Below are 243,793 nucleotides of genomic sequence, written 5' to 3' on the forward strand. Positions count from 1 at the left end.
GTGCATAACGTTACTTCCAAATATGCATAAATCTACGCATTAAAATATGCACAAATTGCTGAATTACAAAACTGAAACCAAGATGACCATTAAAGTACCAGCAGTGGCGGAACAATGTGTTACAGATTGCTGCACATTTTGGTGGAGAAAGAAAGAAAGAGTCAAGCAGTTAACGCCTCACCCTTAAATTCAACTGCCATGGCGTGGTCTAACACGTGTATTGTTTTCGTTCGCTAAATCCACACGCCATAGAGAAGCAATATATATAACCACCACGGAAACGACAAAGAATAGGTTTCCGCTCACAAACCCGCGATAGGGTCTTTGCTACTATATAAAAATGTGATCTCTGTCGAGGCGACAGCTGTCCTCTACAGGCGAACGGCTTCGGAAGAGTGCTTTAACGGCCCGGCTGCCCATGCACTGACGCATGCCTGCGATCTTCCGCAAATTCCGGTATGTCGACAACCAGACAAGTATTGGCATTGCGCTTTAGAAATTAAGGCGCTCAATAAGCGGCGTGCCGAAATATGTTTCGAATTAATACACTATTTTAAGCTGTGTGATGCAGACACGTAGACAGGTATTTTTTGTTTTTTTTGTTTTTCTGGAGGGACCTAATTCTATACTTGTATCGGGCTGATCGGGGAGATGGAAAGGGTACATACGTAACAAGGGCACTACAACTGGGAGGACGAGAAGAGATTAAATCTCAAAAAGAAAGGGGGGCAAGACGATGTTCACGTGGATGCGAGCTGTCGGACCAGGTTGGTTCGAGCAAAGCACACATGTCGATATCAACGGGGAGGGTTACCGTGCAGATATCACTGCACCTGAACAGCCCTGATTGATAGTGAGAAGGGAATAAATGTCCTTTCATTAGGCTATCAGCGCACCCCGGCCGTAAGCAAATTTGTGACGGACCTTTGCTTTTACATAGACAATCTGTGCCAAGTACTATAGGCACCATATAAGTACCAAGACAATATATACATACATGACTTCTCGCTGAGAAAGAGTGGGATTATTTTTATTCTCTGATCGAAGTAAGGGAGGTTGCTGTACTACCCAGAAAAAAGGCGGTTTTAAAAATCGCGCCGACGAATTCATTATTTACAATGAACATATTTGTACAATGGGACTTTTTGTGCTGTCAGATTGATGTACTTAGTAGACATAATTACAGAAGGGTAGCGACGTCGTTTCATGCCTAACGATATTCCAATGATTTCTAATGTTTCTACCGCCTAGGAGGTGCTGCCACCCTGAATGGCGACGTAGATCGCTCCAATGCGATGCCGACTTCGCTTACCCCACTAAGCAGTTTTTGGATTTCCACGGCGAGTGACAGCGCCGCTGGCGCCGCGGCGGGGCAGCACAGCTGGGCTTGAAGCTTGGGAATGGAAAGAATGGCGGCGGCGCATCGGGCTGACGCTAGTGCTCGGATCCTGTCAACGGTTCGGCGTCGCTGACGGTTCGTCGTGTTCGGAGAGAATGCACAACGCATGCGGCCAGCTACGGGAGCGGCGGCAGTGGGGCATCGTCGGGGTGCCGTGTGCGGTGGCGTGCTCGTGACAGTAACCCTAATGCTATGTAAATAAGTGTGCCCCGGGCCGGGACCCCTGGGCGATGCCATCGTCGGCGTAGCGGATGGCCTCGTCGTTGAAGCGCAATGGGCCCGAGCTGTGGACGGCCGCGTACGACTACGAGGCGTCGGGCGACGACGAGCTGTCGCTGCGCCGGGGCCAGACGGTCGAGGTGCTGTCCAAGGATGCGCGAATCTCGGGCGACGACGGCTGGTGGACAGGCAAGATCGGCGACCGGGTGGGCATCTTCCCCTGCAACTTCGTGCAGGCGCTCGAGACGCGACCGCGCGAGATCGCGTTCGGCGAGCTTGAGCTCGAAGAGGTGATCGGCGTGGGCGGCTTCGGCAAGGTGTACCGCGGCCTGTGGCGGGGCCAGGAGGTGGCCGTCAAGGCGGCCCGCCAGGACCCCGACGAGGACGTGGGCGCCGCGGCGCAGAGCGTGCGCCAGGAGGCGCAGCTCTTCTGGCGCCTGGCGCACCCGAACGTGGTCAGCCTGCTGGGCGTGTGCCTAGAGCCGCCCAACCTGTGCTTGGTGATGGAGTACGCGCGTGGCGGTCCGCTCAACCGCGTGCTTGCGGGCCGGCGCGTGCCGCCCGAAGTGCTGGTCGATTGGGCCGTGCAGATAGCGCGGGGTATGCAGTACCTGCACGGCGAGGCGTCGCTTATCCACCGCGACCTCAAGTCGAGCAACGTATTGCTTAGCGAGCCGTACTCCGAGCACAGCAGCCGCAAGACGCTCAAGATCACCGACTTCGGTCTGGCGCGCCAAGTGACCGGCACCACGCGCATGTCGACGGCCGGAACGTACGCCTGGATGGCGCCTGAGGTAATCAAGTCGTCGACATTCTCACGCGCTAGCGACGTTTGGAGCTACGGCGTGCTCCTCTGGGAGCTACTGACGGGAGAGACTCCCTACAAGGGCATCGACGCCCTTGCCGTCGCCTACGGCGTCGCCGTCAACAAGCTGACGCTGCCCATCCCGTCCACCTGTCCGGCGCCCTTCTCCCAGCTCATGCAAGGTGTGCGGATGTGCTCCTGCAGCTTGGGTCAGAGGTCTGAGGCACCGCCACACGGGGGCGTTGTTTCAGACATCTTTGCGGGTGGCCATGAAGTGGTCACTGTGCCAAATTGCTGTATCAAAGTCCAGAAGGGAAGTCACCCTTGTTACAAATAATGCACCACTACCATGTAATGAAACGTGGAAACTGGAAAATGAACACAAAAACAGCAAAATGTCAGAAGCTTGGGAGGAAACACACGATCGATTAATGCTGGCAAAGGGCAGTTTTCTTTCCTTTGATGTGAAATTCAGCTGTGCCAATGCTCAGTGTCCAGTGACCATTAGCTAAAGAATTCGTGTTTTGCTGTGTACATTTACGTTTCATTTAATGCTGGTTGTTAGATTTCTTTCTAGGTCATTCTTTAATTAGTCAGCCAGGATAACATTTCTGTGACTGGTTCAGTAGGTACAAGCTCTATGGATACATATCTAATTCTTTTATAGACTGACAGACCTTAAGACATTTCGTGGAGATGCTCCGTGCCCTCAATTGATTTCTTTCAATTCATTCCGAATTCATTTGGGAGCAACTTCACTACATGTTGATTTAACTACAAATATTTCACTTATTGCATTATAATGATTGGTGGTAGTGCTATACACCCTTTTTTAGCACTGGGCTACAGCTTATTGAAACTAAATGTAATCTGTCTTGTTGCATAATTTTTCTACTCAAAATAATGGCTGGTTTGGTCAATTTTTTCTGCTTGGGTTATGCTGCTTGCATGTTGCACCTCCTAGTGAATAAGGAAAAAAAACTGATCGATTTGCACCGCCTTCAACACAAGTTGCCAGCATCTTTACATGTAGCCTAACACTTGTATGAGACAGTGGATGAGAAGCACTGCAAACTCTGTTCTTAATTGTGTAAAATGTTGATCTTGGAGAGATTGTTCCTTCCCAATGGAAATCTGTTTTGTTTCTACCCTTTAATGCAGAATTTAGAACTAACATTGGTTCAGTCATCTAGTGTGGGAAAGCTTATGGTATCTGAAAATCAATGCTGCTTTGAAATGGAAGCTTCTAAAGGTGTTATATTGTCTTGTTGAATGTTTTTTCCTGTATCCAAAAGTTTGTCAACTGTAGCACATGTATTTGTTGAACATGCAATATGCAGGGAAATGTTGTAGTTATAGCGCTGAAAAAAGTAGCAGAGCTATACACAATACCTGCTATGACAGAAACCATACCTTGCTAAAAGAAGAAGCTTAGTTTGTGCCATATTTGGACAAAAGTAGGACTTGGAGGAGTATATACACATAACCATAAACCATGCCAAACTCGCTACAGGTGTGAAGCAGACTTCAAAACCAGTTAGGTCAGTCCGTGAACATGTGAGAACAGCACGATGGAGGAGACTGCTGCTTTACGGTCGTGACTTGCATTACAGTGCCAGCAGAATGCAAAATGGAGGATAGTATACATGTTAGGTTCATGGATTCCACCACCTGGCTCTACATGAAAGCAGTATTGCCATCTCATTGTGGCTCAGTGGTGATATAATTTGCAAGGTGTTGCTTTTGCTGCTGCTCGGTGGCTAATCATGGAGACAATCACTTTCTGGAAAAGTATGGCATTAAAAAAAAAAAAGTATGGATGCATTCACTTTCTGGAAAAGTATGGTATTAGCTGTACTTTGAAAACAGTGGAAAAGTGTCAACACTAGTTGATGCAAGCTTGTTGCTCGAGGAGTGTGACATGTGAATGCCTTGTTCCGTGGCTACTGCAGCGTGCTGGAGCTCGGATCCCCACGAGCGTCCGTCATTCACGGCCATTCTGGCAGAACTGGAGAAGATCACGCAGTCGCCCTTCATGAGCACACCGCACGAGTCGTTCCACACGCTCCAGGAGGACTGGCGTCACGAAATTGCACACCTCTTCGAAGAGGTGCGAGCACGCCTGTTTTGTTTCCCCCCTTTTTTTTGTTCCTGGTCATTGTGAAAGGTCCTGGAAATGGTATGTGAATACTGCTTGAGTGACACATTCAGGTGTGAAAAAAAACAAGGAACATGCGCTTTGTTGTTTAGAACAGAAAGGGAAGCAGCAGAGTTCAAACGGGTACACGCTCAATGTCATCCACTCGCTTCACCTGTTCAAAACCAACTGAACCTGTCACAGTGTGAAGCTGAAGTGTCTCTCACCATCCCTCGAAGCCGGCTTCTCAATCGCGATCATGCAAGTGCTACGCAATGACTAGTCTCGTTACTTGCAGAACAAACCCTGTATGCTTGCCTGCTTGCCCGACTACTTTTGTCAGGCCCGCATTTCTATACAGAAAGACGGCAATCGTAGATGATCGCTTGGTCACTCCACCTTGGTGCAGCACTGTACCTTATTACCAATAATGTTTACCATTGAAGTATCTACTTTAGGTAGCAAGTATTGCTGACTGTCTGTCTGTCTTCTAGTCCATACATGCCGTCTAGAAGAATGCCATAAATAAGAGTTCAAAGAAATAAATGTGCCCTCGTCAAAGAATCAATGCTGAATAACTTTGAATTTCTAAATTCCTCTTCATTCTCTTTGTCGGAGGTCAATGTTCCACACCATAATGTAAAATTTCTTTATAAAGACAAAAATCCCCATTTCTATTCCTTTTTCCCTGCAGCATTCTGGAAAAAAATATGATTCAGTTCTTGCACTTCTCTCACACTCCTTGAAGATTCTTTTTTTTTTTTTTTTTGCTGAAGTTTCCTGAGAACAGGAAAATACCTTGCATTTAATGTTTCCACTCGTCGTATGGGATTCTATTAAACCCTTTACTCCGTAAACACAAGTTATTAGTACTCTCACTTGTCCCCAAGTTTTTGTCCTGCATATGCGCACTGTTTATCGTCGCTGCTCAAACAGGTGTCCTTCGAGTTGGCGAACATTTGAGGACGGCGAGTGTCCTCTTGCGCAGGTGCGGTGCCGCGAGAAGGAGCTGCGGTGCCGCGAGGAAGAGTTGCACCGCGCCTTTGTGCAGCAGAAGCTGCAGGAAGCCCAGCTGCGCCAGCGCGAGCAGGAGCTGGCTGAGCGCGAGATCAATCTGCTCGAGCGCGAGCTCAACGTCATGATCCTGGCCCAGCAGGAACATGCTCCGCCGACACCCCGAAAGCGCGGGGGACACTTCCGCAAGTCCCGACTGCGGTTGCTCAAGGCGGGCACTCAGATCAGCATGCCCTCTGGTATTGCTCGGTCCCTCTCCTTACCCTGCTGATACTACAGAATATTGAAAGGAAAAAGAGGACAAACAATTAAAGAACAAATCAATATGAAAGGATTTAGTTTGGATTGTAGCGTTCAGAGTGCCTTGCTTGACATGCTGTCATTTCGGTTTCAGGGATGGGGAATTAACATTTATGTATTACATTATGTTCAAAGGGATATCCAGCTCTCAAGAAAAACTGATTCTCAACTTTTTCTGAGTATGTTAACATTTGTTCGTTAGCAAACGATTCATTTGTGCTGGAAAAAATTGGCTTATATATGTTGCATTTCATTTAATGGGACATCCAGCTATTGCTCTAGGGAAAAATTGATTCTCTGGCTCTTTCTAGGTATGTTATCATTTGTCAGTCAGCAAAAGTAGCAGTTGTGGTGAAGAAAATTGACTTAAAATATTTAGTTTCCTGCCAGTAGATTCAAACTGCTGATCAGCACACTGAGATGAACTGATTGCTGCCATATTGAGGTGCATGGGCGGTGGAGCATAGCTTCTGGGATCTGTGCTCGAAGTTGGATGCCAACGCACACAGTTACATTGTGAAGTCTGCAGATGATGGCAACACCTGTATTTCATTTTTGGCCCTAACTTACAAAACAAAACCTTCATTTTTGTCAAGAGCGATCTCTTTGTCATTGGAACACCATGACCTGTCGATAGAAGCTAACTTGTCCTCAGTGGCCCTTTAAATCCTCAACAGAGATTTCTGTTCATAAAATTTGAGTCAAAATAGTGTTAGAGACCATAACGCCATCTTTCAGCTGAAGAAATATTTGTGCTGGATGAGCCCTGCCTGTTGCAAACTGCACTCGAGTATCATAGCACATATGGCGAGCCGGACCTGTCGGGAGCCAGAAATGAAAAGTCAGTTTGTGACAAGCCCGCCTTGTCAGTGTCCACTAGGGAGCTAAGTGTGTGGAGGAACTCCCCTGTCCGGAGCTGCATTTTTCGTAATGGTTGGTGTCTACATTGAGTACATGGCTAGACAGCTCTATAGGAAAAACATTCCTGCCTTTCTCAACTTTGTTGTCAAAGAATAGATTAACCATTCCTCTGGATTGAATGCAGGTTTTTTACTATTATAGCCCAGTTGGTCTTAAACTGGAGACAGCCGGAAAACCTGCAGCTGGTAGCACGAGATCCATTCGAGCGTTGGTTTAGACGAAGTACAGTGTATCAGAAGTATATAGTTGGAAGGAACAAACGTGCATTTGACGGCATGGTGCAGTTTCTCTATACAGCCCCCGTTTTATACAATGATGGTTATACTTTTACATGCGTTGTCAGTTCTCTTAAGAAAAAAAAAGCGGTTGCCAGCATTTGTAACGGTGCTCTCTGTTCACTGTTTCTTCAGGTTGAAGAGCCTAGTTTAATGGACGTAAGTACAGTTGGCTCGAACGAGTGTCCTTCTCGGCACTTTTTGCCACCACCTTTAGAGGATCGGTTCTAAGTTTTACCATTTTCGTGGCTGCAGACTTCCGGCACAACATCACGGTGCAGCACACACCGACACATGACTTCCGGTCGCTACGGATGCCCGCCAGCCCCGAGAGCCCCCCTGCCTCTCCCAGCTTGCCACGGTTGAGAGCCTATGCTTGTGAGTAAAACATCCTTGGTGAATTTTAGTGAACTGGTGCCATACTGAAGTAATTGCTTTAGCCAAGCGTAACACAACCCTTTACTTGGGGGGCACTGCATGATTTGTTAAGCTTAACTTGGGACTTCGTTTCTATGATGCGAGCATAATTGGTACATGCAACATATTCTGCATTGGGACGTGTTGCTTTCTTGAAAAAAAAAAAAAAAAAGGAAAAAAAAAATTCGTGAGAGACACTTAACACTACTAAGATGTGGGTTTGTGGATGCAGCTTTCTTTGCACGACGAGCTTCATTTTTCTGTTTGCGTGCCTCAGGACGGCCGCGGCAGATATGGACGCTTCGCCTTCCGTCTCTAAAAAGACGTGCCTACGCTCTCTTGATTTGGCCTCTCGTGTATGCAATGGGCTTTGCTTTGAAGGGTCGTTCTCCCCAGACATGATGTCATCTGATATTCCTGTAGTGCACTTCGCCTTGACTTGATACATGTGCCTCGTCGACTGCATGCAGTTTCTCCGCTGCTGCTTGTGTTGTGCCATGATGAGTCATTTTATGTGTGTGTGTGTGGGGGGGGGGGGGGGGGGGGGGGACCACCTCGACCACAACTCTGCAATGATTGCCGACAGGAGTTTTGTGCATTAAAAACCAAGGTAGTTATTGCATAACATATTCTAAATGCACATAACTTGTCACACAGTGATGCCCCAGCCCTTTTCAGCAGTAAATTGCCTTTTTCCGATTGCTCTGCGCTCTTGTTCCGCAGCGGTGTCTAACAGTGATCCAGGTAGGGCTCCTGATAAACCTCATTTGTCATTTGTGTTTTGTAGCTTATAAGCAGCTATGAATGTGAAGCACAGACCGAAAGATTAAATGTCTTTGCTCTGTGGAAAAGAAAACCTCTTTTTTTTATTTTTTTTAACATGAACTTGTTTAGGAGCCCTGATTCACGCAGGAACATAAAAACATAGAAGCCATCAACAGCAGAATCTTTTCCAAGGATTTGGTAGAATTTATGAAACTGGGGAAAGGGCAGCTGCGAGCCTGCGAGGTCATGTTTTTTGGGTTGTGCAGAGGTGGGGAATCGCCGCACTTTATGACCATAACCGGCAGGTGGAGTGCAGGTACGAGACTGTTGTCGAAACTTGAGCAGTATATGAGCTGGAGTGCGCCCGGCTCACGGCATTTCAAATTGGCCGACTACTCAGACAGAGCATTATTTCCAGCGCCAAATTAGGCATGTCGCAAGTTTAAAGGACTATAGACACCAAATTTTTGGCATTTTTCTTCTTGTTAATAATGCGTGTCATTCCTGCATATCGATCCGCACACAGTTTTCGCCTACGACCGCTAAATAATTTATAATTGAATTTTCTTTTCTCACCAGTTTCTGTTTCAGCAGTCGAGAGATGGCTGTGACGTCACGGTCAAGTCTTGACGTGCGACATGAGAAAACAGCGATATAATCGCCGATTATTTGCTTGTGGTGATTCTTGTTCTTGAGGCTGGCTGGCTTTATCATCATAGTGAATTCAAACGACACAGGAATGATTATATCGCTGTATTTTCATCCCTCAGGTGACCTAGACTTGACTGTGACTTCACAGTCATCCCTCGGCTGTTGAAACCGAAGCCAAAAGAGGCGAAAAAAGAAATTCAGTTATATATTATTCAGCAGTCACTGGCGAATACGACGTGGTGATCCATGTACAGTAATGTCCTGGGCACCATTACAAAGGATAAGACACGAACCCGAAAATTATGTGTCTATACTCCTTTAAACTTTGCTTAGCCATTGCTGCCAATAGCGTTTCACATAGCAGATGCTTGGTACCAGATGGCTGTCCATTTGTGTGGTGCAGTGCCACCGGATGGGGGTCTCAAGGGCAAGACGTGGGGCCCCAGCTCCGTGCACCAGCGGGAGCGCCAGAGTCCTCGCACCCGGAAGCACCTGCTGGTCGACGCCAACAAGCGCTGGTCTCGTTCGGCACCAAACCTGCCCCGCGGTGATGATGACGACCAGGCGTCAATGATGACGCCCCTTCTGGCCGGCACTTCAGCCACCAATGTGTCTTCTTCCTCCAAGTCGTCCCCTCCGCGGCGGTTGCCCTGCCTACGGCGCGGCACTGAGTTGCTGCTCTTCAACGCGGGCGCGCTGCTGGCCGCACCGGGCGCCGGCTTTGATGTGCGCCTGGCGCCGCGCACCCACCCACGACTGGGCACCGCGGGAGGAGCCTCTGAGGACGTCCCGCTGTACCCCGTCTGCGCCGCGGCCAACGAACAGGCAGCCGCGGTCGCCGCGCTCAACAGCTTTCACGGCCACAGACAGCAGCTCAGCCTAGATGCCAACATGACCAGGTGCCCGCTGTCGCCGTTTGGCCGCCGAAAATCGTCTACGGCATCCAACGACAGCTCGAGCGACCAGGCGTACGCCAGCTCGGCGAGCAGCTCGGGACCGCCCATGTCGCCGCCCGAGGGCCGCCTCGAGGTGTGGTCGCCGCGGCAGAGGCCCCGCCCGCTTCCCACACCCAGCAGCGAGTCGCGCGTACGCTTCACCATCGGCGTCGGCACCGAGCCGGCCACGTGCAGCCGTGCAGCTGGCACCAGCGATCCCGCCGAGCCGCTCTCCCTGTGAGCTAGTCTCTGCCCATGTTGTGAAAACATTCCAGGACACTGCCAGGCACGACGACGACGAACAAAACCTCACATTCCACGCTCCTACTATTATAATTATTTGTTTTTTCGTAACAAAGTCCCCTCTCCTGTCATGCTGCACACCCTCAAGCGCCTCCGTGACGGAGAGAATCTGTGCACGTTGCCATTCGTCGTCACCTTGTGCGCGAAGCAAGCTGACAGCTTGACAGACTCTGTACCAGACTTGGCAAGGCTGTGAAGTTTTGTGAACCTCAGCTTTGATCAGTTATTCCGGTGCACAGTCAGTCACAGGTCTGGAAACACAAGGTTTGTCTTCTGTGGCTGCTTGTGAAGAAAGAAAATCATATTGCACTCTGCTCTGGTTCTGTTTCGTACGCTGGCAAAGTAGAGGTGTGTCTCGCCAGCAATCCTGCAGAGTGCTATTTAGTGCATGATATGCACTAGCACTCTCTTACTCATGCCTTCATTGTACATCAGCACCTATGAGATTGTTCGCCCACCGAACACTGAGAACCCCTGAATTACTGCATTCTAGCGACAAAGAGACTACACTCATCAAAAACAGAGCTGCTTAGTTAAAAAGGAACAAGAATGTACAGTCTTTGCCAAAAGTAACCAGGCTGCATGTTTTGCTTCTCGCTTGAATTCTAAAGTCAACATGTAATCCCACAGTATCAAAACTTGTTAAAAATTGAAGACAGGAGCTCGCCTTTACTTTGCGAATTCTCTACTACCAGACTGAGAAGCGGAGCACGCAGCCTGTTTACTTTTGGCAAAGATGGTACATACATGTATCAAACCACAGCACATCTCTACAGGCCAGCTGCAATATCATGGCCAATTTTAACATGCAAATATTTCAAGCCAGGCTACATTGTCGCTCACTTTCAAGCGATCACATAGTCCTTGAAATTTTTGAAACCTATTTTGCAACCTATTTTCTCTGCAACAAAGGCTCTTTTCGCTGTGGCATAAACATCAACGTAACCATCAACGTCTTATGGAGCTGTCCTTTAGTGTGCAGCATTAACAAAGTGCATGTTTTTTGTGGTAAAAGTACCATTAAAGCTTTGGTAGGACAAGCCTTAGGCATGAGGGCACTTTGGCTTCTGCGCTGTGCAAAGGCCACCAGTCCAGATTCCTACAATGTGTATTTCGTAAGATTGGTTCAAAATATCCAGCCAAGACTTGCCCAGTCAGTTCTGCGAGCACCATATTAGTAATATGAACTTGCACTGTCTGCTGTTTTTACACTTAACTCTAGAAGTTGCTTCGCAGCAACAGCAACATTTGTACTGAGTCGTGTGGCATCTGGCATATCAAAAAAAGCAAGTCAAGGTTGTGTGATGCCACTAGTGGCATGCAGCTCCTGCTAAGAGATAAAAACCTGTAAATAATCATTAAATGTTGATAATATATGGTCTACTAGTGGTACCATGCTGCAGCGAGTGGTGCCAGAATGACATCTGGATCAAGATACCAAAAGTGGCAAGGCAAATGCTTTATCATGCAAAAGTGTGCTTTCTACAAAGAGTAGAGTCTTAGATGCTGCTTCTAGTGCCAACTTGTAGTTTCGACGAGACTTGGGGCGCCATGGCGTCTAGGTACCCGAGTGATCTCGCTTCGAATTTCTCCCATGCGAACATGATGACCTTTCATGTTTTCACAACATGCCTTAACTCATTTCCCAGTATTCAGTGATGCTGCCTTTCTCTACACTTCCGTCTTCACTCTTAACTCCTGTCGCATGGTACAGTATTGCGTAGTGTCAATCTAGAGTAATGTGCAACTGCTGTATGCTTGACAGTAGGGCATTTTTTTAACCTACACCAGTGTAGCGAAATTCCAATTACCTCCAATGGAGTTTCGCTACACCGTTGTAGATGGTGTAGGTAAAAATAAATGGTTCTGGTATGCCGGCAATGTTGCAGCAGTCCTTTTAGTGTAGCTGAAATGAATCTTGTTGGCCTTCTGGAACAAACAAAGTCTGTGGACAAAGTCCCAAGCCCCTCAAACCTAGCTATTGAATTTGGCAACAAGGCTGACTGTTGACTGGCTACGGGCCTCTCTGCGTGATAGTCTTCAACAGGAGCCTGACCGGACTTGAGATGAGCGTGGCATCATCTTTGTACATCACTGCTTTCCTTCTGAACATTTGCTTAGTTATTGCTGGCAGTCTATTGTTTTTCTTTTCTGAGCAATGCACAATATTTGACTTCCTCTCGAATTGGTTAATTATAGCCTAATTGCATTCAAGCCTACCAGCCCACATCCAAGCCATTATACTACTTCCATCTGCTGTTGCAAAGCAGCATTACAAATTGTTTCGATGGAACTTCTACGACTAAGCCAGAGATTTTTTAATCATCTTGCATAACAAGTGTGTGCAGATGCGAACACTGTAGCAGTACCTCTGCCACACGGGTGTTCATTGTTGAGCACAATTAACACAAAGTTATAAATGAGGTGATGGTTTTAAGTAAAGCTTCATCTACTGCCTACTACAAATATATTCCAGCAAAGTGCCTTATATAGTAAACAGTGGAATCTCTATTTAAGGACAACTTTCTATGGCAATTAAAACTATGTGCATAGTCAAAAGTGCATTGCAAAAGTGTACAGGAACTGGTGGAAGATACACCCTACGCTTTGCGAGGTTGCCAAAAAGCTGCTCACCCATTGGTGTGAGCACGCAGTGTTGTACTTGTGCTGTACTAGTTAGTATTGCAGTATAATCTTGATATTGGTATAATAGTAACATTAATTCTGCAATGGTACTATGATGTTCCAGACAAGATTACTGAATTTTCTGGAGGGACTGCATTCTGTTGTAAAGCGAGACGGTGCGTTTCGGCTCTAGCTTTTGGCGCACTGTCACAGAGAGTTGTCCCCAAGTATAGGTAGTGTTAATAGTTATCAATCACCACACTCTTACAGTCACAAATTTGACACTAACAGTGCAACGACCAGTGGAAGAATTTGTGTTATGTCATTACTTGGCATACCATGAGCAACCACCAAGTGGCCATCTTACAATTTGTTTAAGATATAACATATTTCAGCTAACTACCCTGTTTTCCTAAAATAGGATGAGACTTAAGAAGTGGTAATAAGATATTCTTTAGCAGTGGTGTAATGGAAGTTATGGGCTAATGAAAATGTGCATAAATAATGTACAGAAGCAGCAGTTACACAAAATATAAAAACTTGACGAGAACAAGCAAATACATGTATGCTGCACAATCTGTAAGGAAGTGACCATAGTGCTACCAACTGCCTTGAAACACGCCAGGAGACTCTGCAGAAGGCGGCAAAAATCCTGGAGAAAAACTAAGTCAAGGGGCAAATTCTTTTTATCTGGGCCCTCGCGCAGCGCTTTGACAGGGAATGAAGGTGAACTGGTACAACTTTCCAAGCTGGCTCCTACCCTCCATACACACAACTTGACAGATCGTAGTAGACTCCTTTTTGAGGCAAAAGCCTCCTCGACTTTGATTGAAGAAAAAAGTTTTCTCTCTCTTCCAGGAAAACATTTGGAATTCATATATTTATTTCTAACTTTTATACGTTTGTACTTTTCTCTGGGCACAGTACGCTTACCCAGCAAGCTAAACAACTGAAATATGCGCTAACTTCAGCTGATGCAGTGGTGAGATGGAACAAATTGAACCATGGTACTGGCTCATACATCATTCATCGTGCGAGGTCTGTTAACAGCACCAAATGAAGAGAGTTAGTCATAATGCGTAAGCACCACTTATGTTTGTAAAATCACATGATGGCACACTTGCAGCATATAAGCCGCACATGTGAGGAAGGATCCATGAAAAGCTATTTACTCGAATTAAAACGCACACTAGAAATAGGTATCCCATCAATTCTCTCTGCAATGCAAAAATTAGCACCGAGCATATGGATCTCCCCCATCAACTTGATCCACGCTGGCGTGAAATAAAGAAAAATCGCAAAAGCACCCCACTGCGCCTCGTCCTGCTCACCTAACTTGGGAGCATCTAATCAGCGAGCGCGCCCAGCAACCCCACTAACATCAGTTGGTAATATGTCGCTCAAATCGGGACACTTCCCAGCGCCAGGAGTCATGAGGAGCACTTTTTAAAAATTATTTGCAAATATCGGCTCCATGTAAAGCTTTCAAATGTGGCTCGAATACTCACAAAAGCCACCTCTATGAATTTCTTGCATTAGGATTTCACCCCAAATGTGCGTGCACAGCCTGAGCCTCGGGTGAATGTCTACCACATCATATCTTGTCATCCTCATCAGTTGCTGTCCATCATGCATGTCCAGTCTCACCAACAGACTGTTCTTGGAATGTGGGGTTCAGCATCCCGAAGTGACACGGGCTATGAGAAACGTAACAGATGGCTGTAGGCTAATTTAAATCTCCTAGGGACCATCAGCACATGCAATATCACATGGTACATGGACGTTTTTGCATGCTGCCTTCATTAAAATGCTTGACACTGCAGTGGGTGTTTGATCCCATGACCTTGAGATCGGCAGTCGAATGTCAAGCCACCACGGATGGTATTCCTGAAGAATGCCTCCTCATCCACTGTTTACTACTTTGGTGTCTAATTCACAAAGCAACCACTGTAAGAAGCGGTGAGCCTCACTCAAGTCCTGTTTTAGATGCACTGTGGTTTTGTTTCAGATAAAGCATCAACTTCTTACTTTGGTTATAAAAAACACTGTTGAAATAGAGTGCAAAAGGAAATGTCCTATAAAACACCAGCTGCAAATGATGCACTAAGCAATCATATGAGCTGTTGCATTTGTTTACCATGAATCAACATCAAATGGCTACACACTGGGAGTTAGTCGTGGCTCTTTTAAAATGATTAAAGCAGCCTGGCTCTGCGGAAATTATCAAAGGCTTTTGTGAAAATGCAAAACATTTTGTCGATCACTTGAAAACATTTCTGCAATTATATATTTTGGCAAAAATGTAGTGCAATCATCAGCAAGCTGCAGAATTGGTTTCTTTGTCAGACTTCCATAGTTGCTAAAGCCAGTGCTGATGCAACTGCAGGCAATTAAAGTGAAAGCCAGAAGTGAGGTTTTGTTTCTAGCTCTTCTAGGTCCTGGAGCAAATAAAAAAAATGTCACTTTCTTTTTTTAGAAAAATATAATTATGCTCGTAGCTGTATTTTATAGGTACTATGCAGTAAACATAGCCACTTAATTAAGGTCTAGTTTACTCTTGCCGCATAAACCGTTTCATGTTTTTCATTAAAACACATTGCGTCAAGAAATGGAATGTGCTGAAAGACCTTTAAGCAAAGAAGCTACTTGTGAAAGTAAGAGATGATGCTAGGGGAACATTTTGCCACTATGAAGAGCCACACACTCGCCTGGAAAAGCTGCCAGACAAATATTTGAAAGAATGTCCTAGTACATTCTCTTGTATGACACTACTACTATCTGGAAACCCACAACAAAACTCTTGTATTTAACTCTATTCACAAACTAGTTATCTTTATTTTCTGTTGCTAAAGTTAGAATCATTTTATTGAAATGCAATAAACCACCTTGCCTCAGTTTCATTGCAACAATAATGCATTCTAGAGCGCAAGCAGGTACAGATGCCCCAAAAGAAAAATGGAGCACGGGTTTGTGGAAAACGTGCTCTCCTTCATCCGGGCTGCTGATGAGGTGAACACGTGTGACACAGATCGTCCGAGTTTCCCGCATGCACTTCATTTATGTGCATGCGCAACCACTGGCAGGACGCGCCGTGAAACGAAATTTCGTTCGTACGAGTGCTCTATTTACTTCTGGGGCACCTGTAACTACCCTTACTTCACATCTCCAGCATGCAGGGAACCAGAGTAATCTTGTATGTACTGCTGAGTACAGGAGTCTCGGTGTTTGTGGCAGCAGGTTAATGAATGCCCTGGCAAACAGAAAAGGCAGTAACCGTGAAAGCTGCATTATAGTAAGCAATGAATGCCGTAAAATTTACCTCCAGAACTAAACCCCCATGTCTCCTATTTCTGCAGCTGTATATTTGTAATTTGCTCAGAATTTACCAGTAGATTTGTTTATTAAAAGCTAGATCCGGTATGCACTTCTCTTTATACTTTTGCCAGCTCTTATTAAATTCAACATATGCAAGCCTAATGACACACTTTTGCACAGCAGTAACGGCGCAGCAAGTGAAAGCATCAACTCTGTTCCTTTAATCTGTCCATTATGGAGAATAATAAAAGCCAGTGGGCTCTTTAAGCTTATTTTTAGCAATACACAGATGCTTAACATACTCCCATAGGCATTAGAAATTGTCTCACACAGCTTAGTTCCCTTGTCTTGTTTAAAGTCAAGTATAGTGGTACCTAGAGCTATAATAATGCCAAACATGATTTTTGATGCTTTAATTATAGTGTACCTTGCCCAACATGACCTTCACATGCTGCAAGTCCACACTCCTAACGTGAGTGCAGCAATCTGTGCAAGCCAGCTCGCACAATGGCTTGTCTTTGCAAAAACAACGCTTAATGTTTGGCCACTGTGTGCACAGCAGCTTTTTCGGAAAGTAGAAATGTTCTGCCTACAGAGCCCTTGGATAGAGTAGTGACATCAAAGTCACTGTTCAGTTTTTCTTTATTACGAAGCACAGGTAAAAACAATGTGCAGCCCTGTTACAGACGGAAAAATAACTGCGTGCACTACAGCTTTCTTGCTTGCTGTTGCAGATTTGCTCCCCTGAAATTTGCAGCATGAAAAGAGTGCACTAAGCATGACAGCAAAAAAGCTGCAACAATAAATATCTGGCAAAAGCACAAGCCAGAGTGCGCCATTAAACTTGAATCAGGCACACATATGTACGTCACAATCGACGTAGAATGTAAACGGAATGCCGAAGGCAGCATTGACATTATAGCGAATAGGATTACAGTCACTCGTCAACAATGTTTTGCTACAACTCCTTTCGTGACTTTCAACTAACCAAGATGCATAGAGGTCTCAAAGATCACTTTCGTAAACTTGGTGAACATAGACAAGCCCACTCCTCCCCAATATGATAAATACACCCCAGGCCTGCTATCACACCAAAAGACATGTACAGGCGCAAGCAATATGAAAATTACAGGGGCACTTATCATTATGCAATGCGAATGCATTGGCGGGAGAGGGGGGGGGGGGAGGTCTCGTGACAGCCACCTTTTGCCTCATCCCCCCACTTCTCTAGTGAGGTGCCAAATTTCCTTTCTCTATGTCGCCACCTGCAGGTGGCTCTTTCGTGCGCCAACCATGGAAAGTTCAACGTGATGCAAGCCAACACTGGCTTTTCCTCTTTTCCTCCCGATTGAGCTTCTAATGCTAACGCACTAAAATGAAACACACAGCGCGTGCCACGATCGTTTCAGAAAGGGGGCGTGGCTTCAGTTTAGGTTTACCTAAACCTAAGAACAGTGCCTCCAAATGGAGATATTGAGCACGTGCGATCGTCTCGCTTTATACAACCGATAAGCAAATGTAGATTGCCTGCTTTAACGTCCTGAACAGTCCTGAAGCGACGTGGGCTGTGCACGAGGGACGCCGCAGTGTCAACTCCTAGTGTCGCCTCTATTGACACATGGCCGCAGCAGCCAAGATCATGCCCGGGTCCTCCAACCCAGTAGGCAAGCGCCGTAACCACTGAGCCATCGCGGTAAATAACGAGCATATGTGACGCAGGGCCTGCCCATCGGCGTGCCTCTGCAGAATTGTCACAGGCGCGGAATGAGTCGAGCACCGACTAGCATGTTCCCTTCCATACTGCTCGCACCTGTACACTCGACACACATACTAATTCGCACATGTCTAAACGTTGATCGACTGGCATCAGGAATGAGTAAAGTCATCACGCGTCTGACACAGAGGCGAAGAGAAAGCCCGGACCAGCCGCCAAAAAGCGGGTGCAAATCGCGGTGCGTGCAATTCACGATGGTGATTGCGTGCGCCTTCGCGTGCAGGTGACAGCGGAACGAGTGCATTTGTGTCATGGGACGTCTTCCTCCCTCACCGGCCCCGGCTCGCCTAGCTCAGTAGCGCGGACCCTGTTGTTGGGCCGGCTGCTGAGCCGTGACCTGGACGAGCTCTACTGGCCTCTGCCAGCCGGGCTCCTGCTTCAGCTCCTCGTCGTCTTCGTCGTCTCCGCCATGCTCGATTTCGTAGCGGTACTTGGGCGCTGTGATGCCAAACCAGTTGGCTAGGTGCTCGCCAAGGTAGTCGCACACGGCCAACGCCTGGGTGCCCAATTGCAGCGCCCAGTGCAGCAGGAACGGCGCCCATGGTAGCGTTCTCTGCGAGCCACCGCCACAGCATTTTGCAGCTGTCCTGCCAGGCATCAGCTTGCGACAGCACCGTCGTACTTACCGGATCGACCACGGCTGTTGCTGAGGCTGCAGCGGTTGGTTCCTCTTCTTCAGAACTACACTCTTCGAGCACACCGTCGCAGAAATGGAGCACCTTACGTGGCGCGGATTGTTTCGAAGACGCTGCGGAGTCGGCCATGTTTTGTGGATTGGATTGGGCGTGGCTTGGCTCGATTCGGATTAATTGATGACGGTGACATGGAAGCTGCCGCGCCATCGCCATATCCAGAGTTCCAAGAAATTCATCTCGTCTCGTTGCTTTGCAAAACTTCTTATGTTTGCATTGCTCATAGAAGCACCCGAGGGCGTCAACAAACAGTGAAGCATTCCCTCCCAACTAGTGGCTCTGAAGTTACGGTAGGGAGGAAGGTGGGAGTGAAAGCAGTGAAAGCGGAGAGAAGTGTGTGCCGTTTCATGCCTTTCTGTTTCGCCTCCATCGAAACGCTGCCGCCGGTGGTCGGGTTCGAACCCGGGTATTCTGGTACAGCAGTCGGGCATCTAAACCATTGCACCACCGCAACGCACGGCATCTCGCGATTTTGCACACTCAAAAATAGTCGGTACCAGAAAACTTTGCGCTACATTAGGCAGGGTGTACTGTGAAAGTAAAGTAGCCAGACACAAATGCATACAGGATGATGCAAGTCGACGCGGCACAAATTAATCTGTGTGTTACAAAGTATTGCAAGAGGAGGCAGAGAAAAAATACAGAACGGCTAGAGTGAATTCGATTGCTGTGTTGCAATAATTCCAGAGTCATATTTACGATTCCTGGAAGAAAATAGCGACAGTAATCAAAGAGCATTCCTACACAAGCATACCAACCATACCAACATGAATAATCTGTGTTGCTTCATTGTACTCCTATATGATGGCTTTTGTAGATCCAGTGAACACAAATCTTTACAAGCTCTGCCACAAAGACATCCAGTGGGAGCTTGGCAACGAACTCCTGCGCACTGAACGTGTTTGAAATCTCATCACTGAACAAGGTGTAAAATATAACTACCTTATGGGTGCTGTCAATACTCTTTAAACACCTTTATTGCTAGCGTTCAGCAACAACTGTGGAACACTTAATGATGACCTTTGTGTTAAACCTATATCACCTTAACCTAGCCTGAGCAGGAGTGGCATCAAATACAACAGAACAATGTGCCAACAATGATCCAAGAAGAAATCGGGACTAATACAAGATAAAGTACAAAACTAAGCAGCTAATAGAACACACTCTAGTATGAGCAAAAAAAAATCTTGCATGGTTCTTGCAGCAGCAGCAGAAACCAACTAAAGACAAAGAAGACAACAAGCAGCAGTGCTTCCAGCAATGCCTGTGTGCCTGTACTCTGCGGCAATGGGCACAACCAAATGTAGTATTTTAAGTATGAGTACCTTCTAGGCAATGAGCTGTACAATACAGTCAAAAAAGAGCAATTGGAAGAAGCCGATACACAACGTGAACAAATTAGAATTTGAATGTTTCCAATTATGTTTTGGCAAGGTCCGATAGATCCTTTTCGACTGCAAAGATATGAATGTTTTGATCGGCCCATAGCTTTTCCTCGGCCCTACTGTTTGCTTACAAAAAGAGAATACCCTTGACCATTGCTGCTCATATCTCTTATGTCATTTTGGTAATACTGGCTCGTGCCATTCATGAAAGCAACATTACAAATTAGTTCAGTGGGTGAGTTTTATCACAACAATACCATCAAAATTTGCCCATTGATGTTCTACGACGATGCCCCGACTCCAAGACTGAATTGCCCTCGAGATGGTGCTAGGAGGTCGTTGTCATACATTATTTTCAACTCTAGTACAAAGAAAATTAAAACACCGCAGTAAAGAGTCAGACACACTTTTGCTTCACGAGCACATCCACGCCACTCCAAATGTCCATGAAGCATCAAGAGCATGTTGCATGTGTAAGCAGATGTTAAAGGATGTTATTCAAGCTGAAATGCAAGGCTCAAATTGTCATACTTTTGTTTAAGGCTTAGTGTAGTCATAAAAGGTACAGGCCTGTAGTCAATGCTAGGCAAAAATTACAGAAATTCTCACCCATACACTGTAATGTGTACAATTACGTATCAACCGAAAGAAGGTGCCATATTACCAGTAATGTTAGCTGGCTCCCTCAAAGAATGACGGCCATTTTCTCTACGTTACAACAGCACTTGATTCAACAGTGCTTTATATAAAATACCACCCAATATAGAAATGCTGAAAATTGCCACAAAATAATTTGCGTGTCGCTGACTCCTTGTGGCTCTTACAGTTGCAAATAACTTTTCAATACTAACTTGAATCTTGTTTCATTGTTGATGCCTGATGTCCTTGCTAAACTGGCCACACAATTGTTTTTTATCACAATCGCCGAAAAAAAGAAACATATTAGTATCAAGTGCATCACTTACTTTTTGTGGCTATTCTCTTGCATATAGTACTATTCTGGTGCTAGCAAAGGCATACAAGTGCGCACTTAATTTAATTCTGAACACTGACCCAGCTCAGTAACATATATGGGAGATGAACAAAGAGATTACTAGTTGAGGACCTATCTAGAGTGACTGACAAGACAACTTGCAACAGCACTCTGTGGGTGGCCCCTTAACATACAACATATTTAATAATAATAATAATAATAATGGTTCACAGGAAGAGAAATGTGCCGTATCTGTCACACTTGTCTCTGTGGACACCTGAACCATGCCAAAGCTCCAATATAGTATCTGTATGTAGCTGAAGCAACAAGAAAAAAAAAAAAAATATTGCACACGAGAATGCCGGCAGTACCACTCAACTCCGAACAAAAGAGCACAAGTTTTGTAACTGTTGCACACCATGTATTCTCAACAGCAGCTCTTTAGTACAAACTGGTAGGTGGAAACCATCTGCATCATGACTGGGGACAGGTACGACCATCCCATCGCAGTGCGGGCCTGCCAGCAGGCTTCAGCCTGTCGGAGGCCAGTGCTAAACGTCAGCGGCGGGGGAGTGATTTGTGCGCAGTGGGTCCCAACAGAGGGCGCTACTGCGCCACCTCAATCGCAGCCATGGAAGAAGAGATGTGGCCAACCTGCTTCAGAGGGCAAGCAAACTGCTGGCATACGCCATGGGCTTGATGTTTGGATGGGGCTGCAACAACAGAGAAGGCAAGAAATGCGAATGAATACAAAGCATGTTTCCATGATCACTGCAAGTTAAACTGCATTGTGTTTACACAGCAAGCAAACTAACAAAGAGGAGAAGAAAAAAAAAACACTCCTTTAAGGTCACCAGTCACACTTGCATCCATCGCAGGGCAGAGGTATTTTCCGATTCATGCCAGTTGCCTCTTTTCTACACCACCTGTTCATTGCATTGCACTTCCTAGCCAACATATTTTTTCTTTTCATTTGTCTAGAATATGATTAAGCGTCTTCTCTCATTTACACTGTTCTCTTTGATTCTCTCGAGGCTATACTAGTGATCATTTCCTTTTCCATGGAATGCTGTGCTGTCCTTAATCAATCAATCAATAAAAAAGAAGTGAGCTTACAATATATGTTTTTCAATCAGCAATCCAGAGCAACTCTCTGATGCCACGAAGGAGCAACATATCTAGAGTTCAGGAGCCATACCTCTTGATCCAATCAGAGATCGGGATCTGAATCCAAATCACCCATTGGAAGCTCTCTGGTTTCTCGAAGAAAGAAAACTTGCTCTGAATCGCCCACTGAAATACTATGCCATTAGTGTACCTAATGGAGTTCCCTAAAAGTGAAATAGATTTATAACAAATGAATAATTCTTGTGAAAATTTATAACTGCTTAGCTGTACCTCATAGAGGCATGCAGCTGTCTCCTGTCTGCATAGGTATAGCGTAGGAAAAGAAAAAGTTTCCTGGAACAAGGCTCTGATCTGAAGATCACAATAACACTACGGCAAGTGACTAATAGCTGTTAGTAATGGCTACCCTTTTTCCAATTTCGGTTGAAAAGACGGCAGTTTTTGCGTGCAATTCCTGAGATACTCGCTTTAGTTATGAACGCCATATTTTGTTTTCAGTGTTTTCACTTGACATGCTACTAGAAAATACTCCTTTTAGGTAACGAAAAATTTTGTTACAGTTGTAGTAAAGAAACTGCCCAGGCTTGGTAATGCTCCCACGTCAGGCTTAACTACAACAAGGGGTTTCACCCTACCTCAGTACATCTCCGGTACTACATCGACTGCCATGCTTAAAAGGAAGCTGAAGGGAATGGCAAGTCAGGTTAGGCAGATAGGTTAGCATTACGTGACAGCAAATATGTTACCTTTATCAAAAAATAAGAGAGTTTTATAACCCATAAAACTGCATGAAAACTATGCGTGACTAGTTGCGAATTCCTACACTGACGCGTATGAAGCATTTGATATTTACTGAGAAACGCTATTTCACCATATCAACCACCACTGAAATACAAGGAAAGCAGCGCAGTGAGTGTTGCCAAGAATGCGAAGTTTCACAGTTAAAAAAATATTTGCAACAGACGATGGAGAGAACTGGATTCCAAGGGAAGGAAAGCGTAGCAGGGGGCGACAGAAAGTTAGGTGGGTGGATGAGGTTAAGAAGTTCGCAGGGGTCAAGTGGATGCAGCTAGCACAGAACCGGGTTAAGTGTAGAAATATGGGAGAGGCCTTCACCCTGCAGTGGGTATAGTCAGGCTGGTGGTGGTGATGATGATGATGGAGAGAAAGGAAGTGTTGAAAATTTCGCGGCTGGCATATGCAGGAAGAGCTGTGTCCACTGACTGGTCAGAAAATTGCACGGCAAAAAAGTATCATAGAAATGATGTCACTGCAGTTAATCCTTCGCAGACGCTTCGAACGTGGAAGGGTTTCGGGACATTCCTGCAATGTAGCCATCTTTCCAAGCAGAAAAAAAAAATAATGCTGGTAGTAAATCAAAGATGGCAGGCACTATATTGTCGCGGCGATTCAGAGAGGCTAACCATGGCACTCAGCAGCCAGCAGATGGTGCCATTTATGTGGAACTTACCACGGCTTCATATGTTGTGAACTTGGGTTTCAGGTCGCCACCGGTCATGGTGATGAAGGCCCCCTTGTTACCCATTGTGTCACTGCACAGACAATAAGCAAACACAAGTAAATTAAAGTGAAAACATGTAAACCTTGTCTTGACTATGGGCCATTAAATGCCAAGCCACGCAACCACATCTGCACACCTTCAATTTCAATAGTTTTGCCTACGATATGTACAGGCTGCTGAGCAGCAACTTGCCCGTAATATGCATACTGCTGTGAGCAAGTGCTCTGAAAAAGCTAATATGAGGGACAGCGAGAGGCCGCCTAGTTTAAACAGACATTTTATTTTGCGAAATTTGAGTTAAAAAACGCTTTTAGTGCCCACAATGCCGTGTGTTGGCCAAAGAAATATTTGTATTAGATGAGCCCTATTCCAAAACCAATTGCTGTATACCACCACAGTGAAAACAGTAGTACCTGCCCTTCGTGTATGAAAGTGCACAAACTTGAGTTTTTAACAAATGTTCAATAGATGGCAGGACCAGTCCAAGATGCGAGAATACCTGGGCTTGCACTCAGAGTTAAGATCTCATCTTATGGTACCCGCATACTAAGCATACTGACTTCATTTCTGCTCTGGCTACAACTTCCATCCTCACATGAAGACTCTTAGCAGGACACTAAGGGCAAAATCAAGACGACCTGCATCAACTGATTACTGTATCCTAGTGACAAAAGGGCTTCTGTGTTCACTGAAAATGGAGCTGTTTGAGCCGGACAAGGCTAAAGAGTTAAATATACAGGCATTACTGTTTCCGAAAGTAATCTCTGGTGATGCCAATGAAGGTCCCTTTTAGTGCAAGGTCTATTTGCCTTTCCAATTCGCCAGTCACTTTCTGCCAATGATCATATAAGTCTTCTCGACGTTGACATAAGTTTGAGTCAAGTGATGGCAAAAATAAAAGAAAAGAACACTGCATTTCTAAATCATTTAATATATTTTGAGCAATAATCAGCTTTTGTTTCGTTTATGGAGTATAATGGCTAGAAGCGACTCGTGGTCAGTGAGGGATGCTATAGTGAAGGGCTCTGATTAAATCGACTGGCCGTGATTCTTTAACGTGGGCCAACGTTGCACAGTACAGGAGAGCCTGGCATTTTACCTCCATCAAAATGTAGCAGCTCTTACAGGAGGATCTCTGAGGTCAGAATATATTGTGATTCACTTACAGTATTGACATCATAAGTTTGAATTAAGTGAGGACAAGGCTATTAGACTGAATTTTCTCAAAAAGCGCATTTTCTTTTTTTTTTTTGCTTCTGAACATGTCAACTAAAGTACTATAAGACGCGTAGAATTTAATTTAATGGAAAGAAAAGAAATTTAACAAATTTGACTTCGGTGCTCCTATTCTTTTGGGATAAATAACGAAACGAATAGCACAGTTAGGTGGCACTGCCCTACTAACTGTCAAGCATTTCGTTTAGTCCCACTTGTTATCAACCCTAACCCAGCCCATGCACTGACCAGTAGTTTGGCGCAGAGAAGACGGTGACGCATTTGCCCTGGTGGGCTACTTCGTAGCCATCGGCCTTGACCTCATGGCTACGCACGATATAATCGAGCTCGTTCCGCTGTAGGAACCGCCGCGTCACGTCCGGCCCAAAGTGGATGCCCACTCCGCGCTTGCTGGGTGACCGGCCGTCCTGGGGCTGTGGGTCTGACCAGAGCAGCTCGCACATGATGCCCTCCTCTGGCGGCTGTCGGTTGCGGGGCGTCTTACGGATGTCGTCCAGCATCACGTTGTCGTCCGAAAAGAGGCCGCCGTGCATCACCTGTACAGGGCACAGTCTCATCATGGTACTGACCATGTCTGAGTGTCAGCATGCGAGTGACGTCATATGTGCGGTGCTTTGTTCGGCCCACTCCGTGTATTGAAAATGGGACTGAAAATGTCTCAGACAAACACTCCACCAGCTGAGTAAGACAGAAAGGAAGCAGACTGAATGACAAACTAGGAAAAAGCAGCGCACCAAGACAAAGACGAGGAAGGAAGGGACAAGACACAGCACTGACTAACAACTGATTGTTTTAGTACAAGCGGCCATGACTGATAAATCAAAGAAAAACACGGACAAACAATCTGTTCATTCACAAGAAAATGGATTCTAGGGCAGCAAAAGAAACTTGTGTTATTTTTTTTTTTATATGGCGACGGACGAAGTGCTAACACATGCTGGGCCTAGCTTTGCAATCTCAGAAGCCTCAATGATCTTTCCTTTAGTTGCATCTTTTTGGGGCTCCGATGCATAACAGCAAACGATTGGCAGGGGCTGCTTCACATTAACAAGAACAGCCTACTCGGTGACACTAACATCAGCTGCAGGTATAGCGGTTATGTCCTTGACCTCACAATGGTTTCTCCTTGCCCTTGTCTTCTGTTGCAGCAGTGACAGGCAGTCAACGCTCAAGCAATGTTATTAAAAATGTGGTAAGTTTTACTTGTGGTCTTCAGCCCGTCCTCTCTGTACTGCTTCATGCAAGCCCCAACAGTTAAATGAACAGGTTTCTGGTGATACAGTATGCTAAGGACAATCAAAGCATGGCTGGTCCTAACAAAGTGGATAAAAAAAGGCTAGAACTCGAGCATGTATTATTGTGGGTACTCCAGAAACCCAGTACGAGAAACTCTCGACCACATACAAAGGCAACGCTAATCTATCTCCGATTTGCTCATTGCACCTTGAAGGAGAAAGACTACTTTAATTAACCGCCTCCACACTCTGCCTTTCTTTCCTTCTAGGTAAGCGACCTTCACAAACTATAAGCACGCCTGTTCAAGCTGACCCGTACATTATGTCCAGAGACAAGGCGGGGCTCATCAAACAACTACACCTACAGCAACAGCACAACAGGGAGAATCGCACACTATTTAAACAAAACTATCACAAGTACTCACCAAAACCCTTTTGTTTATAAGGTGGGCCAGAGGAAGCCAGTTGAAGACTTCTGTGAACAGTTCAGCCATCTTGGGCGTGTACCTACACAGGCATCGGTTAAGGAGACCCCATGCTCGGGCAGAGAATACAGGTACAGAAGTTGCATTTACAGAAAATGCCCAGACCAACAACCTGGGTTTAAACACCTTTATATCTTAAGGTATAATGTCAATCTTCTTCAATCACTGCCCTCTTAATTGATTCAATACCTCAAACCCTGCGATGTAAGCAGCACAGACTTCACGTGCTCGTCTACTAGCAGGTAGCACACTGCAAATGGCGAAAGGCAGGTAGCTGTGAAATGTATCATTTCTTTATTTATTTGCCCTTTCTTTCATGCATGTCCGGATTAGAAGGTGGATACAGACCTAAGAAAACCACATTCAAGTTTCATTGGAGCTGCACCTGCCACACGTGTTTGATACTGTGACCATTCCGCTAGCAAAGCCACATAAAACGGAAGCTCAGTGTTAATAGAAAACAGGCTCTCCGTCTTTTGCAGTAAATAGTATAGCCACTGTATGGTAAAAAACAAAACAAAACAAAGGCCATTCACAAAGGATAAACAGGGTGAACAGATGTCTTAGACAAAAGCAAAGTACAAAGAGCCTAGGCATACTTTTCTGAGTAAGTGGCAAGGCAAAAAGGATGAACAAGTAGAAAGAGAAAGAGCAGTGCAAGTTCTGTTGAGGCATCCCGACAGAGCAGGCTAGATGAGCGACTAGAATTAAACTATGTGAATTCATTTAAGACATTAGTAGTGGTTGGGATTTCTGGTTTCTATTTCTTGAAAATCGACAGGCTTTTTTCGGTGTCATCAAAACTTTCTTAAATTAAATTAAATTGCCATTAAATTAAAAAAAAATAAAAGTAAAAGTAAATTAAGTAAAAAGTGAAGCAAATGCACGCTATTGACTTTTAGCATTTCTCACAGGTTCCCTAATTGAAACTGGCAACTGCCGTATCATATGTATGTGGGAGAGGGCTGCTCTCCCAAACTTAGGAGCCCAATAATAATAATAATAATAATAATAATAATAATAATAATAATAATAATAATAATAATAATAATAATAATAATAATAATAATAAATAATAATAATAATAATAATAATAATAATAATAATAATAATAATAAAAAATTAAAAAGAAAATTCAATCAACTGCTCTACATGTGTGCATATGTGCACACGTTCCATGCACTGGTACTAACCAGACAACTAAAAAGAGAATCGTTTTAGCTCATGTGCTCCTGAATTTTGAACGCATGGTGCGCTATGCCCACAACATTGTTGTTAACCCTTTGAGGGTTTTTGCGGTACCGGTACGGTTTCAATCCTCCGTTTGAAATCTCGTGCCCTAATGACGATGCATGCTCAGTGGGAGGTGCTGCCATCTCCTAGGGCTTACAAGAAGCACTTAGAAATTATTGCGCTGCCTTCTTGCGAAGATAAACAGAAGTGATTCTTCGCTGCAGCGTGTCACCCGGTCTGTGGCCGCTGCCCTATCGTGGTTTCGGTTTCGTGACGTGATCCCAATGTAGGAGCGAAACTTGACTTCTATCTTCATAGGCGCTTCTGTGCAGGGGATAAACAGAACTGATTCCTAGCTGCAGCTTGTAGCCTGGTCTGCGGCAAGGCCCTTGCATGGTTTCGGTTACACCCCTCCCCCATGATCACAATGGAGGCGCGCAACACTTGATTTTTATCTTTATGGCCCCTTTGGGTGCAGGGGCCACAAAAACCGATTTCCATTTTTATTGGGGACAAGCTCACCAGGTATTCCTGCTCTCCTTGTGGCTTCCCGAGGTTCTAGAGTTTGCAGTGCGGAGCAACGTTGACTCCAAAATACGGTTCCTAATATTTTTCTACAACTTTTCCGTGACTTTACTCATATTGAACTTTAAAAATTCGCAATAAAGTATTTTGACCATCTGGAAAAGTTTTTTTCAAAAAAATTCGACCCTCAAAGGGTTAATAGCTTGAGACAGGCAGCTTGAACGTAATGGGCAGACGGAGCAGAAAATGACGTTCATTAGGATGATGACAACGTTGATGATGACAGCCTGAGCAGTGGCGACAGCAAGAAAGTTTAGAGGGCACTCTGGACCACTGAAGTGCCATGAGGCAAAAGCAATTAGCATGATGGATGATAGCCCTCCACTACAGCACCTCAATTTCCCTCTCTTCTTTCACTCCCATCTTCCTCCCTTCCTTTACTGTGCAGTACAAGTGTCCGCAGAGAACTGCGACAGATACTGCATCTTTTCTTTAGTGTAAATCAATTTCAAAAGCCTCTGATGCCTGCTGTACTAACGTCTCCTAGACATCTGCGTCGCTTCTGTTTGCTGTGTGGTGCGCCGTTCAAGGAAGCGCCAAATAAAACATGCCGCACGGACGCCCGGCTGGGTCAGCTTCGTATATGCATGAATAGCCTGGTGACATCATGACCAGCCGTGACGGTACATCCTGCGCCCCTTGTCGAACACAACCAACATTTCATTGAACGCATCAAAGTTTACCGCTGTTCTATAATTCGTTTACAGGAAAGGAAAGGCGCAGTATCTGTCACTTGCAGAATCCCACTATCATCCTCACGGTAGACAAAGGGAATTATGATGAGCGTTCTATATTCCTCATGGTACAATCTTGTGATATTCCGTGGAATTTCGCGAAGGAGTAGGACACTTCTCGCGAACAGATGACAGTATGAGCCATTAAAAGCTTTCACCTGAATAAAGAACTTTAAAGCTATTTGGAACATATGAACATAGATACAGCACCAAACTGTAATGAAAAATAAACCACTTCTCCAGAAAACTGCGTGAAAATTTTATTAAAAAATGCCACTCTTGAGTAAGGGCCACGCACTACGGCAATTAAAAAGAAAAAGAATAATGTGGCCTTTACATGCATATATATGGCATTTACAGGCTGCTAGCGGATACTGGTATGCTTTCTCATGGACATTCATTTGCGTCCGACAGAAAAAGTGCGGTTGGAACTAGAACAGAACAGCATAAGCTGTTTTCTTATGTACGCAACTGTACTGCACTGTACAATGCTTCAGAGTGCACAATCGTGTACAATCTAAACATAGCACCATATTACTGCGTCCCTGGCTTCCGTACCTTAACTTTGTTTCTTGGCTCTAAGTTTCAATCCTGGTCAGTCGTCTGCTAGCTAAAGTGAGCATGTTAAGGATAGTGACGTTTTTTCAGTTAAAACCAAATTTTGAAAATTGAATTATGCAACTTTTATTGCTTTTCCCTGGTCCAAACCGAAAAGTTCAGTCCGCACATACAGAATACCCGCCAAGACCACACATACAATACAATCACTGTTCTGTCCCCACAACAGTGCACTGACAAGACTGCATCGACATAAAGGATACTTGGCCTTGACTTCCCCTTCGAAGCCATACATCTGGTTCATGGTTTGACTCTCGTGATTCCCTGTATAGCATTATCAAAAGTGCGCACAAGCCATCATAATTTGACGCACAAAAAGAAGTGGTTTTTTGCTTCCTCGCTTTTTCCTTTTCAGCTGGTTCCTTACCTCGTGACATGTACATGTGATCTGGATAGAGAAGCTTGAAGCCCAGTAGAGTAAAGATGCATTCCACTGAAAATGAACCCCGGTCCACAAAGTCCCCATTGAAAAGCTGGGCAGACAGGTCAAGGGTCCAACGCATGCGAAATGGTCACCACGAAACAAGAAAAAGAGGCAATTCCTGCCGTGCTAGGAGCCAAAGGATACATAAGGGTTGGTCTCGGATGGTAGTCCATTGAGTTCGAAGATGTTCATCAGGTCGAAAAACTGACCGTGAATGTCTCCGCAGATTGTAAACTTACAGTCCTGCAACCAAAAAAAGTTGCTGACGAGTTTGCACACGAGTTCATGCAAAAGTGACATTACCGATGGCACGTGTATGTCTACTAGGCTTGGCAGTGGCTGAAACAGTGCCTTGGCGTCGACCAGCATCTGTGGTAATGAAAGTACCATTCATCGCCATGGTTACAAAGCAAAATAACAAGAAGGAAAGGACATATTTAACATTTATACACGTGGCAACTATCACGACCTCTTGATTAGATATTGCTACCAAGATGACGAAGCGGGCAGTGACGCGGGGCGGAGCGCTCGCGCCAGGCCCGCTGGCCATTAAAGCATATTTCATTGTCATGTCATCACGTCATTCTGTTTCTGCTGTCTCGCCGTGTTCCATCGCCTCTCATGCCACCACGTAACAATATTGCCAGAGGATTAGACACAATCTGGACCTGGTCTAATGCCTACAGTAGGTTGGTTAGCTGCCCTTGTGGTAAGCACAGAAGTGATTAAATTAATAAGCAAGGGTGAATAAATAGTAAAATTCTGAAATTTAACAAGACATAAATATCTGGGGCAAACGAATTGGCTTTCAGTATAAAATTCAATATAAAACAGTTCAAATTTCTTCAAATTAGAAAAAAATCATGATACCCTGACAACAGAAAATGGTGCATAGTAGCTACAAGTCATCCTTAACTTGACTAAACCCACTGCAGAGCAAATGCCTTTCTCATATCCCTCCAGTTAACCCTGTCTTGTGCTAGCTGCATTCATTTGATCCCTGAAAACTTGTCAACCTTATCCACCTATCTGACTTTCTGCAGCCTTCTGCTATGTTCGCTCTTTCCTCGAATACACTTTGTTACATTTGACGACGACTGTGGTTATCATGCATTAACATGCTCTGACCTGCCCATTTCTTCTTGATTTCCACTAGACTGCTAGCAACTTGCGTTTGTTCCCAGGCCCAATCTGTGTGCTTCCTGTTTCTTAATGTTACACCTGCCATCGCCCTTCCCACAGCTTCCTGCACTATCCTCATCTTGATTTCAGGCCTTTTCTAAGCCTTTAAGTTTACACTTGTAAGTAGAATTGGTAATAAAATACAATGCAATGTATTGAGTTGTGAGGTGGTCCTGCACTGTTCCTCTTTTCGTACGTGCCTTGTTATATTAATGTTGGCCTTTACAAGCAAGATTAAGTAGGAGATTGCTGCAATGAAACTCTCTCATACTGTCTGTATGTTATTCAAGTTCTACCAAAAACGAATATTATGCCAACTAAGCAAACTTGTGTCACCACTCCATCTAGCCAGGCAGGCTACCCTAACAAAGTAGCCTTAGTTAGCCAGGCTACCGCAGCTAGACAGGCTACCCTAGCTAGAAAGGATCTAGTTCTAGCTGGACAGGCTCATCTGATCTAGGCAGGCTGTCTGAGCTGAGGAGGCCACTGTTGTGTCACTGCACTGTACCTTATAAGCATACTTCCGGTGCAGCTTGCGGCCTGCCTTGAAGGTCTCCATCAGCTCCTTCATGAACTCCAGGGTCACCCGGCCGTCCTGCAGCTGGGGCCCTCGGTAGTCGTCCTCAATGCCTGCGATCCACAGGTTGCGATTATCAACCGAAAGCGCCAACGCGTCAAATCTGGAGCATTGAAGTGATGCGTTTTGGCACAGAGGCCTATATTCAATATCAGATTCCTGCAGCAACTGGTAGCCATCAGCAGTTCACAATGATTAGCCCAAGCAGCAAATGTAAATTTGGCAATTTCCCTTGCTGTGCCACTGACAGACTCACAAAAAGGTTACTTTATAATTGAATTTCAAATTTTAGAGTGTGTAACAGTTCTTCTGCAATGTCACAAAGGGAGAGAAGGATCTAAAAAGAATCGCTTCCTCATTTCAATATGCTGGGGCAGCTTTTAAGAAAACATGCATGCCAAAAAGTGGCAATTTTTATTGAAAAAAACTGAGTTTTGTTACTTCACATATACAAAAAAAAAAAAAAAAAGAAAATGAAAGACAAAAATTTAGGAAATTATCAAAACCTGCTTAAAGTGTGGTGGCTATAAGAAATGCAAATCAGAACAATTTTTTTCCATTTTTAAATGCATGATATGTCAGATCAAGTCATGTATGAAATTATGCTCCTTGGCTTAGGCAACCCGGCAAGCCTCTGCTTTTTCTCCCCCAAGGCTGGCTTCTCCACAACACTTTCCCAAGAAGTAATAATAAATTATTTTCAATGCTGATACCGAGATTTTTAACTGGGCCTTTTTACAAATTTCAATACTGTTTTTATCAAGTTTTTATTTTGCACCAAAGAAAGGTGTTGTGCACATCTCATGCATTTATTTTAGTTACATCAAGTTTGTCATGCACAATGTTTAATGTTTCCAAAATGCACTATCTAGATCTTATTTCAATCATCAATATTTATGAGACTCAATATTTCTTAAATATTCAAGCAGCAGCCACTGAAAATGATGCGCTATAAAATTGTCTCAAAATAGTGCATCCTAAAGGAACAATATTAATTTGCTCATATGCACACAGAGGAGTGTTAGAGACAAGATAAATCATGCCGCACTACTCTGTCTTGAATATTGCCAGGTCCAACAGCTCCACAAGCATATACTATTTTTCTCTTATGCATGGCATTTAGGACATGAGAGAATCAGGCTATCCTAGAACTACAAATAGATTTAGAAAGAGGAGATCAGGCTCTATAAATGGCACTGTTTACATTCACCAAGTTTTATTCAAAGAAAACAAAGTTTTCCAAGTACGTTTCCCCTCAAGTGTGCTACAGTGCCACCACCACAACGGCATAACAGCTGCGGCTGTGAATGGCGACTCTAGTTACCTGTTTTCATTTATAAACAATAAAAATTTGAATAACAGTTTAGTTAAGTTGCACTTTTTTATGAGGCTTTGTGTTTGCACATGTACAACCTGCTGTTGTTTTCTACTGCAAGTGGAATGAGTGTGGACAGCAGCAGCACCCATTTTTGTATGTCTAGCTAGCCAGAACATAGTATCAGGAAAGAAACCTTGAAAATGCAGAAGACACTAATGTGGACCCAGGTCTCACAGTGGCAGTGCACTGTTTGTAGTTCTAGGTACTCCAAGTTGTAGAAAGGAGACAGATGTGTGTAGATCTGAGTTGGTATGAAATATAAGCAACTCATAAAAGCTAGAACAGAGATCGTTTTCTGGCCCTAAGTTCTCATGTGTTAGCATCTGGCAAGTTCCCAAAATGAACCATGATTTATGACTGGAATCAGGGCAGAGAAGTGGATGGTACAAGTGGTAACTAGCAATTGATGTTTTTTATAGTCCAGACCAACACTTTTACTCTGTTGTGCTTCTCACGGTTCTTGCTCCAACACTCTCTCATAACGGAACCAGGTAAAAATCAGTCTTTCACATTTCATTCTAATCATGATGTTCCGCTTTAGCTCACCAGCACGCGAAAGTAAAGTGTGCAGTGATGCTTTTCAGCATGACACACCAGAGAGGAGGCATGTCTTTGAGACATGAAAAGTATCCTTTTCCGATAGAGTCTTAGAGTATCTAATCTGAGAAGAGGCAAGAGCTGAGAGCACATCGTTTGAATATACGGTTAATATGGTGCAAATTCAAACACTGCGAAGAGGAGAACCAGTCAAAAAAAGAAAAAGGACAAGGACAAAGAGATGAGATGTACACCCCGATGACTGGTTTCTTGCTGTTTATGGAATGATTCACTGCCATTTTTTTTTTTTTACTGGTTCTCCTCTTCACAATGTACCAAATGGCCCAGATTTGCACTCTTTTGCAAAGTCACTCAGAACAGCATGCTAGTTCTGGTGCAGAAGGCACCAATGATAGTTGAAATAAGCCAGAGGACAACAAGGTTGCACTGCAGCATTCTGGCGACTCCCATGGTAGCCTATGCCTTACACATGGCATCAATGTCGATGCTGTCCGCCACCGATTTCTTGGAGTCGTCCACCGCAATGGCCCGCTCGAAGGCTATTCGTCGGACAACCTTGAGGCACTCGCTGTACTTCGCACTGGCATCGCGGTCGTTAGGCCGTGCTTTCGTCACCTGCACCAAGCACACCACACATTTGCCCCTATGGAATCTTAAAAGTTCCCCCCTACTATCCCAGCCACCACTTACCGCCTCAAAGTCTTTGAGTGCTTGCTTGAACTTCCCCAGTGACATGTATGCTGCTGCTCGCCTGTAGTAACCCTGTAGGGCCCAAATTGTGGCAACCATGACACTGCGTCTAAAACTACAGCACAGCAATGTTCAGGCATGGCTTTGACAGAATCCTGCCTGGAGAGGGCGAAGCATTGTGATTCAAGAAATAAAATTCGCACTCACCACGGAACGAAGCGAATAAGTACTTTTCTAGGTTTATCTTTCTTCTGAAATGGCTTGACTCGCCAACATGTGGAACATTAAAATTACAAAAGATTGCGTACACTACTTTAGGCTACTAAGGGATGGAGCCTTCTATAAAGAGCATTTTTCTTTTGTTCATTAGGGAGTGTATGACATTTTATTTTAACTAATAAACTAAAGAGCTGGTGACGTGCACGACACTGCCTTAGAGCTGTTAAAAGCATGACAGATAATGTCACCACAAGTGACCGACAATAGTAATATCGTTTTCTGTGCTTCGCAGTCAGTTCTGACAGTAACCCTAGCTGCAGTAGGTCAGCAAGGACAGAAATAAACACTGATGCGCACTCAGCACTACCTCCACAGATGTATATCGTTGAAAAAACGAAAATTACACCAGCAAATGGTTCTAGGCAGTGAACAATCGCTACACAAAATTTAATATACCTTTCGGACAGCAGTATTCCATTATGACAATACACAAAGGGAACTGCACTATATAAAGGCGCATCAACAGGCGACTTCGTTATGCATGCGCCAGCTGTGTTGGCATAGTGAATGATATTGTTCTACTGAATGGCCACCGCAGAAGAATGACATGGTGCTGTTTTTTTAAATATTGATAAGTTGTGCGGAATTCCTTTAGGTTCGGTTTATAGCACTTCGTCTATGAAGGATGTGGGTGCAATGGCATATAACAGAAGTGGCAGCTAATGTTTATCGAATCATTCAAGAAAGAGGCGCAGAGTTATAAAGAAAAGGACAGCCGCAGTGCTAGGCAAAATAGAGGACGCGCCGCCAGTCTTGCAGGGTTGTGCGGCCCCGACGAGATCAAACCTGGGTACAGCAGTGTAAAGTAGAATCGGCTCGCACATGAGCGATCGAGGCGCTCGACGCACAAGTTGCCGTAGCAAGCGGCGCACCTTCACGTAAGTCCGGTCCAGCTCGATAGCCTTGGAGGCATCCGACAACGCGTAGCCGAAGCACTCCGTCTTGAGGTACGCAAAGCTGCGGTTGGCATAGTACACCGCCTTGTAGGGGTCCGCCTCGATCGCTTTGGAGTATAGCTCGATGGCAGCGTTGAACTCTTGCTCTGCGAAGGCAACCGCACACAACACGGTGATCAGTGGCACGGTTAGCGCGCACGCCGACTAGCACCGCGGCCGGCACGTCCATGTGCTCGCCCGGGCGGCTCCCGACGCAACTAACACTTACTTTTAAAGTGATCATTGGCTTGCTCCTTGTACTTGGCGGCGAGGTCTTCCTTCTCGGGCGAACATTGGTGCGCGTACGATTCATTCTTCACCAAACACTCTGTATCGGAGCCGCCAGTTGCCTCCAATACCGCCGCCATGATCGACGCTGTCTGAAATTGGCCGCGTCGCACATTCGCATTCTTGGATCAATAATTTCTTGTTAAATAAATATATCCGCTAAATAAATGCAAAAAATAACTCACTATGCGTCTATTTGTTTAAAATGTTTAGCAGTTTATGGATGAGAAGCACACAAAATGTTTCGTAATACTCTTATTAAAAAAAAAAACACACAACAAAACTTGCTTGCCCACCCGCGAGTATTTGAATTCGCTTTGGTCCAACAGTTCACGCGCGAAGTCAGCTCCACGATTTGTACAGAACCGGATTTGTAAGTACTGTACAAAATTACTAGAGTTCGGCACCACGGCATAAACCACCCAGTTATTTTTTTATTTTCTCCACTCGCTACGGCGCTCTGACTACAGGCACCCAACTCTGTGGGGTTTTGGCGCTCTTCAGTAGCCAAAGAGTTCCTGAAACATCAAGAAACGCTCACAGCAGCCATAAACAAAAGTTTACGGAATGAAGGGTATTGACAAAAAAAAGTGAAATAATTTAGCCATAGCTACGCGCAAGTATTATGTACGAATTCACATCGTCACGCGTCGTTTCACCTAGTTCAGCTGTTTTGCTAGTGGCTTAGCTAAGCCTAATCATGCTTAACTGCTCCAACCAGTGGTCCGTTTGCGTTGAAACTGAAAAAGGAGCTTCAAATCGCGGTTAATTTTGTCTGGTAGCAAGCTTGAATACGATATAGTTACCTGTTTTGGCTACGCGTGATGCAAAAGGATTATCGTCTGCACCGGGATTAGAGTGCACTTACCGGGATCGAACAATCCTGTGTCAACAGCTCGCTGTCACCAAAAGCAGCGCTATGGTCTTCTGTTTGCAAATAAAAGCATCAGGACGAAAAAGGCACCGAGGTTATCGTTGCATGGCTAGTGAGTTAAGGTTAATAACAAGACAAAAGTTATTGCAATGCGCAATTAATTAAGCTCTTTGTGCAGACTCAAAGCAATTGTGCCAAAGGTTGAAGCGGGGGAATTTTTGAAGCGAAATCTTCACTATACGCTAGATAAATACAAGGTCACAGTTGCCGCGGGTTTGATCTTCAAACGATCTTCAACTCCAACCTTGACTTACGTTTGAGTGTCCACGATTCCGTTTTGCCCCCCTTACTTTCCCCAACACGTTCAAGAAAAATATGAGCTTCGCCGCGGTGGCACAGTGGTTAGATGCCCGACTACTGTTCCGGAGTACACGGGATGTCTGGCTCGCCGCACAGTTACTGCAGCCTCGGCCAATGGGACCCTGGACTGAGGGTCCCCCCGCTGACAGAACAAAATAACGATGGTTTGTCCTCCTTCTCCTCATCCTCCTCCTCCGGGTTTGAACCCGACCGCAGGCGGCAGCATTTCGATCGCCCCGCCGAGGTGGTGCAGTGGTAAGACGCCCGACTACTGTGCCGGAGTACCCGGGTTCGAACCCGACCTCGGCGGCTGCGTTTCGATGGAGGCGAAACGAAGAGGCGTCGTGTGCTGTGCGATGTCAACGCACGTTAAAGATCCCCAGGTGGTCGAAATTACTCCGTAGCCCTCCACTACGGCTCCTCTTTCTCTCTTTCCACTTTCACTCCCATCTTCCTCCCTTCCCTTACGGCGCGGTTGCGGTGTCCACAGAAAAAACAAGTGAGACAGTTACCGCGCCTTTCCCTTCCTATAAATAAATCAGTTTTTTAAATCAGCATTTCGATCGAGGCGAAACGGAGGCGTCCGTGTGCTGTGTGATGTCAGTGATGTCAGGCGCGGTAACTGTCTCACTTGTTTTTGTGGACACCTCTACCGCGCCGTAAAGGAAGGGAGGAAGGTGGGGGTGAAAGAGGAAGAGAGAAAGAGAAGCCGTAGTGGAGGGCTGCGGAGTAATTTCGACCAGCTGGGAATCTTTGACATGCGCTCACATCGCGCAGCACACGGACGCCTCTTCGTTTCGACTCCATCGAAACGCAGCCGCCGAGGTCGGGTTCGAACCCGGATACTCCGGCAAAGAAGTCGGGCGTCTTACCACTGCACCACCCCGGCGGGGCTGACTGCGTAGAACACCGTTGCCGCCATGCAGAAAGAGGAGGGGGTCCCCCCTCTTCCTGCGTGGCGGCGAGGGTGCTCTCCGGTTGCCGAAATGCCGGCTCGCTATCAACGGATCACGGTGCACGCATCCTGTTCTCACTCGCTTCACTCGCTAGCGGCGTCTGCGGCATCAGTCAGTCGCTGTTATCTGTTCGTCGCGCAACGTTCCTATGGGTCCACGCGCTGCTTCCCGCAACCTCCCGATAACTTAATTGCTCTCTTCATTTCTCCGACCAAAAGAGAGCAATTGAGTTATCGGGAGGTTGCTGGAAGCAGCGCGTGGACCCATAGGAACGTTGCGCGACGAACAGATAACAGCGACTGACTGATGCCGCAGACGCCGCTAGCGAGTGAAGCAAGTGAGAACAGGATGCACGCACCGTGATCCGTTGATAGCGAGCCGGCGTTTCGGCAACCGGAGAGCACCCTCGCCGCCACGATTGCTCTCTTCATTTCTCTGACCAAAATGCTTCTTTCATGATAGCCAAGAACTGTTAGTGGAGTGTTTCTTGAAGGAATACGTGTGAAAAATTTTTAAAAAGTTGTCTGTAATTGTAAGTACGTGTCTTGCTCGAAATCTGCCTCAATCTATCGAAAAGGTGAAACAGGTGATGAGCTGCTGCGCTCAAATTTCGCATTAGAAAGTACGTAATTGTGGGTAATTTTTTTCTTTTCTTTTTGTCTTCTGAGAGGTGAAGGAAGAGGGTGGGTCAAAGTCGCTCAGTCAAGATCATCGTTCTGCATGTAAGCGCCTTTTTTCTTTACCAAATTATTCTTAGTGCTTCGTTAAGTGCAGCGATACATTCTAAAGATGCATGTCAGCTTGCGTTTAGGACAAATACAACGTCTTTATCAAGGCCGGACACGAAACTGCAAATAAACGCAGCGCGGACATGCGCCGGACTCTGCAGCTGCGAAAATCAAACGAGTCCGCGACAGTGTATATGACGAGGCATATATAGTAGATTAAAGATGAACATGGAATCGCTCACCTGACTCTTTGAGTAGCGATCACTGTGTTGCGTTAAAGCGAGTCCTAAAAATCGCGCGAAAACGTGTGATGGCGCTCGGCCAATGAGTGGGCCTACATTGCGCTTCGTGACAAAGCGGAAAGAAGGAGGAGGGCGTCAAAACTGGCAGGATGACATTACTGTTTATTGAGGCGTTCTACAGGCATCAATATGCGGGTGCCGACAAATGATGCTTCGGAAGAGCTGAGCGACAGAACACGTTCTCAAGAGCGTCCGTTGCTCGGCAAGATGACGCCAGACCAAGTAAGTGGCGAGGACAGTGAAGCAGACTCGCTCAAGCTAGCTCCAGCCCTATCTTTCTTTTAGTTCTATTTCTCATCAAGTACGTGTGCAAAACGTGTACTTTTTCTTCCCATCCGTAGTCAGCGCGATGTTCTCCTAACGTTGGTTCTACTAGCGTCGTCTGCTAGACCGTCGTTTACCGGTGTCTCCCGCGTGGTGGCGCCACATCCTCAAACAGAGCGGAATATGTCAATGTGAATTCAGACCAAGGCTCCGTGGCACAGATAGCGGTGTACCAACATTCGTTAGCTTTTTGACCATTAAGATCATGTGAAACAAGTATTTTATGATCATCATCATCAAAAACATTTTGTGCTTGAAAAAAGGTACAGTCTTTGTCAAAAGTGTAGAGCCCATGGGGTCTGCTTCTGAGTCACTTTGTGCGGCTTGTAATGCATTTCCAGTGTTCCAAATTTTTGGGTGGTAAGAAGAATTTCTGTCCTTCCCTCTACGATGGGAAAGACCTCCACTACTTCTAAATCAGCGCCACTACATGGCTCAGAAGCGGACCCCCCGGGCTCTACACTTTTGAGAAAGGCTGTACATTTGTTTAGGTTTTCTGTCCTCTACCAAAATCAACAATCCAAACAGCTAAAATAACAACTTTTCCGCTCTAGACAGAAAAAGGCGTTCATACTGCGTCCTCTTGCTATATTGCCTTCACCTGCGTGGACAAATGATAACAATATCCTCGTTGAAATAAAATAGATGAGGCAATTTCTCGCAACTGGTATACGCTGGAGTTGCTGCCGGTATTGCTACTATCCTGGGCTGCTATCGAACAAGGACATGCACGCTGGCGCAGTGATATCTGTGCAGTTCTGTACTCAAGTAGCTCCTTTTTCAGACATGTTCAGACTTTATTCCTAATCTGTGCTTCGTAAGGCCTAATTCGTGTTATTTAAAAGTAATTAGCTTTGCTTTTGACATTGTACTTGACCGTAGTCATGACCATAGTCATTATAGGCCTGGTGCACTCAGAGAAAGAGAAACGAAGTGTAGCAAAACTATTGGCTGCAGCCGAACACTCGGTTGGGAAGCCAGAAACCGGAAATTGCAGAAATCCATCGTGCTAGTATTACAGCAACCGATGTGTTGCGACGCTCGTTTAAGCGGCCAGAAAAAAACAACAACAAACAAACTGAAATTACGGAAATCTATCGCGATGAGCTAGAAGTGCATTCGCACGAAAATAAAATTAACGCGATATATTGTTAAATGCATGGTCGTTTAGGGTAGCCGATGGTCGCTTAGGGTAACAAACTGGATTCTAAGGGAAGGAAAGCGTACAGGGGGCGGCAGAAAGTTAGGTGGGTAGATGAGGTTAAGAAGTTCGTAGGGGTCAAGTGGATGCAGCTAGCACAGAACCGGGTTAATTGGAGAAATATGGGAGAGGCCTTCGCCCTGCAGTATGTATAGTCAGGCTGATGATGATGATCGTTAACCGAAAATATGGCGTTAGTGTCTGGCGAGCATGGCTCTGGTAGGCGGTATCTGGCTGGAAGTTGACATGACTATACATGACTGCGCATTTATTGGACGTAGGGTTGCCTAACGTTGGCATTTACTGGACGTAGGGTTGCCTAACGTTGGCATTTACTGGACGTAGGGTTGCCTAACGTTGGCATTTACTGGATGTAGGGTTGCCTAACGTTGACATTTACTGGACGTAGGGTTGCCTAACGTTGGCAGGAGCTGTCAACTCGGGTCGCTCCTTTCATATGGGAGGATGAAATCAGAATCAGCCTGCCAAGGACCCCTGCATTCGCCTTCTCTCTTGGCCACGCAGACACCCAGCTTGGTTAAAGCGAAGGTTTATATGTGGGATGATGTAGCCTACGGCTATCGCGTCATACCTTTAAAGGGCGGAGTTTAAGTGTCCCTGATAATTTTCTTGCAGTCAGGTTATGCAGGCAAATGAAGCATGGAGAAATTGCGTACGCAATTCATGGAACGAATATTACCTGACTAACACGGCGAGATAGAGAAGGGACATTTTTCTCTCGCCCTCTCTCTCGAAAAAACTTTTATGTTGTCGAAAAAATTGTGGTTCTCCTGGTCTACGGTTCCGCTGGCGGCAGTTGACTTGGGGAGTGGATGATCCAGGCTTGCTGGTCCAAGCTATTGCTGGTCACTGCCTCCCACTTCCCGTGTGTCGGGTATTTAATAATCAATCAATCAATCAATCAATCAATCTTTATTTAATGTGCGCAGGAACAACCATGTGGTCTTTGTGCTGCAGCACAAAAAAAAATGAAAAAGCACAAACATGTTTACACACACAGAGAGAACATAAAAAAAAGAAATAAATAATACATGAAATGAAACTGAGACGAAAAGTATCACGGAAATTAAGCAAACAATGAGTATCATCACTTATATACACAGTGAGAGAATTTTTTAGCACACCAGGAAATAAAGAAAAAAAAAGAACGGTAGGTAGAAGAGAAAAAAAAAAAACAGATGACTGACATTGATTATAGTAATATAGAAATATACATAAAATAAACAACCATTCCAGGCGCAACAAGTGCATGGTACTTAAAACACAGGCTAGAAATACAGAATAATACAATAAAGAAGTAAAATTGAACAAGGGACAGTAAGATTCGAATATAAAGTTTAAAGTTGAAATATAAGCAAGAAACGGATAAAAAGTAGTTCAAGATACAGACAGCATTGAACAGGAGAAAAAGCAAAAAGTGAAGTAAATACAATTTAAGGCTAGAAAGTGGGAGTTATATGTGATAAAGTACTATTTAGAATACAACGCTACGAACATCCAATGTAAATGAACAGAGCGAGTTTTGGAAGATGTCAAGGTGAGGACAAAAAGAGTTAAATAACCACTGCATCCTGTCCAGAGGGGAGTGGGAATGAAGAGGAGAAACCTGAAATGGTCTGAATTCCCTCATGCTCTTTCGCGGAACGCGCAGTAGGATGTACTCTAAGAGCTGAGGGCACATAATGTGGCCATGAAGGAGTTTGTACAGAAATATGATATCAAGTCTGATACGACGGCAGTGAAGGGAAGGAAGATTCAGTTGGGCGCTCCTGGTGGAGCGAGAGGGGGAAGTTGCGAAAGGAAAGCGATAATGAAATATCCGTAAAAATTTTTTTTGTACTCTGTCAACCTTGTCCAAGTTCGATTTGCAAGTGCCATTCCAAACAACCGACGCATACTCCAAGACCGGGAGGCATATGGACAGGTACAGTTTGAGGAACGGAAGTGGAGTATGGAACTCTCTCGAAAGTCTGCAAACGAATCCGAGTGTGCGCATAGCCCGCTGAGCAATGCGTTTAGTGTGAGAGGAGAAACTGAGGGTGCGGTCAAAAAGTACACCAAGGTCATTAATTTCATCAACCCTATCCAACAGCACAGAATTGACAGAATAATGGTAGAGAAAGCTATGTGTTTTACGAGTAAAGGACACAACCCTAGTTTTGGAAGAATTGAGGGTAAGTCGATTCATCGCACACCAATCAGAAAAAGCAGATATGTCCGATTGCAACAACACGCAATCTTGAAAAGAATGTATTACCTTGAATATTTTTATATCATCAGCATAAAGAAGAAACGAGGAGTTCTTTATCGCCGAGGAAACATCATTAATAAAAACGGAGAAGAGAAGCGGGCCTAGTACTGAACCTTGAGGAACTCCACTCGTTGCAGGGTAAACGAAAGAAGTCTGTCCATTGACACTGACAAAGCAGAAGCGATCAAGGAGATAGTTGCGTAGGAGGGCTACGAGAGAGACTTCAACGCCAGAGAGTAGAAGTTTTTCAAGAAGTAGTGAGTGAGTAACAACGTCGAAAGCTTTGCTCATATCACAGTACACAGTGTCAACCTGACCCCTCTGAAGGACTGCTGCAGAGGCATACGTCATAAACGTGACTAGGTTGGTGGAAGTAGAGCGACCCGACATGAAGCCATGTTGATTCGGTACTATGATATGTTTGAGATGGAAGGAAAGTACGCTGTGCAAAGCTAATTCGAAAAGCTTAGAGGTTGCACATAGAAGAGAAATCGGACGATAATTGGAAACATCAGTTTTGTTTCCAGACTTGAAGACAGGAAACACGCGTGCCATTTTCCACACGCGAGGAAAGGCAGCATTTTTTAAACAGTTATTAAATATGGCAGTCAGTACTGGTACGAAGATATAACTGAAGGCTTTTATTATGGCAGCTGGAATGCCATCAGGTCCAGGAGACAAAGATGGTCTCAGACGCTTAAGACTCTCAGTTATCAACTCCTCGTCAAAGAGAATGGAATTAGATAGTGCACCAGATGGGAGGCAAACGGAATCACAATGTGGATGTTTGTAAACGGAGGAAAAATGTTGTGCAAAACTGTCGGCAACATCCCGAATTTCCGAACCCTGAGAGTCAACTAAGCTGATACTTAAATCTGATTTAATGGAACGCTTGCGAACGTAACGCCAGAACTGACTAGGACGATTTGAGGCATACCTCTCTAAAGACTCAAGATAGGAGTCGTAGTCCCGCTTGTATAAGCGTTTGCAAAGAGAACGCACACGGCGAAACTCATCTGCCCAATTGTGAAACCCAGGGCGTTTCGCTTTACGATGGGCCCGTTCCTTGAGCTTTAACGCCGTTATTAGTTCCCTTGAAAACCAGGAAGGGAACTTCCTACGCGTAGGAGTATGCAAAGGTATGTACCGACGCATACCATCAAGAACTATTTCTGTAAAGCGACTGACTTGTCCATCTGAATCATTAATGTCATTTAAAAGGGACCAGTCGACGGAAGAGAAGAAATTGAAAAGACCGACATAATCACCACGTGCATACGCGAAACGGGGCGAATTCCCCACCCGATCTGAGTTAGTAGAAGGTGAGGCAGAGACAGCAGTAGTAACTAGAAGCGGAGGGTGAAATTTGTCACAGCGAGTCAGCGGTATGTCCGAACTCGAGACTCGAACACTTTCAAAATTCGATAGACAGATGTCAAGAATATTACCGCAACAGTTTTCAATGAAATTGTGTTGCTGCAAAATAATAATAATAATAATAATAATAATAATAATAATAATAATAATAATAATAATAATAATAATAATAATAATAATAATAATAATAATAATAATAATAATAATAATAATAATAATATGCCCTGTGTATTAAACTATTACTAATAATAATGATTAATTATTATTATTACCCAACACACAGGAGGCAGCTTGGACCAGCAAGCCTGGATCAACCAGCACTGTTGACTTTCTGTGTGGTTTGCCCTGCCATTCTCAAGACGAATGCGGCAGGGTGCGGCTCGCTCCGTACAATGGACATTATGTGGGACTAATATCTCATGGAAAGTGTGAAGATTAGAAAATACGTTAGTTTGTTTTTTTTTTTTCAATAACAGTCATTGCAGGCATGTAGGAGATCATGAGAGAGAGAGAGAGCATACCTTCATCAAGCAAATAAAAAGAGAGGATGAGCAAGCGCATATATGGTAAATGCCGATATCTTCTCGGTACGCGTCCCTATAGTCCGGAATGCCGCAAGATCTCGCCACCTCGCGAGCCCGGCGTGCGAGGGCAACTTGTCACAAGTTGCCCTCGCACTAGACCACAATATCGTGGCAATAGTAGGTGCTCGTCTGTATACCCGTCTCAGGATGCGTTCGTGTGCGTTCGACAGCCTTCTGCCGGTGCAACAAATCGGCAATGCTTCCTTTTGTATCGTCGATGATTTCCAGAAAACCGCAGAAGCGGTCGGCTATGCTCATCACTTGCGGAGAACAAGGAGGTAGGCATGCCCGCAGGATAAGCGCTCGAACAGCCGTATTTTAAGCGTCATTACCTGCATGGGTGTCCCTGGTGGGCCTGCGCCCACACGATACATCCAGACGTCGGATCAGATTTTCTAGCAACGTTGTAGAGTATATGATAAGCTAAATGAATACTTATTCGGTTTTTATATAGGTCTCGAAAGCGAAACTCAAGTCTGAAATGACAACTTTGCATTGGATGTCTGCCACCGCGAGGGCGATAACGACTTCGTCAGATCGGTGGCCACCCTCGGCGCAGGAGAGTCCATTGGTTTGAAAGTTCTGGTGGACTACGACTGCCGTGTAGTGGCCCGATGAGGTCGCGACGTCAAAGTAGAACACACCAGGATTGGGATCATGTTGTGCATCCAGCGCCAAAGCACGCACTGCCTCTGGCTTTCGTATATGTGTTTGGGTTCAGGTTGAATGCCACGGGTTCGACTCATAGCTTGTGGTGTCACAACACCGGGATACGGAGTGGTTCCTCACGAGACACAAGGTACGCTTATGTTGAGGCGACAGAATAGACTGCGTCCTGTCCCCAGCTGTGGTATGCGGTTTTGTAAATATTGACTCGAGAGATGAGCCACTCGCTAATCCGGGTATAGGTTCATCGTCACAGATTTATCAGCCGCCATCCGCAGTCTCTGGCGTGTTCTAAATTCTGAACTTTTAGCACAGGACATTAGGACATACTTGAGGAATTCCTCATTTCGTGCACACATCTTCGTAGGGATAGCCTCTCACTCGTCATAGACTCGTCATAGAAAAACAGAACTTTCGGCGCGCTAGCGAGTACTTCTCTCACCGCGTGTATAACCTCTCTGGCGGGCTTGTGCGCATGGGTCTTGCTTCGAAAATTGCGCCTTCGCATCACCGTCACATCCACGGCAACCTTGTTCTAGATGGCACAATTGTTGCAGATTCGCGAACGAATCTGTAAGCGAAACCAAGAGGAGGAAGAAGAGGTTTGGGACTCGGGAGCGCGCGGTAGAGACTGGGCGCCATGTTGGCATGTTGAGGGCCATGGGGAGTTGATAACTGAAATCGAAAGATGGAGCTATTATTGTCTTAAAGCTCATTCAGGCTAGACTGAAAAAACTGTAACGACTGTTTACGCCTGTTAAATGAGAAGATGCAGGATTTTAGAGTCAGTCACGTCTGTGCAGAAGACATAACAGCTGTACAAGAGTATGAGGAAACTGCCACACGAACGATGACGTTCCTCCGCCCCCACATCGAGAGCCTTCAGACGCCTAATCCTGCTGTCGACAGCCGTCGTTTTATGAAGACAGCAGTTGAACGAGAAATTACAGCAATAGTACCAGAGCAGGAACATTTTCGCTCGCTTCCTCCCGAAAGAAAAGATACTAGCGAATCACTATGCAATGATCAAGTGCAAGGAAAGTGCGACGGCTTGAGCCGGTTAATATTCAGAGCGTCCTGAGCAAAGTGCAGGTCCCGGCGAACATTGCATGTTGTTGTGTACGCAGTGAATCCTTTCTCTCAATGTACCGCGTCACCTGGAAACAGAGCAAGTGGCGTCACAGCCGATACCAGGAAAGGTGGTGCTCTGGTCTTCGCCTAACAGAACTGGAACCCGTAGACATCGTGCAACATTGATGAGATGTCCCCTGGATATGATGACGATCAAGCATATCAGCGACGATATATTGAACAGTTACAACCATCAGGTGGACCACGACGCGAGACTGAAGCAGTTGATGGACGAGTGTAATCAACTTCGAGTCTGCAACTCTCACGACAGCATCTTGGACGGCGTCCGTTAGTCGCGGTCGTCATCATATGGGGTGCCACAGGTTGTGAGACAACTACCCAGGTGTCAAAGTAGTTACTGGACCCCTGCATGAACCAAGGGATTGACGATGAGCGATGTATTGTGGTTACAGCGTCGACGACTCAGCGCAGCCTATATTGCTGGGTGTATCAGAAGAAATTTCGGACGAACTTAAACAGACTTGGCTACAGTGTGCGATTCGAACCTGTGCTGTCACGCCCATATATACGGATCTATCTTGTTCTGCAATGTTGGCGTTCTGCTGTGTAAGTTAGAAGCCGGTCTTCGAGCAGTATCTCATGCCATTATTGACTAGAGTCACGAGCGAGATTTTAGTAGTATCGACTTCATCATGGTGGCCATAAAAGATCATTGCTGTGACACGTTCCAGCTTCGCGCTACGTCTCGCCTCAAGACGCGGAGCGTGTTGCAGATTCGCGAAGGAATCTGCAAGCGAAATCATGAGGAGGGATAGGTTTGGGACTCAGGGGCGCGCGGTAGACATTGAGCGCCATGTTGGCATATTGATAGACGGGGGACAGCCAGGAATTAAGCGTATTCAGAGGCGTCCTGGTGCATGCCCTCCTTCTATAACAATTTCATGACCCGTTAGATGATACCTGCTCATCTCTACATGCCATCCGGCAGAAACACCTGCTCCGATGCTGGCCTCCCCCTGGTCGACCGCCGGATGTGGATGCCGGCATATTCCTCCTCACCCGCCCTTACAGGAATCTCGTGTGTAACTTGATTTGTGGATAACCATTTTCGTGCAAGGCAGGTTATCGCAATATTAATAATAAACTCCGAGCAGGTGTTGAGCTCTCGCAGGGCCATTGGGCAGTGGAGGAGGTAATCGGGAGCTCCAGAGCTTGTTTCGCTACTTGGCGAATAATGACGGCCAGCTGTTTTATGTTATGCCCTAAGGTGGAGGTATACGACGTAACATACGACTATAGTGGCATAAGCTTGAGCGAGACGGAGCGCATCGCTTCCGCGCAAGATACTGTGCCGGTTGGACACGCATCGTATAGAGTGCGGCGTGACTCTCGACTCACGCCGATTGTGGCTTGCTGGAGGTTGTCCTTCGTCTACGCAATATGTTAGAAGTCGCAATGGGCTGCCTGCACGCGGACGGACAGCGATTCACTGCAAGTACGTCAATAGCCTGGAAACAATTGCTTCTAGGTTACAGATAAGCTTATCTATATTGTCCCTCAGATGATACAGAACCGAGTTCATTCGTGAGATATTGCGTCCTTTGTACTGCCGTGGGACTAGGCATGTCGATGATGAATTTATATACAACTATCAATTTATACTGATTTACTTCGCGATAATAATTAATTTTGTTAAAATAGCCGGACCACTGCGTTATTGCCCGCCTGTCTGCTTGCAAAGAAGAAACAAAGAGAGAGAAGGATTGATTTGCACGCCTTTGCAAATGAGCCCGGTTACGCTTAGTCTGACAAATCTTGCAGGAGTTTAGGTTTCACCTACCGTTGATAAGATTGACGCTCAACTAAATTCACCCTTGCTTTTGCAGACGTCCAGGAAAACCAGATCGAAAACACGGCCACTGCACAATCGAGCGGCCGAAGTCTCACGAGCTCTAAGTTTAGCAGTTCGCTGCATATAATTATATACTACTGGCAGCACATCTCACTTTCCAGTTTAACAACAATTACCCGAAGGTATGCTTCACGATCAGCACATAAGTGGCCGGTACCTGCCCCAAGGACGACGCTTGCCCAGCAGTTCTTTGTATGTGCTGAGCCGTCTCTGTTAAGCTGTTGGGGGGAGAAATGATAGAGGAGAAAATATTAGTAAAATAACTATGCGCTGCTGTTGTTTTTTTTTTTTTGTCACAGAAATGTGTAGATTTTTTTTTCATTACATTTCCACTGCATTTCATAAATTTGATGCAATGCTTATTTGTCGTTTGTCGATGTTGATATTTCTGTTTCTTTTGTGTTGTTTTTGTAGAACTGAAGCTCCTGCGGGACAAATACGTGTGCATTACAAATGTAATCTATGATGTACTGTGTAAAAATAACAGCCAATATTGATGGTGCGCCAAAACATAGTTCTTGAGAACGCGCTGTTTTTGCCAATTTAGGCATGATCCCAAGGTTACCCTCGTGATTTTCCATAGATTTCCCATATGCTGCATATGACACTTTGTGTTGCCGTGCTTTTATAGGGAGTCGGACACTCACCTTTGTTTCATTATACGACTATTTCCTAACACTTGGATCGAATAGAATAATATCGTTGTCACGACGTCACTCTTAATAAAAAAAGAAAAAATCAAAGCACATGTCTTAGCACGTGTGCGGAAAATATACTCTTGATGATGTCTTCAGTCAGATATTTCCGCTGTTGGAGATATCTAACCTTCCGATCTGGTTATCCTATTGAAAACACTTCGAAGTATTTCCCGAACTACCAATTTCACGACTGTGCCAGTTATTTACATGACTCTTTTGGAGCTAAATACTTGTTAGGACCAAATCATTATATGATTCATCAGCAGTGAACATCGGTGACGTTGTTGTCCAGAAAATCTCAGGCTGGTTAAGAAGGACTGTGACGTCATTTCGTTGGGGCCAATAAGGAACGCGTCAGATTCGAAAGGGCCTCTAGTGCCATATGCATAACCTCACGTGTAGAGCTGAAAGTGATTAAACACGATATGCAATGCGTATTATAAGGCAGCCATGCACATGTTTCTTAAACTTTATAAAGCAAATGAATTCGCTTGAAAGAAAACTTCGAATTATATGTGTGATTCCAAGTTCCAAATAACGGCCCTAATTCGATGCCACGCCACCGAATATAGGTGTGGCCGGCAGTTCCTGGCCCTAAGGGGCTGGGGCGGTAGGTCAACGCTGCTTGCGGTGGGGGCTAGCCAGCCACCGAATTTTATCTGTTTTAGGCCGTCATTGCACACGCCACTGCTTCGGTGGTGGACGACGGCTGTTGTTGCGGCGCGCGTCTTTCTCTCCTTCTTCTTTTTCCTTTCTTCTCTGTTTTCTTTTCTGTCCGCACTAGGCAGCGGAGGTGGCTGAGCTACAGAGCCAGTAGCAGGCCCGTGCATTTTCTTTTCCTTCTTCCTATACCTTCAGGTCTTTCTGCAGCAGCTATCAAGTGTTGCGCATCCTTCCTCTTCTGTGATGGCCAGCCCGCAGGTCTCCCCAAAGCCGCCTTCAACCGACTGTTTCGTCTTCCTCGTTAAATCCTCATCATTTCACAGTAGCCAACCTGCGAAACTTCCCGCATCAAGCCATATACCTGTAGAGTATTCTTCCTCCGGCATCATAACCTCTTCCTCCCATGGTGGTCTTCTCCCAGCAGCCATCTATACCGACTGAGTATTCCTCCGGCCTCGTCATAACCTCCTCCTTCCATAGTGACAAGCCTGCAGGTCTTCCCAAAGCAGCCATCAACAGCTAGTTTCCTGTTTCATCTTCCTCGTTAAATCCCGATCATTCCACAGTAGCCAACCCGAGAAAATTCCCGTAACAGCCATCTACCTGTTGAGTATTCCTTCTCGGACATCACAACATCTTCCTGCCATGGTGGCCAACTATACGGGTCTTCTGGTAGCAGCCGTCTACCGAGTGAGTATTTCTCCAGCGTCGCCATAACCTCCTACTTCCATGGTGGCCAGCCTGCAGCTCTTCCCAAAGCAGTCATCAACCGGTTGCGTGTTTCTTCTTCCTAATTAAATCCTTCTCTCCCCAGCAGTCAACTTGCTGGTTTTGACGTTGCAGCCATCTACTTGTCAAGTATCTTCGTCATAACCTCCTGCTTTCACTTTGGCCAACCTGCAGGTCTTCCCGTACTAGCCATTTATACTTGTCGACTGTTTCTCCTTCCTCTAGGGCACTATAGAAACAACGTTTCTAGCTAGGGTTCCGCTTTCAGTAGCGTTGATTTTAATACTTCGAACTTGGCGTTTCTATGCGGGAAATGTACTGCTATCATCAATAACGTCATCATGCAGCTCGTCAATTTACTGTGCGGAGAAGCCTGATAGCCACAGCGTTTTATTCACTAATTGTCACTGTTTCAAAATCTCGCGCCAAGATATTTCTCAAGCTTGAGCTGCAAGATATAATCATTCAAATCCTCGAAACTCATCTAAATCACAAACTGGTGCAGGTTTTAACATTGATCGCCTTAATAACAGCAAGATATTTTGTTGTTAGTGCTCTTGCCTTATTTTTTGTGCAATCCGGGGAGAGAGCTTCACTCACACTGCCGAAGGTATACGAGAGGGACTTGTTATCCGGCAGTTCAATTATTTTGGCTGAACTCTCCATTTTTATGAAGTTTTTTTATGAATTTGGTGTGTGTGTGTGTGTGTGTGTGTGTGTGTGTGTGTGTGTGTGTGTGTGTGTGTGTGTGTGTGTGTGTGTGTGTGTGTGTGTGTGTGTGTGTGTGTGTGTGTGTGTGTGTGTGTGTGTGTGTGTGTGTGTGTGTGTGTGTGTGTGTGTGTGTGTGTGTGTGTGTGTGTGTGTGTGTGTGTGTGTGTGTGTGTGTGTGTGTGTGTGTGTGTGTGTGTGTGTGTGTTGTATAGAGCGGGTTTCCATCTGTTAAAACCACCATAGTTAAAGCTAAGGGGAGTGAATGTAGCCAAGAACGAATAATTTTGGCATTCATGGGGATTGGACGTTTTGTAGCGAAAGCTGCACTGCACTAGGTTTTCAAACCGTCGGCGTGGCACCATGGCACCATGGCAGGTGACCGTTGCCTGGCAACTGTCACGTGGTATAGACCATGACAGTTGAAGGAGAAGAAGAAGGAAAAGACGGAAAAGAAGAAGTTGAAGAAAAACGAAAAAAAAGAAGGAAAGGAAGAACAACAAGAAAAAAAGAAGTGAAAGAAGACGGAGAAGAAAAAGTTGAAGAAAAGGAAGGAAAAGAAGAAAAAGAAGACAGGTAACTCGATAGTTACTGAACGACGACAGCGAGTTGCTATGGACAGAGGGTTCGAATTCGAACGTTGTGGAGACGGCACATTAAATCCAGGTGTCCGCCGAAAAATTCGCTGCAACACTCACAGCTTTCGTCCTGTCACTATAGATTCAAGCCATGCTTAACCCCCACACTTTTTTGAATAAGGAACTACATAGACCTCGAGTCCGAGGGACCAGTCTGTCGTTCTGCATCTTCGGACATGGTTTGGTTTGGTTTGGTTTATATGGGTTAGCATCCCAAGGCGGGTCAGGCTGTGAGAAAAGCCGTAGTGGAGGCCTCCGGAAATTTCCACCAACTGGCGTTCTTTAACGTGAACTGGCATCGCAGAGCACACGGCGGTCTTGCTTTTCGCCTCCATCGAAAAGTGGCCGCGGCGGCCGGGATTCGCCCCATAATTCTTGAGAACAGTAGTCGAGCACCCTAACCACACGGTAGGGCTCTTCGGCTATGCTCATATGGGGGAATATTTCTTTATGAGCCAGATGTACCGTATATCTCCGCCGTAAATATTGTAAATCTTCTTTTTGTAAGCGTTCTTGACGTCCTGAAGTCAATTCTTCGCTGTACTGTCTTAGATGGGTAGCATATATTGCGAAAGAAATCTCCGCTGGCTGCAACGCACGCCGTCTCTGATGGCGCACCCCATGCAGGTACAAAGTTTAAAAAGAATCAACATCAGAACTTCCCTGAAATCGGGTGGCCGAAATTGTTCAAGACACTCAACCGCCGTGTCCCTCCTAACGCGAGTCGCTTTCTGGTAGTAAAACCTCGTTTATTTAACAGGTATGTTCAGTATAACGTCGCAAAGGCACGCAATTAATTTATCATGGTGTGTCATGTGCTTTCTGTCGAGACCTTTTTTGCACTTTTATACCTGCTGAAATCTAGATGTCACAGTTTTTGCTCAATAAAACTGTTTATAAAGAATGATAAGATGTGATGTGAAACTGTCGCAACAAGTAAATGCACATTCAATACGAAGAAAATGTCATGTCTCATTCAATTTCTGTATGAGCGGGGGAACCCGTCGTTTGGTGAAACGCAGGGTGACTTTGTTGACTTCATTTTGGGTATAGTACATCCTTATGTATGCGAAGGTGTGGCGATCTGGCTGTCGCTGAACTTCAAGACCATGGCTTTTCAAGATGCGCGATATTAGATAGTGGTGCTTATATTGTCTTCCTCCACATGTATACGCCATGAATGCCACTATAGGTTACTTCAGTGAAAATGGTGAAGAAATGGTGAAATGAAGAAGTTTGAAATGCTAGGTCTACAAGAATCCCATTGTCGCAGGGAACATCAGTGGTAACAAGCGACAATGAACTAGATCGGTTTTGCTATAGTTCTGCAGTGCTCGAGATGCCACACATATACACATTGTTATTTGTCATAAAGCAGAACAATAAAAATTCTCCCGAAAAGTTGGACTAAGTGTGGCCATAGAGGGCCGATCGGCCCAAATATAGGCAGCTCTATAAACCAGCACAGCCTTGCTAACAATTCAGATGTCATAGTGAAAACCTGCACGTGCCAGAAACAATGGCTGCAGTATATCCTGAAAACATACGAGACTGTTACATGAAGCAAGTACCCATTACCGAGGAAGTATCAAATGCTGCTCTGCTGGAGCAGTCACGCAGTGCAGCGCCATGCTCACATTCTCTCAAAATTTCTATTGGCTGTTGCCTTTCAGCTCGGTTTAGTTTTTATCATCTGAAAGCGATTCTGGCTATGAGTGACGTTGTATTGCAGGGCTTCTGAAATTTCGATCACCTGGGATCCTCCACATTGATGGCCTTGTGCTGCATGGTATATCTCGGTTGGTCGAGTTGCAGCATTAGGATTCATCAACAAAGAGGAAATTTGGTTTCTAGAGAGCAGAATGAGATGCCAACAAGCGTTTCTAAGGCTGAAAAAAAAGCGCCAGGGAACCCCCTAGTGACCGCGTATATAGGCACCCTTCAGCGCTATGATGTCATATACTCTTAAGGTTAATCAAACCTTCTGTTCAATTCCCTGGTGTGGTTTATAAGATACCATGTAGCGAATGCAGTGATGTTTATATCGGTGAAACTGGGAAATTCACACGAAGATTGAAAGAACACCAGCGTGATGTCCGGAACAATAAGATTGCTTCAAGTGCACTGGCAGAACACGCGCACAAGACGGGACACCAAATTGCCTGGGATGATGCTACAATCTTAGCTAAAGAAAAGAATCTGACAACGCGGCTGCTGCTTGAGTCATCTTTCATCCAGACGACAACCGGAATCATGAATCGCACAACAGGAAACATGCCATTAATTTATTCACAATCATTACGTCACCAGCTTCGCCTTTAAATTTCCATTCCCTCGCCTTGTCCGCCTCATTGTGATCAAGGAACCCGTAGGGGTTCCGAAACGTCTTCTTTTTTCATATTGACTTGGTCAGTGACTGAAACTTTTTACTCAACTACCATGCCTGACCAGACGAACTTTCGTCGAACCCTTGACTACTTAATCAAAATGTCCTCCAAGTTTTCTGGCACATTCATTGATTCATAATCCACTGCGTGTTGATTATGATTTCACACCATTATTTATGCCGCATATAGCCAAGGTTGCACTGCTGCCCTTTATAAAATCTCCATCCATTTGATTTCAGGAATTATTTGTATAAGTTCCTTGGTGTATTTTTGTTCTATCTTAGACATTCTCGTAACTTGAAATTATTTCAAGTTGGCACGAAAAAGCTATTTATATGGCAGGATTATATACGGGCAATGTTCCTGATTTAAATTTTGCACATTCTGACTATGAAGAGATGCATAGCAAAATTTTCAGATGCATAGGAAAAAAATGGACCTGAATATGTACTCAAAAACCAATACTGAAAATAGAAACAACCAACAGCAGTATCCGTGCTTTCACATTACTCCAATGCAGATTCTGCAGTGCTCTCTAATTTTTTTTGTTTAATTAAATATAAGTCATAGACTAAAGTACAAAATATAATTTGGAATTTCAAAATCAGACTTATGATCTAATAGTAGTCACCTCAGCTGTTTATCGAAGCTTTTCAAAAGTGAAAGAAGCCTATAAAATATTGCCACTGGTGTTCCTGGTGTTCTGAGGTGGCGCCCCTGAAAGAAAAGGACACTGAGTCGACTCGCGTGCGGTGTGCGGAACTCCCCTTGCTTGTGAAGCTTCACCCTGTCTTTTAGTTACGTCTAGCCCTGTTGTCCGCGACATATTTTGGTTGAAGTGCTCCAAGAGACGACGCGTTTTACACCATTTCGCCTGCTCTATACGGACGCGACGTTCAGACGATGTTGGAAGCCATGCTTCCGTGCTGCACTAATGATCACCCCCTCACGCCAGATGCCAAGCAGTTTGCTCAGCACGCCGAGGAAGCCTCGTGAACTTGCCCGCCTTCACATTCAGCATCATCAGGGCACGGATGCGCGTCTCTAACCTCCGCCACCGACACGTCACATACCGTCCCGGAGAGAAAGTTTGGGTGTGGACACGGGTGCGCCGGACAGGCTTGTCGAAAAGCTGATGTCGCTTTACTTTGGACTTCACAAAGTTCTGCGCCGTGTCTACGAAGTTCTTTCAGCCGGTACTGTGTAGTCTTCGCGTCGGCAACACGCTCCGAGGTCCTTGTCAGCATGAAGCCGTATTTCACGCAGTAATGGGCAGCGTGCACGCTATGCGCTTGTTTTACAAAACAAACAAGGTAAGGTGACGGTCACCTTACCCCGCCTCCGTTATCCATTCTGTTTCTGTGCTGATCCTTTTGTTTTCGCTTGCATCGCCCATCGCTCGCGCTCAGTCTCTGCTTTTTTTTTTTATATATATATATATATAGGAAGGGGAGTATAATGCCACTTGGTGTTCCTGATGTTCTGAGGTGGCGCCTGAAAGAAAAGGGCGCTGAAGTTGGCTCGCGTGCTGGGTGCGAAACTCTGCTTGCTGAAGCTTCGCCCTGTCTTTTAGTTACGTCTAGCCCTGTAGTCCGTGACATTCTAAAAATCAAATAACGTAAGGCGCATCCACAAAGAAATTCTAAATTTGAGAAAATGAGCTTTTTGAGTCATAACATGCCGTCACTTGCGCTATGAAATGTTCCTAGTGAAAATATGAAAAGTATAGGCAGCACAAAGCATTGGGCCAATGTTGTAAGTACGACGGCAAGCAGTGGCCCTACATTGGGCCAGCCTAACCAGCATGCTCCCAACATAGGACATGCCAGTCAACACAATGTCCAACAATGGCCCAGTCTAGCCAGTGCTCTCCCAGTGTTGGCGCTGCCAGTAGCCAACACTGGCTAGCTTGGGCCAAGATGTACAGTGAGTTCCCGATATTGGCACTGCCGTACATACAGAATGTCTATGTTGGACCGAGATTGCCGTTGTTCCTCCAATAATGGTCGCACGGGCTTTAAAATTGGCTATAATGGGCCAAGCTGTCCTGCCTTCCTCCGTCATTGGGTTTTCCGTTTTTTAAAACTGGCTACAATGGACCAAGTTGTCCTGTGTTCTTCCGGCATTGGATGTTCCGGTTTTTAAACATGGCTACAATGGACAATGTTATCCTCTGTTCTTCCAGTATTGGATGTTCAGTTTTTTAAAGATGGCTACAATGGACCAAGTTGTCCTGTGTTCCGCCGTCGTTGGCCGTTCCTTTTTTAAAACTGGCTACAATGGACCATGTTGACCAGTGTTCTTCCGGCGTTGCCCGTTCAGTTTTTAAAACTGGCTACAATGGACCAAGGTGTCCTGTGTTCTTCCGACGTTGACCGTTCCGTTGTTTTAAACTACTGGCTGTAATGGACCATTGCAATTTGTCTTGTGTTTTTCCAGTATTAGCTATCCCTGTATGAAAACTGCCCACGATGGACCACTTTTTCCCCTGATCTCGCAAATGTCATTGCCATCCTAAAAACACAGCTTTAATGGGCTGCCGAAGTGAATATTTTCCGTTGACCATTCAATCAAAACAAATTCTCCATTTTTATGGTTGAATACACGTGCGCTGGACGCCAAACCGCGGCATTTAATTCCGACAACATTTCAGCCGATCGTTCGGACCTCACCAAGTACCACGCACGGGACGACAATTAATATAACGCATTCAAGCACGTACCGCTGCAACTGTCTGGATTCGTCTTTTCGGTGCGCTCATATGCGGCGCATTTTTGGGGGTCAGCTATATGTGTTTACGGTTTTAGCCTATTGGCATGCATGCAGATTTTGTCGCAGGCGCATATGCTTGTCGCACAATTATATCTAATTATAGCACGACCGTGCGACCACATAAGTATACCCCAGACCGGCTAGCACTCACGACCCAATATGCCTGTATTGGACGCCGATTACATCCCTGCATCTATACGTAACCTATAGTACAAATCCAGTTGTCAGTGAGAACGCGCATAAAAACGAAATCGTGTCGCCATAGCATGTTCATGTGACATTAAATTAGTGATTAGAAGGTAGCTTTTTCATTGCCGAGAAGGAAAACGATGCCTCAAGTTGAAGGAACAAATGACCATTTTCTCAGCGATGTTTTTGTTCTAGTGCTTTTGTATTATCCATAAGGAACTACACGCAGCATCGTCTGTTTACCTGGAGAAAGGACCGAATACGATGTGTGTACTTTCTAGACGCAATCACTGGAAAATGAAAAGCCGGAAGATTCGCGAGGTTACCATTTTAGTTTTGGGCATTCACGCGGTGGTAAAAAAAAATGACAGTTTTTCGTGCAGACTGCGAGCATGAAGGCCCCGGTACATTTATATGGCGCACAACATATATATCGCCAATAAACAAAAAAAAATAGTTTTTTCCGCCTATTAGTTTAGAGTTTGACCATTCCAACCGCGCTAGGCGGTGGCAAAGGAATAAAAAAAAACTGTACAGGAATGAAAATAATGTGCGCTGTCGAGTCATTCGAAAAAACGAATGCAGCCTACAAACACTGTTTTAATGAGGCAGTTTTCCATGCCCTTTCCAATTCTTTCATTCTACTAAAATGATTTGGAATACGTTGCTTGCTCATTGAACGTTATCGTCTTTTTGTGCAATCCGCGTTAAGGTGAAGGTGATTGCGAAAAACGTCTGTGTATTGCCTGATGCCACAGCGCTTCAGCACCTCGACGCGCACAAAATTGATTCTGAATCATTCATTGCTGTGTCTGTCACCGTCGATTTGCGAAGTCGAGACAAAACATGAGCGAAGAAATATTGTTACAGCTGGAGAATGATGAGGACGAAGTGGCGCTCTCGTTTGTGGAAGATTAAGAAAAAAAAGTGCGTCGAATGGGCGGCCCTCGTAGCCTGGCTCCTTGGCTGTTCCTCAATACGTATATATCTTTAATCCTCTTTTGTAAATATATTTCTCCCTGTTACAAAATTATATGCCAAAATTTAAAAACCTTGAACAATTCACAAATTCCGTAGAATGTTCAGAACAGCGCGGTGCGCTATAATTGGACAAAGGCTTTATCGATGTGGCCATAATTACTTGCGCAACAAAATTATGCAAGGTGTTTTAATGGTTTTGAAAGCTGAGGTAGTGTAGAATAGGTGGAAAAAGTTTAAACAATGTGAAAACTGTTTTTGTTTTCCTAAAAATTTTCAATGTTCGCTGTTTTCTGTAAATTAGCGCGATCGTATCTCTGTATCCAAATGTCATAAAAATATGAGCTTTAGCTGTTTGCGGATAATTATGCTGAGAACATATTGTGGAATTATTGCTGCTCTACCATGAACCTTTTCTGAAATAAAGGCCTGCAAATTAGAAAATTTTCGTTTCCTGGGCCGATGTTTAGAATTTTTATAAAAACATCTACTCATACCCGAAAAGCGAACATTAACTGAATACAAATAAAAACATGTATATATTTAGTCGGATAATTTTCAGCTAGCTAACTTGAGCATAATTTGTATAATCTATAACCAAATTTGGCCAGAATAGAAGAGAAGCTCGGAACTCCGCCTCTTTGACATTATTAATCAGTCATCACGCAACAGTATATAATATTTTGAAGTAGATATAAAAGGTCGAACGACCATCCTTTGTTCGATCATAGGTGGCGAAAGGGAGGGGACGCGCGCATTTGTCGATGCACCAGCTGTATGGATTTACGCAAGAATGTGGATGGTAGATGGGGAGGCTTTCTATTTTTTTTAGAAAATGTTTGTCCGTGGTTGGCTTGAAGAAACAATGCGTTTGCGAACACACAGAACAAAACTATTTATTAGAACTCGACTCGAGCGGTGCGCGCTGGCGGCCGCTCATCGGCACGGTCCGAAGTCACGGCTGGCCGGTGCAAGCAGAAGAGGGCTGGGTAAAGGACGAATGGAATGTTGAGAGGGTCGTTGGTCTTTCGTTCCCACGCGCAGCCCTTGCGAACACAACACCGCGGCGGGAATCACGCGCTGGTTGAGCGGGTCGTTGTTCCCCCTCGCCTACGCGTCTACGTGCAAAACACAACAGACAGCATCCCCAGCTGCGCTGCTGTGCGGCCTCCTCCCGAAGCGTTCATTTCAGAGCTTGTTGGAGACGCTACAAGACTTGTGACAGCTTCTTAAACCTTTCTTTAATTTCTTCCCTCATTAATTTTGTTTTTCATTGTGCTGTGCATAATTTTCTCTTGCGCCTATACATGTGCATGTGCTCCGGTTGGTGCTTGCTACATATCAGTGAATAGCTGAGCTGTGAAATGTCGCCGGAGTACGGATTACAGCAACGGCGGGATACCATCGGCATTATCAGACTCAGTGAACGCCGTCATCTTAGACCGTGAGTATATATCTTTGCAGCATGCCATTGCTTCATAATTGGTTCTATATAATCTCCTACCAGTCCCAAATGTTCTCTTTCCTTATTCTCCTCGAAACAACTGCGCGAAGCATGACTTCAAGAACTAAGCGAATTTTCGTCCGGGTTACATGCAAGCAAGTGCGTGGACTTATTTGCTGGCTGCGATATGAATAGCATTTGCGCCGAAAATAGAGGAGCCGTGCGTAACAGGTGTGTATGTCACCAACACGTGACAGAACACTGCAGGCAGCCATTTGCGCAGTTTTTTTACTGTGCAGCGCGCCGCAATCAATTAGTAACCAGATACTATGCGCCCGGCTTTGTACATATATTTTGGACAGCCTCTCTTCTGCGCGCAGGAAGCCATGTTCACACAGTTTTTGGATTTTGTTAAGAGTTAAGGGCAGTTTTTTGTTTTCAGATGTACAAACGAAGTTTTGAAAACTGTTCGTGCCGTCTGTGCAAGCGAATTTTACAGTGGGGCAGACATGTGCGTGATGCCGCTTGATGACTAGGCTATAATTAAGTCATAATGAACCTCCACTTTTATAATGGTTAATATCATATTGAGGAATTGAAAGCCGTGAACAGCGCAAGTGAGCCCCTTTTCAAAATTTTCTTAATCGACGCCCCCCTTCTGAGCACGTGCCTTCAGGTGAGGGCGTTATCAGAAAGCGGCGACAATAGGAGAGCGATTTCGCAGACGCCCTTCGAGGGCGGGGGAAAATAACAATACAAGCAAAAAGGCACATCAGCCGTGTGTGCACTGCGTCCCTGTCACTGCAAAGTAAACAACGTGCACGCGGGACACAATGTACAAAACATTGACGGCCGGTATGAGGCAACCATATCGTCCGAAATATATTGCTCGCGAAGCGCTCGATGACGGCGCGCACTTTCAGGCGAAATGGGACAGGAAGTCAGGTCCGCCTGTTCGGCAATTACAGCTCTTTGTACCTCACGTGCCGTACCGTATGCATGAAGTGCACGCCATAGCCATCGTGCAAGAATGTTGAAACCGAAGCAGCGATCCACGTATTCTAATTCTATAGGAAATCATTTGGGAGTAGAAAAGAGCAACTTAATATGATGTGCATGGTTCTTTAATGAACGATATGTACAAATGGACGGTTGAATAGTTACAGTAATGGAGTGTTCCGCTAGAATTGTTTACGGCCGTGACCGCAATAAACATTACTCATATTGCTCTTAGCTTTAAGCTCTGGCATTGATAAGCCTATCTAAAGAACCGACTGGCAGTGACAGGTGTTTACAGCTGTTGATCAAAAGGTAGGCCATCATGCTATTATTGCAGGCATATTTGCTTCTTTTTGTACCTCTGTTTACTAAAACTTAATTTTGTTCCCCATTCCTAGGGACGCTGCACCTCTTACAACACTCACTGTTCAGTCGCTTTTATTCAAGTATACAAAAAGGAGGAAATGCGCATGCACTCATAGGATAGCCTGTCTTTCCGTTAACAGCTGCAAATAACACGCCACTGCTCCTCGGTACCTTGGAGGAAGTTTTCAATGGGTTACCTGAGATGCCTAGCAATTGCTGTAATATTTATACCAATCACTGCAGTGAAACAGAAAGGTAACACTGCATCACTTTAACTGCTGCATGCACCTATAAACGAGCCTTAATTTATTGCCTATTCTTATAGACGCAGGACCTCTTACTATAGGCTTTGTTCAGTAAGCAACCGTCTTTCATTGCTTCAATTTCTATCTCTCCACCACTTTCTTGTTGCTCTGGGTGTGATCATTTGATTTAATTGTTCAAATCATATTGTTTTATCATGTGTGAATGATTTAGCCTGCACATACATGCTTTCATTTTTTTAGATGCGCATCGGGAGCGTTTTTTACGTAGAAGTGGATCGATTGAGTTATATCACTGGTGCGAAAACCGACAACCCCCAGAAGATATGTGTCCTGTGGTTGGAAGGGCAATAAAGAAGAAGAAAATCAGCGGAAAAGCCTGCCTAAAAAAAGGTAGCACTGCATCACTGTAACTGCTGCATGCACCTTTAAATATGCCTTATTTTTATTGCCTATTCTTATAGACGGTGGACCTCTTGCTATTGGCTTTTTGCAGAAAGCAACCGCCTTTCATTGCTTCAATTCCTATCTCTCCACCACTTTTTTGTTACTTGGAGTGTGATCCTTTGATTTTATTGTTCAAATCATATTATTAAATCGCCGGTGAATGATTTCACCTACACATACATGCTTTCATTTTTTTTAGGTGCGCATCGAGAGTGTTTTCTACGTATAGATGGATGGTTTAAGTTGTATCACTGGTGCGAAAACCAACAGTTCGGTATACCCCCAGAAGATTTGTGTCTTGTGGGTGGCAGGGGTATAAAGAAGCGGATAATCAGTGGAAAAGCCTGCCTAGAAACTTACAAAGATGGTGCAAAAGCGAAATTCTGATCAGGGTTAGAGTCTGATTACTTCTGTTATCCCATTTCACTTGCTAGGTTATGTGACATATATGAAGCACCTTAGTATAATTTGTGGTATACTCACTGAAAATTGTGTAGACATTAACTTTTTTCTCGTTCAATTATTTTGAGTGACGCACGAATTAGAATAAAACGAAGTCATCCACACGTCTAATGCCCATAGACATTAGATGCGTGGATGAGCTCATTAATTGTGTTCCTATGTGAGCATGCAATAGTTTGTCGAATATATTATTATGTTAAAAGTTGATGTTTTTACTGTTAACCGGAGTAATACATATGCTCCATATCATAGCATTATTCGCCTGTAGTTTGTATCTGCTCTTTCCTAAATTGTATTCTACAAAGTATACGTGTGTCATCTCGTACGTCTATTTAACTAGCGAACAATTTGCAATCGAATCCCTTTTGTAATGTTTCAGCTACAAATAATGTATGACAGTTGTGACAATATAGGTAGCTTTAGGTATAACGTATAGCGCGAAAATGTTTAATATATGCGATGATATTTTTATTCACCGCATTGGCTAAACCAGCCTGTTGAAGAGACGAAATGAAAACAAATATGGATGTCTTCGGACAGGAACAGTAATCGTGGTGCCATGACCATTTATTTAATTAAATTCTCATATGTCGTGGGCTAATGTCTCGACACAAAGGAATGACCCTTAGGTTTGCCAGATGCGGCGTAGTATTCTCGAAAAAAAAAACGCCTATCACTAAAGCCGGAAAACGCCGTTTTTGTCGTTTCAAAAAGTTGCACGTTTGGAGGCCGGCTGGTTGCGTAAAATTTTGTCATCCACTGTTTTTTACTCACCGCATTTGGGTAACGTTTACTTGTATAAGAAGTATTAAAAGTGTGTTTCATTGATGCAGTTGATTTAGTAAAAAATCGCAAACTTTGCTTCAAGAACAACGCGCTACAAAAATGTTAATGTTCAACCTTACATACTGGCGTGACGCATTGCGTTGTTTGCACTAAAATATTCTGTGTTTATTACGCAGGTCATATTGTTAATTTAAGCCAGAATTTGGAGCTCTAAGCTGCTATGTGTGTTCTCTGTAACGCCACCAAAAGTTATGCTGGAAAGCGATTTGCTTAAGATTGTAATTATAAAAACTACACATTGAAAAATCATCTTCAAAAATATAGTATTGTTAGTGGTGGTCAAAGCTGACAAATGGAATAATATATTAATAACCTAGATTGAATACTATTGCACCTAGCAATAAAAAGAATGCAGGAAAGAGAAAAAGTTCAGCCTTCACTTGCGTTCTGCCATGAAATTGACAGAAATAGTGAATTAATACCATTTTAAGCTATATTAAGTATTTGTCCCAGAAGCAGAAAAACGGTGTTCAGCGCTGGCAATGTTTTAAATTTTACTTAAGGTAAAATGTTACTAAATTAAGCAAATACTAAATTGAAGTTTTGATGCCTATTCCATAAGGGGGAGCGATATAAGCACATCTATAGAACAAAAACAAGCATTTTTATATTTCTAATATTACATTTTGCAGAATTCAATATATTTAGTGACTCAAATTAACAAAGTACTTTGCATTGTTTCCACAGATTTTGATAAAAATTGATGTTGCGGCCGTTTCTTCAATTCTAATCAGTTTTCCTTATTTTACCATTTTCTTACTTTTGTCCAATTTCAAAATAATATGCAGATACACACACAAATCTAGAGCTTCAAATTTTTTCAGAAATAATGAATGGAACCTAGATAATGTAGAAAAATAGTTTCTGTGCCAAGATATTATTGGATCTTGCAAGAATGCAGGCTGAGTTTGGCCATTTTCAGCACAAGCACTTGGTTTAATATTTAATGTTATATTTTTAAACAGTATAACGCAACACTTTTTAGTCCGTGATATTTTTGAGGTACTGAAGATTTTTGAGACGGATTTGAATGAAAATCGAAGATGATCTTTTTTTAATTGCAGCAAATTTGCCCTTTACTGCTGTTTTCGAATTCTGAGCAATTTTGATGCGTTGTGGAGAACACACCTAGTGGTCTGGAGCTCCAGATACTGCCTGGAATTAAAAACATGCGTCAGGAAGTGAAAACATATTTAGTGCAACCAACCTAATGCATCATATGCCAGTACATAAGGTTAAAAATGAATATTTTTGCAGCGTATCGCTCCTGAAGAAAAGTTTGCGATTTTTTAATAACACAACTGCAAAAACAAAATAGGTTTCTAATAGTGTTTGTAAATATAAAAATGCATATATTTAGTGAGTAAAAAAGAGCAGATGACAAAATCATGGTATCCAAACTTGCAACATTTTGAAATGGCAAAAACAGCGTTTTCTACCTCTAGAGATGTACCATACAATTGTTGTTTTTTTTCGAGGAAACTACGCGTATCTTGAAAAACTAAGGTTAATTCTTTTGTGTCTAGATACTTGCCCACCACATATAAGAATTTCATTGGAAACGAAAGATGGACCTCGATTATGTTTCTTATCTAAGGCACCCATAATACGCTGTGAGAAAGCCAATATCAAGGGCATTTTTTTAATATGCCATATTTCGAACGGTTGTGCCATCTAAGAAAATTAGAAAGCTAGGCACACCTTAGGTGTAGCCAGCCCTCACTTTCTGTTACAGCTGCATTTGCTAAGCTGAATTAATGCGTTGATTACTTTATTTTAGCCACGAATATAGCGCTATTACGTGTCAATTTTAAAGAAAGGCCGCAGTGACGCGATTCCTGTAGAATTTGTAAGTGAAATCTGTAAACCTTACAAATCTACCCATATATATGATCTCTTGCAGGTTTTACTCAAGCTACATTACACCTGCTGCGCCCCATAGCTTGAGCCAAGGGTTATAAATAAACCATTAGAAACAGACGATGGAAACCGGTGGTGCATTGCTGGCAGCCACTTAGGACAGCGCAGAAAATTTTTATTTTTTTACGTAGGGAAGTGAGGTTATTCGCTTCAAGTACTAAATATTCACTTTAGACAATAAATAGGACTTACAGAGTCGGTGAGCACGTTCGGAAACCCCTGTTTCAATATTTGCGGTTAGAAACCTCATGTGTACCTTTTTTTCCAGCTGTAGATAAATTCCGGGTTATGTAGATACCGAAACCGTTACCAGCCCATTCGCGCACCTCAACTGTGCTGCTCACAACATGATTTTGAGCGGACAAAACAACCTGCCGCTAAGATTGCTAGCCCCATGCATGAGTAAGGGTGATATGCTGGCGATGGTTGCTTCGCGTCGGCCCTTTGGCGCACATGAAGGCTCGAGTTACAATGAGCGCGCCGAACTTTGCAATGCGGCTAATGACTACAAAGCGGTAAGGATATAAATGAGTTTAACAGTATTTTTCAGCTGTAAAATACAAATACAGTCTTGTTGGACGATGTGCTGGCGCGGACGAAGAAACCATAGGCAACTTGTAGTTCTAACGCTACACAGGGCTGTCGAGCCAAGCCAAGTCCTCAATTGTATTGTCCGGGAATCAGATTTCTGTATTTTCGTGGTTTTCTATTGTATCTGGCGTTCAAAATGCAGACGTGAGGGTTCTTTATCACAAATATTCAAACGTGTATTGTGCCGGTACTCTTCAAAGTAGCAACACCATTTATTGTGTAAGGCATTAATCTGGAATTTAGGTAAATAATGTCAATAAGGATTCCAAACAAAACCTTTTCTGTGGCGCTCAAGGTAGCTTCCAGCAATATATATCTGGTTTCCTTTGCCTGCCTCCGAAATGTTTTTTTTTTTTATCCCTTGGATCAAATTTGCTTGGACAAGCAGTATATGTGTAAAAATGATGCACCTGTGAGCTACCCGTTTAAGTGAGCTCCCGTTTAAGTGAACTACCCACAAAACCAGTCAAAAGCGTATATCAGCTAACCAGCGGCCAGTGCAGCAGTCGTGGGCTTAGATCGCTTGTGTATATTATATTTAGCCATTTAAAAAAAAAATGAAAATGGTCGCCGAACATTCTCTTGGTAACGATTATTAGTATAAACTGTTTGCACATCGCAGAAAGCGTAGGAGCGGCAAAAAACTAGCGCGCCAGTCATATGCGGAGACAGCCGATAATCAAGCACTAATTCCTAGTGTGGGATGAAACACTGGCTGTCTCAGCCGTATTGCTGTGGAGGCGATCAAAATGCAACAGGGCACATGCTATGCAATGTATGTGCGTCTTTCATCCTAATAAACCTAAGGCAGCTGAAACTAGTCTGGAACTCATCAGTATAGTGTTTCTCATTGACCATAAATTTCGGTACATGAATCCTGGAATTTTCTACATCTTCCTAAAATAATGCGCGCGATTTTATATGCCTCGTAATAGTGTTGTAAATTTTGTTTCCTCATTGTTTTTGTGCAGGTGCCATTTGCGAAAAAGTTGGGGTGGACGATTTGGAGGCACACGCATTTATTCGCAGGTGGCTGCCTGGTTCCTGTGACAGGGGGGGTGGAAGAAAAAGGCGTTATGCTGAAACCTCCCCTGGCGAACCAGGCATGCCACCTGTGAATGCAATTGCAGGGTCAGCCTCCTCACTACGCCTATGAATGTGCCCTCCAGCTCCCTGGCCCCTTCCACTTCCCGAGAGCCCGCCCTGCCCTGACCAACCCTGCCACTGCCCCGCTAACTGCTGCTGTGTGTGCCCTCAGCGCTGGCTAGTAACAACTGCCGTCTATAGTAACAATTGCAATAAATATTATCTTTTTGTGAACCATGCCCTTGTTTTGTGAATATCTACTGGTTGCTCATGAGCAACAATTTGAATTTATATGGCCACTCCTATTTGAAAGGCCAACATTGTCCCAGCAAGTTCGATGTGCTGTCACGAATATGGCTAGAATGAAAAAGGCTGCATTTTATGGCCTGCACAGGCAGTGCCACAAAATGTGTAATCTTGACATCATCAATGGCACATGAATGGAGTAGCCGGTGTACTCAAACCATTGTATTAATATTGGTATCGACAATATGCGGCATGAATGGAGTAGCCAGTGCACCTGCAATGGCTAACCATTGGTATGATATTGGCATTGACAATGGGCCATCAATGGAATAGCTGGTATTAAACAAATATTGGTAATGCAATGATGGTATAATGCTGGACAGTATTGGCAAGAATCATGGTGCATGAATGGAAAGTCTAATATTGTGCCTACATTGGTGGCTCCAGCTTGGTTGAACACTGGACCAATCTTGGAACGAAAGATGGTCCAAGAATGGAGAATGTAGTAAAATGCCCAAATGCCAATATCAGTCCAATATTGATGCCATTCTTTTCCAGTGATGAACCATTGTTGGACCAATGCTGGTGTGCTGCTATACTGACTGGCACGATACCATTCAATACATTTATTTCTGAAAGTTTATTCACGGTGATTTTTGTTTTAACTGAGCAAATGACTTTTCAAGTCAAGTTATACACGTAACCACGGCGTTGCTTCATGCTTGCTCATCACTGCAACACACTTCCATTCCATCCAACGCCAAATATATACAGAACCAGCACTCCACCGCTTGGATACAATGCTTCGCTAGCACACACACACACACACACACACACACACACACACACACACACACACACACACACACACACACACACACACACACACACACACACACACACACACACACACACACACACACACACACACACACACACACACACACACACACACACACACACACACACACACACACACACACACACACACACACACACACACACACACACACACACACACACACACACACACACACACACACACACACACACACACACACACACACACACACACACACACACACACACACACACACACACACACACACACACACACACACACACACACACACACACACACACACACACACACACACACACACACACACACACACACACACACACACACACACACACACACACACACACACACACACACACACACACACACACACACACACACACACACACACACACACACACACACACACACACACACACACACACACACACACACACACACACACACACACACACACACACACACACACACACACACACACACACACACACACACACACACACACACACACACACACACACACACACACACACACAGTGTGACGAAACATAACACAAGCGGCTCACTACCAACTGCTTTGCTGCCGGAAAGAGCGTGAAAAGGATGGGGGCTAAAAGACATGCATGGCAAAATTACTTTTGAAAAGGAATTAAATTACATTACTAAACTTGCTGAAAATAGTAGAAAAGTAATTAAATTACATTACTCATTACTGCTCCCAAAAAGTAAAGAAATTACATTACAATTACTACTGCTGAGTAATTCAATTACTTTAAAATTACTTTCTAGTTTTCATTCATGCAAAAAATAAGTAAACCTAGTAAACAAAACTAACTTATTCTCCAGACGCGAAGCACGCACATTCTTCCATCTTCCCGCGAAATTCTGCCTCAGAAAGCTATTCCTTGAGTAAAAGATGACAGAACCGGCATAGTGGAACGCACGCGTGGCAAGCAGGAGCATAGCATTCAAAATCAAATTGTAAATCCTTTTTTTTATATGATCAACAGTTAGCCGCTTCCAGATAGTCAAATTCATGCGCAGCACTCATTGCCAACCTTCCTTAACTAACCCTGGCCGTCATGTCTGAACTCTTTCCGAGAATCTTCGTGCGATCAAACGTTGCCATACATCTTTTGCACCGACTTACGAGCGCAGCTAAATTGGCGTACTTGCCATCGAGGTTCTCTAGTTTTAGGGAGTGTTCTCTTATTCGGTCATTAACGCAACCGCCAGTTTGGCCGACAAAGAACTTTCAACATGACTCGGTCATAGAGTAAACCACTCCAGAAAACACTTCACAAACGTCGTTTCATAATTTTTATTTCATCCTCGTGTTTTTTTTTTTCTTTTTGGCATTACAGAAGTATGGGCACAGCTTTCCCAGTTTGTTGGGAGCGCGCTTGTTCTCCCAACAAAGTGGGAAAGCTGTGCCCACGCTTCTGTAATGCCAAAAAATCATTTTCTTGCTTAAAACAAAGAGTACCCTGATTAACCTTTAAGAAATAAATGGCACTGAATGGCAAATAGATGACAACTGCGGATTATGCTTCAAAAAGCAAATTTTCTCTAATTAAGAATTAATTTTGCGGACACGCACCTTGCATTGTTTGATCTCTGGAACATCTTTATAGGTTTCTTTGGTTTCTGAAGAACTTCGAGCAACAGCTGAATCGACTACTATCAGAACAAACATTTTATAATTATTTCAAATTTCATCATTTTCCACTTTCTTCTGTAGTGTATATATTTAAAGAAAAAACACCCACAGTTTGAATTGCGGCATATGAAAGCGCAATCTATTTTATATATATTGATAATTTTGGCACTCATACGTCACAAATTTTACATTTTACAATGCTTTTGTGCGACTAGGTTTTACTATCACTTGAAAACTTAGGACGGTGTCCAGGGGCCGTAAAAGTTTCTTCAACAAAACTAAGTTGGAATAATGTCTATCATGGTAACACAGTAGCCACGATATTTAAAAAATAAATCGAAGGTCGTTGAGCACACATGCTGTACCAGTTAGCTTGCAATGACCCTTCTATTCTTGTTTACAACAAATATTTTTTGCGTCCTTGCAAGCGAAAGTAAACTTGAGGAACATTAATTAACAGGAATAAGCTGTAGGCAAAATACCTAATGCTACGTTTGCAGTATCTTGCCCGAGGACTTGCGCCCTTACTGTCCTGCATGCGTTATGGTAACGCGCATATATGCTACCCTGCAAGGATAACACAGCACTCTAAGCACTCGTTATATAAGGGAGTAAAAAAGGAGTAACATATCCTGTAGCCCCACACTAAATCCTGTTGGAAACAGTTATACACCAGCGCAATCCTGTTGGAAACTTGGTGTAATTAGCAATCGCAGAAGACATTAAGGTAAAAAACCGGGTTGAGGTCTTAATAACTGCTAAAGCTTGGAAGGCTTTAGTGAGAAACTGGTTCCGTTTCCGAGTCCCGACCATATAGGTATTTCGTTGTAGTGACGAAAATATATCCCAGGACTTGAGCACCGTATACACTTTTCTGATGTTGCGCTGCAGAATATGGTCACGGAATGAGGAAGTTGGCACAAATCATCGATGATCACAGAGCGGCAGTGAGTTAGGCAGTGAACTTCGGCTTCTTCGCCTCGAGGAGGCAAGCGCTCGCGATCAACGCAAAGACGAGGAGTGCGCCGTGTCAATATGTTACTCCCATTTTAGTATAAAGTTGTTTATTTAGCCTGTGTAAAGGAACGCTAAATATGGTGTTATTGTTGCATCGAAAGCAGCAGTAATGTTACTCTGAAAAGCAATATTAGACCCCTTGAGTGCGATATTACACACCTGAAGAGGCCTAGTGCTTTCAAAGGCAAATTTATGTATGTTTGTACTTTTTGTGGCTTGAACAGTAGTATTCCAAAAATTCAGTGACAGTCCCTAAGAGGACATGCCCATTTTACCAAAAGGCGTGACTGATAGCCTGACAGGCCAAATTTTACCACGTGCGCACTTAATTTCCAGCGGGAGTGTAATTTTACACCCAAAGGAGCCTCACGCACCCTTAAGATAGCACCAACAGTGACGACCAACAGAGCAAGCCTTGCCGCATCCTTTTGAGCGCACTCGCTGAGGTCAGGTGCACTGGATGGAAGGAGTGAAAACTACTGAAAATGGAAGGACATCTCTAGGCCAAGTCGCGTGCTCCGACGAGTTTCGTGCTCATAATCCGAGGAAAGGTGTAAACTATCAGCTGCTGAAACAAAGGTGCTAACTTTTTCCACGCTTTGGCTTATTCGATGTGTTGATGTCCACTTTATGGAAGTAGGTGTATGAGGGTTTTTCGCCGCAACCAGCAAAGATGAAGCCTTTTTGCACCCCATACTTAGGTCTTGGCTGTTTGTTGTTCCCTTGTTCACGGATGTTGGATAGACTGTCTTTCGTGAGGTGCTGCAAGCTTTGCCGGCGCTTCGTTTTGCTTATTTCCCCTTTCCGACAATCTGCTCCGACAGCGCTGGCAACGGGGCCCCCGGGACTGCTGTGTGTTTCCCGTGTACCATAACAAGCTGCCTCACGGTCCCCGCTGGAGAGGCAGCACGCAATGGTGCCGAGTTTGACACTGCACAGGTTCGTTTATTTATCATAACAAAAGGGCGTCCTCACTTTGACATACGAGGTGCGAGTGAAGACATCCGTCGTTTCTCAGAGACTGTGTGTGTGTGTGTGTGTGTGTTCGTTTTGATGCTGTTTCTGACCCGGAGTCGACGAACACGAGGGGCGCGTCGAGCTCTTCTTCCCCTCGCCAAGCTGCCTCTGTCAACGAAGCTCTTCCGACTACGAGGAGGAGGCGATGGGGGAAGAAGGCCCTGTTTTCGGGCCTCGCGTGTTGAGCGAGCCGAATGCCCGTCGCCTCCATCGATCGCCTCGCGCGCGCACACACACAAACGCGGCACGGCTGCAAGCAGAGTGTGCGCGCGTGCGGGGTACTAAAGTGGACGGGGAGAGCACGGAATGAGTGGTTGATCAGCTCGGCGGTCTCTCTTGCGGGCCGTAGCAGCATCGGCGGCTGACGTCAGCCGAGCGGAAGCGGCCCAATTGGGCCCGGGAGCCGCCGATGAGGAAGCGCCGCGCAACCGAGTCGCGGCCATGCGCTTCGCGACAGCGGAGAACGGAGCGCGTCACCTGCTCTCGGAGGAGAAGCCGAGCCGAGTCAAGCCAGTCCCGCCTCCGAGCAGCGCGCGCCTAATCACAGGGCACCACGGCGCGGAGGCCTCACTTTTCCGGGGCCCCCAAGAAGACGCGCCGCCCCGCCCCAGCCATTAATCACGCGTCAGACGAGGGAAGCCATTAATGGGTGCGCCAAAGTGGCAGCACTGCTGCACCAGCCCGGGAGAGAGCCCCGGGGTTCGCGCTTGCAGCGGCGACAGCTCCCGACCCCGGGCTCCGCATGCAAATAGCGCGCCTGCCCTGATGGATGGCGCGCGCGGGACGCAAGGGTTGCCATTTGGCGTCGTTATACCTGCGCCGTTGCACGCGGCCCCGCTGGTGCCTCCGAATACACATATACAGGGCGCCTGCCACCCTCCCGGTCGTCGTCTCCGTCGTGTACATGTGGAGAGTACGCTGGCGTCGTGTCTCGCTGCTGCGTCGCTTCGGAGCGCGCTTTCTCTCCCTGCCGCTCCCGCATCCATCACCGAGACGGCGTCGACGCGGGGACGGTGCACACTCGGTGTGTTCGGCGGGTGGCGGGGGGGAGTCGGTGAGGCGATGGTACGTGACGCGCGGCGACCCTTGTTACGGGGACCTCAAATGTCATAGCGCGGCGGCGGATTGCACCAATAAGCGGGGAAACACGTTCCTCCCTCCCAGGCGGCGCGGTCTTCGCCGTCGGTCGGCGGCGGTGGAAGCGCCCGCTTCGTTAGCGTCAACAGCGCTTCTTTGTTCTGACTGGGAGCAGGGAGGGGCCGGCGACAAGAAACTTTTAATCACGCCCCGCGATGACACCGCACGCAGCTCTTCTTGTCGAGCGGGGTTGCGCGAGTAATTGCGTCTCCGCTCGGCGCCGGCACATCGGTAATGGCGGCTAATGCAGCCATCAATCGGCCACGCACGCTGTTCTTTTTTTGGGACGCAGCCGAGCGGAGGGAGTGGAGGGCGTACGCCCGCTCCACTCCCGAGTCGCAGAAGGGGAGCGACGCGAGAAGACGCCACTAATGCTCTGTCGAAAGACGCGTGCGGACCCGAGACGAGCTGTAGAGAGCGGGCACCTGTCTTCGCGCCGCCGACCCGAGCCCGCTTTCGCGCCGGATTCCTAGGAGCGTTGGCAATGCCGCATGGCTGGCTCTCAGTCTTGAAGCTCGCGAAGAACGAGGCAACCCGTGTAGGACGCCGCAATTTCCTCTCGCGACTGTATGCTAGCGACAGGACCAGTACCAGACAATCGTAAAGCATTGCTACTTAGAGAAAGATTATACTTTTCGCTATGCAGGACCGCAAAAATACGCATCATGCTCGGCTTTCTGCATTCGCAGTAGCCGTTCACGAGATCTCACATTCGTCAACGAGTCTGGAGAAGTAATTTGAGTTTGAAAGACCGCATATCTTGAACTTTTAAACCTTGCAGCTAGGAGGGAAGGGGAGGGGGCCATCCAAAGTCACCCTAACATATATCTCCACCCCACTTTTTTCATGGACCGACGAGATTTCACAGGCATTCACAGCCGTCGGTTCTCACCTATTCACAAACATGTGCCTTCATTATATATGACGCATACCGCGTCGAAGAGACGTCGAAATAACGATGATTTATTTTTATTGGTGCAGCTAAATATTGGCCAGAGAGCGTCACGGCCAACGTGAGGTCTGCTTAAATTCCAAGCATTCCATCCAAGAGAAGCCCGCGAACGAGGTAGGCAGCCCAATGCATTGGCCAAATATTGATACTGTGTTGACATTGTCTGACCCAACGTAAAACTAGTGTATTACCAACATACTAGTATTGGGGTGATGGCTTATGCCTCCTGGGCTAAAGCTCGAAAGCTGAAAAAAGTTAGATGACTTTTGGTCCAAAAAATTTCCCCGGAACATCATGAAAATGTCCTTTACGGTTCAGTTTGGTTTACAAGTTTTAACATCTCAAAAGCGACTGGGACGCCGCAGTGAAGGGTTTCGGAAATTTTGACCACCTGGAGCTATAGTTGGAGTATGAACTGCCCATTGGGATAAAGCACCCATCTGCAATGATCGAAAATTAAATAGCTTTAGCCAGTTAGCTGGATAATTACAGGAATTTTTCAACATGTGTGTCACCTGCGAAAGAGAGTTTGTTCCTGCAAGCGTTCTTGTTCTTTCGAAACGTGCCCGACTTTCAGGAATTTCCGAGATGGTTCACTGAAAGGCCGGTGTATATATACACCGATGTGTGCGTGTGTGCGTGCGTGTGTGTATGTGCGTGCACCGACGTTTCAGTGAACACCCGAAAATTACTAGAAGTATAGTGCACGAGTTCAAAATTACAAGAAAGTTTGCAGGAACCAACTCTCGCGGCGGACACGATATGCTGCAAAATTGCTGTAATTACCCAAATAATGAGCGAAAGCTATTTAATTTCTAATTATTGCAGCAGGGTACTTAGTCCCGATGGGGAGTTCGGGGTCATGAAGACCTACGATGCTGCACTCTAAGAACTGAAACTCTTAAGAGTAAACTAGCCTAATTACTCCTGCAGATCTCACTCTACTCCTGCCATATGCGAGTGAAATGGGCTTTCACTCTTCCAAGAACAAATGAGTAAAGTGACCGTTTTACTCCTGCAAACTTTGATATAGTTAAAGCTTGTTTTACTACTACGATTGACCAATTATAACTACCCTTAACACATGTTTCGATCGTTGATCAGGCAGCGTCCGTATTGGACACTGAAGCAGGCAGCCATGCATTATTTTTCTGCCTGTGCAGGCAGTATAAGCTTCATGCACTTCGAAACAAGCGTAAAAAGCATTCGACTGCATGTATGAACGAATACAGCTGGAACATCCGATGGTTGCAGTACTACAGATGTTTCAATTGGCCCCAAATTTACAGCTCAATTTCCGAGTGGATAGCTGAATTGTCATTATATTTTCGTGCAGCTGAGCAGCAATTTAAGCTCGTCACACGCACAGAAAGAATTAAGTTCTATCTCCGTGGTTCTTCATTTAAAAAAAAGAGATGAATGCAAATATAGAAAAGCTAATTTTGCGAGGCCCTGCTTGAGAACATTTGATGCAATTTTCACTGCGAAACGGAAACTTTGCAGAATATACACGCAGCTTTGATCATATATATATATATATATATATATATATATATATATATATATATATAATTTTCAACATGCTTAAACTGTTTTGGTGTGAAGGCTCCTAGTGAATAATAAAGAACGAAAACTTGAGTCTCTAGATTCGCGCTATTTGTAATATATGTAATTCTATGTGAATCTGTTATGGAAATTGTGATAAATATGAACACTGCTTAATATGTGGACTCAGTGCTCCAATAAATGGTACGTTCCGCACTCCATACTGCGCGTACAGACTCGAATATTACCTCTAATGAAAACGTCTAAGTTTGATCATGAGCTCTTAAATCCGTAGGCCGCCACTCCTCCTTTCATTGTGTCCCACTCTGCTCCATCTGAAATGCGACCCGAAACATGACCTCGTAGACCGCTTACGTCGACCCCATCCACTAGTGTCGTTCGACACCCGAAACGCCATGCTGACAAATTCCGCACCTGTCGGCGCAACAGCGGTTTCGCGGCCGGCGGAACGGTACCGCCACCGCCGGGTGGCAGCAGGGACGGCAGTTGAAGTTCCCGGCCGATCAGCGTTCGAGAGCAGCGGCTCAACAATGGACGCCGCTGCGGTGCTTTCTCCCCAATTCTACCATCCTCTTCGTAACGGCATCGGCCACGCCCGCGAGGCCCAATTACCGTGTCGCGCGGAGCGAAAGAGACAAATGACGCGTCAGCCGATCGGGCGCTGGCGCGGAGGGAGACCTCCAACATGGCGGCGGCTGAAGCGAGCCGCAAAGGCGGCTTCGACACCGCCGCGTAAAGAGAGGCGTGGGGCGACACTAATTCGGGGTGCCCTCTTTGTTCGCCAATTGAGCGCCCCGAGCCGGCGGCGGCGGCAGCTCCGTGAGCGAGGCGACATGTTTCGACACGGACCGACTTTGCGATGGGACCTCCAGCGCTGCTTCGGAGCCGCCGCCGAGTCGAGCGCGGCGGAATTGGAACGAATCCGGCAGCCGTTGTTCTACCGCATTTGTGGCGCCGGAAGCCAAAATCGCCGCGATAGTGCCGCCCCCGCGCCTTCTGTTTGTTGTGGCCGCGGTGCGGCACTCATGTGGCTCGATGCCAGCGCCGCTCTGCTGCAGTACAGAGCACTGTAACTCGGGCATCCTTTAGTCGGCTCCATGGGAATGTACCCCTCTACCCGATCCCGCGCGGTTGCTGCGCCAGGAACGGATAATTGTTCGCCTACGATTATAGGCATTTTCACACGACAAAAGGCAAAGTTGAGCGAGTTGATTTCGTTCCATGATACATCGTTTACAGCGGGAATGACAGCGGATGATACGAAGGCTTTGTCGTACATGGCGTCCGTTCAGTGTCCTCTGCACCGGAACTGGCGTCATCCGTTCGTTCTCTCTTGCGCGTTGTCTCTCTTTCCCAACTTCAATGCACCAGACGCGAATGGGTTGCCCGCCTGCATGTGAGAATACAGTGAATCAATACGAACGTATAAAAAAAAGTCCCACTAGTACTATTACTCCACTGCACTCGATTCAAACAAGTCGCAGGCTCGGTGCAGTTGTCAGTGGTTCAGTCTAACTATAACCAAGGAATATGATTTCCGATCGACGTGTCAGCCTTGTCGACGAAATGACAATCGGGCGTTCGATCGAGCCTAATACTATAGAGAAAAATAAAATAACGTACGGCAGCTATTGACAGCGCTTTGCATTGGAAGATGCAGATGTAAATAAGTTGCTTTGGGTCGTTCTGTTGTCAATTCTTGACGCGCAAGCCCAGTCAATACATTTCCCGTGTTTATTGCGAAAGCAATACTACTCGCACTTTCAAGCCTTCGCGTGACCCTGCCGCAGTTACGTCTTACCCACGTGACGCTGTGACGTCACACCCCACGTGACACACGAGCTGGCAGGAGCTGCCGACTTCGGTCTCTAGTTTCACATGGGACGGCTATGCCAGAATCAGCCTGCTAGGACCATTCACGTTACCCCTATAGGCCACTAAGGCACGTTCATGTGGGTTGGTTAAAGCGGGGCTTTATAAGTGGGCTGAGGAAGAAGAAAAAGAGAAGAAGAAGGACGCTCGGTCACCCGCAGCTAAAGCTTTAGCTGAATATTTGGTTCAGCAGCGTTGAACCCTTGTAATTTTTTTTTTTAAGCTCCCGTTCCGGCATGTGACAGAATGCCAGCTTCTTAGTTTATATAGTAAGGCGGATTCTTTAGATGGAATCTGTATTGTCTATGTATATAGGGGAAAATCGAAAAGCCAATGGCATATAGGCATATATATGCCCCCGTCCCATCTCAAACTTTCATATTTTCTATTTGAAAATGTAAACAGGTGTGTATTCGGGAAATAGTATCAGTTGTTGGCTCATTTCTATGTCATGAAAACTTCAAATGAGCATTATATATGCAAATAAAGAAAAACAATCAGCTGACGCTTCTTAAACCGATTAAGAAATGCGAAAGCTAGAGAGGGCTCGGAAAAAAAAATACAAGAAAACTGTTTTTTCCTCGTTTATTTTTTAATACAAAAGATGAGTATGCACTAATGTAGAGTACAGCATGCGGATTTTCAGAAAATAGCAAGGAGAGATAAGAATGCCTTCCTGAACATACAGTGCCAAGCAGTTGAGGACAACAGCCAATTAAGGAACACAAGAGCTCCGTATAAGACAATCAAAGATATCAAAGGAAGCTTCTGTGCTAAGCTGGGCATGATAAAGGACAAACGAGGCAAGCACCTCACTGAAGCCTCAGAGATAAAGAAGAGGTGGCAGGAATACACAGAAGAACTGTACAAGAAGGACCCGAATGTGCAAACCCAACATAAGACGGTTGTGATTACTGATCTCGAGCCGGGCATCCTGAAGAGTGAAGTTGAAGGGGCCTTAGCCAGCCTTGCTAAGAACAAAGCTAGCGGAATTGATGGTATTCCAGCTGAGTTGCTTCAAAACCTCAACCATGACGCTGTTAACATTCTACATACATTATGTCAGAAGATTTGGACAACCCTGCAGTGGCCACAGGATTGGAGGAGGTCAGTTTACATCCCCATTCCAAAGAAAGGCAGTGCCAAATATTGTTCCAACTACCGCACGATCGCGCTTATTTCGCATGCTAGCAAGGTGATGTTGAAAATCCTCCAAGGTAGGCTGCAGCAGTATGTGGATCGGGAGCTTCCGGACGTGCAAGCTGGGTTTCGCAAGGGCAGAGGAACTAGAGACCAAATTGCCAACCTTCGCTGGATCATGGAAAAAGCAAGAGAGTTCCAGAAACCCATCTACTTCTGCTTTATTGATTATGCAAAAGCGTTTGACTGCGTAGATCACAGCAGTTGTGGCAAGCTCTCCAAGAGATGGGAGTTCCAATTCACCTCATCTGTCTCCTCAGGAACCTGTATGAAGGGCAAGAGGCCACAGTCAGAACTGGGCATGGTCTTACTGATTGGTTTCTGATCGAGAAAGGAGTGAGGCAAGGCTGCATACTGTCGCCCTGCCTATTTAACCTATATGCAGAGTGCATCATGAGGAAGGCCGGTCTGGACGAGTCTTCAGCTGGAGTGAAGATTGCTGGAAATCGTATCAACAACCTTAGATATGCGGATGATACCACTTTAATGGCAGAAAGTGAAGTGGAACTCAAGAGACTTCTGATGCGCGTACAAGAAGAGAGTGAGAAGTTTGGGCTTAAACTGAACATTAAAAAGACAAAGATCATGGCGTCTTGCCCTCAAGTCCTGGAGCATCAATGGACAAGAAGTGGAAGCTGTGACAGATTTTCTCTTCTTGGGCTCCAAGATTACCTCGGAAGGAGACTGCAGCCATGAAATTAGGAGACGCCTGCTTCTGGGAAAGAGAGCAATGGCTAGCCTTGACCGCCTAGTAAAGAGCAGAGACATTAGTCTGCCAACCAAGATCCGTATAACTCGTGCTATGGTCTTTCCAGTTGTGATGGATGCGAGAGTTGGACTGTGAAAAAGGCTGACCGCCGAAGAATTGACGCATTTGAATTGTGGTGCTGGCGAAGACTCTTGAGAGTTCCTTGGACTGCCAGAAGATCAAATCAGTCGATATTGTCGACCATAAACCCTGACTGCTCATTGGAGGGTCAAATTTTAAAGTTAAAGCTCAGCTACTTTGGTCATCTGATGAGAAGAGAGGAGTCGCTGGAGAAAGGTTTGATGTTGGGAAAGGTTGAGGGTCGCCGGAGAAGGGGTAGGCAGCGAACACGATGGTTAGATGGCATCCTCGAGGCACTGCAGATGAAGTTATGTGATGTTAGGAAGATAGTGAGAGACCGGAAAGCGTGGCGTGACATGGTCCATAGGTCACGAAGAGTCGGACACGACTGAACTGAAGAGTACAGCATACGCAAAATGTTGGTGTCGAAGCATTCGCGTGTCTGAAGAAGAGCGTAGCAACCAGCTGATGCAACCTTAGAGCAAGTCGAGTCAATGTGTTGTTGCCAGTGTAAATGTTTATCTGAGTGACTCCAAGGTACGTAAAAGTCTCTGTTGATTAAAGCTGGTTGGCCATGGTTAATTTGTAATGTAATATCAGTTGAATTTAATGGTTTGTTTCTTGAGTGGAACAGTAAGTACTTGTTTTTCTTAGCATTAAGTGTTAATTTGTTTGTGAGAAACCAGTCAAATATATTTTCCAGTTCTGTGTTCGCTATGGTTTCAAGTTCAATCGTACAGTGCAGCAGTAACTATATACAATGGCAGTATCATCAGCATACATAAGAGCTTTCTATGAAGTCAAAATGTTAGGCAGGTCATTCACGTACAGTGAAAAAAGTAGTGGGCCAAGAGTGGACCTCTGGGGTACTCCTGTATGCACGTACTGAATAGACGACGATATAGTTTTTATTAAAACAACTTGTTGGCGGTTTGTGCGGTAACTAGCGAAAAAGTAAAGCACTTTATCGTGAAATCCACATATCTTAAGTTTCTGTAGCATAATATCATGGTTAAATGTGTCAAAAACTTTATGTCCAGAAAGATGACTGCTGCGAGTTATTATTGTGTAGAGCATTGTTAATTTCCTGAGTGAGGGTAATGACTGCTGATATAGTACGGAATGTTGTGGACAGATAATGTCTTATTTCCCAAGAAATTGATGAATACCCTAGGAAAGATTTTTTCTCATATATTATTAATAACTCTAAGTACGAATATAGGTCTGTAACTGGAAGGGTCAGAGGAGTCGCCATTTTTGAATACAGGAGTAACCCATGCTATCTTTAGGCACGATGGGTATGTTCAGCTCAGTATAAAATGATTGTATAGATCACACAATATGGGTCCTACAATATCGATATTTTCTTTAAATACCTTCACGTAAATTCCATCAAAGACTGCTGCTTTGTTTGTTGCTAAACCCATATCAACAGAAAAAAACTTCACTAAACTCAACTCTGTGCAGAACGAAATAATTTAGAATTGGGCGTGGGAGATCACTGCTTGTACTTCATCAGGAAGTTTTGATGCTAGATCAGGGCCAATTTTGGTGAAAAATGCATTGAAGTCCTCAACAGTCTGTTCAGTAAAATTAGAAGGAAGTATGGAACGTTGTTTAAAATTATACCTATGACCTCGTTTACAATTTGCCACACTTTTTTTTTGATCGCCAGTGGCACTTGCAATTCGGCGAGCATATTTATTCTTGTTGGATTTTATTAAAGATAGTACTCGTTACATCTGTGATGTAGTCATTTGTGATACCAAAAATCCTTCCTCCTTAAAACATTCAGAATTTCTTCCGTCATCCATGGACACATTGGCTGATAACGTCTTGAGGCTGCTATATTTCGGACACTCTTTTTATCAGATCAAAGAGGGTGCTAATCAAGTTAGAAAAATCTATATTAACATCTTCATGATAGATTAGGTCGGCATTGATTAAGAACAATTTTTTGCTCAATGATTCATAATTCATTTTTGTGTCAGGCCTCGATTTATTGATTTTTATTGCAGGGGGTGTGTCTATCTTAACGAAAATCGGCAAGTGATCCGAAATTGGGGTTTGATAGACGCCCGCATGTGCACCTGTGTCGATATTGTCAGCGCATGATCGATAGATGTGGCCGAAGAAGCAGTTATACATGTCGGCGAATGAATAAAATTGTGGAACTTGTATGACTGAAGTAGATATGTATATTCCGTGGGGCTATTAGAAAGTTTGTCAGTGGTAACGTCTGCAGTGATCACAACTCGATTTTTGTAGTTCTTGGCTAAATATGACATGATTGTTTCCAATTTATATATAAAAACAAAAAAACATGGCAAGACTTGAGCTTGGAGGTCGGTAAACCCCATTCAAGTTTTAGAAATAATGCTTCAAGTTCCGGAGTACAAGAAGAAACTGTTGATAAGACAGTGTGGTGCAAGCTATCTATATAACAAACATCGCTACACCACCCCCACGAAACTTCGAGTTCCTTGGCTGTGATAATACGTGTCATGTAACCAGGAATTTTGATATTTCCATGCTTTTTAAAAATCCGTGTTTCAGTGACAGCTATGATTTCAAAAGATTCCCCCAGTTCAGCGATAAACGAAAGCATATGGTTGAGTTTCTTGTTTAGGCTACGAACATTAGTATGGAGTATGGAAATGTCCGTTTTGGAAGCCATTATGGGCTGAAGTAGAGGCAACTATTCTCGCTTTGTAACTGCGTTCTATGTGCTCTGGTTGTCCTTTCCAAATATGCTTCGCATGCAGGTCGCATGGACCACCTTCGATTTTTGGCTTTCCTCATTAATATTTTCCCGTCTGTCATCCAAGCAAACTTCCAGCCGATATCGTGTTTTGTTTGGATTGCTTTTCCCAAACGTAGCTTATTTTCCGGACACAAGTGTTCGTTGACGAAAATACGATCCGTTCCTTCAAACCCAAGCATTGATGTGTTCAGTCGCGTCTTTTTTGCCGAAGCAAGGAATCTGTCTCGGTTTGCCCGTGAGGCAAACCGCACAATCACATTTGGTGGTCTTTTCGCCTTTGTAGCTATGATGTACAACCTCAATGGCATGGCTGAATAGTTCTGTAGACGAGCACGAAGCGATTGTTTCCACAACCTTATTAAAGTCCTCACCATCAGCAATAGGTATATGCTCTTCAGTTCGAGGTTGTTGTTTTTCCTACTGTATTGTTTCAATTCATTAGTTGTTTCTTGGTTTCAGCCAATTCCTTACTTAGAATTCGGTTTTCTTTATGGCACTCGAGATCCAGTTGCTTCGCGTTGTCAAGGTCTTTACAGAGAGTCTGAACTTCGGTTTTGAATTCTTCGAAGCTTTCATGAAATCCATTCCTGTTCTGACCGAAGTGAGTTCTGCCTGTATCGCTGTGTTTGATGATCGCAGATTTTTTTTTTTTTACTTCATCCTTTAGTTCAGTCATGACTTCCTCGAACTTAAAAGTCATATCAGTTAAAACTCTAACTATTTCCTATAAGGGTGTTTTTTCAGCGAGTGCATGTACAAAATCAGTCAAAGGATCGCTTTGCCTTCCATTGTATAGCATGGGTGCTATATGGTTCAAACATGTACGATAAAACTTGGAATTTCGCCAATCTCGCTCACTCCTCTATAGTAGCATGCTCAAGTTTGCAGAGTCTGCCAACTCAGCCATATGTCATATTGTCTCGTGACGTCATCCAACTGTCCATCCAAATCAGTGCCTGGCCTTATAGCACCTGGCAGCAGTGCACCTGCCAAAGGGATGTGCTCGTGGCATTTCGCTCACAAAGCTGACATGGCGGAATTTTTGAAGGACACTGGAACCTAAAAATCACAATGTAAAACATGAATTTGTAAAGTACGATCCAAGTGATTTTTTTTTATTCTTCCTGACTGCCTGACAAATACGCGTTGCAGGACATGCTAGGGTAACATCAAGTCTTCCTTTGCAGAGACCTTGAGCCTCCGACCTCTTGCTCAATCAAAGCAGTGTGGCAAGGCACTGATATTCATGTTACATCGTGCCATTTGTTTTTTCTTGGCAGGCCATAGATGCATGCAGACTCCCTTTCAACGCATGTGATTGTTCTTCTATTCATTGAACAACGGACAGGAAGTCTTGAAGAGCCACAGAGAGCAAATTTGTTCTGGCATCAGGCACTCGCCATTTTGCTGCATATCTCTCAGCCACATATATCTTACGGTACAGCAATTAGTCGCATTCGAACAGCGTACATTTCTGTTTCCATTCCATTTTCTCTCGGTCCGAGAGATGACCATAGATCTGCACAGCGCATGCTTATAATATACCTCGCGACAAGTTGCCCGAAGCGACTGATCAACCACTCGAAGGCGACGAAGAAACGGCGTAAAGACGGATCGGCTGAGATTCAGCACTGGGTGGAGGTCTAAAGGAGTGCACGATGCTCAAACACCGGTAGTCCGGCATAGGAAGGGGAGTCGTGCAAGCACCCTGCATCTGTCCCTTTCCATACCATGCAGCGGAGAGTGCTTGGCCTGATCCGTGGAGGGCTGCGCGGTTTTCAAGTCGCGGTATCTCGAATATGATCTGCAGATCGTCACGAACAAAGCGTGCCGTCGGCGGAGGCACCGGACAGAGCTGCCTTGTCGTCGCGGACCCCACTCCGAGGGCAGCTCCGCCGGAAAGCCAAGGCGCGGCGCCATCGAAATGTGTGCAACAGAAGGAGCTGCGTGTTTTCAGTCGTAACCGCGTATCGCTGACGAGTGACTGACTGTGTGTTTGTGTGTTTCTGTGCGTGTGTGTTTTCGCCTCGCCTCTCGGGGGAGTATAGGCGCCAATGAACTCGAGAAGGGGGCGACGGCTTCCTTTGGCTTTCGTCAACGTCCTGCGTCGCGCCGCTGTCCGCATGTATGAACGCAGGCGTCGCCACAAAAATGAGCGAAACCAGATGAGGCGATCGTGGACTGCATATATGTACACGACAACGAACTCGACGGCAGAGAAACAAACGTATACACCGTATAGATAAGACGAAAGTGCCGCTGTCGCTGGTAAGTGGGGGTTTGAAACTGTGCTCGGTCATGCTGCATGCTTTTTGGTATACGAGACGTGCTCCTTGAATGTATAATATACATGGTGTCGCACGCAACTTCAGCCCCAATTTCTAGAAAGTTGTCCCCTGCATACACGGACGAAATCAAAAAATGATGTCTACCGGCACAATAAAAAGGTATGGTTCGACACGATTCTTTTTGTACTTGTATCATACATTTTGTAAAGATACTTCTGCCTATAGGTGGATGACAGCGACCACGGTGGCAGTGACCTTTGTTCTAATCCAGTGATCATGATGATCGTATGGAAAAGATATGGTCACTGTGCAGCTCACGCTCAGTGAATCTCTGCACAATTGCTCCGTACTGTAGGCATTTATGGGTTTTGCCTCTATCATAATGCGACAATCGATGCCGGTATATTGTGCCTGCCATGACATCTGTCTTTCTGCGCAAAAGTCAATCACAGTGAATTTTAGACGGGCGTCAGGATTGACGCATATATGTATGACAAAGGTGTTATTGCTACTTCTTTACACATTGGGGAAAAAAAAAGTATTCAAGCCCGAAGTTAATAAGTATCATTTGAAGTTAATAAGAACGAAGAATCAAGGGCCTTCATTCTGGGCATGCTATCTAGAAGGCGAAGATCCATGGAAACTGCGACGAACTTAAGTAGAGCACGAAGCAGAATACGAAATATACTGAGACCTATTTTTCTCAAAAGAAAATAAAATCGGATCAGCGCGTGGCGCCGCAGAGACAACAAACAACTTCCTGGCGCCCAAAGAGCGCCCCAGTTTCAGTCGCGTTTCGGGAAAAACAACGGTGTTCAACTTCTCAGATCTTTCACGTGCAAATCACCTATTGAAACGGTCTTCCAGAGAACATTGTTAGTATACCTTACCTCCATTTCCTTTAAAGAAAAGATCTCCAGTACTTTGTTCTAGAGTATTTTCTTTTCTTCTCGTACCATTTTTCAGATTATTCACTACTTTATATATATAACGATTTTCAGTTCCCATAACGATGTTTGTTTGCGTCTTTCTACAATATAGTTTCATTGTAACCCCTTCACACAGAGCCTGTGAAGTACCTAAATAAATAAATAAATAAATAAATAAATAAATAAATAAATAAATAAATAAATAAATAAATAAATAAATAAATAAATAAATAAATAAATAAATAAATAAATAAATAAATAAATAAATAAATAAATAAATAAATAAATAAATAAATAAATAAATAAATAAATAAATAAAGACCTGTTTCGCGCAGTTCCCGAGTGAGGCGTCTGTGAGCTTCAAGGAAACCGATCACTAATTTGAAAAAAAAAAAAAAAGCTTTTTCAGGTAAGAAGTTTTCTGCTCCACATTACAATTTTAGAATTTTTGGCGGACATCAGGAAATGAGTGAATAATGTTAGCCAATAAGACTGTTAAGTAATTCGCGTTAACTAACTTTTAGCTTTTACTGTCAGGGTTCTACTTGTAAACAGATATATCAGTTTTCAGAATTTCGAAAACGCGATTACTCTCTGCGCTGCGGGACACGGAAGGTGCACATGGCAATTTCCCATTGATTGACTGCGCTGGAGGCTGCGCTCACAGAGCGCGAGTTGTACGAAAGAGCGCGCATTTTGGCAAGAGATTAATTGCTGATGCACAGCGCCGAAGGTAATCGCGCTCTCTAAGAAAAAAAATTATATGGTTATTTCTAATCATCATCATCAGCCGGAATATACCCATTGCAGGGCGAAGGCCTCACCCATATTCCTCCAATTAACCCAGTACCGTGCTAGCTGCATTCATTTGACCCCTGCAAACTAAACCTCATACACCCATCTAACTCTCTGCCGGCCCCCAGCTGCTGCGCTTTCCTTCCCCTGGAATCCAGTTTGTTACAATATAAAGCGTCCATCTGTTATCTTCTCTTCGCACTACATGTCCTATGCATGCCCATTTCTTCTTCTTGATTTCCACTAGAATGTCAGCAACTTATTTCTCTCATCCACTGTGCCCACTTCCGATCTCTTAATGTTACCTCTACCATTTTTCCTTCCATAGCCCTCTGGGCTGTCCTCAACCTAAGTAGAACTCTCTTGGTTAGCCTCCACGTTTCAGCCCCATAGGTGAGTACAGGTAAGATGCAACTGTTGTATACTTTCCTCTTGAGCGATACCGGTAAGCTGCTGGTCATAATCCGCCTGTACGTACTTGCCTAATGCGCTCCATCCCAATCTTATTCTCTATAGTTATTAACCTTTCATGGTCCAGATCTGCGGTTACTACCTTCCAACTATATAGGCATATTCGCTTGCCACCTCCAGTACTTCGCTGCCTAATGTAAACTGCTGTTCCTTCCCGAGGCTGTTGAACATTACCTTAGTCTTCTGCATTTTGATTTTCAAGCCTACCTTTCTACTTTTCCTGTCCGGGTCATCAATAATTCTTTACAGTTCATCCCCCTGCAGAGTTATTTAGCAAGGCAATGTCATCAGCGAATCGTAAGTTACTGAGATATTCTCTATCAATTATTAACCCCAATTGCTCCCATTCCCTTTCAATACTTCTTCTATGGCAAGCTGTGAATCTCTCCTTCCCTAACACCTTTTTTTATAGGAATTTTGTTACTTTCTTTATGCTGAACTATGCAGCCACTATATATCTCTCCGGCCAATAATTTCACATACGGCTAATCTACACCCTCATTTCGCAATGCCTGCATCACCGCCGAGGTTTCTACTTAGTCAAATGCTTTTTCGTGTCAATGAATGATAGGGGCTGGTTATATTCCGAGCATTTTTATATATATCACTTGGTTGATAGTATGGATATGATCGATAGTAGAGTGCCGCTTCCGAAAACCTTCTTGATCTTTTGTTTGTTTGAAGTTTAAGGTTGCCCTTGTTCCATTAGCGATTACCTCAGTAAATACCTTGTATACGTAACGTATACAGTAAGCTGATCGATTGGTCTGTAATTTTGAATTAAGACGAATTAAGATAATGTTAGCGTTGATTCTTGTATACCGTCGATATAACCGGCATGCGTATATAGTCAGTTTTCCTGGCATGATATTTCCTCATTCCTTCAACAAATCTGTCGTTACCTGATCCTCCCCCAGCTGTTTTCCCCCTTTTCATAGCTTCTAATGCTTTCTTAACCTCGTCCTTCGTTACATGGCGGAACATCTGATTGCCCTTCACAACTACAAATCTCATTTTTCTACTGATTACTTCGGCTATTCTACAGAACTCTCTGACTATATATATTGTCCATATTTGCCATGATGATATTGCCCGCCTTGTCCCTTAGCGCATACGTCTGATTTTTGCCCATGCCTAATTTCCTCTTTAGAGCATGCTCGATTTTCCCCTTGCATGCTTCCTTATGTCGGACACTTCGCACCTATTTATTACCTTTGATAGCTCTGCCAGTTTTATCGGGCTGGATGCTTTCATACTTTGGCTTCTTTTAATCGTGATTGGAATAATGCACTGCGCTAAAAAGAGACGAAGACTAAACACGTGATGAACAGGACAAGTGCAGACTCATAACTTTTTTAGCGCAGTGCATTACTTAAGTCATGTCTCTGTACCAACTCGCCCAGCTTTCTACATACTTATCTTAATCAAATATTTCGTTTGCTTAAGTAATTTACCGTGGTCCTCCCAATCGCCTATCTGCTTTTACCGCGCACTCAGTAATGATCCCTCTGATGCCTCGGAAGGTATATCGTTTCTCGCCGCCTGTATACACTAAGGTCGTGTTCTCGGTTAAAGCTCAATGTCTTAGCGAAATCCTGAACTCTTCTACCTTCCCTCCCACTGTTAAATCGTTGGTGGACTTGTTCCTTACGAATCTTTTTCGTTCACGTCTTCAAACCTATTGACTAACTTAGACACTTTACCATTTTGTGGTCACATCGAGCCTTTCCAATCACCTGTATAAATCCTGCATAATGGTGGGGCTAGCACAGTATGAAGTCAATTTCATTTTTACCTCTCTGCTTTCCACGTCCCCTTCCGGTTATTATGTTTGCTGAAGAAGGTATATGGTAGTAACTCCCCCCGGCTATTCAGCCAACGCCATAGTCACCCACTGCCTGGTGGTCTCCAGCGCTTTTTGCCTACGTTCGCATTGAGGTCACCCATCACTACATATACTGCGTTTTTACTTTCCCCCATTGCCAATTCTACATCTACATATAGAAGCTTTAAACTTCCTAGTCATCATGAGCATTTGCAGGCGCGTAAGCCTGTACAATCTTCAGATTATATACCACTTATTAAGCTTAGTTGCGATGCCTGCCACCATATCATTAATGATATATATAGAATTCGTCTGTTACCAATACCAACGATATGCATATTTACAAGGAACCCTACTCTATAGGGCCAGTCTCTCCGGTAAACCTCGATAACCCAATAGATGCCCGCGCAATTTAGTACCGTGTATATGCGTCGTTTGGCCTCTTAACCTCACTAAGCACTATCCTGATTCATGCCTGCTAGTTCCTCGAAGAGCTCGAAGAAAACCGGAGCTAGATATTCTTAGCTCCTCCGCTGCATCACAGGTCTGACTGCTGCCGTGGTCAGTTGATCCGCAGCCGCTGGGGAGTCGGGACTGGGGCCGGATGTTTATTGGATTATTCACAGGAGGTTGAGGCCAATTTACGTTACGGTGGCCAAATCTTGTTCTGGTGAAGGAGTGCATTGCTGGAGGTGTTGACGGGCATCAGACCGCACCCCAAACCTATTTTTGTAACAGCATTGACAAGCGAAGTGGATGTTATACCTCTACGCCACCGCTGTCGGGGCTATTACTAATGGCCCGATATAACTCTCTGAATTCAACTATAGACGTCCAACCTTAATAGCGAAAAGTTAATGAGCAGAAAATCGTTAACCAGCTCATAATAGTTAACATTAGTACCCTGTTTTCTGAAATCCGCGAACACTGGTACAATAATGCTCTGCACAAATTGTCTTTATATATTAAAAAAAAAAGAAAGAAAGAAAAGGTCTATTTTGAAACATTAGAGGCCGGCTTCCATCGAACACTGTCTACATGTCCTTGACGCTTAAGCAGCTGCTCTCAATGACAAGGTATACGGACTACCGTACAATTTTTTTCCTAGTTATTCTGTTTTCTTTTCCATCCAGGAGGGAGGGGGGAGGAGGAAGGGGGGGGGGGGGGCAAATTAGGCGCAATGTGATATAGCATAAACATCTACACAAGGCGGAGGTTGCAATGAGGGTAGCGGTGGTATCTGCGGACCCCACCGAAGTGTCAGAGCTGTGCAGAGTGACAGCGCAGCTCAGCGGGGCATCGGGCTCGCCCCCTGTTAGCACCCGCCGGGGAAACAGACCGGCGGGCGTCACTTCGAGCAGCTATAGCCTTTCCGCGTGTATACAGAAATAAGCAAAATTGGAAGCCATGTATTTTCCCTCACCAGAACTCCCCGCCAACAGTACGGACACGAAAAAAAAAATAAAAAACGGCGGGGATTCTTTTTCATTTTGCCCCCCCCCCCCCCCCCCCTCCCCCCTCCTACTTCCTGTGCCTGACTTCTCCACCCCTCACGGTTAGGATGACCTTCCCATGTGAACCGTCCGGGATAAATACTGCCAACTTGCTTCGCCTTTCGTTTATCAATTTCGCCTCACGTGTTGTGGCGTCTTTTCCCGAGGGTTTGACACGTGACGTACTTGGTTGTTACGCGAGCCTATTGAGAAAATTTGAAAAAAAAAAAATACCCAAGGGCGTCACTGGTTACAGTGTACTGACGTCACATAATGGCGGTCACATAATCCCATGCTTCTTCGTCCTGCTGCACTCCTGTTACTCTGATATTCCCGGTGCTCTGAGCCTTAGCGCATGCGCGGAAGCCTGATTCTTCGCACTAGTTGTAAGAGTAACCTTATCAATCAATCTAGTGCAGAATCGATTGATCACGATTGCAGTGTCGTTGTCAGCGACTCGCTCATGGCAATAAGGAATTACGCAAAAGGGGAGAACATACGTGGAAGCCTGCCGTAATCAAGGACTTGAAACTCTCACCGGACAACAAGGTCGAGTTTAGTTCCCGGCACATATGGAGAACGTCTCTCCGCGTCTCATCAACCTCAACGTTGTCGCTCAGTCCGTCGCACGCTAGAGAGAGCCATGGTGAAGGAAGATATAGGCTGAAGAGCTTCAATGATTTAACAAAAGCATTCTACATGGTCCTTTGGAGCTTTCCTCAGCCCCAAACTCAGCACAACTCAGTCAGTCACCTGGAGGCAGTTACAAACACATACTCGAACCCGCTGTAGTATCACAGGATATACCCCGAACTATACAGGGTGTCCAAGCTAACTTTTGCCTCAAGGCTTAATAATAAAACATTTCAGCTAGGCCAGAGAAACCACTTGTATACAGATGCCAGCCGTCTGCACCCCACGAGCAATTGTTTATTTGCATATAACTAATTAGTAATTAACATAATTTTCTAATTTACTAACTCTTGCGTTCAGACAATAATGCTGATCTGCAAAGTTGGACAGCACCTTCAGAAACTCTCATTCTATTTATTTGCGATACACAGAAAGTCGCACGTGTATCTTTTTTCAGTGCTCCAAAAAAAAGCCCGCGAAATACAAAAACATTCACGTGACAGTGCAATCTCTGCGCTGACTTTGTTAGTGTGTATATATATGGCTTCTTTCCTTCATGTATTATAACGAGCACCCTCATTTCCCCTTAATTGATCTGCTTGTAGCATACGGGGGTCTCGGCTCTGGCAGTCTTGAGGCCATAGGTAGCGTAAGAGGGCTCTAGCACAGCTTTCGCCCTCGCTCTTGATCACGTTCTACGTGACGCTGGCGGTAACAAAGGACGTTCCACGTCCGCCGCCATGGCTGAGGGTGCCGCTGGTGAACACTCTCAAGGTTCGTATACAGACAACATAAATACCCAAGCAAGTAGCAGGGGGGACAGCGGCCAATGTAGCTCAGTTGGAAGAGCACAGGACGCGATATTCGGAGGTCGTGGGTTCGGTTCACACCATCGGCACGTTGTTTTTTCTTCTACTTTGTGTTTAATTATCTTTCCCCTAAACAGATTACATTACTAATCTCTGTGATTATCCAACTAAACATTAAAAAAAAAAGACAAAGTACCATCCCCAACCCTTTCCTTGGCCTCGCCGACTGTTGGCTTCTTTCCTTCATGTATTATAACGAGCACCATAATTTCCCCTTAATTGATCTGCTTGTAGCTTACGGGGGTCTCGGTTCTGGCAGTCTTGAGGCCATAGGTAGCGTAAGAGGGTTCTAGCACAGCTTTCGCCCTCGCTCTTGATCACATTTCTACGTGACGCTGGCGGTAACAAAGGACGTTCCACGTCCGCCGCCATGGCTGAGGGTGGCGCTGGTGAACACTCTCAAGGTTCGTATACAGACAACATAAAAACCCAAGCAAGTAGCAGGGGGGACAGCGGCCGATGTAGCTCAGTTGGAAGAGCACCGGACGCGATATTCGGAGGTCGTGGGTTCGGTTCACACCATCGGCACGTTGTTTTTTCTTCTACTTTGTGTTTAATTATCTTTCCCCTAAACAGATTACATTACTAATCTCTGTGATTATCCAACTAAACATTAAAAAAAAGACAAAGTACCATCCCCAACCCTTTCCTTGGCCTCGCCGACTGTTGGCTTCTTTCCTTCATATATACATATATATATATATATATATATATATATATATATATATATATATATATATATATATATATATATATATATATATATATATATATATATATATATATATATATATATATATATATATATATGGGTGTGTGTGTGTGTGTGTGTATTTATTTATTTATATATATATAAATAAATAAATATATATATATGTGTGTGTATTTATTTATTTATTTATATATATATATATATATATATATATATATATATATATATATATATATATATATATATATATATTTTTTTTTTTTTTTTCTGAGCTCCCCGAAATAGTAAATTGGTTTCCTGCTGCAGCCTCTGGCACCATATAGTGTCACGATGAATCTCCCAAAGTTCTTATTGGAGCTCATAAATTACTCTCCTAAAGCCCCATGGATTCCGGATGCCTGACACCTTTCAAAAGTTGTCCCTATACCTGTACTCAAAAAACAAAGCGAAATGTTTGTCTTAGGCAATATTAGACCGATTAATTTGACCTCGAATCAGGTGAAATTAATAGAATGTGTGCTGTTTGCCGAGTCATACGCCTTATCACCGAAAAAAGGACTGCTGAACTCCTGTCAAATTGGTTGTAGGCCTGGAAGGTGCTCCACCATTGTAAGGTGTTTTGAAACCTTATTAATGCGAAGACATTACTTCGCTATGTTCGCAGATTTCTGTCCGCAGAAGATGCCCGCAAAATTGTGTCCGCAGCAATTGCGAGTAACTTAATCACAATTGCTGCGGACACAATTTGAAATGATAGGGGTTAATTAGTGGCGTCAATTGATATATGGTGACGTAATGTTGTGCCCGAAATAATAATTAGGCCAATAGGTTAATTAGGTATTTAATTATATTAACTGGTTCACAGGAAAGGAAAGGCGTAGTATCGCTCACACTTAATTGTTCTGCGGACACCTGAACCGCGCCTTAAGGGAAGGAAGGAAGGTGGTTTGGTTTGGTTTGGTTTGGGGGGTTTAACGTCCCAAAGCAACTTAGGCTATGAGAGACGCCGTAGTGGAGGACTCCGGAAATTTCGACCACCTGGGGTTCTTTAACGTGCACTGACAACGCACAGCACACGGGCGCCTTGCCTTTTGCCTCCAACGAAAAGCTGCCGCCGAGGCCGGGATTCGATCCCGCGTCCTTGGGAACAGTAGTCGAGCGCCGTAACCACTGCGCCACCCCGGCGGGGTGGAAGGAAGGTGGGGAAAGTATCAAAGACTAAAATGGGTAAACAAGAAGTGAATTAATGTAACGCCAATGATGTGACGTCACGACACCGGAAGTAGAACCGAAAAAAGGCATGGGAAGGGATTGGCGCGCAATTTGAAAGTACCAAAGACTAAAATGGGTAAGCAAGAAGTGAATTAAGCAACTAGAAGCAACCAGCAGCAACCAACAGCAGCATCCGTGCTTTCGCATTACCCCAATGCAGATTCTGCAGTGCTCTTGAATTTTCACGAGTCTTAAGAATATTTTTTTTTTAGCAAATGCACCGCAGTTGTATATACTGGAGTCCGATGAAAAAAAAAATTTTTTTTCGAAGATAATAGAGTTTAACAATGCTATTGTTGGAGTGTTTCAGCCAGAGACTATAGATGCTACGTCTTGTAACGAAGAAAGCAAAGAAAGCTGCAAGAAAGCGAGGGAAGGAAATCCGCTCTCGCTTTTATTCGCTTATTTACGACAGTCAGCGCGCGCGACACCATGGCATGCAGCTTCCTCGTGTGGACAACGCGACGGACTCATGCCGTTTCAACGGCCGCGAAAAGAAGACGACGCGCTATTGACATCCGCGCCAGCCCGCTACACGTGGCAGACAGAAGAATCACGCGGTGCAGCAGGCATCCCTGACATAAAGAACTCGTTGCGCGCGGTGCGGTGGCCGGGCAGGCGCTTATTTGGAGCGCTGATCGATGCACAAAAGCGACCGCGGGGATCCGCAATTGCCCGCACAATGGACCCTGCTCGGTGTACGGACGAAGGGGCCAGACGGAGCTGCTTTTTTGCGCCTCCCCGTTCATCGCGGTCGCGATCCGATGGCCGATGACGCTACGGATGCTTCTCGCTGTATGCGACGCGGAGATCGCTGCAGCTGCTCCTCGCTGAACGCATCGAGAGGATTCGTCCTGTCACGGAACACACGTTCGCGGCGCAACAAGAGTTCGGCGAGCATCTCGAGACAGACCAAGCGCAGGGCAGCCATGTTGGACTGACTATAAGACTGGGATAAGACTGCTCGAGGCAGCCTAGGTTCCAGTCTTATTCCAGTCTTAAGTTTCTGTCTTATTCCAGTCTAGTTTGTTTCGTGCAAGCGTCTTATCGGCTAGGGAACGTTTAGACTCCAATAAGATTTGATTAAGCCTGAAGATCAGAATAAGACTAGACTTAAATGCTTCGTGCAAGCGGGCCCGGGTGTCCCGACTAAATGTAAGTAAGCTTAAAAAGAAAGAAACGATGTGTCCTAATTGAATGAAGAACTGAGGGCTGTTAACTGAGAATAACGTGGACTATAGTCGTCTCTAATTTTTCGTCTTAGCAATTAGAAGCTAAATTAGAAACAAGGAATTAGAAAGATATATAAATATTGGCTTCACGAACAAAGTGTCGATCTAGAAGTTGTACATCGTCTAGATAAACAGACGAAAATATTAGCTTTTTAGAGAAGAAAGCTGGGCTTCTTAAGAAGGGCTCCAAGTTTATACGATAGGAAATCATCATAAGAATATCGAAAACGGTTGGAAACAGAAGGAGATGGTTTTTCAAGATTTTGACTAAAGTTTCTAACTTCTCTGATTACTGGCCTGAAGACCTCTGTTGCCGCTTCTTAAATCTCATTCTATTGCTCTTTAATAATAATAATAATAATAATAATAATAATAATAATAATAATAATAATAATAATAATAATAATAATAATAATAATAATAATAATAATAATAATAATAATAAAATTCTTATGATGATTTCCTATCGTATAAAGTTGGAGCCCTTCCGGAGCAACGCCTTTGCTCTTTCCGGAGCGAATATACTGCATTCCAAACCTCGATCGGGACCGCGGATCTCGTCTTCCAATCGCAGATACGGCGCGGTCGAGAGCCAAGGTCATTACTTATATAGAGCAGTCGGGACAGCTTCACAGCAGTCAACGGATCCGACCGGTAGTTCGCGTGACGTTTTTCTTCGGCGGCGCCAGCTCCCTCCTTGTTGGCGCTTGTTGTCGTCGTCTTAGCCTTCTACTAATAGTATATAGTACTATATAGTACATACTACTAGCATTATATATAGTATCATACACTATTACATAGTACACTGCGTGCAGTCCTCGTGCCGGATGCGAATTCGCATCGGCAACTATATCGCTCGCTCTTCTTGAGTCGAAGTGCAATCATATATCCCAGTAGAAAATATTCTGTATATCTGTCGTAAACGTCAGATTTTTCTGTAGTTCTGTAGTTTTTCTGTAGTATATTTCTGGTGTCTGTAGTTCTGTCGCACTTTTCAGTTGTAGCATACAGAAATTTTTGATGTTACTACAGAACATTCTTTTGTCACAACAGGTTTCCCGTCAAAAACCGCACAGAAATTCTAACAGAGAATTTTCTGTGGTTTTTTTCCGACTGGGATATAATACTGATTAATATGTTTCATGACTCAGCTCGGAGAGTGACTGCAAAACTATGCGCTGGAACTGTTTCTGTGCGCTCAGCGTAAACTCGAAGTCATTCGAATACTGCTCTGCTCAGAAAGACTGAAAACGGGGACCCGTGACTTTTATATTAAAAATAAAATTTGGAACAACTCTAACCGTGTGTATACCTGCGCTCGACTGTGCGAACGTAACTGAACTAAGATCACAAACAGTTGGTGTAAACTCTGTCTCAAGAAGCAGCGGAAGCAACTTATAGATCCGTTACAAGTTTTTAAACAAAGACGTTAAAAGAAACAGAAGAAAATATTTAACAGGTGATCGACTTTTTGGAGGAACGCTGAATGAATGGGCAAAGTTGAAGTGCTCACCAAGCAAATTCAAATTTATTTTGATCCGGCCGCAATAAAACGCCAACGCAGGATACATTCCGATGTAGAGAGAGGACAAATTCACGATCCTGGAATATAGTTCCTGCACGACAATAGAAAGACCGCAGAGAAAATAAACCGACTGAAGTCGACAACTACCGTGACAACCAGGCTGACAAGACGAATAGCCAACAGAGGAGGAGGAGTGAGAGAGAAAGATCTGTGCCTAATGGTTCAGGCTTTAGCGATAAGCACAATGGATATACGCCACCCCCGATCTCAAGGACTAGCGGGAAGGAAACTGAATGGAGCAAATCACAAGGCGGGCATATAAACAGCCTTGGGGCTACCCCTTTGTATCCTATAGAAGAATACTTTTCAAACTGGACAACACCAAAACTGTGGTGTTGTTATAGGCCTATACGTGTTGCTGTTGATCCATTGTAGGCACATATATAATCACACAGGCTGGCCTCCACTCACACCATTTGGATGGGATATATCATGGGCAACCTATAGTGATAGAATCCCAGAAAGAAACGCGTAGGCAAAACTCTATAACTGACCGATGTGAAGTGGGATCGTTAAATTTCTACAGCCCATCGCGCGAGACGGCCACAGGGGCCACGAAGGTTTACAAGTCAACACAGCGAATGGGTCGCGGTGTCGATATTAAAATAATTTCCATAGAGATAAAAACGAAACCTTTGCACAGCAAAAACAACTGCCAACTGATTGATTGATTCATATGAAGGGAAAGGTGCGGTAACTGTCTCACTTGTTTTCTGTGGACACCTCAACCGCGCCGTAAGGGAAGGAAGGAAGATGGGAGTGAAAGTGGAAAGAGAAAGAGGAACCGTAGTGGAGGGGCTTCGGAGTAATTTCGACCACCTGGGGATCTTTAACGTGCGCTGACATCGCACAGCACACGGACGCCTCTTCATTTCGCCTCCGTCGAAACGCAGCCGCCGAGGTCGGGTTCGAACCCGGGTACTCAGGCGCAGCAGTCGGGCATCTTACCACTGCACCACCCCGGCGGGGCACCTGCACGCTTGTTCAGTCACTGTGTAATTATACGTTCCGACTTGCTCAGCGAACGACTGGCATAAGCTATGCTGCGTGTCACCGTGGAGCTGAGCAGTGCGCCTATAGCACCAACGCCGACACCACTATCGTCGGTGTGAACAATTCGATTGGAGCAGAAGGGCAGAAGGGCTCAGTATAGAACTCGACGTCAGAAGAAATCTCAGATGGCGGAAGGCAGAGTCACAGTCAGCAGTCCAGTTGAATGCTGCATCCTTGTGCAAAATGCATGTAAGAGGATAGGCATGCATCAGCGAACCTGGGGATAAAACGGCGAATATAAGAACATAGTCCTGAAAAGCTCCGAAGTTCCTTCACTGATTTCGGTACTGTGAAGCTCGTTACAGCCTCGATCTTCTGGGGATCCGGCCAAGCACCATCCTTATCAACCAAGTGGCCAAGGACAAGTGTCTAGTGTTCGCCGAAGTAACATTTCTTCGAATTGAGTACGAGGCCGCCCTTACAAAAATGAGTTTTGAAACTCTATTGTTGGACTATTGACCACCTTTTGAATTTATTGAATTTCGATAGACATTCAACCCCAGCTGAGTGCAATCTTTACAGGGCCAACAGAATTTTCATTGTGTTCTACCCAATAGACTTTTTGTGCTATTTTTTATATGTGCTTTTTGTTGTCAGTTTTCAACGTTCACAAACAATTAGCGTGTACTGTTCATGCTGACCCATGTTTTTAAGTAGTTTTAGGCACCAATGATAAAAGCATGATGTGACAATTTCGTTATGAATTTTTGGTCTCACTTGTAATCAACTATTGGCCCCATTCTGCAAAGGGAAATATAAGAGCAGCATGCAGTTGCGTGCTCGTTCATGTTATATAAAAGTACATATTAACGGTGCACACTTAGCTCAAGCTTCGCAACACAGTGAAAATATGCCCTAAAAACTTCATGATGGCAAAGCCTTCACTAATAATACAAATACATCGTTGAATGTCAATCAGAATCCGTAATGGATCAGCTTCTGTATGTCGCAGAAGGTAACTTTAGTGGTAGGACATATTTTATATTTATCATAAAACAAGTTCAGTGAGTCATCATACTAACAAACAGGATCCTAGATTGAACCTACCATGTAGGGCAGGACAGAGCTTTTTAAACCAGTTGCAAAGTTCACTATATATATGCTTCAGGGTCTGACATTCTGCCCAAGCCTAGGTATTTTTGCCCGTAGCTTTTGCCGCAAAATGAGGTGCAGTCTGTATTGGAATCCTCCACCGCTGTATGTCTTTGGAGAATTTTACTGTTATTTTTTTCTTTTCCTTCCTTTCTTAAAGTGGACACCATGCTAAAATGAAGTCACTTTAAACATTGAGGGGTTCTAATAATCACGGATTGATCCCACGCATACTATAGAGTTAACACGCATAACAAAAACATTCGCGTATGAAATAAAAAAAAAAAAAACAGGATTGCACGCGTCTTCTATCGGCGACTCTTCTTTTCAAAGAAGCATTCGGCCACTGCCGTGCTCCCCCTGTGCCCGCGAACGGCGCCAGCATGTCCGGAGGGGTCGAGGTTTACTTCCTGTCGGCTGGGGGGAAAAAAAGGGCGGGGGGAGGGGTTGCTCCCGCTGGGTCTGTGCTCTCTGCCTTCTCCGTGGTTTGTCTTCACGGAGATGACCTTGGCTGCAGCATAGCTGGAGTCGCGCAGCGGGGGCGGCGGCTCCCCCTTTTCACCGAAGCTGTTCTTCTGCGCCCCGTTTTCTTTGCACGCAGACGCGGGTACGCTGAGTGCGGCGATGTGCCAGTTCAGTTGGCGTTTTCCCGCCACCGTGGTCGCATCTTGCACTGTGAGCGAAGCACCGTATGTAGGTTTTTCGCTGGTGATTATCACGAAGATCGTTTTGTTCAAATTGGAGCGCGAACGTACGCATTTAAGTCTTCGGAGGAATCCGCTCTTGGGCGGCAGCTTCGGCGCAAGGAGGACATGTTTAAGAAGTTCAACACTCGCAGGCGTTTTGGATTCTAGGCGAAAAGCCGGCGCGGGCGGATGGAGCGTCTGCACTTTGGTGAGTGTTTTACTTTTTCCTATTCGTGTTTGTGCCAGTCTTGTACAGTGTGTGCTACAAGGTGAAGCACGCATGTAAATATTTCTAGCAGGCAAACCAGCCTCGTCGGAAAAAAAAGGATGGGGAGAGAGAGAGAGAACGAGGCTTGTCTCTACGCGGACGCTGGGGCCGACGGAACGCCAGTTGGGGTGGCGACATTTTTTCTTTTTTTTAACCGGTGACCGTTTTTGACGGATTGTTCGGCACAGTGCTGTACTCTTTCGATACGCTACTCGCGCTGAGACGGACACATTATCGAGATCATAATATGCCTCTGTCACACATTGTGGATTATTGAATCTGTGCAGCTCCGCCATTTTTGCAGTGTTTGTTTTTGTTTCCACTCATTTTAGTGCCTATAGTTGGTAATTTTGCTTCAAGTTTTCTGGTTAGTAATGCTTGTGACCTGCGCTTTGCTATTTATATTCACAATGGGATCTTTGACAGCAGCATATATTGTTTATCAGGGAGAAATGAACGATGTGGTAGTGCTGCCGAGCTGTGGAGGCGGCGGTCGATGCCGTCTAAGCAGTGAAAGACAGTGACAACTCATTTTAGACAAGAAATTTCTTGAGCTATGACGTGGAGCAGCGCACAAATGTCTTTGCTCTATTTTTAGGTTAGTATATACCGCAGCTTAATTATGATTTATATTTTTTATTTCAGCATCACATGCGAGGAGTTCCCGGACGTATCAGCGTTTTACGCAAAGAACAGCCTGGCGTCATACCTTGCACATGAATTGAAATAAAGCAAATAAACAACCCAGCTCATGTTATGGGTTCACCAAAGATGCATATTTTTTCTTTCTCATTAACGCGCATTTTTTATTCTGTGTTCCCTTTCCGCTGCGGATTAACAGAAAATGCTGCGTGATCAACGGTTAGCCAGGAGCAGGCACGAGGTGGTTTACATTAATGCAAAAGTAGCACAGCACATATCCTTGCTGCGGTCAGTCAACACATTCTATGTTCTGCTCGACCAATCAACAATTTAGTCAGTTTAGTGTAGGTTAATGAGTGAGTAAGTATAATGGGGCTTAAAAGATCAAGATCTGTTTTGTTCTTTTATGCCTCACTATGCTTATCATTAACCAGCACTGATGAGACAGGATTGTTGATTGGTCGAGCAGAACATAGAATGTGGTGACTTATCGCAGCTAGGAGATGTACTGTACTACTTTTGCATTAATGAAAATCACCCCGTGTCTGCTCCTGGCAAACCGATGGTCGTGTACTATTTTCTGTTGTTCAGGAGTGGAAAGGTAGCAGAAAATCAAAAAGCGTCACTTGCAGAGTTTCTGAAGCATTTGAGCCTGAAATCAACAGAATTTCAGTTGCGCAAATTCCAAAAGCGCTCTTAAGAAACACATGGGCCACTATTTCATAAGCGCTCAACAAGAGGTCAACACTGCATCATCCAAGATGTTGCCGATTATCAACAGACTTTCAACAGCGTGTATTGACACAACGCTTTCGAATTTCTATAGAAACCCTACACGCATTTTTGTAAGGGCGGCTCTTTCAGTGCAATCAAGAACAGTGGCGAGGTGGCTGTTATGCTCGTGAAATGTTTTGCCGAATATCACAACATCGTTCAGATAGCATAAACAAATTTGCCACTTTAGTCCGCGCAGGAAACGTTCAAATGTTAGGCGCATTGCATAATCCAAACGGCATTACGTACTCATATAGAGACCGCCGGGTGTCACAAATGCTGTCTTTTCTTTGTCGGTCGGGTGCATTAATTGGTATCTGACAGTAGCCTGCTCTCAAATCAACCGAAGAGAAGTATGCAGCTGCGTGAAGGCAGTCGATGGCATCTTCGATGCGTTAAAGGGAATACACGTCTTTTTTATTCTTTTTTTTTGTCACAACATTAAGTCGACGATAATCAGCACAGAATCACCATGTATTGTCTTGCTTCTTAATCATAATAACAGGAGCCGCTCAAAGACTTGAAAATTCCTGGATGACGCCGTGTTGAAACATGTGACGAACTTGTTCATCGATTATAGCTGACGTTCGGCTGCTGACATGTGGTGGTAAGGCTTCTGGCTGATCGGGCCAGCGCATCAAGTGTCAATCGCATAATGAACACGTATATATATATATATATATAGCATAAGTAAATAGACGTACTTGGTTGCTTATACACAAGTTAAAAATTGCTTCATACTGCTTCCAAGTGGTCGAAATTACTCCGTAGCCCTCCACTACGGCCCCCCTTTCTCTCTATCCACTTTCAATCCCACCTTCATCCCTTCCCTTACGGCGCGGTTCAGGTGTCCACAGAGCAAGTGTGACAGATACTGCGCCTTTCCTTCCTATGAACCAACCAACCAACCAACCTTCCAAGTTTATTTGGAGTCGACGTTTCGGGTTTCGGCAGGAGCCCTGCCACATATATATATGTGTGTGTGTGTGTGTGTGTGTGTGTGTGTGTGTGTGTGTGTGTGTGTGTGTGTGTGTGTGTGTGTGTGTGTGTGTGTGTGTGTGTGTGTGTGTGTGTGCGTGCGTGTGTAAGTTAAAAATTGCCTCCTATCACCTTTAAATGCCTGAGATGTCATGCTGAGATGTCATGGTTAGGCCTCCTATCATCTTTTAGCATGACATCTTAGGCATTTAAAAAGGGATTTAAACTGTGCACAACGTTTTGATGCTGGAGGGCCTCGTTTCAGCGGCCTCAATAGGCCGCTTCACTCTGTAGATGTGTATTCGACTATATACTTTTAGCAGTATCTCTCTCTCTCTCTCTCTCTCTCTCTCTCTCTATATATATATATATATATATATATATATATATATATATAGAGAGAGAGAGAGAAATACGGATAAATGTATATAGTCGAATATATATATATATATATATATATATATATATATATATATATATATATATATATATATATATATATAGAGAGAGAGAGAGAGAGAGAGATACTGCTAAATGTATTCGAATACACATCTACAGAGTGAAGCGGCCTATTGAGGCCGCTGAAACGAGGCCCTCCAGCATCAAAACGTTGTGCACAGTTTAAATCCCTTTTTACATGCCTGAGATGTCATGCTAAAAGGTGATAGGAGGCCTAACCATGACATCATGATAACCACTCGACGCGATTGTTTTGAGGGGCATCTATCCCTTAGTTCTGTATCACATTTTGTGCCGAGATCAAATTTTGCAACCCGGACACGTAACGTTTATACGATCTGCGTCGAACACCATTTCCTCCCAAAGAATGTCGGTATAGTGCAAAGCGCTATTAGCATATGTGTTAACGAGTACATTCCAACAATTCAGACATGCTAAGAGATGGTGCCTTCCAGATGGTGATTGCAAGCACCTCGAGTTGTTTCTTTCGTTTCGTTGTTCCATCAAGCCACGCATATAAAATACACAGCACTTAAAACTAAAATCGCGATTAGTATTTCCTTTCTTTCTACACGATGCAGGCACACCATAACGCCTGACACCGCCACAATAGCAATATTTTTAAGCATTTCTGTATGCATATAAAGTGTACTGAGGATTAAAATCCCTATTCAGCGTACCAACAGAAATATAGCCACGGTAAGGACTGAGGCCATATAACGTTGCCATGAAAGTGTAACCCTCTTCAGTTCGCTCAACTGTCAATAAGCATGTTTCGCACAGGTCGTATACAGCCCGCCATCGAAATCGGGACATAGTGCAGGTTTCTACTGCTCGGCGATGCATTTCCGAATCTGGTCGTTGCCGAGTGCACCGGCTCTGTGCCGACACCCGCCGTAATATACACCTTCAGCCACAAAAGCGTTACATACAAGATGGGCTTTCGCAGAACCCGCGTTCGAAGAATGTATCGGAGAGAACAATCCTCGCCTTTTGTTATTATAATTTGCGGGGCATGCGCTTGATCAAAGCACGCAGCCTCCTTGAGCATCGCCGCCCTGCTCTCAAGACACATTCATCTCGCCCTTCTCTCCAACCCCTTTCACGCGCCGACAGGAGGAAAAGAAATATTTAAAAAAAAGCCAGAAAGAACGAATTCTTCCGACGTGCCCGCTTTCGCCCTCGACCAATAAGCTTTATGCGAACATCTCGCACGCTTCAAGGCGCAAGCTGCACCGCGACAGTTGGGAGGGCGGTTCTGTATGTGTGTACGTCGCGCGCGACGTCGCTGTTGCCCGAGACTTCGGCCGCAGTGCGCCGACGCCCCCTCTCCCCCGCGCCACGGTCGAGAAGCGGAAGACAAGCTAGCGCCGTGGCCCCACGTGGGCCAACGACGCCGAAACACAGGGGCCCAACGTGCGGCCGGAACGGGCTGCGGAAATCAAACACTCGAATCACAGCTTTGCCGCCCATCCGCTGGTCCTCCTTGCGAGAAACAAAACGGCCCCGCGAAACTGGCGCCGCCGAGCCAAGCGAGAAGGCGTGCCGAGGGCGCTGCGATCGATGCCGGAGGAAGGGAGGGGCGTGACCCTGACAGTGGGCAGGGCTTCACCGAGTCTCCGCCCTCCGCGGTTATATAAGGGAGTCCGTTTCCAAACGGACGCGCTCTCTTCGTCACAAAAGCATGGCGGAGGAGGACCACGGCGGACCGTTCAGCATCCGGCGACTGATCAGCAACGACGCCACCGCTCCTACTAGCACGAGTGGGTCGACTTCGACGTCTTCGCCGAGCCGCGAAAAGCCTCCGTTCAGCTACAACGCTCTCATTATGATGGCGATCCGACAAAGTCCCGAACGCCGGCTCACCCTGAACGGCATCTACGAGTTCATCATGGACCGCTTTCCTTACTACCGGGACAACAAGCAAGGCTGGCAGAATTCCATCCGCCACAACCTGAGTCTCAACAAGTGCTTCGTCAAGGTGCCGCGCCACTACGATGACCCGGGCAAGGGCAACTACTGGATGCTTGATCCAAGCAGCGACGACGTCTTCATCGGCGGCAGCACAGGCAAGCTCCGTCGACGGTCAGCGGCCAGAGGCAGCCGACTGCAGTTACACGCGGCTGCTCTGAAGCAGCATCAGCACAGGGCTTCTCTGCACGCCGCCTCGTTGCAACAGCATCACCTAGCAGCTGCTTCCTGGCCTTCTTCCTGGCTCTTGCGCTGTCAACTGGCAGCGGCAGCCGCCGGTCTTTTGCTGTGGCCGCCGCCTCCAGGCTGCTGCAGTGTCCCCGCAGCAGCCGCGGCAGCGCATCATCACGCTGTATCCCTGTCCACGCCCGTCCCTGCCGCCTCGTCGGCGCCTCCACCTCAACATCCCCCTGTATCAACGACTGCCCTCCAGCCCGTGTACCGACCCGTGGCCGTGCTTAGGCACAGCTAGTGTGTAGTGCCTCAGTGAACAGTGCGAAAAAGAGACGTGTTTTCGTTTGTAGGTTGTGATAATAAACGAGTCTTTCCCCCCATTCCCAACGACGTCCTCATGGCCACAAGAGGAGAGTGAGAGGGCGACTGCCGTTTTTGTCGGGAAGATCAAAGGCGGCCGCGGTTTGGCGGCCACACAAAAGGGGGTGCCGACAATGGCCTCTGCCGCCCAGGTGACGACTCCATCGCGATCGCCTTTTCTTCGCGCGCGTGTCTCGCTAAAACCGCGCCTTGTCAAGAGGTGCCGCCGCAGCCGCGAAGAAGAATGAAAAGAGGGTCCGCCCTGTCACCGCCGCAAGCAGTGTGTACACACAACACGAGGGAGGACAACAGCGGCAACAAGCCGCGAAGAAGGCAGAACCGACAAGCGCCGGGGAGAACCCCGACGACGCCTCCCTTTTAGCGGCCCCGGCTGCCGACCGACCCAGCCGCCGTGTGGGGGGGACCGACGACCCTGTAGAGCTGCTGATCAGGACCCCCCGCCTGTTCTCCCGCGACGCACGCATCCCCGCTCGGATCATGCTGCAGCCACCCCGATAGCACGTGCGTGTTCCTAGATCCTCATGCCACTGTTGCGTGTGAAAACACGTGTTTTCCTTTGTATGTATACTGTTCGTTCCTGTTTGCTTTTGCTTGCCTCCTCTGCTGACTTCGCGGTTCAGTTTTGTTTTCGTTGTGGTTCATGTGCGGTGACGGTATAGTATTGCCCGCGTCGTGGATGTGGCTTTCGTTCGGCTTAAAAAGAAATCCCGGCTTATAGTACCACAAAAAGTTTCACGCATGACTGACACTTTTCTTGAGCTGCTAAGAGCAGAGCGAGTGAATTGAAATGTCGCCTCTGTTGGCGGCTCCGGACAAACAGTGAGCGATCTCGTATACACGTTGATGTCTGTATGCGTCGGGGCCTCAGCGGACCATCGTGTCGGTGCTTTATGTTATGCTTGCCAAAGAAGGCAAATCTTCGTTCGCAGATAAGTTATACATCTCTATCCTCGCGAGCAGGAGGTAAGCTAAGCATATATTGTATCCAGCTGCTTGAAAGCCAAATGCGCAGATAAGGGCCAGTCGTTATGAATTCGTATGGAAGCTCGGTCACTGACGTCATTGCGGCCGCCATGGTGAGACAATAGCTATACTTCGTCCATGATTGGACCGCATCCATCTTTAGTGGACTATCCTGATTGTCACAAAGAGACTTGTGATTCCGGCAGCAGAAGCAGCATGTCAACAGGGCAGGCTATCAGTCCATCATAAATGTATGCCTCCATGGAAGCCACAAGTGGCACTTCGCTATTTGACGTCACATTTAAAACTTTTCTCCGTGGTGTTCTGTTTCATGGCCGATCGATAGTTGTAAAAGTCGCCGCCATCTTTAACATCCTTTGTGGACGTGCACGGTATAGCCGGAAGTAAATTTTATGTGTCTTCATATTGCGAGCATTGTATAACACAGCTGACCTAGATCCTTGCCGTATACCTGACTTAACTGCACCTTTACCTTTGTTCATGTTTAAAGCGCTCTTAGAGCCAAACCTAGCATATGTCCGTACATTGCGCAGCAGATGTTTTACACCACAGAACTCTATACCCCCATGGTATGATCCCGGGTAATCGAGCAACTTAACGTTAACGTCGAATAGTTTACCCTGGCTGCTGCCTTTGTAGAAACAATAATCAGAAGTATAGCATTGCGTACGAAAACCTTATTTATTTCTGTCGTCCATGCGAAAATGTCTGTAGTATCAGAAAAGAACTTGAAGAAACAGCTGTTTGCTGCAGGCGCCCTTACAAAAAAGCTTAATGAGTTTCTGATTGAATGTTAATTACATTTCTCATCATGCACATTAACATTTCTATACATTTTCTTGATGCATATTTAATGAGTTTCACAAGAAAGTTGGCCACCGTGCTTCTGGTTGGTACCTAATGTGTGCATTTCTTGTGTGTTGACCAATGAGCGCCTCATGGCTTTTACTTTTGGATAAAAAGTAAAAGCTAAAACATAGCGAAGCCCCTCAACTACATTAAAAAAAGCTAAAAAATAAAAAAAATGAAAACTAAGCAGAAAAAAAAAACTACACTTCTGGCGCGATTCGAACTTGGTACCTCTTACTCCGTAGCTTTCTACGCTAACTACTCGGCCACTCGGGGAACTTGTAGCGTTGGTAACGTATTTGCTTCTTATGTCTGGACTGCATTCATAAGATTGGGACTTAATGTTTCGAAGCATGTTTCGAAGTATACACAAGGTCAATACAACTGGTCGCGCAACTTGGAAGAAAACGCGTGCAGCTGCCTACTGCCAGCGGCATCAACTCGGTGATGAGGGCTCCTGCGAACTGTGAGGCAAATTACTAGCGCACAGAAAATAAGATCTGCCAAAACTCCAAAGAACTAGAAAGTAAACATAATATTCGCGCTCAGGAATGAATGCAGTTTTTGTTTCTTGCGTAAGAAAAAACGTGTCACATTTTTAATATTTTAAACTTGTTTCTAACGGCCTCTCTCGGCCACTTATTATCCGCTGCGTAGTTGCCCAAAGCTCAGATATGGCTCAGACCAAAGCGTTTTTCATCCGCGGAATGGGTGCGTCGTCGGCCCCGGTTCAACGTTCGTCGTTGCGTGCTGCGTACAGAGTGGGTTATCTGTAACAAACAGTCAGTATTTCATTCTGCTGGTTGTGGTAGAGCTTTACAGCAAGGCGAAGACTGTCTGTGCTCGATGAGAAACTGATTGCCGCTGCATGTGCGCATTTCCGGACGATGGGACAATGCTGCGTCACAGCTCGGCGGCTCGGCTCGGCCTCCCAGGCACGTCGCAAAAGTGGTGGCTTGTTTTACGGATACACGTCTGCATGAGCGGCGTATCGCTGCATGTTTTATTTGAACGGTGAAGGTGAGATTTTATTGCCCCCAAGACGCGTGCCGCATTGATCTAAGCCTTCCGTTCCGCTCCCTTTGCTGCGTGTTTTGCTTACTGCCTCGTATTACCGCACCAACGTTCGCTGAACGTGCTTTAGCTGTTATTACAGTGATGTTCCTATTGTCAATGGGATGCTTAACATGTTAAATGCTTAAGTTGTAAATTTTAACCTCACATTGACTCCTTTTAGTGGCAAATGAAGCGCGAGTAAAATATGGGAATCATGAACAGGGCGAGATTTATTGGAGCGAAGCTATATCTAGATATTTTCACTTCTCAGACGCATTAACTTCTAAATACTAGCAATCCCAATTTGAATTGCTTACCTAAGCTCTTACAGGTTGGCGTTCTAGCGCTAGCGTTAGTTATTCCGTTCGTTTGTTTTTGTTGTTCTTTGACGCTGATATGTACTTTGTTTGTTAGCAAGATCTTTCACCCTTTTATAATCTCACCGCGTCTCGTTTGGAGACCTACGCTCAGGAAATTTTGTTATCACGAGGATTTCATGAAGACCGTGACGAATGAGCGGTGGTCGCTCTCCTACACCTAAAGATTTCATTGTCGTGAAGCGTCTATGTAAGTAATCGTGAATTAATAAAGCCTGGCTTTTTATACAGCACAGCTTCACTCATTTATGCCCTTAGTGAAATGCCTCAAGCCATGTGATTCTGTCCACGTGCTTGCCGAATTCACTTGAAGGCCCTTGTTCACAAGCGTGCCCGAAGAAATAAGCCCCAGAATGCGTTTACATGACGCGCGACGAAAGACTAGGCTAATGACGACGGAGGCAGAACGATGCTATGATAAGGTGGTTAAAGATGCCGTAACATTTCAGTTAACGTAAAACTTGACAGTAGAAATCCATGTCAAGTAAAGTTCGCTGAACAGTTACGGTGTCCATTTTTCTGCTTTATCCGAGCATCGTTCTGCCTCCGTCGTTGTTGGCCTTGTTTTTCGTTCATAAGTAAAAAGACAATCAAATTCCCCGCCAAAAGTACGTTACTGTGACGTCACAAGCAACGTCACGTGTTTGTTGTGCCTCACAGTTCGCAGGGGGCGCTGGGAAACTAAAGCCTCGCTCAGAGTCGACACGCAGGCTTCTATGGGAGTTACGCTACCATTTGTTCTTCTACCATGGTATACAGGCCATTGCGGCTGCTCTAACAATTACAACTTCTTGACCATTAGAACTTGCATCTAATGTTCTGGATACCTATGCGTACTATTTTGTCCACTGGAGTCATTTTAACATGTCGAGTTTGGCATCGCTGGCAAATTTATCAGCGCTGACTCTTCGGTGGTTGCTACCTTGGGCGTAATTTTCGCTGAACACGGAGCTGTAGCACGAACCTTTAAGGAAAAAAAGTGCGACCAAGCTTCAATACCGGCAAGCGCAGCAGCGCCAACACTATTTTACTGGTAACTAAATCTTATTTGTATCTAAACATTTCGGGAAGCGATGCGATGACTGAGGGCTCGGCTAATCTATACGCAGAGCAAGAAGGAGCTCGAAAGCTTAAGAAACACGCAAAATATCATGCATTATAAAGAAGGCATTGCTTCTCGTGCCCTGGTCGCGCACATGCTTCCAGGACGGTCCAGTTCAGAGTCAACGAACGGCTCGGGTTACGTCCGCGCGTCGTCGTCGGCGCAGGCCTCTCCAAAACGGCCTGCTCGCAGGTGCGTGGAGGCATTGGAAATGGAGCGGCCTTGCGTCCGTTTGCTTGGAGGCGGTATGGCAGTGCGTCGGTTCGCGTACACAACAATATCCTTGCCCGTAACACCCTCAAGCATATTGTCCAACCACAGCACCCATTCGCTTGGCAAGAAGTGATTTGCAATGGCACAAACACCCAAGACGCCGGGTGTAAGCGTGTTTTGAATAAAACAAATGTCCAAAAAGTTGTTTTTGTTTTTACAGTGCATGCTAAACAGAAATGAAAACATAGTAAAAAATATACATTCGCTTAGTGATGTATAATTTCCCTCATTTGAGAAAGTCAATGCATTTCCACATTAGCTCCTATACAAAAATACTGTTGTGTTTTCCAAGTACAAAACTTCTTGCGTAATCTCAAATGAAAGTCTGTTGCAGATCTCATGTTAAAACACATAAAAATTGTTTCTTAGGCAACATCCTACATATGCTAATCAGAAATGAAAACATAGGGCTCTGAAAGTGTGCAGTTAACAAAGAAATAATATATATTCACTTAGTGATGTATACATTTCCTCATTTGAGAAAGTCAATGTATTTCCACATTAGATCCTACCCAAAAATACTGTTGCGTTTTCCAAGCACAAAACTTCATGTGTGATCTCAAAGGAAAGTCTGCCGCGGATATGATGTTAAAACACATCTAATCTTGAATCTCCTTTGAGTGGTTGATGACTCATCAAAAACACATTACTTGGGTAACAGAAATTCAATATCCATTTTTGTAAGGGCGATGAGTCGGAAGTCGTTATATCGCCTGGAAACGCAGCAAATGAAACCAGTATTTTCATATTTATCAGTTTTAAATAAGCCGGAGACACCAAGGAATCGCGCTCATAATTTCGTGCATTGGCAGCCTTTTTGAGTAGGTAAAAATAAGACGTTTGAAAGAATACCAATTCTGAGTTCCATATCTGCAGACTAAAGTTGTACAATGCATGCCTTTAGTTGTCATATAGGTCAGCTGTATAGCCAAGCTTTCTTTTGGTCATCATGATCCAACAATACATTGCTCAATAGCAGCAGTTTTTGCAGTCTACTGCACGTGACACTGCTACTTTCACTGATCTTAATAATGCGCCGGTCTGTTCAGAAACTACACATGTTGAGATTTTAAATTTTGGTGCATTTATGTTCCGTTTTGCACCGATGCACCCTTCTTTGTACGTTTCTGCTGGGTGTTCCTGTGAAGTTCCGTTGAAAATTGAGCGCTAGAAGCAGTACATGTGCATGATCCGTACAAGGCGCTCCGTCAGCACGTTTATATGAGCATGAAATGTGTTGTGTATACGTCATCTGAGGTGTGACAATTTCTTGTCCGATTCTGATGCAATCGAATTCGGGAATAGTGACCACGAGTTCCTTTTTTGTTGCATGTTTCTGCGTTTACATGGACTGTTTCCCTGAGACTCTTTATGAAACATGCGCAGTCTTTTCGTTATATACGGTATAGGCGTCGAACAGCATGCGTATATATAGCATAGGCCAGATCGTATTTTGGGACACGCGCAACGTCGTGGGATAGACTATGCAGCGTGCTCTCCGGACTAATATAGCAGGATCTATATAAAAAACGTTTCGGACAAAACTAAGAGATGTTTGCCTGCATCTAGAGTGACAGTTATCAGCGATAACGTTGTGTATATATATACTTCTACGGCTCTTATTCGGTACGTTTACTGCCTTCTTTCAATTGCTTAAAAGTGTCGGCAAACGTTTTCGTCTTTGTGATACTTGTAAAAACCAACACATGCATCTCCACATCTTATAATTTCTGCAGTGGCATTAAAAACAGCTGTACCATGGTTAAGTTGAAGCAATTCTTTCCCTCGCAAGGCATGCAAAATGAAGACGGGGAGAAAAAGTGTCTTTTCGTGTACATAGGTTGGAGCTGTCTATACGTGCTATTAAAGATGCTTTTTTACATTACTTGACTCTCTATATGTGTCCTTACATTTCAGTCGCACTATATACCTTCCCCAGCACGAAATGACACGCATATATATCGACGACCTGTTTCACGCTTCGAGGTAAACTAGACGCTATAGGCCTTGCACGTTGACAGAAGGCCACGGGTTTCAAGAATTTTCCCAAGCGGTGCGCTAACATGACACATCTATAAGCTCGCTTGTGGGGACGTCTTGAAGACGGCTTATTCAATCCCCCTGCTTCTGTTGTGCTACCAGGGGCCTCCATATGCACGCCCGGTAGCGTTGGCTTCTACAACGGATGCCCCCAGTGGCTTCTTAGCCTCGCCGAGCTTTTTTCAGCGCGCGCATCTCGTGTAAGCGAAACTGTGTCGCCCCCTAGGCGCCCTGTGGGCGTGTCTTGAGACGCCTCCGCTGTTGTGTGTCGGTAGGCAAGAAAGAGATGAAAGCGCGGCTGGGGGGCCTTTGCAAGAAGCCGCCACCGCCGGGTGAGCGGCGTATCGAACGGCCATGAACAAGAGGGCGAGGAGGTTAGGAACAGGGTAAGGGCACGCTGTTGCATGTTGTCACCATCGGCGAGCCTGGGTCATTTCTCTTTGACTCCTTTCCACGGGACATAAAAAAAAAAAACTTAAACGGAGAAGTGCTGCCACCCTCCCCACCCTCTTTCATTACCATGGCAACGGCCCCGCGATTGGCCAGGGGCGCGCATGTGTGCTCACGATACAGAGACAACAAAGCTGGCCTCGGCCCCGCCTTGTGCAACGATGCATGCACTGCGAACGGCTCTGGGTCGCGCTTCCCCTTTGTCCTGGAGAGCGTCGGGAAAGGAGAGGATTAAAGGGTGTATAAGGAAGACGAAGACCGTGTTCTTTTCCGTAATAATGCTCTCGCCGGAAAGCAATGTCAGCTTATTTCGATAATGCAGCATACGTTTGCCGTGTGCTTTTTCTCCGCTTCCAATGATGTGTTCTTCCTCGAAGCTGAGTGGGAGGTAAATAATGGATCATATTGGAGAAAACAATCAAACACAAGAGAAGTCTATAGAGCCGTATATACACAGCAAGTGAAGGCTTCTGCCTGAAATGCGCATATAGGGAAAAGAACACCAATTCGAAGAGTGTTTCTGCGTACATATGCTTATTTCATGGCATACATGATTCAGGCGCTTTGCAAATGTGGCGTTCTATTTAGTTTTTATTTCTCATTTCTCGAATCACTTCTGCCTTTCTTGCACACTGTGATGCATGCACATATAATGGGGCAGCGATTTCACATACGCCTCCTTCAACGACAATCACCTGATAGCCACATTCACAAGTCTATATACTCGACAAAAACATAAGGTCTCACAGTCGCGCTAGTCGTGAAAGGCGAAACAAGCGAGCCAGACAGGTATATATGATATACGTTGCAACATACAGTTTCATTGTTTTGCCCATTCAACGCTTGATACTGCTTAGTGTTGAGGGACATCGGGCATTCATGACCACTTAGGGAATATACAACAACGTCACCCACCATTTTGGTCTGCATGGAGCCTATCAAAAGCACCGCTGATAGGCTTATATCGTCATCTGCTGGCTTGCACCGCTAAAGCTGTGCTGTGTACAACAAAATGGCGCCGTTGAAGTAGCGCGAGTACCTCCAGACCTCTTCGCCAACCCCTCGCACGTGTAAGTCACTGCCGCGTTTCTTTCTATGATTCCGCCAAAACGCGCCACCACTTTCCACACTGCTCCGCACATATCAAACATATGCCTTGCTCAAAAAGCAAATCAAACCCCGGCCGTGCCCTGCATTTTAAATATAGTAGAGGTTGGCTGAAGCTGACCAGCGGCTGCCTATAGGAACGAGACGTCGTTGACGCATTCACATGGTCCATATATTTTAAATTTGCGGCAAATAAACACTGCATTCAAACAGCGCAGCTATAATTAAACGAGGCGCAGGAGAACGGGCAGTCGACACACACACACACACACACACACACACACACACACACACACACACACACACACACACACACACACACACACACACACACACACACACACACACACACACACACACACACACACACACACACACACACACACACACACACACACACACACACACACACACACACACACACACACACACACACACACACACACACACACACACACACACACACACACACACACACACACACACACACAGTGCAGCTGATTTCAGCATGCTGAAGGACAAATTATCGTATATTTATAGTGTTAGTTTTCGACCGATTTAACCCGGGTTTTTCACCCTGAACATATATATGTTCCTAAAAAAATCGGGTAAAGTCCGATTTTTCCCGGTTTTTGGAACAACGGTGCCACGAAACTTGTTGAAAACTCGCATAAAAGCACCAAAGCAGAAGCTATATTCGAGCGATACTTTCTGATAAAGAGGTTTTTTTAAGCGAAGGCATGTCTTAATGAGAGATGCACTTGAGGCACTTTTAGATGTCCAGAAACACTTGAAAGCAGAAGACCTCTGATTCCGAGATACGATCACCTCGTAAATGTCAAGCTACAGCAGACTGTCAATGAGTTTTCCACGATTATCGGTAAAAGCGATCGAGCAAAAGGTGTTTTGTCCACGTTACCTATATACTAAGAGTATGCTACATTCTGAGCGCAGCAAGAAAAGTATACCGCGGACACCACATCGGGTCTCCGCAACGGCTCTGGCTCGACTGAGAGAGCATGTGCGCTGCAGGCTTTGTCTATACTTTTCCTCGAGCACAAAAAAGAGGGTGCTCAGATTCGCATGCAAAACCTTTCTATAAAAATCTTTTTATGAAGTTAGCGGGGTGCTTAGAATCTCGAACACGGTATTTGCTTCCTCAAGGAAATGACAAAGAAAGCTCGTGTGTAAGCAGTATATGGTAGGCTGAGCAACATACTCGAACTGATCCTTGTAAAAATACAAACTAAAGCCATGGACCGAGGAAGTATATAGAAGAGCAAAACGAAATACATAGAAAGGAAACAACGCTTAATTTTATTTACTGTCTATTTACTCAAGGATAAAGGGAGGTGTGCGTCTACTTGTTTTTCAGAATTTTGAGAATAAAGTTTCACTTCACTCTGTCAGAAGAAACGAGTAACTTGAGAAATTCTCTTAGCACGAAGAACAAAGGTGAAGTATAAGACGAAATCAAAGGGCGTTAAGCATGAATTTACCTCTAAATTTCGGATACCTTTCACATAATTTCTATGCCTTTGTATGATAAAGTATAATCCCTGCAAGCAATAAAATGAGGATTCTACGTAGCTTAGTGTTTGCATGTTGTGAAAGTATAGTTTCTCTACACATTTACAGTCGATATATCGGCTTTGATGATTTCATGCTCTGCTAGGTCTACAGTTTTGAAAGTTTGATTCCCTTGCACATTTACATACAGGGTGGATATGTCGGCTTTTAAAGATTTCCTGTCGTGCAGTGTCTGCAGTTGTGGAGGTTTGATTGCTCTGCACATTTACAGTGGATGGTTATATCGAGTATGAATGATGTCATGCAATACCTGCAGCAATGAAAGCCATATGTTCCCTTGTATATATTTACAATGGGATGGATATATCGAATTTTGAGGAATTCATGCTGTGCAGTGTCTGCAGCAATGAAAGTTTGATTTCCGTCCACATTTACATGGGGTGGATTGTCGGCTTTGAAGAATACCATGCTGTGAAATGTCTGCAGCAATGAAAGTTTGGTTCCCTTGCACATTTATGATATATGTATTGGCTTTGAAGGGTCTTATAACGTGCAATGTCTGCAGCAACGGAAGTTTGGCTGCCTTGTGTACATTTAATGTTGGGGTGGAAATGTGGGATTTGAAGATTCTTATGCTGTGAAAGCCCTGCAACAATGAATGTTTGGTTCCCCTGTACATTTACGGTAGGGTGGATTATGATCTCATGATGTGGGTTCCCTTGTAGATGCATACAGGGGGGATATATCTGCTTTGAAGGATCTTATGCTGCGCAGCCTCTGCAGCATTTTGGTTCCCTTGCATACAGTAGGATGGATATATCGGCTTTGAAGGATCTCATGATATACATTGTCTGCAGCAATGAAATTTTGGTTCGCTTGCACACGTACTCGGCGGTTAAAAAACGTTACCTCAAGCATATTACATGACTCTTACGGTGCCGTATAAATGCAATTGTTTTTATTTGTTTCCCGGGGTAAAGCTTGAATTCCGCACTTCATTTTAAATAACGCAGTCTTCTCTGATAGCATTAGAATGGGACAAAAATTTAAGTACGCGTTCGCAAGAGCATGGGAGGGCTATACGGTGTCTTATATCCTGACATGGTATTACAAATGCACATCCGACTATCTAAAAATATTCTGTTCAGAAAATCGCTAGAGTCTTGCGACTGTTCCATCATTCTGGAATAAAGGTTATCCCAGTGTATGATTAGAATAGATGGTAACAATTAAGCTATTGATATCCTATAAACTCATAGAGTACGTCGCTCATAAATACATTGTGTAGCGTCTAATCAAGCCCACCTTGTCCAACGCACAGCACGCATATACTGTATGTCACAACTCACAGCATGCACGTTACAACTGATCGAAGACAAGCTCAAATCGCCTCGTCGCCTATAACTTTAGACGACAGATCGATACCATCAAACGTTTACAAAATATATCAAATAAAAGAAGAATGTCACACGTCCACTTATTTAATAGTTGTTATCTCATTTAAGAACGGAATGAACCATAAAGTACGTTTACAACAATGAATCGAACAACCTATCTGAAATAAATTACATTGATCTTCAGAAGTAAAGTCCACATCTAACCCGTAATGGTATAGACATATAGGCAGTTTGAAACAAAGTATATACTGAAGGAAACAGGGTTATTTGAAGGGAAATCTGCAAACTGCTCTGTAAAGCATGATATACATTGCCTATATACATGCAGGATATAGATCCTGGTTAAGACAATTTTCAAGCATGTTTTTTATGTGTTGTACAGTCTGGCCACTTGCCATTTGTTCATAATTTAAAGAACAATTTATTGCGTGTGTTGAAAAACAAAAAACAAAAAAACAATGAAATACATTTATCGGTGTCATATGACCACAATTTATAACCTCCGACTCAATCTGCATGCCATCATATCACTGCATGCCTTCCATTGCTGCAATATGCCTGCCTGACCGCACACACGACGCAATAGCGCATACAATTCCTCCACAGCATCACTTCATCCGTGATGCCTAAAAGATAGCATAAATGTCCCTTGTCGCAGAAAGCAATGTCGGCGTTGCCGCTGTTGTGTCGCGGATATCCTGATTGGTCGACAGGGTCATGACGCCATATCACATGACCTCACGCTGTAATTTCCAACAGCTCACATCGCTCACGTCCAACGTGGCGTTGCGCGTGAAATGGCAGTAATTTAAACATGACATGCAATGCGAATTAAAGGCTATCCTGTGTTTGAGCTGATTTATATTTATAAAGTGAATAATTTTGTCTGACCAAATTTTCGCATATTTCCAGGTTTCAGGCTGAATTTGAAATACACTCCCGTTGGGTTGCAAGGTGGACACGCTGTTTAATATATGCGGCCGGGTAAGGAATGCTTGAACGGCTTCCAACAAGTGGAGGTTTATATATATGTGAAGTCTTGGTCAAAATCATAAAGCCAAATGATTTTCGTCTCATGCCGCAAGGTGAAGCAGTCATGGGGTCGTTGAAGACTCTTGTAATGCTATGAGACAGTTTCTTGCGGTTATAAAATTATTTTCTAGCATTTTAAACCGCCATTTGGCTTTTGATGATGGACTGACGTATACGGCTCCATATACTGCGGCGGAGGCGAAAAACCTTCAGGACTTTTGACCAAGCGTTGGGTGTTCTTGCGTGCGTTGCCGATGAGTGTATGCGTAACATGAGAGGCCCATGAGACTGTTATCGCTTCACACGCTTATGGAGGAACACAGGTGTCATCCTAATTTTTCCCCGGACCGAGGGTTCACTTCGTGTACAGCCGTATGTTGGATTGAGCCATCGTTACCGAGTGATATGAGTATTTCTTTTTATTTATTTTTTTTTCGCATATATTGCTGCAAGCTGCTTCTTTTACCTGCTCTTGTTATGTCTCGTTACGCGATACCAGAATGTGTAAATACAATTATAAATAAATCGGCGCTGCGTCCCGGGCTGAATCACGAATAAATATATTGGGCGAGGTGTATAACTCAACTGTGCTGAGCTCTAAGACGACGACTGTAAATCACGACTATAGAATTATCTCCGTCAAACATGCAGGTGTTCAAAATCGAAGGCGACGGCACGGATGTCGCCGCGACGGGGACCATCCCACGCGTTCGAATCAAGCGCACAACCGCGAGCCATACACATGAGCTGAATTAACGGAAGTGTGCATCGGCGCACCCGTGGGCCTTGTGTGTATGGTACGCTGGCCGGTCGGGGTTAATCTAGCCTCATCAACGGTGCACGCAGCGCTCGCCACGGCGGGGTCGGCCAATTGACCACACGGCGATGCGTCATGGTGGCGTTACGTACGACAGGCGAAAGAATAATGCCGGGCCAACAGCAACAACCGAAGGCCGGTTAATTCCAATCTCCCGTGCGCGCCACGAAGCATGCGTCAGCGTGTTGCGGCGGACGCACTCCCACGCATAGCCACGCCGCATTTCGGCTAGCCGTGGTAGCAGCCATAATATGGTGACGCCTCTTTGCAGTCGACCGTTACTAGATGGAGGCCGCATTCAGGAGGACTGATATCCCAGCAGCAAGGGTCTTTTCAGATCATGTGAGACTTCAGTCGCTACCATGCACGATTGTCTCTAGCAGTAGACCTCAACAGAACCTTACTTAGCGAGAGGGAAGTTTGAGGATTCACAAAAATAAGCCTATGCACTCTTGTGCCGGGACCGTATGGGTTCCGAAACGCCAATGTTTTAAAACCTCATTCCATATATATACCTTTGAATCGGGCGAGGAGGATGGCAAAACGCCTCCTTTCTGGGCTGTTGTAAACCGGTTCCGCTGCCGCTTCCACCGTGCTGCTGTCAGGCGTCCACAATAGCCCAGCAACGCCTAGGGGGCCCTCGTTGCAAAGGTCTATACAGTGATACGTAGCACTGTGAGCACTGGAATGAAGATGAGGAAATTGAAGACCGGAACAGGGGTAATGAGTGGCTGACCGTAAGAGATCCGCGTAAATAAACTAGTTTTATTTATCTCAACTTCATACCACTTAGAGGTGGTGTCGGTTATGTATGTATGTATGTATGTATGTATGTATGTATGTATGTATGTATGTATGTATGTATGTATGTATGTATGTATGTATGTATGTATGTATGTATGTATGTATGTATGTATGTATGTATGTATGTATGTATGTATGTATGTATGTATGTATGTATGAATGTATAACGAAACATGCAAATGAGAGCATTTCTGTACAGGCGCAAAAATTATTTTGCCCACAGCGCACGCTGACATATATGTGTACAACCGTCTTCGATTCCGCGTCCGCGTATACGCTGTGAGCAAAGTGACTCCGTACCAACCCGTCCAAATCATCGCTTTAAGGACAAAAGGGTTTCTTTTTTCAGTCAAGTTTAAGCCCTTGTTAGAAATGCATAACAAGAATCGCAACGACTGCGCTGCATACTGCAGTTTATATTTAAAGACATATAGTTCTCAGCGCATAGGCACGCGGCCAAAGAAAAGGAGAAAAGGAAGACTACAGGGACGAACACCTTCCTCTTCTTCTTTTCCTTGGCCGTGTGCCTTTGCGCTGAGAACTATGACTTTGTCTTTAAATATAGAATACCAACTAGCCCAACAACTAACTCTACTGCAGTATAGGTACTTACAGGCCCAACTGCCCCTTGGCGATTCGGGGCCGATTCGGCGTTTTACCACCTCGCCATATATCGGGGCCGCAGAGGCGGCGACCGAGTTGCGTTCTCAACCGTACGGTGGCGGCGTGGTTTCCCCGCGGCACCCGCGGCTTGCGCACCCCCGTAGCCGTCGGGCGGCAAGAGTGTCGTGATTGACCGCGCCGCGCGGCGGGGATCCCGCCACGATGCGCGCGCAAATAAAGGATGCACTCATTCCCCCCCACCCGTCGGAGAGCGCGCGCTCTGCTCTGGCGCTGACGGCGCTGACGGGCGCTTCCGGAGCCTTTCCCGCTCTTTTCTCCCGACCCAGTGCCGCGAAGCGCGTCGCAGCGCTGTGTTTTCATAAAAGTATACGCCGTGTTGCTGATAGGCGTTAAGGTTGGTTTTTGTTTCTTTCGCAGCGCGGCCTTGCGCGAGTTTCAAGCACAGACCGCGAGAGGTGGAGTGTGTGCAACGTCGGAACAAAGAAATGTGCGGAGCACTCGGAAGTAATGAGAAAACGTTCACTGGGACAACTGATTATTATGTGTTGGCAATGCGATATAGTATTAGAGTCTATCCATGTTCCCCTGCATCGAGTTTTGCGTCATTTTTTCACGGCCGTGTTTATGACACGTGCAATCCTTTCTGCGCATGACCGGACATATTTTAGTTTAGCTGGTGGATAGGTTCTTTAGCGAAGGTGTAAAGGCGAAAGCACAAATGCTACAAAGACATATCGAAACATATGTGTATAAGGTTCGACGTGTCGCTTTATTTTTGTGCCTTTTTATCTATTTTGAGATTATCCGCGAGTTGTATATAAAACTATACTATATTTTTCGCTCAATGGCGATCTACAGCGTTCTTTTGTAGCATGTTTACAATGAGCGGCACGGGCATATCAGAGGAACTGAGCGACCGCATATAGGATGTCGAGAACGCGGAGGTGTCAGATGCTCTTGTGTTGGCAGCTGGCATCCGGTCGATGTTTGGAAGGTTCGTGTTCGCCTCATTGGTCTTTATGGACGGTTTCGATGGTATCCAGTCCGCAGGTAAGCGTACAAAAGAAAGTGAGAAATCATGACATCACTTTTGACGTATTGGAAAGCTCCAAACTGATGTCGGCGGAACCTTTTCTTTTTACTTGTATGTCAGGAGCGGCTGTGGGATGCTTTTCTTGTTAATCACCGCCACGCTGCTTTTCAGTTATCGGCTTCTTTAGCTTGACAGACACCACGCTCGAGTAGCCACCGAGAAGGTCCGCGGGGTGGCCAGAACTTTGATCATACCTGTTAATGCTTTCTGCACATTTCGTATACATGCACATAAATAAAGTATTTGATCCCTCTCGAGTTTCCAGGCCCGAAGAAGAAGACAATTCAAGAAGGAAGAACCTATATATCTATCCCGTATGTTGTATAACTTCGGTCTGGTGACGTATACGTCATCTTTGGGTTTCGGAATAATCCGACCGAAGCTGAAATTTTTCTCTACGAGCACTTCCATGCCCGCAGCATCAACATCGCACATCTCGCATATCTTTTACCCACTGTCGGAAAAAAAATGTTTTATTTCACGAAATTATCCCACAAAGTTCAGTGTAGTACAACCCTATAGGTAAGCCGGGTATACGAAGTATGTGTTTTGGGGTGTTACCGTAAAAATAATTTAAACTGGAGAACCCAGATTGAATATTGAGCACGGGAGGTGTGTGTGCGTGTGTATGTATGTGGAGGGGGAAGGGGGGGGGGGTCCATCCTAGTGGTGTCTCCATGTCCGATGCAAGCCTAACGGTTACGAACAGGGCGTAGGTTTCCCTAGCATATGGTATACATATATACACGAACCGTACCTTGCCTGACGCAGCATGTACTTCTGATTAGCGATCGCTGCATAGTACCGGAGACGCGGTATCTACTGAATTTCACACACTCTCCATATGTACAGGGCAGTATAACATTACAAACATTGAGTTATCCCTAAAATTTGTTTTCTAGATCTCTAAAATTATATGTCGTCGAAATTGGACCAAAGTTGGTGTTCAAGCTAATTTGACTATAAATAACTCTGGTGCTTTTAAACTTAGGTGGACCACTCGATGTATTCCGTCGGCCCACCAAATCCTCAGATTTTGTCTTTGTCCAAATTTACAAAAAAAAAAAAAAAACGAAAAAACAAAACGTGTGCAACCGAATTTGACTATGCTCAATTTAGTAGCGCGCCAAGTGTGAAATTTGACTCACCAGACAATCGACATGACCTTGTCTGCATTTCACCAGTACTGGTGTTCAAGCTAAATTGAGTATAGTTAGTTCAATAGTCATGTCATAATTAAGTGGTTCATCCCAAAAATTTGGCACCCTAGATTTTTTATATTTCATTTCATCCGCAATTGACCAACATTGTAGTCTAATGGAATTTTAGTATGGAACTCAGAGATGATTCAAATCTATGTAGGTCACCCCAAAATGTGGCCCGACAGGCCCCCTAAATGTAAATTCACCTGAATTTAAACAAAATTACTCTCCAACCTATTTCGACTATGACCAATTTAGTAGTGAATTCAAAATATAGATGGCCAACCGTCGAAATTCGGCCCACCAGAACCCCCCAAAATTGACGTCGTCTGAATCTTACAAAAATGGGTGTCCAATGGAGATTGAGTAGTGACTATTTATTGCGACACCCAAATTTAGTTTGCTCACCTCCAAAATTTGGCCCTCTAGATTTACCGAAATTTCACCTCTTCCAGTTTTGACTAAAACTGCTCTCAACCTAATTTGACCATGACCAACTCATTAGTGAACTCCAAATTTTGCAGTGGGCCACCTTGAAAACGTTGCCCACTAGACCACCGCAAATTGACCTTGTATGAATCTGAACAAAATTAGTGCCCGACAAATTTCAGGGGCGACTTCTTAATTTAGATAGGCCATTCTCAAAATGTGATCCCCTGGCCCCAAACTTGGCCTCTTCCGAATTTGACCAAAATTGATTTCCAGTTTATTGAGCTACTGCCAATGAAGTGCTGAAATTTCGGTGCGCGACCTGCACATCGGCCCTCTACACCCCCAAAATTTGACATCATCCGAATTTGGCCAAAATTGATGCTCAGCCTAATCTCAGCATTGCCAATTCAGTAGTAACCTCTAGATTTAGGCGCACTACCTTCAAAAGTTGGCCCTCTGGAGTTCCAAAATTTGTCTTCGTCCCAATTGGTTCTTAAGAATGGTCATCGCAGTGATGTCATGAATTTAGATGGCTATCCCCGAAATTTGGTTCCTGGACCCCGAAAGTTTGACCTCGTTCGAATTTTGATAAAATTGCCATCCAAGCTACTTGACTATGACCAAGTTAACGCTGCCTTCCAAATTCATGGTGAAACAGCACCCAAGTTTTGTCTAACGGACATCCAAAATATGACTTCTCCGAATGGTTATCTGTTTGCTACATTACTAACCTCACATTTGTATGCGGCCGGTGTGAAAGTGCCTGCATGTATAAGATTTAGCTAAGCATCTGTTGGTCCTTTCGATATTTCTAGCCCTCAGCATGAAGCACAATCATGAGTGTCGCATATATTCGGCTCTAGATTACACAACGGGTTTCGGCCGTCGAGAAGATGGTCTCTATTCTGTTCTCAGAAAGCACTCACTCGGTAAATAGTTGGGCAGACAATTATGACACACAGGTATAATTGGTGCAGTAATCTGCCTGCTGTCTCTGAAATCATGTCATCGGTGAACAGGAAACTGTGATAGCTTTTTCGTCTCTCTTCCAAAAGCATGAAAGTGGAATATGTCTCGTATTGTGTTAACGGGCTATGGTAGCCATAAAAATGGTGTCGGCGTATGACGTCACAAACGTACAGTCTTTGTCAAAAGTGTAGAGCCCAGGCGATCAGCTTCTGAGCCACTTCGCGCTGCTTGTAATGCATTCCCATCTGTTTGAAATCTCTTGATGGTAGGAAGATTTTTGTCTTATCCTCTCCAAAGGGAACGACTTTCCCTAATGCTAAATCAGCGCCACTAAAAAGCTCAGAAGCAGACCCCCTGGGCTGTATACACTCGTGACAAAGGATTTCTCTTTCGTGTCAAAATTGTGAAGTAACCAGTGGTTGTGCAGCATTTCTGCCATATCATTTTGCTTGCTATTTGACATGCACCTGCTAGTTAAGATAAAGACTAATGATCGATTGGGATTTGAAACGACAACGAGGGCACTCTTTGCTGAACGCAAGAATGAGGGATCGAATCCCCGCCGCGGCGCGGCCGCTTTTCGATGGAGGCGAAAAGCAAGGTGTTAATTAACCAATTAACTCCAGGAGGTCAAACATTCCACATCCCTACCCAACAGTAGGTGACTCCTAAACCACACTACGTAACCTATAGCGTAACAGACACCCTCAAAGGTGGTGGGTCCGTTGGGGGGGCACCATTATAGAAGCAGAAGGGCATTGCGCTACCGATCACGGGGTGGCGCACCACAGAGGCATCACGAGAGCTAGCGTTCGCCTTCGAACATGGCGGCCCTTAAATCAATCAATGCAAAAGCCGAATACCTCGTCGGATCTGTAACACTGACTCTGAGTTTACCCACGGTCGACAGACCATGCCAACACTTAGCACTTAAGTGAATAAATACACAGTAGCATCAGTGGTAAGTTTAGATAAAAGCGGTGCCGTCAGACCACGCGGCTTACAAAGCTACACGTCGATAGTATCGGAAACGAACAACAGAATCGAATTATCAAGCTGATAAAGCTCGTCGGAAAAAAGAAATGGCTAAGAACGCCAACGAAAGCAAGCAAAATGAGATGCAGAAACTTCGGAAGATCGACAGATTTGGCCCGCAGTGAACTGTTATTAAAACTTGCACCTTGCACTGCAGCTTCAAGTCATATATATATATTTAGCCAGATGTTGAGTATAATTGGATTGATCACGGTTAATTAGCTCACCGTAAAATTGAACATTATGCAACAGCACGGAGTCATATATCTTTGGACAGCTTATGGGGGGTATGATTGTCTTGGGCTAATTCTAAGTCATAACTAATTACCACTGATTAGTTATTTGTGATTAAAACGCATTTACGTTACAGCATCAAATTATCGAACGCAGGGTAGCTTACATCAAGTACAACTGCACAACACTAACTTCATGTCTCAATTATCGTTAATTAGTTATTTGTGATTAAAATTGAACTTTATGTTACAATGCCAAGCCATATATTTTTGAAAAGTATTGAACGACTAGAATCCAAAAATATATTTATATATCTACAGCTCGATCTTAGGTGTAATCAAGGTTCCACTCCAAAACGGTTCTTTTAAAGCAAAAAAAAAAAATATATGGTGTGTTAATCATTTCTTAAAGGAGCGAAAACTTTGTTAAACATATGGGTTACCAGCACGTGCAATTTGTTGCAAAAACACAGAAAAATGTGTTTTTCTCGTATTTGCGATATTTGAGAGAATTAATAATGCAACACCTTCACGATCTGAATCAATTTTTGTCTTCAGTACATCTTACAAACGTCGGTATATCGCCAAGAAGAACTGCGAAAAAAGATGATATTATTGCAGCATTTTCAAATGTTGACTCTTTCTGGACCTTGAAAGAGGCAATTCTGTGGGATCTGAGAAACAATAGAGCAACCTTGGTGTAACATATATATTGTTACGGATGACAAGGAAGAAGAAGCGGGCAGTGGCGCGGGCAGGAGCGCTCGCGCTAGGCCCGCGAACATTCATTAAACGTCATCTACCATCGCCATCGGTCATGTTCTGTCTCCTGTCTTCATCGGCTTACCTCTTCGTAACATTTGTTTGGAGGTGCGGCGTACGGCATCCCCATCCTCGCCTTGGAGCATCGACGCCATTTTCAAGCTGGGACCATCACCGAGGGCCCAGGGACATCGCCGAGCAGCCTCGCCCCAGCCCTTCAAGCCCAGACCTGAACAACTACCACCGCCCAGCCCCCAGCCCGGACCTGAAGACAAGGAGAACAGACATACGAATCAGAACCGAAACGAAGGACCCGAAAGACCCGAATGACCCGAAGGAACCGATAGACACGAACACGCAACCCCCGCCCAAGCTGCCCGACGTGACCTCGAGCCATCGGTCCCATGGACTCTGGTGACGGATGGTTGACAGCTCCAAGGGAGGCGGATCACCCACGCATCGGACATCGTACCGGCAAGCCGTTCTATTCTTCCTTCTTCCTCTTCTTCTTCAAGCATCCAGACACGCCCATCATCATGCCATAAAATAATTAACATCGCTAAACTTCCTCGTCCACGATCTGGACGATAGCTCGGTGGCCCCGGGTCATGTTACGGATGACAAGGAAGAAGAAGCGGGCAGTGGCGCGGGCAGGAGCGCTCGCGCTAGGCCCGCGAACATTCATTAAACGTCGTCTACCATCGCCATCGGTCATGTTCTGTCTCCTGTCTTCATCGGCTTACCGCTTCGTAACAATATTTTAAGTATTCATTATTTAACTTTCAAAGCACCGCACTAACATGAAAATATTTTGCTGCGAACTTTTGAGGAAAACAGACAGGTTGAAAGGGGCTTGATTGTAAAGAAAGAAAAGGTGATAAAATACTTTTTAAATATAAGACATAATGTACATACACTACCTTATTTTTCTTACTTTTGAAAAATATGGTTTTCATAAGGTTGGTTTTTCGGCGTCAACATTTTCTGGACCATGGAAAATACAGCCCAACCCTAAAAGGTCTTAGGAAAAAGCGTATGTATAAATGAAATATCTGTTCGATCTGGTTATAAAATACACTAAAATTTAGCTATTTAGACGGTTGTCCATGCACGTACCGAATATTTGCGCATGACTAGAAAAACAAGTCTCTGCGAACTTGCTGAAAAAAAAAGGACATATCAAAATAACGCCGCCACAAAAATAATTCAAGATATACAACTCGAGCGAATACGTCGGGCTGCATCGTTGTCTGAGTATTCCTGCGCGTGCTGGCACACATATTAGATCGATCCCTCTTAGTTGCTCACTAGCGTCAAGGTTTGTTACTATGTCTGAGGCGATTCTAGGGATCTTTCCTCTTATAAGTTGTATATGGCGTGTTTGCAGCCATATTCAGTGGTGGTGGCTCGGGCATACATGCTAAAATTACTTTTGAAAAGGAATTAAATTACATTACTAATTACTTTGCTGAAAATTGCAGAAAAGTAATTAAATTACGTTACTCATTACTTCCCCTAAAAAGAAATAAAATTACATTACAATTACTTTTACTGAGTAATTCAATTTTTAAATTACTTTCTAGTTTCCATCTATGCAAAAACTAAGTAATCCTAGTAAAAAAAAAACAACAACTTGTTCTCCAGGCGCGAAGCACACGCATATTATTTCGTCTTTCCGCCAAATTCCGTCCCAGAGAGCTATTCCTTCCCTCTTTCCTATAGCACTTGCCATTACAAAAACAAGACCAGAGCAAAAACCGGAACAGACCAGACGCACTTCAGTAAAAGTAATTTCGAAAGTAATTAATTACTTTTGCTGCGAAATTACTACCAAAAGTAATTCATTACATTACTAAATTACCAAATGAAAAACGTAATTAATTACATTACAAGTTACCAAAAATGTAATTAAATTACAGTAATTTCAATACTGTAATGTCTGGGCTCGGGTGTAGACAATGACTGTCGCGATGGTGGTTTCTTTCTTGACAGGGGAGTTGAAGGTTTTTATGGTCTCAGACATGGTTATAGTTCAGCCGGTCTACAGGGTTGTATGACACCGCAAATAGTAAACATATGGATAATCTTTGTTACACGCAGCATCTTCATGTAAGACGTCTTCAAGTTTTTGTAAAGTTCTTTGCAAGCTTTTGACTCTTGATTCTCAATGGTCTTGGTGTTTATGGGTTATCAGTTCCCCTTCGACGCCCAGTTTGGGTATGATGGCTTTTCCTGTCGGGATAGTGCATATCCTGTGGATTTGCACTGTTGTTGGGCTTCTTTGACTTCTTCAAACTCCGAGCGCAAGTATCTTCGCGTTGCCTGTGTAATTAGGAAGGCCTAGAGCTGTTCCCTAAGCCGATCTGATCATCACGTTGACCTTACATGACCTCGGCCTTGAGTATGTTGAGATAGGGAAGCGTGTACATTGTTCCGCTCAGTACGAAGGCGGTGATAATTTGGAAGAGATTGTGCTCTTTCATATCCATATCTCTTTCGACTGACGTTTGTGCTTGGTCATTCTGGCTGTCTGGTGGAATGATCATTTGATTGCTTTAAGCGTGGTTACGCTACCCGACATTTTAGTTGTTCTTAGTCCAATAATCTTGATTTCCCCTAGACTTCTCTCAATTCATTACTAGGAATTTTTACTTTAATCGGCATTCTATATTCTGGCTTGTATCTTTGAAATGAGCAACAGCTCTTCTTGCTCTGTGAGCACTCGAGTCCTGATTTCGTTGCCTTTTTCTCAACTGTCCTGGCAGCCATCTTGAGTACTAAGCTCCTCCTATCTGTCCATCTGAACACCGATTGATCCAGATAGTGATATTTGCTGCGTATAGGATATGATGTAAGTTGCTGAAGTTTGGTAGCTTCAGGAGTGCAAGATTGATTCGAGCGATATAACTTCGTCGAAGAAGTATAGTAAGCCAAATTACCAAGGAAATAATATGTTATGCGGTGAAGTGCATCTCTGTATAATTCTGATAGGCACAATGCTTCACGGCTACAAATATTCGTCTTATGTCAACGCCACCTAGACTGGCTCAAGGCCGGAGGGTTGCCTGCGTGACGTATGCCGTACAGGGCCGCCATCCGGCGCAAGTGAAGGAGTGCTTCAGCACAATCCGCATAATAGAGCGCTCAGCCGATTTTTTTTTTTTCTTCGGCTACGCGTGCAGTAATCTGCCTAAATTCAGGCATTAAAACACAGCAGAGAGCCATGTGTTTTCTATACGCATCGGCGTTTTACTCATTTATAGATCACAGTTTGCAGCTTCCGCTTCTTACTCTTGTTGTCCGGGTCAGACACCTTGTCATTCAATTCTCGGCAGAAATTTTTGAGGAGAATGTTTGTGCTGCACCACAACACATATTTCAGCACTTTCTCACTCCTGTATCCCTGTTCACAGACGTCGAAGTCTGAAGGCTCCTCATCGCTGAGCAGTTCGAGTGTGAGTTCCGCAGCGACTTGGCGCTGGTTTTGGACCTTTAGAAATTCTGCTCGCTTGGACAACTCCACAACGTAATAGTGAGCCACAGTATTCACAACTGGCATTGCTGGGTAAACCAGCCCACCCTGTCAATTTCTCTGACAAGACTGTACATGTGATTGTCAGGCGAAACTGTGACAGTCTTGTGAATTGTCAAGATCTCCTTGCATTTGTCGCATTTCAACCTCTTCAGAGCGATGTGCACCGAGTAAGCAGCCACATAATGACTGGAATTGCATCCTTCAGTTTTTACCATGCCTGTTCGGCCACAACAATGTTGAATTTTCTGCTTGGCACGGCTGCTTGCATTTGAAGCTCTTCCCAATTTTGATTTTTCTCATTAGAGAGTTTTAGCTTACCGTGATCCGCGATCCGCTATGGGATCCGCCACCGCACGTTCCACTGCGCATGTCCAGACCCCCCTTGACGCCGACGGATGGCGCCACATACTGGATGTCGGCACACAGACCTGCCATAGAGAAACATACTTGACCTGCCGCGCCGGGACCAATCAGCTTGACCGCCCCGCCCACGCGCGGTATAAGAGCCACGGTGGCGGATCGCGGATCGCGGTAAGCTAACTCTCTCTCAGTTGCAGATACCGCGCTCATATGTGGAAGTGTGCTCTGAAGTCGCAACTTGTTATCACATTCATAGATTTGCCTTACAGACAAATGATATTGCGAACCAGCCAGTCATCGGTAACATCCATAGCGGTCTTCTAGACAATCGGTCTGGAACTTCCCAAGGAGCACAAAGGACATCTTGAGCTCCTCAAAGCAGTATCTTGCAATCTCAACAAATGCTTGAGTCGTCTGGATCAAAGCGCCATGAGTTTAATAAGACATGTGTACAGGCGTCCGCCCTCCTTTCCTTCCATTCCTGCAACCAGTCCAAGAAATCGCTCAAAAAGGAAAACCTCGAGTCGAATGGAGAAGGGTAGACGGGTTTCTGATATACATCTCTTAGTCTCAGTCCTTTGAGAGGAGTTTTGACGTTGACAACTTGCGACCATTTTACTATTATATCTGTGAAACTGGTATAGTTTCTTCGGAGTGATTTAGGTTGTGTTTGGCTTCAATCACTCGAATCACTCCATTCAAGTCGGATATCTTCGTGGCGATGTAGCGGAGGAATGTGCCGTCTTGCTGCCCTAATTGGGGGTTCACCCCGAGTGATGAACATATTTATCGAATAATCTTTGGGTGTGGCATGATGATGCTCCCGTGACTTCGCATGTATTTGTATTCACGAGGCGATATTGTAAAAAAGTATGCAGCAGTAAACCATGAAGCCTGCAAAGTAGTACCTTCTTTCATTTTTTTTTTCTTTTTTTCTTTCTTTTTTTTCTTTTTTTTTTTTTTTTTTGTTGACATTAGCGAGCTCGGTCAGCAGTTGAATGGTCGGGGAGTTATATCATCTCCTTGCGCTGCGGATATTTCGCTCAGAAGAGAAACGACAGTCTCGCAGATGTCCATGTCTGAGCTTTCAGAACTTGAACTCACGGCACTGTCAAAATCCTCGACTCCCTCAAGAAAATTTAGCAGCCGTCGTTTGCTGCCGACCGCCAACGGAACTAGCACTTTGGACCCGAGCAGCTTCACTGGTGCTTTTACGACGTTTACTGTCGGTTTTTATAACAACAGAGTATTTAATCCAAGAAACCTCATCGTTACAAATGTGAGCCGAAACGACGTGTTCATTGCACTCGATGACATGCCAAAATATCAGCTGCTTGCGTCGAACAAAGTTTGCCAAAGCTTTCAAATCGCAAAGCTTGTTTGCTTCGTCCTCATTCTGGGCAGTGATAATTGACTCCGCGAGCACTTTCTCAAGGGCAGCGCGTCTAAACGCATTCCCTTGCTCTCTGGGTCCTCTCGTATAATCCATACTCTGGACAGATAGCATGGACAATCGGGGAATACCGTCGGTACGGCCTGAGTTCGAAGCCGCAAACGCGAGAGCGACGCGGTCACTCTGCGGCCGGTGGCTTGGTCAATATAGTTTGCTTCTTGAACGATGTCTTCGGCTTTACAGTGACGTTCGCAGACCTAAACAAAATAAATATATCCTAACATAAGTACGGCTACTTGACATCGCGAGCTATGCGTGACGCATTTATCCTTTACGTACCACAAAGGGGTCATAAGCAAAGCTTGCAACCCCAAGGGTAGAAGCAACTTGCTGGGAAAATAAGAAGCAGCAAAACTGTCTCACCTAGGAGTCTGCTGAAACGACCAGGTTTTCGTGTGGAATTGCGCGTATCCAGGCTTTTCTTGCTTCGTCGGCTTTAGGGAACGAGAAGACGTGCACTTTGGGGCCTGTCTTGTAATTGTCATTGTACCGCGGCACACAACACTTCCCAGGCATTTCGCAGTTGGTTCTAATTCTGCACAGCCCTGTTCGGCACACATAACACGCGATAAACACCAATATTAGTCGCCGTTGACAGTTCACGCACAGAAATAAAGATTATAGCAAACGACCATGTTTTCCAGCGACCACGTGCGCGTTCAAACATGCCACTGCAGCCACCGCGCCGAAGACGACCGTTGGAAGAAGACGGCCCCACAAAGATGACGCATGGTCACGTGGCCACGGGAGCTCCCCGGCCTGGAAGAATTTCCTCTAGGTGACGTTGCTTATGTTCGGTCTTCTGCTCCTCGCACAGATTACAGTTTCCAATGCCCGGCGGATCCTCCCCCGCGGGGTCTAGAGCACCTTACCACCTGGGAGGATTGGGAGACCCTGCTGCACTCTGAGGAACCGGTTCGGCAGAAGATCGCCACAGACTGGGCTGCCGACGTCATGAACCATAGGAACATGAACGTTTGAGTGTAGTGGGGCCGTGCGGGGGCCCAGGGGCATGCATGCCCCAAACTCCTCTGTTTATAATTAAAGTTATTACTACTACTACTACTACAGTTTTAGAGTTTGAAGTTTTTCTGGTTATGCCCGGAACGGTATACTGCGGAAGGGGGCAGAATGTGAGCTGGCTTGCCGCAAGCCTGAAAATGTGCTGAAGGATGCACTTTGTGAGATTAAGGACTAACGTAAGATGTAATGTAAGATTAAGGATTAAGGATTAATGTGTGCCATTTGTGCTACCACGGCTTTTTGCCCCGTGTTCGGGGCGGATCGACAGTGAAGACGAAGAGGATCCAGTGGATTGCTCGTGGGCTCCATCGCGAGCATTTCGCGCGTTACGTATCCGGTCCTGCTGTTCACCGGGCTATCGTTTTGCTGACTGTCTCTACAATCTAAGACCCGCGACCACATGTCGCGCCGTCGTTCCAGCCAGGGCCCTACAGGACCGAGTGTCAAGAAACTCTCCGCGCATCAGAGCACCATGTTGATCGAAATGCAAGCTACTTCAAGCTTGCGGCGCCGAAGGTCCATCTTGGCTGTCCGGGCCAGCGTGGTCCAGCCCTTGCCTCCTCTGGCGCCATCACCTCGAAGCCAGGTCAGCCTAGCATAGTGCGGTTAATAGCGGGCATGACTACGGCCGGCGACGTATATATATATATATATATATATATATATACTTCAGTAGACTGCCGAGACCTTCGCTATTAGGCGACTCACATTTATTTAGATCGGCCATTATAATTTTGGCTGTGGCTAGAGTTCCGTCCAGACGGAACTGTATCTGCTACTAGAGTTCTGTCCAGACGGAACTGTACCCGCCACTAGAGCATGCATGGAAGTTATGTCATACCTTCTAGGGCATTACTAAGTGCAGGTTTTAAACATATATTCTTAAATTGTAAATTTTAAGGCATTTCTACAGCATGTTCTTTTAGCAATTTTCCAATTGTGCATGCATGGAAGCAATGTCATGCCTTCTAGGCCATTTCTGACCCCAAATTTCATTATAAAATTACTTTTTTATGCCCTTTTACTATAGGTAGCACACACTGTGATAAAGAGAAGCATACTATCGCTGTCGTCGTTATCATCATCATCATCATCAGCCATCTCGATGAACCGTTTCTGTCTGGTTTCTATCGTCACTATGCCTGACTATGCCATATTAGCAGCAGTAAACGTTTCGTCTGGGCGGAACGGTCAGCAAACATTTTGTCCGGACGGAGCTTGAATACGGAACGGTCGGCAAACGTTCCGTTTGGACGGAACGATAGACACTCCGTATAATTTTAGCCTGCCGCATACCGTAATTTGGATCTTCCCTCGTATGAGTTACGCCTCATTTTCTTGCAATTTATTGAAGAGAGTTAAAAAGTTAAGCGGGTTCAAGCATGGTTAGACTAATGGAAGCTCAAAAGCGGTTTAAGAAATTACGGAAGAACTAGCGTTTAAAACGCTTTCGATTATGGCCAGCCGCCACACTTGCTGCCCTTTCTTCTCCACGGTGCTTTAGCAGCTCATACAATCTTCTGCCTCTCATGTTTTCTCGTATAGTTCCAGTCTCTTGGTCGCATCTTCAGGATCGATAGATTCCGCTTGAGGATTTTGCAGCGATTTAGCATTGAAAGACTGGCACAATAGTTTTACAAAGTGTTAAACGTCTTTACTTCACGTCATACAACTAGAGGTACCTACATACGCCGCCGCGTCATTATATATTAGAGAGCTTTAGCCGAGCGGAGACGCAGCGTAGACATATACCGGTTTACATGACCCCTCCTGCGCGTGTGGCTGCGTTTCGATGGAGGCGAAATGAAGAGGCGTCCGCGCGCTGTGCGATGTCAGTGCACGTTAAAGAACCACAGGTGGTCGAAATTTCCGGAGTCCTCCACTACGGCGTCTCTCATAGCCTGAGTCGCTATGGGACGTTAAACCCTACAAAACCAACCAACCCTCCTGCGCATGCGCACTGATAGGGGTGCCAATAGCGGCTAGCTGCGCCTGCGTAGTAGGGACCGGGTAAACCGGTCATACATGGCAGTAATTGAATTACAGTAATGGAATTACTGTAATTTAATTACTTTTCTCGGTAATTTGTAATGCAATGAATTTCTTTTTTGGGTTGGTAATTTAGTAATGTAATGAATTACTTTTTGGCAGTAATTTCGCAGCAAAAGTAATTAATTCCTTTCGAAATTACTTTTACTAAAATGCACCACTACTCCTTCAATAGACGGCGAAGTAGAGTGCCGCGAAAGCATGAACGGCGTGCGGCAAGCGAAGCCAGCGTAACGGATCGGCAAAGGGGGACAGAGTTGTGCAGAACAGTGCGTCTGAGACCTCAACCATTCTCCAATCAGCAGGATAGAAGACGTCAAGGGAATGCTAGAGAGATGGTGCAAGAAGGCTGCAGCTGAGAACTAGTTTGGAGCGCGGCGTACCGGCACTCCCTGTTGCGTTGGCTAGGGCACAGTGCATGGTGTCTGGTTACACTCAACACCACGGGGCGAAGGATTGGGGTTGGGAGAGATAGGCAGAAGGGTCCATGACGTGAGGCACCGTGGCTTGAGCATTACTGAGCAGTGAGCACAAATGTGCCGACATCGATTCTTGGGACTGCGGAAGCAATAAATAACCTAGCTTTCCGGGCGCTTCAAATGGCGGAGACAGCTCCGGGCCAGCAAGACGCTGTGTTCGCCGGTCGTTTAAGGACCGTTCGACCACGTTTTCTTTTTTTTTTTTTTGCGGTATTCTTGTTTTTGTAATCGCACGTACTGTAGGAGAGAGAGAAGGAATAGCTCTCTGGGACGGAATTTGGCGGGAAGACGAAAGAATGTGGGTGCTTCGCGTCTGGAGAACAAGTTGTTTTGCTTACTAGCTTTGCTTAGTTTTTGCATGGATGGAAACTAGAAAGTAATTTAAAAGTAATTTAATTACTCAGTAGAAGTAATTGTAGTGTAATTTCATTCCTTTTTGGGAGCAGTAATGAGTAATGTAATTTAATTACTTTTCTGCGATTTTCATCGAAGTAATTAGTGATGTAATTTAATTCCTTTTCAAAAGTAATTTTGCCATGTATGAAACCGGTATATGCGCCTACAGTAAGTTTTCCCTCTGCTAAAAGCTTGTACTGATATTGATACGAAAGATGACAAAATCTAGCGCTACGTGAAAGTTCGTTAGTGATGCCGTGCAAGCAAATGGAGTTAATGAAGCTCTAGGGGAGCATCTGCCACAGAGATATCAGTTGTGCATATGCCGTCTTCATCGTTGGTGCGTCGACAACGGCTCGCTTCATTGCTATGGCAACCAGCTAGGCGGTTGACGTCACAGCTGTATGACAGCCCGGCTTCAGAAACTTCGATATATTGACTAACATTGAACACTGATGATGACCATGCAAGCTTCCCATTGCATTGGGGCGGGGGGGGGGGGGGGGGGGTGCACCCTAGCCGTTTACATCAAAGTGAAGATAACCCAAACCAAAGGCATTAACCGAGCGCGTGAGTCACTGAGATCTCCTTCAGATAGGGTCGCTGCGGATTTTCCATTCGGTACCGATCTTTGCCTTCGCGTTGATGAATCAGTTCCCCACTGGCGGAGTCGGGCTTTAGATGTCGCCACGGCCGTATGCGGTGCCTATTCGTCTTAAGCGGCAATCGCAACTGACTGAAAAAACGTTACTGAGAGATAAGGAAGATACAATGATGTGTGGGTGCGGTCGACCCATAGTCCGGGACTCAGCAGCGTCCGTTGCTATCCAGCTGACCTCATGCAGCGCCTGATGTAGAACGATTCCCTCTAGGTGTCGCGGCGCCAGCTGCGGGCAGTGAATGAACAGCTCAATATTCTCTTGCTCTCCACCGCACTTTCGGCAGAGGCCTGCCTGAACCGCCGTAGAGGCGTCGAACCGCTCAGGGTACGGCAGGGTGCGCAGCGCTCCAGCACGCGCTACGCGCCTCAAAGATGAGCGTGCTGGAGCGCGTGCTGAGTCGTACAGATTCTCCATGCTGGGACGGCCTCACGGGTGCGGCGATTAGAGAAGCAGGATTGACTTTTAGCACATTGCGGTGCGCCACTGGTTCGTTTCATCGTCACGCACGCGCTCCTGCCAAAACCACACAGCCATATAGTGGCCAGAAGCCTAGTTTGTTTTCGCAACGCTTAAATGGTAAAGTAGATAAGTAGATAAGTGGTAAAGTGCAAACTGCTTGTACCTTCTAATGTATTGTAAAGCAGGCGTCTGGTTCAGCCTTATTTGCCGAACGGTGAAGATGCTTGGTTGCTTCTGAGGACGGCTCTAAAGAACATGGACAAGGTAGTTCCTAGCCTTTGCTTCTTTTGCATTGTCCTCAGTGTCAACCTTAGCTATGAACTAACTAGCCTAAACCAAAGTATTTCGGGAGCTGGGTGCTTAGTCGATCAGGCACTGACTTCACATCGTATCATTTTAAATATTTTAATGGTCCACATGAACTATATGAATGCTCAAATGACGAGCTGTTAAGGTTTCACTGAGAAGCGTATCCTTTCCCACAAATCAAATATATTTTATTACAGCGGGAGCAACTACCTGCGTGGGCCTTGCTACTACTGGGGTGTCTACTCGGGGCCGTCATAGCGCTCGCCTTTAGGTAGGTGCCGTTCGCCACACGGTCGCGCAGTCCTTGGTCGACCTCGGTGCACCTTTCCTGGTCACTGGTTTGACCTCGGCTTCGCCATCTATTTTAATGGAGGCAAAATAAGAAAAATGCACTCGTCTTGTGCGATATCAGCGCACGTTAAAGAAACTCTGATGTTCCAATTAATGCGTGCTGTTTCCTTCCACCCTTTCTAGCCGCACCCAGGAAGTGCATGTTGTGTAAGTAATGAACCTTTACTTATTAATCTGCACAGAAATAGTTCCAGAGAAACCACCGCGGTAGCTCAGTGGTTACGACGCTGGGAAACTAAGCCGGGTGACCCATCGAAGACCGGCGGGGTAGCCGCGTTTCGATGGAGGTGAAATGCATTATTTTTTCCTCATAAGCTGTGCGCCGTCATGACGCCAACCTGATGAACTTTACGTAATACCAGAGTCTATGAATAGACTTTTCTGGTCAAGACACCCCGCCGTAACGGATCTATAAACGTTGGCCGTGCGCTGCCAGCGGCTACCGCGCCGCGGCGCTGCGTACTTTTGGAGGGTACCGGGCAGGCGGCAGCGAAGACGCCTGCTGTTGTATGGTGGCCAGTCAGCGCGCAGTTTTTTAACGTCTGAGCGTGAATTGGCTCGTCGTGCAAAAACCATCCGCAGAAGGTATCCGCAGAAAGTGCGTACAGAAAGCGTCTTTCCGTGCTCCCAAATTGGACCTCTGGATCCCCAAATCTTTATTTTACCAAATTTGGTGTTCAGTCTCTAATACGAGCATAGCCAACTCAGTGCTGACTTCCAAAGTTGAGTCGGCAACCCTCTAAATTTGACTCCTCTGAGCTCCCGAAATTATGCATATTGTTCTAGTTTTACCAGATTGGTGTCTAAGCTAATTTGAATATAACCAACTCAGTAGCGACTCCCAAATTCAGTTGGGCCACATTCAAAATTTGGCACCCTGGAACTCGAAGATTGACCTCGTCCGTATTTGACCAAAATTGGTGCCTGACAAGATTAAATTATGGCCAACTCGGGTATCATCAGCCGGACTATACACAAGCAGAGCTAAGGCCTCTCCCTCATTAACCCAAATTAACCCGTTCCTGTGCTAGCTACATCCGCTTGGCCCATCAAACTTCTCAAACTCTTCCGCTCACCTAATCTTCTACTGCCCTCTGCTGCGCTTTCCTTCCCTTGGAATCCAATTTGTTACCCTTAGCGACCATCGGTTATCCTCTCTTCGCATTTCATGGGCGGCCCATGCCCATTTATTACTAGAATGTCATTACCACGAGTTATTTCTGACCCACGCAGTGGACTCTGGCCAACTCAGTGCGGACTTTTAAATTTTGGTGGGCCCAAATATTGGCCCCTGGGCCACCGAAAATTAACCTCGTCCAAATTTGAACAACATTTGTGTACAAGATGATTTGACCGTAAGCTGTGATTTCCAAGTTTAGGTGAACCATCCCCAAAATTGCAAATAAATATGTAATTAAATAGTTGTATGAATGAATGAACGAATGAATGAATGATTGAATGAATGAAATGTATGGAAAGATAGCGCGTGCCTGCTGTCTACCTGGGGCGTCTTACAAAAAAGAAGTGTCGATATTTTCCATACACATTGTCGACGATTGTCGGGAAATGTTAGTCGGCTGTACCACCGGAAAAAAAATATTGCTTCTGTGCACAGCACTTCCCACAAGTATATATACGTTTCTGCGAAAAGCGCTTCGATGCAATTGACATTGTTTGTGCGGACCAATGGCTAGTTAAATGTGTGGTTGCGTAGCGGAAACGTGGTGTTCCAAAACTTTTGCTGCACGCCAAGGCGAAGATTTCGGACGCCGGCCCGGTGTAGTTTACGGAGCCCGTCCGCCTACACATCAAAAGCGTACCAAGTGGCGTCGAGAATAGTCTGACTTGCGAGAGTGTGTGTACTGTGCGCGAGCACGTCTGACATAGCTGCATGCTGCGGAGAATGGTGCAGGTAATAGATACTTTCAGTTTAGCGCTACCGCTTACCGCTACTGTCTACCGCTATCACGCGAGCGTCAGTACGCATGCGCAGATCACTCCGAGGACGACAGATGGCGCCACTTTCCAGTCAAATTCCGGCGGACTCCGCATGCAGAGACCAATCAGCACGTGTAGTGCTGATGGGGCGCGGTAGCGGTAGATGGCCGCGGTAAGCGGCAGCGGCAAACTAAAAGGCTCTAATGAAGGTGACCGCACAGCGTGTCTTGTTGCATACCTGTTCCTTGCATGCCCACGAAGAAGTATGCAACGATGACCTGCTCCAGCTACACGCCCGATCCTTAAAGGGGTCGTGAAACGTTTTCCGGAAATTTTGCACGGCTTGGTTAAATGGAATCCTTGTCCTGCATCATATAATATACCTCGATTCGTTTCATCGCCCGCGTTGATTTAATAGCGACAAAAACAGAATTTCGGTTTCCTAGCGCGCGTCCTCCTCAACTCAACAGATACGTCATAGCGCTAAGCCAATGAGAAGCTCCCGTTGCCGGAGCCTGCTGAGCCAAAGTTGACCGAGCTCGGTGTATTTTAGAGGTTTTAATTGTGCCCTACTCTACGCTCACACAGGGTTTTTTAATATGGCCGACGCCTAGGCCGACGCCAATCTGGCGGAAATACTGTTAGCAAGTGTCTTCAACCGTCTCATCGGCCTTTTTAAGGCGGCAGAAGACTTCGTAGCTCACTGTTGAAAAGGTTCTATTCTTCAATATGCCTACATGAGCACGGCAGAAAACATAATGCATGAATGATAGTTGAATTCCTTCTGCTAGTATGTCCACATTTTGTGGCAACCATATCAGAAGTTTGCCACTTTGGTGTTTTAGGACACACACACACACACACACACACACACACACACACACACACACACACACACACACACACACACACACACACACACACACACACACACACACACACACACACACACACACACACACACACACACACACACACACACACACACACACACACACACACACACACACACACACACACACACACACACACACACACACACACACACACACACACACACACACGCACACACGCACGCACGCACGCACGCACGCACGCACGCACGCACACACACACACACACACACACACACACACACACACACACACACACACACACACACACACACACACACACACAATCACTCAAGGGCATTAGTGCGTACATTAATTATTACGTCTTCTAGGGGAGAAAACGAAAATTAAATAGCAGCCTGTTGCTATTTATTTAGCTATGTCGCACCTCTGTAAAATAAGACTCGTGACAGCTATTTATTTCGATCTTGAGGTTTGGTGAATGAATAATATCACTCCAACAGCGCCTTCTTCAATTCCGACAAGTGAAATCGGTTTGCATTGATTTTGTATTCGCATATTGCCTCTTTCATCTAGGAGAATCACTCGTGTGATGCACAAGGTGCACACATTGGATATATGAATGTTTATTATGAGAAACATTTTGATATAAACTGAATTTTTTTCTTCACGACAGCAGGTCGCCACTTTCGTTAGGCGCCATTACCGAGATTTCACTCCTTTGCTCACTCCATAACCTCCTAAGCAACCAGGCATCTTGCCGCCTCTGTACCCCCTCTCTCCCACTCTCCCTCTCTTCTGAATGTCGCGATTTGTTACAGGTGGGACTCCGTGATATTTATTACTGTTCACCTTAGTTTAACTTTTTAAACCAGAGCCACCTCGCTGGTCACCATTTTACACGTTAATAGCAAATATACAAAGAATAGTTATGGAATACTTTCAGTGTAAGCGACCGGGTTAAGTGGAGAAATATGGGAGAGGCCTTCGCCCTGCAGTGGGTATAGTAAGGCTGATGATGATGACCATGTTTCAGTTTGAAGAGCTGTGTTGAAAGATGACACCTCAGAAAGGTGTCCTTACATGATAGTTATCTTGAGGTTCTGTCAGACTATGAACAAATGTTGCGTGAAAAACGCCTTTTAATTCAGTACCGTCCCAAAAGAGAAAACATACGTACGTACATGCAGTGTGGCCAGCCTCACTGCGTTGTGTTGATCGCCGAAAATGAGTGTGACCGATCCAATTCATTTTCATTTCAAAAACCTTGCAGGGAGAAGAGGCTGCACTGGTGGTGGCAGTAGTTTTTGCAAGTGGGTGACCGCCGGTACCGTGGGTGCCGAGGCAAGATCTGACATCTGGGAAGAAGTTGGCCAATCTTATGGGACTGCGGGCTTTGAGTGAAATGACAATTAAAGACTTGCATTGAAGTGTGCTATATCATGCCTGTTAAGCAAGACCAAGTTGTCGCTGAAGCAGGGATGCCAAGTCGGAGAAGAAATATGGCTTAATTGTTCATTGTAGTTGCAGTGTATGTGCCCAACATTACATATGGTCCTGATGCCTAGCAAGGCTGGTCATGTGTGTCACTTTTTCTTCCTCGGCGACACTCTCACACTCTCACTCTCACACCACACTCTCATAAAAGTGCTCTTAGTCTTGAGCATCTTTTAGAGGCCATAAAAGCTCTTTCAATAACCACATGATCATGAGAGCAAACTTTCGCAATCTAGTGTACTTTCTGTGTGCCTTGCATTGCGCACTTTTTAAGAGAAGCTTTATGTTCTCTTGGCATTTACTTGCTGCAGTACAGTGTACTGTTGTCATGTTTACACTTCTTTGTAGCATTTTGAATTCATTGCTGTAGCGTAGGTGGACTGGTAAATGTGGCTGCAGTTAATCATCATCATCATCTAGCCCCTGCGTCAAGTCCCCCATGGTTGCTCATGTTTGTTCTATGTCGCTACGGCCAAGTCGGTCGGTAACTTGTCATATCAACCTTACTGTACCCACTGCAGGGCGAAGGCCTCTCCCATATTCCTCCCAATAACCAGGTCATGTGCTAGCTGCATCCACTTGACCCTTGCAAACTTCTTAACCTCATCCGCCCACTTCACTTTCTGCTATCCCCTGTTACGTTTTCCTTCTCTTGGAATCCAGTTTGTTACCCTAAGCGACCATCGGTTATCCTTTATTCGCGTTACATGTCCTGCCCATGCCCATTTCTTCTTGATTTCCACTAGGATGTCAGTAACTTGAGTTATTTCTCTGACCCACTCTGCACGCTTCCTATCTCTTAATGTTACCCCTACCATTTTTCGTTCCATAGCCCTCTGGGTTGTCCTTAACTTAAATAGAACCCTCTTGGTTAGCCTCCACGTTTCAGCCCTATAGGTGAGTACAGGTAAGACGCAACTGTTGTAAACTTTCCTCTTGAGTGATACCGGTAAGCTGCTAGTCATACTGCGAGTGCTTGCCAAATGCGCTCCATCCCAATCTTGTCCTTATTTCCTTTTCATGGTCCGGATCTGCGGTTACTACCTGTCCTAAGTAGACATATTCGCCTACTACTTGAAGTGCTTCACTACCTAACGTAAACTGCTGTTCCTTCCCGAGGCTATTGAACATTCCCTTTAAGCCTAACTTCCCACTTTTCCTTTTTTTTTGTCATGCAAACTTACACATATGCAATTTCTTGCTGTCAGTTTTCAGCTGCCAAATATTTGCACATCCCGTCATTTATTCGCACACGTCATAAAAAATGCAGGCCAATATCGGAGGGTTGACTGAATATATTTGTAAAACGGTGATCAAGATCTGCTTCGTATAAATATATATATATATATATATATATATAAGTTCACTGTTTTTCTACCGTGTGTCATTTCCTTTATATTTATGCCCAACCGGACCCATTCGAGCTTCAACCCCCTCCCTACATACATACATACATACATACATACATACATACATACATACATACATACATACATACATACATACATACATACATACATACATACATACATACATACATACATACATACATACATACATACATACATACATACATACATACATACATACGTGAAGTCGAGTTTCTAGCCATTCACTGGGCAGTGCCTCACTCTGTTTTTGCCATATTCTCTTGAAGAAGGTCGCAAGGAAGTCGTCAAATCCCGCTGCTGTGTTCCTTGGAATGCACGCGATAATTAACACGTTTGGGCCCAGCCATTCCTGTGAGTCTCCTTTGGATTCTGCCTTGTGGTCTTCGCCATTTGTTTAATCCCCCTCTTTCGCTTGGTGAATTGCTGTGCGACCAGTTGCGTCATGACGTGTCCAGCCCCACTGGCGCAAGTACGGCTTTGTGGGTTTCTGGGTGTACAAACTGTGGTTGCGGCGACGTCCGTCCATACGTTTTCCGTAGGGACCGCCAGAATTTCTTTGGGGCACTCCGTTCACTTTTCCTCAAATCCTCCAAGAAACTTCCGTCAGCCATTCGAATTTTCTGATGGATCCGTTCGGCTCCAAGCTGCTTCATTTTCTCATGCATACTATATCCCGCAAGTCATTGCAGATATGTTCCGACTGCTTGGATCTTACTGCCCTTCGATGGTTACGGCATGCTTCCTTCGATCCTTGCTGCCACGGCATTCTGAACTTCATCGATCAATGACCTCGCTTTCCACGCTTCCGTCTCCCCCGTTTCTTCCTTACAGCAGCTGGTTCCCACTGGCGCCGCTTTCAAATACTTCGTCACTTAATTTTACACTCAAATAGGAAACATTTTCTCTGCGTTTGTTCTTCCACATCCTTGGTCAAACTGCCAAACTACACCAAAATCTGTTGATGGTCGATACCTAAGCTCCAGCAGCCTTCCTCATCAATTGTCATTCGTCATTCCCGCCTCGATGGCTGCTCGATGGCGATTTGGCGCTGTCAGTGATCTGGCGGATATAAAAAAAAAAAAACAGCCAGCATTGTTGGGGTTATAAAAGCAAGATAATCAAAAACAGTAATTTTACGTTGCGAGAAGAAATATTTATAAATAGTAAAAAAGCGATTGCGGAAAATCGACGGAGAAGAGCGGCTACGGCTAAATCCACTTGTCCAAATCCAAATCCGAATGGAGGTTGCAGCATGTTGCAGTGAAGCGTGGTTGTCGTCGTAGCGTTTAGACGACCGGCGTAGTATTGACTGGAGGTTGCAGGTTTGGAAATACTTGTTGAACAGCTTATTTGTACAATGGAAACGCGTGAAGAACCATTGCCGTACTCAAGTACCAGCAGCCGACAAGTTATTTCGTGGTTGGACTTCTTGCTTGACGACACCTTGCTAGAGAAGCACCTCTCTAGCGACAACCCACACCCCTCCGCGTTCGAGCTTGTCATTCAGTTTTTGGCAAATGCCACTGAGCCACCACAGCAGGGACAAAACGGAGGCCCCACACCACTGGGGAACAGCCACCCAGGCACCGTCACCTTAGATGGCACATTAAATGAATTGGAAGACGGCTCTTCGGAAGAGGACCCAGGCAATCGGAAGACGCAGCCGCTGAAGCTGCTCGCTCTGAAAGCTGCTGCTTTTCTTGGCTGGGACATGGATCTTCTCGAGAAGGCACTGCCATTGACGATGCAGCAAACATTGGTTGCCGAGCTTGAGAAAGCAGCTGGTTGCTGTGAGCTAAACGAAGAACAGACGCTGAGCAAACCAGATGCAGCGTTTGCCTGCATGATGAAGTCCCGCTGGGTGTTGAATACACTGGTGCGGTCCTCGGTGCCGGTCAAAAGTTCCAAAGGAGTCGCTGTTCAGCTTCCTGGGCAGGTGGACCCAACAGTGGTGACGCCAGAAATGGCAGATACGATTAAAAAAAGATGTGCAGATGAAGCGGAACAAGCCGTGACTTTCTTGGAGAATCTGTTGTCCCGGCGCATATCGGGAGATTTTAGCGTGCGAATTCCCACACTAGAGAGCTTTTCCGTTGTCAAAGCAGGACTCATGGAGCCGAAACATGACTGGGAGAAAGGCATAATGGCCTCTGCAGACGATGTCTGCTGTCAAGTGTCGTACGAGCTTGGGGCATTTCTTTTCTTTAAGGAGAACTACAAGCGAGCTTCGGAGCTCTTTGATACTGCTCTCTCGCTTTATCCTAAGATATTGAAGAAGGTGATCTGCCACCTGGACTTGGATCGACTGAAGGGCTTCTGTGTGGCATGTCGCCCAGCTGCCACCAAGGGCAGCTCGTTGGTAGACAAACTCAAGGCTACGTTGCACGGAAACTGTAAGGGAGCAGTGGCTGTGTTGCTCGAGGACAACATCAAGCGGGAGATCTCCCTGTGGGAAAGAGAGATGGCCGAGCTCTACATACTCCAGAATGTTGCGGGTACGGAGGTTGCTTCGCAAGTGTTGCTGTGCAATGCTGTGCGCCGTGTAATCAGTGGGGAGCTTTTTCTATGCGGGATGCAGTTAAACTTCGCTTCTCTCAGCAAAAATTGCATTCTTTTTCTTAATGAAGCCTTGAACGCCGTTTTCCCAACGCTGAACGAAGATGAAATTGGCTTTGTGAAGAACTTTGTTGGGTATGTGTGCAATGCCTCCGTGGATGTTGCCAAGGCACTTTCCTGTTCGGGTGTGCTTCGCAAGTACTTCCCCTCGGAAGAGGTGATGCCACTGGCAGAAGTCCCTCCAAAAATCCCTCTGGAGGGCGTGTCCTTTGCTGAAAATGCAGCCACTAAGAGAGGAAGGATGGAGCAGGCACTTGTGGCCTCGCATGACCCGGAAGAGATTCTCTCTCTCATCAAGATGCTTCAGGAGGCATCGCCACCAGTCCGGCTGGAATCATTGAACTCTTACTGGCAGTTGACACGTAGCCTTCGAGAGTTTCATCGGGGCCTTCCACAGCAGAGTCAAGATCGCATGTTTGTCCTCCTGTCCAAAGCTCTCGAGCTACGTTCACTGAAGCTGTATGCGCCTGCACTGCAGCTGTTCCACACTGTGGAGGCAGAACTCCGTCCACTCCAGGGGCGCCGCCTGACAGCCCTGTTAGTGGCCGAGATGCGCTATACGGAGGCTTTGCAGGCAGCCGAAATGTTGCCGCTCTCAGCTAACACCGAGTGCCAGTCAGCAGACATCATTCAGCTGGCATGCACCGCCCTACTCGCATACTATGCGGATGCTGACAAAGATTATCGGCCTTGCCGAGAAATGGCCGAACTGTGTTGCACACTTCTCCTCAATTTGGGAGAATGGGACGTCTTCTCTGAGGCTGGACAACCGCAGCAAGCATCGATAGGCGTGTTTGAGTTGTCCAAGGCACTGGCAGCAGTCTGTAAAGATGTCTCCGCAAACAAAATGACCCGTTCAATTGCCCAGCAGTTGTGGGACTCTGTGCTGTCAATGCTGGTGGTGCCGGGAAGCCAGCAGAGCAGAAGGCCTGCCAAGGGGGGTCCCAGAGATGGCAGCCAGCGGGATACCCCCTCTGCACCCAGCCTTAGTAGACATACCTTTCACTCTTTCCTCCAGCAACTGAAGGACAATTTGGCTTTGACTCTGCTGCTGTCATGTCTTGCCAAGATGTACAACATCTTGAGGGATGACAGTGGATCTGAAGTATGCGTGGAGTACCCACAGTTGTGGCCAACAGCAATTGCCAACCCCGCAAACTACTGCAAGTCGACCGTGACCGACGTGTTCCATGCCACCCTCCAGCACTGCCTGGCTACCAACAGCTCCCATGCCGGATGGGTCAAGGTCCTTGCCGACTTTAGCTACTCGCAGGGTCATCATTCGGCAGCACTCAAGCACTACCTGACCGTCCTGCTCATGACCACAGACAACTTCACGCAGCCGGCCCCCGTGTCCCTCGTGGATGACCTTGTATACAAGAAGATGTCACAATGTTGCAGTAAGCTACAGTGCTACACGCAGGCCGCCCTGTTCTGCCAACTGATGGAGAAGCCAGACTACAGTGCAGCGTTCAAAGCCTTGAACGAGCGCCAGTGCCAAGACAGCTGCGACTCGTTGTACGAGCACGTGTTTGACATAACGTTGCTCGAATTCCTGGTCCACCTGCACACGCGCCGCGGAGAGCTGGAGTCGCGTCAGAAGGCGCTGCGATGCATGGGACTGCTGGAGCTCAATGCCAGCAACAATGCGGAGATCCAGCGAGAGGCGGCCAATGTGCGCCGGGGAGGTTTTTTGCGGGTAATGGCCCGCCAGTACCTCTGAGTTGCACCGACAGCGCAGAATGCGATGAACATTCTGCGCCAATTCTTGACTGCCATGTTTGAACTCATTAGTCTCGTTAGCTGATCTGGCCCTTATTTGAACTGCTTAAACGCAAGCGAGTGAATATTGCGTGCAAAAATCTATGAAGGCAAGTTCCGGTGATTCTTTGAGTTCATTAACATGCTCTTTGCCTTTTCCCTGTGATAATGCATCAGGTATGCAGTAAAAACTGTGATATGTTACTGATAGCAAGATGAAACAGTATTATTTTTGGTTCTATGGGACGGTTGTTCTAAGAGTTTGCATTTATCTTCAAGCGTGGCTGTTTTCATTGTGTCTTGAGGCACAAGACATTAAAATGTTATATCTTCCAAAGGTGTCCATAACTTACTTCAGCGCAAGCTGTAAAACATTACAGCCGAGCGAAGCATAGTTGACTGCACACTGTGCATTAAATGTGTATCCATGAGTAAAGGTGGCTGCCTGACCAGTCCCTCCCGTATCCCTCCGATCCCGATCCTGTGCCACCTGTGGCCAATCTATTCCTGCAAACTTGGGTGCCACCCAACACCCTCTGCTATGCTTGTTTTTTCTTGGAATCCTTCCTCAAACCTTAAGGGTTATCAGTTCCACACAAGCAATTGCCATTTACAACTTATGCTGCAGCACATTTTCAATGAACTAGCTTGATGGCCATCCCTACGTAAATGAATTACTCTTTACTAGTCGGGTATGGGCATTATAGCTATTTAAAGGAGACTGACGAAACTGCACCTTTTTCAGCAAATTGTATGCAACTTTTTTACGGCGTTCTTGGGGGGCCAGCAACGAGTGCGCCGTTACGGGCACTCTTACACAGGGTCAGTATTCAAATCTTCGAATCAACAAGTACCCGAAATCTGTTGAGCGTCGACAGCACTCCTTACAAAAATTATTTTCCACCCAAGTAGCTGCCTTCCACTCTGGAAAGCAGCAACTGCTGGTCACCGTGTCACTTTAACTAGTGTGGTTAGAACCCCTCCCCAAATCTGCAGGAAACAATTCCTGCCCACTAGTGTTTGAGATTTGGCTTTTTAGGCTGGTAATGTTTCACTTTTACTAACCAATGGCAGGTACTTCTTTTGAGGAAAATGCTACCATGGGCTTGAAATGGTTTACTTCGTCTTGCAGCTGTTCACTCGTTGACTTTGTTATTTTTGGCTGTTAGCTTGCGTAGTTCTCTCCATGCTGCTTAACATGCTTAAGGCACATTTTTTCTTTTTTTAAGATGGAATGTTTTAGATCCTGGAAAGGCATTACAAGTTGAGTTGATTAAGACTTCTAAAGGGCAGTGTTTGCATCTTCGAAGTACTTTGTGCTAGCATTAAGACTGTCCCGGCCTAAGGACTTGTCATTTAGCCATTCGTGTTTGAATTGTTGCTCATAGCATGCCACAGCCAAATGTTTACAAAATACAACATCAGCAAAATTAAAATTGTTTCTGCCTGCAGCTCGAAATGTATGCAGCCTGATTTTGAGTCTATGAATTCCAAGCAAGAAATCTCGAGAAATGTGCCCTGGATGCAAATAAATATCCTCGCCCAAAATCGCGTTCCATAAATTTGCAACGGCAAGTGTACCTTGTTAAAGGGGCGAACAATCAACAGAACAAAACGACCACTGAAGACAAATAGTAGAAACAAAAAAATAAATGAAACAGAAGAAGAGTGCCTTTACAGGCAGTTATTTATTGTGTATAAAAAACCACAAACTTTTTATTTCCAGCACTTATGTGCGGACACTCGGGAGTGTGCATTTGGGACAACTTGGGCACTGCAGGCAGTTCAGAGAAGGCACCGCTCGTCCCAGGCCGAGTCCAGGGCTTCACTCGCAAGCACCTCGAAAATGCTGATCCCTTTGAGGAAACATCAGCTTCACACACCGGCTGTTGGAATCACACGGGACATACATTCAAGCTGCGTGTGTTATGGCTGCTGCAGCTCCACCCACTTCAGTAATTTCCTTAATAGCATTTACTCAACATCTGCATTTTAACACTGACCATCAAAAAACTGGGAAGATTAGACTTGGTTCGATTCAACTGATCTGTTTCGGTACGTTTTCAACACGGCAGGGTCCATATTCCAAGTTTGCGTCGTTATTGAGAGTGTCGCTATCTCCCAGACCTCGAGTCAACTGGTCGGTGGAAACACAGGAACAGGATGCTACTACCACTTCCTGTTGCGGCATTTCTACCAATCAGATGACTTCAGGTTGCGGAACAGGATGCCACTACCACTTCCTGTTGCGGCATTTCTATCAATCAGATGACTTCAGGTTGGAGAGATAGCGGCACTTTCGATAATGACGCAAACTCGGTATACGGAACCAGGTGTATAAGGTATGCGAGGTTCAGTGTTATGCAGCGACACATGGGCTATGGAAGGATGCTATTAGTGAGCAGGTTCGGATCAAGTTAGACCATCAATACCTGAGGCTTCTTAAAATGCACTGAAAAGTTCTCGGCCACACCCGGGATTCGATCCCGCAACCTTGGTATTAACAGCTCAACACGAAAGCCACGGATTCAGCGTGGGTTCCCGCATTGTATAAGGCTAGAGGTGGGTGGAGATGCAGCAACGTAACTATGACGGTCAATGAGCAGCCCTACACCGTCGAGTGAGAATGGAACAAGGGCGAATGCTAATGCATGGACCATTTTGAGGAGCCCGACAGGCTGATATAAAACATGCAAGAACAACAACATTAAAAAAAAAAGGAATAACTGAATAAATAAAGATGACGCTCTACTCTGTCCAGCTGCCAAGAGAGTAAAAACTGCGTAGATTGGCCACGCCTCGACAAAAACACAAAGCTTCTTTCCATGGTTAGTAGGGTTTGGGTGAGCAGACTCAAGCTTACAGGGTGCAGTCTGCAGGCATACCAGCGCCTTACATAAAATCAAAAATAAGAAGAGTCCTGCCACTGTTAATTGCAAAGTGTAGAAGCAGTGTGCTGAGAACAAAATAGACAAGAGTTCGGCTCGTAAAGTTCTGCAAAGTACACCCAAAAAAAAGGCCAGCACATTCCACAGCACAGCACTCCACATCAAGAGCCATTCACAATGCCTTGCAGCCCAGTTTCCAATTACTGCATCTTCCTACTTTGTTCACGCCTGCCACAGGCCTATCACAGCATTAATCCCAGCTAACGCTAAGGCTGGTCAAACAGCCGGTGGTGAGGTTCCAACATAAATCTGTGGTGATGGCTATGCAACATGCAGCACTCTGCAGCTCCAGTTTCATCTGAAGCGGCTGGTCTTTTTGATTACAAAAAGGTCTGTGCAAGCAGCCACATGACAAAGAAGCTCTTGTCTCGTCGAGACGCCATTTACAGTAATAATGCAGTGGTTCTCATAACCATAAACATAGCTAACAAAATGGAATGTTGATCCCTCAGCAGTCAAACGCTGATGCCCCGTGCCCACAAACAAAGGACGCTTTGTTCATAAAAACCACAACAAAACAACAAGTACTGCTCTCTCTCCCATCATGCCAAACAGCCAGCAGCGTGGCCTTGGACAACTAAGTTCTCCTAGGCTAGTGCAGCCCACTTTTAAAAGGTGCAAAAGTATTACCATAATGCAGTTAACCTGGTGGCTTCACAGATCTTAGACATCACGCTTTGGTAAAGGCTACAGCGTTTAGAATTTCCCTGTGTTGCCTATGCCGAATGCTGTTCCTTGTAACCATTCAAGAAACATAATCTTCATTAACCTTCCTAAACATAAACCTTCACCTTCATGTTGATCTCTGCTTCTTACAGAGGTCAACAGCAAAACCTTCAAGATAAAATGGACAGACAAACTTAACCCACAAATGATCGAAAGGCCTGATGGCCCTTGCAACGCTTGAACATGTAGAACACGTAGCAATGTTGACAATTTTCGTGGCAGTAATGCAGGTTAGTTAGGGCATAACAAACGCACATGAAAATGTCACACAACAAAACGTGACTGTACCAGTGACCTGTGCCTGCCCTGAGCAAGCGTGCTCACACTAGACAAGCATCACGCTCGCAAACCAATGGGACCAGTTACAACCACTGCGGTCACAGGCAGACAATTTACACAACACAGAAAACAGCACAGCTTAACCTGCTCTCTTATCTTTAACTGGCCTTCTAAATGCATTTTGCAAACCAGCCACGCATAACACCGGGCCAGTCCCAAAACAACGCCAGAAAACCAGCACAACAGTAATCGCGTTGCACTCTGGGATGGAGAAAAATCAGGCTGTGTGCATGCCACATAGTGCATGCTCGTGGTCGTGCCTTCATGCCACGGCGAACTAAAGAACGCACGAAACCAAATGATGAAAAATGCGCTTCCGCCGACACAGCAGTGCTCTTAGGAATAGGATAACACACCGAAGCCATTGTCTACGTTGGGGCGAGTGCAGGAGTAGGAGGATCGGACGGAGCTGAGTATCCCTTTTCCTTTTAGCTCCCTGACGGGCGACTAGTGACGTGCACACTGGGTGTAGAGCAGCCGCACATGAGTCGCCCACTCATAGATGCCCTCAACAGCTGCACTAAGTCCAGGTACACATTCTCTAAAGTCATGTGATGCTCACTTATGTAGCAAGGTGCACAGCAAGTTATTCTGTTACGAGTCTAACTGACTAACTGAAAGGATGACATTAACTACGTAAAGCGTCACAAAAGCCTTCCATGTTATCTACAGTTTCTTCTTCTCAGTTATATTCACTGCATCCAAGTTTGACATGAAGTGAAAGCAAATTTATAGGAAGCCACGAAGGGCTCGCAAACTATGCAGCTATTGTTATAGGCCTTACTTCAAGTAAGGCCCATAACTGGTATTAGTTACGGCCTGAAATCTCAGCGCGCCGCTACAAGACAGAGAACAAACATGCAACCTTGGGTTCGGTACCCACAGTTTCTGCGCTTCATGGCCTTCCGCATCTTTTGGGTTGACACGGGGAGCGCACAGGGACATACAAAACAATGCCTAGTTAGCCGACCTCATGATGAACTGAACCTATCCTCTTGGTGCCACAAATAACGACAACATAACAATGAAGCGCCATAATTTTTGTAGAAAGTTTCCTTAGTGGCTCCAAACGTGCTTGGATTGAATTCCTTTCAAGTCGAAAAGATTTCGATTGTTGAGGATACAACGCTATCTACGCCAAATAACCTTGAAAAGAAACATCACTCTGTCTGGTGGTCTGTGCATATTCTACTTTGGCGGTACAACCCTCTCCGAGGAGTAGCACACTCTTTGTTCAAAAAGGCATTGACATTTACTGCGCTGCTTTGAGCACTACAAGTTTGTCTAAAAGGTCAGTAACACTAAGGGGCAAGGCGGAGTGACAAAGGTCCTTCAATGTAACGTGACGCTACCGATCAGGTGCACTCAGACCTTTCAACCGCACAGCTGGCGACTTGGTAAGGCACACTCGTGGCGCTGTCTTCCACACTCACAAGACCCCAAAGGGAAGAGAGGGTAGAAGAATAAATAAAGCTCTTGGTAAAAAGTGGCAAGTGACCGGACGAAGAACAGCGCCACTGTTGGACATGTGCGCAGCACTGTGAAGGCACCACAACATGTTCTCAATTCTACTTTAGCTAGTCAGGTAGAGAGACTTAACAATTAATTTTCATTCATGTGTGAAGATTATGAGAAATTTATGTGGCTCTGCTAGTTCCTGTATGGCTGTGGTCAGTGAATGTTCATTGCAATAGCTCCCGTTCTTGTACACCTTGCTCCAGGGTTACTATTTGTGTGCACAGTCCGTTTCCAGTTATGTGTACAACAGTGTTTGGCAGATGCAAGGGCTCAAATACCACTGGTGACTGACTATGTGATCAAGGTATTAACTTAGATGAAAGTACTTCTGACACACGACTACTGACTTGAACCACAAAATCAGGCACTGCAAGAGAGATCCACGAATTTGCGCAGCTGCTTCCATCCTGAAATACAGGTCTCAGAAAGCCCATGTATGTAAACTGGAGGGAAAAAAAAAAAAAAAAAGCCTGTCACAATTTTTTTAAAGGTGTAAAAACAACCTCCTCCTCACCACAAGAACATGAATTCATCCTTGCATACCTCACTGGCAAGAGTGAACACAACACACTAATGATGCCCAGACATCCGTGTAAACAGCACACTAAAATCAAATTCAATGAATGCCTTTTGCCACGTTAAGAATCTACTCACATACTGTACCATGTTAAAAGTGAAAGTATGAACTGCTAAAAGAGGTTGCGTAGAAATGGATTTAAATCCCGTCATATTTCGACTCCCGGAAGTTGGGCAACTTCCTCAGCCCTGTTCAGTTGAGGAAGGCTGCTACAGCTTTTAAGCATTCTGTAGAACGCATGATGAACATAAGTGGCTCAACAGAACGTCCCACACACTGCACCACCTTTCAGATAGTTTGCCGAAGCAAGCCATACAAACAGACTTTTAAACATCAATAAAGCACAAAAACCGGCCCCTAGAAAACCAGGGAGTCAGATATTCGCTGTGCGGTAATCTATTCGCTGTGCGAATAGATTACCGCTGAGCAGGAAAGCTGAGGTAAAGCTTAGAAGCACGCACGCACACGCCTGCCCTGCCCAACTCAACAAAGCACAGTTTCTCAAATCATCTAGATGGAAAAGAAGAGTGCTTCATCCACCGCATGAAAGCTGGGAAGTGGGCATTTTGTGTTTCGCTTGGCTACTCTTTGACCAAACACATGTGGTCAAATCATTAAACACAATCATTAAACACAGTTGAATGTTTTCTATACCAGGCACATATCACTGTGGAGGTTTGCCTTTGGAGGAGTTGTCCAGCTACGACTAAATCCAAGTTTCGTGCCAAACACTAGCTAAATAATCTAAGTACAAAGAGTGAAATCGTCGTTTCAGTGCTGGACAAGCTACCACAAATGCCCCCTTTTCCTCCAGGTTAACTTTTGAGGAATCGTACGGTGCAAAGCACTCCTAAAACAGCTGCGTATTCGGGCGAGGGCGTCCCCGAATGCTGGCGTTTGCGTGCTCCTTGCTTTGGCTTGTGGGCCCAAAAGGCCATGGAATAGAGCCGGGAGGAAGGAATGGCGTGTGCTGGTGGCACCAGGTGGCGTTAGGCACCAGGGGGCACTACGGCTTCGAGTGTGTCAGCAGCCTGCTGGATGACCTGCACCAGCAGAGAGTAGTGTTTCCTCAGGCCAGTCAGGAACGGATTTGGATCAGTGGGTGAGCCCAGCTCGTCGATGAGACGCGAGAACTCGTCGTTAATGCCCGGGAACATCTCGTCCACGTACGTTGGCAGCTCCGGAGGGGACAGAACCAGGTGCCTGCGGCCACAAATAGCGCGTTTGTGAAGAAAAAAACAGAAAGGATAATACGAGAGAGAGACTGCTCCTCACTGCATTATGTTAAAACGTAGTTTGTACACTTCAGAACAATGATCGGAAACATTTCAGGGAAAAGGATCAATCTAGCTCATCTCACTACTGACCACGGGCCTAAAGCATGAAACACCCTTCCTGGTTTGATTCACAGCGTTTAATGTCTCACCTTTGCAATCATCTTAAGCTGGAACCTTGAGCAGATGATTTTGCCATAGCATAATTATCTGCTGTAGCTGTTACTCATCTGCCTTGGGGGAAGGTGCATAACATCTTCAAGATCATGACACACAAGACGATAAACGAAAGATAACCGGCACTTACGTTGTCTAATTTCCTTGCCCTTGTCTTAGGTGTTGTGCTTAATGTACTGATGTCAACTTGTGGCATCTTACACATTATGCCATAAACAATAGCTTCGTACTAAAGCATAACTACTTATCTAAGTCTGTCTCCGCGTGAGGAATAAACGCCAGTTCATTAACCTTTTAAATTATGCACAACAGGCACTTTGCACATTTCAGAGAAAACGAACAGCTGCTGGGTTTGCATAGAGAGGCTTATAAATAAAAAAAAAAAAAAAAAAAAAAGCCTCGACACTAAGATCAAGATGTATTGAAACCAAGTTTCAAACCACGAAATGAAAAGTTGACTATATAAACAGTCCATCGTTTTCATGACGAAATGTTAATACTTACAGTGCAAAAAGTATGTCTTCTGTACAAAGTGATCGAGAATGTGAGAAGATTTTTCTTGTTACAAGAAAGCCCCACACTGTTCCAAACAGCAAAAAGCTAAAGCAGCGACAATACTAGGTAAGCCCATCGTAAAACAATACCTGACCTTGCACTTTAAAACTAGCAACACTTTTGCATGCAATACCCAGTAATATGCTATTACAGCAGAGGCACTTTCTACAAATACAGGAAGGAATCTTGCTGCTTTTTTATGGGATTTAAAGTATTTAAAGAATACCACTTCTTTTTATTTTTTTTTTTTTCCTTTTGAAGCTGGCTCATAGTAGACAGCTTTAATTGTTATAGCTGATAACCTAGAAACGAAATATTGTTATAAGCGGATCTTTTACTACAGGACACAGTAAGTTTGATGATGCCACGGCTGCTTATTGGCATAGTTGATACAGTGTCATCATCGACACTGTTCTAAACAGGTTTGACTGTACTTGCCTACTCACTGCTGAAGCTCTTACTTTCTTCCCATATTAAGTATCAACTGAGGCCATGCTTCTCAAGGAGCTCAATCTCCTCGTCTCCCGGTACAATGAACGGCGTGCTCGTGCATGCACATTTTGTGAGCCTCGATTGAGGCAGTACACACACCTCTTCGGATCAGTAGTGAGCGACTCACTTTTTGAAAGGATTCTGTGGCAGTCCCCTGTGGTCAAGGAACACCCTTTCCAGCAGCAGCAGCTGGTCGTTCACCATCCGGATGGCCATAGGGCTGCAAACGGTTCGCACCACCGTCACATCGGTCGCCCCCCCATAAGCAGGTTCCATGCATAGCATCTTTGCCAGAGCCCTTGAGCCCTCTAGTATTGCATTATGCATCTGTCAATCTCTTACACACGTGCTGACTATGAATTCACCCGCAGGGCTTGCAAGCACTGAAGTTAGGAGTGGGAATTATCAAAACCCACACAAAAACAGCAATTTACTCATTGGGGAAAAAAAAATAAACTACATGCTAAGAAATTAGTAGTTACACATGATGAGCAGTGAATAAGTACAGTACAAGGAAATTGTGACTCCTAAGCCACGGAAAAAAACAACAAAAATAAAAAAACACTATGCAGCAGCAACTGTCGGCAGGAAATGTAGGACCTAACCTACAGTTTTTAAAACTGGAGTTTTGACTACACTTTGTGAACAAAATGAAAAAGAAGGCTTCTGGCTGTTGGTTTGTATGATAAGAACAAGGCAGAGAAACATAAACGAGACACTCGGGCAGCATACATGGAAAACGAACTCACTCAGATGAGTCCAGGCCATTCTGGCGTGAATGGAAGTTGAAGGCTGCTACTGAGAAGTTTTGCACCGCTGCATCAAGAAGGCCTGGGGAAGCAAGAAGCAGTGCATTCAGACAGCATGTTACGGTGTTTTCCCGTCAATGTAGTTACCCGTCAATTTTTCAGACCCGTCGTACACCGTGGAGCTTCATAAGGCACTGTTAACTTTCTCACAGGACTAAGGTGTGTTAATGAGCAATTTCTTGACAGGTGGGATAGTGCAGGAGTTAGTTTTTCAGACTAAATGGCAAGTTCCAGCATGTCGGATCAGCAATGTTGGAGATTACCTTCACCTGGTGCCAAGCTCTAACACTGAAACATTTGTAAAAGCACCTCCGCCTCTACCGCTTCCGAACCTCCACCAAATGTAGAAGGTTTATTTGGCGATGCCGAGGTCGACGGGAGCAGTGATGCGATGCGATCCAAACCAGAGAGGCTCTCGCCCGGCGCGATAGGAATGTGACAGACTGCGTCTTCTTTGTCAGCGTCTGGAGAGAGGTCCGTCTTCTTCTTCACACATTTACCCCATTTCCACAACAGGTTGGTAAACGTCATCATGTCCCTGTTCTTTTTTCCACAGTTAAGTTTTTCATGTAACCTTAGGTGTTTCCTACCGCACGGCAGGATGACACAAAGGCCTACAGCTAATGATGAAAGAAATTGTGAAGATCAGTGTGTGCTTGTCAAAGGCTTAAAACAAACACAGTAAAAACTGCTGTGAGTCATTTACAAACACAATTTTACAAATTAATAACTTTTAAAATAAAAGCAAACAGTGCAAAGTATTCTGCTGGGTGAGTTGGTTAATCATTGTCAGAGAAAAAACGCTATCAGAGGACAGACAAGGATGAGGAGGACGCACACGGCGCGAATTTTAGCGCGAATAATCAAGCGATCAAACCGACAGGACCATGTTACGGTTTGCATTTAGCGTTGCAATACTCGTGAAGCAGGAGGAGCCTGCAGCTACTGCCTCTGGATGGCTGAAACGTGTCTCTCCAGCCAAGCTGGAAACACCCTACAGTCAAACTTCGGGCACTCGACCATAATTCCCAAGGAGCCCGTCGGCCACACGTTCGTGATGGTGAATGCGTTAAAAGTACTGAAGAAGAGCTTTTGTGGAAAGCTGTGTCTAGCAAGGAACTGCCGGCAGAGTGTGCAAGCCTCGCGGGGTGGCCGCGAAATGAAGTTCAGACAAAACGCTTTCGCTGAGCTTTCCTAAAGCATATTGTACACGGATGAAAACATTTTTCTGCTTTTGCTATCCCAAAATTACACCTCGTATTATATGTGGGTCCATATTCAGGTTATTTACAGTATTTTTTGTATCTGGCCTGTGAAATGCACGAGTCACCTGTTGGCAAGCAGAGAAATCAAGAAGTTGCCAAAAACAACTCCAGCATTACTAGAAGGTAGGACTGTACTAATTTTCAAAATTTTGATTAAAAATCGAATATGCTTGTCACTCGATTTGTATTCGAGAAACTGATATTCGAGATTTCCGAATATTTAAAATTACCGAATACATAAAAAAATTCCCTGCGGTTCCCCCCGCATTGCACGCTTCACCGCAATGCTTGACCGCGTGTGCCATAGAGTGAAGCATCCTCAAAACAAGACAGGGCCGTTTTGTGAAGACCTTCCTGACACTGCGCAAAGCGAAGCACTAGACGAAACCGGGGAAAAAAAGTCATTCTTACTTCGGCTTCATCTCATAATATTACTGTGATGCAAACGGTTGTCTGCAGTTTTTTTAAGCCCATTCGATAATTCGAGCTTTGAGTTAATTCAGGATTTTTCCAGTCCCTTGGAGGCCGAATTAATGAATGTTTACTGTATTCAGCAATGATATGACAGCTCCATCAAAAATCTGGTATATAGAATCCCGTATAAGATTTATATGGGACACTTCAGTAGGGTGTACAGACCTGTGCAGCTGTAGTTTAATTTTATTTGCAAATACCACGTGAATTTTGAAATAAACAAGATGAATAGTGTTTGCTATTTTTTAGATTTCCTTCTTTTTATAGATCAGATATTCGATACTCGATTTATCATTCAAAGGCATATTTTTTCCCATATTGACACGATGATTCTCCCAAGAACCATCTTGGGAGAACCAGCTTGCTAATATATTGAAATATGGCACAAAATACCTTTGGCTAATTGGTTTATGGGGTTTAAAGTCCCAAAGCAACTCAGACTATGAGAGACGCCGTAGCGGAGAGCTCCGGAAATTTCCAACGCCTGGGGTCCTTCAACAAGCACTAACATCGCACAGCACATGGGTGCCTTGCTTTTCGCACTCATCAAGAAGTGGCCGCTGCAGCTGGGATTCAATCCTGCATCTTTGGGCACAGTAGCCGAGCGCCGTAACCACTGCATCACCATGGCGGGGCAAAAAAATACCTTTCATGCATGATACGCGCATTTTCATTAGTTCACCTCTCGCTACCAGACACGACATCTGCCAACAGCTTGGTCTCAATCGAAGTAAGTTGCAAAATTTCTTGTTTAAAAAGGTGAGTCATACAGTAGCCCAAAGGCACGAATGAAGCATTTCTCAAACACTACTGGTGGCTTTTGGAGAGCTCGGGGGCTGTTTAGCAGCCAGCCTATTGGTGAAAAAGAATGGACATTTTAAGCACTTAAGATGTGTGTTGAGCAATTAATGCTCATCAGCTTATTTCTTGAATTCGTGCGTTCACTGTGCTATAATGGGCCCAATATTGGTATTGTGTTGACAACACCCAGTCCAGACAACACCCAGCCACCCAGCCATCTCCAGCCATCTCCAACACCAACACAAACTCAATGTTGGGCCGACGGGTTGGCCAGCCAGGAGTCATTCTCCAAATATACCAATGCCTGAGCAGGCTCTGCCAAATTCACATGCTCTAACAAGGTCACACAACTCCATCCCGTCCTACTGTCCAGCTAACAAAACCTGGCGCTTCACAAGAGGGCAAGCAACCACTTCAAATGCTCCAGGAATGACAACATATCAAGTTCAGAGAAACCGAGAGGTACAGGTGCCGATGCAATGCACAGTGGCCCTCACCCAGGTCAAGGTTGTCCAGGCCCTGTGCGTGCAGGTGCAGGCTGAAGGACAGGTCCTTCAGCAGCTGTGCATAGTCAAACAGGTTGAAGGGCAGGAACAGCGAGTCCGCGAGGGTGCGCACCAGCTCCCCCGCGACAGCAGCCACGGTTGCGTGCGCCCGCAGCTCCGGGTCCACATGTTCCCGAAAGAGCGAGAAGCGGTCGTACTGCGTGTGCTTGCGGGGGAATGGCACCCGGGACATCTGCACGGCCCAAAGACACACAAAATAGATTACACACTCATTGCCCGCACCAGGAAACCAACGAACCCAGCAAACTTCTTTCATTTTATTCCTGCGGTGTACAGTTTCTCATGCCCTTTCACGTACCAAAGGAGCAAATGGGCTACGAGAGACTGTAAAGGACCAACACCGCACAGCACACACAGGCATCTCACACTTCTCCATTAAATGCGGCCGTCACAGCAGCCGATGTCATAAGTGCTAAGCTATTGAAGTAGGTTCACGTCTTATTTACCCTCAATTGCATACCTGTTTAAAGAGCGACCCAACTGGAGCAACAGGTGCTAAGCTATCACAGCAGGTACACTTAGTCTCACTGACCATCAGTTGCATACCACGTTAATGGCAGTTTAAGAACAAGCTCGGTAGAGGGGGCACTTGCCTTCTGCATGATGTCGTCCACATAGCTCATCTGCACCACTGGTATGCCTGCCAGGGAGAAGAAGGCTGCGTAGCTGCCCTCCACGTCCATGGCGCGCACTCTGCCGAAGAGACACGATGCTGCGTCAAGCTGTGAGACTGTCTAAAAGCAGGGCAGCTCCAAAAAGAGTGCCCAGTGAAACCTCGATATAACGAAGTCAGTAAAACCTGCAGTTTCCTTCGTAAGATTGAAATTTCGCAGCTCTGAAATTTGTCACCTGCGATGCATTCCACAGACCATTCCCACAGAAAGGCTGTGATTATGGCAAAGATAGAGGTTACGAGAACGAAGGGTTTGGGGAGCCCGTATATGCTATCCTTTTTCTTTTTTCTACATCAAGTTATTTAATTTGCGTATGTATACTGGCCAGAGAAAACGTTTACGGCTTGCAAAGAAGCTTTTGCAACAAGGAGTTTATTGCAACATCACCTCGCAATCATGTCATCTGGTACTGATCCCGTGAAAGCTCATTAATTCAAACATCAATAATTCACACTGCACTGCTTGGTCGAGCCAAATTTATCTAGAGTCCAGTATAAAAAAAAAAAAGACTGCTAATTTGAAAGTGAGCAGGTTTCACAATGGATGATTGCAACTGTCCGCTGCTAGCGCCTCGGTGGTCCCGCGCCTGGCATACCTCCAGAGAAACGCCTCAGTAATAAGGTGACTAATGAGCTTCCAAAAGCAGTCCGCATCCAGGTATGGCTGGCAAAGCATAGCGATTGTCAGCATAGCCCCTACTCAAACCCAAACTGCCTATTATGGAGTTCATCTGTTTGCAGCAACAGGCATGAGGAAAAATGTACAGCCTTGTTTTCGAGAGTAGGCTGAAAGTTTTGGTTTCCGTTTTAGGAGTGCCATTCCAGACTGTGGCGACAATGGCATATGAAACAGTGAATCCAGCAAAGCTATGTGTCCTTTCAAACGATCACTGACGGCAGTGAGCGTTTCCCTCACTCCCACCCACATGGATGTTCCATTGCCCCATAAAAGTGCACTCGTCAAATGCCATTCGCGCGGTGAGAACTCGTCACATGCGACACAGGCTGCTTGAGGGGACATTGACTCTGCCGTGCTACATTTTGAACGATCTCGGGCAGGCCTTTACCACTTTCTAGCAGTCATGCTTTGAAGTATCCGACAAATAAAACCACAAATGTAATGCAAGATAAACACTTGAAAAGGTACCTTTAATAGATTGTGTATGATCCTTGCAGTCTCGTCAAAAATGCTCATTCGTCTTCGTCGTCAGAAGCCTTTTCGGTTAAGTTGACATTTAAAAATCACCTCCCGCTGCATACGCCACGCTATCAGAACAGCTTTTTTGATGCTAGCATCATTTTGTGCACAGCGCGTTGCCTCGTGCGAAATGTGATAACTATAGAACCGCGCTAATCTACTGCGAAAGACGCGACAAGTGTGTAATAAAGGTGAGAACGTGATTCTGAGCCTAGGCTACGAGCAAAATGGGCAACGTTTTGACTTTGGATGGATTGGGATTTGGCTGATTTAGCTTTGCTGGTGCCCATGTTGCCAACATAACATAGTAAAACTGCGGAAACCGAAACCGAGTGGTGGCAGATTTAATATGGCTGCACCCAGGCGCTGCTTTAGGCTGATGCATTGCAGTATTCGATTATAATGCGAGGGTTGACTTTGAGAGCCTAAAATCATGCAAGAAACTCTCGTTGCACTCGAGTAAATATGGTACGTAATGACATCCACCCAAGCGCAGCCATAAGGCTACAAAGAAAGCTATACAGCTTTCTCAGAAACTTCCCAGTTAAAGAAAATTCGTTCTGGTACGCGGAACGAACCCCGGGACCACCACCTTTCCGGGGCAGTCGCTCTACCAACCGAGATAACCAGGACGGTGAGCAGATCAGATGGCTGGGCAAGAGCGAATTGATCAATGACTTGAAGTGAGAATGGTGGGAACAAGGGTGCTTTTGTAAGAGGTCTAATCCTGTTAATTATTATTTATTATTATTGCAATAATTTATCTATTAAAATTAGGGTACAGTCGATTTCTGTGTCAGCTTCAGCAGCAAAGCGGGCCATGCAAGCGCCACCAGAAGTTTTCTGTCAGCAAGGCTGGATTCACTGCATGGCAACCGGTGTACTAAATGCGGACCTCTCCACATAATGGCAGTGTAGCACCGAAGTAAGCATGCCGTACCGAAGGCCAGCCTAAAGCACACCCCATGTTCGCCACGTCACACAGCACGCACACAACCAGCAAGTGCCCAAGGAAGTGTAGTCGCTCGAGCTCCGCGCATGAAAAGTGGTCGCAAGAGCACTGATAGAAGTGCGCCAGGAAAAGGATGGGCGCGCAGCTCGATATATGCCATCAGCACACCTGTACTTTTGCATGGGATTTTCAATGGGATATCCTGGCAATTCGATATAAGCAATACTTCAATACATCCGAATTAAATATATGCGGGATTACTGCACAGGGTTTCTATAGGCTGAGAATGCAATTCAGTAGCAGCTGCACCTGGTGTTGCGCACGTGTGCATGCATATTTTTTCTTTTATTTTCCTTTTTGTTTTGAAATGAAGTGACTAACCTCTGGTGCAAGCACTGGCATAACACTTCACGTGACCGCCGTCGTGACTGGCTTCACGTGACCGGTTGGTTTGTGGGGTTTAACGTCCCAAAGTGACTAAGGCTATGAGAGACGGCGTAGTGGAGAACTCCAGAAATTTCGACCACCTGGCGTTCTTTAACGTGCACTGACAGCGCACAGCACATGGGCGCCTTGCTTTTCATCTCAATCGAAAAGCGGCCACCGAGGCCGGGATTCGATCCCGCATTCTTGGGAACCGCAGTTGAGCGTCGTAACCACTGCGCCATCCCGGCGGGGCAATTCACGTGACCGGCTCCCTTGGTCGGCTAATGGCAACTACATAGGGAGGGCAACTCACGCTGGTCTCACAGGCAGCATGGCGGCGTGCCTGTAGCTATGCAGTAGGCCGTGGGGCTCTGCCTGGAAGGCGTCCCACGCTTCCTCATCGTCCTCCTCGGCGGGAAGTGGCGCTGGAGTGGTGCCGATTGGCGGGAACAGCAGCCGTGACATGTTGCGGCGCTTGGGGAAGGTGGCAACCCACTGCTCGTACACGGTGCGGCTGCTGCCCTCACCACCAGCTGGCACCTGCAACACAGCACCTCAAGTTTGTGCGCACTCCCTCTACCTCTCTCATACGTCCAGTAGCTTTCTACATTTATGCATTAAAGGCTGTGCACAGTGACGTCAGTTTAAGCACTTTGCCTTTCATTATGATATACAGAGAGGCTTGAAAGGACTGCACTGCTGTAAGCAAACCGTTGGCTATTGCCCTAGTTTGGAGGCGAGTGCTTTTCATAAGGCACAAGGGGGGGTCTGATGTCTGACTAAAGCCCTGTACCGAGTTTGATACCTAACGCGTGACACAGACAGCACTTCTTAAGTGCGATCCACATCCATGCCGGTCGCACTTGCCCATGCAAGATGCCCCGTGCAGAGAGCTAAACTTTCTGACAAAAACAATCATGCAATATGTGGATATTTTACAGCAAATTCCTCGATGTTATGAGGTTTCTCAGTCCCACAACACTGCTCTCATCGAAGTACGTGTATCTTGGAATTCCATGTAACAGAGGCGTTGCAGTGGTACACCTAGATTTAACAAACTTGCTGTGCCAATTATCCGTCTGCTAGTGCCGAGTTAATGCCCTTGGTACCTCGTCAAGGCGTGCCCCTCCTTTTCTCCCTTTGAATTTCCACTGGCTTCTGAATGCTGTCCTTGTGATCCACACCGTCACAAGTTTACTGCTACGTGCACGCTACGTGTCCTGTGGGGAGCTACAAAACAAAGCATTGTGACGAGAACCAGCAAGGGCTACGAGTTGGAGGCTTCGCTTTTACGTGACAATGTATATAGAAATCACAAATTACACCCAATAGAAACGAAGTGTTTCTGCAACATAATTTTCTGCCTGGGTCCCCCCTTTTTTACTGTGCTCGGTTAATTCACAATTCCAATGACTTCGAATTTAAGAGGCTTTACTGTATTCCAGCTTCTGCTCTGCACTGTTCTTTCGAGCCTTTACACGAAAACTGTATGTCACGAAAACAGATAATTACGACAAATTCCAGATTTTTTATATTCTACTGCATCCAAGTTTTACAGCAATTTCAACAAAGCTTTAGACACTGCTATGATCCACATTTCCCTTTACGCTCTCACTGTGGTCATGAATAACATGGCTTGTATCATCAAAGCACAGAGTACACAGCTGGATGCATGAACTTCCCTCACCTGTCTGGTGGCATTGAAGACGGCATGGTATAGCAATGGAGAGGCAGCCACACTCAGCGATGTGGTTCCAAGCACTGGCTGGCCCAAGTCGATGTAGGCCACCGCGCGGCCGTCCAGTAATTTCAGGTTCTCCTGTGGACAGCACGCGCAATGGTAACACAGGTTTCAACGCTGGTTGCACACAAGGTTTGGTTTGGTTCGTGGGGTTTAACGTCCCAAAGCAGTTGAGGCTATGAGAGGTGCAGTAGTGAAGGGCTACAGAGCAATTTCAACCAGCTGGGGTTTTTTAACGTGCACCGCCATCGCACAGCCCGTGGGTGCCTTGCTGTTCGCCTCCTTCATCGAAAAGCAGCCGCCGCAGCCGGGTTTCGATCCTGCATCCTTGGGCACAGTAGTCGAGCGCCCTAACCACTGCACACCGTGACGGGGCACACAACAAAAGAGCCCCCACTTTGCAACAAGTGCCCAGATCGAACAAAATTTGCGCGCACTTTATAAGCGTGGTTGTCCAATGTCCTGGCATCTATCCTCTAAACGAAGGGGCCAGGCATTCATTGGTCCGTCTGGGCCAGCAAATCCTGTCACAACCAGCTAGATGGTACCTGCATGTAGGTACCGGGGAACCCACGTCCTAGCCCAAGTCAATAGATCAGGAGTTAGTTTGTTTTAAAGAATCCCAACAGTCAACTATATGTGCCATCTGCTGCTCCCTGCTATAACAAAGGCATGGCACAGACATATTTTTGAAGGTTCTATTTACCGAAAATCTGACATCGATGCTGGCGCTGGTTTTCTGAGAGAAAAATCAAAAGCATGACACTGGCTGGCAGTAAGTGGAAACAGACATGGCCGCGCATTGCCTAGACGTAAGGTTGCCTGACATTGCATTTGGCAGAAGCTGCCAACCCGGGGCTCTCCTTTCATATGAGAGGGTGAAACCAGAATCAGACAGCCAGGCCCTTGCATTCACGTTACCCATAGGCCACGCAGGCATGTTCATACGACTTGGTTGAAGCAGGGCTTTATATGTGGGGAGGCAGCTTATGCTACACGTCGTAGTGGAGCTTAGGTGTCCCCCATAATTTTTCTATGTCAGCAGGTATTGGCTTTTTGGCATAAATGGGCTCGCTGGTGGCAAAACATTGTGCTGGCACTGCTGACGGTGCTGAAATGCCCAACAAATGCCCAATGAGATGCATACGCTCCTCTGTCTTGGCCTTGCTCGGCTGATTTGACGGTGTGGCCCACTGTCCCGCGTGCGAAAGTATATAACTCAACATGCGCAGCTGTGTGCTCCATGGCATCTTTACACATTTTTGATAACATTATCAGACGTCAAGAGACAGTGACGGCGCGAAACTGAGGAATGATAGGATAAGAAGAGGTAACACTCTAAAATTGGTTCTAATAGACTAAGTGCCGTTCCTAATTCATATGTGTTGCAGTGAGAAGGGAGGAGCGGAGGATAAGGAGAGTCCATAATGAGGGACTCTCGGAACTCGCAAAAGCACCTCGTGGAACCTAATTCAAGAACCTCAGCAACAGATGAGTATGCAAATCTCGAAGAGACTGCTGCTTTTACAAGCCTGGAATATTATAGGTAACGCCACCACTGGCCAAGTTTAAAAGCACGCTGTGGCAGTGTAAAGTCCACACCAATCCGTTGATCACAGCGTCCCTTTTGGTCTTGATGTTGGGAGTTTGAACCAAGGAGTGGGGGAAAACTATCATATCTAACTTTTGTCAGAAACGAACGGGCCTTTCCCGCCAAACAAAAGCCATCCTAGAAGCAAGTCACCTTGAAATCAACTTTCATCAAGAACAGAAGTTGCATGTAGGTTCACTCTCTGTCCTCACAGAACACAAGAAATAACTATCATCTCCATTCAACAGGGTACAGCTACACAGATAGACCCACCGTCAAGCATTTATTCAAGCATGTGTCCATCTATGAGGTCTACTTGGCACGAGTAATTATTTCGTTACAGATCGCACTGGTCTGATGATACACCAGTTGCGCCTGCAGTGGCACAGTTACAATCTCTGAATGCCGCTGCCAGCTGCAGCCAGTCTATCAATGGTCCACAGTGCGAGCGGTGCAACATCGCATTTTACCCAACTCTTCCAAGGTACACAATGGGGACTCAGATAGGAAATGTGTACAAAAGAAGGACACGGGAAAAAAAAAAAATCTTGAACTTGTTGTCCTCCTTCAGTGTGCAGGAGCAACAACTATGCACGTAATAAAAATATGAAACTAAAGGTATGAAATGTAAGATAATGTAAAAATGAAACATTTTTTTAGCTAATGTAGGATGGGGGTTTGTTAAAGGTGGTACTGGGACTCGATCTAGAACCACGGCAGGGACAGTCTGCTTACAAGCAGGTCCAGTGCACACACCGACAGCGATGTCACTGGAGACAACGCACGGAACCTTCTTCACCTTTGAATGTACATATTCATCTTTACACTAATAAGTTTATTTATAAATATCTATAATAAGAAAAACTAAAGGAACCAAAAAATATAAAGGGAAAAAAATCCAACTAGAATCACCTCTTATGGGGAGGGAATCCCTATCCCATTTACAACAGAAAACTAAAAGAGCTGAAAAAAAAAATATGCAAAGAAAGAAATCTGACCAGGACCACTTCGTACTGGAGGGAGAAGCTATGCTGCACTGCCCGGGGAAGTGATGGAACGCACAAAAGCAAAAAAGAAAGCGAATGCACAGATGGTCGTACAGGCGCAAGCCGGCAGCGGCTTGTGCAAGAGAAACGTCCACTCACTTCGAGCCACTCGACAACCCCCACAGACTGGAACTCCTCGGCCGCCCAACTGCAGAAGATGACGCTGCGCCGTGGCCTCCAGCCTGCGTTGTCACCAAGTGCGCATAATCAGTGGCCAATTTGGCCGAGCCAGCTGCCCAAGACTCCTGAGAGCACTGGTGGGGCTAAGTGACTGCAACATAGCAGACACTTAATCAAATGCCCCAACTTGCCCAGCCGTCGTCTCTGATCTTACCACTGGTGTGGCACGTTAGGGCACTGGAACCCATTTTTTTTTTTGTGAATATGCTGCATTCCACTGAAACAGATTGATTGATCGATTAATTGACCGGCTTATTGAGTGAATGATCAGTTGGCCCTTCAAGTACAGCAGTGCGGCTACTGCCATGTCCTATAGTCCACTAGATTCCAGTCTCTTTGCCTCAATTTTCCATGCCCTCACTAAAGGCATGTACGCCTCTAACTAGGCACAGCACTATTACATTGTGCTAATTTTCAACTCTTCAAAGGCAATCCACAAAAATTATAAAGTGACTTCTAAATCTTGCACAAATTTTATGACACTCCCATGATACAATGCATCTGCACCAAAACTCAAAACATATTAGATACAAGGACGTCAGCAGGACTGCTAACTGTGGTGTCACAAAAGATCGGTTTGGTTCGTAGGACATTAATGCATTCCAAAGTGGCATTGGCTATGAGCAGCGCTGTATAGTTGAGAGCTCCGGAAATTTTGACCACCTCGGATTCTTTAATTCACACTAATATTTCAGACAAGCGTAATTACAGTGAACTCCTCTTCACGAAACATGAAGGGAATTCACAAAACTACTCCATTTATCAAAAGTTTCATTCAAGCAAAGTACTATACATATTTCACCAGGCGCAACATTATTTAAATTGCATCAGCCCTCAATATTGTGGGCACACAGAAGCAAAGGAATCAAATGTGGTCTGCTTCATACTCTTCAGCTGCTTTTCTACAAGGTAAGTGTGCATGCTTGAGAGACTCTGAAGTAACTGTAAATCCTTCGTGCTCAAAGTACAGCAGCAGCATTCGGTGAAGCAGCTGGAGGCGTTAGCGGAGCTTGAAAACCTGGATTACTCCTCGATTCATTGTTTGGATGATAGCTGTGGCATTGGCAAGCAGGAATTGGAGACTGACTTCAATCCTTTCACTTGTCGGCGCGCAGGGCAATGATCCACGATTAAGACAATTTTCGTGTACTGCCCACTAAATGCTGTGTCTCCTTCCCACAGCCAATTTAATTGTCACCATCGTCCACACTCTACCTTTAGCATGGTAGGTCACAGAACGGTCTCAAATAACCTTAAAGCAACGTGGGTGATTCAACGACTCTCCATTCCTTTTTGGGGCATACTTCTACGACAACCGCTGCTGAACTTGTAGCCCTTCAGGAATCTATTAGCTACATATGTGGGGAACCATCTCAAAAATGGTGTATATTCAGACCCAAAGACTGCATTGCAAATTTTGGAAACTTTTTTACGCTACACCGCCTACCAGTCTCTGGCACTCAATGTCATAGAGCTCTTTACACCTGCCCAACTGCAAGGCCACAGGATAATGTTTCAATGGATCTCTGCCCACTGCGGGCTCCACGGAAATGAACAGGCCAATGCTGAAGTAAAAAGTGCCCTCAGTAATGGCCTCCAAACAGCTGTGCCTCTTTCAAGAGCAGATACCACGTGTCTTCTGAAGAACTGTATGAAGTATGCTACGGCAGCTTACTGAGTCCAGCCAGATGCCCGACACATCCGTCTAAGGAGACTCGATCAAACATTGACATTTTATGTTCCGCGTGAAATTCCGCGCCATCATGCATGCTTGTTACATAAAGTGGCTTTCATGCAGAGATACTTGCATTTAATTGGACAGGCGGACTCTCCGGAATGTTCAATTTGTGGCATTCCCGAGACTATGGACCATATATTATTGGTGTGTCCAGTGTATGCACGTAAATGAAAAGTGCTCGCCGCTTCTTTCAAGCGTTTGGACAAGAGGCCTCTGTCGGAGGAGTTGCTGCTGGGCGCTTGGCAAGACAAGGGGAAGGTTGTCCAGGCAGTGCAGGCTCTTAACCGTTTTTTTTTTGCGCCACCGGACTCGATTCACACTTGTAAAGCAAACTGCTGTGCCTGTATATTTTTTTCATATGCCTTCTCCCACATCATCTCCCGTCATGATCCTATTCTCCTCCTCCCGTTCCCCAGTGCAGAGTAGCAGGCCAGATTTTAATTATTCCGGCCAACTTCTCTGCCTTTTCCGTTCACTAAACCCATCTATCTATCTCTTAACTTTCCTTCAACCAGCAGCATCAACTTTTCGTCCCCTGTAATGTTTGCTCCCATCAGTAGAGTAACGTGCTCCTTCCGGCATTACCAGCCCAGGCTTCACCTATGTAGGAGAGCATGTTTGATGGAAGCACCTTAAGTAAAAAGCCCACCTCGTTGAAGCTGAAGATGTCCTGTGGCTCATAGCTGCTTAAAATAACCTCGCAGCTAACCCTGTTGCCACTTCCACTAGAGATAGTCATGCAGACTAGACCGTGGTGCTTTTTCTATCAGCTCAGCTATCCACCACCGCTCAAGCCACCATAGAACTTGCAACTTATTTATTCAAGTGAGAGCACTTTGTGTGGCTTTCTCTTGACGCTCTCCATTAGACAAAAATAGACATTGCATGTAGGTCCAATGCAGCGCAACAGCAGTAATGAAAACAATTGGCAGGCCTATGGATGACTACTGAATTTGCTTGTCCCAAGTGTGGCGCTGGCTATGAAATGAAGAGTTCATAAACGGTTGTGAGATTGCTTCATATCTTGCTAGGATATATACCCAGAAATATGCCCGGGAAGATTTCAAATGTCTACCTTTTGTGCCGTTTAACTGAGGCCAACAAGTAAGCAGTGTTTCAGTCAACTCTTTGCAGTCTACACCAGCATGATGGCAGCAGCTTCAGGGGCCTCATGGGGAGAATGCCGCCTTTGCTACTGTGAGGCCGTCAAGAACACTTTACCTTCAAACAAAATACAATCACTATGGCTTGAGCAATTTTCATCAGCTGCTTATCGGCTGGCTTTAGCTCAGCCGTTGATAGCAATACTGGCAATTTCGATGTGGCTGTGGGTTCCGCGGGAAATTTTTTGCAAAAGCTATTTTCACGCACGCAGAGGCTATTTTTCCGGAGACAGGAGGCCATACTTGTACAGTCAGAACGTGCAGCCAAAATTTGGGAGCCTCCAGAGTGAATTGGGAGGATTGACAGGTATGACAGATCCTCCTTACGAGTGACTAAGCAGCGTAGCTGGGTCAGCATTCGTGAATAATATGCATTTCTAAATCAGCCAGCACAGCATCAAACACTTAATGCACACTTCAATGAGCAACAACAGTGCCACAAAAATGCCCAGTAATGGCCAGCACTCTCGATGAGGAAACAGTCATATAATCATCATTGGCCAGAATATACCCACTGCAAGGCAAAGGCCTCTCTCATATTACTCCAATTAACCGGGTCCGGTTCTAGCTGCATCCACTTGACTTCTGCAAACTTCTTAACCTCAGCCGCCCACCTAACTTTCTGCTGCCCCCTGCTATGCTTTCCTTCCCTTGGATCCAATTTGTTACCCTTAGCAATCATCGGTTATACTCTCTGCACACTACATGCTCTGCCCACGTTCATTTCTTCGTCTCGATTTTCACTAGAATGTCATGAACTCAAGTTATTTCTCTGACCCACTCTGCATGATTCCTATCTCTTAACATTACCCCTACCATTTTTCGTTCCATAGGCCTCTGCATTGTTCTCAACTTAAGTACAAGCCTTTTTGTTAGCCTCCATGTTTTAGCCCCACAGGTGAATACAGGCAAGATGCAACTATTATATACGCTCTTTTTCAGTGATATCAGTAAGCTGCTAGTGATAATCTGCGAGTACTTGCCAAATGCGCTCCGTCCCAATCTTATTCTCCTAGTTATTTCCCTTTCGTGGTTCAGATCTGCGGTTACTACCGGTCCTAAGTAGATATATGTGCCTGCCACTACCAGTGCTCCACTACCTATTGTAAACTGCTATTCCTTCCCGAGGGAACAAAATTTGATACTTGATATGTCACACTTGCCTTCCTGGAGGAGCTTCCCGAAAGCAGAGCTGAGCTCGAGCAGAAGGGCTGAGCTGCCCACGTCCGAGTCGCCCCAGGCGTCGCGGCCGGCGCCAACCAGCACATAACGGTCAGGCTCCACCCGCCCGCGTACATAGCCGACCAAGTCGACCACCGACTGGTTGCGCAGCATGTTGTGCAGCTGCAACTCCACCTCTACGGGACCGGGGCCCGCCCCTGCGGTGACCCCGCTATCGCCCAGAGGGCTCTGCATATCTGGCGCGAGTGCCGGTCCCCCCAGATGCCTGTAGAGAGCACAGAGAGACACGTAAGGAGTGTAGAGTGCTCCGTTGTAGTCTCATCAGTTTAGGGAAATGAGATCCATGTATGCAGAACAGGAAACGCCATCTAGTGAATGATGTACTTGTGACGCCACCTGGAGAATTCCACAACAGGCATTAACGGCTGCACTCCAAGCCCTACTGTAGGTGCCATTCAGGATAGCAGCTATAGAAAAATTTCAGTTTTGGTTACTGCGCACGTTAAGAAGACATCGAAAGCTCTCTCCAAACTGAGAAACTTTATCCGTTAAAACCCACAGAAATAGATGAGGATCTCGAATTCCATTTCTCAGCCGCGGCTTAATGTGCTCTTTGTGTGCTGCAAGGATGCAAAGTTCCTCTGTCTGCATCAACCTTCTAGAAAAGCCAGCAAAGAGAAACTGGCAGAGTTGCACTCTTGAATTCAATCTAAGGGGTTTTTCTGTAGCCAGCAAATGCACAAAACGTTCATTCCATGCTCGAGTGAATGTCGCATTAAAGCAGATGAAAAACAGTAGGTATGACCTAGACTTGTACAAAAGAAGTTATCACTCTTTGGGACCACAACGGATTTTGGCAGGCAAACTTACCGCAACAGAACCTCAGCTACGTCGGCACTGATGGTCTGAGCTGGCACACTTGGTAGAAAGAGCTGATCCCGAGGTGCCCGATGTGCAGACACTACATAAAAAAAAAAAGACTTTTGTTACGAACAACTGGGACTGCACTGACAGTTCCATCTTGCTTTCATTGCCAAAGAAATAAAGGAGGCCACGGTAAAATTTTCTTGTATTCTTCATGTTGGCCCTAGACTCCTTTTACTAACACAGCTGCCTAGACAAACAGCAAACACAGCCATAAAAGAAGGTCTTGAACCTGTCAACACAAAGATGCAAAATATAAATTTATCAATTATAGATATGTACACATACAGCTTCTACAAGGTGCATAACAGGGACAGGGCAAGCATGTAGATGAAATTAATGACGCGATGTCTACACCTGACTTGCTGCCATATCCCACAAAAAGAAAATGCCCCAGATTTTCTGTTCTCACTAGAGCTGAAGAACTGCTGTTCTTGGGCCATAGGTGAATGCAAAAGTTTCTGGTTACGACAAACTATGGGGGCAACAAATGCACCGCACCACGCAGCCTGTAAGATGATGATTGAATACTTAGGGGAATCTCCCAAGGTGGAGTAGATTTTGTAATAAGGAAGTAATTATTCATACCATACCGTAAAAGCGAAAACTCTCTGACAGTGGTTGCAGGAAGCTTCCACCTGCCAGCCGTGACAGGTGGAGTTGAGGGGTATTTGGCTTTCTCCACCTGCCACGGTGGCAGTTGGAGAAAGCTGTCCGGCATCAGCATCTGTGTGGAGCCACAATTTGAAAGTGGCCTAAGGTAACTAATCCCTAACACTAGGCATTAGTTATCACGGTAGTCGCTGCCACTGCCAGAGTTTTCGCTTTTACGGTACTCCTAATACTACTGCATTAGGAAAACCTAACGGTAACTAATACCTAATATTAGACATCAGTTACTGCAGTAGTCTTACGCAGTTCACCCCACCCGCTCCTCACACTGACCTAAGGCAGGATATCCCGGTGTCTGTGGATCGCCCAAGAGGGGTCCCAGTGGGGAGGCACTATGGCTTCCGTCGGAAGGCAGCCACCACCAGGCGCCGCTGCTGTCCTGCTGCTCAGGAGGGAAGCCCAGAGGCAGGGGCCGGAACTCTCGGGGGTCCGGGTAGAGCAGCACAGCACTGGCATTCACGACGTGGGCCACAGCGAGCTGCCTGGACAGGGGCTGTGTGCCAAGCCGCACGAGCAGCACGCTGCCGTCCAGGGTCACATTGGAGCCGTGCAGCCAGTTCACTTCGGAGAGCTGCAGCCGACCCGCATACACCAGGGGACCCTGCAAGCCGGTTTTACATGGCCATCAGTTTGTGCACTTTTTAGCTGGTACTGGTGACCAGTAGCAGAGAGCCCAATGCAAGACAGAGAAAACAAAAATTCAGCCAGAAAATAGTCGATGTGCAAGACAAACAGACTCACCTCAAAGTGCAGGATAGTATAAAGAGGATAAACCGAGGACTCGCTCTTAATTCAGCACCCATCTAACCACAGTCAAACAGGTACAAAAGGAAAGACGTAGACCCTATCACCCTTTCCCCTGAAAGAGGACGAGCTTTTCCCCAAATACGAAGTTTCTACGAGAGCTTCCATAGCTTTTGCTGGTAAATGGCTCAGCTTTGGTGGATGCTAATGACTAATTATTGCTTTATTATAAATCTTCCCTACCCTAGTAGGTTTCCCTAAATACAGCGCAGAAACAGCAAAATTGGACTTTGCCACAAGCAAGCAATTTCATATTCACTGCGTTGTAATTTTCACGTTAATTGCATGAACTTGGGCTGAGGGTTGATCACCAATCCTTAACCTGGACAGACAAGCTGTTGTGCCTACCAGTAGCAGGCAGAGCAGCAACTAAAAAAAAATCTACTTTGTTGATCCAGTGCTTGTGCAGGGTGTGCAATACATATTGTCATGCCTTGCCACGCTGTTAAACCGTGAATCAGTACCAACTCACCCCAATCAAAGTCTTTGAAAAAAAAAGAAGGCTATGTAGAGTCAGAAGGCACGCTGGTTGTTTAGGCTCCCTTTGGTATCTTACGGCATGCCCACTAGAAATCAACTTCAAAGGCTAACGGAATCAGCTCCAGGAAATATACGAAGAGCATCCCAGCTCTACTGGAGGCATCAAACAATGTACACCCCTCTCCTTTCCTCTGTGAAATGTGTCCAGTCATTTATCAAAGCATTAACCTTTTTAAAGCCAAGCCCGAGCATACTTGTGCTTCATCTTACAGTTCACTCTTTACAATTCTCAACTTTACTAATGTTAAAAAAAAAAATCTGGGACTGGTCCTGTTATCTATGCATATGTTAATGCACTCTTTCATTGATAAAGGGCAGGTGTTGCTGTTGTGCTTCTTGCGGCAGTTTGAGCAAGTCGGTTTTTGAAAACACAGCATGCTAGAAGCAGGAAATATGCGGTACATGAAGGGTTAAACAGGGTCACTTTGTTATTGGGGCAAGAAAATCAAATTTTAAAAAGCAGACGTGCACTTGAGCTCTGAAGAAGGCTCTAGCAGAATGCTGAAGATCGACGTCAACCCAGCCATTCAGGGTGCTCATTGTTCACCAGTCCATGCACAAAGACATTTTGAATTTTACCAAAATCAGAACTTGGTCACAGTGATGGGACACCCCACCTTCCACGCTAAACTCAGCCCAGCCAATTCCCACGGCTGATAAAAGCAAGTAGTAGCTTTCTTACAGAACCGACTCAACTTAGCAAAGAATGCACTTACCCTGATGGGCCCATCTGCTGTGCAGTAGGCAACGTAGGGGCGGTGATCATCTGAGAAAAGGTCCACGGTAGAGCCCGCCGTGTCGCTCGAATTCGCAAAATGCCGCAAACGGTTTGGGCGCGATGCGTCCGGGAATGAGAGCAGCACCTCGTATGACCGCTCGACCACCGTCTCCAGACCTTGCTCTTTCCATCGTTTCTGCAGGAACTCCACGAGCTCAGAGTCAGTGCGCACTTCCAGTAGTTGCCTGGAGAAGGAGGGCAAGTGTTTGTTTCGTCCATAAGTGTGCAAAACATGACTTATACCCACCTTTTCTTAATGACACTGCCCATCAACTTTAATTTCTCATAAATCAACATGACCTGCGCTTACTTGCATGCATTATATTATACCCATCCCAATGAGCAAGCACTCTAATCTGATCCCAATAATCACCATCAGCACAGCATAATTAAAACTTAAAAACGACTTCCAAAGTCCTTCGTTTATCAACTTTTGCACAAAGTGTTTCGGTCTATTTTTTTCCACGGATTTGTACACGTAAGCCAATGGATTGTAAAATAGCAAACCACATACATGATAAGCAATGGCAAGTTTCCCTTCTTTGATTTACTGCTGATGTTTCTCAGAGGAAATTAAAGAGAAATCCAGTACTCTTTGGATGGGTAAGAATCTTTTTCTCATCATACAGTGACACGAGACATACACTAAAGAAAAAAAAGCCTTGCCTACCATTTTTTTATTTTACTGTTGAGCTATTAGTTTGCAGTGCTCTTCACAGCAAAGTGGATCATTTAGGTGTTCATTCAGCGTGAATTAAGGAGGTAATCAATATCAAATTTACACTAAATACTCTAGCTGCTTGAAAACGGAAATTTTGTAGCAGTCTTGCAATGTATTGTACAGCAGGCCTGCTAATATGCACACAATGCCCAGGACTACTACATTGCCCAGTACACACACAACTGCTCAGATTGTCATTCAAGTAACACAAAAATTCCCTGAAGATTCTCCCGAGCACTATTGTTCTCAGTGGATGCACCTCATCGTAACCTGCACAGACAGTTCCAGCACTTTAATGACCGTGGTAAAGATAGGTACAAATAAGTATCCACTTGAATTCAGATTTAAAGATATCCAGGAGGTGTATACAGCTACCTCAAAACTAAGTAGTAATGAAGCATTCATTGTTATTCAAGGCAACAATTTGGTTCAACCTAGTAACAGGTTCATGCCTTGAATCACATTTATGTTGGTTTCAGCGCGCTACGGAACCACTGCTAACACATGAAGGAACACTAACAGACAGGACGAACAGAGTGCTCCATTTTATCTGTTCTGTTTCTTCATGTGTTAATAGTGCTACCACAGCATGCTGAAACCAACATGCAGAACTAACTAGCCCCAATCCTAGCACTGCTTAAATTACAGTGAATGCTTTGTCCCTTGTAAGCTTTAAGGCAGCCTTATAAACCTCATGGATAGCTTATGTAAGCAGGACGACAGCAGCTTTGTCAATCAAGCAGTCTTTCATTGGCAGCTCTACGTATGAATTTATGTGGACAAGTTGAGAAAATTACACCACCTCAACACACTACCTTGATTACACAAAAAACAAGCGATGAATATCATCAATGAAAACCTCTCAAAGGAAAGTAAAAACAACTATGCTGCTCGTTTTAAAAGGCTTGCAGATCTTGGCGTCAGAGAGAAGAGTAAACATAGCTGTACACCCTTTAGTATGCTTATCACACCTGCAACTGTGCTTCTGTCTTGTTTTCAAGACAACTGTTTCATACACAACTCTGAGTTAGCTGAAGAAAAATGGCTTGAATGGTTGACAAATGGTTTGTGGGGGCAAGCACAAATGGTTAAAGGTTGCCGAGGTTTCAGATGACTTAGGTCACATCAGTAATGGGATTAGCCAGCCCTATGTAGTACTCATTCTATGCAAGGCTCATTTACGCGATGTTCCAGGACCTCAGACGACGGTGGAACATTTTGGAAAACTGAGGCCCTTGCACTGAACTCTCGCCTCAAGAAGGGTGTGCCCCTTCATCACCCAGAAATATCGATAGATCAGACAAGCCGCGTTACTTTGACGCTGACTGCGCAGTTTGCAGTCTCGTTTAAAACAAGCGCGAAAGGAATATTTCTCCAACAACAGCAACTTCAGATAGAAAGCCAGCAATTTCAAGGCTGGGTCCCTCAGTTTAGCCCGGCATCGCAAGGTTTGACAGCTCGAAGTCCGGCAAAGGTTTGACAGTTTGGAGACGGCAGGGTGTGCCGCGCCGCTTCGCTTGGGTAGGGCGCGTGAGAAGGCAGAAAAAAGGGCGCTGACCCTGCGGTGCGGTTGACGCCGTCGGTGCTGATGAGCGCCAGTAGCCGCGCCCTGATGCTCGGATCGGCGTCATACACGGCATGGATGGCCACCGACTTGCCCCGCTCGCAGCCACTGTGCTCGACGTGCGCGAAGTACCCGACCAGTAGTCCCACGACCAGGCCGAGCAGCGCGATGCCCAGTCCACTGATCACTAGGTTGCGATGCGACACAACTCGGATGTCCTCGGTCGTCTTCTCGTAGATCTGCACCGCGCCGCTGGGCTCGTGGTCGGGCCATGTCATGGGTTCGCTGTCGGCGCCGTTGTCTTCGTCGCGGTACGGCCGGTACTGGGCGCTCATGCTGGACACCTGTTGCTCGTGATCTTTGGCCGCTGCTCGGGACGACGCGCCAACGCTGCGCGCATGACACGTGCGACAGCCCAAGCGCGGGGTTTAGCGGCTCCTGCGTCCGCCCGCGGCAAACTTGGCAAGGAGACACGCCGAAAACTGCCAGGAGCAGTTACAACCTAGCGTCATCCACCCCGCCCGCAAGAAACCCACCACACCACTCCACTACCTGCCACTACTACAGTGTCGCTAGTTACCATCATTACTACCCCTGCCGACTAGCTCTGAACTCCATAATCACTCCGAAAGAAGGGGACTTCCGCACAAGTTGTCATGGCGCTGCGATCACAAAGGTAAAAAAAAAAGAGTGGAAGAAAAGTAGATAAAAGTTGTGTACAGCCTCGTTACAGACAACGATGGAGGAAACAAATTTATTTTTTTATGGTACAGGTAGTTCAACTTTATGTGTAGTGCCTCTTGTATCGTGCATACGTGCTATGTGCTATGTGCTATGTGCCATCATCACCATCATCATCAAGCGAAAAGAAAGTGCTGAAAGCCGAAAGTGAGGCAAGCGAGGTCACTCCACGTGCTCCGCAAGCTCCGTGGTGTACGCTTTTAATGCTTTTAATCGGTTCGCAGTAGCGCGATTGTTTGTCGGCTATCTCAGCGGTTTCCCATAAAATGGGTCGGCCGCCTCGTGGACGTAAGCGTCGGGCGGCCGCAGCCCCCAAGCTGTCCAGGAAAGACAAGAGGCACTGGGTAGACTTCGGCGAGGAGCACCCGGCCAACGAGCGGCCGTCGGCGGGCGATCGCGCGGCCACCGTGATCGTGCCATCAGAAGACCGTGCCACAGAGTTCCACGAAGACGATTCTGGTGACTCCCCGTCAGAGGAGAGCTCGGCCAGCGAAAGTGATGATGCAGTGGATCAGCTGCTGGGCACGTTCGGTGGCCGGCGCACAGTCGCCGCTGCAGACAGTAGCTGTGACGACGGCTCAGCGAACGAGGAGGTTGGGCCCGACAAGGAGGGAGATAGCGCGCCGCGCGACGTTGAAGCAGTTGAAGGCGGCGACAACGCGAGCGACGCCGGCGAAGACGAGGAACAGGTGCTGTAATAGCCATATCTTGGGCTGTGGTGTGCTTTTCCGTCAGTACTCTTCCGAAAGTGCGAGAGAGGACGCACTGTCAGCATTCAATGTACGGCTATAGTCAGCGCGCGTGAAAAGCTCGCTTTTTCTTATTCGTAGAGATTTTCGTCTAGGCAGACATGTCCATTGCACATTTTTATCTTCAGTGCAGAAATAATCTTTTTTTCTTGTCTGTTAACGGAATAACCCCTTTCATATTGTTTTACAGATACAGGCAACAGGACACATGAGCGCTGTCCAACAAACACCACAGAGTGGGCCGAGTGGTTACTGTGTCCAGAAAAGATATTGTAGCCTGTAGTTGTTGAAAAATGATGCCGACACCATTTCGCTCTTCGACTCAGCTCTTGCTGCATAGATTCTCGTCCCAAACAAATAAAAGCGAAGTAATATGCTAACACCTGTATTGAGGGGAAAGACAACATAATTAGGGGTGAAAAGACCGTGTTATTATGCCATGATGTAATGAAGCAACTTTTGAGTAGGCTCTGCACAGAAATTCGAATTTAGTTATCAAATTGACCAATTTTTTTGTGCTGACACGTTTGTCCCCCATGGTCAGTAACAATGCCTCTTTAATCTCGTGCACCAGTTATTTCCAATCGTGATTTGCATGATTTGTACTTCGCATCTGCAATAGAAGTGTAGACATTAGTCTTTAATTTGAGTCTACTCTTACACCGACATCACGCTAGCTGTGTTCCAACTGGCTCAAGTACAATTAGTTCTGTAGATCCCTGTCCCTTATATGGGTGTGAAAGGTGCTTGGGAGGTATGTCTCTCATCATGTCTGTGTTTTGTCAATGCAGGAACTTCCAGTGCAAGGAGACCCTTTCTTGGTGCACTTCGAGTGGGATATCGAAGAAGAGAAGTTTCCTCTTGAAGATGCCCAAAGGACTCGCACTGAGCTGAATTGGCCAACATTGGGACAGCTGCGCATTACAGGAGTGCAGGTTGGGCATATACATCATCTTACATTCCTGGTCACACTGATATCTTCGTGAAAGAATGTTTATGATGGGTCCAACAAGTTAAGTATTCTGGAAGGGAGAGCATGTAAAAGGGGTTGCGATACAAGGAGTGGAGTTGTTTCGCTGAAGTAGTATGAATTTGCCACACAACTTTTCATCCAAACGATACTGGTGCACTCAAGTTTTTAATTAGAATTTTCTAGTTCATAAAAAATCTCATGTTTATGCCCTTTCATGACTTTTTTTTTATACATTATATACATATACACAGCATAGAGGCATTTTAATCAACCTAGTGTTTCGTGCCCTTAGCTGCTTATGCACCATAAAACCAAATGCAGCGGAGTAACGACGTTCTCTATTAGCCAAAAAATAAAATACATGAAGCTAATGTAAGGTGCACCTGAGTAGAGAAAGTTGTTTCAAGCACTTGCTCTATTGTTTTATAAAATACAGCTGCAGCAGTTTTTCCCAATGCATTGCCACTTTTGCCTAATGAATTTCAGAAATGTCAATAGCTGCCCATGGGCAGTAGCTCTAGATTAATATGAAGAATGTAGCAGGTATGTCCATGAAGTGCTTTAAAAAGTTTTGACTTCAGTCACAAAAGGAAACCTAGGTGGAGAACACTGAGAAAGGGATGCTTTGGTCACCCCAGGGGAACCCTCGAGATGTCCCACTCGTGCGGGCTCAGGGCAAAGATGGCCTGTGGCTCAAGAGTTCCCTGGCCGTACCTGAGCTGACGCCAGTCCAGACGGAGTTCCTGTCGGTGCTGGCCTCGTACAAGGACCTGTTATTCACCGAACGCACAATTGAAAATGGTGAGGAGCTGCGTGCTGCTTACTGCCTCCATGCACTCAACCACGTTCTCAAGGTGAGTATGGTTGAGCTACTTCCAAACACTGGGACATTGAGTAGAATGACAAATCAGTGTACTAGCGATAATTGCTACTATTGTTCTGTCCCATTTCGCAGCGTTGAAATGTTGAGCGTGCGTAACTTACAAAAAAGTTTAATACCTTACTCTGCTTGTAACGCTTTGCTAGGTCTGAAAAGTGAATGTTAAACTTGGGCATTAAATTGCAGCGCTGTTCAAGCCCCTGGGGCACCCCCGTCTCCCCGATTACTGTCAATAATTTACTTTTTTTTTTCTTTTGTCGTCAGCGAGAGCAAAATGCAACCAGTGATCTGCGTTTACTTTTCCAGTCATGGGAGCAGCCAAAATAAAACTGCACTGTCAACACCCTTGTCATTTGTGCATTCGGACTTGCCCAGTCCGCTTGTCTGGCTCGGCCTGCTAACTGAGGAGGATCTTCCTCTACCCTTGTTCAGTGCTCTTTCATACCGTGTAGCTATAGTCTTTCTCTTGTTCTGCCCTGTTTCTCCAAACCAGTAATTCCTTTTCTTGTGTGCCAAACATGTTGAGTGAGATTTGTACTACTGAGGAACTATTTCTCCAGAGTGGTAATAGTCTGACATTCCTTGATTTTTCAGTTTGTCTTCTTTTTAGCCCAATTGAAGCAGCTGTGCGCTCGTGTCGTCCTATTTGTGACAGAGCCGGTCCCGCGTGTTGCACCACAATGCGCGGCTGCGTCGAGGTGCCACGTCGGAGCTGCGGGACCAGGGTTTGACGCGCCCTCGGGTGCTGATGCTGCTTCCCTTTCGGGAGTCGGCCCTGCGCACGGTCAAGCTGCTTGCTCAGATGCTTCCGGCAAAAGAAGTGGCCCACATGACACGGTCAGTGACACGCCCGGCATCGCGGTTAGCTCTGGTGTTTCTTCTGCAAAGCTAGCACCTTCGACCTTGTCACTGTACTAGAATGGAATTCAGGAGAGGTGATAAACTCACTTTTTTGCAAGGTCACCAATATTTTTGAGATCTCTTTTTTTCAAGGAAGTGATTCCGTACAAGTTATGGTTTCGGGCACACAAGTACAGCTACTGCAGGAAATGTGCTTCTGATGATAACTTTAGATTGTTACCGCAAAAGGTTTTAACACTTTCAAACCTTTCTTCGGGAAGTACAGCAGGAATGTTTATAACCTCGAGCACAGTTCCAAGTTATAAAGAGTAAAGCGCTTTTTTTTAATAAAGATTTGGTGAAGGTGTAGATGAGAATTGAATGAATAAAGGCTCAAGTAAAGCTGGCATGTATCAGCAGGATGGATGCCAGACCATTAAAAAGGAGGGTAGTTAAGGTTAATGACAGGTTTTTTCTTAACAGATTGCTTTAAAGGCGTCATTACTCAAAATATTCGGCATCGGCTTTGTTAGCGAAAAGTCGTGAGCATGGCACTGGCAGGTCGTTGCTGGCAGTTGACATGGCCAAGCACCGATTGTTTGATGGTTTGTGCACCCTAATGAGACCACATATCAAAGTTTGGAGCAGCTGCCAACTCTGGTTACTGATTTAAGGTAGAAAGGTGGAATCAGAACCAACCTTCCAGTGCTCTTGTCTGCCGATTACATGCATGCAAATGAGGAGCCTCAGTTACACTTCACTTTGTCATGCATAGCATGTCTAAAAGGGCCTGTGTGTCATGGGGTGCTGGTGTTATCACCATTTATGTTTGAGCATGTAGCAAGCGCACACATTATCTGCAGTGCTTTTACAACATTACCAAAAACACACTAAGGCAGTATTTGTTTGTGGACACGCAGGTTCCTGAAGGAGTTTGGCTGTGAAGAGGAGAAGCACCGTTTTCTGGAGCGTCCAGAGGACTACGAGTACACCTTCAAGGGCAACACGGATGACGCCTTCCGGCTGGGGCTGAGTGTGTCCGGCAAGAGCCTGCGTCTGTACAAGGACTTCTACGCGTCAGACATTCTGGTGGCCTCACCTCTGGGGCTACGGACAGTGGTGGGGGCCGAGGGTGAGAAGGACCGGGACTTTGACTTCCTCTCCTCCATCGAACTGGTGGTGGTGGACCAAGCCGATGTGCTACTAATGCAGGTCGGTACTGTTGCTCCTAGCCTCACCGAGTGTGCTTTATGGTCTTAAACATCTTGCCTCTCTCTCATCGACAAGGGATCGTGTTGCTAGTGTAGCCTTTGTGGAGAGTCCGCTTTTCTTGGGCCAGAATCGGTGGAGACGATGCATGTTTTTGATTTGTTGTGATGGAACCGGCACACCGCGTCAAAGATTGCTGTGTACTGCACGATGTTCGCCACGTGCCGTATTTTCAAAATGCATGCACTATGCGCGATCGTATGCGGCATGCATGCCCATTTCCTGCAATTGCTGCGGAGTGTTTGGCCGCAGCAGTCGCACTTGAAATTTTTACCAGTACCAGTATCAAGCCTGCAACTGCAAAGCCATGTTATAGCTTCCTGCCTCTCACGTCAGACGATCAGTGATAATCGGGTCAATCCTCCCATTGGGCCTCACTTGAACGGAGCCCTAGCTTTTCCTGTATCTAGTAGGTCTCCCATGTGTGTGTCATCTGCTGCCGAGGTTTTCATACACGCTTTCAACGACAGTATACTAGTTCTTTGAACTTTGTCACGATTTTAATTTTTTGACTCCATTTTGCTTCCATTGAAACCAGACCAAAGCTTTGGCCTTGCAGTGGTTGCCGACAATGTGTTGTGTTTGCAGAATGGTATGGAAATGGTCTGGAGATGATTTGCACTATGCTCAAGAGTGTATTCTGGCTCACTGCCTGTTTGCAGTATTTCTTAGCATGAATACAATTAAACATGGGAGGTGGGAGGAGAAGGAACTGTCCATCCTAAAGCAAATGTGTGTAGTGAAAATTTCATTTTTTTTCTTTGTTGCAAGATACAAACAGGGCCCTCTCTCCAGCACTGATCCATAAATATTCATCTTCTTTGGCTAAAGCTACCCTTTCAGTCACCCTGGAATTTCTTTGATAACCTGCCTACTCTAGAACAAACCCACATTTTGGTCCATTAAGGGTCCATTGTGTCCTTTGGCAAAAAATCAGTGAGTGGTGTGGAGTGGGAAAAAAAAAGTATTTGACCTATTACATTTCAGGTTTGGTCATTAGTTTAAGGCACAGCACTTTCAGTAAGCTTTTAGTAAGTTAGAGTGGGCATGCTGCATTTACCTTAAGCTTAGAATTCATTGCTTGTTCCATTGCCATTACCACTCACCTTTCCGCATTTTTGTCGCACCTCACAGAACTGGGAACACGTGGTGCACCTGATGGAGCACGTGAACCGACAAGCAGTGGAACCGCACGGGGCCGATTTCTCGCGGGTGCGCCTATGGTGGCTCCATGGCTGGGCCAAGCGGTTCCGCCAAACGGTGGTATTGAGCAGCGTGGCACAAGCACCCATATCGGCCCTGCTAAGCCGGCACGCCCAGAACTATGCGGGCCTGGTGGCCTGCGCCAACCCCATTGTGCCGGGCTCCATTGCAGGTATGCCTAGAGCACAGCCTTTGGGTCAGCGAGGCCCTGAATTCTGTGCACTGCGCTGTAAAACACTGCAGTAAATCTTGTAAATGGCAGCGTTGCTATAGGCAGTACAGTAATGCCTCGTTGATACGAGTCATAAATATGTGGAAGAGAAGTTTTATCTGAATAAGAACATACAATTCAAGCTGTTGAATTTCGAAAAATGTAGCTGTTGAACGAAGTACTTATCAACTAACACTTCGTAAGTATGGTTGGTTTATGGGGTTTAACGTTCCAAAGTGACTGACTACGGGAGGCGCCGTAGTGGCGGGCTTGGGAAATTTCAACCACCTAAAATATGCGTGCTTTTACTTAGAGAAGAGGAGCGAACAGAACAGAGCCACACACATTGTCTTGACTTGCCTTTGAGCACACTCTGTAATTCAAGCAAAGTGATCTCACATAATTCGGTTTTATTGCCTTTGTAGCAGTGTCTCAAAACAGGTTTGCTGCATCATTATATAAAGAACAACTATGAATGGTAAAGACATTGGCTTCTGTAAGCCTCATGCCTTTAATGCATCTGCTTTAATCACTGTACACAGCTGCCTTCTGTGTTGCTTTCCAACATAGAGATTCGATGCAGTCCTTAAAAGAACAAACAACTCTGAGCCGAGTTCCAGGCACACCTCACAGAGAGCTCACTGTAGACTTCAGTCCTCATCATAGAGCCAAGCGTCACACAGATAGGTGACATCAGGCGACAGCCATTCCACATACACCTTACAGCCGCACTGCTTGCACATCGCGGCCTTTGCAGAAACGTCTGTAAAACTGTCCTCTCGCTTCTATTTCCAACAGAGGTGACCGTGGCCCTCACTCAAGTGTTCCAGCGATTCGACGCCACGTCGGCCACAGACGTGCCCGAGGCCCGCTTCCGCTTCTTCACAGAGAAAGTGTTGCCTCCGCTGCTACGAGAGGGCTCCCGGGGCTGCATGGTGTATGTGCGTTCATACTTCGACTTTGTGCGCCTGCGAAACCACCTGCGGTCGCTCGACGCCAGCTTCTGCCAGATCTGCGAGTACACGCCCGACGCAAAGGTTGCCCGTGCGCGCGGTGTCTTCTTCACTGGTCGGCGCCGACTGCTGCTGTACACGGAGCGCTTCCACTTCTATCGCCGCTACCGGATCAAAGGCGTACAGCGCCTCGTCTTCTACGAGCTCCCCACGCTTCCACAGTTCTACCCCGAGCTCTGTCGCATGGTGGCCGCGGGTGGCGGCGACTGCACCGCTCTCTTCTGCCGGCAGGACGCGCTACCACTGGCGGCCGTCGTGGGAAGCACGCGCGCTGCACGACTGCTGCATGGCGCCCGCGACCTGCACGTGTTTGTGTCGGCCAGCCAGTGAGTGGTGTCAATGGTTAAGTCGTCGGGGGGTCTCGTCTGACGAGTCTGACGTGTCGATGCCAGAGTCTGGAAGTTCCGAGCCAACCAACTCTGCAAGCAGCCCACTCAACTGGTCCAGGAAGTTTGACACGCCATCGTAGCCTGGAATGAGGAGGTGCCGTGTTGTACCGACTGTGCTGCGGACAACACAAGCGCGTGACTTCAAAACATACTTACCAGGAAAGTTGTTGACGTCGATGATGCAGAACCGACCAGAGCCCTTTTCGGCGATGATGTCGATGCCGAAGAGGCGCTGCCCCAGCTGTTGCCGCATGGTGTCCACCACAAAGCGGAGCTTCCGTGGGCATGGCATTGGAATACCCTGAGCATCAAAAAACCCACTGTTTGTGCTGTGTCCACCAGGGGACCTCTTCAGTAGTGTACAAAGACCACAAAACAAATAGTATCACCTCTTTGTCGTGAGATCGTAACTTAAGAAGAATCCTGCCATGCCAAGGGGTAAGCAGGATGACACATCTGTAAATGTTTATCATGTTGAACAATGTGCTAAGTCATGAACTCTTGCTCATAAGCCATGAACTAACTTCTTCTGCATGATCCTACACAACCTTGGTTTACTTCCGGTGGGTGCACTACGCTTGGTCGAAATAAAAACGGTTGCATTCTTCAAAAGCCAGAAAACATTTGCTGATGCATACACAAATACCACGCCTGCACAAAGAAGGTAAGGACAAACAAAGTAATGCATAAGAAGTGTCCCAGTCGTTTTTGCGCAAGTTAGAAACTCGTGCAAACAAAGGTACTGAGTGGTGCTCATTAAAGTTTACTGCAGTTTGGTCACTGTGTGTCACAACTAGAGTAGAAATGCAATGAGCCCTGCATAATGATCAGCTACCAAAACTAGATTATGATGCTTATAATAATGCTGGTACTTATGATCCGGTGAGAATAGTGTGTCTTAACCCTTTGTGGTCCTTAGTCGGGTCCCACTCGACAAGCTTTTCCATGATTGAATTGTGCATGTTTCGGCTTGCTATGCAGGATGCATCATCTCTTAGACAAATACTAGACTAGTTTTTCTTTTTTTTTCATTTCTATGTAAATGTTTGAACTAGAGGGTGGCACATAAGTGTTTTGGAGCTTTGGCAGAAGCAAGCGTCTAAGTGTTCCGACGTTCTGTTTACATGCCGCTGGCAGCAAGCTTGGCTGCATTCTCGCCGAGTGCTTTCTATGGCAAAAATTTTCAAGCTTTCAGTCAAGAAAACTATGTGCCCCCATCAGATGACGAAGACAGCGAATCCAAGGAATCAAGTGGCAACAGTGATGACTGCACTGGAGCCGGTGATTCCGGTGACACGATAGCACGTGCAGCTGTCTGGACAGTCTACACGAAAAATTGTCCTGACCACACCCATTCTCTTCACTGTCTCAAACCTGGGACCTCACGTAAGCACCACCACACCTAACCTTCGAGTTGGACTACTTTCAGGTGTTCTTTACGGACAAACTGATTGAGGACGTTGTGCGCGAGACAAACTGCTATGCGCACAAGAAAATCTCGACTGCCAGAGCACTCAATTTGGAAGGATTGGGAAGATGTATCGTCCATAGAGAAATTCAAGCACCTTTTAGGCATTGAATCCGAAGCCCAAACACAAGGCGTACTTCAGCCAGCACATGCTCAAGAAGATGCCATTTTTTCCCCTGCATGTTTTCACACGCAAACGGTTTCTATGGATATTTTCGATGCTCCACGTTTCTCCGAACTCAGGTGCCTCGTCCGACCGACCAACTCATGGCAGCAAGGAGAGGGACATCGTGCACTACAGTGATGCAAAATGCAAAGAGCACTTCAGCACCGGACCAAAAATTTATATCGACGAAAGCTCTGTCGGCTTGAAAGGACAAATTTCGTTCCAGTGCTACAATCCACAGAAGCCAACAAAATGGGGCGTGCGGGTTGATGTGCTTGCCGATTGCTAAATAGGCTACATTTCTGAAAGTGAGCCTTATTATGGCAGCACGACGACCGACAGTCTCTGCCACCCGGAACTACCATTTACGTGCAGGAGTGCTCTGCATCTGCTTGAGAAATTGCAGCTAGCTATGCCAGGAAGTGGTTACCGCCTTTACACTGACAGATTTTACACTTCCTCAATTCTTGCAGAAGAATTACTTCAGAAGAGCGTACTGCTAACAGGCACTGTAATGAGAAACAGGAAGAAAATGCCGCCGCGACTAGGAAAGGCTAGATTGCAGGCCTCATTCCATCAACAAGCTCGCAGGCTGAAGCAGCAAATATTGAACAGTTTGCTGCAGAACAAAAGGGGGCAGTGTTTTTTTTGCCAAACGTGCCTTCAAAAATCCCGGCCTGCGCCCTGGGGAATGTTTCCACCGGTATCAAACCCTGCCAAAATACCGATGAGGGTCTTGGGAAGGAAAAGAAACCTCAAAAATAAACATTTGCAGAGATATTGCTGCACAGTTATTTGCTTCGCGGCACCGAAAATGGGCAAAATAGTTTCAGACTGGAACTGCCGCGAAGCGGGAGGGAAAAGTTGGGGACTGCAATGGGTTAACTAGACAGTGCAAGAAGGAGACTGTGCTTGCCACATTTCCCTCTTTGACTAGCCTTCTGTTCTATAGTGGTAGCGATAGCGAACTCTGAGTGCTTTGTTTGAAAACGATACTACTCCACATTTCTCACTGCTGTACGAAGTCTTCTCACCATATAAGTAAAGCTCTGTGCACCTCGAAGCTGAAATTCCTGTTTAATGCTGCTTCTCTCACAGAGATTGCTGAAGGTGGAACTGCCTAACTGGCAGTTCTAACAAACTGAAAGTAATGGCGATGGACAGTGCTCAATGTGTTTTACTTTTTTTTTTTTTTAATGAAAATTCCAAGAATAGTGAAGCAGTTTCATGCATTGTGTGGAATAGAAGAAGCCTCTCTGCTCCTTTTGCTTCCCGGTGTTGCATGTTATGCTTGCATCATTCGATACATGCAGGACGTGCAACAACGAAGCATGGAAGTAGCTATGTCCATTCAAGCTTAATCTACTGGGGCACACTGAACCCAGAATAGTGCATTCATCAAAGGCAAAGAGCGGGATTGACTTTGCAGCGACATCCGCTGGTAACTCTCGCTGAGAAATTGAATTTCCGGGCTCTGCAGAGTTCAAAATATAGGTCATGGAAAAAAAAGGCAAAAAAAAAACACCCCTAGAGTTATCCTTCGATTGTACTTGCAAGCTACACAGTGTACCAACTGTGCTAAGTTAACTGCAGCTGTGATGATCAAGGCATAAAATTGTACTTAACCATTCAGTTTGCTCACTCATGTATGTATGTATGTATGTATATATATATATATATATATATATATATATATATATATATATATATCAGGCAATTCCAATAATGACCACAGTCTCATCCTCTTATCATAAGGTTTCAGCTGTTCGTCTTGATGTTCAATCTTTGCTGCTGCCACACGATTATTGTTCATCAGAATGACGAGAGTTCTCCAAATGGGCCTTGTCTCAGAAGGCCGAAACTGGCTTACTGAGGCTACTTTAGAGAGCGATTATCAGAACTGAATTTTACAGCGATAACTTTGACTTTGGCACTAGATATGCGACGCTGGTGTAGCTGTCCGCACGTGAATAGAGTGAAAGGGCGTAAGAGAGGAGAGCAGGATAGCTATTCGCGCTATGTAGCTCCTTTCTTCCTTTGACCGAATCTGTTCTCATTGCACATGTAGCACAAGGCAGCGGCTATTGCTACGTTCTCGAAATTAACACACCATAACTTTTCTCCAACCTTTAAGGCGAAAGCCTTACTTGGGTCATGGTGAAAATCATGCGGGCGAGGTCCGTCCGCGAGATTCTGGGGTATCGGTGGGGTTCTGTTTAACCTTTAAGAAAAATAGTGATAGTCGGCGATGGTTACAGCATTTAGTGATGATAGAGATAGTGACGATGATAGTGAAAACTGATGACAATTATGATGACAATGCGATTATGTCCGGCACACTCTCTGTATTGAGAGACTCTCCCTCTCTAAAGAGGAGTCGGGGACATTCTAGGGATCATAGCATGTTGGCCAAGAGGCTTTTGCCTTGCTGCACATAAGGTGACTTAAGCGCTCCCACGAAATTTTTGAAGCCAAGGATGAGCAACGAACACACCAGCAATGGCTGCATGGTCACATACGCACGAAACTAAGCCAATAAAATGTGGGCACTCGCCTCCAAGACAGCGTGGGCATTGAGCGGAGAGCTCGAATGTGGCTTGGACACATCCTGACTGTTGAAGAAGATGGTGGGCAGGTCTCCAGCCACAAAGTCCTTGAGCGACGGCCGCCAGGTGAGGTGGTAACGCTGGCCGAGCACGTACACCTTGAGCAAGCGACCCTCGTGCGGTATGAACTGCTGGGCCACACAGGCACCCTGCAGGTCGCGCAGGCCGTGTTCGCCAAACACCAGGCACATCTGGTGGGCCCGCTTCATGCCGTGCGACACTAGCGGCTTGCACACAATGGGGAAACGGACGCCCCGTTCCCGGAGGGCCGCCTGGTCCGCCACCGGGTCCGTCCCGCTCAGCTCCACAAAGGGCGGAATAAACACCCACTCTGCAAAAGCGACAGGTTGCAGAGTTGCGGAGATGCTAGTAGCATGCAAGCTACATAGAGATATACCATATTTTGTGGTGTATAAGAGGCGGTATTTTTTTTCATAAAATTTTCGTACTGCATTCTATAGACAAGCGTCATGTTTGTAAGCAAAGGTGGCGCTGTGATCGGCAACGACATGGGGTGTAGGCAAAAACACAGCGTGCCTACACAGCGCAAGTGACGCTGCCTTCGAAACTAGTTTGCGCGTGCGAATATCCTGAAGCATAAGCTTTGTTTGTGCTTTGAAATGGTTTGGTTTATCCCAGGAGAGTAGTTCACTTTTGAAGCCGATTACTGCTGGAATTACCCACCGAAGAGCTGCATTGGCTTCTTTCGCCGTGGCCTCAACAGCGCGCAGCTGCTGTGGGCGGCTGAAGTGACAGCTCAAGGTAACTGCAGTTACCTTCGCAGAAGCTTTTGCGTCCTTTTCTCTACAAACATACACACGGATCGTACTGCAGGTGAATGGGATGTTACAGAGCGGCTTCCCTGCCTTTGATTAAGATCATATGCACACAGAATATCGTGTCAGAACTTCTTATGACTTGATAGTATATAGTACAACAAAACATGCACAAGCTGCAGGCGTTTGGTATTGCGTTCTTCGTCATGTGGCCAAGCAGCAACCACAAAAATTAATAGTTGCAAACTAAGTGATCAAGTTCCAATGCAGAAGCGCAATGCATGTTAGCTGCGAAGGCAATCCGTCGCCGAAGGGTCTACTTCGCGCTCAACGCTGCTGCCCTTTGCTCTCTTCATCTGACCACAAGAAACGTGAAAACAAGTGCCATTTTCTTTTTTTTGTGCCTCATGGCACAACCAACCGCACCACAGCTTGCAAGAATATTGAGAATTATGCTCGACAATACAGCAAGCGCCGCACATCCAGTGCAGACGGCTTTGGCTTTTGCCTACACCCCGAAAGTCACTGCTGACGCCACGGGCTGACACTTGTTATAGAACTGTGCGTCTTATGTGCATTTTTTTTTTTTTTGTTTGTGCAACATTCCTAGGTGAACTTTATTGTGAAACAGTGACGATAGCGACATCTGCAATTGCAATACCTACGGATGTCTCACAGGCACCAACAGCATTAGTACTATAAAATGCCAAAAGATGGCAGCATCCACACTCCTCACCCGTATCAACTGTCAAGACAAGCCAGGGCAAGCAGACTCGATTTTCCAGCTACGATTTACAACATTGTTTGGTGGCTACTACATACGTGTTTTCCAGTTATGTGTGCTTTGCCGCGTGTGTCAGAGTGCCCGAGCCCAGTGATGAGGAGCACGAAGAGGATGCCTCAGCACTGCCGCGAGAAATCCAGTTTTTGATTGCGCGTTCGAAGATGAAGCTTTTCGATGATTTGAGTAATAAAAAAGTGTTGCTGCTCTCACTGTGCGAAAGCTTTTGCAATCATGAGTGTTGCCTCTTTTTTTTCTGTCAATCATTTGCATGTAACGCATTTTCTTTCAAGCACAGAGCGTTTCGTGACTGTCGCGCAAGCATGTATATATAGTTGAGTGCTACTGTCCTAACATGGGTAAACTGTGGTGCGTCTTATACAAGGACGCGTCATATATAAAATATTTTGTTGACAGCCTTTAAATATGAGGGGTGCATCTTGTATAGCGGAAAATATGTTAACCACTGTAAAGCTGCATGAAGACTGCACTCTGATACAAGAAGTGCTGTGATTTGAGCTCAAACTTGTTCGCAAGTGATACAAGTGTAGCCGCGCAGCTACCTTCTTCCATTTGAGAATTTGAACTGGAGAAAAACGCAAAATAAAACCTTCCATATCTTTCCGACAACTACCTAGTACTATGCCACCAAATACAGTAAGTGCCTTGAAAATGGCTTATGCTTATAATGATGCTTTCCAATTAGCTGCAAGCATTTTACAGAATGATACTAACCAATTGTTCCGACAGTGCGTGTGTGCTAGCCCTTTGATCTGAAACCTTTATGGAATTCTTTCTTTCCTATCAACCAATAAAACACTGGCACTGCAGAAAGATCACTGGCCTGGCAGGTGATGACGCTTGAAAGCACCTGAACTGCCTCTTTTTAAACTAAAGATTTTTAAACTAACCTATGACAAACTAAAAAAGTTCTCCAAAGATAAGTACACGTAAGGCACCTAATGGAATTCTTTCTGTCCTATCAACCAATAAAACACTGCCACTGCAGAAAGATCACTGGCCTGGCAGGTGATGACGCTTGAAAGCACCTGAACTGCCTCTTTTTAAACTAACTAAAGATTTTTAAACTAACCTATGACAAGCTAAAAAGGTTCTCCAAAGATAAGTACACGTAAGGCACCTATACTAGTCTTTGTTCAGCACTTCTTGGTTTGTGCACAAGAAAAGTATATTTTTTATACAAAGTACATTTTCTAGTGAAAATTGTGCTTTAAAATTTTTTAGAAATCCGATCGTGGCGCATGAAACTTGGGGGAAACAAGGTTTCATCGGAAACCGAAAGACCTTACGTTATGCTGTGCCAACAATATCCCTTATCAGCAGCCCCGAAAGACTCGCGTGTATCACATGTAGGTTTGATGTCCGCACTAAGTTATCTCTGCCGGCTTAAAGATTGCGGCAACACACCCTCCAATGCATGTGAGGCACTTCAGCGCCCATCACACCGACAGGAACTGTAACTTCCCCAACGGCTATGCACAAGAATGCCAATGAGGAACTAGAAGGCACTTAACAAGAACAGGAAGCGATGCTTCGAAAATACCCCTACTTGCACGGCACCAATGCAAGAATGACTGTGGCTCAGCGATATCTCCACTGAGCCAACATAAAGATCCAGTGGCAACAGCAGGCTGCACAAAGCAGAGGAAGCTAGGTGTTCCATTTATTGTATTTTGTCATCATCACACAATGCTGACTTTATACAGGGTGTCAAGCGACCGGGAATTGTCAGGGAAATTTTATGCACCGGGAAAAATCGGTGAAATGTCAGGGAAACCAGCAAAAATTTTGCCAGGAAAAATGGCACGATATATTCTGCACTGCATTTTCATTTCAAGCTGGTGCACAGCAAGTATGTTAATCATGCAGATTTGTTTTTTTTACCTGTCTCTTTTTACGGTACGGCCGCCGTGCCGCAAAATGAGGCGCAATATATTACTTTGACGCTAGCGCATAGCTGAGCTGCCATAATAGAACCAATACGCACGTGAGGTGAGTACTCAATAAAATATGTGGAAGCGCTGCGAGAGAGAAGCTTGCGACAAATAACCACGCCGCCAGCGGTCAGCGCAAAAAGCGAATGGTGAGCTGTGCTGCCAAATGCGCTTGCTACCACACGTGTGCAGCCACATTGAATTAGATCGGATTGGCTCGGCTGAATGCGAGGTGGGCGGCTCGCAAACGATGGGCCCACGCTCTGAGGCTGGCATCAGTGCGCTTTTAATTTTCATTAAACATTTGACATTCTTAAATGGCCATTAGTGCTAATGACAGCCTTTTCACTATTGTAAATTGCAGCATATGATTAATAAATAGCTTTTCATTGTGAATTATTCATCTATGCTCATTATGATCAGCAGCTACATTTTTGAGCTTCTTCACTGGTCAGGGAATTTGAATAGAAATAATCAGGGAAAACCAAAAAGTCAGGCATTTTGAAAATAGGGGTTTGCTAGACACCCTAATATATGCAAGTTAACATGTCTACTGCATTTAAGTTTCGTTACAATGCCTTTGCTACATCCGGTACATTCACCTCAAGCCTCACTACAAAGGACACCATCATTGCGTGGAGTGTGGGTGAAAATACACACCACAATGACACACATTCTTTTTTTTCTTCATCCTGTTCACTGGCTCACATCAGGCCCCGAGTGCCACCTGCTCTGGCTCTACACACTGCCTGTCTTATGGCACAACCATTTCCGGTTTCTAGTGGCCTATGGCTCTATGTTAAATGTCAGTGGGTTTCACCCATGAAGTGGATTTTTCTTTTCGCTTTCTTTTTTCCTTTTTAAAAACTCAGCATTGTCATCAAACGGCACGCAAAGTTTTCGTTTGATTCTGTGGGCTACCCACGGAGCACAAAGCATCGCCCTTTAATCGAGACAGCCAAGAGCGTATGGCCACTCTTTGCATTTGTAGTAAAATCAAACGCCTGAAGTATTCTCAATGCCGTTGATACAAACGTATGCATCAGAAAATATACTAGTATGTGAGCAGGAGACCTCACTTTTTCAGACATCTTTTCTGTTTTTGTAGACTTTTTATGCACGCCTGACAATATCGCACTTTTCACGAATCGATGAAGGTGTGCTTTGAAAGGTCATCTAAAAACGCACATGCATTCCCTCTTATAAGTGCACTTTGCCCACATGCCTCATAAGGGGAGTGGATACAGATGTTGCCTCCATGGCTACAATAGGAGGCTGGCGCATTCAGTCGATTCGGAAACATGTGAGCCTAACTGGCCATCCTTCACTGCAGTCAGCCCTGAAGGCTTTGTTGCGCTGCATTGAAACTTTCCTCACAAGGAGGAAGAAGTGTCAGAGAGGACACAAAGTACCTTCAAGACAAGCCTGTCATGCTATAGCAAAGCAAACGCTGTAATTCACCCTTCTCGGGTGGCGCTTCGTACAAAATGGCAGCATAGACACTTCCAGAAAATTAAACATGAAAAAGTATGGTGGCAAAACAAAAACTCATAACTTCTGGAATTAGGTGCCTCGTGCACCAGGTAGTGAGCTGGGCAAGTTGAAAAAGAAGTGGCATTATTTGCAAATATAATCAAAGATCAGGTTTGCTGAATTTAGCACTACGCTAAAATGCTTTGGCATATCAAAAGCATTTATTTTATTTCCGTTAGAATGCTTGCACAGGCTAAATAAAAGTGTGAACATTAAAAAAATCACTCAATTTTTGCAACCTTTGCAAATAGACAATGTTTAATGTTGAAACAATACACAAAAAATGTTAATATCCAATCAAGTATGATTTGTACTGCCAGTACAAATCCATTAAGAGAATGAAAGCGGGGACTGTAACATTACGATTAAGTTAACATGTCACTAAAATAATGGCAAAAGCTAGGTCTAATAGATATTTGGAAAGTACCATCAATGCAATCATACCACGTTCACTAGCGATAATCAGAGACACTTGCGCTTATATAATTTACTATCATTGAATCATTTCAAAATGTCACGGCAGAAAGGAACCACAAAAATTGAGTTTGCAAGAAGATGCCTGCAAAGCTGGCATTCTCTAAACTGGAGTGTGCAGCTGTTGCAGCCTTCACTACGTCACTAGTTAACCGTGAGTCCGAGCACGAGACTGAGTGCAGTGCTGCGACCTGAGTAGAAAAGCCAGGGGAGACCAAGTGCGAGCACAGTAGAGGGCCTCCTCACCTGTGGAGGCCAGGGGGCTCTGTTCCACCAGGCGGTACTGGTGGAAGCGGTTCAGCACCTTGCGCACATTCTCCAGGGGGTCCACCACCACCACGCCCGGGTGCGCCCGGCAGTAACGCTGCGTACCAATATCTCCTCACTTTTCCGACCGACTAGGGAGCTCCAGTGATGTCGGTACATATTCTCCACAACTGCAGCAAGCTTACACTTGCATATGCCAATTTGTTTTTCTCTGCACCCTTGCACTCGTGTGACTAAAGGAGCAGCTGCTGACTTGCCTATGCATTCCATTCAGCTGTTGAGTTCAACAGTATAATGAATCATCACCGACTAGACCACATTTATGTGCACTTAATTACACTGTCCACAACTTAAAGAATAGCTCGAAATAACCAATAGCCAACCAATAACCAATAACAACTAGTAGTGTAGCATCACAACAAAACGAACAACTCATAACCATCCTCTTGAACTTTGTGTCTACAGAATGCACTGATGCATGTAACTATGCTACACACTGTCCCTATGCAGTGACAGTGCAATAACTAACTGATGTATGCTAGAAACACACTACCCATCCCATATCACTCATTCAAATGAAGTGGCAGTTGCTTCAAGCGTCTGAACACTGTGCTTTCTGTTTCTGTGCATAGGGAGTAAACAAGCAAAATTTCAGTCACTTTGTGTGATCATTTCTGTACACCATCACTAAAGTGGGGGAAGCTAGTCTATAGGCATAAAAGATGCCTGTGGTAGTAAACAATATGGTCTTCCTTCCTCTGCAATAACAACTTAAGGGTATGATTATAATATGGTACATGAACATTCCAAAGCTACATCGACTAGGACGAATACCATAATGGCACGAATGGGTAATTTAGTCCTGTGTGGCTTGGTTCTTCACAAAGGGTGCAACGCTTAAAAAATGCTTCTGTGAGTGCCGCTTTGCTTGCATTCTAGTGCAACTTGGAAGATTCCCGAACCTCACTGTCTATCTTTCTTCTACAGCTCACGCTGGAAATTTAGCTGCAACAAACAGACAAGTACAACCTAATGTCCTTGTACATTTATGCCATTTCCGCGCAATTCCAACTAGCTCAAACGGCAGGTTTAGGGCAAACAAAGCACTAGTTGTTCACAAAGAAATCGCATTGAAACCTTCACAGAATGAGTGCACTCGGCATTATTCACCTCAAACTCGGCCGTGATGCGTTGGCACTCTGCATCCCCGTGGTCGGCCCGCACCAGGATGTCGCAGAACTTATGCACAATGGCTGCCAGTGGACCCTGCTCCTCCAGGGGTCGGCTTAGGTCCAGCTGAAGTAAGTGAGCACCATTTGATATCTGGGTGTTCAGCGTTGCCACACGCCAAATAAGAAAGCACAGGACAAACCACAGAACTCGTCCCATGTGGCTTCCAGCACTTAAATGACGACCATGGGCGATGAAGGAGTCAAACAGTACTCTACTGTGGCCTTTATCCAAATGAGCTTCTTGACCGAGCAAAACTCGTTTTACAATTCATTCCAGTTTAGCAAACCCCTGAATTGCTGTAGTCAGCAGCAGCTGCACCATATAGCAATGAAAGAAGACCTGTGCTATCTTTCGTTCGTCATTCTTCGTCACCAGCTAAGGCGAGGCCACGCCCACTATTTGTACATTTAAGCTGATGCATGATGTCGCTTCAGGTGATGGCAACTGGTGGGGAACGAAACAGCTATAGTATGCCTGCCCTATGTTAACATCTTTCTGAGCCGCACAACACTGAACAGCCTCATTCCTCCACATTTCACGTTTCTAAATACGCCTTTAAATTACGGTGGACAGCAAAGAAGACACGAACAACCATATTTGAATTCCAGCTGCCGTTGACAAAAACATCCTTAAAGCTTACTAGGTGCATACATTATGTGGCACTTGTCACTGTGAAATAAACACGCACCTCTTCTACCAAAAGGAAACAACTAGAGTAAGGGTGGGCTAGATAGAGAACTACAGTGTATGCAGCAAGGTTTCTCTGCTCACCACAGTTTGTTGCGAACAGCTGTCATGGAGCCAGCGTAAGCTATCTATTGTTATTCCCTGTGATAAAGGAGGGAATGATCTTACCTTCACTAACTCCAGGCCATGAGACCTGCAAATAAGAAATAAAGCACTGAGTCTTATCACTGGAACGATGCAACACATACATGTGCACGAGTACAATAGAACAGAAGCAATGTCAAGCCTTCAATACTGCAAATGATCAATATCTCCTGGGAAACAAACATAACAGTGCAGGCAGAACCAAACAGTGAATTTTTATGTTCTGGTGTTCTGGGTGCAAATGTGCTTGTCTTCAGAGTGTTGGAGAAATAGCGTGCCCATCAGCTTCCGCCTGCAGATGCTAGATCATATGGTCTTCTTAAGCTGCACAAATTGAGGATTCAGTGCTCGGCAATGTCAGCTGCCAGTCACCATCTTCCAACGGCATGCCCGTGATGGTTCGCTTGCTCAGGCGACACCAGATTTTCTGAGTAATGGGACCTTTAACATCATTGCATTAAAATGTATGTATAAGAGAGTAAGCCTCTGAACTACTGCCTGCAGGTAAGTACTGTGCCACATTATTGAGTTACTATTACAAACAATCTAAAAGTCTTTCTTTTTTCTGTAGTTCTTTGCAAATGTACAAATGTTGTAAGCAGTGTTAGAGCATTCAACTGGTTTTAGCACATGAATGCTTAGGGCAAAAACTGATGTAAAAGCAGTCACATAGCTTGAACATTAAGCACCGAACTGAGTACATCTGTCTAGGTGAAAGCGCCAAAGTGAAAATTTGGTCTCGCGTTTCTGGCACTGACTATTCCAAAAATTGTTTTGGTGATCTGTGCAAAGCATAAATTCATTGCTAGCTAGCATGTTTGCAAACTGCCCACTGATCAAAAACGCTGCACTATTCGCACTGTCATTTCCTCTCAACGATTTAATACAGTTTTCCTTATAGGCAGGAGATTTTTGTATACTGAACTCTCCCCCACGAGGAAAATTGCCCTTACCAACCACTTGCGCTTTACATGGCACGCATAGGCTATCGTCCTGCGATGCACGAAACAATATTTTAATGCTAGCTGTGCCCACTATAAATGAGCACCATTTTGAACAGATCTACGCACGAGGCAATCGAAAAGAACTCTAATTAAAATCGCCAACATTGAATTTTATATCAGACATCGCAAAAGTGTATAAACTAAAATCCAAACAGCATTGACTAGCACACACGGAATGCGATGCCAATGTGCCACCTGAAACTAGTGTCTTAACTAGCAGGGTGTAGTTACACTGCCCCCCTCAGACGCCGCCGAAAACATAGCTCGCAATCAAATGCAGGATCCAGGCACCGCGACGCTACAGCAATTGGTATGCGCGGATCGCGCCGGCCACGAGTGGCGAAGTACGAAGTCTTTCGAAACTGGTGGCGGCGACCAGGGGGGCGGCACCTGCAGATAACGGCGGCGTGCTTACGCGCAGGCTTGCTTGAAGTCCTCTGTGCTCAACTCTCGGCTTTTCTTGTCGCCCCACCAGAAGCCGACGCGAGGCCGAGGAGCTTCCATGTTGCACATGATGACGGCGTGCCGCCGTCTGTCAGCAGCACATCGCGAGCGGCTTGGACCAGCGGATGTCATCACCGGACGCGCGCCGCTGATGCGGCAGCGCGAAAGGGCATCATGTAACCCAACACGCGCCTTGATGCAGAGACACGCTGCTGGAACGCGTCCGGCCGTAGACCGCCAAGCAGCTTGCGATGCACACACACACACACACTCACTGCTGTGCTGCCTGCTGCTGTCAGCTTGCGCCGGCCTTGGCCCGTCAGTCGACGCTAGCCACTGCGAGCCACGATGTAGCCAACAGAAGGCTTGTGTTTCTGTACTTGTGTTCTGTGGACATTCTTCAAGGCTCATCCAATCTACTGAGCATTTTTTTTTTTTTTCGCGAAGCACGGCTGTAGCACGGCGGTATTCTAGCCACTGTAACGGCGGCACGGCCTCTTTAAATACTGTCGTATTTATGATAACATATCTGGTCGTTCACCTACGCCCTTTACGCTTTTGTCATGCTGGAATGAGCTCATCGCTAGGGTGGCTGGAATGAACTGGTTTTTCTTTTTTTTTTTTATCAGTCTCCACGTTTGGAACCACCGAGATTATATTTCTTGAATCCTTGAGAGCCATGTTTACAAATTCTTGCAGTTATTTGAGCTTTAAATTTTCCTCACGCGATGACTGCAGTGTGAAACATCCGTGTTCGTTACCTTCCGCGCGGCGCTGCTTCAGTTTCGTTTTTGAATTGGCGGGCTAGATGAAGCGTTTCTGGGGCATCTGCTCGGTACAAATGTTTAAGCTGAACTGCAGGAAACGTTGCAGTAGAAACGAAGTACAGAATAACAGCCCCAAAATAAGACATTAGGAGATGCCGCCCTCCTGACCACGATATATGTCCTTGAAATAACATCAAGGGTCACGTGCCCTCAGCTGATTGTGGGCGCCACGAGTGAATGTCTTTTCCGTCGTTTTCATGCTTTTTGTGCTTTTACTTACATAACTCATAATTCCAAGACAAAAAAGACAACAATTAATTAAATGACGTGTTGAGAATAATTAAAGTCTGAAATCAACTCGACAAGCTTCTACTCCGTCATTGCTGCTCGCCGCATATATATGTTGCCGGTGGTTCTTCTGATGCGTCCTGCGGGGATTTAATTTCGTAGTGGCTCTCTATGCTTTCGAAAATTTTTCACTATGGCGGACGTACGCTTTGGTCCTGGTTCCTTTCCAGTCTGATACGCGGAGCTGCAGTCTAGACACGTCTGCACACAACCAAACGCATCATTGTCAACTGATGCAAGCTCGGCACAACTCTCGGACATGAGACGTGGTCAGCCGGCCTTGCAAGTGGCGCACTTGCCAACTCAGCCATATTGGAACAGTTGTTACACAGAAGTACAGCATAGAAGAACTACTGCAGCGACGTGATGATAGATATAACAGTGCGCAGGGGCGAGAGGCACGGTTGAACACAATTATCAGTATAAAGTGGGCATAATCCTGATTGGGCCAAGTCAACCCCGTATACATTTCCCAATGCTGCAAGCAGCTTCTGAGGTTCTATAAGTCATCGGGCATTGGATTGTCGTGGACTCGCGGCTACAGGAAACCTCCAGGGTCAGAGGGAGAGAGAGTGCGAGAGAGAGAGAGAGAGAGAGAGAGAGAGAGAGTAATTTAATGAAAGGTGGAGAAGTCGGCCGGCGGTAAAGGCTTTGGCCTGATGCTCCACACCAAGGAAGGTGGAGAAAGGTGAGTTAGGGTGCGAATGGATGATGATGATGATGATGTCATAGTACAATTAAATTATTTATGATGGTTCACGGTATTGGGGAGCCCTCGCGCACACTTGCGACACATCGTCTCAGGCAACATGCCGCATGAGTCTTCCATACGCGGTTATCACTGCATATACCCACCGACACAGTTGCGGAGAAAGCTTTGCACTTTCTTTGCAGACACAGACGCATAAACACGTACACACCATGCAGAAAAAAGCTCGACGCACACACAGCACGTATACATATCGTATGCACACCTGTCATCGCTGCACAGTTGCAGAGAGATGTTCTGCATTTTCACATGCAGGCTTGAACGCTTAAACGCGCACGCCACTGCCCCGGAACTCATTTAAAATGCACAGTCACATGTCTCAGCAGCCGTATGCACATACACAGTGTACTCACTGTAAATCGTGTCCTTGCTCATAACGCAGCACACGCAAATGCCATATAAGGGAATCAAGACTCGTTTCTTCTAAATACTCGGAGAGCCCTCATCGCACGCCATTAAGAGAGAGACGAGGGTAGTTTCCTTCGAAAGAGGGCGGATGTAGAACTGCCTGAGAGCAAACAAGTATACGATTAGGCCTTAACCCTCACTTATATTATTATTATATTATTATACTCACCGACCAAAGCACTATAGGGTACTTATATATAATAAACTCATATCCATGATTCCCCCGAAAACCTCACCCGTATCAATCGACTGACAGTGCGATCGCACTCCATTTATATGATCCCCTATATTATTATACTCACCGACCAAAGCACTATAGGGTACTTATATATAATAAACTCATATCCATGATTCCCCCGAAAACCTCACCCGTATCAATCGACCGACAGTGCGATCGCACTCCATTTATATGATCCCCTAAACATATTTCAGGAAACTTGCTCAGCTGTACAAGGTAAATTTGGGTCCTCGTTTCCTTATAATCACGTAATGCTATTTGTCGATGCCAATGCACTCAAACAATAGTTTGTTCGTTCCAGTGCGAACAGTTGCAAAGTAGGCATAAAAAGAAGTCGACCGCAGCAGGCTTCAATTTAGCTCAAGTTTTACAAATTTATTCTTGGGTCATCAATTCGGGTACCAACGTGCACATCGTGGAACAACGATTCTCTAGGTACCACCTGCATCTGTCTACCGACTGCCGCACCTCTGGACCCCAATAGAGAGATTTAGCTTACCGTGATCCGCGATCCGCCACCGTGACCCTCTACCGCGCGTGGGCGGGGCGCACAAGCTGATTGGTCCCGACGCGCCAGGTCTATGTGCCGACATCAAGTATGTGGCGCCATCTATTGGCGTCAAGAGGATCTGGGCATTCGCAGTGGAAAGCACGGTGACGGATTACGGTAGCGGATCGCGGATCACGGTAAGCTACATCTCTCTAATTTTGCCAACAATGTTGATTATAAGTGGCGACACTTTACCCATTCCCAGGTGGAGTATGTAGGGCCGGTCGAGAAAAGGAAATACGCAGTTTGAGAGCGACGGAGAAGTGGGCGAGAAACTGGCAAGTGTTAGTAAGAGCTAACGGTCTTAAAATTACGATAGTAAGAAGATGAGGCTGTCTCGCGGCGGTGGCACAGAAGTTCAATGAACCGGAGTACGCGTGTTCGAACCCGACCGCTGGCGGCAGTGTCTCGATGGAGGCGAAACGGGGGTGTCCGTGTGCTCTACGAGGTCAGGGCACGTTTGAGATCCCCAGGTGGTCGAAATCACTCCTTAGCCCTCTATTAGGGCAGCTCTTTGTCTTTTTCCGCTTTCAAATTTACCTTTTTCCGCTTTCAAATTTTCCCCCTTACCGTGCGGCAGGGGGAAAATATTTCATGGCGGTTTTAGAAAGCTATATTTGCCCAGAAGCATATCAGAATTTGACGCAAAAGGCAGGGGACAGGGGGTGACTGCTCCTGGTCCTACGGGGCTGGGACTGGTAAGTCACCGCCGCTTGCGGCAGTGGCTAGCCTGTCGCAGGATTTGTATCTGTTGTAGCCGTCATTGCAACCGCCACCGCTTCGGTGGTTCACAGCGGCTGTTGCGACACGCGTCTTTCTTTCTTTCTTTCTTTCTTTCTTTCTTTCTTTCTTTCTTTTTTCTTTCTTTCTTTCTTTCTTTCTTTCTTTCTTTCTTTCTTTCTTTCTTTCTTTCTCTTCTGTCCGCACAAGGCAGCGGAGTGGCTCAGCTACAGAGCCTGTAGCAGGCCCGTGCATTTTCTTTTCTTTCTTCCTACAGTCGCAACAACAGAGAAGTGCGACATATACTGCGGTTTTCTTTTCCTATAGGACAATTTATTATTATTATTATTATTATTATTATTATTATTATTATTATTATTATTATTATTATTATTATTATTATTATTATTATTATTATTAAGGCATAACACTGCTAAACTCTTTGCCAGTCTCTCAATGGCACAATTTTGTGGAATGAAAAGGAGGTGTTAAAATCACTATCGCTTTTTGGGCGAAATTTCGGCATGGTCCTAATATTTAGTGTGATAACGTTAGGTTTCAGTTCAACGAGAAAATATTACGGGGGAGGGGGAAGGGGGGTTAAGCATGGTTTGAACCTAGTGACAGAACGAAAGCTGAGAGTGTTGCAGCCATAGACCTTTAACACCGTCTTTTTAATCCGTGGTTTTTTCGTGATTTAATCAATTAATCAATCAATCTTTATTTAATGTTTGCAGGAACAACCATGTGGTCTTCGTGCTGCCGCACAAAACAAAAATACACTCACAAGTTTAACACACACAGAACACAAAAGAAGAAACAGATAACACATGAAATGAAATTTAGACGAAAAGAGAAAAAGAGAGAAAGAAATCAATGAACAACGTGTCATGTTTATTACACGGTGAAAGAATTGCAAAGCACATCACGAAAAAAAAAACGATAAAGAAAAAAAAGCAAACAACTGTCATTGACTATGTAATATAGAAATATACATAAAATAAATAACTCGAGGCGCAACAAGTGTGTGGTATCTGATTGATTGATTTATAGGGAGGGAAAGGTGCGGTAACTGTCTCACTTGTTTTCTGTGGACACCTCAACCACGCCGTAAGGGAAAGGAGGAAGGTGGGAGTGAAAGTGGAAAGAGAAAGAGGAGTCGTAGTGGAGGGCTTCGGAGTAATTTCGACCACCTGGGGATCTTTAACGTGCGCTGACATCGCACAGCACACGGACGCCACTTAGTTTCGCCTCCATCGAAATCTAAAACACAGGCTAGACATACAGGGAAATACAATAAAGAAATAGAGTTGAACGCGGGACACTCAGATTCGAATATAAAGTTTAAAGTTAAAATATAAATAAGTAACGGATAAAAAGCAGTTCAAGATACAAACAGCATATTGAACAGGAGAAAAAGCAAAAAGTGAAGTAAATACAATATTTAGGCTAGAAAGTGGGCACGGCGGACCAGGCAACGCCATGTGGCCTCATGTGCCTTCCTTCTGCTTTTTCCAGGCATTGCTGCTTGGTCTGACCGGAGCTTCAAACTCTCAAATTGCGTCGTCTATCGGCACGTGCAACCAGGAAAACGCCGCATCACCGATCCTGCTTCACCGATTTCGTACACTCAGTGACGTCAGGAACGACAGCGCTGCGCTGCACCCAGAGTTAGCGCCACCTCGGGGCCATATTGCCTCAACCTGCAAGGCTTTAAAAGACTGTCCACAAGGCTTCGTATTCAGTGGGCACGGCGGACCAGGCAACGGCATGTGGCCTCATGCGCCTTCCTTCTGCTTTTTCCAGGTTTGTGCTTCTTACTGTACTATTAGAAGTGATTGCCTTTGCCTTTTGGTTCTGCCGTGCCCAAAACGATGTATATGCATTGCATATGACGCGTATTGCGTTTGTAAGCTTGTCCTTTGTGGCGATGTAGAAAGAAATCCCGAACCATCCCATGGGTGAACCCAGTACTCAGGACCTACTCAAGCAATTATTGGCAGGACAAAATAAACTTGCAGAAGATGTAGCGGCTCTTCGAATTCAGCAGACTAATATGGAAGCGCTGATAACTGACTTCCGTCAAAGCTTGTTGAATTGGAAACCCGATCAAATGAAAAAATAGAAGCACTCCAACAAACAGTATCTTGGCTTCAAGCTAAAGTTAATGACCTCGAGGACAGAAGTAGGAGGTCAAATCTAATTGGTGTAACAGAAGATGAAGCTGACGAAACTGACTCTGTTCTGAAAGAAAAGATTTGCACTGAGATCCTCTCAAAGAAACTGGGCGTCACGTGCACCTCAGTTGGTAGAATCCACAGGCTTGGAAAGTCCGGCGAACAGAGGCCAGTAATTGTATGTTTTCAAGATTATAACGAAAAACAAGAAATCCTTGAAAATGCTCGTAAACTTAAAGGTTCAAAAGTATCCATCCAAAATGATTACTCGAAGAACACGCTTAGGATTCTAAAACTGCTGTGGGACAGCGCCAAGCTTGAAAAGGATCAAAAAAGAAAAGTTACACTAATAAACGATAAACTGCGAGTTGATGGGGTGTTCTACAATTGGGATGAAAATAAAAATTTCAGAGTCAGACTACCTGATAGTCAGAAAAGGCCAACAGAAACGCCATGACTTCCGCCACCCAATATGAGGACATTGAAATTATTAAGCATATATGCCCGCAGTATCTCAAAGAAAGGTGACCAGTTGGAAGCTATTATTTTAGGTTATGATCCTCATATAGTCGTTATCACCGAGATATGGCCACGCGAAGGTATAGATGACGCCGACGTGTTTCAACCCTCATATCAGGTATTTCGCCGAGACAGATCTTCAAGGGGTGGGGGTGTGGCGGTTATGGTTCAAAACACTATCAAAGCTTTTCCTGTCCAGCAAATTGATGGCCACGAAAGCGTTTCCTTGAAACTTTTTTGTTGGGGCATTTCTTTGTTATTGTTTGCTGTCTATCGCGCACCTGATTCTCCGCCGCAGTTTCTAAAAGATATGGCTGACCATATGAATAATTTTCGTCATGACAAGATGCTTCTGGTGGGTGACTTCAACCTGCCAAAAATAAACTGGAATTGCATTTTTCCTGATCCAAGCTTAGGAGTGCAGTATATGCATTTGTGTGATATGTTTAGCCATGACATGCAACAAGTGGTTAAAGAGCCCACTCGTGTCCAGGGAACCTGTCACTCTGTGCTTGACCTCATTTTTGCAAGTAAGTCACTTGATCAGTATTCTGTCTCTATTGAACAAGGCATTTCGGATCACAACATGGTTTATTTTTCCTGTCCCTTACAATTACCTTCCTGCTTGCCTCCCCCAAAACTCATTTCTATTAAAGATTTCTCTCGCGCCCAGGATGAAAGTGTGCTAAATCACCTAAACTTCGAAATTGACAGCTTTCGTAGAACTAACGTTCCTGATTTGTGGAATAAATTCAAGGACGTGTGCAGGTACTGCCTTGATACATTCATTCCAGATAAAATAAAGAAAACTGGCAAAAAAATCGCCCTGGATAACTCGAGAAATCTTGCATTTAACTAGAAAAATTAAGCGGTTAAGACGAGGGAGCACCTGCCGTAGCATTTTACAAGCTAAGCAATCAGAACTTAATAAGGTCATTGGGGAATCCAAAGAGTACTATTTCAAGCATACCTTGCGAAATTTTATTCGATCTGCACCAAATAAGTTCTGGAAAACTTTATGCAAAAAGAAAAAAATCAATTGATCAAATAATGCATGACGGTCCTCGTGGTCCTCGTCGAAAAAACCTCCATCGCAGAGAAATTTAATTGCCATTTTCATAGTGTGTTTTCTGAGCATTCTACATATGAGCACTATGTTCATGCATGCTTGGTTGTCCCAGACATTGTATCACCTTCTGGTGTGGTTGCTATGTTGTTAAATCTCAAAACAAAGACATCACCAGGACCTGACGGCATACCTAACAGTTTTCTTCGTGGCTATGCTGAAGCCATTTCCAAATTTTGGGTTATAATTTTTAATGCCTCAATATCATCTGCTAGCCTTCCTTCTGATTGGAAAACAGCACGCGTTGTGCCGGTGTTTAAGAAGGGAGACGCACAAATGGTATCTAATTATCGCCCAATTTCCATTACTTCAAGTTGCTGTAAATTAGTTGAACATATTATCGCCAATGAAATTACTACATTTCTAACTGAAAATAATGTCTTGACTTCTTATCAGCATTGATTTAGGAAGGGGTTATCTACTGTAACACAGCTTACCTCTGTCACCCATAACTTTGCAAATGTTTTGAATAAATCAGGCAAGGTTGATGTTATATTTTTGGATTTCAGTAAAGCATTTGATCTAGTTTCACACCGTAAGCTAATTCACAAACTTCATCTGATCGGTCTTCCAAACTTCATAATTAGCTGAGTGTCTTCATATCTCGGGCCGCTGTTGTTTCTCATTTATATTAATGATATTGCTACGAAGATTACGAAGCGGGCAGTGGCGCGGGGCGGAGCGCTCGCGCCAGGCCCGCTGGACATTAAAGCATATGTCATCGTCATGTCATCACGTTGTCCTGTTTCTGTTGTGTCGCCGTGTTCCATCGCTTGTCATGCCACCACGTAACATTTGGCTGGAGGGGCGGTTCATCCCCATCCTCGCCTTGCCCCGTCGAAGCCAACCGTACGCCGGGTCCATCGGTCGAGAGCCCGTGGAGATCGCCGCCCAGCTTTACCCCAGCCCTTTGTGCTCAGACCCGACCAGCCGCTTTCCCCAGCCCCGTCCCCAGCCTTGACCATAACACACGACGACCAGAAAGAGCCCAAAGCCGACCCGACCGACCCTACGACGAAGCGACCTCACGACCACTCGAGCGAAGACAGCACCCCCGCCCAAGCCGCTCGGCGTGTCCATGAGCTTTGGCCTTCGGCAAACGGCGAAGATTGGACCTGATGCTCCGGGGCAAGCATTCATCCCATCTTCGCATTCATTGTAGTATCCAGCGTTTCATATCCTAATCCTGTGTCTGTGTTCATCGTCACTTCATGCAATGGATTTCTAGCAATCGATCGGGACGATCGCTCGGTGGGCCCGGGTAGTGCTACTAAGATTACGAAGCGGTCAGTGGCGCGGGGTGGAGCGCTCGCGCCAGGCCCGCTGGCCATTAAAGCATATTTCATCGTCATGTCATCACGTCGTTCTGTTTCTGTTGTGTCGCCGTGTTCCATCGCTTGTCATGCCACCACGTAACAATATTATCAATGCAATAGCTGACCCGATTCAAATTCGGCTCTTTGCAGACGATTGCGTTCTTTTTCGTGAGATTAACGACCTTAGTGACCAATTACTCCTTAACTCTAGCCTTAATAAAATTCAAGAATGGTGCAGTGAGTGGGATATGAAACTTAACACAGACAAAACGGTCTTCATGAAAATAACAAATAAGCGAATCACACATTCATTCCAGTACAATCTTCCGTCTTATCCTTTAACTGAAGTCAGCGAATACAAATACCGAGTCACTATAACTAATAAACTTAATTGGAACCGTCATGTTTCTAACATATGCGCATCCTCATTTAAAAAGCTTTCCCTTTTACGACACGAACTAAAGCAAGCTCCGCCTAATGTAAAGCTGTTAACATACTCGTCAATCATAAGACCCAAGCTTGAATATGCCTCCACTGTTTGGGACCCGTACACAAAACTCAACATTCACGCACTCGAAATGATCCAACGCAAAGCTGTTCGTTTTAATTTTTCCAAGTATCATGCAATGGATTCACCAACCGAACTAATGAAGCAACATAACATCCCAACACTCGAACTACGAAGAAAGATTCAAAGACTCAAACTTCTGTTCTTGCTGAAACACAATAAATTGTTAATGAACTCCTGGCCTTACCTGAAACCGTTAAACACCCGTCTGACAAGAAATCGTCACGGACATCAATTAACTCCATACAATTCTAGAGTAAACGCTTTTAAATATTCCTTTTTTCCTCGTACTATAGAAGACTGGAACCGACTGCTACCTCACCTACTAAATAGCATCTACTCGATTGACCTAATTGAGTCTTGACTACTTTGACTAACCTGTTATTGTGTTGCTGCTTTAAATATTTGTGTGTGTTTTAAATAACAAAAAAAATTTCCCTTGTACTGCCGATTTCGCCGACGTTTTTCATTTGATTATTGTACAAAATGTTCCATTTTTCTACCCCTGGCTGCCATGATTATTGCGTTCTAGCTGTGTATAATTTTTTCTTTATATATAATGTAATAATATTATTGTTGCCACTCCTGCTTGGGCCCATAAAAGGGCCTGCAGTATATTGTAAATAAATAAAAATAAATATATGATAAAGTACTGTTTACAATACAACGCTACGAACATCCAATATAAATGAAGAGAACGAATTTTGGAAGATGTCAAGGTGAAGACAAAAAAAGTTAAGCAACCTCTGCTTTCTATCCAGAGGGGAATGGGAATGAAGAGACGGAGAAACGTGAAACGGTCTGAATTCCCTCATGCTCTTTCGCGGAAAGATGTACTCTAAGAGCTGAGGGCACATAATGTGGCCTTGAAGGAGTTTGTACAAAAAAATTATATCTACTCTGGCTCCACGGCAGTTAAAAAAAGGAGAAAAAACTGATTGATTTATAGGAAGGGAAAGGCGCGATAATTGCCTCACTTGCTTTATGTGGACACCTCAACCGCGCCGTAAGGGAAGGGAGGAAGGTGGGAATGAAAGTGGAAAGAGAGAAAGAGGAGCTGTAGTGGAGGGCTACGGAGTAATTTCGACCACCTGGGGATCTTTAACGTGCGCTGACATAGCACAGCACACGGACGCCTCTTCGTTTCGCCCCACTAAAGAGAATGAAGATTTAGTGGGGCACTCCTGGTGGAGCGAGAGGAGGAAGTTGTGTAAGGAAAGCGATATCGAAATATCCGTAAACGTCAATGCGATCGCCCCATCATCGGCGTATAAAGCAGGATAACCCGGAAATAACACTCAGGGTGAACGGTAACGTTATACCAACGGTGGCAAGCATTAGAGTTCTGGGATTACGAATTCAGGCCAACGGCAGGAACTAGGAAACGATACAGACGCTAGCACCAGTCAAACCTGTAGACTCCTGAAGCGGATCGCAAACAAACATGCGGGCATGAAAGAAGCTAACCTCATTAGGCTAGTCCAATCTTTTATAATCAGTAGGATAGTCTACGTGGCGCCGTATTTACGGCTTCACAAGGCAGAAAAGGAGAAACTTTACGTTCTCATTCTTAAAGGGATAAAAACGGCACTAGGTTTACCACCCAATACATCGACAAACAAGGTTATGAGACTAGGGTTTTCCAATAACCTCGATGAGCTCATTGAAGCTGCAAGGACTTCACAATACCAGAGACTGTTGCGCAGTCGTACTGGTCGGAGCATTTTGGAAAAACTGGGGTATGAGCCGCAAGCATGCTCCAGACGTACAGAAAAAGTACCTAGACAGGTTAGGGACAAATTAAAAATACCTCCGCTCCCCAAAAACATGCACCCCGTTTACCATACATGGCAAAATTACTTTTGAAAAGGAATTAAATTGCATTACTAATTACTTTGCTGAAATTCGCAGAAAAGTAATTAAATTACATTACTCATTACTGCTCCCAAAAAGTAATGAAATTACATTACAATTACTTCTACTGAGTAATTAAATTACTTTTAAATTACTTTCTAGTTTCCAACCATGAAAAAACTAAGCATAGCTAGTAAGCAAAACAACTTGTTCTCCAGATGCGAAACACCCACATTCTTTCGTCTTCCTGCCAAATTCCGTCCCAGACAGCTATTCCTTCTCTCTCTCCTACAGTACGTGCGATTACAAAAGCAACACTACCGGAAAAAAAAAAAGAAAAGAAAACATGGTCGAACGGTCCTGAAATGACCGGCGAACCCAGCGTCTTGCTGGCCCGGAGCTGTCTCCGCCATTTGAAGCGCCCGAGAAGCTAGGTTATTTATTGCTTCCGCAGTCCCAAGAACCGATGTCGGCACATTTGTGCTCACTGCTCAGTAATGCTCCAGCCACGGTGCCTCACGTCACGGACCCTTCTGCCTATCTCCCCCAACCCCAATCCTCCTTCGCTCCGTGGTGTTGAGTGTAACCAGGCACCAGTGTGCCCTAGCCGACGCAACAGGGAGTGCCGGTACGCCGCGCTCCAAACTAGTTTTCAGCTGCAGCCTTCTTGCACCATATTCCCTTGGCGCCTTGTATCCTGCTGCTTGGAGAATGGTTAAGGTCTCAGACGCACTGTTCTGCACAACTCTGTCCCCCTTTGCCGATCCGTTACGCTGGCTTCGCTTGCCGCACGCCGTTCCTGCTTTCGCGGCACTCTACTTCGTCGTCTATTGAAAGAGTAGTGGCGCATTTTAGTAAAAGTAATTTTGAAAGAAATTAATTATTTTTGCTGCGAAATTACTGCCAAAAAGTAATTCATTACATTACTAAATTACCAACCTGAAAAAGGAATTCATTACATTACAAATTACCGAAAAAAGTAATTAAATTACAGTAATTCCATTACTGTAATTCAATTACTGCCATGTATGCCGTTTACCATAAGAGCCGGAGGAGTGATAGAGCAACAGCGCTGCAAGCCCGTTTTGAGGGAAGACAGGACGTCTTATATACAGATGCCGCACAATGCGCGAACGGTAAGGCACGTGTTTCAGTAGCAACTAGAGAAGACGGGGGCTCGGTAGTTTGCTGCAGCACCCGAAATTCGACCACAACGGAGGCGGAAGAGGTGGCCATCGCGCTAGCTCTAACACAACAACAGGTCAAAATTATAGTTACAGACTCGAAATCAGCGATTAGAAGCTTTGACACGGGCCGCATTTCGGCCATAGCAGCAAGAGTGTTGGCCAGTGGTCCACCACTGGCAGAGCAGGTCGCGCTCATTTGGACACCGGCGCACCAGGGGTTGAGGGGGAACGAGAAAGTTAACGTACTGGCCCGAGGATTAGCTGCATTCCGGGATACCAGTGACGACTTATGCGCAACCCCGTACCCCTTGCGCGATGAGGAGCCCGTACAGTTCGACGATGATCTTAACACCTACCAAGATATCCTAAATCATTACAAATTAGGCAGATCAGTACTACCAAAAGCGTGTAAGCAACTCACCAAAAGCGAGGAGGTTATGTGGCGTAAGCTAGGCTGGAGTATTCCCGAACCCCCAGCTTTACAGCAAGTGGCACCCGGGAATTTTTAGCCCCAGGTGCAAACGTTGCGATGGCATAGCGGACATGATCCATATAATATGGACGTGTCCTAGATTTGGAGAACCTGACAGAACAGATGAGTCCTGGGAGGCACTACTTCTCAAGCAGGACAAAAAAGGTCAACGAGAAGTCATCCGTCTTGCTCTGGCCGCTGCTCAGATCCAAGGGAGCCAGGTCGACGGCTGAGGGGGAGGACATGGTTGGGACAGAGCTTCGCCTCGGATCCTCACCAACCTTTTGACGGGTGCAATAAATGTTATTTCTCTCTCTCTCTCCTGTACTCTGTCAACCTTGTCCCAGATTTATTTACAAGTGCCATTCCAAACAACCGATGCGTACTCCAAAAGCGGCAAGCATATGGACAGGTACAACTTTAAGAACTGGAGTGGAGTACAGAACCCTCTCGAAAGTCTGCAGACGAATCCGAGTGTGAGCATAACCCGAAACGTATGAGAAGCTGAGGGTACGGTCAAACAGTACACGAAGGTCAATAATATCATCAACCCTTCTAATAATAATAATAATAATAATAATAATAATAATAATAATAATAATAATAATAATTGGTTCACAGGTAGGGGAGGCGCAGTATCTGTCGCACTTGTTTCTGTGAGCAGCTGAATCGCGCCGTAAGGGAAGGAAGGAAGGAAGGAAGGAAGGAAGGAAGGAAGGAAGGAAGGAAGGAAGGAAGGAAGGAAGGAAGGAAGGAAGGAAGGAAGGAAGGAAGGAAGGAAGGAAGGAAGGAAGGAAGGAAGGAAGGAAGGAAGGAAGGAAGGAAGGAAGGAAGGAAGGAAGGAAGGAAGGAAGGAAGGAAGGAAGGAAGGAAGGAAGGAAGGAAGGAAGGAAGGAAGGAAGGAAGGAAGGAAGGAAGGAAGGAAGGAAGGAAGGAAGGAAGGAAGGAAGGAAGGAAGGAAGGAAGGAAGGAAGGAAGGAAGGAAGGAAGGAAGGAAAGTGGAGCTTGTTACGAGGGACAACGCTGACGCCGCGAAACTCAGGAACGACCGCCAAGAGCTGCGCTCTAAAACGCAGCCGCCGTGGTCGGGATCAAACTCAGTAGTCGGCACCGTAGTCAGGAACCACCCCAGCGGGACCTCGTGATTTCTCTTTTTTATGCGAAGCATATTGCTAGAGGTAAACCACAGCTCTTCGTGACGATTACACGCCGTGCAAAGAATGTGGAATGCTACGTCACACCACGTGATACGCCGTCACGACAAAGGAGAGACAAGGGACTGGCTCGCGCCGTCGGCTGCACCGTGCGGACCACGTGGTATGGTGGCGTCACACCACGTGATACGCTTACGTCACGACAGAGGAGAGACGGGGACCGGCTCGCGCCGTCGGCTGCGGTTGCACGATTGTGCATTCCAAGTTTAAACCGTGTAAAAACACGTGTAACCAAGGAAAGAAAAGTTTAGCCAAGTGTAGCCATGGAAAGCCGAGTTTAGCAATCAATATGCTTCGCATTTGACCAGGCTTAACCGAGCTAAGCCTCAGCCATTTTTTTTTCTTTAAATTGGCTTACACGAAAACAAAGGCACAGTGTTGGCAGTATCTGCAACACCCTGTGGGCCCCTGAACTGACCCATAAGAAAAGGAAGGTGGGATTGAATGTGGAAGGACAGATAGCGCCGGCGGCTGAGTTTCGATGGAAGCGGAACGGAGAGGCTTCCGTGTGCTGTGCGATGTCAGCTCACATTAAAGATCCCAGTGTGGTCTAAATCAGTACGTGGCCTTCCACTACGGTACTCTTTCTTTCTTTTTTTCCACTTTCACTGCGCCTTTCCTTTCCTGTGAACCAATTTATTATTACCTGTCGCAATACCCATGACACAACACGTAGCTATTTTCACAGGCTCCTCCCAACGTGATGAAAAAGCAGCGGTGGCTAATTTATTCCCAGACACTTAATTGGAGTTTGCGTATCCGGTTAGATATTGCACGCCAATATTTAATGTTGAATTGCTTGCAGTTGTTTGACCTTCAAAACAGTCCATCTAATACTACTCACGTTGTCATAATTTAATTGCCTCTCAGTCTCAGCAGCGCTGGAAAGCTCAGAGACACGTTCTTTGAGGCAGTCCCTTGTGTTTTTGTTTCTCTTGCATGTACAAGAAGTGCGTTTTCAGGAGGATCCGTGCCATTGCTATACTTAGTTCTAATATAATAGCCGATTTCTTAAAGAATACAGTTCTCAATGGGCGTGTGGCCAGTTTTATACCTGATTTTATTTTACTATGTCAAGTTTTGAAATGTTCCAAGTACTGCACTCCCTGTGCCATGCGCCGCTCCTTGCGACTGCGGACTTTGAACACACAATGTTTTATTCGTATATCCGATATGGCAGCTCTAGGCAGTATATGTGGTCTCCATGACGATCTTGCGTTGTAGAATTCCTTGTCTCAGTCTTTATGTCGTTCTGAATTCACGCTGTAGAATCTACGTGCGTCATGCGATAACGTGGAAACTATAGAGCATTACATCTTCTGCCGTAGCTATGCTCCTCAGAGAAGAAAATACTTGGGAAATACCTCTTGCTCGATTAGGTTTGCCGTTTACAACTGTCCTCCATTCTTCTTTTGCAACGGTTATACTGATGGGTCATTGATTCGAACCACCATCAGACAGCCATAAGCCCTCATCGTATGGCAGAAGCCCATAATTGGCCCTTTTTCATGGTCTATGATTCAAGTCTCGTTAAGTGCGGTAATGCATAGTAATGCGAAAGCACACTGGGGCGCCTTTCGTTGGATTTGGTATTGACTTGTTATGTGGATTCTGGATTGGATTCTTGACTATGACTTGAATTTTTGGCTATTGCTTGGGTTCAGGATATGACTAACGGTGCAAGTCATTGTGCATATTCATTAAGACATTATAGCCAGTTAATCACGACTGGACTTGATATTTGTTTGTTATGTGGATTCTGGATTGGATTCTTGACTACAACTTGGACTCGGGCTATTACTCATGTGGCTCGTCATTATGCAATGCCATAATGGCATTATAGCCAATTACATGACTGGATTCGGTATTTTGTCGTTTTTGGCTTGTTATGTGGATTTTGTTGGTTTGGATTTGGATCTGTCTTTTGGTCACGCATTCCAAGGACAGTCACTTTTTGCTCACGCCACTGATGAGCCAAGTCTTTTGCCCTAAAACTTGTAAATTCGTCTTCTTTATAAAGTTGTCTGCTGTCTCGGAGCATAAAGGAAAATCCTAAAAAGAAAAAAAAAGGGGTATTAAATGAAAGAAAAAAAGGGTTAGCCGTTCTAATAAATTTCAAGAGGGAACCATGATGAGGCCCCTGCCTCCATGCCGTTTACAATTCCTGTCCTCCTCTTCTCTGGTGCAACCGTTAAGCTGGTGGGTGAATGATACGAACCGCCATAACACAGCCGTAAGTCTGCATCGTGCGGCAGAAGCCCATAAGTGCCCCTTTTTTGTCGATGAGCCTTTTCTCAAGCAGTTCACCTCAGAAGAGCCGAGTGCCGGGAGAACTTTGCACTAATTAAAAATTGGCTGTGGTTTAGCTCTGGTTAAACCGGGTTGAATTGCGTTAGCAATACCTCCATGGCTGCGCTTATGGTTCCGCATGTAGTCGTATGTAGTGTACCTCATGGTGTAGCTTGAGATGTTTAGCTATGAGTAAAGACATGGCACATAAATGAACGACCTGTCTTCTTTGCCTTTATTAATCCCAATGAACACACTACGGTGTTCCGCAAAATAATGAGACTTGGTCTCAGTTTGGTTAATCACATGTGTCCATCTTCTGCTGCAGGTCTGTATAACACAAGATCCAAACTGTTTCCCCACTGCGTTGTACTTCTCGGTTGAAGATGGCTTAACTGTAGCAGATACTCTGTCTTCATCGCTTCAATGAAAGCATTGTCTCTCCTTGCGTCTTTGTTTAAGTCTCCAGTACACAAGACCAAGTGTTTCTCAGATCGGTCAGGCATGCTATTAGCCAAGACGCCATTAGAAGCCATTAAATTGGTTAGAGCGGGGCTTTATATGTGGTTATTAATATAAACAGCGCGAACACGAAGACAAAGGACAAGATAAAAGAAAGCCACAGTTCAAGCGCTGACTCACAACTAAGCTTAAGCCTTTTACTCCAAGGCCCAGAAAAAACACACATGAAGAAAACGAAACAGTCACGTGAAACAACCCCTGGGTTCACCTGCTGCACAAAAATCACTTAAAAAAGACACCTCTTTGCTTGAAAGAGCAAGAGAAGTCTTGCTGACACACTTATTGTCCGTTGAAATACAATGATTCCACTATCTCTCTCGTCATCTTGTCTTTGTGGCGATACAAAATCCTAACCTTGTCAAACTTAAGAGTGCACTTCTTCTTCTCCTTCTTCATTATTTCACATGAATGGCAACGTGATACCAGAAACGTTTTGTCATTTCCACTTTCCAAGTTGTTCCGGTGTTCCTGTAGTCTCTTATTAATACATCGTCCTTTTTGTCCTATATAACTGGCTCCACAAGAGAGTGGAAGCCTGTACACAACACCTGTCTTGCATCCAACATATGGGTTTCTATGTTTCACCCCACATTCTTGCTTCTTCGCTTCTCTTTCCCTTTGAATAGCCGGGCAGATCCTCTTCATCTTGAGCGGGGCGGTCAATGCGACGTGGGCTGGCAGGAGCTGCCAACTTGGGTCTCTCGTTTCACATGGGATGGTTATGTCAGAATCAGGCTGCCAGGACCCTAGCATTCACGTTACCCCTATAGGCCACTAAAGCACATTCATACGGCTTGGTATTCGGCTCGGCTGCGGCTCAAGGTCAAACGTGGTCCTTCCCGGGACAACGCGACGGGCTGAAACCTGGCGCAGTATTGCTAACGCAATAAAACCGGTGGGTACTCGGCTACCCCAGAGGTCGAACCTACCCAATGCAAGGCGGATGCTCTGCTACAAGGCCACCGATTCTTTTCTTCTTTATTGCCTGCTTTATCATAAATGCAGTACATCCAGCAAATGACGCACGCACGTACCAGACACCCGTTCACACATAACGCTAAAACTTCTTCGAAACATCTAATTTGTGAAGCAGGCTCAGCCATTCGGGCGACTCGGGCTGGGCTCTGAGAACATCCAGCACATGTCATACTGCCGATGAAATTTTCCCGTGTAGAGCGGACATTTCCATCGGCGTGAACGACCTGCATTCTTGTCCTTCAAAGGCTCGGGAGGCTCATGTCGTGTGGTACTTCAGCGTCATTTTTGAAAGTTAGTGAATGACATTAGACGTGGCCGGTGAATGGCATTAGACGTGGCCGGTAAATCTTTTTCAAAGCTCTCTAAAGGTCGCCTTGCCGAAAAATAGCGCCTCAACATTAAATAAAAACGCGCTTTATTGTTTCAGGTTTGTCACAAAGACTGCAGTTGGTTCACTAAGGGAAGAAGATACCTTTTTAAGAAGACATGCTTTAACTGAGTGGTGCTTGTGTGCTGTTTAAAGAAAAAAAAAACATGCTTTACGGATGTTTTACTCGCATTTTCTTCACCCATTTAGAACACCTTGTCCTCAGCCATGGTTGTAAGTCATTCTGTACAGAGGAGAAGAGCATGCTGCCGGGCTAGTTGGTGACCTATGAAGTCAAGAATTTAGCGCAGAAATAAAGAACAATGGATGAAGGACACATAGAACGGTTCACTAGCGCTACTACCAATCGTTTATTCATGACAAAATACAGAGCATATATAAAGAAAAACCGAACATGCGCAGAAGAGGAGAGATAAAGTAGCAGCAGTTAATGCAAAAATATGTCCAGAAAGGCACATTCCGCAGAAAGGCAAACCATTTCTTTGACGCACTTGTATTACTGTGCGCAAAGACAAGGCTTTCTTTTAGCGCAAAATTATGAAACGAGACGATTTACCGAACAAAAAAGTTGGATAGACTGAGACGCTCAAAGTTTCGTTCGAGTACACCTTTCCTAGCTTGAACCCCAGTGATAACAATGCAAACTTACCAAGCACACAGTTTCTAACGACATGCCCAAGAGAGCAAAGATAAAAAAATCGGTGCGTGGCAATAAGACCTCCAATGACGCAGCCTTCCGAGCAGGAGCTGCCAAATGCCGACGTGGCTTGGCTTCTAGACCTACTCGGGCTGGGCTGGGCTGAGCCTTGATGCTCATGGCGTATCAAGTATGGGGATGCCAATGGACCCTCGCGTCGAGGCTGCGACCTCTGCGAGCACAACGGGCAGTACCGGACCAGGCGTTGACTTGAACACCGCAGACTGCGGCAAGTGTCCATGGGACTCCCAAGACATAGGACCGACCACCTGCCCGAAATGATCTACACCGGCTGCAGAGGTGGATGTTCGCCACCTGCTGTGGACTTGTGCAGGGACGAGGGTGTCAAGGATACGGATTTCCCAGTAAGTGGGACTGTCATCGACGAGGGAGGAGGATTTCCCCAAGTGGAAGGATCCATTGTAGTGTACGTGGATGCAAGCATACAAGTCTGTGAAGCAAAAACAGCAATCTACTGCCCGTGGAAACCTAGCCTGAATCAGACCTCTACATTTAAACTTTCGGAACAACCTACATCTTTCTGCGCTGAGCTCGTGGAAGTTCAGGAGGCGCTCTGCTCCGTGACCACCATTACTATGCTCCCTACGGACCAAGTTGTTATCCGCACTGACGCACTTCAAGCGGTATGTTTGCTCCAACGCGTCAGCCGTTGCCCAAAAATATGTCAAGACATTCACGAGCTTGCGACGCGCATCCCGCAGTTAGTACGTATTGAGTGGGTCCCACGGGACCTTCTGCCTTCCTAAAGACAAGCAGATTTAGCGACGCGCCTCGTGACCCAAGACTTATCATTACCACGGCTCCTTGATGTGGACGACGCTACCCACCTTTTATCAACAAAGGTACACCTCCAGCGCCGCACATGTGCTTTTATCCCTCCGTCGTGTGCGGTATCCATCCCCCGCGGTCTCACCAGTGCAGAGGAGGTTGCGCTTAGGAGGATCCAGGTCGGGGTTGCCCTCACACCAGCTGGCACTCGGACGTGGTCTCACTTCCTGTACTTATATCCCCGCCCAGGGTGTCCGATATGTAAAGACGGAAATGTTGAAGCCGACATTCACCATTTGCTGTGGATCTGCCCAGCTCTGAAACCGACACGAATCCGGCACTTGACGATAGCTAGTTTTTCAGCAACCTCGTATCTCGCTTGGACGCAGGGACCACATAATAGCTCACTCTTGGGCTTCATAAAATCAGCCAACCTTTTTCCATCCATTTAATCATTAGCTCAATCTTCATCTCGTACCATACTGATGCCCTGAGGCAATAAATATCGTTAAAAAAGCAAAAGCCTTCTCCAGTTTCTGGCAGAAGACGAGTTACCTTTCTATAGTATGCCATATGGCATGTTAGCGAAATAAAACATTAGCTGGGGTTTAGTTTTAGTTAAACTCGGTAGGTTGCGTAAGCAAAGGCGACGTAGCTTCTCCTTCTGTTCTTCTTCTTCAGTGCGGCGTGGCTACCGACCGGGTTTACCCGACGGCTTGAAGAGGGGTCCCATCTGGGGTCGCTCTAAAGGTCAAACGAGGCTACCGGTCGGGTTTACGCGACGGGCTGAAACCTGGCGTAGTATTGCTTACACAATAAAAAAACGTGTGAGTTATTTCATAGCTATAAAATTGCGACTGGAAGAGTTGTTTGTTAGCGCTTCCCTTTTTGATCTTACGTAAAGCTTTATTTGTGTTTCAATTTATTTCTATTCCTCAATTAACATCCCAGCCACCTAAAAATTTTCTCCGTAACATTTATTCATCAACACCAATTTCTATTCCATAGGTTCATTGAACTCTTGCCAATCCCCCACTTTGGGTATGTGGCACGAGTACAGGGGGTGAAGTAGAAGAAGGCGGTTTCATCTCGCGCACACGTTCGTCATTTTGGGTATGTTCCACGTGTGCAGGGGGGAGAAGAAGTAGAAGAAGGAGGTTTCGTCGCGTGCACACGTTCGTGACTCTGGTTCCACGGACAAGGCTTCGCTGCCGACACCCAGGAGCTAAAGGTTGAGTAAGTGTCAATGCTTATGCTGCGGGAATATCAGTATTTGGTTTGGGTTTGGGGGGTTTAACGTCCCAAAGCAACTCAGGCTATGAGAGACCCCGTAGTGGAGGACTCCGGAAATTTCGACCACCTGGGGTTCTTTAACGTGTACTGACATCGCATAGCACACGAACGCCTTGCTTGTCGCCTCCAAGGAAAAGCGGCCGCCGAGGCCGGGATTCGATCCCGCATGCTTGGGCACAGTACTTGAGCGCTATAACCACTGCGCCCCACCGGCGGGACCGCATATCAGTGTGCTTGAGAGCCATCCTGAACCTACGCGGCTAAACAGTAGCATGTGGCGATGGTGCAGCTTTCGGCTACTTAGTTGTGTGATTCGATTTGCCGCAGTAACTCGGTGGTTGGTGTCCGGTTACTGTGAACGCGTGGCACCGACTACCTACTGCGGCGGTCGGGTTTCTATGGAGTGGATACCTCCGCGGTGACCTATAATGGCTAAGGTGCTCGGCTTCCGTTCGGAGTTTTTCAGTAGAAAACCAACTGCGGCGGCCTCGTTTCGATGGAGGCGAAGCGCTAAGGGCCCATAGGTGCCTTGCGATGTCAGTCCACGTAAGGGTCCAGAGGGGGTCAAACTTATTCAGAGCCGTCCACTAATACACCTTTTTCTTGCGTCTCTCATAGCCTGAGTTGCTTTGGGGCATCAAACCCCACAAACCAAATCATATTTCTCTCTTTCTTTTATTTCCACCCCTTTCCCTTATTGATAATTTATTGATAATAATTGGTTCACAGGAGAGAGAAGGTGCTGTATCTGTCACACTTGTTCTGTGGACACCTGACCCGCGCCGTTGTTTTGTTGTTGTTGTAGGAAGAAGGCACGGAGTAAGATAGACAAGAGCGCCGATTCCGCTTTTGGGAAAGGCGAAATTTTGCTGCATCGGAGAAAGCTTGGTGGTGGATCCGATAGATGGCGCTAGGATTTGTCACTGAGAAACTGACGCTGCCGAACCACCGCTCCAGCGGTTTTGTGCTGCCGCTGCGTTTGTCGTCTGCTTCCTGTCGCTGCACTTGCGTATCGCCTGCGTCGCCGCGGGAATATATCCCTTGAAGCCGCGTTGTCTGCGTCTTAAAGCTGTACTGAGGTGTCGCCTGTTGCCTACTTCATCGCTGGCATATATCTCTTTCAGTCGCGTTGGGCTGGCTTGCTTCATACAGTTCACCTGCCGCGTTCCGCTGACTCCTTCCTAAACGCGAAGATCCCAATTCAGACAGCGCGTTTCACGTCTCTGTGTTTTCTTTGGCGTTCTGTGGATGCAAGCGTTGTGAGTATTACGATACGAAAAACAGTACGTGATGTCAAGTTCACATAGTTCACAAAGTGTGTTCACATAGGCGAACAGTGGACAAAGTGGATGATTATGGATCAATTTCAACCACCTAGGGCTCTTGAATGAGCGCTGACATCGTACAGCGCACACATAATTTGCGTGCTTATTAAATTCCCGCACCTCAACGTTGTAGATACACCATCGGTGGCAGAAGGATAGTTCACCGCGGAGCGAACAACTTGGTATGGCTGTAATAACTGAAGGTAAGTCTTGCAGCGTAAGAGTGAGCAGTTTTTCGGCCACGTATAGCCAAGGCCATATAAACACACACCGGAGCAAAAGTACTTTAATGCCGATCCATCGCTGAAAGCAACTGTGAATATTTTATGTTTATTCCAAAAAAGAAACCGACCACTGCAGTGTGCACTGACGTTCACCCATCATATAATAGCGAGTAACTAGTACACTCTAATAGACTGGTATTGTTTTGTGCAGACGACGTGCAAAGCTACCACTCCGTCTGCTCTCCGCCCGCTGTACCAAATCTATAGGAGGTGCTGGCTGTACACGACGTTCGCGCGGTCGCCTGGACAGAGGTCGGGGGCATTTTGTTTCACTAGACTGTCGAGAGGCGGCGCACAAATTTGTCTCTTTCTGCAAGGAGGATAGGAAGAGGAGGAAAGCGGGACCAAAGCCGCGTCGGCGAGGAAAGGGGAGCGGAGGAAGAGTACAGTCCGGAGCTGAGCGCCGGACGTGGGTTCGGCGTTTGTGTAGCAAATTCGGCCCTACGCCCAATGCATTGCAGCGCGCCAGAGTCGGCGCTCCTGTCTTATCTTACTCCGTCCCTCCCCTCTGCGACGAGCACCACGTAAACCGTCCAAATCAACTGGCGTGCACGACAGCCGCCTTTTCTGTGCTCCTACGCCTTAGTGAAGATAAAACCTGCCATAAGGACAAGAGTACGCAAGGGCTTGGTGAGCCCTTGCTTATACTTGCACTTTTTACAGGTTAGCTATTCTGTAACGCTCAGAATCACAGAAAATGCAGCCGTCCCGCAAGCCAGTTAAAAATTTGGGCGGCTGTACCTGGCGAGTCACTGGATGACCCACGACAGGTTTGCCCATGCGTATTGAGCTGCATAACGAAACACATGACGACACGAGTCGGCGCCACGATGGAGACCGGCGCGACGCAGCTGCGCCATTACCAATGTAATGGCGCAGCTAGTTGCCACGGTTACGACGCATGCGCAGTTGTGGCTTAGGACAAGCACGGCGAAACTCGCTCCTACTAGCCTAATGTAGCTTTAGCTGCAAGTGTTACAAATTACGTTGGCGCCTTCAGCTGAAATTCGACACACAAACTTAAGACTGCATGCGAATATGAATGCGAAACATTCTAGCCCCACGGGTGAAATGTTATCAACATGTAATAACGTTCTTTCTGCTGTTACCGTATACTGCGTGCTTGTAGGACGGGCGTGAAGACACGGAACCATTAGCGTGGTCACTTAAGACCGTTATCGTGTAAATGTTGGCGCACTTGTTACGATGTAAAGCCCCTCAGGCGGTGTTTTGATGGTATTTAACCTGTCACTGTAATGCTCCGAACTTTCTCCGATGTTTTTCACCTCGGCGCACGCTGTCTGCTCTTTATACCGAATCCATTTGCAGTTCTCTCTCTCTCTACTCTTCTTCTGGTGTATTTCTGGTCGGAACACCGCATGTCTGAAGGCTGACTGGTTCGTCGGAAAGGCAAGGATTTAGAAAAACCTGTTCTAATAAATGCGTGCACGATTTCGCATCTAAATCGTGATGCAACCATTCTGTTTCCTGTGCTCAGGATGCTGTCATGCCATTTTTCTTTCCAATTAGCATGCATTTTCGCATCCATTTAACATCTACTAGCTAAACTGTAGGCTAATATTTGATAGGTATTCGACAAAATTTTATGTATATTTTTATTAAAAATGTAACTGGTTCATACGAGAGACATCGTTATCGACCATAAATTTCCGTGGGCACGTGACCCGCGCCGTAAAGAAGGAAAGAGGTGCCGTAGTGGAGGGCTTCGGAATGATTTCGACCACCTGGGAATCTTCAACGTGCACTGGCATCGCACAGCACACGGATTCATTTGCCTTTCTCCTCCATTTAAACGCGACCGCCGAAACTTGGTTCGAGCCCGGTTACTCCGAATTACTACCACAACGTCTGGTGGTAGTAACGACGTCTAATGCGGGAACCAGGGCATATTGGAATAACTGGGACTCTTCCTGATCCTGGATTGCGTCCGTCATGGTGCCAAGCAGCGACCGATTCAGCCTAGTCGACGAGCCTCTGTTGCGAGGTCGGGTCTTATCTGGATACTGCGACCTCCTAACCCTCTTGATCAGTGAGGCCCCAGTGGGGTGTTGGCTGGAATGTTTTGCATGTTCTGTAGGTTTCTAATTGATCTTTCTTTACTTCTCCGATGGCCCCGCCGGGGAGGCGCAGTGGTTACCGCGCTCGACTACTGTTCCCAAGGATGCGGATCGAATCCCGGCCTCGGCGGCCGCTTTTCTATGGAGGCGAAAAGCAAGGCGCCCGTGTGCTGTGCGATGTCAGTGCACGTTAAAGAACCCCAGGTGGTCAAAATTTCCGGAGCCCTCCACTACGGCGGCTCTCATGGCCGAGTCGCTTTGGGACGTTAAACCTTACAAACCAAACCAAACTTCTCCGATGTATTTGTCTTTAAGTTCTTTAAGGAAGTCATCGCTGCCTCCACAATGGTGCCTAGCCTTTATCAACTTCATGGAAGTTTGCGTTTTATAGGTGCTCGCTATGAATGAATGAGGCGCGGTGCGCACATCGCATATAGCAAGCGCAGATCGCCAAATTTACTGAAGCGCAGCGTATGAAACGAAAGCATTGAGATGCGAGCACCTCCTTGCGGAATATTGCATCATCGCGGCAACTCGCGAAGCGGTACATGCAACCAGAAGTTTTAGATAACAATCTTGGACGGCAGGTTCGGAGAGAATGACTAGGCAGGGAAAATTTAGGAGGCTATGGTTATATATGCAAGTTTGGCCTGGAAATGTATCAGGGTTCCGATAGATGAACTTCTGCTGTGTTTCAAAGACAATTGTTCATCTCTTGCAGCCTCGGATAGAAGCACCCGCACCATGGCCCGTGTGAGAGAATCAATCTGCGACCCCAGAATGCGCCTTGTATCCGATTGGAGCGACCTCGTGGCCATGAGGACTGCGCGGGAAGTCCTGATGGGCCTCAAGTACCCGGATGACAAAACGCGACGCTCGCTCTACGCATCCTGGCTGCGGGTGATCGCCTCTGACGAGTGGCAGGACTATTTCGACACGCTGATGCTAGAGTGCCTTGCGGCCACGCCATCGCCAACGCACCCGGAGAAGCCGCTGTTTGCCAACATCTACTCGGTGCGTCATCCTGCTGACGGACCCATCCCGGACATCATGGCGACCATGCTCAACCTCGACAGATTGCCCGCTCTGTTCACGCGAGAGCGAGAACCCGTAGAGCCCCTGCCCACTTCGGCCGGGATAGTCTGCTACCTAGCAGATCTCATTCGTAAGGGTGACGCCAACCGAGCGGCCCTTGACGAAGCCGGCCTGATAATCACCTTCTGCTGCATGGCGCTCGCCGTGACTGCACCCGAGCATCCCAAAGATGCTCGGGCCTTTTTCCGCAATCGACTGAAGAAGGCGCTGGTTGCGTCGGTGCCGACGTCTTTCAACGGGGACATGTTTATCCCCGGAGCAGTATTTCTGCGTCAACTCTCCGCAAGGATTAGCTCTGACAACGGTGTGCTCAAGCCTTTCTTTGTGCTTCTGGTCTTGGGCCAATACGCCTACCACCTCAACGCCGAGCGCGCCCCCAGGTGGGTGACCCTGAGCTGGGAAGATTTTTTATTCCACCCATCTAAGACTTATGGGAGCAAAAAACGGAGGCCCAAATGTCATGACCTGAAAGCAAACAGTGTAGGGAAGGAACCTTGGCATATCTACTCTCCATTAAGCAGAAAGGCCTATTCTAGGCCATAACTTTTTGTTACATACGTACTGGTAGATTTTTGCTCTGTTAACTGTCCATAATTTGCCTTGTGTCTCGCGAAGTGTATGTCTTTATCGCTTAAATATTAAACTGTCGCATCGCTGCATGGTACCTCTAGCAGCGTCGTGAAGCCACTTCCCTTCTTAACGTTATATTTAGTGTGCTATTTCTTAAATGGGTCACTTGCAAAAGCGTATCATGTAGGCTGTCTTTGAAGCAGCATGAGCAGGCCTTTGCAAGGTGGTGGCATAGCAGAATACTGATTGGACGGCTGGCGGTATGACGTCATGAGACCGCATAAGATTAGCAGAAGCTTCGAACGAAGGAGGTGGCTCCTGTGAAATGGGAAAGATGGAAACAAAATTGAACCCGGGACATTTGCATCTTGGACTAGACATACTATACCTAGGTGCAGCGCATTTAGTGCGGCTTGATCAGGGCTTCATATCTACGCCGAATTGTTTGTCACACAATATAATAGCTTACAAGTTAGTACTGTATGCTAATGAGTATGTGTAAATTGTAGAGGATCATATTCACAGACTAGGTATGAAGCATGCTAGATAAACAGTGTTAGATCAAAAGAAGGGCAATACGTAAATCACTTCAGCTTGACCATGATAATGGGACACGAGTTTTTGCCTTACCAGCGTCCAAAATTTGATTGCGTGCCACGTAGAGCAGAAACATATCAGGAAGTGGGGGAACTGTTCGATCTGCTGGAATCATTTGGGAATTTCTATTAGGTTCAGTTTGATCTCTTCTTGCCCTTCCACCTTCCTCAGTTTCTTCGGTCTTTTTCTTTGCACTTCCTCCCTTTTCCTTCCTACGTATGTACTCAGCCTGCGCGCGCAAAACTCCTTTTTGCAGCGCTGACATTAGGTTCCTCGAAGAAGGGTTCCTGAACAAGACCAGGTATATCAATCTCGATGTGATCAAGCTTCTACTCGCCGTGCAAGAGCACACGGGACTGTCTGCCTTAGACATAAATGAGCTCATGCGATCTCAAGGGGTGCCGGATACCGTCATTCAGTCCACCGTCATTGTCGAAGGTTTCCTCGAGCGCGCCAAGGAGCCTATGCAGAAGACGCGGCCATGGTGTCTCTCCGCAAGTCGCAGCGTCTGCTTGGGCCTGGACATGCGTGACCACGTGGACTACGCCATCAGGCTGACTGCGCTGGTGGCACCCGACCCCAACCACGAGCTCTGGAAGAGAGCCGAGTTTGCGGGTGTCTCCCGATCAGTCATCAGCGAAACTCTGCTCTGGGCCAGACAGTTCAGGCGCTTCGCACGGAATGCGAAGAACGAAAACTAGGAGGCGCCTTAAGAGACGAGAGGAAGGGAGAACCAGGTGCAGTGCGCAGCTATCGCACTGTGGAGGAAGCATGAACTGACACGGGCCCTCTTAGTGGGCTTGCCGCCGTTTGAACATATCGACGCTGTGCTTTTTGAGTTACAAGCGAGGGTGTGACCAGTTTTTCTAAGTGAGCGCCGTTTTTTGTGCGTGTGAACAATAAATACTTTTGTTTCAAGCGCTGTATCTTTCATAAGATGTTTTCGCTACTTGCTCTAAATTACATTCTTTCATAGCTGACCCTAATATGAAAGCTTTGAGTCGTGGACAAAATTACTTGTCATTATCAAGGAGGCATCCGCTGGTGCAGTTTGCCGGGATGCCATGTGGACTGGTGTATCAAGCGTGGGGTAGTTTGCTGCCCGTAAGGATTTTATACCACATTTTTGTTAGCTCTTACGTTTGGTTAAATAGGTACAGGTGACAGCACCTTTTTATTCATAAATCTTTTTTAGTGTATGCGTATATTAAACGGCACAAAAGATCTGCAAGATTTTTGTCAGATTTGGCCTGGCGTCTTCGATTCGAGCTCGGCGAAGCACACTTAATTGTTGTTACGACTGAAGGTAGAAAGAAAAGAAATAAGGGTCTACCAACTCTCTCTAACTGAGCCAACACTGCCGCATCTTGCCAACCGAGGGGAATTGAAACAGATAAAAAAAATAATTACACGAATCGCAACAGCCTTCGTTCGAGACCAAAGCGGCGGCGAGCACAATGACGGTAAGCACAACAGACATACCGATGCCGAGGAGCCTGCACCGCAAAGAGTGAAGGCCCCTATATTCTCGTTGTAGGCAGTAGCCACAAGTAGTGGCTAGACCGGTTAGCATGCCGGCGCTGCTGCGTGCTCGCTGCGGCTGGCACGTGTCTCCAACTCGTGCTAGTGTTCATCTGACTGAATAAACCTGTCCTGTTAGCATTTAAACATGGTGTCAGAAGTGGCTTCAGACTGAAATCCATATAAATAGTTTTAGCTATAGCTATACAAAACTTATGTTCCGTACGCTGTACACCTGTAGTCGTACGACTATCTTTGACCACCTATAGAGATGTAAACGTCTTTAAGCTACAGACTGCAAACCATATAAAAGGATGAGGCCATGGGCACAAGGGTTCAAAACAGTGAACTGCACCGGAAGGTCATGGCCAGCAACACTAACGCGAGCAGTGCAAAGTCAGTCAACGCCAAGCGTTCCGCCGTCCGCGACACGCACCCGAGATCGAGCCGGCGTGAGAACTTTTCGTAAACGGCGACGAAGGTTTGCACTCATGACAGAGATAGGCAATCCAGTTTCTACAAGCGCACGCACGGGGACGGACCATCAACACAAATGTCTAGTTAGTTCAATCGGGAGGTTCGTAGAGGATTTGTGGGCCTGGCCGTGGATGCAGCATCACCTCCGGAAGCTGCATCAGCTCGGCCGTATGAGGCTGCAGCCGAGGATCGAAGGGCATGCGGGGATCGAAAACGACAGGCTCGTGGAGATGGAGAGCGGGAAGAACGACGAGGCCCGGAGCTGGCGAAATCGTTGGCGAATCTGATTGGTCAGGCTGTGATCGGGGCGGAAAACGATGGGGCATATCTGGACGGTAGTCATAGGAAACCTCAGTGCGATATGTTAGAGACCATCTAGTAATGCCGGGAAATGTGGTCGACACAGGAACACTTGAAACACATGGGGCGATCATAAGGCGTCCGCCATTCTTCTGGATTTCGGTAGCGACGAACGTGCGGGGCTCGGGGTGGTCGGAAAACATTCGTGCTTGATGGCCGGATGGCTCTGTTCTGCGTGCAATAACACACATTTCTACATCAACGGGCTCATGCGATCTCGAGGGGTGCTGTATTCCATCATCCAGTCCATCGTCCCCGTCGGAGCTTTCGTTGAGTGAGCCGAGAAGCCGGCGCAGAAGACGCTGCCATGGAAGACGTGCCTTGCAGCCAGGAACAGCGTCCGCGTGGGCCTGGACATCTACGACCACCTACACTGCATCGTTAGGCTGACTCCGCTGATGACATCCGACCCCAATCACAAGCTCTGGAAGAGACCTGAGTTCGTGAATGTCTTCTTGCGCGCCAGAGAATATGTGCTGAACAATAACTGACACGGGTCCTGCTGGTGGACTTACCGCCGTTTTAACAATTTGCCTTCGTGCCTTTTGAGCTTCACGCAGAACCACCATGCTGCATCGAGAGCGTACATGTGCTACGCGAGAGCCGTTTTTTCGTTTGAAAAATAAACTCTTGTACATCAACATCATATATATTAACCCTTTGAGGGTCAAATTAAAAAAAAATACTTTCCCAGGTGGTCAAATTACTTTATTTCAGAAAGTTCAATATGACTAAATTGAAGAAAAAGTTGTAGAAAAATATTTGAAACAGTATTTTGGTCTCAACGTTGCTCCACACTGCAAACTGGGGAACCTCAAGAAACCACCTCGTGTCTGTCCATGATAAACAAGCTTACAGCAGCCCCAATAAACATGAAAATCGGTTTCTGTGGCCCCTGCACCAGGAGTGGCCATAAAGATAAAAATCAAGTTTTGCGCGTCACCATTGTGATCAGTGAGGGGGGGGGGGGCGGGGGAGGCAACCGAAACCATGCAAGGGCGTTGCCGCAGACTGGGCCACAAGCTGCAGCTAGGTATAAGTTCTGTTTATCCCCTCCACGGAAGCGCCCATAAAGATAGAAATCAAGTTTCGCGCCTCCGTTGCGATCACGTGGCGAAACCGAAACCGCAATAGGGCGGCGGCGTTGCCCGGGCGACACGCTGCAGCTAGGAATCACTTCTGTTTATCTTCGCAAGAAGGCAGCGCAATAAATTTCAAGCGCTGCTTGTAAGTCCTAGGAGGTGGCAGCACCTCCCAGTGAGCATGCATCGTAACTAGGGCGAGAAATCTCAAACGGAGGACTGAAACCGTTCAGTTCAGTCGTTCAGTCGTGTCCGACTCTTCGTGACCCTATGGGCCATATCACGCCACGCTTTCCGGTCTCTCACTATCTTCCTAACATCGCATAACTTCATCTGCAGCGCCTCGATGATGCCATCTAACCATCGCGTTCGCTGCCTACTCCTTCTCCGGTGACCCTCAACCTTTCCCAACATCAAATCTTTCTCCAGCGACTCCTCTCTTCTCATCAGATGACCAACGTAGCTGAGCTTTAACTTTATAATTTGACCCTCCAATGAGCAGTCAGGGTTTGTGGTCGACAATATCGAGTGATTTGGTCTTTTGGTCGTCCAAGGAACTCTCAAGAGTCTCCGCCAGCACCACAATTCAAACGCGTCAATTCTTCGGCGGTCAGCCTTCTTCACAGTCCAACTCTCGCATCCATACATCACAACTGGAAAGACCATCGCACTCATAGTAAACAAAAGAATGGGCAAAGCAGTGCTAGGGTACAATCCCAAAAACGACCGAATGATTTCACTTCGGATCCAAGGTCACCCTTTCAACATAACTGAAACCGTACCGGTACGGCAAAAATCTTGTGGGACGGAAAACCGCCGCCGTACATTTACGAAAAAAACCCTCAAAGGGTTAAGCATTCTTCGCTACTTGGTGTTCATTATGAACTATCTTTTTGTTTGCAGCTGGCTCGAATAATGAGTTTATAGGCGCAGTCTGCCAGGATGGGGGGCGACGGGAAGAATTAGCTAATCATTATTTATTTGGTTACTATCAGGGCCGTTGAGGCGTTACAGATAGGAGTGGTTTAACTACTTATACAAAAAATTAGAACTAAGGACATTACACCAGCATTTGGGGCTTGTCTCGCCTATACACTCGACGGCCAGAGCTATGCACTTCTTGTGAGTGGTGTATGAAGTATGTGGTGGCTCTCTAGCCCTTAAAGATGTATAGCGCACCTTCGGTATCTCTGTGCCGATACCTTTAGCTCCGCTTTTAGACGCGAGTATAGATAGCCGGCCGCATAGCCTGTGGAAGCAAAATAGTGCTGAAAAAATGCAGTTAACTGATGTCCAACTGGACGGCGCCTTCATCGACTACGATCTGGAAACTAGCGCCAAAAGAAGGTCGAGTTCTGGGTCGAAGTTGAGTGAAACTGCATTAGGAAAAAAAGCTGTCTTGAAGACGGATACTAGACTTGAAAAGAGCATTGACTGCACCCTTTCGAGCCCATGTGAATAGGGTATTAATAATGAAATGACCCGCACAGATTCTCCTTTCTACGCAATGGAGGTTGACAATGCGATGTGAAATATTTCTGTAATTGGTTACCAGCATCTTTTTTAAGCATTAATAATTTTATATTGTCTACTCAGTTTTAATGTGACAGCGTTAAGGGCCGCGTTCCCCGAAAATTTGGCGCCGGCGTTGTGAGGGAAAAATCACGAGCATGGCGCAGGCAGGTGGCAGCCGGTAGGTGACCTTGCCGCGTATTGAGTGAACATAGGGTTGCCTGACATTAGACACCTTTAGCAGTTCGGGTTGCGTGTTGCCGTCTGAGTTACCGGAGTTGCGGAGTCCCACCGGCACTGCTCCCGCACTGATTGGCCCCAACACGGTGGGCAAGCGCTAAGCTGACGGGCAACTAGCACCATCTGGCGGCCTCAAGGCAAGACCCATGATACAATGAAGCGCGTGTGCACTTCCGATGAGAGGAATCCCGCAGCTACGGTAACGCAGACGGCAATACGCAGCACGGCCTGCTAAAGGTGTCATTACGCCTTTGACGCGATAGACACGCTACCTTTTTTTATACCTATAGTTACACAGCCATCTTAACCACGGTTACGCTTAGCCGCGGTTACCGAACTTAACCACGGTTAACCGCCAATCGCGGTTCGCTGCTGTTACGGCCGACAGCGCAGCGACTGCGTACTGAAGCTCCGTCCTGTCTCTGCAGAATCGTTTGCGGGGCTTGTCGCTGAGCGGAACATAAAAAAAAAAAAACTATACGCGCAGCCTTAGCTGTATCTTGCAAATGCACAAGTTCGCAGCGCTTGAAGCATTGGATGCTGTGATCAGGCCGAGCTTAGTTTTACCGCGGCGGTGAAGCGTGCGAGCGCGGCGAACGACGGCAGGGTGCGTACCCCTAGTCGTCGATAGGCCTAAATTATTTATCTTCGAAGCCGCGGCGGTCGGCACTTTTTTTTTTTGTTTATCAACGCCGACGAAATGAAACTTCCTTATTGTGAATCCTATTCTGCCACCGTAAAATAACGATATGATTAACTTTGGCGACGCATTAATCGCAGAGCTAGTATAGACCGTTTACAGCGCGTAGTTCCACTCTTCCCTAACAGGTGGCGCCACTAGGACGGCCGTCATTGCTGGCCTTCGCAACGCATCGGCGCGCAGTGCTAACTGCTGCTGTGTATCTTGTGTAATACCTCTGTCACACGAGCAGATTTAATGTCATTCGAATCGAATGTCATTCGATGCATCGAATGTCATTCGGTTTCTTTCAGTGCTACATGGTAAAATATAATGTCATTCGCAAATGGTAGCAATTACGATCAGCTGCAAAAAATGCTGCACTTAAGGAGCACCAGTGCGCATAAAAGGCGTTTGAAATCACTGTGTAACACTTTAAAGCTGATCAAAACATTTCTGTACGATAATTCAAGCGAAAAACATTACTTTCGGCTGTGCTGTAGCACTTTAGCCATAAAAATCCAAGCCAAGTATCGAGTCAGCCAGAAATCCGAAATATGTAAACAAACAATATGGCTGAACACAGCGGAGCGCAAATACAGGGACTTGAATATTTGGGGGCTGGGATTTAAAAAATTCCTATGCAAAATGTACTGCTCCATTTGAGCTGAAATAACGTTCACAAAGTAGCAAAATATCGTCTACGTTATCTGATAAGTGATTCAACATCGGTACTTGCCTAGATTTTCCGAAATCGAGAAAAAACTGCTCTCGGCGGCGTGCACAATTTTCGCGGAAGAGAGTTGAAAAGCTATTTTGACATGACACGTCATCTGTCGAGCAGTGAGACAAGCTCCATTCCGGCCGTTGGCGCGCTTGCCTCGCTGCCCGACAGATGACGCATCATGTCAAAATAGCTTTTCGGCTCTCTTCTGCGAAAATTTTGCACGCCGCCGAGAGCAGTTTTTCCTCGATTTCGGAAAATCTAGGCAAGTACCAATGTTGAATCACTTATCAGATAACGTAGACGATATTTTGCTACTTTGTGAACGTTATTTTAGCTGGAATGGGGTAGTAGATTTTGCATAGGAATTTTTTAAATCCCAGCCCCCAAATATTCAAGTCCCTGTACACAGTGCGGAGACGCACGGAGACACGTAGAGCATGCAATTGGCGTCCAAACTGTGAGGCGCTCAGTCAAAACTTTAAACAGTTTCGAGATAAACATACGGGGAGATGCGTTTACCAAGGAGCACAGAGCCCAAAATGATCGTGAGTCGCTGCCATTACTGGACCACTGCTGTGACCGAGAGTAATGCAGATCCGCGAGAGCCTGCAGTGCTAATAATTTTACACCTAAATTAACAGGTTTTAAAACAAAACTTTAGAAATATAATTTTTAAATTTCAATGTGCGCAGAATATGTTGTTGCGTTACTTGTTTCTGCTGCGTATCTGGCGTCAAGAGTACACATTCGGTTCGCGATCGAATGCGAATGAGTTCCCCAAACTTATTCGATGAAGAATGTCATTTGAACCTAATGACATTAAATTTTCTCGTGTAGCATGGGAATAATGACATTAGATGCTAATGTCATTCGTATCGAATGACATTAAATTTGCTCGTGTGACAGGGGTATAAGAATACCAGGTGACATTTAAACAGCGCTGTTTTGATGCAGGTGTCATCTGTATTGTCGAAGTATTCTGCGAGGAAGTAGAGCTAATGACCCTGTTGTTTATTGGCGGAAGAACAGAAGACTCATTCTACATAAAGTGCACATCATGGCCTAGGCAACCGTTTTTCTGGGAGATGTATCACGAGTTCATGTTCCTTTCTGGGACTAGAAAGCACCTGTGAATTGCAGAGAATGGCTATACCTTACGCCCCAGCTCGTTTTAGCACCGGCAGTAGCCATGGGAATGCGAGAACGACCCTGACGTTTTCTCAGGGATTGGATATCGAGTCTTTGCACTGCTGCCGAGTTTTTTTCGCAGGGCGTTAAGAGGTACCTTGACGTTGCTATTAATGTCTATGCAGTTATACGAATTGATTGCGCAGAGAAGGAAAGTTAGTGTGGGCATGTAAGTGAATCTGTTTACTTTAATTAGGTACTATTCCCTAGGATATGCGGGATCGAATCTCGGCCTCGGCGGCTGCTTTTCGCTGGAGCCAAAAACCCAGGCGCCCGTGTTTTGTGCGATATCAGTGCACATTAAAGAACCCCAAGGGGATGGGAATTTCCGCAGTTCTCCAGCTCATAGCCTGAGTCGCTTTGGGACGTAACACCGCCCAAACAAAACAAAACTTTAATTAGAAAAGTACTGCAGAAATACATGTAATAACTGCTGCTTTTATGAAACTAATGCACGGGCCAATGATGAAATTTACCGTGATAAGATTTTTTTATATCCCCGCTTGCTTGGGCTGCGTACTGTGCGTTCTGAATTCCGGTGCAGTTTCCAGTCACCTTCGCCCAAGCGCAGGTGAACGCCGCTGAGCGCCTGATGCGGCCTTCAAGCAGCGTAATAGTATTTTGAAGCCAGGACGTTTACAGGAGATAAAATTATATCTTATCAATTGTCGGGGATTACACGCGCGTCCATATTGAGCAGTAAGTATTGTGCACAATGTTAAATGAACATTCATAATGCGTCTCAACCAGCATAGTCTGAGCATGCGTTCGCCCTTTGCGCAAGAAAATAAAAAAAAATAAGTTTGAGGGAATAATCAGTTTGTAATCTATTCAGTTTTACAGAAACTCACATTTTCCACAAAGAGCGCTAGAGAGGTAATTGATAAAAAAAGAAACAAAAAACCGAGTCGATGGCTGATGGGTTTGTCGAAACGTTCTAGCCAATGCAGACATTTAGGAGGACGCAATAAATGAACTACGTGGTTAAATTAAACATTTTTTAGCACCTATTGCCTGTTTATTGCATGCCTACAAGCTCGTTGTCCCCAGCGAAAGCTGGTACGCCGCACCGTGCAGTCGAGTACCAGCATGCCCGAAGCCTTCAAACCAGAAGGCCGGCGATGGCGGAAGGGTCACGTGATCAAATATGGCAGCGCCCATGCACTCGCGCTGTAAAGGGTCTATAAGCAGAGCGGTGAGCCGCACTGCACCGGCGGCAGCTGTCATGAGCAGAAACTTGATAGTATCGCGGTTATCGGTCTTGCCAGCAATTTGCCGCTGGTCAGTGATCCTCAAGAGTGATTCAATCCTGATATTCGGCTCAGTAATCCAAATGCTAATGAATTTAGCATGCTTTATTTCTGACGTCGGCGCTAGCGAACCACCGTGTCGTTTGCGTGCGGTCTGCGGGAGGAGGGGCAGGGGCCAACGCGGCGGTGTTTACGGTGGTCGATGAGGTGCTGCCATCGTGCGGGGCTTGACCGCGCTGTGGACGCCTTGTCGGACGGCACTCCGGAAACTACGTTATAAATAAGATATTTGTAAATGCTGCTTCGTTCCGAAGATCACCGCGTAGCTTCGGTTGTACTTTATGGGCAATGGCGGCCGTAACCGAGAATGGAGGCGAGCTGTATAAGCACAGCTAACCGCGATTGGCGGTTAACCGTGGTTAAGTTCGGTAACCTCGGTTAAGCCGGCCGTGCAAAGAGGGTATTAAAGGCGGAGTTTAAGTCTCCCTTAATTTTCAGAGGAGTTGCTGTAATTAATATTAAGGCGAAAGCCTTTAATGGCTCTTGCTTTCGTAGACAAAATGTGTCCCGCTTTTGCGGCGTTATGATTGGCCGAGGCGGGATGACGTCATAGAAGTCTCGACCAATAACAGCACCACCACAGTATACGCGAATGCGTGCCTTATATGGCCATATGTCAATAATGATCATTTATTAATTAATGAATTAATTCCCTAAATGGTGACTAATTAATTAATCCATTGATGATTACTTATTTGATCGAGTAATTAATCAAATAGCTACTTATTTACTATTTAAATAATTATTTATATTACTAATTTGTGACAGTTGCGTAGCAGAATGCGGCACTATGGCTCTCGCCTTTCACTACCTTAGTCGCTAAGTCCATCGTAATTTTTTCAGTTCGACTTGAATGAACACGACCACCTACACAGATCTGTCGAATAAGAATATGACAAGTGAAATTTTACGTTCCTTAAAATCAGTTGGGTTTTTTATTAATATGAAGCTTTCGAAGGTAATAAAATGAAATTAGGCACTGCTAATTAACAAAAATCATGTCCCAAGTCCTATCTTCTTGCCTTGTTTCTTTCAGCAGAATAAGTACGACGAAAGTGAAAATCAAATTTCTGAAAACCGTTTATTAACGGAAACGAAATACTCAACGCAAACGTGGTCACAAACAGAAAAGAACGACCATACCATGTGTAAGTCTCTATCCGCTTTATGCTGCACTAAACGCAATTGACAGAGAAAGGCGCTTCCACGCAAAGAGCATCGAAACGTCCGCGCACTGTTCACTTTGCTTCGCAGGTCTTCGACGTGGCAGCTTTCCCGCACTGCTTGTACTTCCCGATGCGCAGGTTGTGCATGAAATCTCTTGCCCAGAATCGAGCCGCTTTCCTGTTCGACACGGACACCTCGCCGAACTCTGGACTGTGCCACAGCAGGTGGTTGGGGTCCGGCGCCAGCACTGCGGTGAGCCTTACGGCGTAGTCCAGGTTGTTGCACAGGTTCAGTGTCAAGAAGAAACAGGTGTTGGCTGTACGGCACCACGGCCTTGTCTTCTGCATCAGCTGTTCGGTGCCTTCCAGGAACTCGGCGACGAAACGACATGATTCGGCCACGGCATCTCCGCTGCTGCTGTCATCCATGAGGATCTTGTTGATTGAAAAGGCGCTGAGCCCCGTCTTCTTTTCCACCCCGTAGAGCAGCTCGACCACCTCGAGGTTTCCGAACATTGCCGTATTCAAGAATCCTTCTTCCAAGAACCTGACATCGGCTCTGAAAAGTGATTATTGCATGCATGAATGAAAACAATTCACGGACGAGGCGAAGAGAAAATCCATCGTTCCTCTCGCCAGAGGCTGTCCGACTTTCTCAAGAGGCAGTGCCCTACTTTTTGAAGCTAGATCAAGGTGCCTTAGAGCACGCAGCTACAAAAAAAAAAAAAAAAAAAAAAAAAAAATTAACAATGAAGATGACGCATGTGCTGTATGTGGTAACTCCAGGTAAACAATTGACCATATACTCGAATGTAATGGTATCCATCCGGAAGTTGTTGCGGGCGCAATCACTGTTCCTGAAGCTCTGGGGTTTAGAGATAACAGTGGCCGGGTGAATAAACCGGCGGTGGAAACTAGCAAAAAACGACTGGAAGATTGGCGGCTTAAAAGCAGAGAAGTGACATAATGTTAGCAATGTAGAAACAAAAATTTAATAAATAGAATGATGGTTTAGTTAACCAATCTAAATCAATAATTAAGATATGGGGAGAAAAATGAGCATGCTAGCTACTGCTACCACCCCGTTTCAAAGGGGACGCTCCTATATTCCATCCATCCATCCATCCAGACGTGAAACAGGTGACGCTGTCAAGACTCTCACCTGAAGACCTCCTTTCACATTCTAAGTACAGTTGTGAGTAAAAGTGGTATACAACACCAAGCCGGCGGCGGAGCTCGGGAAAACTAGGGAGCCTACATGTTTCGCCGCGGCGCCCTAGGGAAAAAGGGAAAACAACATTGCGACGCCATCTACCAACAGCTAAATGGGATCGACAAAATCTTCGCCGCGCCCCATTGTATCGACATTCGTGTGGTGCTATTGCTCTCCCTGTTCTCGCAAGATCGTTTCAATGAAGTTTTCCTCAGTTTCGCCACCAGCTCAATGTCATACCAGGTTTTCTCCCGACTGTACATTGACACATCTAACATCGAGCCTACCACAGCGATAGACTAGCGGTAACGCTTTACCCTCGTATGCAGGAAGTACTGGAGAGATTTCACATGGCACGACTCGTTACCTCAGGCCATTTAAACTAAGAAGGCGCCATGCAGTTGCGAAAATGCAAATGGCACCGAGCGGCACAGGCGCAGTTGAGTACCCACGGAAACGGATCGCGCTATGATGTCCCAATCTGTCGAGTTCAAATCATTTTGTGCAGCTGGGGGCTAGCGAATGAATACGAGCCTGTTTAGCCACATGTCCGGAAGCATGACTGTAGTTGTGTTCCTTTGTATAATGTAGCGCCTGTATGTAAGCGCAGTGCCATCTGCATCCGAAGCAGGTGCCTTACCTGTAGTAAAATAATTTACTGGAAGCACCATGACTGTAGCGAAGTAGCATGAAGTAGCGTACATGACATGACATAATGGCATATACCATTAAGAATTTACAATACGGAGTGATCGTGCCTCTTCAAGACTTGAGGATTACCGAGTCATAGCTGACAAACCTGTTGACCTATACATCGGACCAGTGGCGTACATCGGACCAGTGGCGTAGCCAGAAATGTTTTTCGAGGGGGGCTGACGTTGCTGCTCAGCCTCCTCAGTATCGAGATACCTGTCGCCAACCTGTCACCTCTCAACTGCGCCATAAATTCTGCATGCAAAGATTGCACGGAAGAATAGTACCATCCGGGACTTTCGTGATCCATCGAGTATCCTGCACATGAATTGTTTCGGACGAAAATCATTCGTTTAATTTAACAATTGCAGAACTGAAAATTCTTCACAGGCAGTTTTTCAGCCATATACAATTAACATTAGCTCGAATACGTAATGTTCTTGACGGACCCGCGGATGAAATTGTTCTCTGCACTCTCTCCAGTGTGCTTATAATTTTGATTATAATGCAGCACCTGCACTCTAACAAACTAAAGTGTTACGAACAGACGAGGGCATTCGGCAGACCACTTCAACATAAAAACACCGAGATTCAGTGCGAACAAGAAGCCCGAGAGGGAGAAGACAGCGCGGCGTCAGAAGGTCGAGTTTTGCCTGTGGAGGCTGCGCACGTGGCGTCACGCTCTCTCCTAGTTTTTTTTTATTATTATTATTATTTCCCTAGCATTCCATCCCTGCGTGCTTTATCAGCTTATCTAGTAGTATGGCTTGTCTCCTTTGTATGGTCCGATGGATGATTTCAGAAAACTAAATGCACCTTTCGCTTTTTTTATTCCCGCAGAAATCTCTTTTTGAGCGTGAAAAAGACATATATCTGGAGACAAAATCCAGGTTGATTTCCGGCTCTGGTAGCTGTTTTGGTCTGCGGTGTATGACAGTACAAAAAAATTTCTTGGGGGCTAGAGCCCTATACGCCCTCCCCCTGGCTACGCGCCTGCATCGGACCTCAATTAATTTTGTGTTTTAGATAATAGCGGTGGTAATCAGCGTTGGCTTCGCGCCGAATATGAATACTTTTTTGAAATCAGTTTTTTGAAACCAGTGTATTTGTGTAAGCAGGGTAAGCATCGGGGTAAGCATCGCGCTCTCTTCAATATTTAGGAGCCGAAAAATGATATGCCAACTACGCCCCCTTCCGAGCAGAAAAATAACAGCGATAGCAGTACATCCCTGAGACAATTTTCTTCGAAACGGGCAATGCCGGAGTAATGCATCCTGTACCATAAGTACCGCGTTCGTCTATCCAAACCTCAGCAAAGTGGGCCGGGAAGCAGTCACGTGATCTGGTGTCGCGGGCGCGCTAAGGCTCTCACTGTCAGCTGGACAAAGGTTTGCGCTTTTCGATTTTCGTCTTTTGTAAAGATCCTCCCAACTATAAATTTTCAAACTTTCCCCTCACAATGTTACCTGGGTGCGGCCTTCGCGTTGACGTGGTAGGCATACTGGCCCACGACCAGAACCACGAGGAAGGGCTTAACCAGGCCGGGGCTGGAGTAAATCTTTCGGAAGAGTTCGATCAGGAACATTCCACTGGGGCAGAACACGTCTCCATCATAAGAAGTGGGCACTGCCGCAGCCAACGCCCTCTTCATTCGATTCCGAAAGAAACTCTGCACCTCTGCGGCCGGCTTAGCAGCGAGCACGGCTAGCACCAGACTGTAGAAGCTGATGATAAGCCCGGCTTCGTCCAGGGCCGCTCGGCTGGTGCGACCTTTACGAATGAGATCCGCCAGGTAGCCAATGATCCCTGGAGATGCCGGCAGGGGCTCTATCGGCTTGCGCTCGCCAGCGAAAAGAGCGGCCATTTGGTCGGGATTCAATACAGGCGTCAGGACGTTCGGATAGGGCTTGTCAATGATGGGGTCCTCGTCCTTGTAGATGTCAGCAAACAGAGGTGTTTCCGGGGTTGTCGGCGACGGCGTGGCAGCAACGCAATCCAGCATCAAGCCGTCGAAGGTGTCGTGCCATTCGTTAGAGGCGAACACCTTGAGCCACGATGCGTACAGCGAACGGCGAGTGGCGTCATCCGGGTACTTGACACCTTTTAGGACTTCTCGCGCACCCTTCATGGCAACGATGTCACTCCAGTCGGTGCGATGATATAACAAGCACTCCAGAGATGGTGAATTAGGAAGAAAATTCCGTGCAAAAGCGTGGACAAACTCGACGAACGTTTCCATAGCTGCAAAAGATAAAAAGGGGGAAAACGAGTGTGTTATCTTTCGGTTTTCGTTTCACCATTTAAACATCTCATGTCGAAGTCCTACCCTAGAAGGTCCGAAGAACTGTTTTAGGAGTACTTCAAAAGCACGATCGAAAAAAAAAAAACACTTCACGTACTCTTCCGCTCAGCTGTTTTGTCAGTGAAATGCGCCCCATCCACTCCCGCCTCGGTGGGGATGAGAACCTGCGCACAACTCCAGTGGAGTGGCGCTATATGCGCCCACTAGTGCATACATAGCAAGCATACTAGGGCCATTTGTTTAACCTACACCAGCTACACCAGTGCAGCAAAAATCCATTGTAGGTATAGGAGATTTCCTACACTGGTTTAGCTGGTGTAGGTTAAACAAATGCCCCTACTGACTCTTGTGACCTGGACGTTGCTCTGGGTGGATCCTTCGACATCGCTGGCACCGCGCATTGTGGACTAGGCAAAACGTTTCGCGATTCACACATGACAAAATTAGTGGGACACTTAAGGTCCACGTTAAGGGCATGACGCGCGAGAGTTTCAGACACAGAGACGACATTTTTTTTTTTTTCATTATTTAAAACTTGTTTTTGATTTTTACTTCTTTTTCTTTTAAAAAATTTTTATACAACGATACTTATTACCACCAAACATTGAATTTCCGTTCTGAGAAGTTTGACCCATTGAACGCAATTTTCATTTCTTCAATTCAATAAATGATAACTTGCTCTGAATTTTCTTAATTAGCATCATCAAGCTTTGCTTGATCATTCTGCGCTCTTCGAACCCCCTTCTTTAATTCATCAATTAATAAATTAATCACAATTATATCATTACATCGTCATCACCTATCAGACATATCAATCAATGAATAAATTACAAAAATCACAAATTACCATGATACATTCTTAGCCTCGTATTATTTCCGACACGCAGTGCCCACTACGACGCCGACTTTTCGTTCGACCTAAAGAGCTGTATAAGCTATCGCTTGAAATACGGCAGCAGTAGGCTAACTACAACGACACGACACAACAGACACGAGTAGCACGAGCGCTATGCAAATAATGTGGCATGCAGATGGGTGGGAGCATAAAAACGATTGGGCGGACACTTAAAGGGTCCATCAAAAAGCTAGTTAGTATACAATGCTGAAACGCGCACTAGCAATTGTTATCCCATTAATCATCCCCGAAACGAAAAAAAAAAAATGTTTAAGCTAGTTTGATTAGCACAGAGCATATGGCCCATCGAAAATAATGCTCCTCTTTTCCCCTCATCAACTCAACCCACGCCGGCATGCAAGAAAAACAAAATGAAGAAAACAAGTCGCGACAGTGACCCACCACGCCCAGTCTCGCCCGCGTAATTTGGGAGCGTCCAAATGGAATTGCCACTTCTTTTGGTAGGTCAGTTTCAATGGGTGGAGAGCACGCATTCGAGTTTTGCCCCAATCGGTTTTAACTCTAAACTTTTTGAGTGAAGCCACTGTTTGTTTCTGCATGGGAGAGCCTTACCATCTGTTTGGGGATATCAAAGGACACTTGAACGGCACACATTTTTGATACCGTGAGGGTGTCATAGCTGCATGCAAACGGGCGGTTTCATTCACAAACAGTCACACACCATATTTCTGAACTTGGTAAAGTCGCTGGACCCAGTGTCAAAATTTCATTCACGTTCGCGGAAAATAGGCTTATTGGCAAGTCTCGTTCCACTGTCGCTAACAATTTTTCAAAAAGCTCAAGACTTATCAGCACGCATTCATTTACTAGATTCACTATTCGCAGATTCGGAATATTCGTGCACTTCCAAGAAACTATACCATTCAAACACCGCCCGTCGTCTTGTTATTTCTCACTTTTTCCGCCCGTAAGCATTGTCTAGTTTTGTCCTCGTCTGCTCACGCTGCCTCCATAAGGGTAGAAGCCGGCAAGGCACCGACGCGGCATCCGAGAAACAAGAGAAGACTCCGAGCACCGCAGCTGTTTTGACTAGGCCCGCTGCGTCGAAGTAGGGGGGGACCACAACGGAAACGCTTGAGAGGGGACGGCGCGGTGGGAACCTCGTAAGCGGATACCAAGTAGACACCTGACAAACGCCGAGAAGCGGCAGCTTTCTCTCGCACGGAGCTAGGACCTCCTGATCTACCCAATATATACATTGGCCCAGCTCAAGGGCTTTCAAGTGGTTCGAGCCCGGCCAGCTACGAGCTGCGCGGCCGGCAGTCGTATGCGACCAGAGAGCAACCGATGTTCACATCTGCGAATACGACTTGCGGGTGGTTGCTTTCCACATCGTGTCTACTTTGACTCATGGCCTTGACTGTTCACCACAACCTAACTTACGTTCACGTCAGCTGAGCAGCTGATTGGTTTAACGATTTGCGACCAGCAGTCGCGCGACTGGAAATCGAGCAGTGCCCGACCAGCCCGCGGCAGTCGCTTTTCGACCGATGCGACCATTTGCGACCTGTCGCTTTTCGACCAAAACGGTCGCGCGATCGCTGCGAGTCGCAAGTGTGGTCACTAGTCGGAAGGCAGCTTTGAACGGTCGAGAACAGCAGCATCAACATCCAATGCCCTTGTGAATGCACACGCAATCAAAAATTCGTTACTGATACATCTGGGACAATACACTGCTCTCCTCTTACCACGATGATAAGCACTGACGCGCACGAGACTGATTCCGAAACAACCGATTCGCCAAGTCGCTTATTTTTCTCTCAGTCGTTTCGGCATTTTCATCGGCGCATTTGAGCACAACCGAGTAGTAGGTAAAATAGCACTTACCAGAGTCACGGGCAGTCCGAAAAGGACCGGTCGGGCCAGGGGGATAGCAACTTTCGAAGAAACTGCGCGGGAAATGCTGTGCAACGAATATGACACCGTCACGCAGTCGCCACAGTCGGAAGAGAATGACAATCCCGCTGCTCGCAACGTGATTGGTCTATAACCGAGTTCTACTTTTACAACAGCGCGATAGATGGCGCAATGTCCTCGTAATCGCCGTAATCGGCGTTAGTCATCGGTAGTGTGCCTGCAGGCCTGCACCACGATACGCCTACGCACGACTTCTTTCATCTCTCGTTTGTTTGAACGCCAAGCGGAGCATGCCGCGCTTCGCCCATGCCAGCGCTTCCCCACGCAGCCGCTTTGGAGGTTGGTTTGGCTGCGAGTTCACCACATGGTTGTACGCTTCAACTAATGACTTCAGGAACCTTTTAAGGGGAAGCGGTTTTTCTCATTTCAACTGGCTTTTTAATGCCGCAGTGAAGCCAAGCTGCGCCGATCGGAGAGAGAGGACAGCCGGCACGAAGGGAAACGGCGCTGATCTTTATAAAGAAATAAACACGGCCGCAACTGCGCCCAGACTGGGCTTCGTTCCCGCAGAGGCGCGACGACTGGAATTCTGCGTGCTGTTCAACCGCCACTCTCAGACGCTGTGCATTATTTGTCATTGTATTCATCAAACCGTACGGACTGGACCCAAACACGTCACTATCGCACTGCCGTCTCAACCAAGCCACCGACTTCTCCAATCTTAGCGTAAAGCCTTTCTTTCAAAACCAAAGAGAAATGAAACAGGACGCACATCGCACATACTTCGCATCAGTGGCATCGCCCCTCAACCCACCCCCGCGCGTTGTAATCACCGAATCGCAACTTCCTTTCTACTTCGTTTGTCCTCATGGTTTGCTTTGAAGTCAAGTTCGCTGTGGTGCGAGTGAAGTGGCTTTTTTTTTTTTGTCTTTTTTTTCAACATTAGGATTAAACAATGGTCCGTACAAGGTGCAACCAATTTATCAAACGCAAAGGGAAGATGAAAGGAAGAAGAGGATGAGGAAGGAAGCAGGCAGCGCAGCTCGACGTATCGAGGATGCGACGCTCGGTCCAAAGGCCAGACGCACCGCGGTCTGAAGGCGGGCTCCCGGCCGGTGTTGTTTTCCCACGCCTCGTGGCTGGATATCACCTACTGGTCGTCCGCAGGGGTTCTCTCTCATTTCCTACAAAGCCTGTAATACACCCTCACGTGTGTGTGCCCAGTCGCAGTTTGAAAAAGAACCCAACTGCTCCCTCTCTTGGCGTCGCGTTCAAGGCGCCTAAGCGATCGTGCGATCCGACTCTTGCAAACAAGGACCAATTACTGCAAGGTGCCATTGCATCAATGTTTTGAACAGCGC

At 45.8% G+C, this 243,793-nt stretch overlaps 9 protein-coding genes, 2 long non-coding RNA genes and 1 pseudogene across 12 annotated transcripts; 7 read left to right on the forward strand and 5 right to left on the reverse strand.

Moving 5' to 3' along the window:
* Nucleotides 1–1,334: 1,334 nt before the first annotated feature.
* On the forward strand, nt 1,335–10,455 carry LOC146173297 (mitogen-activated protein kinase kinase kinase 9-like). Its single transcript, XM_084584075.1, has 5 exons — nt 1,335–2,605; nt 4,376–4,533; nt 5,549–5,813; nt 7,326–7,448; nt 9,307–10,455. Exons 1-5 carry the CDS (start codon nt 1,651–1,653, stop codon nt 10,077–10,079), a joined length of 2,274 nt encoding a protein of 757 aa, XP_084440201.1. The 5' UTR covers nt 1,335–1,650; the 3' UTR covers nt 10,080–10,455.
* A 10,849-nt stretch (nt 10,456–21,304) lies between these two features.
* PpD3 (protein phosphatase D3) lies at nt 21,305–36,093 on the reverse strand. Its single transcript, XM_084583385.1, has 13 exons — nt 35,934–36,093; nt 35,642–35,811; nt 34,491–34,562; nt 34,268–34,415; nt 31,796–31,917; nt 30,409–30,474; nt 30,250–30,348; nt 30,049–30,154; nt 29,885–29,945; nt 26,452–26,533; nt 25,020–25,327; nt 23,505–23,586; nt 21,305–21,618 (listed from the first exon to the last, which is right to left on the reverse strand). The coding sequence occupies exons 1-13, from the start codon at nt 36,070–36,072 to the stop codon at nt 21,565–21,567; spliced, it is 1,509 nt and encodes a 502-aa protein (XP_084439511.1). The 5' UTR covers nt 36,073–36,093; the 3' UTR covers nt 21,305–21,564.
* A 22,464-nt stretch (nt 36,094–58,557) lies between these two features.
* LOC146173299 (uncharacterized) lies at nt 58,558–67,060 on the forward strand. The gene is made up of 3 exons (XR_014701946.1): nt 58,558–59,846; nt 61,718–61,867; nt 66,712–67,060. It is a non-coding gene; the product is annotated as an uncharacterized LOC146173299 (long non-coding RNA).
* Nucleotides 67,061–103,688: 36,628 nt separating this feature from the next.
* LOC146173300 (uncharacterized) lies at nt 103,689–104,447 on the forward strand. The gene has a single exon (XM_084585171.1). The coding sequence runs from the start codon at nt 103,689–103,691 to the stop codon at nt 104,445–104,447; it is 759 nt and encodes a 252-aa protein (XP_084441297.1).
* A 23,504-nt stretch (nt 104,448–127,951) lies between these two features.
* LOC146173301 (uncharacterized) lies at nt 127,952–130,100 on the reverse strand (annotated as a pseudogene).
* Nucleotides 130,101–131,274: 1,174 nt separating this feature from the next.
* On the forward strand, nt 131,275–140,125 carry LOC146173302 (uncharacterized). Its single transcript, XR_014702104.1, has 3 exons — nt 131,275–131,655; nt 135,621–135,694; nt 139,840–140,125. It is a non-coding gene; the product is annotated as an uncharacterized LOC146173302 (long non-coding RNA).
* Nucleotides 140,126–142,687: 2,562 nt separating this feature from the next.
* LOC146173303 (integrator complex subunit 8-like) lies at nt 142,688–146,874 on the forward strand. The gene has a single exon (XM_084584601.1). It carries the CDS (start codon nt 142,812–142,814, stop codon nt 145,791–145,793), a length of 2,982 nt encoding a protein of 993 aa, XP_084440727.1. The 5' UTR covers nt 142,688–142,811; the 3' UTR covers nt 145,794–146,874.
* A 620-nt stretch (nt 146,875–147,494) lies between these two features.
* Nucleotides 147,495–176,783, reverse strand: LOC146173304 (putative N-acetylated-alpha-linked acidic dipeptidase). The gene is made up of 13 exons (XM_084583758.1): nt 176,240–176,783; nt 173,899–174,145; nt 172,112–172,439; nt 171,113–171,203; nt 170,224–170,507; nt 166,079–166,161; nt 163,289–163,420; nt 161,915–162,141; nt 158,946–159,045; nt 158,284–158,524; nt 155,187–155,268; nt 154,565–154,657; nt 147,495–153,142 (listed from the first exon to the last, which is right to left on the reverse strand). The coding sequence occupies exons 1-13, from the start codon at nt 176,578–176,580 to the stop codon at nt 152,929–152,931; spliced, it is 2,463 nt and encodes an 820-aa protein (XP_084439884.1). The 5' UTR covers nt 176,581–176,783; the 3' UTR covers nt 147,495–152,928.
* A 325-nt stretch (nt 176,784–177,108) lies between these two features.
* On the forward strand, nt 177,109–185,134 carry LOC146173305 (U3 small nucleolar RNA-associated protein 25 homolog). Its single transcript, XM_084583747.1, has 7 exons — nt 177,109–177,675; nt 178,527–178,670; nt 179,347–179,562; nt 180,244–180,425; nt 181,349–181,640; nt 182,832–183,072; nt 183,910–185,134. Exons 1-7 carry the CDS (start codon nt 177,253–177,255, stop codon nt 184,452–184,454), a joined length of 2,043 nt encoding a protein of 680 aa, XP_084439873.1. The 5' UTR covers nt 177,109–177,252; the 3' UTR covers nt 184,455–185,134.
* On the reverse strand, nt 183,505–198,428 carry LOC146173306 (inositol-tetrakisphosphate 1-kinase-like). 2 transcript variants are annotated; one of them, XM_084583749.1, is made up of 7 exons: nt 198,023–198,398; nt 196,628–196,652; nt 195,710–195,835; nt 194,519–194,636; nt 188,702–189,084; nt 184,670–184,814; nt 183,505–184,594 (listed from the first exon to the last, which is right to left on the reverse strand). In XM_084583749.1, exons 1-7 carry the CDS (start codon nt 198,181–198,183, stop codon nt 184,461–184,463), a joined length of 1,092 nt encoding a protein of 363 aa, XP_084439875.1. In that variant the 5' UTR covers nt 198,184–198,398; the 3' UTR covers nt 183,505–184,460. The 2 variants fall into 2 exon arrangements, with proteins under 2 accessions (XP_084439875.1, XP_084439874.1); XM_084583748.1 differs by having other exon boundaries at nt 183,505–184,814; nt 198,023–198,428.
* A 5,094-nt stretch (nt 198,429–203,522) lies between these two features.
* Nucleotides 203,523–226,107, forward strand: LOC146173307 (uncharacterized). Its single transcript, XM_084583873.1, has 4 exons — nt 203,523–203,657; nt 219,080–219,178; nt 223,649–224,402; nt 225,446–226,107. The coding sequence occupies exons 3-4, from the start codon at nt 223,672–223,674 to the stop codon at nt 225,888–225,890; spliced, it is 1,176 nt and encodes a 391-aa protein (XP_084439999.1). The 5' UTR covers nt 203,523–203,657; nt 219,080–219,178; nt 223,649–223,671; the 3' UTR covers nt 225,891–226,107.
* A 9,235-nt stretch (nt 226,108–235,342) lies between these two features.
* LOC146173308 (uncharacterized) lies at nt 235,343–242,552 on the reverse strand. Its single transcript, XM_084583327.1, has 3 exons — nt 242,403–242,552; nt 238,824–239,598; nt 235,343–236,010 (listed from the first exon to the last, which is right to left on the reverse strand). Exons 2-3 carry the CDS (start codon nt 239,594–239,596, stop codon nt 235,524–235,526), a joined length of 1,260 nt encoding a protein of 419 aa, XP_084439453.1. The 5' UTR covers nt 239,597–239,598; nt 242,403–242,552; the 3' UTR covers nt 235,343–235,523.
* Nucleotides 242,553–243,793: the final 1,241 nt, after the last annotated feature.

Source organism: Amblyomma maculatum, chromosome 11 (assembly GCF_055883805.1).
Source record: "Amblyomma maculatum isolate TAMU_Amacu chromosome 11, ASM5588380v1, whole genome shotgun sequence".
In the NCBI taxonomy this organism is placed as follows: Eukaryota; Metazoa; Arthropoda; class Arachnida; order Ixodida; family Ixodidae; genus Amblyomma; species Amblyomma maculatum.

Excerpts from the sequence above, each read along its gene's own strand:
- LOC146173307 (XM_084583873.1), top strand. The coding sequence starts at position 223,672 with ATGGCCCGTGTGAGAGAATCAATCTGCGACCCCAGAATGCGCCTTGTA. Across the intron at positions 224,403-225,445 it reads AACGCCGAGCGCGCCCCCAG|CGCTGACATTAGGTTCCTCG; the intron begins GTGGGTGACCCT and ends TCCTTTTTGCAG.
- LOC146173300 (XM_084585171.1), top strand. The coding sequence starts at position 103,689 with ATGGCGGAGGAGGACCACGGCGGACCGTTCAGCATCCGGCGACTGATC.
- LOC146173305 (XM_084583747.1), top strand. The coding sequence starts at position 177,253 with ATGGGTCGGCCGCCTCGTGGACGTAAGCGTCGGGCGGCCGCAGCCCCC. Across the intron at positions 178,671-179,346 it reads TGCGCATTACAGGAGTGCAG|GGGAACCCTCGAGATGTCCC; the intron begins GTTGGGCATATA and ends TGGTCACCCCAG. Across the intron at positions 183,073-183,909 it reads TGTGCCGGGCTCCATTGCAG|AGGTGACCGTGGCCCTCACT; the intron begins GTATGCCTAGAG and ends TATTTCCAACAG.
- LOC146173306 (XM_084583748.1), bottom strand. The coding sequence starts at position 198,183 with ATGACATCCGCTGGTCCAAGCCGCTCGCGATGTGCTGCTGACAGACGG. Across the intron at positions 194,637-195,709 it reads GCATCACGGCCGAGTTTGAG|CGTTACTGCCGGGCGCACCC; the intron begins GTGAATAATGCC and ends ATTGGTACGCAG. Across the intron at positions 189,085-194,518 it reads GAGCCCCCTGGCCTCCACAG|AGTGGGTGTTTATTCCGCCC; the intron begins GTGAGGAGGCCC and ends TCGCTTTTGCAG.
- LOC146173303 (XM_084584601.1), top strand. The coding sequence starts at position 142,812 with ATGGAAACGCGTGAAGAACCATTGCCGTACTCAAGTACCAGCAGCCGA.
- LOC146173297 (XM_084584075.1), top strand. The coding sequence starts at position 1,651 with ATGGCCTCGTCGTTGAAGCGCAATGGGCCCGAGCTGTGGACGGCCGCG. Across the intron at positions 4,534-5,548 it reads TTGCACACCTCTTCGAAGAG|GTGCGGTGCCGCGAGAAGGA; the intron begins GTGCGAGCACGC and ends CCTCTTGCGCAG. Across the intron at positions 7,449-9,306 it reads ACGGTTGAGAGCCTATGCTT|TGCCACCGGATGGGGGTCTC; the intron begins GTGAGTAAAACA and ends TGTGTGGTGCAG.
- PpD3 (XM_084583385.1), bottom strand. The coding sequence starts at position 36,072 with ATGGCGGCGGTATTGGAGGCAACTGGCGGCTCCGATACAGAGTGTTTG. Across the intron at positions 26,534-29,884 it reads GAAGGGGAAGTCAAGGCCAA|GTACACGCCCAAGATGGCTG; the intron begins GTATCCTTTATG and ends ATGCCTGTGTAG. Across the intron at positions 25,328-26,451 it reads TTATAAACAAAAGGGTTTTG|GTGATGCACGGCGGCCTCTT; the intron begins GTGAGTACTTGT and ends TGCCCTGTACAG.
- LOC146173308 (XM_084583327.1), bottom strand. The coding sequence starts at position 239,596 with ATGGAAACGTTCGTCGAGTTTGTCCACGCTTTTGCACGGAATTTTCTT. Across the intron at positions 236,011-238,823 it reads AACGCGAAGGCCGCACCCAG|AGCCGATGTCAGGTTCTTGG; the intron begins GTAACATTGTGA and ends ATCACTTTTCAG.
- LOC146173304 (XM_084583758.1), bottom strand. The coding sequence starts at position 176,580 with ATGAGCGCCCAGTACCGGCCGTACCGCGACGAAGACAACGGCGCCGAC. Across the intron at positions 171,204-172,111 it reads ACCGGGATATCCTGCCTTAG|TGTCTGCACATCGGGCACCT; the intron begins GTCAGTGTGAGG and ends TTTTTTATGTAG. Across the intron at positions 163,421-166,078 it reads GGGTTGTCGAGTGGCTCGAA|GAGAACCTGAAATTACTGGA; the intron begins GTGAGTGGACGT and ends TGCTGTCCACAG.